The sequence below is a fragment of the Hylaeus anthracinus genome, unplaced genomic scaffold (assembly GCF_026225885.1).
Source record: "Hylaeus anthracinus isolate JK02 unplaced genomic scaffold, UHH_iyHylAnth1.0_haploid 11989, whole genome shotgun sequence".
Classification (NCBI taxonomy): Eukaryota; Metazoa; Arthropoda; class Insecta; order Hymenoptera; family Colletidae; genus Hylaeus; species Hylaeus anthracinus.
Genome location: NW_026534337.1, coordinates 15,849,464 through 16,127,059, shown reverse-complemented (window position 1 = coordinate 16,127,059; position 277,596 = coordinate 15,849,464). Strand labels below are relative to the sequence as shown.

The 277,596-nt window shown below is 45.0% G+C and overlaps 27 protein-coding genes and 3 long non-coding RNA genes across 50 annotated transcripts in view; 4 read left to right on the top strand and 26 right to left on the bottom strand.

Annotated features, from left to right (window-relative positions):
* Positions 1-32,753, bottom strand: part of LOC128887460 (uncharacterized) — a 41,947-nt gene extending 9,194 nt beyond the window's left edge. Inside the window, exons 1-6 of the mRNA XM_054143336.1 lie at positions 32,365-32,753; positions 25,903-26,349; positions 24,887-25,360; positions 23,043-24,814; positions 22,370-22,464; positions 5,753-5,827 (exon numbers count right to left, since the gene is read on the bottom strand). Of these exons, the coding sequence (XP_053999311.1) occupies positions 5,753-5,827; positions 22,370-22,464; positions 23,043-24,814; positions 24,887-25,360; positions 25,903-26,349; positions 32,365-32,367 (2,866 nt within the window). The 5' untranslated portion in view covers positions 32,368-32,753. The remainder of the gene's footprint in view (positions 1-5,752; positions 5,828-22,369; positions 22,465-23,042; positions 24,815-24,886; positions 25,361-25,902; positions 26,350-32,364) is intronic.
* Positions 12,045-41,573, top strand: LOC128887537 (uncharacterized). The gene is made up of 4 exons (XR_008460055.1): positions 12,045-13,556; positions 13,754-14,003; positions 37,063-37,164; positions 37,374-41,573. It is a non-coding gene; the product is annotated as an uncharacterized LOC128887537 (long non-coding RNA).
* LOC128887540 (uncharacterized) lies at positions 33,164-36,344 on the bottom strand. Its single transcript, XR_008460058.1, has 3 exons — positions 36,003-36,344; positions 35,568-35,924; positions 33,164-35,349 (listed from the first exon to the last, which is right to left on the bottom strand). It is a non-coding gene; the product is annotated as an uncharacterized LOC128887540 (long non-coding RNA).
* A 3,702-nt stretch (positions 41,574-45,275) lies between the features above and the next one.
* On the bottom strand, positions 45,276-66,576 carry LOC128887464 (insulin-like receptor). The gene is made up of 11 exons (XM_054143355.1): positions 66,416-66,576; positions 56,866-57,040; positions 56,298-56,544; positions 52,874-52,979; positions 49,697-51,094; positions 49,305-49,609; positions 48,857-49,219; positions 48,254-48,789; positions 47,667-48,165; positions 47,342-47,586; positions 45,276-47,255 (listed from the first exon to the last, which is right to left on the bottom strand). The coding sequence occupies exons 1-11, from the start codon at positions 66,525-66,527 to the stop codon at positions 46,598-46,600; spliced, it is 4,644 nt and encodes a 1,547-aa protein (XP_053999330.1). The 5' UTR covers positions 66,528-66,576; the 3' UTR covers positions 45,276-46,597.
* A 23,823-nt stretch (positions 66,577-90,399) lies between these two features.
* On the bottom strand, positions 90,400-94,486 carry LOC128887491 (major facilitator superfamily domain-containing protein 12-like). Of its 4 annotated transcripts, none has more exons than XM_054143464.1 (7): positions 94,084-94,486; positions 92,230-92,529; positions 91,867-92,149; positions 91,570-91,684; positions 91,083-91,451; positions 90,687-90,940; positions 90,400-90,614 (listed from the first exon to the last, which is right to left on the bottom strand). In XM_054143464.1, exons 2-7 carry the CDS (start codon positions 92,414-92,416, stop codon positions 90,494-90,496), a joined length of 1,329 nt encoding a protein of 442 aa, XP_053999439.1. In that variant the 5' UTR covers positions 92,417-92,529; positions 94,084-94,486; the 3' UTR covers positions 90,400-90,493. The 4 variants fall into 4 exon arrangements, with proteins under 4 accessions (XP_053999439.1, XP_053999438.1, XP_053999437.1 ...); XM_054143463.1 differs by lacking the exon at positions 94,084-94,486 and adding an exon at positions 93,740-93,877; XM_054143462.1 differs by lacking the exon at positions 94,084-94,486 and adding an exon at positions 93,437-93,577.
* A 139-nt stretch (positions 94,487-94,625) lies between these two features.
* On the bottom strand, positions 94,626-97,372 carry LOC128887515 (maspardin-like). Its single transcript, XM_054143507.1, has 7 exons — positions 97,226-97,372; positions 96,278-96,412; positions 96,109-96,214; positions 95,897-96,017; positions 95,616-95,724; positions 95,296-95,544; positions 94,626-95,225 (listed from the first exon to the last, which is right to left on the bottom strand). Exons 1-7 carry the CDS (start codon positions 97,322-97,324, stop codon positions 95,145-95,147), a joined length of 900 nt encoding a protein of 299 aa, XP_053999482.1. The 5' UTR covers positions 97,325-97,372; the 3' UTR covers positions 94,626-95,144.
* A 7,330-nt stretch (positions 97,373-104,702) lies between these two features.
* On the top strand, positions 104,703-188,186 carry LOC128887477 (protein dead ringer homolog). Of its 3 annotated transcripts, none has more exons than XM_054143429.1 (9): positions 104,703-106,688; positions 134,460-134,663; positions 135,118-135,456; positions 163,240-163,312; positions 178,732-178,915; positions 182,638-182,996; positions 183,895-184,234; positions 184,346-184,542; positions 184,678-188,186. In XM_054143429.1, exons 1-9 carry the CDS (start codon positions 106,584-106,586, stop codon positions 184,836-184,838), a joined length of 1,962 nt encoding a protein of 653 aa, XP_053999404.1. In that variant the 5' UTR covers positions 104,703-106,583; the 3' UTR covers positions 184,839-188,186. The 3 variants fall into 3 exon arrangements, with proteins under 3 accessions (XP_053999404.1, XP_053999403.1, XP_053999405.1); XM_054143428.1 differs by having other exon boundaries at positions 135,118-135,465; XM_054143430.1 differs by lacking the exon at positions 135,118-135,456.
* Positions 185,365-189,992, bottom strand: LOC128887510 (adenosine deaminase-like protein). Of its 2 annotated transcripts, none has more exons than XM_054143497.1 (7): positions 189,694-189,992; positions 189,488-189,618; positions 189,199-189,390; positions 188,878-189,115; positions 188,665-188,800; positions 188,482-188,582; positions 185,365-188,388 (listed from the first exon to the last, which is right to left on the bottom strand). In XM_054143497.1, exons 1-7 carry the CDS (start codon positions 189,730-189,732, stop codon positions 188,197-188,199), a joined length of 1,029 nt encoding a protein of 342 aa, XP_053999472.1. In that variant the 5' UTR covers positions 189,733-189,992; the 3' UTR covers positions 185,365-188,196. The 2 variants fall into 2 exon arrangements, with proteins under 2 accessions (XP_053999472.1, XP_053999473.1); XM_054143498.1 differs by having other exon boundaries at positions 188,245-188,406.
* A 218-nt stretch (positions 189,993-190,210) lies between these two features.
* Positions 190,211-190,643, bottom strand: LOC128887730 (uncharacterized). The gene is made up of 2 exons (XM_054143932.1): positions 190,427-190,643; positions 190,211-190,371 (listed from the first exon to the last, which is right to left on the bottom strand). Exons 1-2 carry the CDS (start codon positions 190,641-190,643, stop codon positions 190,211-190,213), a joined length of 378 nt encoding a protein of 125 aa, XP_053999907.1.
* Positions 190,476-198,128, bottom strand: LOC128887462 (spatacsin). Of its 6 annotated transcripts, none has more exons than XM_054143350.1 (23): positions 197,907-198,128; positions 197,492-197,808; positions 197,251-197,417; positions 196,027-197,187; positions 195,776-195,948; positions 195,421-195,695; positions 195,174-195,344; positions 194,881-195,105; positions 194,609-194,800; positions 194,428-194,547; positions 194,171-194,345; positions 193,854-194,077; positions 193,618-193,778; positions 193,229-193,547; positions 192,986-193,154; positions 192,554-192,910; positions 192,337-192,492; positions 192,111-192,259; positions 191,934-192,041; positions 191,568-191,861; positions 191,174-191,493; positions 190,869-191,109; positions 190,476-190,763 (listed from the first exon to the last, which is right to left on the bottom strand). In XM_054143350.1, the coding sequence occupies exons 2-22, from the start codon at positions 197,771-197,773 to the stop codon at positions 190,908-190,910; spliced, it is 5,400 nt and encodes a 1,799-aa protein (XP_053999325.1). In that variant the 5' UTR covers positions 197,774-197,808; positions 197,907-198,128; the 3' UTR covers positions 190,476-190,763; positions 190,869-190,907. The 6 variants fall into 6 exon arrangements, with proteins under 6 accessions (XP_053999325.1, XP_053999326.1, XP_053999323.1 ...); XM_054143351.1 differs by lacking the exon at positions 190,476-190,763 and having other exon boundaries at positions 190,787-191,109; positions 196,027-196,282; positions 196,403-197,187; XM_054143348.1 differs by lacking the exon at positions 190,476-190,763 and having other exon boundaries at positions 190,787-191,109; positions 197,492-197,816.
* A 184-nt stretch (positions 198,129-198,312) lies between these two features.
* On the bottom strand, positions 198,313-200,232 carry LOC128887504 (odorant receptor 4-like). Its single transcript, XM_054143490.1, has 6 exons — positions 199,864-200,232; positions 199,284-199,717; positions 199,129-199,228; positions 198,876-198,986; positions 198,638-198,793; positions 198,313-198,563 (listed from the first exon to the last, which is right to left on the bottom strand). The coding sequence occupies exons 1-6, from the start codon at positions 200,230-200,232 to the stop codon at positions 198,510-198,512; spliced, it is 1,224 nt and encodes a 407-aa protein (XP_053999465.1). The 3' UTR covers positions 198,313-198,509.
* Positions 200,233-200,855: 623 nt separating this feature from the next.
* LOC128887497 (odorant receptor 4-like) lies at positions 200,856-202,697 on the bottom strand. Of its 3 annotated transcripts, XM_054143478.1 has the most exons (6): positions 201,805-202,697; positions 201,629-201,728; positions 201,417-201,527; positions 201,128-201,283; positions 201,010-201,062; positions 200,856-200,936 (listed from the first exon to the last, which is right to left on the bottom strand). In XM_054143478.1, coding segments are annotated over exons 1-6 (1,230 nt in total). In that variant the 5' UTR covers positions 202,614-202,697; the 3' UTR covers positions 200,856-200,935. The 3 variants fall into 3 exon arrangements, with proteins under 3 accessions (XP_053999453.1, XP_053999451.1, XP_053999452.1); XM_054143476.1 differs by having other exon boundaries at positions 201,010-201,283; XM_054143477.1 differs by lacking the exon at positions 200,856-200,936 and having other exon boundaries at positions 201,006-201,062.
* Positions 202,698-203,485: 788 nt separating this feature from the next.
* Positions 203,486-205,386, bottom strand: LOC128887503 (odorant receptor 4-like). Its single transcript, XM_054143489.1, has 6 exons — positions 204,953-205,386; positions 204,373-204,806; positions 204,218-204,317; positions 203,960-204,070; positions 203,728-203,883; positions 203,486-203,653 (listed from the first exon to the last, which is right to left on the bottom strand). Exons 1-6 carry the CDS (start codon positions 205,319-205,321, stop codon positions 203,600-203,602), a joined length of 1,224 nt encoding a protein of 407 aa, XP_053999464.1. The 5' UTR covers positions 205,322-205,386; the 3' UTR covers positions 203,486-203,599.
* A 176-nt stretch (positions 205,387-205,562) lies between these two features.
* Positions 205,563-207,680, bottom strand: LOC128887502 (odorant receptor 67c-like). Its single transcript, XM_054143488.1, has 5 exons — positions 206,869-207,680; positions 206,669-206,768; positions 206,474-206,584; positions 206,202-206,357; positions 205,563-206,125 (listed from the first exon to the last, which is right to left on the bottom strand). Exons 1-5 carry the CDS (start codon positions 207,678-207,680, stop codon positions 206,069-206,071), a joined length of 1,236 nt encoding a protein of 411 aa, XP_053999463.1. The 3' UTR covers positions 205,563-206,068.
* A 450-nt stretch (positions 207,681-208,130) lies between these two features.
* LOC128887525 (odorant receptor 4-like) lies at positions 208,131-209,748 on the bottom strand. 2 transcript variants are annotated; one of them, XM_054143534.1, is made up of 6 exons: positions 209,191-209,748; positions 209,010-209,109; positions 208,825-208,935; positions 208,523-208,678; positions 208,401-208,450; positions 208,131-208,330 (listed from the first exon to the last, which is right to left on the bottom strand). In XM_054143534.1, coding segments are annotated over exons 1-6 (855 nt in total). In that variant the 5' UTR covers positions 209,628-209,748; the 3' UTR covers positions 208,131-208,329. The 2 variants fall into 2 exon arrangements, with proteins under 2 accessions (XP_053999509.1, XP_053999508.1); XM_054143533.1 differs by lacking the exons at positions 208,131-208,330; positions 208,401-208,450 and having other exon boundaries at positions 208,563-208,678; positions 208,815-208,935.
* Positions 209,749-210,360: 612 nt separating this feature from the next.
* LOC128887501 (odorant receptor 4-like) lies at positions 210,361-212,511 on the bottom strand. Of its 2 annotated transcripts, XM_054143486.1 has the most exons (7): positions 211,691-212,511; positions 211,515-211,614; positions 211,330-211,440; positions 210,996-211,151; positions 210,870-210,922; positions 210,704-210,805; positions 210,361-210,589 (listed from the first exon to the last, which is right to left on the bottom strand). In XM_054143486.1, coding segments are annotated over exons 1-6 (1,233 nt in total). In that variant the 5' UTR covers positions 212,503-212,511; the 3' UTR covers positions 210,361-210,589; positions 210,704-210,804. The 2 variants fall into 2 exon arrangements, with proteins under 2 accessions (XP_053999461.1, XP_053999460.1); XM_054143485.1 differs by lacking the exons at positions 210,361-210,589; positions 210,704-210,805 and having other exon boundaries at positions 210,866-210,922.
* A 410-nt stretch (positions 212,512-212,921) lies between these two features.
* LOC128887498 (odorant receptor 4-like) lies at positions 212,922-221,542 on the bottom strand. Of its 5 annotated transcripts, none has more exons than XR_008460049.1 (6): positions 220,560-221,542; positions 220,381-220,480; positions 220,197-220,307; positions 219,897-220,052; positions 219,616-219,825; positions 212,922-213,051 (listed from the first exon to the last, which is right to left on the bottom strand). XR_008460049.1 is itself a non-coding variant. In XM_054143481.1 (6 exons), the coding sequence occupies exons 1-6, from the start codon at positions 221,372-221,374 to the stop codon at positions 219,766-219,768; spliced, it is 1,170 nt and encodes a 389-aa protein (XP_053999456.1). In that variant the 5' UTR covers positions 221,375-221,542; the 3' UTR covers positions 219,514-219,765. The 5 variants fall into 5 exon arrangements, 3 of the variants coding, with proteins under 3 accessions (XP_053999456.1, XP_053999455.1, XP_053999457.1); XR_008460050.1 differs by having other exon boundaries at positions 212,942-213,051; positions 219,612-219,825; XM_054143481.1 differs by lacking the exon at positions 212,922-213,051 and having other exon boundaries at positions 219,514-219,825; positions 220,560-220,715; positions 220,788-221,542.
* LOC128887729 (uncharacterized) lies at positions 213,196-216,903 on the bottom strand. The gene is made up of 6 exons (XM_054143931.1): positions 216,101-216,903; positions 215,940-216,039; positions 213,908-214,737; positions 213,732-213,831; positions 213,547-213,657; positions 213,196-213,402 (listed from the first exon to the last, which is right to left on the bottom strand). Exons 1-6 carry the CDS (start codon positions 216,901-216,903, stop codon positions 213,196-213,198), a joined length of 2,151 nt encoding a protein of 716 aa, XP_053999906.1.
* On the bottom strand, positions 217,543-219,164 carry LOC128887505 (odorant receptor 4-like). Its single transcript, XM_054143491.1, has 5 exons — positions 218,356-219,164; positions 218,180-218,279; positions 217,968-218,078; positions 217,679-217,834; positions 217,543-217,599 (listed from the first exon to the last, which is right to left on the bottom strand). Exons 1-5 carry the CDS (start codon positions 219,162-219,164, stop codon positions 217,543-217,545), a joined length of 1,233 nt encoding a protein of 410 aa, XP_053999466.1.
* A 9-nt stretch (positions 221,543-221,551) lies between the features above and the next one.
* LOC128887728 (uncharacterized) lies at positions 221,552-229,020 on the bottom strand. Its single transcript, XM_054143930.1, has 12 exons — positions 228,090-229,020; positions 227,924-228,023; positions 227,630-227,740; positions 227,328-227,483; positions 227,208-227,249; positions 225,041-225,826; positions 224,541-224,560; positions 222,840-223,694; positions 222,610-222,709; positions 222,263-222,364; positions 221,988-222,143; positions 221,552-221,925 (listed from the first exon to the last, which is right to left on the bottom strand). The coding sequence occupies exons 1-12, from the start codon at positions 228,905-228,907 to the stop codon at positions 221,872-221,874; spliced, it is 3,300 nt and encodes a 1,099-aa protein (XP_053999905.1). The 5' UTR covers positions 228,908-229,020; the 3' UTR covers positions 221,552-221,871.
* Positions 223,876-225,986, bottom strand: LOC128887500 (odorant receptor 83a-like). The gene is made up of 5 exons (XM_054143484.1): positions 225,015-225,986; positions 224,733-224,832; positions 224,541-224,651; positions 224,206-224,361; positions 223,876-224,133 (listed from the first exon to the last, which is right to left on the bottom strand). Exons 1-5 carry the CDS (start codon positions 225,830-225,832, stop codon positions 224,083-224,085), a joined length of 1,236 nt encoding a protein of 411 aa, XP_053999459.1. The 5' UTR covers positions 225,833-225,986; the 3' UTR covers positions 223,876-224,082.
* A 270-nt stretch (positions 229,021-229,290) lies between the features above and the next one.
* Positions 229,291-231,724, bottom strand: LOC128887727 (odorant receptor 83a-like). The gene is made up of 5 exons (XM_054143928.1): positions 230,907-231,724; positions 230,621-230,720; positions 230,422-230,532; positions 229,531-229,686; positions 229,291-229,463 (listed from the first exon to the last, which is right to left on the bottom strand). Exons 1-5 carry the CDS (start codon positions 231,722-231,724, stop codon positions 229,413-229,415), a joined length of 1,236 nt encoding a protein of 411 aa, XP_053999903.1. The 3' UTR covers positions 229,291-229,412.
* Positions 231,725-232,438: 714 nt separating this feature from the next.
* LOC128887726 (odorant receptor 22c-like) lies at positions 232,439-234,088 on the bottom strand. Its single transcript, XM_054143927.1, has 5 exons — positions 233,277-234,088; positions 233,000-233,099; positions 232,805-232,915; positions 232,561-232,716; positions 232,439-232,489 (listed from the first exon to the last, which is right to left on the bottom strand). The coding sequence occupies exons 1-5, from the start codon at positions 234,086-234,088 to the stop codon at positions 232,439-232,441; spliced, it is 1,230 nt and encodes a 409-aa protein (XP_053999902.1).
* A 354-nt stretch (positions 234,089-234,442) lies between these two features.
* LOC128887499 (odorant receptor 22c-like) lies at positions 234,443-236,412 on the bottom strand. 2 transcript variants are annotated; one of them, XR_008460051.1, is made up of 5 exons: positions 235,593-236,412; positions 235,249-235,348; positions 235,066-235,176; positions 234,753-234,939; positions 234,443-234,679 (listed from the first exon to the last, which is right to left on the bottom strand). XR_008460051.1 is itself a non-coding variant. In XM_054143483.1 (5 exons), the coding sequence occupies exons 1-5, from the start codon at positions 236,408-236,410 to the stop codon at positions 234,623-234,625; spliced, it is 1,242 nt and encodes a 413-aa protein (XP_053999458.1). In that variant the 5' UTR covers positions 236,411-236,412; the 3' UTR covers positions 234,443-234,622. The 2 variants fall into 2 exon arrangements, 1 of the variants encoding a protein (XP_053999458.1); XM_054143483.1 differs by having other exon boundaries at positions 234,753-234,908.
* Positions 236,413-237,161: 749 nt separating this feature from the next.
* On the bottom strand, positions 237,162-244,453 carry LOC128887725 (uncharacterized). Its single transcript, XM_054143926.1, has 14 exons — positions 243,491-244,453; positions 243,192-243,291; positions 243,006-243,116; positions 242,788-242,943; positions 242,655-242,702; positions 241,009-241,790; positions 240,793-240,892; positions 240,608-240,718; positions 240,357-240,507; positions 238,475-239,279; positions 238,066-238,165; positions 237,875-237,985; positions 237,284-237,439; positions 237,162-237,212 (listed from the first exon to the last, which is right to left on the bottom strand). The coding sequence occupies exons 1-14, from the start codon at positions 244,285-244,287 to the stop codon at positions 237,162-237,164; spliced, it is 3,579 nt and encodes a 1,192-aa protein (XP_053999901.1). The 5' UTR covers positions 244,288-244,453.
* On the bottom strand, positions 240,186-241,823 carry LOC128887506 (odorant receptor 63a-like). Its single transcript, XM_054143492.1, has 5 exons — positions 241,009-241,823; positions 240,793-240,892; positions 240,608-240,718; positions 240,352-240,507; positions 240,186-240,239 (listed from the first exon to the last, which is right to left on the bottom strand). Exons 1-5 carry the CDS (start codon positions 241,821-241,823, stop codon positions 240,186-240,188), a joined length of 1,236 nt encoding a protein of 411 aa, XP_053999467.1.
* A 1,181-nt stretch (positions 244,454-245,634) lies between the features above and the next one.
* LOC128887492 (uncharacterized) lies at positions 245,635-247,910 on the bottom strand. The gene is made up of 5 exons (XM_054143465.1): positions 246,834-247,910; positions 246,644-246,743; positions 246,459-246,569; positions 246,205-246,360; positions 245,635-246,132 (listed from the first exon to the last, which is right to left on the bottom strand). Exons 1-5 carry the CDS (start codon positions 247,715-247,717, stop codon positions 246,079-246,081), a joined length of 1,305 nt encoding a protein of 434 aa, XP_053999440.1. The 5' UTR covers positions 247,718-247,910; the 3' UTR covers positions 245,635-246,078.
* Positions 247,911-248,243: 333 nt separating this feature from the next.
* On the top strand, positions 248,244-250,199 carry LOC128887517 (aquaporin AQPAe.a-like). The gene is made up of 6 exons (XM_054143510.1): positions 248,244-248,372; positions 248,435-248,610; positions 248,794-248,937; positions 249,007-249,237; positions 249,314-249,394; positions 249,636-250,199. The coding sequence occupies exons 1-6, from the start codon at positions 248,354-248,356 to the stop codon at positions 249,825-249,827; spliced, it is 843 nt and encodes a 280-aa protein (XP_053999485.1). The 5' UTR covers positions 248,244-248,353; the 3' UTR covers positions 249,828-250,199.
* Positions 250,200-253,281: 3,082 nt separating this feature from the next.
* Positions 253,282-258,444, top strand: LOC128887535 (uncharacterized). Its single transcript, XR_008460053.1, has 3 exons — positions 253,282-253,475; positions 254,105-254,224; positions 254,646-258,444. It is a non-coding gene; the product is annotated as an uncharacterized LOC128887535 (long non-coding RNA).
* A 2,282-nt stretch (positions 258,445-260,726) lies between these two features.
* The window catches only part of LOC128887473 (high affinity cAMP-specific and IBMX-insensitive 3',5'-cyclic phosphodiesterase 8-like), a 17,880-nt gene continuing 1,010 nt past the window's right edge, over positions 260,727-277,596 (bottom strand). The window contains 20 exon segments of the mRNA XM_054143415.1: positions 260,727-263,310; positions 263,471-263,804; positions 263,881-263,948; positions 264,024-264,153; positions 264,217-264,378; positions 264,518-264,658; positions 264,744-264,870; positions 265,004-265,282; positions 265,389-265,591; positions 265,808-265,912; positions 265,985-266,115; positions 266,437-266,597; positions 266,693-266,907; positions 267,131-267,298; positions 267,418-267,484; positions 267,576-267,676; positions 267,679-267,912; positions 268,005-268,064; positions 271,743-271,825; positions 274,208-277,596. The exon segment at positions 274,208-277,596 is cut by the window's right edge and continues 1,010 nt beyond it. Of these exon segments, the coding sequence (XP_053999390.1) occupies positions 263,727-263,804; positions 263,881-263,948; positions 264,024-264,153; positions 264,217-264,378; positions 264,518-264,658; positions 264,744-264,870; positions 265,004-265,282; positions 265,389-265,591; positions 265,808-265,912; positions 265,985-266,115; positions 266,437-266,597; positions 266,693-266,907; positions 267,131-267,298; positions 267,418-267,484; positions 267,576-267,676; positions 267,679-267,912; positions 268,005-268,064; positions 271,743-271,825; positions 274,208-274,325 (2,631 nt within the window). The 5' untranslated portion in view covers positions 274,326-277,596 and the 3' untranslated portion in view covers positions 260,727-263,310; positions 263,471-263,726.

Sequence of the window (277,596 nt, the reverse complement as noted above, 5' to 3'; positions counted from 1 at the left end):
CTATCGTCGAACGTGTACTTTGCTGATTAATCGTCGACGCGTGTCAAACGTGCCAAGCCATGGCAGTTCTTGGTGTCGAATACTCGGATGGAAGGCCAGCCACGGTGCCGATCGGTGAGCGAGCAGGAAGTACTCGCCGGTCCATTATCCCTCGGCTGGATCTCTTAACCCGTCAGGTTATCGACAGAGATAGCTCTGATTGGATTTCGAGGTAAAATTTATGGCTCGAATCCGCGGTACGAGATACGAAAGATATTAGCGATCGAATTGGATTCGAAGGTCGTCGAGACGGTGTACGTTTTAAAGGAAACCGCAACGATCCGGCGTGGGTGGAGTTTACGACGAATCGGCATCGAATTTTTCAAGGATGACGCGTTGTTTACGAAAATCATGACCTCGCAATTTCTTTTTCATCGTATTTCGAACGGTGCTCGCACGGTTGCCAGTGTATACGCTTTCTCCGCCCATCGTAAGGAATTTACGAGAATTTAAGGAATTTCATTTGAGAAAATAATACTTTCAACTCCACGCATAGGTCTCAAAGACGAAGATGTACATCCTTTCTATAAGTATAACGCTGAGTAGTAATTGGAGAGAAGAAAGAATTCGAGGACCGAACGTCTGTCGGTATCTGACGCGCCTATTCGAGCGCGATAACCGCGGTTACTTCAATTGCAACCGTAAATTACGTCATTATGAACGCGAAATTGCGTTTGTCGCAACGCTGAGCACGCTTTCTTTCCGAAAGAAGAATCCGTCGAGCGGGTGCCTAAAAGCCCGTTCGTCCTTGGCGCGAGAAGATTCGAATCGCGTTCCGCGAGTCGACGTGTCACGAAAGTGTAGAACCTTGTACGCGAATCATTAATTGTTATTTTTATCTCTGCCGTCGGCGTTCCTTTGTCACGTCGACTCACGTCACCGCGACCTAGGAGACTTTGCGTCTACCGCCAGTGGAAATTTCGGTGATAGCAACGCTCGCGTACCGCTCCGTAACTCCAATGTTGCTCTCGAATTTATTAGCCGCTGGCTCGATCCCTCGATTTACATGATAAATAGCGGCTGTTTTATTTCGAAGATGAAATGACTCACTCCAACGAGGCACTAGGCAAATCATCGGCATTTTTACGCCAATGACTGTATCATCGTTTTAAGGTATTTTAATCCGCGCGAATACTCGAAATGTATTATCTCCGCGCGTTTAACGGGGGAAATAGGTTTAGGACTACGTTTGTTCAATGATTCGATGGAACTAAATTCCTCCCCCAAAAATTCAATATTGGATTTCTAGAAGTGTATAAACGAAAGAATTTTCTGTCATTCGCAATAAAATGATACGTTGAACAATGATGTTACTCCGAATGTAAGTTCTCTTAAATTATATACGTTCCTTTCTTGCTAAATAAATTCATGCAAATCGGCAAAAGAAGAAACATAGTCCGAAACCTATTTCCCCGTTTAAGATCGTTGAGTTTCCCAAGAGATTCGATTAGAACCGCTGAATTGAGGAGTCTGGACGGTGGCGTGGAAAAAGCAAGGTTTCGCGTCCTTAATTGCGCAACAATTTCGAGCCTATTACACAGCCTGCGGCCTGTGATTTGTACATCGAAAAACCGATTGTCTTCTCCGGATACTTAGGCCTAGAAAAGTGGGACGCAACTTAATACGTCGAACCGCGTTGAAGGGTTAATATCACGTTGCGAACGGCCTCGGCCAACGTCTGGGCGTGCGTTTCGCCTATTACTCGGGAAATCGCTTGCCTGCGAGCGTAATTTTAATTGAAGCGTTTTAATTGAAAGGCGTCTGCGACGCCGGCGAGTAATCGATCGATCCGTTCGATCGACGGAAAGTCGAGAAATCACGATCTCCGGCGTTGGCTCGTTTACCTCGAGCGCAAACAAAAACACGTGCCACGGAAAAAGATACGGTATAAGAGACGATCGAGATAATCGTTTAGCCAGTGCATTGAAACGACATTGTTCGATAAGAAACTATACAAATTACGTTTCGCGTCGAATAAATCGCTGTACGGAGTTCTTATTTGTCGTGCACCATTCGAATGAAATTCTACCCAACCCTGAAACGCAAGACCTCCGCGTGGAAACTCATTCCAACCTGTGGTTATGTTATTTGTGTGTAATTCGTCGTTTAAACACCGGTCGTGACCCGTTCGAACGTCCGGTACCGAGGAACATTCGATAAGGGAGGCCGGTACTCGTTAGTCGACGTTGCGAAATCTCTTTTTGCCAGTCAATCTCACACTCTGATTCACGCGTTACATCACGAATCGCGGGCGGTCTCGCCATCTTTTCTACGGGTTTCGCGCTCGAGCACGCAGAGACGCGGTCGCGACGAAGAAAAGGATTCGAAAATACCGATTACGAGTATCGCGTTACTTTCAGCCTGTTCATCTCAAACGGCCAACATTCCTCGCGTTCGACTTCCGTTTCGACATCGACGGAAGAAGATTATTGAGGGTATGCTCGCCGGATGTCATTCGATAGCGTCAATCGATAGGATAGAAACGATTAAGCGCGCCAATTTTTATATTAAATCGAGTACCTAGATTGTAAAAGACTCGAAAGAACAGCTAAATACGTCGAAACATGTAACTCGCAATCAGATCCGAATCGATTCGATCGGTCCTAAACGACTGGTAATGGAAAAGCGATAAGCCGCGCAAAGGCCTTGGGAAGTAATTAAAACTGATTAAACTTAAGCAAGATTAAATTGGCGATGACAAGACGAATAAAGCTTGCTATACTTCTCGCGAAAAAAGAACGGTTTCGCAAATATTCATCGCATTATCGACGTCGCGGTAACTCTGTATTATATTTACTTTAGACGTGACTGTTCCGTCGGGGTCGTTTTATATCGTTTCTTACCGGCTGCAGCACAAATTGTCGGGAATATCCTGTGGCAGCGTTCAACGAATCGTGGTAGTCGTGCGGTATCTTGATCGCGAGATCAGCTGATCGAATGATTGTAATCGGTTCAGACAAGCATATATCTTGCAGCTGGCAGACGAAAGTATCGTCTAATCGAAAATTCGCGAAAGAATAGCGACGGGCATTGTCGGTGGAAAAAGATCGCGTCGACCAAAAGTCTGGTAATAAAACACGGTAACGGATCCGATGGCGAAATCAATGCCGATTCGGTGATGAATCGGGAAAGGTTGATTTCGTGGCAGTCGTCTCGGAGCCACGGTTCCTTCGTTCTATGCACGCCCAGTTCTCCAGCGATCGCACTGTTCCCACATTATTTTCTTCGCTCTGTACGCTCGGCGTTGACGCGTGGGTCAAAGGGCCGACGAGTTAACCTTTCGGGGACGGGGTATTTTTGGGTTATACTGCGCCGTATTGGACGCAGCAACGTCGCTATTTAAAAAAAAAAACATATATAATATCATAAATCCAAAGAGATATATATGTAACGGAAAAGAGAAATGCAGTATGTGCGCTTAAAAATGAAAAATAAACATTGGTACAAAAAAGTATCAATGCCAAGGATTCTATACGGTCTGGTACGGGAAGAGGTCCCCACGGGTTAACGCCAATCGCAGCAACGCTACCGATTGGACGTGGTACATAGATAGAAGCGCATCCGCATAACTTCACCTTCGCGTATACTTCGCTTCTTGTTTGACTCGTAAATCAAATTTCTACGCTAAAGCACGGGACGATAAAAGCTCGTGCATTCGCGAAGAGTTAACCCCGACCGGAGTGCAACGTTGTAACTTAGCCAGAGCGAAATTGTTCGACTCCGTGTCCAAACAATTTCCCGAAAGATGCATGCTCCCACTGCGTAGTAAAGCTGTGGTGATTTGTTGCGGGCGCCAGGGAGCACAGCGCTGCCTGCAGCAACGCGAAATCGCTGTCGTCTCGGAACTCGAAGGATGCATCCGTGAGAGGTTTATCGTATTTCCTCGTTAACGGACTAGTACAAGTAAACTCGCGGAAATCTCGCGTCGGCCTATGAAATCCCTTTGTTACGCGACGTCGAGGTTTCGAGGCGGCGCAGAACTTTGGAAACAGGCTGCACCGGTGGCCGCAATTTTTTACCGGTGCGCGTCGACTAGACAGGGAATATTCCATAGTCAGAAATAAGATTCCAGAATGCGGAAACATCGGCATCGAAGCCGGCGGCGCGCGTCCCCGTACGTGCCTCGAGACTCCGATGACGCTGACTTCGCATGCTCTACTCGTGGGAGTGGCCCGCGAAACGAGTAGGAAGCAAATCACACCTCGAGAATCTTATCCAATTAATTTTTTTTTACCGGGGAAACTGGTGTCGGCCAGGTTCGCCGCTAACCGCGCGAAAAGAACCAATGACGTATCGAACCGATGGAAACGAATGCAAACTTAGCGAACAACGCGTCTCGATATAGTTACGAGGTTCGACTGCTGGGATTGCTCGCTTTTTGTTTGTTGACGGTACGACTACTAGAAGCATAATCTTGTTAAAAGGACTCCGAATCCGGGATCTATATTCCGCGCACGGAAGACCTAACGAGGAGGACGGAATTTTAAAACCTGGAAGTCGCTTAAAGTCGTCGGAATGTCGGTTAAGACATCATACCGTGTGTTTTTTCAATAGAAACGCACGGAATATTAACTTTCGATACAGACTAGCGGCGAAACAATACGTTATCCAGATTGTTCGATGACGATTTCGATCGGTGACATCAGTCTCGACGCGTCGAGTGTCGTTTCTTATCGTTTAAATTAACAATACGACTTATCGGACTGTTCTCATCGGTTCACCCATAATTGTACATGTAACGGATAAGAGAACGAAAGAAAACCTGCAATGACTAATTGTCCATCGAACGAACAGAACTCGCGGACTCGGTCATTTGATCTGTACAAGTAATTGGATCAAAGATACTTTTGGGGATGACAAGAAAAATCGAAATTTTCGTTTACGGTCGAAGAATCGCGCGAGACGGATCTTTTCCATTCCCTCGGGAACGAAATCTCGCCGTAGGAAATACGCGCGGTACGAGAATCGTGACTGCAACGTCTGAAAGATAGTTCGCGTCCCTTGTTCGCTCTCGTCCGTGTATCTCGACACGAGGCGTTCATTACCGGGTCGGAACGGGCTGGAACGGGCTCGTGACACGTCACGAGTATCTCAATGTGAAGTTCGCAACACGATCGAGGGCGAATTCTTGCGGACTTTCACCGCCGACCGAAGGACGGGCCATCGGCGTCGTCGTAAACCAGCGAGCATTTGCGGCTTAGCGCCATTGTTGGGCCGCGGAGCGATTGTCGGTCACGCCGAGTCGACGTTCTCGCCATGCTTTTAAAAAAAATTCATTCCAATCGGTTTCTTTTGTAAGAAGACACGCGGTTCCGAGAACGGAATGCCACGCGAGAGTGCCTCGAAAGTTTAGACACACGATTCACGGCATTCGCTTTTCAACCGTGCGAGCTGAATAGAAGTCTCGGAGCGCGGTCCGAGGATCGGGCGTATCGAGACTCGACGTTCGAATCCTGTACGATCGCATACTTTGAATCAGCGTTGCCAGCCATAGCGGATTTTAGCGACGTGAGCGACACGGAGCCAACGAGCATAGAATGTCCAAAATGTGATGGAATTTTGTGTTTACCTTCAAATATTGAGCCAAACACCCAAAAGGATTTCGTACGCCCATATTTCTACGACCATCGAATTCGGTGTACATTCCGAAAACTCTGACAGTACTGCGTCGAATATACCACCACCACTCTACTTCTTGTTTCTTATCGCTTACCTTCGTTGAGATTTTCAGCGGCAACCTCGGAGATGTTCGCGGTTCCGGTGGCGTCGTCTACCTCGTCATTCCGTGCTGCAACAAAGAGAAAAGAAACTAATGAAGGTTGTGCCTTTGCTAAATCCGTGGACGTAAAATGAAAATCGAAGAGTGCGCGTGGAACCAAACAGTCGCTCCCCTCGTCTATAAGCCAAGTTTACGTTCCGTCCTTGTACGCCTGTGTCTACGGCTGAACGTTTCCACGAGCTTTCCAGCGCCGCGATTGCGAGTGACAGGCGAGACGATTGTAACGTTTCAATTAAGAAAAATTACTCGGGAGGCGGTCGCGAAATAAGAAACGCGCGTACACAGAAGGAGTCCAGTGATAATGAGTCGAGGTAATAGCTTCTGGCTAGTGGACACAGCTGCACGGTTGACTTCGGTTGACCTGTCGCTTATTAAACATCCAGAGATGCGCGCGGAGAATCCGCGAGACGCACGACCACGCGTCGTACGAGCGTGTACCGACGCGAATTAACGCTACCGACGAGGTTTCTGTTTTCCTGCGTGTACGGAGCACCGGCCGGTTTCCGTATGCAGAACACCATTACATTCATTCAGCAATAAGCGAAATACGCGGAACGCTAAACAGGCTACGGGGACTCGACCGGTCTCCGTCTCTCTTTATCATTCGTGCTTGTTTCTTGCGACCTTGATCGCTTAACGAATGTTGCCCGTACAGATCCATATCTCGAGTACACGCCGCGTTCGGCATGCTCCCTCTCCAACGCTAAGGAACCTTTGAACTCGCTCGGCATTAATTAATACTCGGCGGTGGGTTCTCTTGTTTTGAAACGGTCGGATGGAAAAATGGATTTAATTGCTGTAATTTGCGACGGTGCCGCAAATAGATTCGGAAAATTACGGCTGTCTAGTTTCTGGGTGTCTAGCTGGAATTGCGTGCCGGATCGAAAAGGTCTTTTACGCTTGACTCGAAATTCAAAGTTGGTCGCGTACAAAGTGCAAACTGTCTGGGGCTGTTCTTCGACTCTGGCAGATCCTGACTTTTCGTTTCTGAACTAGCGGCGGATAAAGAGGCGCGAGATCTCGAGAAACGGTCAATGGAATTAGCCGAGGCTGCGAAACGAAGAACGGGTAGAATTTTCGTCGGTGGTAGAGGACGGTCGCCGCATTCTTCGACAACGAATGCTTTCGCGGAGCAAGCAGATTAAGGCGAGCGATATCGGCCGCTTTACGAGTTCTTGCGGTGCATCGTAAACCCCTGATGGCGCGCCGCGGTACGCTTAAACGCGCGATGATCGACGCGAACGCGTGGCTTAATCGACCGTTAAAATTCTATGTCCGTTTCAATTTTACGGACCGTTTAGTCGGAAGCGACGAGAGACCGCGGTCCTGCGCGAATTTGTAAAAATTCGCTCCCCCGAGCCGAGCGTGTTTCGGAGGACGCATTTTTCGATGCGATCGAACTGGAAGAAACTCGACGAAAGGACCGGCCGGGAAGTTGACATTAAGGGCTTCGGGGTAGGGAACCAGCGGAAAAAGAGAGAACCATCGGCGGAGCGACGAACAGGAAGAGGATAGGTTGGCCAGAAGAGGAAATTCGAGCGAGATGGAGAGAGAAAGAGAGAATCGGGAGGTTAGGAGGGAGTGCCTGGAAGACGTGGAAAGAGAGAAAAGGGAGCAACGAAAAATAAGAAGAGTGGTTCTCCTCTCCGGTCTCTTAGGTTGGGAGCGGGTGGCCTTGAGCAGGTCATCACCTCCGGGTGCGGTGCTGATGCTGCCCGCGCTGGACCATCTTAACTTCTCTCTCTTCTTCTTGCTCCTTCGACCCGTCCTCTCCTCCTCCGGTCAACTCTTCTTCGCCAACCTTCTCTTCCCTTCTCTGCCCGTTTCGTCTCTTCTTTCCTCTTTCCTCTTTCCCTTTCCTTTACACTTTTCCACGGACCTCCGCCGTGCACCGCGGAACAATCCGTCCGAGCTAACTCCGCTAGCGGGGACCGACCGGATTCACCAAGGGGACGACGTTCCTCGTCGTCGCACCGAGAACTCCACGACCAGAACAATCCCTTCGTTTCGTTCCCTTATTTCTTCTCTTGCACTGTATTATCAATCAGAGATATTCATATTTCCCTTTTCTCGCAACACGTCACATTTATGCTCCTACCTCGACGAAAAAGCTGCACCTCGATACGTTAATTTTTTTTTACTTAAGAAACTCCGGACTGCCGTGTTGCGTGCGAGGTTCGGACGTCGCGCGAGCATATCCGGACGTCGTCGAACCTCGCAGTTCGAAGCTTTCGGCGTCCAAGTCGTGTCGAAGTCGTTTAGCCTCGCAAAGAGTCGTTTCAGCGACGCGATAAATCGTCGACTAATTGGAAGAGCAAGATTTCGAGAGCGGTCGTCCGAACGGGAAAGGGAATCACGCAAATCGAGTTTGACAAAGTGGATCGGCCGTAACGCCCCTCGAACGACGTAATGGTCGACGCGTGGCGGCGTCAGCGTGTCCGCAGGTACAACGCGAAATCGTTTCGGTAAGATCCGCCGGGGCGAACACCGGCAACCGAAGGACCGACTTAAGTGAATGAGAAAGATAAACATAATAATTACGAGAAATTGCGGGCTGCCGCTGAAAACGGCATCGAGGCGAGCCGGCACGACGCCATGGGAGGATCTCGAGCGCCGGGACGTATCGAGGCGCGTTCGCGGTGTTCAATTAAATCAAAGTATCGGTTCGTCAAAATCCTTTTTTCGACGTTGAAACGCGCTTCGCCGTATCGTAGGGAATTTCTAAGACTAGGTGATCTAGCTTATCCGAACGAATAAATAGAGATTGTAATAGGCTCTGTCGAGGTGAACAACGAATAATTTAATCGCAAAAACGTGTTACATTTTGTGACGCGGAAGGTCGCACCGAACACCTGGAAAGGTATGCGGCCCACGTGTTCCTGCTTCGTGATCTGAAATATAATTCATCACGAATTCGTGGCCGGTCGGAAGCATCTCGGGCGATTATGCAAATGAAAGGAACTGCACCGGTCGATCGGCCGAATTCGTCACGGCCGGAGGCGTGGTTGACCGGAAGTGCGTTGCCCGTCGCGTGGGTACCCGTTCTTGGAGGACGACGTAACGCAAACTTGCTCCGATAATAGGCGCGTTCGCTCTCACGGGCACGATTCGCAATTAACGACGATCCGAGCGGTTTCAAAGTACCTTGCCCCACCTGTCTCTTTTCCGTTCGGGGAAGTTTCTTTCGCGTCCGCGACGTTACTTTCCAGCTCGTCGAGCCTAACCTCGGAACGCGCCGATGCTGACGTCGCGTGGGATCGTTTAATCGTAAACTCGTTTACGGGTACTGTTCGCTGCGAGGAAAGCGCGAGGCGCGCGCTCCAACACCGCGTTCCAGCAAAAGTGTGTATTACAACGCGAGTCGACGTAACTCCCATAACGCAGACCGCAGAGCGAGGAAGCATGGTAAAATTACCGGGCGCAGCACGGTCACGGAGCGACGCCAGTGTTCGCGCAATTATTAGCTCGTCGTTAATTAGCCTAGATTCAATTAAACCTCGCCAGAGCCTGGCCGTTACTCGGATAATTATGGAATGGCGCGATCGGCGGTTAATGCCTAACCCAAGATCCCATCTGTCCCGTCCATTGATGGAAAACGGCAAACAGTGGGCATTATCGCAAGTAGCGCGACCGTGGTTGAACGTGACGTAACCGTGGCGTTGAAGTCAGGGCTTGGCAAACTCGGGCCCCGCGGGCCAGATCTAGCTTGCCACGTATTATCGCGTGGTCCGCGAGCTATTTTAAACGAATTCCACGGTGGAATCGGAAAATTGCTGCTTGCTTCGGTATTCACGATACGACGAACGAGTAAAACCTTCTGTGCTCCGAGAATACTTTTAAACGAAGAATGACTAGCGATGTCGCGGTTGAACAATTTAAGTTAACCAACGGCTAGTCGGGGAGACGGAGCTCGCGTGTTTCTTGGGCGCCGCATCGCCGCGAAGTCTGCGTTTCACGGCGCGTAACGAATATCGACTCGACGACGATGCACGCGGTTAGGGCAATTAGAGCGCGCAGCTTCATCGGACGCGATAGAAATTATCGCGTCGGCGGTGTATTATTAACACTTCTGGAATCTACGGCCGAATCGGTACACGTCGCGAGGTAATCGTCGGGCATTATACGCTCGCGCGATCCCTACGGGGCACGCGATACACACACGCCGCTTGCGAAATAAATAAACGGCCGGCCGATCGCTCTCGCGGTTAACAGAGTATGTATCTCGCGAGTTACAGCGACCGAGTACTTGGCGCCTGCCAGATAACACCAGCCTCTTCCGACGAACACATCGGTGCGTGTCGTGCGAGAATTTAATATGTATACGTCACCGTACGCACGCACGCGGAGATGCGTCCGATGAATGAGCTAATTGTGCCGTCTATGACGCGAACCCCGTCCCTTTTATTCTCGCGAGACTTCGACGACCCTCCTCTCTGGCTCTTCCCGCGAACGCCAATTGCGAAATCGACGAGGAAAAACATTCGACGCGTTAACGACGCTCGAATAGAATTAAGACACCTTTTCTGCGAGGAACGCGGATGGCCATTGCGTCCATCGGGAGCCGTGGATTAATAGCGACGAGCGATCCGTAGCAACGAGTTTTACGATTCGATAATCGACGAGTATTTCGAGAAACGTGTCACGATACTGTCGCAATTTTACTGTTACGCATGTACAAAGTCTAAAAGCAACGACGATGTTTTTACGTTGTCGGTAGTTTTCAGGAGCCGCAAAAATCGTCGAGGACAATTTCCTGCGTGGCGGGACAGAAATCAATCGGGATGCCAGGCTTTCTCGAGGGCTTCGTTGCCACGGCATTCGAGCGTGTGCCTCTGATTTCTCGAAGAAATAACTACGAGACGAGTCGGTAAATAGTACGAGACAGGTGGAGCCCATCTGCAGTGTCAGCTGCCAGCGTCCGAAGCCCTTGGCGTGGTCTACCCTTGAGATTCGAAATATATCGTGCGCGCGAGCAAACGAGCCGAGAGCGAGCGAACGGCAGCTGCTGTTGCGCTTTTCTGTGGGTGGCGAGTGAAAGTGTGGCTTCGAGGCCAACGCGGGCGACAAATTGAATTTTTGCAACTCCATCCTCCGGGCAAATCTGCTTAACGAAAATCACCCGGGTCGCTGGTCAGAAAATCGCGACTCCTCGTATTCCTTTCTCTTCGAATTACTCCAGACGCTGTGTCCGAGTTAGGTCCGCGTCGCATCTGGATTTTGTTGCTTCGACGGCAACGATAGCAACGCGAAGATGTATTTCGTAAAACGTATAAAATAAAAAAAAAAAAACGGAATAGACCCCTGAAAGTTATTAGTTCCAGGCTGCGATAAATTTAGACCCACCACTGCCATACAAACTTAAACAGATTGCTGTTTCAATTCCTCGCGCACAGCGAGTCTGATGCAGCATCAATCGTAACGTCGACGTCATAAATATTTTTCCCGGTGGGTGTAAGAACCTAAATGTCGTCCGGTCCCCAGCGTGGTCTCGTAAGGTTAAACGAGGAAGCGACGGGTCCGTAAACCTTGAAACGAATATTTTTGAACGCGTCGCGACAATTTATCGTACCTTTTTTCGTTCCAGAGGCTTTTTAGACGACACGGATGGAAGCCCACGGTCCGGGGGAGATTCTTTTTTAACCCGCGAAGCTGCATGGCGCGCGTTCCTTTAATGCCCCGCATCCTGCTGCTGAAAGCGTTCTCGCGTCGTATGCGCGAACGTCGTGGAAGACTGGATCGTAATTTCGAGACTGCCGATCGGTCATTGGCTCCGCGACGTCGAAAGCGGTTTTCCTTTCGACCGGATTTTATTCGACACCGGTACGCCGATGACGCGATTAATTTGTGACTCGGTCGTCGATAGCGAATGATTACAGTCGATTACGCCAACGTTGGAGACAGCCGAACTTTCGCGAGCAGAGACGCGATCTCAATCATTACCAGCGGAAAATCAATTCTACGATTTCGTGGAGTTCGAGCACCATCCTCGTATAAATATTTTCCATCCAGATTACGCGCGCACATCGCGTCGGGCGCCACCGTGTTGCGTTCCGTTTATTCGTTCGGTTGTCGAATCGAAATCTTCGCTTCGATTTCTCGTTCGCTATTAGCATCGGAATGCGAGCTCTAGTAGATACGTTATTCGCGCGAATAGGTCTTGTACGCCAATTGAACAACTACGTGGAGAATCGAGAAGCCTTGAAAGAAAATATTCAAATACCTTTTCGTGTTGCGATTCGGTAGCTGCGGTTTGTGAAGCAGGAACCCGATCCCTCGAAACACTCGAGTTTTAAGATCCCCCTGATCGTTCACAATCCTTGGAGAAGACTGGGCAGGTTGCACAGCCCGACGATCAGGAACGAAGCACTTTGAAAATCGAACATGACGCGTAACGAGCGAAAATCGACAGCCAACGATCGGGTCACGGTCGAAATTTAACCGAACGATTCACAAGTACGGGACGACAGTCTGTTTACAATTTGTAGATTTTAGTCGAGGACAGTTGGAATAGACGAGCAGGCGACGAAACAAGGGAAACGATGACTGGGGACGACGAAGAGTTGCACGTGAAATTGTTGGAAAGTATTTTGACAAGTGTACGGTACGCGAGAGGTAAAACAGACGAGAGACCGGAACGTTTTGACTCGGAGCGTCGAGAGGAGACTGGCGAACGCCTTTCTGCCTCTGCCTGGGACATCGCTGGGCATCCCTTTCCACCAATGATGAGGCTTCCTTGCTGGTCTCGCGGAGAGACCGAGGTACCTTTACTCTTGATAGGTTACCTTCGAGTTAACTCGATAGGATCGTAAATGCGCGCATGCATATAAATTACTCTTTCGATCTTGGAAATCGCAAGTATTTTTGGACCGGAAGATTCGCGAGTCGGTACCCAGAAGTGGTACAAAATGTTTGCTCGTCCATTCTACGATATTCGATCCTGTAACGTAAATTCTAATTTCTATTCAACGAATAATGAATGTACACGTTCGTATATCTGGGCAGGAATTTTTCGCACGACCTTGAGGAGTTTAATTTACGAAGGAGAAAAATGATAAATTACGATGCAGGAACAGGTGCTCCGGGGCCCGCTTTAATTCAAACAGAACATTAAATCCGAGGGGGAAAGGTGTCCGTGCGTATCGGATGACCAATAATAAGATGCTAGACCGCAAGGGCCACGAGGCAGATGGATCGCGGATATCGCTTCGTGGCGATATATCGATCGCGCGAAACAATTATTGCCAGCCAGTCTGGACGTGCAATCTCTGACACAGGTCAGAAGTGTATCGGATCGATTTAGAACGTACTCTCACCGCGTGCGAGTTCCAACGGACAAAAGGTATCTCTTTTCGAGGCAGCGTTATTGTCCGCGTGCGAGCCGCGAGATCGAACGTCGATAAGCCATTACGATGGCCGCGGGGCGCTGAGCACGCACAATGCCGCCCAATCCGTCGTGAAAAAAGAAATATTCCGAGTTACACGTTCTACCGACCTTGCGTCTTCTTCGCTCGTTGATCGCGCGTGACCCGTGGCATCTCCTTTTCGCGGTGGAACGCGGTTCGTCCTATCGGTAGATTCATCTGCCGCAGCTCGGTTATAGAGAGAAGAGTTCTTCAACCTCACGAAACTCGAGGACCCAACGCCGCCGTAATCTTGACGAAGCGGCAGATTGTCCGCGACACGGAGGAACGTGTCACGTTTTACCGGAAGTCTCGACGGCGGTGCAGCGATTCAGGGGGTAAGTTAATCTCGCAAAACACGAGAAACCGGGCTCGTCGCGATATCAAACGGGCTGATTTCAAATCGAAACGGAATCGAGCGCAATATTTATCTAGATACAAGTCTCTTTCATCTCTGATTTCAAAATAACGATCTTGTCGCGACGAACCGAGCGCTCCCCTTATCGGAAGACTCATTTGCTATGCGATTTCGAAGACAACCGTCATTAGCCTAACGAACAGCCGAGCGATCAGCCACGCAGCGACATCGACGCGTCGGTCAAAGTTTCGAAAGGATGGTAACCTCGTGGATTTTTTCGGGATGGAAAGCAACTCTCGTTCGAATTCCACGCCGACGATGTATTATTCAACGAGTGTGATTCTTGTCCACGCGAAAAAGGAATTTCGAAGAGGAACATGTGCAACATTGTTAACCATCTGGCATTGCAACGCTACGTTCTCTTTGGGTATGTACATATACAATTCCGTAACGTTAGCATGCATCTTATGTTATAATTTCATGCTGTCGATGCGTGGTTCATACATGTTTCATGGGGCTAGAATTCAATAGAATCGTTTTGCAACTGCGTTTTGGAAAGTCATACGCCTATGTGCGTCGGTTAGCATAACGTCTCGCGATACGAAACGACGTTCCACGCGGACACGTAATCGGCGATGTTGACGTTTCGAGTCTTTGTTTGTCGAGGTGACCCTGACGATGAGACATGGAAATTTTTGAAAAATCTCTCGTTACGATAACGGCCTGTACGCGATAGCAAACGTTAGACGCTCGATGTTGTGTAAACATCGGAAATTAATTCGCGAACAAATATGGAATTCCGAGGAAACTTTAATACGTTGCGTCGCGATTAGATACGTTCGATTCGGAATTGGAAATCTCCGATAGCAGCGTCGAACTTGTCGTGTTCTGTATTCGAGTTTTTAACAAACTCGTATCGAATAATCAAGAATAAATCGCGAACAAGTCGCGAATAAGTCGCGAAACACGGTTCGCAGCATTGCTTTTCTCGTCGACGCAAATTCGACGAAACTCGAGCCGCCTCGTAAAAGGAATCTTCTCGAGTCGGAGAGCAATAACGAGGTGCCGGTGCGCCCTCGACTGGAATTGAGCGTCACTGATGAGTGTTTCGCCATACGGCGACTGGAGTCGAATAGCCGGTAAAAAAGAAGTTAGCTGGCCTTTGAGGGCTCGAATTTCCTCGAGTTCGAGTGTGCCACTCGGGCTCCGCATGAAAGGCGAGGCTCCGCAAAGACCTACACACGCGCCGCCATTTATACACTCGATTGTTTCGTGTACGACTTTGCATTTCAAGTTGCACGGTATTCGCGAATAAATCAAATTTGTCGTTTTGTGGCTGAAAACATCTATCGTTCGATCATAAATATTTTACGTTAAATTCAAGTTTATCTTTGCAAAATGACCGAGCATTTTTTTTTTGAAAAGAGGAACGCATCGAGTAGACTACAGACGACGCAACATGGCGCGCCGCAGAGACGACTCGAGCGCGTCGCGCGCGTAGAGGAGGCGATTTAAGCGTACAACGTTTTAACGTTTCCACGTTATTTGGTAACACGTAACGTGTTCGAATTACCGCTATCCTAGGTGCATTTGCATGCACGTCGCGCTGCCTGCTCCGATGTCCCTGACAATGACGAACGTGATGTAAATGTCGGATGCATACTTGTAAAGGCCGTCTCATTGTCACGCAGGGTAGACACGGCTTTAAATTGTATCTAGAATTTCGCGGTTGTCGAACGGTCGTCGGCTCGGTAGTCAGCGAATCAGAATACCGGTTAACGGACACGCGAATACGAGTCGGTTATTTTGGAGAAAGATCTTCGAGTCGACGATCGTTCCCTACGTGTCTTTTCGAATGAATGTACTGGATAATAGGTCCAAGAACACCGCGATCGATGGTCAACCACCTTCAAAAATTGAAAACTTTGTCTCAACTTCCGACAAAGCGCGAGTCGGGAGTTAACAGGTAAAGAAAAGCCCGGAGCCGGTTCAGCGGTGCCTCAAAGGAGAGTCACGCGTCGTTGATTAGTTAGCACAAGAATGTTGACTGTGCAAAGTTGCGCGGCGCGCGTGGGAAACCGCAGAACGGTGGACGTCGCGGAAGAAGCGCCGATGAAAAAAATCGCGATTCGTCGATGGATACGGTTCTCGTTGTTCGTCACGAACGAGCGAGCGAACGGGATCGGGGGCGACGGGAAAACGCTGAAAACGAAAGTCACCGACGATATCGGTGCTCTCGATTCGCGGTCGGAACAACGAGGAACCGCTGTTCTCTTTGGAATCCTTGCGGCGAGTCGGCGAGCAGCAGAGCCGCGCGCGATGGTCGCGTTCTAAGAGCCGCGCGACAAAAAAGAAACCGGTCGAACTTCTTCCGTTTCGCGAACGAAGCGGCATGGAAGGCTCTGGCGAGTTCAAACTTGGCGCGAGCAGCTCTATAAATGCAGAAAGAGAGGGAGAGAAGCCGGACCGCGCGCATCGCTGGAATGCGAGAATCTGCAGCTTGCACGAATTCCTCCTGCGTCCGGGGTCCGGACCCTCCAATTAGAGCCAGCCTGAACTCCAACGGGATCTTCTCGATTCCATCTCGTAATCTTCCAAGCTATTATAGGCGAGATACGAATATCATTCGGTCCATTGATTGGAAACGATCGAGACAATGGTTGGTCCAAGAAAAACGGAGAAAGCACGTTCTCCACCTTTTCCCAATTCTGTTACGTAGCATTGCTACGAAAGTATTAAAATAAAGTATTAATCGAGCATATGAGTCGGAGCTACCGAAACAGGGTGACCGAAGGGTCAAACAGGCGATAACTGGGAGCTACGCGAGAGTATTAGCGCGTGGTCGGATGCCTAGCTTCGTGGTTCTAATGTCTGTCCCCGAGTCCGAGCAGGGGACAACTTTTTGAGCGATAAAGCATTCCGAGGGGGGCAAGTCGCGAAGGTTATCGATAACTGGATGTCCTCGGCACCAGGATCGAAAGAAACCGATCTTTTACCGGTGTCTAAGCGGCATTCGCGCAATGTCGCCGCTTATAGCGACCGGAGGCATTCCGAGCGAGTAAAAATCCCTGCTGATTGCCCGGCAGTGCTTCCATCGCGCGCGAGTTCCGGATCGCGGACGTCGTCGCTCGACGGCTACGGTGCTCGTTTTCTCGACTGTATTTTAGCGCCCCGTGTCGCAGAGAGGCCGAGTGACTGCTACGTCGACGATAAGTCGCCACGTCGAGTCGCGAGAGTAACTGTAAAGGGACGTCTCCTGTCTCGGCTCGATCCGATGAAACTGCTACCGCGAGGAAAAGCTGCTTACGCTGGGAGCCGAATATTTATTTCGCTGTCTCGCGTGACAAACGATGCGACGGATAGAACCCGAAAATAAGTATCAACCGCCTGCGCGCTTCTGATTTCCACTCGCGCCAACGCGCGGGAGATCGCGGACACGTGCGTTGCGACATTTGGAGACATCGATGCGTGAGCGAAATCGGATCGGCATTCACGCGGGAAGTCCCGGTGAACACCTGTGGCAGCAGAGCCGGTGTGGTATCGCGTCGGCGTAATTACGCATTCGTTTGGACTGGAGCAGTTTTCCATGCTCGTCCATACTAATTGCTCGCAACCGGCGCTTGCTAGCGTCGTTAGGTAATTGCTCGAGGAAACGTAGAAATCTCTTCCGCCGTTCGAGCGTTAATTCGTTTATTTCGCTTCGTTGCACCGGCACGAAACAGAATATAAAAAGAAACGGAGAAAAAGAGAGAAGCACAGCGGTTATACCACGACGGGAGAACAAAGATCCGGAACGGCTCTTTTCCAACCTGACTCGAAACTTATAAGAATCGACGACAGCGGTGAATTTGCGCGATGAAATCGTTCCCCTTGTTCCACCGCGATCCCTCGAATTCCCCGGGGCACGGGGCACGCGCGTGTTTGCATGAGTACAAGTATGACTTATCGAAGCTAATCGAATCGATGTCGGTGCGCAGGCACCTTCCGGGTTGGCGCATTGGAATGTCGTCGCTTCAATCGGACGTATTGGCCGCACGTAGGCGCGGAGTAGATCCTTTCAGACGCGATTGCCTCCATTCTCTCTCGACGTAATGACGAGTATGACTTTTTTTTATCTTTCTTTTCCTCGGTCGAATTTTCTCGTGGTTTCGTAACGTCCTGGGCTGCTTATCTATTCGCCGTACATTCGAATGGGCCGATCGAAGACTCGGCTGGCATTTCCGGGATCGAGCGTGCGATTCCCGTTTCGTTCGACGCGAGAACGTTGCTTTTCCACGGGTTTATCGCGTGCTGGACGTGCCAGGACCGGGTACAACCCGTTCCATTGGGTTTATTAAACGGATATCTCTTACCGGGATTGAATATCGGTGACCCCTAGGGATCCTTCGACGTCTGATCTTCGGTCGTCAGGAGTTTATACCGTTTGCCAAGCGTTAAACTCTTTCAGGCTCTTTTACGAGGATCGAGCGTCCGCTTTCGCTAAATTTTAACGACCCGCGCGGCTAATTAATACGGCATCCCGATGAAAGTAGTAACCTCCGGGGCCCTGTCCGTTCGAGGGAACGCGATGACCTGTCACCTAGTCGTTCTCGTCGTACATTTATCTTACGATAGCGCGCGAACGACGGATAAACAGCGATCCTTTCGACTAAACGGTTTTTAAAGCGTCGGCCAACCGGTTCTCCCAGCGAAACGATCGTCCGCGAGGTCGCCTATCATCGCGGCTGACTTACTCGCGGCTCGCGCGATAAATAAAATCGAACGATCTAATTTCAGTTCCGTGGAAAAAAGGAGAAAGATTCGCGACTCGCTGGCGCGCATCGATCGACCCTCGCCGTTTGACCGTGACTTCATAATTGCTCGGTGAACGATCCGCCGTCGAGTTTATTCCCGTGAGCATCGGAACGAACCGTTTCGCGAGCGTTCCGACGCTTCCTCGAGCGACTCGCCTCCGATAGTTTCTCCGAATGATCGATTCGACCAATCATCGGTCGTGACCAGTTCCTTGGAACCGAATAGAAAACGGCCAATACCAGAGGAGTTATCGCGTGGCCTCGGTTAATGCACCAAATACGATGTACATCCTCGTTCAGAAGTATTAGGGGAGCCCAAGCATCGTAACATATAAAATTGAAGTTATCGATAAAACGTCTAATAAATGCTCTTAAGACTCCCCGTTCAGGCGGACACTCGCACGTCAGAGCGTCCCGTCCGCAAAGGGTTAAAGTACAGAAACCGACATCCCGAATTTGAAGAGCGGCGAAAGACGTTGTCGAGATGCGTGCAATTTTCTTCCCGTTGCAATTTCCTATTTCCACCGACCAAGCACGGCATCCATTGCGCGCATGAATATTAAACGGCCCAAGGGAAAGTCGGGGATCATTATTGCCGCGATGAATCCGATTGGTTTCGATCTGGAAGCCACGAGTATCTCCTGTTCGCAGAACGGACTAATCGCTCGCGGACGAAACCAGCAATATCGGTAATTGCAACGATCGGACTGCTACAGCGATTGCTTTCCTTCGTTTTAACGGATGTCGATGGCTGGCTCGGGGCTTGCGATTTAAGAAAGGAATTCGAAGCGCGGCGTACGAATAAGGGATTGCATTCGCGCGTCAGGTAGCTACGGCGTCAACCTTTTGGCCGATAGGTGAGTAGTCGAATAATCGAGCAATGACGCGAGGCGATTGTAGGGTAATCCGGTTATCTTTAGGTCAGTATACTGCGCGCAGCATCCAGGCTCCGTGGAATGTCGTCTCCTCCGTACGGGCTCATAGGCGGTAGGTACGTGTATGCGCGAGCGTTCGCCAGAGATTGCGGTCTCTTCGATTGGGAGCGAACCGAGTGAAAGATCTCGAAAAGGAAGGCGATTAAGGGGGAATGGGACCTTGAGCGCGGTCAACCACTGCGAGAACTCCGGCAGACGGCGAACCCTGGTCACCCTGGAGCTCCGGGTATGCGCGACGGCCATATTGTTGTGACTACTATGCCCTGACAGACCCTGACCAGCCACCCACACTCGCAACCGTAGCTGACCGGACTGTTCACCGAGAGTTAGAAGCCTCAGCCGATGGAACGCAGTGACACGACCGCCTGCGAACATCTCCCGTCGCTTTTCGCTCAACGATCTATCATTTCTCCTGATTATCCGACGACTTGCGTAACCGGCCGACGCGTTCAAATTTTTTACATTTTCGCGCTGTGAGGTAAACGCACCAGCGCGGACACTATTAACGGTATATCTACGTTGTTTTTTATCGGATTGCCATATCGCCAGACCAGGCAGCGACTTCTCTTCGGTCTCTCCGTCTGGTTAAGGTTGTATAAAAATGTCGAGTACCGGTGCGAGTAATCGAACCCTCGTTCTTTAGGAAAATTCGAACGACTCGTCGGTCCAAGTTCTCCTTAAAACTTGAAAGCCTACCCAGCGAAAATATACCCAGTGAATGTCAACAATTCAACGTTTCGTTCTGTAAATAACGTTGAAAAGTTAACGCCGGCTCGTTTGAAGGCAACGCATGGAACGTTTATTTCCCGTGAAAGGGTCGCGTCGTAAAGTTTCGCGTTTTAATAGGATCCTCAAAGCTCGGTTCCTTCGTTGGCTGTGTAAACCAGCTACCTGAGCACAGCCGGAGCTCGCCTCGTGCTTCTTGAATTATACTTAACGGTTTCGTTCTCACACCCACCGGCCGCGATCGAGCATCCACTTTCGAGGAGTGGTGCGCTGATTAGCGATCGAAAGGAGTTTCCTTATTTCCCCTGTTCGCCGAAGCTGCTGATCTTTCTCGTCATGATTTCGAAACACGCGGTTAATACCAACCTCGCGCGGGTTCCGACTATTTTTCAATCGATAGATATCATTCAAAAATGACGATAAACGAAGCGCGCGAGACCATATTAACCCTTTAACCTATAGTAACGTGTGGAACTCGTGGTACAGAATTTGAATAGAGATGGGCGATACCTGATATCTTCCACATTTTCCGAGGAAATACTTCTAAAAAATCGTAGTTTTAGAAAAAACCGTAGTCCTAAACCTATTTCCCGTCGGATAATCCAGTTTTTAATTTTCCTCTCAACGACCTCTCTCCCTGTTAACGCGAGACTGAAAGCTGAAATACGACGTGTACGTTCAACGTAGCTCGCACGAGGTGCGAAAACTCTCGGCTATACATTTACTGGATCGCGACGCTGCACGTAATAAGGCTGCGAGGGTAAATGATCGCGCGCTGTTCGCGTACGCCCACGATAATCGACATCCGGTACATCCAGCCTAGCAATTACCGCGCGCCTTTTCTACCTGGTCACTCTGCAAGCAACGTTTTTCCCTATCTTCGTTAGGTAAACAAATGGGTGTTGTTTATATCGAAACTCTTTAGGAATTCCTTAGCGTGCGTTGTATACGGGCTGTCTTCGGTCAGTTTCGCTTCACCGCTCGAACCACCAGATTTATGGTTAGGAAGATTACGCGTTCCCGGTATTAATACGGAAATGCTCCACTTTAATGACTCGGTAACTCTAACGAGCCGATAATCCCTATTGCAAGTTTTGAGTTATTCAAGGTAATACTTGTTTTACAAACGGTAGGTGAAACGTCGAAGATGTACTTCCAAGAGTGCTATACAAGCCCATCGTTGCTTCGATTCTAGGATTTAACGTTCGGATCGCGCAGCACTGGGATATTTTTAGTCGAACGCGTCTCGCGACATTGTCTCCAGTCCTGGCGATCTGGCCGTTGGATTTCCCACGTAAGTCACGATCCATCTTTGGCGGACAATGATCGCAGATCCATTTGGCGCGCGTATCGGGGCGCACAGAAATTCCTGGCCGTCGAAGGTGCGCCGCGAGCGAACAACGCCTTTGTCTTTAAGGTTCTGCGAGCTTGCTGTGCCTCCGTTTTGAATGCTTGCTGGCGTGCGCGCGCGAAACCGGAGAACCTTAGCGGCGCGTAACGCACCGAGATTAATGCGTAACCTTTATGAAGCGCGACGCGAGGCGGCGGGACGCACGCGTGGGCGTGCGTGCATGCCGCGTGTTCACCGCGCCAATGGAGAATTCCTTCTCTACGTCGGCCAGCGTTTGAACCTTCGCTTGGAGTTCAATGAAATCGCTTTGCCTCGAGACCACGCGGATCCTTTCGTTCGTTCAGGTTCGACTCTCAGTCGGCGTCGACCGATATGGACCGCTAAGAGAAGGAGAAACATTTTCGCGACACCTGTATTTCTAGCCGGGGTCCTACTCGATGATCACCTATCCGAACACCGTGTCTTCTCGCGAAGCAACCAAGAACCTAACGACCAAATTGACCGGACTACTTCGTGAGAATTAACGACGATTCAAGGTCACGCGAATCAACTCGATGCCGCTAACATTTTTGCGCAGTTACGTTTAATGGACGTAAAACGTCCGGCTCGTAATTGTTTTCTATTCGACCTCGAAGACGCGTTTCAATTTGCCCAACACGCGCGTACTTTTCGACATTTAAATTGGCAAATTAAGATGAGAACGATAGACTCCTCGATCACATTAAATACCGTAATTGCCCTTTTCTTTCGACGCTTCTCTGGACACGCTTCATTTATGTATTAGTATTATCGCGGTCGACTGTGGATCCGAGGATCGTGGGTTCAAATTCTCCGTGCCTTATTTTTCGTTTAGACGTGTACAAGTCGAAGGATGAAAAGGTTTGCCAATTTCTATGTTCCTTCTTGCTCTTCGCTAGACTACTGTCGTTATCTTAATTATCTTACAAAATACTCGAGACAGTCACCTGAAGAATATCAATGACGTTACCTTTTTCGCTGAACGCGTCGTTCTTGTTCGTCGATGATTCTTGGCATTCTAGCTTCTCTATACCGCTCGCGTCGCTGTCACTCCCCTCTTTGTTTCTGTAAAAACAGAGAACTCGAATTAGTCCATCGACAGAAATTGTAACCAACTCGAACTTTGTCTACTCCCATGGAACTCGCAACAGTATAAATCGTGTAGGTACGTACATTCAGGCAAAAAGCGTGCTTTTGCTTACAATTAAAAAATACATTCCGCTACCGCTCGCTGTACCGAATAGTTGCGAATTAATGTACTGTAAATCTGAACCCACTTGGGCGCATGCACGGTCGGTCCCGCGTTCTATGCAAACACCTCGTGACAGATGAGATAGTAGATCGGCGAGAAAAACTTATTCCAGTAAAATTGAGTAGATGGTACACTTTGATAACCGGTAATAAGGAACAAGGACCAGTTTCAGAGCGAATCAGGTAGCGAGAAGAGGTATCTCTCGCGAGGGATCGCCGTGTTGCATATTAACGCTGCTCCTTTTATTCTTTCTTTTGGAAACTGGTTTCGAGATGTTGAACACGTTTAACGGCGATTGTTAGACGTTCAAAAAATCCCTGTTATCCGCCTTCGATAACGATACTTCCTTGTTTACGGCCCGAAGTAAAACACCGTAGCGAAACAAACTTACGCAGTCGTGTACTCGAGCGAATTCGTTTCCTCTTCTTCGCCGATCGTGGCCAGATTACTTTGCCAGTAATAATCGTCGTCGTCGCTTTCGTCGGTCGTGTCCTCGTCTTCGATAGCTTCTCGTTTATCCCGGCTTCGATTAGCCACCGAATTACGTAGATCGCGTTGGACGTCGTCGAGGGATCGATAGGACTCTTCGTCGTCGTTCTCCCGTCTTCCAAATCCCGTCGTTTTTTCGCGCAACGGCGAATCTATGTCTCGCGAACCAGCCGAGTTTTCGTTTTTGCTCGGCTGTTCCTCGTATTGGTTGTCTACGCAATCGTTGAATCTCGTGATGGCCTCGTCGCTTTCATCCCCCGAATCCTCCACTTCCGTCGAGATCGTGACTCCGGTTCTAAGCTCCGGCTTAGGTCTCTCGTAGTTCTCGGCGATCTCCGCTTTCGTTTCCTCCGCGTCGTCGTTGATTCTTTCGTCGTCGACCGTCGGCTTGGATTGTTCGCTAAAATTATCCGTCTCGTTTCGCGGATGAGAATTCGTCGTCGGCGACAACGCTTTCGCCTTCCTTATCTCGATTATCTCCAGTACCTTGTTCGTTCTGTGCGATCCATCGTCTTCGAGAGATTCGTAATTATCCGTGGACTCGGTGTCCTCCGTTTCGTCGATTCTCTTCTCGTCCGAGTTCGTCTCGTTGGGTACGATCTTAACCGACGTCGGCGAATCGTTTTTCTCCAGGATCTTCGACCTGTCCTCGGGTTTCGGCTTGACAACGGTGTCGCGGATCTTCGCAGAAGGAACGTTCGATTCCGGACTCGAGGGTTCCCGCTGCTCGAAACTCGCTTGCTCGAACTCTGGCAACGAGGGAGGCTTGACTTCTGTTCGGGGTGCGACTGTGGGTGGAGGAGGTGGCGGTGGTGGTCTCTTCCGTCTGACCTTGACGTCTCTTCTGGGCGATGGCTTGGGGGGTAGAACAGGTGCGTCATGTTGGCTATCGGTTGTCTCGGTGGTAGACGAGTCGGATAGTTTCCGCGGTCGTGGCTCGATCTGGCGATCGTTGTTGGTTGATTGATTGACGGCGATCCTGTTAACGTGATTCCTAGCCGGCAGAGGCGGCGGGGTTTTGTCCGAGCCTCGTCCAACGGGTGTTTCCTTGAGCTTCTCCGACGTTGGCGAGGTTTCCGTGGCGTGGAATTCCTCGTGGTCGCCGTTCACGCGTTCGACGAGTTCGACATCGTCCTTAATTGGCCTGAAATGCGTCGTCGAGTCGGCGGCTAGATCGGCCGTGTAAAAGAGATCCGGCCTGGCTTCGTGACCATAGCTCAGCGGCGCGTCCTGGAAGCTCAGCGGCGGCTGAAAGGTGATCGTTTCCTCGATCAGCACCGTGTTAGGTGCCACCACCGCGGTGATCCTCTCGACTTCTCCTCGAGACTCGACGTGGGTCACCGCTTCGGAGTTGGCTAACCGACGCAGCAGGTAGTCGGGCGGATTCGACGAATAGTCGCCGTCCAAGGTCTCGAACGGACAGATCGTTTTGGACAATTGGAAATCGCGGTCGGACGATCGATCGAATTCGTGATCGGTCCTGTAGGAAAGTTCGCCCGGCTGTTCGGAGGTGGTGGAAGCCGTCGAGGTGGTCGAGATCGTCGATACTCGGTCAGACGTCGAGAATCGGTCGATCACCGTGGACATCGAGCTACCCGTGTCGTCGGAAGTGCTTCCGTGCGTTGAGCCGCACTGCGATCTAGCGTCCAAGTACACCATCGCTTCCGGAGGTTCCTGCAAGTGTATATATGTTAGACAGAGAGAAAACAAAGTGGAACGATTAAACGATTCAACTTTGAACCGAACCTGTTTGGATTTCGCAAGCTCCGGCGATCGTTCCTTCGGCGATCCTTTCGGGGTCTCTTGGGCGGAGCCATTGCTCTTAGGCGAGGACTCGCAACTCTCGTACGTACTAGATTTGCTGTCGAGTTGACCGACGGGGTGGGATCCAGGAGAACTGTTCTGAGAACTGCTCTGCGAGCTGGTCCGTGATCTGTGCCCGTTCCAGGACTTTTTCACCGGGCTCGGATTGGCCTCGCCGTCAGCAGAACCTCGAGCTTGCCTCAACTTTCGCGGCGGAACCGGCGGAGGTGCCGACGGCAGTTCCGGAGGCACCTTGCTCTTCTCCGGGGAATTTTTTTTCTCGGCGCTAACAACTTCAGGCCTGAGCGCTCCCCTGCACCTAACCATTAGCTTGATAACCAGCTGCGATTCCTTCAATCTCCTCACGCAATCCAGCCGAGTCATGTGTGTCACTGGTACACCGTCTATCGAGAGTACCTGGAAAAGAGACGCGGTTAACGTGACCAGTGAGCACGTGAGATACGACATGCTTGTTTCTTGCACGGGTTCTCCTGGGAATCGTTACGCAGGAAGTGGGTCTCGAAAATCGGAGGCGGGAATCGCGTCTTGTCGCGTGACACGGAAAGCTTATCGTTCGTGTAATTAAAACGTTTCGGTGAGAGAGAGTTGGCTGAATCGTATCTCTTAGATTTCTCTGTTATTGGATTATTGGGCATTTGCGGTAATCGTAGTCGTCTGCCTTCCTAGAAGTACGAAATGACGTACGGAATTACGTCAGCGGTAACCGGCATCACCGACGACCAACTATGGAATTAAAAGTGACGCGAAATTACGTCGGCTGCTACGAATGTGTTCGTATAAATAAACGTCCTCCATTTGCAAAGAAAAATAGAATTCAAACGGAAAATATGGACCGGTCGACTAACCGTGTCTCTGACACGACGATTGTAAGCTAAATGGTTAAACGGGACGATTTTGGCAACTCTCCGTACCAGAAAAACGTACGATCTTCCTCTTACCTCGTCACCCTCTCCCAAGGTGCCCCACGAGCATTTAGCCCTGCTCGCAGGGCTCTGCTCCGCGCAGCTTTGAACGAACAGCCTCCTGACCCGCTCCGAAGTCTTGTTTCCTCCTTCGAACTTCAGTCCAAATCCTAGCCGTTCTCCAGGTAGCCTGAACACCTCGACCTCCTCTTCGAGGGGTCCGTCGATCCCGTTAACCCCATTCACCCCGTTGACTTGGCTCTTGGTCAAGGTCGTGGGTGGTGGCTCGTCCTCCTTTTTCTCGCTGCCGATGGACAGCACGGTGACAAAATTTTCCGGCGGTGGCTGACCCTCGACGTTGACCACCGTCACGAAATCCTCCGTTGCGTTCTTGGCGACATCCATTTTCCGGATCGATCTCAAAGCGTTCCATTCATCGCAACCCCACTGCTGATCTTTACAGTCCGGAATGCTGGCCACTCCCTGAAAGCAGGTCCACGCCATTGTAGACAATCGGTGTCGTAATCGACGGGCAAGTTTTCTTACAAGTTCGTGCGAACTTGGTCAGTTTTACGGAGCAAACGTTTCTTTCTCTAACGAGTCGTCGAACGAGATTATTGCGCAGCTTTCTCCATTAACTCGATTGGTTAGCGCGATGCCCCGTAAGAAACGATCGAACGCGAGCGTCAATTTTATGGTGGCAATGGTCGGGATTCGAGAAATTAATTTGTTCGTTAACGGAAAAGTTACGACGATGACATCTTGGCTGCTAAAGAAGTTGAACGATAGCGATTCAGAATCTAGACCAAGGCTCGGTAAACTATTCGACTCTCCTCGGAAAAAGTTTGCCGACCCCTGATCTCGACGATGTCGATGCACGATTATCCAAAGCCGAGGGAAATTGGAGTGTACGCGCGGAAATCTCGCGGATTGTCGTCAACCTGTGGCTGTGAATAGACGTCGACAAACTGTGTCACGTAGCACGAAGATCCTCTCGGACGGTCATTAAGCGATCTTCAACTACACGCCGGCTGACTCGCGTGACCAACTTAGCGTGGAACTTTCATGTTCTCTGCACGTACCTGCTCGTTTCCTCGTCTGACCATGTACTGTTACAATACGATTACGGTGCAAATTGTGCGAACAAATATAAAATACGCGTCGACGCGTATCAGCGCCGAGCCGGGATGCCCGCGTTCTCGTCCCGAGCCTGCTTCGAATCGACAAATTTTATTTTATTTTACATAGCAGCTTCCGTTTACGGCCTCGTTCGCGTAGATGTCAGTCGAAAGAAATTAGTTAAAGGAATCTGTGTTTGGAACGCGATGTTACTTCATACGCATACATCGATGATCGCAGCTACTGATAATAAACTACATACCTGCGCCCCGAGATTTCACCCGCGTGGAATACTACGTTGGAACCCCTTTTTATTCCCTTAGGGGTTGAATGTCGAAATATCCGTTTCTATTTCTTGTATACATCATAAAGGAAACCTCTGTGCAAAAACTCAGCTTTCTAAGTTCAAGGGTTTAGCCAAGGCGTTGGTGAGTCAGTGAGCCAGGGCTTTCATTTTTATTTGTATAGATGTAACAAATCGCCGTTTACATTGACCTAAAAGATCGATGGAGAACATTCCGCTCGAGCTAATATATTTGGAAAGTTAATTAACGAATGCGAGGTCGTGCGACGCGTATGAAAGAGAAAAATCGCCCGGCACGGATCTTTCTCGCGAGATCTGTTCTCACGATAGAGAGAATATTTTCCAGAAAGCCGGGAGAGATTCCCGCAACGTCCCTGGCAATAAGTCTTCGAGGGGTGATGCGACTATTTATTCACCGCCTCCGTTCGTTTTCACTCATCGGCATCCCGATTCGTCTAACGATACGTACGATGGGCTCCTCTCGTCGCGAGAAAGTACGCTCGCCCCCAACAGGGATATTCAGCGAGCAGCCTTTCTTTCCTCCGCCCGCCTACCGCCTCCGATTTCCGTAGAATGCGAGAAGTAGAAAGTAGATTGACCCGGGGTCACTGCCGGCCGATCAGCTGATCGTCAAGGGATCCCCTCCGACTGCCGTCTTGGAATCACGGTCGCCATTTTTTTTCATATATCCGCGGTCCTTTTCACGGCAACCATCTCGCGTGATTCGCGAGAATGGAAAGTCTTTCCTTCAACCTCGTAAATCACTCGGTGAAACATCCAGACGGCCGGGACCCGCGCGATGTTTCAGGATAAGCCGTTTTCCCTGTTTTCGACGCTGCGCCGTGGAAAACATAATTCGAACGACCGTTCCGTGCTCGTGATAAGTAGATTGTTGGTTGGCTGCGAGAACGTATGTCCGATTTACGTGTTTTACCGCGAGCAACCCGGGTTTTTGTCCGAAAGAAGTTACACGATACGAAAAAAATCGTGCCTCGACCTGGAAGTCTAGTCTTCTCCGTTGAAGTCTTTCAGACGAAAGCTTCGTTGGACTTTAAAGCAGCTTCCAAGCAATGGTAATTGGCTTGTTGTTTTCCCTGGTTACCGGAGGGAAGGCTTGAAACCACCTGTTTACCTTGAAGAACGTCGTTTAAATCTTCTTAAACGACGATTGTGCTCCTTTACGATAAACCAATTTACGTTTGGTAACGATCGCGGAGGCTTAATCTGTGCGTAATTACCAAGGAAGTAACGATTATTTTACGGTTAATCGTTTGGTAGTTTCGCCGAAACACGATTCTATCTACTCGTCCTTTCGGGTTATCGCGAGTGACCGCGATAGCAAAAATAACGCTAACAGGTGCGAATAGTCGTTCCCGCGATAAAATCCGCGATCGCTGAGCGTAGTTAAAATTAACAGGCTGCGAAGACTATTGAGATACCTGCGGCGTCGAGAGAACCTCGGGGGCTTTCTCAACAGGTCCCTCGTTAACGGTTACTTCGAGATTCCTGGAGTAGGTTCTACGTCATTGATCGTGAATAATCGAGTGCACTAGGAGCGGACTTTCTTCGGCGAGCGCTATAGCGATTCTGAAATCCCATTCGATACCGGAAGCCTGCCATCGCAGAATTATCGTCTCACGCTGTCGTGATTTTGTCAAATGGCTCCCACTTATTTTCAGAATTCGAATTACGAAAGTTTCGCGGCTTCTTTGGACTCTCCAAACGTCGACGAATTGCTTCGACAGTAAGAGGAAATAAGAGAATAAACGGTGGCGTTCTTTAGTTGGAAAAAATCGTGCGTCATTTGCCAGCCAGATACGCGAATTCGGGCCATGGATCCCGAAGACGTGGCCATGGTAAAAATATATTCATGGGCTGAGCACGGAGACGGGAGAAGCCGTGGAACCAAACAAGTGCGCGTAACGGAATTCGTAGCCGCAGGGCCGATCGCCACATTCTCCCGATATGCCGGCACTCTCAAGACTCGGCATCAGCAGCCTCGTGAAAATATTACGAAACCGTGTTCCGATTCGCGAGATGCGCCCGATCGATCGAATCTGCCCCGGATACATCATTTCGTTGTGCACGCGACACAGAAACGAAGTTTGAGAGCACTTGCCTGGTGTAAACCGAGCACGTACATAATAGTAAACGTAACTCCTCTTGTAGTTCCGTAGATTCTTCCACCCACGGTCTTTCCTCGTCCTATTGGAAACCAACCGTAAATCAGTAGCGAACACGTCTAGACGACGACTAACTTAACACGTTTCCCGCAGTTATTGGTAAAGTATTTACGCGTTACGAATCATTTCGTGCGACCTAGTCACGGACAAGGTCCGTGGGTAGCTTTACCATCTAGATCACTTATTTACCAGCCGCATTGCCTACGTACTCCGACGCGATTTTTCTATCGTCGTTTCCAAAACTTTCTCACCGTACAAATGAAACTATGCTCGTTACGCAAAACGTGACTCCCGGGTGGTGAAAGGCTTCCAAAGAGGAAATTAGCGCAATATTGCTCGGAGTTTGCCCTCCAAGAGTAACCCTCTAACTGCCCCAACCGCCTTGACACCCAAAACTGTACCGCATCCTAATAAATGCACGGCTCGATTACCAACGACTAATCGGTTTGTCAAACAACCGGGACAGCTAAACCTGCTCCGAATTAACAAACCGCTCGGACCGACCTACAACTCCCGCGCCGTTCCGTTCGCGCGGTCTAACTCGAATGGACGCATTCCGTTTTAAGCCCCGCTCGATTGATTCCAATTCTCCGTCGCCTCTTTGCGATTCCACCGGTGACCGATAAGCCTCGTGTCATGGAGGCGGAATCGCAATTGGAAACGCGTCGAAAGTGTTCGGTATTCGATGAGTTCGACGCGATTAGCCACGCGAGAAAGCAAAGCGCGCGGGGCGGTTTAATTGGCACAGATTTCCTGGCGAAGGCGATGTCGTCGTCCTTATTCGGAACTATCGAGCGTTCCGCGCGGAAATGTTTACACTCGGCTAAGTGGAGGTTCGTAACCCTCCCTCCCCCCCCCCTCCCCCCCTTGGAATTCTGCATTTTCCCAGCCGTAAACGACGCTACAATGCGGCAGAGTTACGTAACGACGGCGTTCTCCGTCACGCTTCACGCATTTTGACAGCGTGTTCCATTCATTATTTTAAATCCCGGTTATTCTTGGCGCACTCGTCGCGACGGCTGGAAAAACGGCATTAAATTACATTTCGCTCCATCTATGTCCGCGTACGCGCGCGTGCGGCGAAAGACGATTTACCGCTCGTCTTTTATAGCGATTTTCCTGTCCAGTTTGGTCCGGTCGTCGAATTCGACGCGTTCGCGGTTCGCTGAAACTATTCTGGGAATTCGAAAATTTCAAATGAACCAATCGTGCCTGCTTCGACAAATAAACATTCCACGGGTTTTTTTGCAAATATTTTCCAACAACGCTAGCTACCTCGTCATTAGCGGGTTAACTCCATTCGATCCACCGGTTGTCCTCCAAACTTTGCTTTCAGTGTCTATAGTCACCGTCACACCTACAACCTGTATCGTGTACTCGATAGCTAAACTTTCGAAACGAATGCTCGAAGGTTACATTTCTCTGGGTTAGAATGTTTGATTCCACCAGTGGAAGATGAATCTCTCGAATCTAGGAATCTCACGTTTAGGAGCAGATTAGACTTCTTTGGCGGATTCCGTGACCCCCTGGCGTGCGATATAGCATTTGGAAAGTCATTGCCGTAGATTCAACTACCACACTCCAGTCACCGCGCTAAGCTGTAACGTCATCTTGTAACGTCATCGTAACATAGTGGACCATTCCCATTTACAGAAATGATACCTCGATCGCGAAAAAGTAGACGAAACGTTTCGCCGAAAAGTGTCCGATTTCGCGTAGAATGACCCAGTAACCGATCGCTTTCCCAAAGTCGGTCTAAAGGCTTTAGAAACCGGCCGCGTACACGGAAGCGTTGTATAACAGAGCGCAAAACGAAGGAAAAATGAACGTATTAGGAGCAACAGCGTGACATCGGAGCGTTACTCGCGCGCTGAAAAGAAGGCAATAGGAAAGGAATCGCAACGCGTGCACGGTTGTTTGTTTGGCAAGCGGCGCTTCCTAGCGTCGAGGTTCGAGCGGTCGAACTTTCACGGGGATCGGGAATAATTATCCATGCATCGGCTCGGAATACCTCGGAGCTAGGAAATCGCGGCTCGAGCGAGAAGGAGCCAGAAAGAGAGAGAGAGAGAGCGAGCCCGGGGCCACCGTCTCTCCGCTCAGGGATAAAAAGCGCGAAATGCCATCGGCTTTCAAAGGCCCCGCGCTGTCCGTTGCGTCGAAAACTGGTTTCGCGAGAGATTTCTTGTCGATCGCCGCATTATCGGCAATCTTTTACTCCTGTCGCGAGGAAGTTGGCCCGATCGGGAAATCTGCAACTATTTTGGGGGGAAAGAGAAACGGGAAACGTGGCATCAAATCGTACCCTTGGTTACTTTTAACATTCTCCTCGTTTCCTATCGAGATGACGTTCATCGAAGCCGTAGAATCGCGTCCCGTTAAACGGATCAACAGAAATATGTTCCTTCGATAGCGTACCGGCGGTTTGCGGGAGGCCTCGTGTCGCGTCCAATATGCCCGCTATCGAGCGTGTACTCCACCTGCTGCGATGAATTTTAAATATCCGTCGCGTCTAACGCTTACAAGAGTATCGCCTGAAATAATGATAATAATCGCGGTGTTGTTCGCATACCGTCGATCGTCGCTTCAGTTGTAAATAACTTCTATAGTAATGCAAAGTTTCTATACGGAAAGGATCGTTATATACAACTATAGTTCAATCAGCGCTCCGTTAACGCCGCGTTGGAACCAATTCGGTTCCATCGACTTTCGGCTCGAATTCGATTAATTTCGTAGCTGCATTTGCAAGAATCCTCTTTGTCGTCGTCATACGCGACACCGACCGTATCGTCGAGGCTCCGTGGCGAAAAGAATCCGTACTTCGTCGCAATTTCTTCGGACGTAATCGCAGAGAAACTCCTCGCGCCAGTTCCCATGTCGATTACCGGTACTTACCATTCATTCGAGGCTCGTTATCATCGCCGAGGAGACTGCGTATTCCTGTGCGTGCATCACCAGCGGTGACTCTGGCCACGTGAGTCGACCTTCGATCCCCGGTTTTCCGCTACCGAGTTGTCCGCGCGTTCGGATACCGTTAAAGCCTCGATCTCCGCTGGCGGAGGCCGCGCGATCGTTTCGCGATACGCGACGATAGCTCGACTGGTTCGGTTGTCGCGACGCGATTCGATCGACGTAGGTGGTTCGTAGCGGAGTTGGAACCGCGTGGAAACGGAGCCGGTTGACACGGGTGCGGAGAACTGCGCGATCACGTGGCCACGACACGCGGAAATCGATGGTTCGACGTGCATTCGGGACAACGCGCCGTGCCGGACTGCCGAGCCAGTAGGCTGACTTTCTTCCACGCCGCGCCGCGGATCGCCCCTTTGATTACAAACACCGTCTCCTGTCTCTCTCCCCCTCTCTCTCTATCTCTCGCTCTCTACATCGCTCTCCTTCTCCCTCTATCTCTTTCCCTTTCTCTGTCTGCCCGTGTCCCACGTTCACTCAACCTCCTTCACCCGCGAACGGTGCGCCCATCCGTTCATCCCGCTCCGCGTGCAGCGATTCCCCGTTCGATTCGCTGCTCGCACGAAGAGCAAGTATCTTGCGAATTTGCTGCGCGCAAAAAAATATCAGATTTCAAACGCAAGAGAAACCGCGCGTACGCCTGGCTAGCTGAAAAATTGGTCGTTCTTTCGACATTTTTGTAGGGAAAAGCACCTCGGAACGGCGCGCGTAGAATACACCTGTAGAATTCGCACCCGTGAGATTTCACGTGCTTTTACGTTCACCGAAAACATTTTTTAGATAACGTTCGCGTTGATAACGTTACACGCAAAAATATTCATCCTTATCTTCCGATATGTCAGTCGACACACCTATTGTAAATACATCAATTTTTTTTTTTTATTCGACTGTTTTATTCTAGATAAAACCTTTTTTCTATCGATTCGGATCACTCCAGATTTTCAATTTCCTTCAATTTAAAAAAAAAGTCAGACACGGGTGTGCGCTCGAAGCAACGAAACGCTGCGATGGCGTCTCGAACCCACCGCTACCGACACCGCAGCTTACTTCGGCAATGTGGGCTACGGAGCGTCCTGCTCCAACGAGATGCTGCGGTACACCTGTATTATTATCCTCGCCGCTTCGAAGAAATGCGTATTTTCGGCGTTATCCGCGGAATAAACACCACTACGTGCGATTCTTCGAGACAGGCGTTATCCCGTACTCGTACACCTTCGGCAACGAGGAATCCTGAGCATTCGGAGCCAACGCGACGATACGACAGTTTTTACGTCTTACCGTTGATTAAACGAGGACAGAAGGTTTTCACTTCGGCGTTCGTGGAATAAATTCAGAGTCGCTCGTTTATTTCTCTCGGTTCGCGGAGAATGCCGGCTACGCGGCGATCCTACAAGATTCTGCAGCACGCCGACGTCCCATATTATCCTCCGACTTTCCATAACGATTAAGCCAGGAGAAAAGTGCCGGAGGCGTCCTCTCGGAGTGCCTTCTTCTTCATCGCTGTTATTACCCTCTCCCTGTTCCGTCTCGGAGAAGTCTTCCCGCGTCTAGTCGTCGACTACTCCAAAGGATCCTTATTAAGCCGAGCACCTCGAGGTCCCGACGAGCCACGAAATTCTCATTTGCCGTCCCGAGACGTAGGAGAAGAAAGAATAGTGCTCGCGATCGGCCTCGGTAGTCCGCGTACCTCCCGTGCACTTGCGATACGGCGTGTCCTTGCTTCGCGCGGGATTTTTTCTTTGCGATTTTTTCACACAACGCGTCCAACCAAAGTCAATGGCATCGAAGATTAATGAGAATCAAGCAGCCGTTGGTATCCCAGTAGCAGGGATCGCCGGTATAAAAACGCGATACTCGAGTTACGTCGATTTCCTTCTCACCGATATAAGAACACGCGGGTAATCCTGTCGGACGTATCCGACGCACCACTGGCCCCTTTCGCGAAACCGCAGATCCACCACGCGTCGAAGAGGGAGGCCAGCGAGTCCGAGGGACGGTTCGTTGGATCATCGACGTTTTTCCTGCCGTCGTCGTTAGTCGATCATACGCCATCAATAGGCACTTTCGCCGACAAAACCGTGCCGCTTCGTAGATACGCGGGCGAAAACCTCGGAATGCCGGAAGTCGAATTATGCAAAAGGCGCGCAACAATGCAGCGAGACGCCCAAGTTTGAAAGCGGCGACGACTGTGAGAATGTTACGCGCGCGTTTATCGGGATCGTTGATTCAGCGAGCAAAAGTGTGTAACACAAGCGTAGGTTTCCCGCTCGCGTTACCACTTGGTCCACTTCGACAGTCGCGACCCGTTAAACAATTTTGCAACTTCGATCCTGGGCGATAAAACGCGGATCGTTCGAGTAACATCTTATTTGCGCAAAAATCAATGCTTGGCTGTGCATCGAAAAGATATCGTTTCGAATACTTTTTACAAATCATCCTCCGTATAATAACGCAGACTCTGACAAGGTTTCGACGAACACTTCCTACGCGTAGTTTCTCAACATCGCGTAAGAGGAATGTGGTCGTTCGAGAGGTCCTGGGACTCGTGTCTTCCAAGGTCGCGGGACTTGGTGCCCGTTCTCGACACTGACAGTGTTACGAATTATTGACCGTTCCGCGTTTGGAGTGTTCCTGTATCCTCGAAGGACGAGCTCTTCCTGCTACCGCACCGCGTGCCGATAATAATTTAGCCGTGGAAGTACTTTCGCTCGTGGAACCGCGTCGCAACGTGAATATGGAGCAGCACCATAAGAAGTACGCCGGAAGTCGTTTATCGCGGCTCAACTCGCGAGCATAATGGATGATATCGGCATCGCGAAGTCCGCGAACCGTGAAGTTTTTTCATCGATACAGTCGAATGCTGTTTCGTCACGACGAACGCGTTGCCAATCCTTGGACGGTTGCCACAACTCCCTGAAAAAAAAAAGTAACTCGCGTTAGTACTTCCGACGAAAAGGTTCGAAAGCCCGCGAAATATAAGCATAAAGTTGCAAAGAATCCGTTTATTCCGTATGCGTTTATTCCGTCTCTCGAAGTTTCGCGAATCGTGTTACCTGAAATAACGAAAGAAACGCGACAAAAAGGTGGATCGTTGCATCCTTACGGGCGCTTTCTCCGCAACGATAACTCACGGTTGTCTCTTCCGCGAGATCGCATCGACCCATTTGTCGCCGATCTTCCTTCGGAGCACGACCGCGCGAAAAATCGTTGCTCCGTGCTTCTCCGATAGGGTCTACCGCGGGGAATCGTCCGGATATCCTGCGATCCATCGGTCAGAACGGGCGTCGGTGACAGAGGGGGAGCGAGAGTTCCTGTTGACCGACGATTCGTCGAACAGGAGTAACGGCTGCGGGTCCGTGCCACGTTTTAACGGTACATTTCCATGGCGCGGAGATCTGGGTTGCTGGAGCGAGCAGCAGGCGCAAGGTGCGCGCGTTTTCGCCTCCCGCGTTGTCAACAATTTCACGCATTTCACCGTGCGACGCGACCTGGGAAAAAATAAAATTAGCAACAACCAGGATACAACCGTTCGAACGGGACAAAATGAACGAGAATTCGGAATTTACCATCGATCGGGTCGGCCGTCTAACTGAGATGCGAGTCGAATCGAGGACGATCGACGTTTCGACCGGCGATCGTTTGGAGAACCATCGGCTGGAGTTCTGTAAACGAAGCCAGTGTAACGAGGCCCTCGAATCGTTTGGAATCGGCGAGCAGCTCGAGCAACGGTGCAACCGTGCAGCGTGCCAAGAATTTGGCCAAGGAACATTCGGATCGCACCTACGTACGCTAACCGTCCCGATAATACAATTTTCCGTCGCTCGGGTCATCGTGTTTCGACGTTCGATTAGCTACCTTACATAGAACTAACATCCTTCTTTTTATTTAAATATTTCCTTTATCTTAGAAATTCCACGATTTTTATGCGAAGAATACCATTTCGTACCACGCTCTGTATCGAAGAGAACCACGAGCCGACACGGAAAAATGAAGAGACCGTCCAGACTTTCGTGAAAGCGAATCTTTTTTCACGGGCCACCTACCTGTCTCTCTCTCTCTCTCTCTCTCTCTCTCTCTCTCTCTCTCTCTCTCGCTCTCCCCCCATTCGGAGAAAGAGAGGCTGCCGCCTCCAGCGACGAAGCAAAAGGTATGCGGCAGGTGACTTTCCGATCGGAGTTGGTAGGCGTCTCGAGACGCGAGCTCACATTCAAAGAGGACAACGATCTCTGCGCGTCTGTAATTGTACCATGCTATCGCGGATCGATACCTTTTTGTCACGATCCATGCATTACGATCTACTTGTAGCCGATGAAAATTTTCTCGTACCCAATGCGTTAACCTTCGATTGTCCTCGATCGAGAAAAATCTCCACGGGCTATCATCGTATTTGAATCCGATGCCTTCGAGGAGGCATGTGAAACTCAATTTAGCTCGAGGACCAATTTGCGACCATATCGAGGTCGCAGACTGGACGCAAAGAAGGCTGTAAGTGCCATTTAAAAAAAAAAACATTTTTCCATAAAAAGGATTACCGTATCAAGATGAATGGAAGGCGCCATTGGAATTTTTGTTAAGATTTACGTCGTCCGACTACATTTAATTTACATTTAATTCTTTATTCCGTAGATCGCCACCGAAGAGGTTCCGAAGCCCAGTCAAACCGTTTACGACAGAAGCGACAAGTAGGATTCAACCAAAGTGTCAAATAACCAGTAGGTTCATTGGTACGTAAGTATACATAAAATCTAAAGAAACTAATACAAATGTAAAGAGATACGGTATATAGCATCCTCGTACTAATTAGATTGATAAGTTTCTCGTTGATTCATACCAAACGCACTCAAATGTTTGCGACTACTTCGTTCGATTAAATCGCGCGTTAGGGTGCGAAGTGCTAACAACGCTTGTAACCGTTAACGTTTGACGATTGTTGACAGTGATCGTTAACGAGCAGCTCGGAAGGTTTCGCAGCCTCCAGCGTAGCTGTCGAAACGATAGGAACGAAAGAAATGTTTCTCTGGGAACGGCTCGTTTTCAGGGTTATCGAACTCAAAATTTCGCGGCCCTCGTGAAGCGGTGCGTGAGAGGCGGCAGAAGAGAGTGATCGCGTCGAAGAGGAACAAGCACCGTGGCCGATAGAGAGAGGCAGAAACAAAGAGAGTTGGGTTCCTCGAGAGAATCGCGGCCTCCTCGTCTTTCTCCTCCTCGCGTAGGTACGGAGATAAAACGGGAGATGCTGCGAGGAACAGGTAGTAACGGTACCTGCTGGTACAGGCCATCTCTCTTCAAGCATCTAACTTTGAATATCGCTTTTCGGCGATGCTCGTCTCGATCAGCTTATTCGTCGAGATGAAACTCGTCGTCGATTGTCGCCGAGGATAACGTCGGCGCTCCAGTCCCTGAGGCTCGCCAACTCTGCCATCCAGACGTATTATAATGAGACCGTGTCTAATTAAATCCGCGTTACGCCACGCTATTATTAAGCCCGTAACCGTTGCGACAGTTGCTCATTCTGTCGCGCGATCACCACCGCGAAGAGAACCCTCTCACGCGTTCCGACACCCGAGACGCTAACAACGGATCTTCTGCTGAAAAATTGCACTCGATTTGTCGTTTCGTTTGGAGAGCCGTGCCCGCTCTCTCGCGTTTTGTCACGCTCGTTAATTGCGAACGAGCTAACGAACCGCGGCACGTGAAACACCTTGGGAACAATGTTGGGCGAAATACAATCAGAGTTGGCAATTGATCGATCACAATTGCAGTAGTCTACGCGATCGATTGGTGTAACGGCAGTTACCGTATATATTTCCGCATCCCATGGAACGAAGGATGCTTTACCGGAGAAACGTTTTCCCGATCGTCGAGATGGCACGTGCATCGAATACGCTCGTCACCTTGTACTCGTGCACTTTTGAGTGTTCCGAAGTCCGGCAAGTGGCCGCAATTCTAAATACGTATCGTTTAAGCTTGTTCTTTTCAACTATCGCTGACTCCGCCACGGATATGCACCGCAATCGTTAGCCGTTGGCAAGCGGTTACCAAAGCTATAGAATATGTGCCCGGCGGACCTCGATACGGGTGTCGGCACCTGAGAAGAATGTCTCTAAAAGGTACACTTTGTTCGAACGATTTGTCCACGCCAGAGGTGAATCTACCGTATGAGAACGTTTCCATAATAATACTCGCCTTTCGAAAAGAACATGAATTACTTTTTAGACCTTCGTAAGCTTAAATTCGTCACTGATCCGTAGTACCGTCCATGAATCCACGGTGGAGTTATTTGAACAGAGTTACTTGAACCGAGTGTACCCTTAGGAGACATTCGGCGCAGCTGCCAATAATAAATAAGTTCAGTACGGATTAAAGTTTGTTCGTGGTTGGAATTCGTAGCTCGAAGCCCGATGCTTGGACGGCAAAATCGTCATCGTGGATAAAGAGGATCGCAAAGGTCGCGACGATTCCGAGTCGTGACGCGAAAAGGCACGTTCTTGAAACGTGGAATCGAGGTCGGTCTCTTGGTGAGCGGGCTGCAGTTGCGCGCACATCGAGAACCGTATTCGTGCACGTGTAGATGCGCGTGTATGCATGTATGATCGCAAAAGAACAAACACGCGGGGTGCAAAACGAGAAACGAAATCGGGATAGAAGATTGGCGTTTCTCGGATCGGCGATTCCGAACAATTCCCGCCGAAGTAACTACCGCTGCATCTCGAGCGGAATAGCTTTTTAGTTTCATAGAACTTTTCAGTTCTAAGAGCAGAACATATTAATTTGTATTTTTGCTACCGCGCCGGTGGCCTACATATGTCCGATACGTAAGTCCCCCTTCTTTCGTGTGTACGTACGTGTACTAGATGCTGGTTCGGACAGTTGGTTTAACGAAACAAGATTATTTCTGAAAATTGCGTACGGTTCCTAATTTTCCTAGGGTTTCCTAAAGGAGGAAACAGTGAATAAAAGATAGCGTGTCCTTCACAAAAAAGCTTTTTATTAAAAAACTCGTATTTGGTAAATAAAACTCTGTCTCCACTTTGTGTACAGCGTAACATATATAATCGTAATAGTGAATTACAATTAACGGAGTAGTCGGATACGAGTCGGCGAAATTACGAACAAGATAGATCGACCGATCGATCGTTGCCAACGCGGTACGACTAACGCACAGGGAAAGGTTTCTTTCGGCCGTCTCAATTTTACAACGACGATATTCGCATGTTACAATTACGCGTGCACGGCTTTTCGTAGGCATTTTCGCCACATGGCTTGTTACATCTCGTCACGGCATTCGCGTCAGTCTTACATCGAAGAAGGATCGCTCGTTACGAATGATCAACACTCGTTTTCCAGCATTTTCGTTCTCCGCGGAGAAACGAGGAAGAGTTACCCGCACAATTCTAGTTGTCAACGATCCTCTACTTTCAACGTTGGGATACGACGTCGAGGCAAATAACAAAATTACGTAGGCAAGCAAGAGAAAGAGAAGGTGTTTTCAAAATAAATGAAATAGCACGAAAGCATGCTATGTTTCACGCGTCTCAAGCGAAGGTGTCTTTCTAATTTATATCGGTCCTTACGATACCAGAACTTTCACTTCGAACGCGCGAAACATCAACTCCAATATTTCGACGTGACAACTTTTCCATCTACAAAATTTGGAAGATTACAGTTTGGTGGCGTTTGGAAAATTTCGCGCGGAAGAGTTGCGATTTTCACGTCCCGGCCTTCGCGGTTCGGCTGACGGTAATCGGCTAGATTACGAAATAAGGCGTGCCGCGAGGCTCGCGATTATCATTCGGATACTCATCGTCCTGAAAAGGAATTTTCTCGTTTAGTAGGCCACGGCGGTCCAAGGACTGGTTGAAAATGGCATCGCCTCGGTATTGTAGCGAGATAATTACGCGATGTACTCGAAGGTTCGTGGAAATCGTCGAAGGAGGGTAACGATATCTCTGACAATGCCTCGGGACTGTATAAAACATCTCGAAGCTGCTAACAATATTTCTGTTTCTAAAGAAAACTGTCACTCTTCGTTGAATACCGTTCGTTGCAACAATTCAACCCTTACGATCGTTAATGCGTTAGGGGCTAACTGAAAAATAGGAACAACCGAATACCGTACGATCGCCAATTCCGAAATAAATGATATTTACTCGCGACTAATTAGATCAAATTGGCGATCGTTCGAGTACTCGTTGAGTGGGACGTGTGGGCAAAGGTAGAGGCCGATGATGAAACTTCTTCGTGTCCGCGTATCGCAAGCTCTTTATTGACAAATAAATACGACAATACTGTATATACAAAAAAAAAAAATAATAATAAATAATAGGAAAAATATTCACCCGTCTTACGAACAAGCCAACGGTCATTTCGCGTACCGTTTTCTCCGTGGGAACGGGACAGTTGGCACGCGTATGTACGTAAAGGGGACGACGGATTCCGCTGCGAACGATCGCAAAGTACGGACAAACGCGGAAGGAAGGATAGGTAAAAAAGAAACAGGCTTGCGTCTGTAGATTTCTTTTCCAATCGGGCTTAACGTAACAATACTAAGAATAACGTTCAACAGTCGAATATAACAGTATGTTCTATATTTTAAAATATCTCTCGATTCTTCCTTGTCTTTATGCAATATACGTTCAGCGTAGAAAAAACTTCGCTGCAAGTTCCCTATAAAAATTAGTAGTTTCTCCAAGGAGGTTCCGTCTATGCGTTCACGCGATACGGACAGATATCGAGGGATTCGGAGCGGAGGCGAAAATTAACGAATAGAGAGACTACTATCGGTGACAATGTTTTCCTTGATCGGTTTCGCGTTATCTACAGGTCGGATAAAGAACTTGAGCAAATCTAATATTGAGCAGTCGTGTGCGAGGAATCGCTTTTCGGACAAATCTTTGCTTGACGGAAAACTATTTGGATTGATCGTTCGTGATCCGCGGGGAGGAAGGTTTTGCGTCGAATTTCGCGAATGTCTATCTCTATGTACATTTCTAAAAACGTAAACGTACCTATGACTAACAAATCGTACGTAAATTGCAGGCTTTAACCGTAAAAATAAACGACACGGAATAGGAACAGGAGGACAGTCCTCGACGTATATCGTACCTTAAACTACGCGTTCGAAAAAAAAAAGAAAAAGGAAATACGAAAAAGTAATGTCTACCGTAAACAAATCGTGGAGTACGATCTAGGATGCGACGCGATCGTTCGGGGAACTCTTTCGAAAATGACTAATGTGATTCCGCGTGCTCTTTTTGTTCAGGAGGAATTCTCGCGTATGGACGCGAACGTCAGGGAACAGGAGCTGGAAGAGGCGTCTAAAGAAATCAAGGAATGAATTTCGTCGAAAGACTCGATACGAGGAAAGGCTAGGAGATAATTTTCAGTCGTAGAATTATCGGTGCCTGTCACGCCTGGAACCCTTCGAAATTCTTGTCTCGCTGCGATCGCTAGCATCGGTATCGCGGGTACAAACCGCATGCATTTGTTTTCTTCTAATTCGGAACACAGACGTACACGCACAGTCGTTCAGATTCTTCTCTCCTTAATATATTACACGATCTCAAAACTATATAGGCCTAAGAAACTTCTTTTTATAACCACGGGCCACTTTGTATGATATAGAGAGAACTCGTCACTTCGTAGGAAACATTTTTTTCGAATTTAAACTTACGATGTCTTACGCATACGGGGCCTGTGCGCGCGTGTACAGCATGTTCGACAACGAGAAATTTATCGAATTTTTAATCGTTGATAAGGTGCAACGATGGAAATTCCAAAATAAAGTTTTGCTTTCGTATTGTTTCGTTAAATTTTAGTTTTTCATATTTTTATTCTTGCAACTTATCGCCGGTTGAAAATTCGATTCGTATCTCGAGGGACACCCTGTACCGCACTGAGTATACATATGGTTTAAGCGTTAACTGTTTATCCGTATTACACTAAATACTTCAGAATACGAGCGAGGCTTGACAATGTTTATAATACAACAGTTGACAACGCGACCTTTGTCGGAGCGTTTTCCGACTGATTTGAGATCGGCAGTGACAAGTAAAATTTTACGAACATGAAAATTTTGCGCATCTCTGTCCGCGGGTAAATCGGTCGGAAACCTCTGCGTTTGTGGGTCGCTTTAACAAACGAGTTAAACATTGAAAGAAGAGCGGCGGATCGCGTAAAATTCCGCGAGACCGAAAACGAGGGTGAAACTTATGCTAAGCGAGACCGCGGAAAACTGCGAAGTACATTGAAAGGACAAAAGAAGCTTGCAGAGGAACGTCCAGATTTATCTCTCTCGAATGAGTGTTCCTTAAAAAAAAAAAAAATCTCGACGTCCCTATGTCAGTCGTGATTAAAGACGATAAGTACCCGAGCGATCGCGCAGCGTAGATCCATGAAAAGAAATCTCCGAATCGCGTTCGACTTTTCTCGATTTCACAGGTCCTCGGCTTGGCACTTTGACTCAACGAATAGGGAACGTGCATAGTATAGGAACCTCGTCGCGCGATCGTCTTCCACATTCGTTCGTATTACTATGATTCTCGTTGCTTCGACTTAACATACAATAGTAATGTGTAAAGCGTAACAAATGAAGCAGGTAGTACGTATTAGGTCACTGGTGCTCGAATCTCGTTACTATACAGTTAGTTTCTCACACGGCATTGGGTACACCGACTCGCGGAAATATTCGATATCAGTCGATTAAACGATTGAATCGATTCATTACACAAAGTAACGTAACGAACAGCGTTGCGAGTTTCTGTTACGAGTTAAAAATTACACCGAGAAATGTTCAGGGTAAAAATAAAGACGCGGGTCAGAAATAAATCAATTTTATAGAATGCTCGTCGTATTTAATGCTTCCTGGAAAAAGAACAGTTTGATGGAACGAAAGTAGAAATAGAAATAAACTATGAAACTATGAATAACCTAGCATCCACAAAAATATTGTTCTCGTGCTAAACAGTCAATCAACTAGCATATTATAAATCAACTGTTTGATATGTACCACTGTATTTTCGTTCCATCAAACTGTCATTTCCCAGACAAGCATTTATCGATGAGCATTCTGTAAATTTTGTCCTAACAATATAAAGTTAACGATCGAATACTTCTGCGACTCATCGTGTACCTTGATAAACCTTTGAATATATACTTTTGTCGAATAACATCAAGTTATTGTTTGATCCTTGGCCCACGGAGAATGTTATTTTACTTAATCAACTATAAAATGGTCGATCCTTTCGCGATCTTGATAATTTTGCGTTCAAAGTATTCTACGGATACTACGTGCGTCAACGGAATGTCCTCGGTCATACGAATACTTGAATAAACGTTTGATTTTTAAACAGCAAACGTCTGAATATTATAGCCAACGGTAGCGAGGACAGAAAGATCGTTCTAGGAGCGAAGACTGTAAAGGACGTAAGAGTCGAATCGAATATCGGTGTCCATTTTCGGAATGCCATCCAAAAAGCCTGGCGTCAACAAAACGAACGGTGGTTTACACGAATTCGATTCCAAAGCGTTTAAGTTCTGTTCACGGTTGCTTCGTACGTTTCTTTTTCTCGCGTCCTGGTACGTTCGGAGGAACAGCCTCCTCGTCTAGCCGTGCACGAAGTACGCGAGAAAAAGAAAGAAAGTACGAGCTGACGATAAGTCTCGAGGAGAAAAAAAGGGAGACGTAGCAAAAAAAAAAAGAAAAAGAAAAAGAGGATGGATCTCGCAAAGAGATGAGAAAATATACGTATACATGTGTATATGGAACTTCTACCATTTCGTTCGACAACGTTAAACTTACTCAGCAAACATGGGCGTTAATAAAATGGGATTAGCTAATCAGTCTTATGTGTTAGAGGCTCGTTACGTCTAGACTCAACCGCGTGGCGCGTTGCTGTTCGTACGTAATTATATTTCTTTCGCTTTTTTTGCTCGACGATAGTGTTTGCACTCCACGACAATTCGCGAATTCGAACCTATTTCCTTCGTCGATCGATCTCGACTCTCGACTTCGAGCTATAGACAGTCTACGTTCTCTCGTCTATTCGAAAGCATACTGAGATCATGCCTCCGAATGGTTCGATTTTGTATTAATCACGCGTGGTGTGAACACGAGAAACTCGAATCGAGTCGGCGTCGATTCGTTTCGCTCGCGTTAGCACCAATCAAGCATTTTTCTATTGCACACAGGTCAGGGGAAGAAGTTTCGGGGAAATGAGTTGTCGGAGCGCAGGAATTGAAGGGAATTGCGGTTTCTCGTGTTCACCCGAAGTAAACTGGGACGAATATACGCGGAGACGCGACCGAATATTTGATATTCGAATGAGACTGCTAAACTTTGAGTGAGTTTTAATTTGATCGTTACGTTCTGGGTGTTTCATCTAAATGGAAATATTTAAATATCTTAGGAGGGGATGAAGCTATCAAAAAGATGTTTTTTAGACAAATTCATCGACCCATCATACGCGGTCATTTATTGTCATATAAAAGCACAAATTGGAGGGTGTACATAGTAAATTTAACGCAACCTGCTAGTTAGTATAACAAGAGTACAGCTTCTTTTTTCTCTTATTTCGTCCTCTGCTCTCGTTGGACCGACTGCCGGGTTGCGCTAAATCTACTAAACATAATCTCCTATTTAAGATTTTATATAACGATAAATGACCAAGTACGATGGATCGATGTATTTGTTTAAAGAAATGTGATCTTGTTGCGGGTAAAAATATGTAAGGTTCCGTTGAAAAAAAATTGATTCGTTTTTTAACTGTATCAAATAACTGTCGTAAAAACATTTTGTTGATACTTTCATCCAGAGATGGGCAAAACCCTAGTTTGCCGATATATTTGTCTCATTTCCTTCTTTGGAAAATTTTTAAATGAGGAAACGAGACACACATATCAGCAAACTTCAGATTTATTCGAAGCCTAGGGTTTTGCTCATCACTGCTTTCATCCCCTCTTGAAATCTGTATCTATTTCTGCTTTAAACGAAACATTCCGTGCAATTAAAATTTGAAGCTTAGTCTCTGGGTATATTCCCTCTTCAACGAACGTCGAATAACCTAATTTGTAGATATTAATAATCGCGTAGAAGCTTAAAATCGTGCAAAATGGCAGCTAAGCGCGATACGCGTGTCTCTTGTAAAATATAAAATCGTCGCACCGCCTAGTTACAAGGTGATGCGCTTAATTGCCACTTCGATTCCCTGCTTCGACACGGTCAACTGACAGAAAGGAAGCCGACTTTTCTTTGTTACGGTTAGTTTCGAACAAGCGCGTCTCTGAAATAATGGTAATGTAACAGAATACATACATACATACATGCACACACACGCACACACATACATACATACACGCAGACACACAAGTATATACATATAGACACGCATACATAGAGTGGTTCGTTCACTCCGTATGCAGATATAATATAAACAATTAAATAATATAAATCTTTGATGCGATTACGTAGATGTGTCACGGCCGCAATCGCGGCTGTTATGTTTACCCGGCGTGAAAAGACGGTAGTCGCGCGTCTTCGTTTAGTAGTCGTCGATTGATCGGAATTTGTTCCATCGTTTCCGCTATTTATTGTTATTTCTCGGTCTAAAAAGGCAGTGTCTGTTTTAATGTTAACGCGCAAAAATAAAGATTTGCGTCTCTGCGTTTTTACGAATAAGTTGTTGCGGGAGAGACGAAAATCGAGACATCCGCGTACTTTACGAAAATAGTAAATCGTCAATCGTCACAGGATCGGGGATACGCGTCCGATCGCGTCCAAAAGCTTAAAATTAAAACTTACATGATTAAAATGACCCCGATCTATCTAAACGCACTTTTGTCCAACGTATCGCTTGAGCGTATAGAAAACTCAGTGTCGGGGGATTTTTGGAACGTTTCGTCGCGAGCACTTCGGGCTCGCGAATCGTCGCACAGACACTGCCGGTTTCGAATAGTCGTTCAGTTTTGGAATACCCCGAATATGTTCATGTCAGACTTCCCGGCCACTTTGGACTCGACGCACTCACATCGTTGCACGTTTGAACACACACTTCACCGGTCGATGCACTTGAGAAATGTTTCATCGCGACTCGTAGATTCGGGGAACACTGTTCGAGTCGCGATATCGGTTGGGCAGTAACTCACGCCACGAACGCGTTTACGACTACGTGGTCGCGCCACCGATGTACCCATTGTTCAGTGTCTCCGACTTGTTCACGTACTCGATGGCTAACGGTATCGAGTCCTTTTTCTCGTTGCCGATATCGATAGTGTCCATGGACGGGAAGTCGACTCGTAGCGTCACCGTCTCTCTATTCTCGACGGCTGACAGGATTTCCGGGCTACCGTTCTCGTAGTCGGGACTGGCCAGCTTGGAGAAGTTCGGGCTATTCAGGAAGCTTTGCTTGTTCGCGTTCATCGCGCTGTTTCCTGACTTGTTGCTCATGGAGAGCTGGCTGAGGTTGCTCCGAGACCCGCTCCTCGCGTCTATGAAAGGCGAGCTCTTGACGGACTTCAGGCTGTCCTCCATGAACGGCATGTTCGGTGTATCTTTGCCAGAGACGATCGAATTTGCCGAAACTCCATCAAAGTCGTCGAATCCCGCCTTTAGCGGAACATGCGAGGAGTTTGTGTTGTGGCAATTCATCGTAGCCTTCGAGTTATCGCTGTAAGCGTCTATCCTGTAGCGAGACTCGAAGCTGTTCTTAATACTACTAGGATCGAAGCTGGCAAAGTCACCGAAATCTTGCCGTAAAGGAGAGTCCTCCTCGCCTTCCGCCTCCTCCTCTGGCAAATCTTGTAAGGTAGATAGTTCCAGGTGCCTGCAAAAACGAATCGAATCGAATCGATGCAACGAAACATAAGCTCTCGTATGCTAGGCGAACGTCAGAAATTTAGGTGTACTTACTGATCGGTCTGCGGGGAGGTGGATCTGTTTTGATTACGCGCTTCGATTCCCTCCGTGCTGTGGTAGAAACTAACACGTTGAAAGTTCTCGGAATCGATGTGTTTCAGAAGCGTCGTCGCGATATCCATGAACGTTGGTCTCTTGGTCGCTTTGTGCCTCCATGTGCGCTTCATCAACTCGTACAGCAGCTCGGGACAATTCTCCGGCCGCTCCATAACTCCTCCTTCGATCACATACCGCAGAACCTACGAAATGAATCACGAGTGGCAAGGTTAGAATTGTCTTGAAAAATACGCTGCTAGTCGTCGATCGAATTTATGCTTACCTGGTCGTTGGATAGTCCCTGATAAGGTTGCAACGCGAAGGTCACCATTTCCCACAACACCACCCCGTAACTCCATACGTCGGAATAGCTGCTGAACACGCCATCCTTCAAGCTTTCCGGTGCCATCCATCTGACTGGTAGAAGTCCCTTGCTGCCCTTCCGATAGTAATCCCTCTCGTATACGTCCCTTGTCATTCCGAAATCTCCCACCTTCACGGTGAGATCCTCGGCGACCATGCAGTTCCGGGCAGCCAAGTCTCTGTGGACGAACTTCTTCGTGGCGAGGTAGGCCATGCCGTCAGCTATCTCGATCGCCATCTGGAGTATTCTCTCCAATTTCGGTGGTGTGTGGTTGATGCTGTCCTCGAAAGTTTCCGGCCGGTGACTTTTCAGGTATCTCTTTAAGTCACCGTTTATCATCAATTCCATGATAACCAGCGTCGGTTGATCGCGTGTCACCACGCCCAACAATTTCACTACGTGATGGGCGTCGAAACCCCTGCAAGAAACAAGATCAATGGTTTATTCGTGTTTTTGTTTTTTTTTTTAAATAAAAGTTGTAATTACACTTTCAAATGAAAACTTACTTCATCACCGACGCTTCGTTGAGAAACTCGATACGCTCCCGTTCGGTAGCGTCTTTGTTGACCGTTTTGACGGCGCACTGCACCTTTTGCTTGCCTTTCACGATGTCAAGGGCTATACCTTCGTACACCATTCCGAACGAACCGTTGCCCAAAGGTTTGAGTATCGTGATCTTCTCTCTGGGCACCTCCCATTCGTCGGGGACGTATGTCGCGCTCGCATAGTCCGGGTTCACCGTCGCTATGAGCGTCGAGTTTGTGTCGTTTCTCATGTACTTCTGTTTCAGTACATGATACGTCGTCAAACAGAGAATGGCGAAGATCACGCAGAACACCAACCAGAAGATCACCCAGAAGGTGCCGAATGTGTTGTGTTCCTCGATGTAAAAGTACTTGACTTCCGTGAACGCACCATTCCCTGCCAAACTCGTCGCTCTTACTTTCACCGAGTAATTTCCAGCTTGGAGACCCTTTAGGATGTACGATTTCCCCGCTTGCGTGAAGTCTCGCCTCGTGATGCAGATCACCGTCGGTTTGTACTAGATCAGAGAAAACCGTTAAAAAAGGAATTCGACGACGGAAAGAAGTAAACGCGATTCTACTCACATTTTGAATGTCTACCCTCTTGTACTCGATGTGATAGGTCACTATCAAGCCGTTGGGTTGCGGCGGTTCTTCCCACTGAAGAGTGACCATCGTCGTCAGGCTGTTATTTTCTCGAGATGTACTCATCTCGAACGTGTTCGAAGGAATGTTGTCGGCCGTGTCCAACGGCAACGTGCGGTACGTTCTCATGCTCTTGGTGGAGCATTTCTTGTACGTGTCGTTCTCCTGTGCCCTGCACGCTTGCACTTCGATGTTGTAGATGGCGAAGTGTCGGAGACTTTTCATCGCGAACGACAAGTTCGTACTTGGCACGAGTCGCTCGAACACCACGTACGTGTCATTCTCCATTTTGTCCGCAATAGGCTACGCATTCGAAAAGAATCGAATCAACCGATGAAAGAAGTTCAGGCAAACCAATGGGAATTAGCCGAATTTTAGGTGACCTTACCTGTTCGCGATCCAAGGCCTTCGTTCTACGACTGGAGGGGACGAAAGACAGGTCACCGACGTCGCGTTTCGTTCTCAGCTTACGCTTGACGTACACCTGATTGTGCAAAGCATCCTCGAAGGCGATCGAGCTCGAGGCTTCCTTTTCGCGAAGCGACTGATCGTTTTCACGATCCGTGCAATCGCAGGTTCCAGCCTTCGCCATGCTTTGCTTCTTTTCCTCCTCCAGTCGTTCCTCTTCCTCCTCCATCCGAATCCTGTCCTCTTCCTCGATCGAGATCGCTTTTTTGTCCGTTAGAAGCATTGCTAAAAAAATTCACGGCAGTTCGACGTTTCGCTCGCAAATAAATCTCTACGTTCCAGGTACGAAAAATAGTGCTAACTATCACTTACGTTCCTCGCAATAGTTTCTCTGATCGATGAAGTTCGGGTCATCAGGCTCCCATCGACCGAAGATACGATAGTGGGTTAGGTTTCCGTTCTTGTTCAGAGGCGGTGACCAGGACATGCTGAGCTCGTCGCTCAAGGAGGTCCAAATTCTTAAGAATCTGGGTGGCTCCGGTGCCTCTGGCATCGTTCTGAAGTACGTCAGGTTGCTCTGGGCCCCGGATCTTTCAGTAGCGATCGTGTAGGTTTTTACGTAATACGCGTACTGCGTGTACGGCTTCAGCTGGGACAGGTAGTGCGTGTGGACTCTCTTTTCCTCTTGGCCAGGAAATTTCGAGCTTTCCATCAAGCTGGCGTTCATATTCGCCGCTACGTCGTCTACCTTCCAGCCGTCGCCGCCGCACGCATCCCTACCGTCGTACATCGTCACGTTTCCGTTCGGTGCCTCGATGAAGTACACCACGTAGCCCAGAAGCGACCTGGCGTCGTGATGAACGAACGGTTCCCACTCGATCACCGCACCCCACGGCGACTTGGTGCCGACTCTGGTCCTCAACTCGGTCACGTTGCACGCCACCTTGTCGCCGTTGCTGTTCGATGCCACTTCGTAGTTGGTGAACGGTCTCAAGCCTGCCTTTTCCCGCAACGTCTCGATCTTGTACAGGCACAATTTGGGATTCAGATGGAAGAACACCTTGCCTGGTTCGCCTTTCGACATGATCTTTATGTCGCGATGCCAGCTCCAGTCCCACAGCTCCTGGAGATTCTGGTTGTCCATCACGACCAGCGAGTATTTCGAGTTATCGATGTCGTTGCCGTGTATTATCCGTAAATTTTTCAAGAAGTTGAGCGATATCAGTGGGAAACTTCGCACAATCTTCAGGTAGCCGTCTATTTCCTCTATCGTGCTGAGACTGTCCTCCAGTTCCTTCACGATGTTTTGGCCTCCGCGGATCTGGATCTCGAGGCTGCCGGTTATGTGGGTGCAGCCGCGGAGTTTTTGCGCCGAAGCCATGCTGTCCACGTTCGACCCGGCGCACTCCTTCTGACAGGGACCGTCGCACTTTTTGCACGACGGCTTCCCGTTTATCTCCTCGTCCACGAAACCTGGAGGACACTCCATCACGCAGCTACCATTGAACGGCTTGTACGGGTAATTTCTCACGTTGTACGCTTCCCGCGGCTTCTCCATTCGATAACACCTGTCCTCGTCGATGCACCGGTGGCTCATGAACTCCAGCAAGCCGTTCGGACATTTCGGCTTGCATTCGTTATCGGCGGTTATCATATCCTTGCACACCATGCAGTCGCGCATGGTCGGACCGGTGCACGTACCGAGACACGATGGGTGACAACAATTCCCACTCCCGTCGCAGGCGTTGTTCTCGCATTTCGGGTCGCAAACTGAAATGGAAAAATCTCGTTATGCTAGCGAAAAACATTTTCCTCGAAAATCACAACTGTTTCGTTCCAGCATCGGTATAATTTTCTACTTATTCATAAATGTATCGTAATCGTATATACTTTTTATTATGGGGCAGAGAATATTTGGCTATTCGAACAGAGAGAAGTTCGACGAGAAGGCCCAGCCGTAGCATCGGCTACGCTAGCAAGAAATCCTGTCACGTTCTTCGTTCGGACACGTGGCGACGTGCGAGCTTCCCCTGTACGTTTTGCGAAGGGGAACGTTTCTCGATAATGAAACAGTTACGACTTTTACGACTAGTAAGAAAGAAAATGGAACCGATGTACTCCCTCGCTGCAAATGGCTCGTTTTACTTTTCACTTTATTTACGCGATCATTTTTAATAAAGAGACAAACGGTATACGATTAATCGATTCGAAGGACATCGTAAAACGTTGCGATGATGTTATAGAAATTTTAGTTAACGGACGGTATCATTGATCGACTCGCTTGTAATGTAATTTGTTGACAAAAAATATATGTAATTCGTGACACGTTTCATACCACCGTGCGGTACAGGCGCAATACAACGGTGTGGCGCCCACGAGTGAACGTCGACGCCTACGGTGGTCGACGTCACGCGTCGCCAGTTTTTCGCCCCTTCTCCGAACGAAACGAATCGGGACGGACAGTCTCCATTTTGCGTAAGGCCAACGAATAATCGGATCATTTCAGAAGGAAGGAAAGAAACGAACGACATCGTGTCGCTGACAAATGAGTCGCTCACGCTTCGGAACCCACGCTCGCCCAAACATAACCGCTAGAAACACGAGTCCCTTTATCTGTTCGTTTACGGCCGATGAAGAGGAGTCGACCGAGAATCGTCTTCGCGAGCCTCGACGTCAGACATGAATAAAATTTTATCTATCGTTAAAGTAGTTGTTAAGATTAAACCGACAGCGTTTGCGAAAGTGCATAGTTTAATAAATTGACCCTTCGACAGAATTGACGTTGCAAAGATTATTTTTATTCATGTGTGACTCGAATACATATTTTATTCGCGATCGAACGACAGGACTTTTAATTTTATCGTTTCGACCGCGTCGAACTTCTCTCTCATCATTGAGATTTCGCGGGAAAGTCGAGCACCTAGGACGATAGGCGTTTCAGCAGTTTCATCGGCAATCGATGATCGCGGCGCGTTTGCGTACACAGAGAGTCGTTGAACTCGTACCGGTGATGCCGCCTCCAAAACTCGAAATCCTGTTTGCTTCGCGTTCTCGCACAGCGGTATCGTGCGCGTTCGCTGAATTTCGCATTGTGATATATGCGCGTCCTTGTTTTGCATATGTGCCGCATATAATTACCGTTATTTTTTGCGAAAATGCGTCAGCTACGAGCCCGTGCAACGCGGTGACCCTCGGTACTTTAACTAATTAACAGGAAGCCGGATACAAAATTTGAAAGGGAGTCGGGCATGAAATTGTGAAACTCGGCGAACCGTATACAGAGTGCGATCATTTTTCTCCTATTTAGTTTCGTTGTAACTTCAACAATTTCGAAGGCGTCTCAAAGGTTCCTTTTTTAGTTTCAAGCCGAGGTTTCGACAAGTTGAACGATATCGTGGATCGTTTGCTTAAAATCGAAAGAACCGTAGCGGAAAACAAATGGAAGAAGATCGTCGCACCCTGTAGCTTGACGAGTAATGGTAGTTACGCGGACGCAAAATAACCGAGAGAATGTTTCCGTTCGCTTATACTTAGGAACGAAGGTATTACTTTGTTGGCAGTGTTGTTGGTTCCAGCACAATGTCTCGCCTGGCTTTGTCACACTTCGCGGACAGTTTTTCTCGCACACCGGGCACCCGTTCTTTGGATTATTTCCCTGTAAACAGAAAGGCGTAGAAAATGAATGACAAAGCGACTAAATAATACGTTTCGGTGTCTCGTAGGCGTTGCGAATAAATATTGTATTTGGTTTCTTCGATGTAATTATTTATTCTCACGTGTAAACTTTCGAATCTATACATATAAATAAAATTGAATTGTTTGTCTGTGATTTCGTCATTAAAATTTACATTTAAGAAAAACCTATCTCTGCATTACATCCAGTTAAATGCGTTCAGCTGTTACGAACTTACTTATATAAACACTACAATAATCATTGTACGTACGCGAGTGAACGATACAATCACGAACGTGATATAGAAAAGGAATAATATTCCATGCGGGTGAAACCAGGGGGCGCAGCTAGTAATAAATAATTACTGAAATAAAAATTCGTTGAAATAACGCCCAACCCTGTTAAGAACATCGAACAGCGAGCTAGCTAGAGTCGGCGAGAGTCACTTTCATGGAGCGAGGCGTTAAAATTCGCCGACCATGTACGTCGGAGAAGCCACGCGGGGTGGCACTTGTTTAATCAGAAACGAGAGCGGTTTTCATCTCGTCATTAACCACGCACGAAACGAAAGAATTCCTCGACTCCTGAGAAAAAGTATAGAGACCGTGGTCGGATCGATAAGTCTGGCGCCTACTAGTATTTATTTTTATCGTCGTGGAGCTATTTCTCCACCTTACCAAATTTTCATTTCCATACGCCTAGGGAAGCTGAACGTAAAACTCTTGTCCTAGCTCAGACTTCGGTGCTTATTTTCTCGAAATCTTCTGATGCAACGCGAAGGCATTTGTTAAGTACGGTAAGTTTATTACGTAGATTGCGGAACGATAACCAGGGAGAGGCGAGGAATCGGAATTCGTGACTGGTACATCAAACTTTCGCCACGTAAACGCGGCATAAGATCGAGGTCAGAAGTCGATCGAAAATAGGGGATGCTGACCTGGGGGGTAGGTGGTGGTCACCAACTGTTAAACAATGAGGAGCGCGTGTAACGGGTCAGTTTAGATCTTAATTTTCGATTGTATAACCACGCGACGAAAGTCTACCTGTGACCTGTGATTCGAGCTGAGTTCTTGCAAAGCAACGGCACGACTATAAGATTTTTTGGAGAGGAATAGTTGCAAACTGAATCGCGGAAACTCGCTTCACGTTCTCTCTTCCGAATTACGCAAAGTCGAAAAGCCTCGAACCACGAACTTTCCTTCGCGTCGGTCGGCCGGATGCTAATTAACCCTCTGACCTGGTCACGTTTCATCGATCACTACCACGACCTGGCCTTGCGACGATGCGATCGTTCTTTCGTCCCAAAACGTTACAAACGAGATACGTAGTCCACGTTCGTCCGAAAGTCTATTCATCTCCACGATTTTCTGAATACGGAGAGATCGCAAACTCGAAACAAAGTTGCGAATTCTGGCCAGAGGTTCGGGTTTAATGCAGAAACGTGGTCGGATGGGCGTCACGCTCGTGCGGATAAATGGATCCTCGCGTCGTGAAAGGTACTCTTACCAACCATTGAGCAATCGGTCTCGAATCAGGACAGGGAAAAGGTTAGCGGCGGATCGCGTCGACGACTAGAAGGGATGGTCACTCCGCAACAAGTGCCGCATCGTCGGTTCGCAAAAAAGTTCCGTCGACAAAGTTGCAAATGGCGCGTGAACGAAAGCTCTCGAGGGTTTCACTTCTGCGACGAATTCGTTCCGTTTCCTTGAAACGACGGTACGCGCGAAAATGACCCGATCCACCTTTTCGCGGACACGACGACGATATTATTACCCCGTTACCAAGAGGACAGACGGTCTACGCCAGAAATAGTCCGGTCAAGGGACCGCTGCCAGGACGCGAGTCTCGGATTTATGCTGGAACTGGGCGATATTATTGCTTCCGACTAAGTAAAATCGTCGTCGGGGATCGTCGAGCCGGAAGCATTTGCTCGTGGAGCGCGGCGATCGTCTGGAGCTCGTCCCGCGACGTTCGACGAAACCTAGTCGCGATAGTCTACGTCGAGAGCGTATTCTTGGACAAAGAACTCTGGCAGAAAATAGCGCGTGCTTGCTCGAAACTCCGCCGACGGAGTTTCCCGAAACACAAAGCGAGCGAGACGACACTAGCGAATGAATTCCAGCGGCGTCGACACTCGTCGCAACGCGTCTGGACCGCCGACTGAGCGCAGAAACGGTCAAAATTTTTACCTAGATACATATTTCGAATAATAACAATCAGAACAGGATGTTGCGGAGATTATATTTCATTTTGAAGTTCGAATTCTGATTTTTATTCCACGAGGTAGGCCGCGAGCACCGTCGAGTAACAAGTGGTAATTTGCCTGGATCCATCTCCATCTTCACTATTTATTTGTTATTGGATATTTGTATCCAGATAAAAAAAAGCAACCGTGTCTAGCTGACCGATGAGGCCGATGCCAGCCAACAGGCTGCGGTTCATTGCTCCTGGCTGGAATAATGGTCCCGGACAGGATAGAGAATTTCTGCCAAGACGGTGTCTCGACTTGGCTCGTACCAGAAGGCGCCGCTATTAGCCGCTATTGCGATTTCTTGCTACGAGGGGGACAGAGTCAACCTATGCCAAGGAAACCGACCATTTAAGTTCTACTTCATGGCCACGATTCTACCGTCATTATTGTAGAAATGTCGTTTTACAAATATGTACGTCCTAGCGATTGCTACGGGGAAGGAAACGAATTGGCGATATACTTCGTTAAACGATATCGTTTCGTTTGCGGGACGACTCCTCCAGCCGAACTGGTTATCAATCTTCTCCCGAATCCGATACCATAAAGCGAGGTTACTTTGCTACGCGATGCCCGGACCACTCGTGGATCCGATCCATTACATTTTTCGGCTCGGCTTTGTACTACAGTCCGTTCAACGAGACGAGTCACTAAGTAAAAACAAACAATTCCTTCGCTTTTCACGTGATCGGTTTCGCGACTACGTTCATTGGCTTTCGCATGTTACAACTCAAGTTATGATGGTCCCTTGCCGAGGGTTCTTGCAGGAAAGGTCCGGCAGAAACCTAAATGATTTTCAAATGTGTACTTTATGATTCCAGGTACTCTTCACTGGTAAATATGGTCACAGGGTAAGATGGAAACATGTTAAAAAATGGTTAGATTTTTGCGGAAATGCGGAATCCGTAAGTCGGCTCTGCACTGCTCGCGTGCTTGTGTTTATACTTGGTGTGGCTCGTCTCGTTGAATAGAGTACACGAGCATTATTCTTTCTTCGATGATGCACGTATAGAAATATATTCTTTAAAAAAATGTATTATCCGTTGACTTACCGTGATGACGTGTTCACCTCTGCCAGCCTTGGCTATCAAGTCCCAGTCGATCGTGTCCACGTAACAGAGCGCAGGATTCATCTCGAAGCGAACGGAGCCTCGCTGAATCGTGGTGAGACTGTGAAGCCCGATTTCCTGTAGGTTCATCACCTCGAACGCGACCAAAGCATAGTTAATGAAAAGAGAATGACCGCGAATCACCGTCAGGTTGGGGAACAGGCGACCGATGCTGCGCAGACCGTCTACCCTGTAATGCAAACCAGAAAGGAAGAATGAAGACGGCTGCCTATGGAGAAATCCTGGATCTCGGACCGTGTTTTACAAGGCTGTAAAAAACGGGCGGGAAGGAAGCGAAAAGTACAAGGAAGGAAAAAAATAAAGGAACTGGCGAGATAATAATGACGTACAACCGACAGGAAGTTTAGCGACCCTCGACGAGAGGAAGAGAGGTAATCGTCGAAACTGACACGCGTGGTCGTTTGTACTTTTGAACGTGACCGGTCTGCCGTTGGTCTTGTCCGTTTGTTCGCGTGCGAATGATATATTGTTCAAGCATCGACGGACTTACCTGTATAAAAGTAGGTAGCCGGTGATCTCCCTCAGCTCCGGAAAAGAAATGTTGGCGTACTCCCATGGTTCCGCATTGTCGATTAAGAGAATTTGTACGAAGCCTTCGACTATCCGGCATCCTTTTAGTTTCGAGAAGTTTCGCACTCCGTTTCGTATGTCTATACTTTGGCATACTGAAACAGAAATCGTATTCTTCAGCGAACCACCTGGAAGGTATACCTGGCTCAAAGTATAAAAATAAATTCTGGGAGATCAGCGAGAAATGTATTTTATTAGTTAATCGAACTACAATTTTCGTGTATCATCAAAATAATAACGGTAAGGAAATAATGTCTGTGCGTTATTAATTAGCTACAGTAGAAGTTGAATTCGTGGCGAAACCGACCATTACGGTAGAAAGTGCACTGCGGCGAGTAACATGTTTTAAAAATATCGCGAAGCCGTAACAGCAAACAGAGGATTGCTTGGCCAACAATTCGTTCGAACACGGTGAAAATAATAACCGATCGAATACTGGCTGAACGGCAAGAGCCCGCGGCTCTCGTCGACTACAATCGCACACCGATTACGGTTCGTTAGCGCTCGACCACGGGGAAACGAAACACGCTATCCAGAGGCAAGGTCGAGCAACCTTGTCTTAACCTGACTAGATCGTTGATATCCGCTGCCCATCTCGTCCCCTTCTCAGCAAATCGGACCGACTCGATCGTACGAGTAGCTAAAGACCAAGTTACCGCGAAAGATTCGCTTCTTTTAATGAACGAGACTCTCGCGCATCAGTGAGTTCAACGTAGGCCAGGGAAATTGTACGGCAACCGTTTGCGTACGAGAGTTGTTTTCGCGAAACACGGTTGAAAAATGCCAAGGAGCGCGATCGCGCCCCGACGATTACATGTCGAAAAAAAACTGAAGAGAAAATTGAAATTGTGAGCGCGCCGTCAGATACGTGTATCGACAAAATGCGTTGGGTTTTTTCGACGCGAAATCTGAAGAGCGCGAAAGCGTGGTACGCAAACGGTTAAAGCGTCGGAGAACGGGGCGCTTTCCGTTCACGTGCAGACGACAGATTTGCTACAGTGTCGACATTGTCACTGGAACATCCTAGTAGTCAAGTGCTGACACAGCACATTCGATTGTAACGGACCGCGCTAAAAATACGTCGCGACGCTGGCATTGGAATAAACACGATGGGGCGCGAGTTGATCTAAGCACGCGGTCACCTCGCGTCGCGTCGCGTCGCGTCGCGTCGCTCCATTTCGAGACTAGACTTCGCTCTATTCGTCCCCCGCTACTACACGTTTAGATCGTCGATGGCTTTTAACCTACGATTAATCACGCGCGAGTATTCTCGCTGCCTACTCGCGCGTCTCTCCGGTAAACAAAGCACCACGCATAGAACAGACGGCTATCGTAAATAGATTCAAGGAGGACTGGGATCAATTGTGACACTGAACTATCGTAAATCAGAGTTACCTCGCAAAAGTTTCGCAAAGTATGCATTTCAAATTTTACACTCGAAACATTGGACGAAGAAGGGAATATATGAGTCCTCGAGAGATTGGTTTTACTCTTTACCAACGCAAACGAAGGATCGACGCTCGCAATGGAACCCACATCGAATGTCGCGTGGCGAATCTCTGTATGCACCGTACGCTGTAAAGAGCGAGACGAAGTCGAAGCACGGACGACCACTTTAAAAACCAAGTGCAACCAGGATTGACAGAAGACGCCCATTTTCCTTGAATATCTTGGGAGAAAATTGAATCGGACAACCATAGTGTACGACGTCACCGCCGCCTACATGGACGCCCACTTGGGCAGTTTTTGTTGTCGCGCAATTTTTCGCGACACGCGTACAATGGTCCCCGGCGTATAATGTTCTGGCAGACGGTCGTTTAAACGAGCCGATGCCGTTCTATACTCCGAAAACAATGTCATTTTCCCGACTGCTAGCGAATATAACGGAAGGGATGTACCGTTGTGGGATTACGTTTGACTTCCTCAGGTTTCTTAATTTCCCTATGATTCGCGATACGGTTGGAAGTTCAGCCTGGAGTGTGTTGTATCTTATTCGGTGCGTTTTCACATCGAACTTCACGTATAGATAACTTCGAATAGCTCCGCTCTTTTCTCTACAAATTTCGATCCACATTCTCTTTGGACGGATGGAAACGGGTTGGCTCGGATCGAGGATGGTGGTAACTTGAATTACCAGCGGTCGAGCAAGCTTGGTTGCTTGGCTCGAGGAATCACGCAACGTTAATTGCGATTCGTGCTAGGATTACGCCGCGTTCGCACAAATTGCCTCGCGTGGCGTCGCGCTACTTCGTCGCGACGCACTGGCCCGGCGCATTCCATTCGTTGCGACCGCGTTCAAGTCTATAGGTGGAGAAGGATTTCTGTAACCACGCGTCGAGTGATACGGTTATTTCGTTACGAAAATATCCATTTCGGTAATAAATTGCAACTGCTTCGACAAATACTTGGTTGACAAAGTTCGCTTTCCGAACGCATTATCGCATTCCGATCTGCAACACTGTAAATTTCCTCTTGATTGGACACAGGCGGTGACCATTCAAACGGGTACCTAATCGACCGGTCTACGTTGAAGCGATGTCGGTTCTACGCCAATACAGTGAAATCGAAAGAGAAACTTTGACGTACTTCGAACTAAACATCGAGTTCTGCTCGCGATTGCGCGTACTTTTAGTATATGGTCCTTTGTCGAGCGTCGATAAGAATTTTTCCGTAACGTCCAGAGTATCTTAATCCAGGGTGGCTGGACTAAGTGAGCGTAATTCGGTATGACTGTCTTCGGTTGCGTTATCGTTACGTGATCCGCCGCGACAGGCATCGATAACCAACGCGTAATCTAAAATTCCTACCGCATCTCGAATTTCCGAAAACGTACTCGCGATCGAGTACATTCGCCAAAGGGCAATTCCTTCATCACTCGATTAGGAAAAAACATACGTTCCCGCCAACTCGAACGGTATCCATTGCCGGCCACGCAAAGAAAAATTGTTGTCTGCGCGTTGGCGCGGGTTCCACGTTGATCGACGGGTCGCGATTAGCAATCGGATACGCAAATGGACTGTCAGAATTATTCGAGGTCGAAGGTTATTTGATCGCGACCGGTGTAATTACGGGTCAACAGTCGGCAGGTCGCTAGAAGCATGATCGAGCGTACGAGACGTTTTCCACGACGATGGTAAATTACGCAGTCTTCCTCGATATTTTCTTGTCCTTTTATTCCATAAAGTTTAATGAGCTTCGACTCTGTGACGTCAGATTTGAATCGCTTCAAGCGACTCGACGGGCAGGCTTGACTAGTCTCGAGAGCGTCGATTGATCCTGTATCCTCGATAAGACTTGAAAGTCTTTGTTGATCTTGAAAGTCATGATCGACGTTCGAGTCCTTGGAATAAATTATGTTCTATTTACAAATCTCTAGAATACCGATACATCGTCGAAGCTAAGCATTTTTCGGTAAGAAAAAAAAAAAAAAAATGTATACGTTTAAAAATTTATTACAGTTGAAACGGATCTTGAGATCATGGCCGACTTTATTACCAAGTTTGGAGAAATTTGTATAACGACCAATAACGGAGCTCGCGCTAAAATTGCCAACGACATCGGCATGTAATTATACCTCACAAAATTAACCGAGATGAGATACGCGCGTACAATCGGATAGTTCTCGAACTCTGAGCGTCGAAGTCGTCGCGAGGTGCGCGGCTTGTAAAGTACGTTACACGGGGACCGGTATAGGCCATCCGAGTGCCTCGGCCTTTGGGTGAATGGCTAATAACCTTGAAGAGAGCGTCTGGAATGCGGTGTCAGTTGCAACTTTTTCAACTGGTTCCGATCCCCCCAACCGGTCAACGTGATCGGGTTGCTGTAAATCGGTTGCACTTAGAACTCGTCTTACGAACCGAATGGACTCTCGCCGGCTGCGCGTGTCCGAGTTGCTTTACACCTGCCAGTAACGCCGACCGTAGAACCGAGGGACTCGTATTAAGGAGAACGTAATTTCTCCTCGCTGTTCTGCCTCGTCGCGACTCGTCGATCGCGAGATCGCGCATCATACTTCGCTGACCCGAGTTGCTATTTTGATGCCTCACGTCGCTTCGCCTTAAAGCAATCGAGACCATCCCTTTCAAAATGTCCGATCAAGAGGTGAAACAACTCCTGCGGATCGTGCGACGTACCAGTGAACTCGAACGAGCTTACGGTCAAATTCGTTTCGGCGATGCATTCGATTAACACGTTTCCTCTCCGACTACAGCAATACTCGTCGGGTTGAAACCGAGGGTATCCCTACCTGTCTTTTGAACCCTGGCAGCCTCGAGCGAACCTCGGCATTATCTCTGACACGCAACTGCTGGTGTTCTTGGTGTTGCACTCGAATTTCAGTTCCTCGTCCACCGAATTGCGACGACTTGTAATCGTCAACAACACCTTCGAGGACAACATTGGCCTTCGAAGGAATCGAATCGCTGGAAACTCGTAATTCGAAAGGTACGCGACGCGGACCGACGATGAAAAATTCCTATCTCGAGACCGATGGAAGGGGTGGATAGACCGTCGATTGCCTTCCACCTACGCGACGATGCCGAAGTCGGATCGAAACAACCTCGTACGATTGCGTCTCGTTTGGTCTCTGCAGATTCTTACGGGGACCAAATATCGATTAAATTTCAAGAATGGACTTGCGATCAGGAGCGAAAAAAAAAAGACAAATCTGAGGTTCTGGTGTATTGTGCGACGAGTGTCCCGGCAATTCGGCGGCGCATTTCTAATGCTCCTGCCGTCACCCATCGAGACGCCGGCTGTCGCGTCGCGCCGTTTCACTCGGAGCGACCAGTGGGCGCCGGTTAATCCTGCCAAGAGATTCCAGATTTGTCTGCAAGACCAATATCCTGATTATACATCCAACAGACGCGTGTTCGGGGGACCGCAAAATCCAGCCGCCAATATTCGCTACACAGCGTCCCTTGGACGGTTGGCCGCGATTTAGGTGAACTTGGTGTCGTTCTCCGTGTCGAGGTTGCTCGACTAGCCGGCTACGACGGCGGGAAACCGCGCGTCGTACGTTTATGGATAACAAATTGCCTTCCGCAGCGCGTCGATGCACACGAACGCGGTCGATAATTTATTCCGCATTTTTTTACTCATGGACACGAGGTACAATTTCTTGAACACGCGTCACGCGTTCACTGTTGCTGTAAGCCCAGATTCCGTGCGTTGCTCGAACACGGTTCGATTCGAATTCCACTTTTTGCCAGCGTTTCGCTCTGTTGCTTCGATCAACTGGAGTCGACGATAATGAAACTAACATATTATAAACGCGTACGAATTCAAACTTCCCGATTGTCAATTTCTCGTGAACCAAGTTAACGAAGTACATAGGTTCCCTAGAATTTATTGCTAGTCTGGTAAGTTAAAAAACAAAAAAATTATCCCGATAAGAAGAGCTATCGCTTGCGTCACCTCCTGTCTCTGGTGGCCATTCGGGCTAGAAATGGTCCCCCGTCCTCAACTTCCGAGCCGTTTGTTCTCGAACGTCCTTCCGAAATGAAGAGACTTTGTCTCCAATTGCTCGTCGGTTGCTTTTCGCTAGGATCGTTCGATGGTTCCAAAACCAGTTCCTACGGGGTACGATAATTCGATTGGGTTCGAAAGTAAACCGATTCCGGTCGTTTCGCGCGGAACGTGCATCCGGAGACGCCGCGCCGACTACGATGAATCAGCGGATATAGCCAGTCGAGCATTTTGGCTTGAGCTTGCTGCTTCCACTTCTGATTACTAAATAGCTAAGACGACTCGTTGCGTCGTAGAAAATGTTTGAATAGTTTCATTTCTTTCTATTTTTGCGCGACTACAAATATGAAAAACATCGAAAGGGGAGGCTCTGCATACCCGTTTAATGTATACATTTTGATTCGTTCCCAAAGATTTTCGTCTAAAAGACTATTCCAAGTTCGTAGTCCATTAACTCGCTGTTAATCGATACTATCAACGAAAAGCGTATTGATTTAAAATTCTTTCAAAACGATGGAATATTAGCCGTGGGTTAACGTCGCTCGCGAGAAACACGTCTTAAATTCGTTTCGAGTCGCATTCCAGAACGAGAATCTCACGTTTCGAGAGACTGCTACTAGTCCAGCCAGGGTCTCGTCAAGTGGATGATCGAGACAAGCCGCGAGAAGGTTGAACGCTTCGATGCATTCTTTCTCTCTTTCTTCGTCTCTTGTTTAGGCGTCCGTTGTTGTCCTTTGCTCGAGTCACGCCAACACAGTGATTGCATTCCTACAGATTTCCCGCGGTAATTTCGAGACTTTTAATCAATCAGACCCGACCTCGCGATCGATTGACATATTAAGCTCGCACGAATGAGCTGCGGTGCCGTTAATTGTTTACTACCAGCCCGTTCCGATTGCGGCCTCGGGCGCCGTTTAACTCGGCTAAACATCCACGAGGAATCTAAACAGGCCGCGACTTACTTTTTCGCTACGGTTTTACGGTTTCTTGTACGATGGTATCGCATTCTAGAAAACGAAGCCTCGTAGAAAAAGATGTGTTTACACGTCGTCCATTGTTCGAATAAAATTTTGTCCATCTCTGGCTGGTTATTCTCGTCGTTGGAAATTCCGTCAGCTTAGAACACGCGAGGTCCCCATACTTATTTCAGACATAGGACAGCCGAGACTTAAGCTTGCCGAGTTGAAATCACCGAGCATTAGGGCAGGAATGTATAATTAGCGTCGACAGGAGAGCGGCACTTGAGTACGCGTAAATAACCGAGGGTTAACGCGATTTCGAGCGACCATGTTTTGTGTTTCTCTATTTTTGAAGGTACTTAACGTCGCAAGAATTATAATCTCGGGGAATCCTCGAAACTAAAAACAACTTCCAACGCGTAGGTACGATACAAATGGATAATTTATTATTGGTACCGACGCCTTGTTGTAAACATTTGTAGAGCCTTGTAAAAAAGCGTGTTCGACGTCTCGGCGTTTTTAACATTTGAAATTCACCTACTCCAGCGACCGACGATTCCGTGAGAAATAAACCGTGAATCGCGATGAAATGCGCAGTCTAGAAAAATTCGCGCCCTAGGGGATAAAATCTCTTTTTTGATGTTCGGCGAACTTCTAGAGGCGCGACGATACTCTCAGGCAAACGAATCGAACAACTTCTCCGATACGATTACAGTTAATTGAACGTAATTAATTAACCGAACTTGTTCGGCAATTCTGGTCCGTGTGGAAATCGAACCAAACGAGGAACGGAATTCCCAGAATCGAGTAACGAGCCTCTCATCCTCAAAAGGACCGACGCGTTTCGAATCGATCCCTCGGTAGGTCGCGGTACTGTTTTCCAGACGAAGCAGAACGCATTTGGCATTATTAATTCTGCGGCGGGAATAGCGTGCGCAAAAACCCCGAAGAAAGGATAAGCTACCGTCGGTCGAGGGTTTACGTTTTACCGCGAAGGAAGTTATTTTTTTAAAAAGGTGTAGCTGGTAGAAATTGTCCGGGTTTAAACACGGCATGGAAGTTGAGAATCGCCGCGTTAATATCAAGAAGAAGCAGACAGAATTAATTTACCTTTTCCGTGAAAAGAAAAATGTCCATGTTGTCCGTGAGAAATTGATGTAAACGAGATCCTGCGAAATTTAATTATGAAAATGAAGGCCGGAGGAAACCCTGGGATTACGTGGAATCAATCTTGAGTCCGAATGTTTACGAAGCATGTGCTTCTACGCACTCACCCGGCGTGCTTCCTTCTCCACCAGGAAAATTAAATACTTCCTTTTAATTAAAACCTCAACTGTTTATCAAAGATCCTTGGCGGAAAGAAGTATTCTACGGAACGTCATCGTCTGGAGGGGTTCTTCTGGTGAAATATGTTTCCAATCGGAAAGCGCAACGCTCGCATGCGCGAAAAATCATGTTTAATGCGTGGCCACGTGTACACATCCTCGAGAGGCGAACAACCGTGAAATGCAAATCACTTGCGATTTGCATTTCGGGTCGGTCGATGAGTGTCTCGGAAATAACATCCTGTTTAACTAACTGACACGTTCGGGTTCCTTAAATGAACGGAATCGATTCGACGGATATCGACGTCCATCGAATGGCGAACGGGAAGTAACGACGTAAAACATTATCATCGGAAGAAAATTAACAAAACTTACCGCATCGTCTACTCGCAGATACGATGAAAGCAATGCTTTTCATTTACTCGTAAATATTGTCACGCTGGTCGCACGGACACTCGTGGAATTGAAGATCAAAGCTGCGTGTATTATGAAAAATTAACGTTGCGTAGTTTTTCCCATGCCTCCTAAACGAGGGACCATCGAGTAAGCTTACGAATACAGGGGTTTCCCGCAAAAGTTTGTGCGATGGACAAAGCGATGTTCGTTTCGGAGCGAGGATGAAACGAGCTTGCCCTCGGGACTCGATCTACCTTTTACGACCCGGCGACCCGTCTCTCGAGCGTTTTGCAGCTACAAGTAGCTTATACTGATTAAAGCTTTCGCACAAATACACGGAAATTTATGGGGAACCGGTCTGTGCCCTGCGGAAAAGCGGACTTTAATTCCCGCGGAACGAAACACTGAAACGATGCATCGGGCTGCCATGATACGCGTTTAATTTGGTTCGTTCTCTCTCGTTTTCTTCTATTTTCTTTTAATCGCAAAGAGAATTATTTGAATTTTCGCTCGACCTCTTTAATTGCAACGTCCGTGGCGTTTCCACTCCGGTTCGTTCCTCCCCTCTTGCAAAAACATAATAAACTCGATTCGCCGCGTAATGATATTAATGGGCCGCCGCCGCGTCGATGCTTGCTTATCAATTAGCGAACCATCACGCAGGTAGTCGGTCTTTGCGATCGATCAACGCCCAACGTGTCGGTTATTATTATTGCTATGAGATTTAACATCGCCAACATTGCTACAGTGTAAGTAATATATATTAGAATAAACCATTTGGATAGAAACGACGACAGAACTTTTAATCGGGTTTGGTTATCGATCAATTACTCGAGAAATATTAATCAATCGATACCTAATCTCGTTGCTCGCAGGCTACAAATGGTAGCGTGAGAACCCTTTTCACTCTGAGAAAATCTGTGAACCGTGATACTTGGACAGACTTAATAGATGACGAATAAAAACTCTGTATAGCTATTTATTCGAACCTATCGATCGAACAGCTTCTCGGATAAGTTTTTATTCGTTCGATGTAGCATTCAGATTGATGGTATTACGGTTACAATTTTATCTCATCTATTTTTTAAAATCATTATCTAGATTAGAATCTTGTCCGTTTCAGATCAAAACGACGTACTAATAACTATGTAGTTACGATCGTATGACGGAATGCGTACGTAATTTTTTGTTATAAAATCATTTTTCTATGCGTGATATTATAAGCAGCAAAGCATGTATGATATTCAATCTGATCTCCCGACGTCTTGGTAAACGAAAGGAAACATTTCGTCGAATTATCGTGAGAAAACAGCGAAAGACTTACCTCCGTCTTCTTTGGAAGAGTCACTAGTCGTACCGATCGGATGGTCAGCTAGGGTAGGGAACACGAGAACCGATAAAAACAATAGAGTCCAAAGTGTTGTCTGCTTCTGCATCGTCCAGTTTGACCATCTCTCGGTACACGAGTTCCACCTGCGCGTCTTCGAGGTGACGAAAATCGAGGTGAATATCGAGCTCTTTTGCTTGCTGCGAGCGAACGTTCTGGACAAAGGTAAAGGTAACGTCGCGGCGTTGTCACGGTCGCGGCGCACTCGTTGGTTTTCGGTATCCGCGACGATTCGATGGTCCAGCGGTTCGCTGCATCCGTGGAGGCGATCGCAGAGATCGCAGCGAGTGGTCCGACACGGGTGATTCGACGTCGACAACGGCGACGAGAGGAAATGGGACGGGTCGGTGTACTCGAGGGTGTCACGACCCGACGAACAATAACAGGTGGTCGTAGTGGTGGTAACGACGTCGTTGTTGCAGCCTGTGATAGCTGCGTCGAGGACCGCGGTACCAACCGTGACGATGGTGGTGGTCGCGGTGTCAATATTTGAACGATGGACGGAGGATGTCGCGCGAACCTCCGAAGGAGATGCGCCTAGCTTGTCCTCGGACGTTGCGCTGCCGAAACTGCGAGTGCACCGCGTCGACTTCATCTTTGCGTTTCTGGAGGGAACAAGAGGATGATGACCCGACAGCGTCGTCGGTGACGTTTGATTCCTGCTAACGGCCCCAGAAACACGCCGAGCTTTTACCGGGATCCCTGACGTTCCCTTCTACGATTATCCTTCGATCTAGTCAGACGGAAGCAAACTCTTCCAGATCTTTGGTTATATTCCTGGAACGCGAGGTCTACCGATTCCTTTGGAGTATTCGAATCGACCTTTCCACTAGCTACTTACGAAAATTGGAACGCCGCGATTCAGGTCTCGAGGTTCGAACTGTTCGGAGGTTAAGCGGAATATATTAGCATGTAACGTTGGAAATACAATAGCGATAGGTCGGTAGGTCAAACGACGCCAGCGTTTCGCTCGTGCGCGCACAAGTCCCTCGCGATCTCCGTCGTCTCGGAACCGACAGCGATCGATTCAACCGCGCTGAATATTAAATCCTCTCGCGCGTGCGATCCGAGAAATTCTTTTTGCTTCTTCGTTTTCTTTTTGTGACGATCATGCCACGTCGCACTGTATAATTTGCGCGTCTTCGTCTCTGCAATGTGGATCGTCGTCGTACTCCTTCGTTGTGCTCCTTCGTCTTCGATTCCCTTCGTCGTTTTTATTATTTCGTTTGTTATTTCTTCATCCGAGAATCGCGGTATAGTTAGTTCCTGGGCGTCTCGTTTTCTAGTCTGCGCCGTCCGAATTATTTAACGTCCTGCAATCAGAAAAACCGTGGTTGTGTGAGCGAGACAATTCGTATCGGATGGACGTAGCTCTCGTGTGAAAAAAAGGACAGAAACGACTTCAAAAATTGCACGCTGACATACCCTCTTAAGGGATCTTGAATATGTCCTAAGCTTGGCCTGCCGTCTACGGGTAATATTTACGAAGACCCGGAGGAAAGCTTTAGTATCGTCCAAGAATATCTGTGCTCATGTTTCGTCGCTGCGCGGCACCGAGAAACGACGCTTTTCATTACATGGAATGTCACATGGAGCTCTTCGAATCACCGACACGGTTTCCCTCTCGCCTCGCTATTCTCTACCCCTATTTGCGCATAATCGTTTCATCCGAAAAATTCTACGAGACTCGTACAATTTTAAACGAGTATTTGTTTCCAAAGCAGTGGAAACGCATCGACCGCTCTTGTAATCGACGCTTCGTCAATCCACGATCGAGTATCCTACTTTGATAGGTGTAACGCGTTGCGGTCCGGTTCGGTGCGCTCGAACGCGAGTCTTCGTTGAAAATTCGATGGCTACTTTTCGTACCACCCGTCGACTGGTTACACGTTTCCCGCCTTTGGCCGACCGGTTGACTCGCTACTTTACCGAACAAGGTGTTTCTCGATCGCGGGCTCCTCAACCTGTTTCGCGCCATGACTTTCTTTGGGGCCCTCGTGAAACTACCCCATCTTTAAATAAATGTATTCAACGCGGAAAATGTAAGATCTTCCACGAGTCAAAGTTTGGTTTAACCCTCGGAAGCCTGATTTTACAAATTAAATTTAAAATAATATCGGCGTATTTATTGTTCGAACAATTTTGACAGCTGACGTTTACCTTCTATACTACGTGTACGCGAATTTTTTCATATGGATAAAAAGGAACTTCACTTTCAATCAAAAATATATTTTAAACTGCCATATACGATTCGTCGCTATACATAACGTTTGAACGCTCAACGTATCCGATCAATTGAAAAAATGAATGTATTTTTAACGAAACATGTTCTCTCATTTAGAATTTCAATGTCCTTGTCGTTGGATATTTATTTTGCACATACTCGTGGGAAAAAACCGTGCAACAAAGTCGATGTGATCAAGCGCATTGCAGCAAGAGCATATTTTAAAATGGGTACGAGGAAGAAAATATCGACGGGGTTGAATTCATTTTAGTGGGGATGCACGGATGCATTCTCAGTGTTGATTTTATTTTTGTTTGGAGCGATATTTATTCTACTCGGAAAATATCATTGGAAATTCATTTTCCGAAGTAATAAAAACGTATCGAATCGGTCTCGACGATGGGTTCGTTACTTCTACAATCGAGAATAAACTTTTGTCCGTACAACGTGAAACATAAATTTATCGTATAATTCGAACTGCAATTTATATTCAACGTTCAACGGAGCGAAAGATGCTCATCGGTGGCCGATCGAAGTTCGTGGCTGACCAAGACGGAATTTTCTACTTCCCGACGAGTTTCACTCGGAAGGGAATGTCCAGTCACCGACCACGATTCTCACGGTCTCGCGCAATTGTTTGTGGCCGGTCGTACGAAACGAACGAAAGCAAATGCCGCTGCTTAAATTAGATCGCGGATAATAGCTGGAAGGACTTAGGACTTTAGATAAACTCTTAGAAAAGAAACAACATTGTCGTTAATCTCGTAGGTTGGCCTCGAGGGAACGAACCGGCAGACGACTCGAATCCCTTTAGCTGTCGTATTAGGCAAATTTGGACGATTCGAATCTGTCTTCTCGTACGGATTGGACGCAAACACGGTACAGAAAATGGAGATCCTGTTAACTGCCTCGTTCTTTCGCGTTTCAACCTGTCTCTGCTTAAATGTCCGCTAACTAACTAATCCTGCGGAGTTCCGTATACGCCTTGTGGCAATTACACGCGCGAAAGTAGCGACGCGTTCCGTCTTCGCGCCTGCAGATCGAATGGTCGTGAACACGAGTCGAGGAATATCTCGGAAACTTTTGAACTCCGCTCGGTAACGAGCAAGCACACCCATGAGTCAGAATTGCATTAACAGTCTAGTAGCCGCCGGTCGAACCACGCTCGAACAAATCAAGAGACGCTTCGAAAACAGGGTAGCCCCGTCTGTCTGTACGAGCGCGTGCTTGTGAAATACCGTTTTGGTTACCATGACATAAGGGTTAAGTAGCGTGATTCGATTGAAGGTGCATTTTTCTTCGTAACGAGCGATAATTGATTTATTGCGCATGAAGGGGTCAGTCGAGCCACATACGCGGCAGCACGCGCGCTGGTACCGACCGATCCGCTCGATTAAATCTCCGCTGTCCCGTCATCTCCGCCTCGGCGACGATCCGTGCTTCTTCTTGCCTCGGTCAACGGACGATGACCGGTGACGACCGATGTCATCCATTCGAACTACCAATTGTCGATCTCGTCTGCGCGATACGAAGTTCCTCGAAACGTTCCAATTAAAATAGATTCGACTCGATGAACATCGATCGACCGTGGCGCCGGATTTTTCGATTTGCGACAGGTCGGGAGTGCCAGACCACGGAATGTAAGGACCAACGCCGTTTCCGTGCGAGCCGTTCGTCCCGTATCGAGTACTCTTCGAAATAGCGGGGGATCGCAGGTGAGAGAGGCTTCACACTTTTCGCGGTAACAAAATTATACAAAGTCCCGGGACATGCGAGATACGACTATCCACTGGTGTCCGTATCAACGGCTGTTTGTTTCGAAAGGTCGATAATGGAAGAGGAACGGTCGGGGAAACGCGGACATTGACGCAGCTCATGGGAAAGCTGCGTTAGTCGCAGAATTTGGGAATTAATCGTCTACTCGAGCTACTCGACAACTACTTGTACTACTCGTAAAAGCATAGTATGTACACACTACATCGGACATTCATCCGTCGTGCTTATCGAGAAAAGCATTTCGCGCGATGATGCATCGAGTCGTTGAAAAAACATTTCGGACGAATCAGCGATGCCGGAAACGAACGATCCGTCGCGCGTTGATCCTTCCGATCCGTGTCGCTGCACGGCCAGTCTACGTGTGTACCTGACTGCGTTTTGCGTGCGCGAGCATGATGTACATTGAGTGAAACGAGGAACGAAGAAGATGAATACGTAGGCTGATAAAGCAAACCGGTGACGAGGATGGAGGGAACGCGACGGTTCGGTTCGCGGAGGGGATAGAGCCGGAGATCGAAGGGAGCCACAGAGGATGCACGAGATGAAAGAGGAGAGTAGCAAGCCGCAGGCTTCATTCACCGCGCGACTACGTTCTGCTACGAAGTGTTTGTATACTCGCGTTGCCGGTCCGTCGGCGCTGACAGTCCGGTCTCTGTTTATTCAACCCTCTCCGTGCTTGTTCGCTAGCTCGCACTCCCTTGCTCTCGCGATTTCGCCAATCGTCGGTGTCGCGGCACGGTGAACACGAAATTGTATTTTTCATATCGAAATGAATTAATCAAAAAATTCACGTACGAGCGAATATTTTTGGCCCGAAGACAAAAACACAGAGGAAGCCGTCAAATTTTCTAGCGAAATCGTACTAATTGATATAGTTAATTGACATATTTAAAAAATATATTCTTGTCACTCGTCTTATTATAAACAAACACGTTATGCATCGCGATCATCTACGCAGAAGATTTACGCGCGGCCTAAAATCGAAACCTAACTCACGCATCATCCGGACAATTCGCATCGTCCTCTCGGAACTTCTCGAATACCGCTGCTCGATGTCCTCGTAAAAATAGAATTTTCGGGGAGTATCGGTTCAACGTACGGAAAACATGGACGCATTGACAGATAAGAAGCTTCTATTTATTTGTCCGTTTATTCAACGCCTGTACGACGCAAAGCATCTCTGCGTTACACGCGTTTACGCGTTACACGATTACTTCGTTCTTTTCTTGTCTCCTCTTTTACTACGACTCGTTGCACGAGCCTACTTGTTTTGAAAGTTAGAATGCCGCGGGTGATAAAGGCCAACGTAACGAGATATAATGCCACTCACGGTGTCGACGAACACAACCGATGCCTATATCATTGTACAAATAAAATTATGCACGCTACGCATATACGCGAAGGGTGCGCGCAAGAGAGCTCCTTTCGACGAACTCCTCGACAACCGTGCGTCCAATTATCTCGTCGAACCCCAGCCTCTTTCGCTGATACCCTTCGATGCAAGCTCGCAGGGCGTATCGGATGAAGAAACGGAAAGACGAAAATAAATCCATGCGTCACGACATCTGACTGCTTTCGTAACACTCTATGAGCCTCCTTTTGCAAACAAAGTTCGGTCAGAGCCTCTTCCCAAAATCTAGGGGACGTATCATAACGTACGGGACGTAATAATACTATCCTCGTGAGTAACGACGTTACGTGTAACTCGCAAAATTAACGTCTCGTTAAATTACGCCAATATCCGCGCGAAGCCAACATTTCTTAATGTTTCTATCGACACATCGATTCCGGTGGTCCCCTTCGATCGACAACCTTAGGCGACCGTTTATAGGACAACGCGCCACTGCATCCCTGTAATTACTTCCTAAGCCCTGACGCGACGAACAACTCAGCCAAGTGCCACGAACTACAAACTAACCGAAACAAAAAAACCATCGACCGTTGGTAGAGCCCGTCGAAGGATCGATACCCCCGACATCATGTTTCCCCAGGGACAACCATAACGAGGTCAAGCGATTTTCGATACCGTCACGGCCCACCGTGGAGCCGCAACGCCGTGAGCGCTCTCCGTTCGCGGAATTTGAAATTTCCAGACATTTCGCGGGCGAAACGGGTTGTCGATACGAGCATCCGCGCGCCAGCGTAAACCGTGGAACGATCGCGTCTGCAACGCGACGGGGATTCCTCGTTCGATGAACCCCGAGTTCTCCGGCGCAACCAAAAGTTTCTCCGCGGCGCGTCAGTCCACGTGAGAACCACTGAAACCGTGCGAAGTCACCGACATCGAACTCGCTCGGTGGCGATTCGCTCAGGATCGTCGACTTTCGGCGGTCTCCGGCCCGGTCGACCGCAGTGCTCCGTTGCGGGAAGAATTCGAATGTGGTTTCTCGGCCAGCGAGAGCAAACGCGATTCTCCGCGGTCAACGCCGGCGACGGCGACGGCGTCGGCGACGACGGCGGTGCAGGTGGTGACAGACGAATAAATTAATTGAAATTTATTCGGTCGCGGTAGCCCGACGACCGCGATTCAAATTCCAATTGGCTCTATCTCTCTCTCTCTCGCGCGCGCGCGCGCGCCCCGATACTTTTAACGTAATTAGCCGAAACCGGCTCTCCTAGAAAATACGGGAAAATTGATCAACGATGATCAACGGTTGTCGATACGCTAGCGATCCGGAACTGCGGTTTGGAATTCGAAGCTGGCTGGAGCAACTCGATTACGCAAAAGTGGTACCGGGGTCGTTCCATGAATAGTACTCGTCTATGGAATTCTGTCCGGGCTAGCTCTACATTGTAGAAAACACGAATTCATTTTGAGATCAGTCTTTATGATAAACTAACCGATTTATCGACATTTTAAGTTAGCTAATATCTTATAACGTGAAGTTTCAAATGCGGTCAAGTCAGCTGTAGAAAATATATCTACTTCTGCAACATTCTTCTATATCTAGCTACAAAGTACAGTATGAATTACAGGTTATTCGTCTGATATAATACCAAGCTATAATTAATCTCATTCGATTGGCTGTTGGACAGTTACGATATACAGGGTGTCCCAAAAGTCGGGGAGGAGCCGGAAATGGGAGGTAGCTGAGACGATTCTGAACAACAATTTCCTTTGCAAAAATGTCGGATGGGGCTTCGTTAAGGAGATATTAAGCGAAAACCCCGACCAATCCCCGACCACGTCGAGTCACTTGTTCGCGTACAAGCGCGGCCGCTCCAACGGTCTACGCGCGCTCTGATTGGTCGGGGTTTTCTCTTAATATCTCCTTAACGAAGCCCCATCCGACATTTTTGCAAAGGAAATTGTTGTTCAGAATCGTCTCAGCTAACCCCCATTTCAGGCTCCTCCCCGACTTTTTGGGACACCCTGTATTACGAAAACGATACGTTTTGCAATTTCCACGTAACAGGAGGGGGTTGCGAATATCGGTTTCGATTTGCTGTTCACGCGGCGATGAGAAATCGTCGGAGGACAATGGAACGAGTTTCTCCATCGTTCGTGGCCGTATTCCATTTGCTGAGGGGGAGTCGAGAGATCTCCATTGAGAGCCACTGGCGCGTAAGGGTGGTTGAGCGAACCAGGGCGTGGGTGGATTATGCAGGTGGTGGGAGAAGCAAGGAAGTATGATACTACGCCGCAGTGTAAGGGGTGGTCGATCGATGCCGACCAAAACATTGCCACATGCCTAGCCAACGCGGATCCTCTCCGACGTGTTCTGTAACCCAGTTCGCTTAGAATACATTTTCTAAACGCGATTACCGTGTGCGGTGTTAGCGCGGCAGTCTCTCACGCTCCTATACACCTCGCTAAACGACGATTTAAGTAGAAAAAAAAAAAAAAAGTTACAGGAAACATTAATTTTTCCTGCAATTTAAATGTTTTCATTCAAAAAATTCGCCGACGAGTGGCGTAGGAACGACGGAATACGTTTGGAATGCGAAATAACGAAAAGGGTTCGTGACTTGAAAGAACTAACCAACAACTTTGGATTCTCGAATAACAAGATTTACGAGTACCAATGATTCTCAACCGCTACGCCGCGGTTTACCGTCATACCCTGGAACCAGATACGCCGCAAATGTTTCGCAATAAATCTAACGATTTAACAGATTATCTTTCGTAGTTTTTAAAATTGTTACCATAATCAGTTTCAGTAACTCGATTTCGATCTAATAAGAATGATTAATGTTTGAAAAAGGTCACGAATTCAACGTGGGATTCACGAAGGCTCGCTTCGACACCGATGCACTTAAAACTCATTCTTTTCTAAGTTTAACCTTGAGCGTAAAAAGGTTAAGAACCACTGATGTAGACGGATATAATTCAATGTTCGTGGACACCGCGGCCAACTTCTACCTGGCTCGTAAACTAGCGTAATTGCCATTCCCGATTGTCAAACTATTTTAACGAGCACACTTTATTGCATTATCCAGCAATATCCACGACCGTCGGTGCAATTATTCAATTGGGTTACTCCGATCGAAAATCCATTCCAAACAAAGTCGTTTCCGTACCCGGCACAAAAGCCACGCAACACCGGCTCGTGAAACATGTACGCGAATTCGATAGTGCAACTAGTTTACATCGAGATTACGATGACTGAGCGTGGAAAGAATTCCCCATTTCGAAATCTGCCGCGTGTTCGCGTCAATAGCGAAACGATCAAGGAATCGTAACGTCGCACTTACATAACGCGCTTGTATCGACCGTATCGTATTATTGTATCGACGTTTGCGAACGCGACGCGCCACGAAACAATATTCGGATAATGGAGCGTTCTTAAGATCGAGTGACAACAAAGCACGAGCGTTTCAAAGGCAACAGACAATGAGCAACGACGCGTACTTCGAACAACTGAACGACCAATTATTTCTCGCTACTCGAAGGAAATTTCGCGAATCTCCGAATAAGAAAACGCTGATTCCATTGTTCCCGAATCTTCCGAAAAGCGTCCATCGTTCTTCGTTGCGATAATTATCTGTTCAACGATTTCAAATAATTTCTGTACCGGTATTATATTCCGTCCCAAGTCGTAAAAAATTCGTTTAAAAAATTTCCTCTTGCGACCAATCGTTTCCAAGAGAGTTTCCTACGAGCGACGAAACTCTGGAGGGTAGTTTCACCCCTCGAACACGGGTTACCGCTGCTTAAAAAAGCGTATCGATCATTTCTGGCTGTTCCACGAACCAACAAAGTTTCATCCAAATCGAGACAGGGCATACTTCTCGGATTAAGCTTTTTACTCTCGCAACCTCGACAATCTACGATCTACGATAGTAACTTACAAGAGCCACGTTCAACTCGACGAACCTTATCGAACTTACGTCCAGTCGAAACAATAATTTGAGAAACACGCTGGGAATAGTCGATGGGACGTATTACATCAGTTTGTGTCTAACTCTATCGTTCGTTGTGCAATTTCGTCGATTCAATTTCGGGGTGCATCGATCGCGACGCTCAGCAGACGGAACGAAACAATGCTTTTATTTCATCGACGTTCAAACTGGGACAAGTTGACGATATGAAGTGTGCAATTACGATGATACCATTGATTTCGAGAGGAACAAACTCGCGGAGAAAGCCAAAAAAAGTTGTGGGAAACTGGAGTGCGTGACTCGTGGGAAGAAGTAATAAAAAATGAATTAGAATCACAGGTTTGGGATAACGAGACGATTTTCAACAACGAGAAAACTCGATCCCGTTCCAAACTCGAGGGTGACTCGTCTGTAGGATTAATGCAATATTATCAACCATACGAAACGTGCCATTCGCGGACAGTCTGTTTCGAGGCATGCCAGATCGCAAAGGCTGTTACCCAGTATGCATACCGATACGACACAGGCACGCGTATAGATAATTGGAATTGTCGTTCCGTGTACGCGAGTGGGAGCATCCGCGCGTTTCTATCTTCGATACCCGATGACCGTTCGTCGATTGTTCCCTTACCACGAGATGGTCCGTTTAAAGGTCCTTTCGAGGTCCTTTTAGACAGTCATATCTGTTCTCAGTTCAGTTTCAGTTTCGGTCGAATTGTCAGTTTTTCCTATATGTAAAAAGTAAACAGTGAAATAAGAATGAAAACGGAAACTGAGAACTGACGGGATGAACAGACCTATTTGTTTCATTTGAATTTCTTACAATTCCGAAGAATAAACAAGGAAACAGTGAGAACTGAACGGATCGTGTAAAAGGACCTAGTTTTCCCAACTGAAATGAAACGATAACGGAAACTGAAACTGAACTGAGAACAGATATGACCGTCTAAAAGGACCTTAAGTGAAAATATCTAAATATTTTCGTTGGCTATAGATAAATGCAAGAACTCGTTGAACAAAAGACGATTTATTCGCAAACGGATACATTCAACCCTTTCAGGTCTTGCTCCAAGGTACCCGTTCGAGAAGGGTTGAAGAACTACGCAGCAGTACAAGATTGATAGGTAGTTGGAGTTTAACGAATCGTACCCGTTTTAAAGATGGATTAGAAATTGTCCTATATTGTTCCCTAGAGACACACCGTTTTGAGCTTAGTCGGTTCGTTCGAACAGTGATAATAGTATTGTTTGTACGTCGTCCAAAGAAATTCGGCGCTGCGGTGCGATTCATGTCAAGGATGACGGACTACGACAAAGGCCTTAAAACGGATGAAATGCGATTTCGGGGCTTGTACGAATTTCCGTTGTCGTCTTCGGGGATTAAATACGTTCTTTCGGACGGGCAGAATTAGCGCAAGCGTAAAATTAACAAATCCAACGAAACACGAAAACCCAATTTACGAGAAAAATAGGGCGAATTCAATGGCCGTTCAAGGATCGAACGCTAATCAAGCAGATCGGTCGATGAGAGACGAAAAACGGTGCGCGAGCAATCGGAGCGATGAATGTACACGATGATGAAACCGGGTCTTTACCGAAGCAAACATTTTCATTAAATTTCGACGGTGACACGAAACGTTTTGGGGCTGCCGTATCTCGACAACCATGACAAAAGTAAACAAAGTACGAGCAGTCCCTCGATTGTCTCCGTCCTTCGAATCGAGATATCATACACTTTATTTTCAGTTTTTAAGGTTTAATTTTTTCTTACGCATGTACGGATAGCGACACAATGCCGACACAATGCCAAAATTGAAGGTAATCGTTATACTTATATTCATCGAAGACGCGAGTTTCGACAATGACGGGAAAACCTACCTACGTTGCTTCTTTTTACATACATTGCAAGCAAACATGTTGCAGCTATCTCTAGCGGACTTGACCGCTATGAAATTTCTAGGGTGTCGATATTTTAAACATTCGGGAAGCGAACAAAGACTTTCTAAAATTAGTCGAAAGTATTACGGTCTCGAAATACAATTCGAAAATACTCGAATTATCTGTATGCCGTCTCGCATGTCGCGAGACGAAGCGTAGCGGTTTACCAATGCCTTCTCGATCCGACTTCTAGTTTCGAAGTACGAAGTTGACTTCATGCCGCGCGTGCATTGACCCCCTTCACCCTCGCCCTTCCTCGCCGGCGACATTCTTCTCCCAATCCCTCGATTCGATCCCAGTTTCCCGTTGCAACGTCAACCCTTGAGGGTCGCGTCTGCTTTTCGACGCGTCCACGGCGCCGGGAATTTTCTCTCCCCCGCACGTCCGACAAACAATGCGCATTAATAAATGCATCGACGGATACGTATTCTGCATGAGAGTTCGTACCTTTGCGAACAAAAACAGAAGTATCGGATAGCGATCCGTGGAAACGAACGCTATTGGTACAGTCGGTCGAATACATCTACTTCACGGCGGAATTGAGAAAATGTGATTCTTAAATAACAAGATGATTATATAATTTTCCGTACGTTCTATACCTCTCCTTAAAATTAAGTTAGTTATATAAACATTGACTCATAGTCCCGTATAGTTTAGGCGGGGCACGAATCATCTTAATGCGAAACGAGCCCTCGCCGGCTGCCACTCTACGCAGCCACAACACTCCCATGCCGCGTTCGTTTCGAGTGTTATTCTAACGCGATAATCGAACGAGAGAGCACCGAACCACGCATGGAAAAAAAATGTCAAGCACGTTGCTTCTTTTTACATACATTGCTGAAGTAGAGAAACCTATCGATGAAAATGTTTGGTATTTTTCGATTCGACATGGATATTTTCTCACCCTCGTGAGACTCGTACCGGAACAGGTTCCCCCAGAAAGGGGAGGAGAAAGACACGACACAGTGGAAAGGCGATTTAATAAGAAGAAAGACGTCTCGCGTAAATACATACTTGCGAAGATGCGAGGCGAAGCTGCTGGATACGCGAGGTCGGTGTCCTGAGAACCGCGGCGAGACGCGTCAGGCATTCTCGTGATGGTTGGTGGATGTAAACTAAAGGGACGCGTACACCCTTTGCTCGGCTCTCTGTTCACGCGAACGTGTGCTCGCACCACTTGAAGCGCGATCGAGAGGGTCCAGTAACGGAGAAAGAACACGCGCGCCGGAAGAAAAAACAGGAAGGAAAGTAGCACGCGTCGCTGGCTTTTCCTCCGAGCGAACTGTGCCCGCGGACGTAGACTGTGCCGAGGGTTGAATGCGAACCAGCGGAGGGGTAAGAAAGTGCGCAGTAAGGAAAGGATGGGCTCCGCCCTCCGACCCCACCCACCCCTGCTCCCATCCCCACCGACACCACTATTTACGCTCACCTATATCGCCACTCCTTCGCCAACAGCCTGCCATCTGGAACCCCCCTATCTCGAGCCACCCCCGCAACAGTTCCGCCGCTACTTCTACTACCGTAATATTACGCGTACGAGCGATCGTGGGTGTTTCTTTCTGCGCGTCCTGACGACCGGACGAATGTACACGGTGTACAATATATAACACGCTCGTCCTCCGGTGAGCCTCCACTTCCTCCTTTCGCGCCTTCGGTGTTTTGCGTTGCTGATTAGAGGGAGAACCGCTTTGTTCCTTCAGTTCCATTCGCGTATTGTTCCTTCTCAAGGTTTACAAGCTACTCCAAAACGCATGCCACGCTACCAACATATGCGACGATCCTTAGGCACGTTCGAGTACCTCGGGCGAAAAATGCCTGTACCTCCTAGACACGTAGAAGAACATCAGGTGATACGTTCTAATTCCTAGCATCGAAGAATACAATGTTTCTTTGCAAAACATTGATCCACGTTGTCGAGTTTTATCTCTTCGCGGTGTGCCACGTGTAAGTACAAGACAGTCCGTTCGAGAAAAGTGACGGATCTGCTAATCATGTCGTAGATTGGAGTATGAGAGCGCAGAGGACGCAGAGACTGGTTGTAACGGCACGAAACTCAAAGTTTACGTATGATGCATCGGGATCGGTGAAGGCAAGGAACGGGTTTCAGTTTTAACCTTTGGTATTCGCCTTCTAACGCCTTCGCAAAGCGTGGATTGTGGGTCTTCCGCTTCCGACAATGAGCTTCGCGAGCACGGAATATTCGATACCTAAATGATTCTCCTTTGCGCCGACTTTTTACTACGAGCACTGCACGTCTTCCTTTCTCCTGGGGTCTTTGTAGGTCGACGTGCAACTATTAACCCTGCGACTGAACCGACGCAACCATAGAAGAATTCCCGTGTGACCGAACGATTTAACCCTCCGGCGACGAACGCTGGCTCAGTTTTACTCCGTCGAGATTTATAAAGTCTCGCCGCTAGTTCAATCAACCGTGGCTTGGAAGCCTTCACCGTCGCGAAGGAAGCCAGGGAGAGAAATGATCGATCACGAGTATATTACTAATGAGCCTGCGTGTTTGGGCTATTTTAGGTTTGCACCAATTCCTTGATTACGTTTTGCTAACGTCTAACCGGACTCTAATTAAGGTTGAGAATCGCTACGGTAGGAGCATACCTTGTGATTAACGCGTTAATCGAATTGTGGTACCATTTAGGTTCCCGTCGCTCATTCTGTGTGACAGGACGGGCTTCAACAGGTTCCCGCGACTCCCGACTCTTCCTTTATGGAACAAGATCAGACGCTCGTGCCACGAAATTACACACCGTTGATTGAACTTGACATCGAAAAAGAAATTATTGGTACCTATCTCGGAGATGAGATCCGAGCGTAAAGGATTAATAATACATCAAACTAATAATAAATAATTAAGTGGATAGCTAATCGTGTATCCGCATTCCTTCCACCTACATAGTCTTCTCCTCGAAATAATACCACAGCGCGGCGTAGTTCCTGGTTCGTCTCGACCTGGAATTCCATGGCCGTGCGCGCGCGTTCGCGTTCGCCAGGGTCCGATGGACCGTGGGAATACGGAGACCCTCCGCGATGTTCTTTCGGAACGGATCGACGCGTGATGCTCGGGTAGTGGTATTTTACGAACATTAGTCGCGTACCGGACGATTCACTAATTTTGTTACGCGTGCTTGACACGATCGCTCGATGATATTACGAGACGTCGAAGATAACGGCAGCCGCGACGCGTGCAACGGGTGGAGATGGAACGATACGACTCCTGACTTTTTTCAGAATTAATTTTATCTTCTCGGCCGAGTCGAACGCGAGTACTCGTCCGAGTACTTTCTCGAAACAGGAATCGCGTGACTCGCGATGTCAGCTTCCACTGGTGGTTTAAAACGATAGAAGGGACGCCATCCAACGGTAAAACCGGAAACTGCGCGACGTTGTCCGTTCTACCGTGATAAGCCGCGATTTCGGTGGTGAGACCGCGTCCCTTGGATCTCCTATCGATAGTCGCAGCATCTTCGCGGTTCTCAAACTTTTACCTTTTGCGGCTGTTTCGCGACTATGAACCGACGGAGGATTTCGAACGAAATCAAGGTGACAGTCGATCGTATCGTACCTTCTATCAAGGTTCGAAGTTCGAATTCGCGTTTGAGTTTTAAATATTTCGTCCGAAGGGAGATGTAAACGAAAGTAAAAATAACGAAGCGGTATCGCATCGATTGAACTAATCTGGTAATTTGAGGGAGTATCAACGTCTATACCAGGAATACATGACCCGTACGCGATAAGAAAAGATAGTTCCATCCCCTACAGGGGGTTTGGAACCGAGTTCGCTCGGTTCTTCCACAGGTGGAACGATCCTCCACTCATCGCGCGAATTTATCGACGACGTTGGGCAAAAGCCCTTCCCGCAAAATGTTTATGCAGGCCTAAAGGGCAACGGGGTTCCATGGGACTCGGTGGTCTCTCTCCTCTTCTGTTTTGCGGTAGTCGCGAAGGTAATAGAGCGAGAAGGCAAGTGGAACGCAGGAGTATGTGTAACGAGAAATGGGGGAAAAAGGAGAGACGAAAAACGAATCAGAAATGGAGAGAGAACGAAAGGAAACAGAAAGAGGGGCAGCCAATCGACACAGAAGTGGGAGATGAGTAAAGGAGACGAGCGCGGGCAACTCGGTCGGAGCAAACAGGCAGCGGAAAGAGAAGGAGATCGTAGGGGTTGGAGGGGGGAATGAGAAGGATTCAAATATGGCGTGAGGCAGCGATGGAATGTGGTTGTTATATACTAGCGAGACATTTGTTTTGATCGTTTTGTCCATGCCCATTGGACTATTGTCGGTGTGCTTTTTTCCCTTCTCTCTCTTCCTTTGCTTTGTTCTGCTTCTCTCTCGCACCGTTTTAATCTTTCTTTTGTCCGTTTCTCGCGACGGAGCAAAGCACAAGCTCTTATTACGACATTTCTCCATGTGTCTCTCTTTCTATCTCGTTTTCATCCGAGCCGCGAAAGGGAACCTGCGTGCTCCCGGTTCTCGCCGATTCTATGACTCTCGATGTCGTCAGGTACACCGACTGGACACGATTCCACTTTTATCCCGCTCTCGTTCGGATTGATCTTTTACAAGCGGAGCGCCGGATCCGGGACTAGAGTTTTCCTTTCGAGACACGCAGCGTCTGGGTGTTTCGTTCCGTTTGTTTTTTTCCAGATCAAAGATACATCGGTGTATAGGTACGATTCAACGACAAACGACAGCGGAATGTCGCCGTTTCCAGGTGTCTTTTTACGTATATCTCGACGAAGAAAAAAAGAAACGTATTTTTTCGAGAAATTAGAAAATTAACGAAACAAGTAATTATGTAGTTACAAATCGAGATTGCTCCGTATGGTCCAATAAACACTTGGTCCCGTGACACGTTAACGAAAACCAAACGACCGATAAATTTATAGGTACGATCCGTTCCAAATTATTTGATTTATTTCAATCGAAGACCGCGTTCGCACGCGATCTCGTAAATTCTCGCGATCGTGCAATATAACGCATCGAGAACGAGAGTTGAGTCGGACAAGTTGTTATCCGTGTCCGTCGTCTATTATTGCGCAGTAGAGTGCGCTCGAGTTGACGCGAGTCCACTCGATTTGGCTGAACCAACGACACACTAGGCGGGGTGAAATAGAGACGTTAAACGCGTACTCGCTTCGAAAGGCAAGTAGGCTCTCTTGGTACACGCGTAGCTTCACTAATTAATAGGTTTTTCTAACCGTGGATTCTCGTTACGTGTCCCCCGGTCTTCGCGGTAACTCGGGCCTAATTTCGTTACGGGTAACGCGTTACATCGCGAGATATTTAGTAGATGTGTCGCCACACGAAACGCAACACGAAACGCAACTCGAAACTTGAATAAGAAAACGCGAGAACGAAATAATTATAAACTCAGAATTTTACACGATAGATTGACGGCAACGTTCGATAGGCCGAGGGAAGCTGGACGACCGTCGTGTAATCCCGTATGTGTCGGCAGGGAATACTGAAATGGCCGCGTAATTTACGCGTCAGCCAGTGGTATGCTGGCGAAAGAAAAAGAAGACTCGGCCTACGGGGGACGATGCCCCTCGCTCGAATTTCTCTCGATTCGACGCCCTTAAAAAATCTGACGCGTAGCAGCAGTGCTCCTCGCGCGGTCGAACACAACCGCGTATATGTGCCAAGGTTGAACACGAGAACGCGACACGCGCGCGTCGAGGCCCCGTTCGCGCGGAACCAGAGAACCGTCGTCGTCAGCGCCTACGTCGATGAAACGTCACACGGAAAAGACAGAGGTTTGCCATGCGCCGAAACGCGGCAATTTCAGAACCATGGCCTCCAAACAAACGCTCATCCGCAACCGGATAGCAGCGCCGGTTTCTTCTTCTTCTCGGCGATTTTTGCTCGCGTTTCCGCCGTGGGACTTTTTTAACGTACGATCCGAATTGACAAGTAAACTCTGTATGAAATTCATAAAATGGAGCGTTTCTTTCTAGTACCCCGGTGTATTCAATCTCTTAATTGCGGCAAGTGGGACACGCGGGCGCATGCTCGCTCAGAGAAACGAAATAGGTCGGGATGAGGAGCTTTCGGAGCAACGATGATGGACCGATTAATCGAGGGTAAAGAAGTCGAACATTCACGATTTAAAACAAGGAAGAAGAAACGTACGCGTACCAGAACACGTCACCGGTAGAGAGAACGGTCGTTATCGTAAATAAAAACAAGCGTGGCAACGCGTTAGAACAGCGATAACAACGGCGTAAATTCTCTGAGAAAGGACCTTCTGCGACTAAAGGCCCTCTTATAGAATCTGATAATCCAAGAGAACCGGGGATTTATTCTTGGCCGAACGCTGAGGCCAAGCTCGTCCCTTTTCCGGCACGCAAGCACGCTAGTTATTTCAGAATGCGATTAAGTCATCTTTCCTCTTAAGTTTACTTTTCGGAATCTTGTTAAATACAACCGTTATTATCGTTACCGTACTATTATAACATACGAACTTACTACAACCTACATTTCGTGTAACCCTCCATGCGCCAACCGAACGCAATCCCGACACGAGAATAAAAACGCGAGTTGGAAAGATGGGCACGCGGGAAGAATGTGGGTACTCCGCTGGTTAGGCGCACCCTATCAGACCGTGCGAACGCTTTTGGGACAACGCAAGCATACACACGTAATGCAAGGTCTCTTCCCATCGTTCAAGCGTATACACACACATACAGACACACACACACACACGCGCGCTTGAATGAAATATAGTTCGTGGAAAAGAACAGCCACATCGCATACACATAGCCACAGTTTGCATACATAAAGTGGCCGACCGGAGACGTCCCTTCTCCTCCTATACCTGTTCTTCCTCTCACCATTTATTTCGCTCCCCACTCTACCGCAATGCACCTTTCTTGCACCCTGACGCCCACAAATCTAATACACGGTCCTCCGATTGCCTAAAACCACACGAGGCCTCCATTCCGAGCGTACGAAGACGCTCCGTTTAATTCAGACTATAAAATATTTTCATGGACCCGATTGTCTTTTTACTTTACTATCACGGAAGACACCAGCGGAGTTATCAGAAAGACCTCGTGGTACGAAGCTACTAGTTTTTATAAAGCAATATTTGTCGTCTGGAGATTCGACGATTCGTCAAAGTACGTTAGAGCTGACAAATACGACAGTCCGTTAATCACGTATTAAGACGAATGAACCATTCCATCTGGACCGGTTTGGTGCGGTCATCAACTCGTTGACTATTTGGGTTCCGTAAATTGCCACTTGCAATCATTTAGGGGCGTGAAAAAAACGCGAGATTGTCGATTGGACGTTCGATATGCAACGTTTTTATTTCAATCAGTCGCTCGGAACCGAGGAATGCTGTTTAGTTGTACATGGTGGCGATTCCACGAATATGGTGGTATCAGTGGGTTTTGAATACGATCATTGAAGTTCAGTCTATTTTGATATCTGAGATACCGCCGGTGTCGCATGTCAGAGATAACGTCGTGGCTCGCTTCGAGTCAGCGATTTCAGGAACTAGTGGGGACAACTTTGCGACAGGAATATGACTTTAAAAATTGACTGGGAGAAATTTGAAACACGTACAAGGCGTTTACGAAATATGAAATTTCTAATTGGAAATTTCTAATTAGAAATTTCTTATTTGTCGCTTAACGCAAAAGTTTTAGAAACGAGAAGTTTCGCGAAAAAGTAGAAGTAGAAATGTCGGCGCGGTGAGTCGAAATGCGGGTTACGAGGGACCGATGCAAATGGACTGACGGCTTTCTCGCCGCGTTCATTGCCGCAATTCGATCTACTAACAAAGTGAACGAACACCGCTCGCTTTGCCGGGGATCGTTACAATCGAGGATATCGCGAAATATACGATGCATAAAGAATACGACCAAGTATCGTTCGATCGCCACACGTTTTCCCTCGCGATAACCGTGTTCCCGTCGTACCGCGTCCATTCTCATGGACTGAGATTAAGCCACGAGACGATTTCTTTGTCGGCCGATACTTGATACTAATTACACATTTTAAGAGTCGCCATGCAGACTTGGTTAGCTAATTAGTTCGGTTGTCGGTTATATTTTCGAGAGTACATTATAGAAGGCTATGATTGCATCGAACTATACCATTGCATTCGATATTAACATTATTCGATTATACGCAACAGGTTTTCTCCAACTGGAATTTGTAAACGTGTTTGCGGGAGCACGTTAGTTCTTAGTAAGAAAAAAACAGCTAAAATTGCTCTCTGTAATAGTTCATCTATAATAAGGGAGGCACTACCGGTTGTTTATTACCAAGTAACATTTTCAGAACTTTTCTTTTAATTATGTCGTTTAAACCAGTGCTTCGTTCATTACCATTCGAATAAATAGAATGTGGTTGAAGATTTGCCAGCCGATTACCGCCAATTACCGAACGAATCGTCCAATAATCCACCGAAGATATCGATGATTTAACCTGGCGCTAATCTACCGCGCAACCAACGCTTGAATAAGTAACCGGAGATTTATTCGACTCGAGCAGCCGACGACGTTACACGGTATGTATATCGAGTGTTCGCGAGGAAAACTGTCGCTATCGCTATCGCTATCGCTATCGATCATGGGAAGCTTTTGGTAAACCGGAATATAAATCGATTCAAAGTCCATCGACGACTTTGTCGAAGAAAAATAGGTTACGCGCCAATTGCGATTACTCTTTCGCGTTCCTTTCGAAAACGACATGTCTAATCTTATGTTTCTAATTGCATTATTCACTCGACGTACGACTTTTTCCACTGAAAAATAATGTTCAGTTTTAACGTCTACCTGTTTTTCAAATAATCACAGAAACTTTACGTATCAGAGTCAACGTTAGAATGTTTTCAAAACAATAACTATCGACTCGAATAAAACGCTATCAGCGCTACCGTACGTGCCATATGCGCCAGTGCTTCCGAAGAGATTCAGAGAAACTAGCGACGATGAGATAATCCTAAGAAACGATCGCATTTTCGATATCAAGTATCGTCGCAATCTACACTTTTCTAGAAACCACGTTTCTCGAGTAAAGCGTAAGTGTTTCGTAAATGATTGAAGAACGAGCGTGTGCGCACGCATAAAACGCGCAATCTAGCTTGGCGGTTAGAATCGTCGAACGCACGCGTTCGCGATAAGAATACAGTTATTTGCAGTGTCGCGAGCAGCAAATAACGACGAGGACAATCTGCCGTGTCATACCACGTGGGACTAGATCAGGAAAACGCCGTGGCGTTGGTCACGGGACAAGGAGTAGGCGTCCCTGCGACGCCGACGCCACGATTCGGATCGACGTCACACGTTTTCGCAGTGACGAAGGAGGAAACTATGAAAACGGAAGCTTCGAAACGTCGTTCGCGTCAACACCGATTGGTGCGATCGAGCATGCGACGAATCGGCGATCAGAAGCGTATTTTTCCCTACGCAATGGTGCGAAAATAGTTGCGAATGCAAAACAATTAACGAAGACGAATGCGTCACAAGTACTTTCCGACGTATCGCGTTACGTTGAAAATACAATATTGATTTTTTTCCCGTATCCACGGATGGTAGCTGCCCACGCCGCTATTCTTTTTTTTCTTCTTTCCTCGCTTAAACACAAACCGCTGAAGCAGACAATTTGGATATTTTATGGATTCTCTTTAATAATTTATCAAACTGTCCGGGTGTTAAATGCCACAGTGCGTAAAGTTGTCCGTGGTATCCGTGATCGGAACGTAACGCGTTAATCGCGCATCAACGGGAATGTTCTCTCGCGATGATATGCGACGCGCACGAACAAATCTGTCTATTCGATTACAATATCCCGAAGCAACCAAGGTCGACCAGATGTAAACATCGTCTTCGTCGTGTCGTATTCGGGCAGTGTTCGTTTGGGCAATTCTTATACAGAATTGGCAATCTTACCGGACAGCCAACAAAACACAGAAAAAACATTGGGTCGTAGAATACGAGAACTTTCCTCGGTTCCGCGTTTGTACGATGATCGGAGACGCCAAATCAGCGTCTAAATTGCTCTCTCGCGGAACAATCCAAATTATGGTCCAGAATAGGGAGCTAATACGGATTCTATTAACGATGCGATAATAAAGGATAATCCACGGAGTTGGGATGTCCGGAGGGAAGTTTTGTTTAACGATTTGTTACGCAATGATCCCGGTTGCCTTTGAATCGCAGAGAAACCGATCTCACCCGTTTTCCACGGGTATTTTCTCTGTCCATTCCGGAGAGCATATTGTTATGGAAAGGATATGCGGAAACAAGTACGACGAAAGAGTAGTCCATGATCGTTGATCCGAATGGAAAAATTCTGTTGCGACGTAAGGATCGTTCGTACATGAGTAATTCTACCACTGGGACGCTACTATTTTTACTTTGTCGCTTTAGAAATGTATCTATTACTAGTCTAGCCTAGTTAATAAAGGTATAAGGTGTATGTATATAATTCATTGGCGCGTCGAATATATAAACTTTTCACTCGATTAATTTGTCCTTCGTTGCAGAAAAAATTAGAGCGTGGAAAAATAAAAGTTGCGAGGTGTCCTAATATCAAAGCAATTCACTGTAAATATCTCGTAAAATTTCGTGGAAGCCTTCCGAGACCGGAGGGGCTCGAGAGTGGTAAACAAGGAGACGAGAGTGGCAACGAAACGAGGTTGGCCGAGTAGTCGCGAGGTCAGTGACTAAAGAGAGAAATATCGTGGAATGCGATATAGCTGTGCCACTCTGCCTATTGACGTTCCGAGGTCCTTTTACCACGAGGAATACGCTGACGATCGACTGCTAGCAACTTCTATTTATCCTTCGCATCCCCTAGGGTCGCGGCCCTTCGGAAAAATATCGATATAAACCATACGTACATCAACGGTATGAGAAGTAGCCGATTAAGAGATATTTGTGTCTCTTCATTAATTTCTATGTATCGGCGAGCAACGAAACTTTCCCATCGACGAGCGTTATTTGGAAAGCGGACAGGTCTGTGCTACGTGTCCTTCGGAGAGGAACGCGGATCACGATCGGACAGTACGCGATCAACGAGTAACGAAACACGTCGAGTATTAACGTATATCGTTAGTTTCTAACATTGGCAAGCAAATAAAAAATTTTGAATCAAATATTGAACTGTAAAAGTGGTCGAAATTGGAGTAAAATATGCCAAACCCACCTAACTCCAAAGGGTAATTGTTTGGTATTTCTGACGCGCATTTCTGTGTACGGGGAGAGAAAGAGAAAGATGGCAATAGCGATCGAAGACGGAGAAAGAATTCGATCGCTACCGAGGTATCGAGGGCACGCGTTTCCCGATTTTGCGACTCGACGGATCGTGTCCGATCGACACGAGCCTTCGAGGCTTTAAGGTTCATTTCTCCAACCGTAGACGCTCGTGTTCGAAAATGCGTCGTGTCACGGTACGTATGGGGGAACTCGATAGAAACGGGAAGCGCGCGCCAAGAGTAAGTCTAGAAGAAAGTTTCGAGGGTCGCCTTACCGAATCAGCGTGGTGGAAGAATTCGACGAATGCCGTCGGCGAAACGTTGTGGCTCGGATACGATCGAGGGCCGCTCGATAACTGAGAATCGCCCAGCACTTTCGTCAACAACGCACAACACTTGTTCCGCGTGTGTAAACACTCGTAACGGAGTAGTCACGATATACGTATGTGACACAGATATGTACACAGAGAGACAGACCAGCAGACAGACAAACGGAGAAGACACGAGGTGGTTCGCGGTGGTCGAGTTACACCAGAGCTCGATGAACTTCTCTCGCCTGTAGGACGGCGCCGAATATTCTACGACGACTCGTTCTAGGTCCGTCACGGATGCACGCTGGGTCTAAACTAAACTAACCACCTCTGTGCACGGCACGATTCGCTCTGACCGGGCTAAATCGCGTTCGTTCCTACGAAAAATCACGATGACTCCGGAACGCAGATTCCCCGCACGAGCCGCGCACAACTTGTTTACTAGAACGCGCACCACGCCATGCCCCGTGAACGTGCGTCCGCCTCCGTGCTCCCTTCGTCCCGCGGCAAGCAAAACAAGACTGTGCGCAGTAGCCTTGCGCGCACCTTCCGGGCCATGTTCGCACGAGCCGATGTGTGCGTCGTTTGTTGTTGCCTCGTGCTCCACCAAAGAGCCTTCTTCTTCGTCTACTTTTCTTCCCCTCCCTTTCTGTCTCTTGTTCCCTCTCACCAGCCGCCTCGCACCGGTCTCTCCTTTCGGTCTATATCCGCCTCCCTCTCTCTCGCTCCTTTTCTGCGACTTGCTCGCTCTCTGCTCGCGTTCCCCCTTCTTTTCGCGAACTTCGCTGGATGCCTCTATCATTTGGGTCCACGCGATAGCTGAGATATATCGTTCGACGAGGCATAACGGTTGCGTACAATTCAACGGAGCTCGTCTTACATCTTCTACGACGCAACCACGCTCAGCCACGTAACGCGTAAATCGAGCAGGTCATCGTACCTTCGCGCTGCCACGCCGGTCCGTTTCTTCGGAAAATTCCGTGGATCGCGTCGCGATCATGCAGCGACATCTCGTCCGGACCGATAAAAAGCTTCGGTCGCGTCGGTAAAACAGTCGATCGATGCGGTGGAAATGCCGCGAAACATTTGAATCGACGATAGTCCATCAAAGAAATCGATTCCTTATTTTTTTTTTTTAACAAATTTTATTATTACATTTGGCATTACATACGGCTCCTACGAGAGAGTAGACAAAGATAAATAGATACAAATGTGTTCAAGTTAGACATCGAGACACAGAGAATAGCGTGAGGAGGCCCAGAGACATGGAAACGACGCAGACGAGCGATAGAGAATCTCTGTTGTAATTTGGACAAAGTTCTTGTTCCGTGCACCTCCTGAAAGGGAAAGAAAACGGAACGAGATGAATGCATCCTGGCCACCCTTCTTCGATCCTTAATGATTCTCACCATTTCTCGATTATTATAACGACCAATCCTGTAACGACCTTGTCTAGAAAAGTAACGATAGAGTAAACGATAGCGCTGCGTTCCGTACGAGGACCAATTATCTCCGCGGTGACGCTCAACGCAGTGACCATAGTGATCGAGCTTCCTGCTCCGATGAGAATCGCGACAACGTAAATTGTCGTCGCGTTGTTTCCCCCGAATTCCGTGATCACTGCGGAGAGTATGCCGATAAGCGTGCCCAGGAAATAACACATCTAAAAAGAACATCGACATAGATGACAACTGCGCCTTGTTAATTTTCCCTATATTCTACGAACAATGCATGTTTGTGAAATTCATGATGGACCGATCCCCCAGAACCGAGTAATTCAACGGAGGAGAGTTTAAGAAACGTACCTTTGTGCCGCACGATTTGTTTATGTACTTCAACGTTAATGCTGCCACAAAGGAGGACAAGTAAGAGACCAATGGAACAGTCGCCAAAGCCTCTTTTCCTTCGACGTCTGTTTCTTCTATGTACAATGGCAAATACACCGTGGCTAAAGTGATAAACAGCCTACTGGCCACGTACAGCATGGCCACTCTAAGCAAAATCGCTGTACCGACCCAGGTATTTCGATTGTTCCGAGAATTATCGATCAGTGTTTTGGATTCTTCGACGTTTTCTTCGTTCCTCTCGGAATTCTCTAAAAGATGTCCTTTCAAGAAGATATGGAAAAATATGGTGGCGATCAATCCGATGAACGTCAGCGTCGATACAATGTTCTGAAAGGAAAATATTCGTTAAGCCCTTTACGAGTCCCCTCGTACAAATATCTTGGGAATACAAAGACGGTCGACGCCTTTATTAAATCGCGCGAGAACACTCATTCAAGCCGCTTACCCTAAATTTATAACTGTCCTCTTGGGCCAATCGAACCACGGCCTCCTCCTTCGTGGGTAGGACTATCCACGTGACGACGAAGACTACCACCGCAGCTCCAACCTGGGCCGAATACCTGTCGGACAGTCTGAGATTATCATCGACGGCGATTGAAAACCCATAGAGTGAGTAATACTAACTAACGTTCATCTTAAAATTAATAAAACTATAACGATAAGATTCGTAAATATTTGTATGATAATTTCATTCGCTTACATCGTTAACATTGATCATTGCGGGACGCGAGAATTATTTTACCGTATGGCGGTTAAGTCCGCTCGCGCCAACGACGAGTTGGTTAGCGCGGGGATCATGGACAAATGGGAAATTTGCACCGCAGCCCAGCCAGTTTGGAACACCGCGATGCTGACTACGTAGACGAGTATGACGGCGGCATTGGACGGATCGACGAAACCACCGAAGATCACGGGGAACGTCAGCGTAACCATAAAGGAACCGATAATGTGCCACACTTTCTTTTTCCAGTAACGATCGACCAGTATTCCAAAAATTGGTGTCATAAAAGCGTCCACGATTTGTCCTTGAAAATGCAAGTAGTAGAACAATCGTTGTTTCGTTTTATTTGCAGAACCGTAGATTCGTTGGAACAAGGGAATTTACCTAGAAGCAAGAGAGCACCAGCGGCGATGGGTTCCAACGAAGCGACCCTTTGGAAGTAGATGAGAGTGTAGGAGAACCACATGGCGGCTGTGAGGTCATTGAAAATGTGACCCAACGCGTACGCGAACTTGGTCGAGGTGGCTATTTTGTTCTGCAACAGCGGCACCCGCTCCGCGTCGTTGTCCATCTTCAAGAAGAATCGATGATCCGCTTTGACGTCGATGCAACCGTCCCTGGGCGTCTTTCAGGTGAATTCTTTGCGGTTATGCGATCGATTCTTCATCTTCGGTTTTTCTTATTCTACGAAGATAATCGCTAGCGCGACGTAAAACAATATTATCATCAGCATTTCTTTCCCCGTAAAACTAACAACATTTTACATATTCGGCACAATGACGATCTATCGCGTCAGATTATTACGATCTCACTGTCGTTTATGATTTTAATTTGTTCGATGAAAAATAGCATTCGAGTTGCGTAATTTCCGCAGGTGACGTATTTTGCACATCTGTCGCTCGAAGGAAAGCGTGACTCTGTGATGCTTGTAAACGCGTTACGTGACTTTTAAGGAGTTACGGGAGCGAAGCGTCTCGAGCTAGACGTCCGGTTTGCGAAACACGAGGAGACTGTTTGAAAATATCGCTTTTGAGAGATACTACATCCGTTCGGAAGAAAATGCGCCTATGTTTCGAAAGATGGTAAGCTCTGTGCATTCCCCGGACTTGGGACGGAACATGGAACAAGGCTGTAACGTGCTTTACTTTTTTCTTTGCGTTCCGATCGAAGGTATTGGAATTAGGCAACCAGCTTTTACCATTTATGTACAAGCGACCGTGTATTTTTTTAATCCACCTGAAAGAGCATTTGCAATTTATGAGTCAGAGTCTGTTAAGAATGACCAAAACCGGTAGCTCAAAGGCTGATTCACAAATTGCGTAAAGTATCGCTGACCATCCGGTAATTAATCCGTTCAGTCATCGAGAACATACACACTTAACGAGAATCGCGAAGCGACGACATTCCCGGAGGCATCCGCGTGTTAAAAGCAATCGTCGCGCACAGCTTTCCTTTCACCTGCGGATAGATTTCCGCTTAAGGCTATACACCAGCCGGTCGAAATCTTATTAGCCTCGATGCAACTCGCGATCGATTAACCACGGGCAAAGACGGGCAAAAATTCCAAATCAGGAATAAAAAGTGACGAAACCCCGACTCGTTATTTGTTCGAAGCTACGTTCATTCAAAACACAAGTTTCACATCACAAGTCGGCAAAAGCTCTCACGTCGGCCCCCCTCACGTGTTTCAAGATACCGAATTCGATGCGCGATTACTGTCATCGAATCGGTTGCGAACTATTTGTGTATCGCGCTTGTCGCCGATCGATCGATTCCGTCGCAATCGTAAAACCACAACTGGGGAGAAAAACACGCGCGTGTCCAATAGTCATAGTCATGACAAGAAACTATCTAATCTTTTGTATAAAATGACAAACGATGTTCGCGTACGTACAGTATTCCGGTTGCGAGCGTCAGCGGGGCATGCAGCCATCCGCGGCGTGAGCACCTGAGAGACTGAACTTTCAAACACTCGCTGTTTCCCGCTTCACGGGACCAAGGATTATCGTTAAATCGACGTGCTCGATTACGATACCTCGGGATTGACTTCCGTGCGATAACCGCGTAATCTTATCCGTCCCGTAGCCGTTCATACAAAGCCAAATCGTAAAGTTTGTTCAAGTCCTAAATTTTACGTAACACCGGTGACATCTCGATATCTGCGATACGAATTTTTACCCATTATTTATTTACTTTCGTTTTATTATTAAAATAGAAAAATTTGTATTCTTCACTTGCCATTGTTCTAATTCGTTTTTTCACCGTGTATTCCATTCACTCTCCTCGTTAGACGACACGCGTCGAATGTCCACTGATGCGATTCGTTGACCAACGAAAAGAAATATATTTTCTACGATTCGGCGATTAGTTTGAGGCGAGATGTGAGCACCGTTTCGTGGCTGCTGTTGAGAAAGGTTTTTCTAGAACAGCTATACTCGCATAGAGGGTGAACGCTGGCGCGCGATCTCGAGCTCGAAAGATACCGGGCAGGTCAGCTCAGGAGCAATTCTAATGCGAGTTGGATGACGCGACTGCGGTTCGGTGCACGACCGTGATTAATACGCGTGTGGTGTGTGTCTGTGGGTGAGCGTAAGGTATCCCATGGACAGGAAAGTCTGTAATCCGAGCTCGCAAGAGAGAAACGCGGACGGGTGCGTACAGAGAGAAATCGATACGGAGCAAGTTCTTGTACGGTCTCTCGGTTAGACGGTCTTGCGAGCTACGGACGCCACGAGAGTTCGTTCACCGCCAGAGCCACGGACAACGTAAACCTTTCATTGACGTTTCTTACAAAAGTATATTTATTTTGAAGAAGTATATTTACACGTTGATTCGAAGATCAAATATATCATCGATATTAATTTCATTTCGTGGTCTTAATTTTCTGTTACGTGTGAACATTGCTTTCTTACGTATTTATGACAACGTAAATGTTATCGGTGGATTGACGTTAACGTTCAGCGATTCAAATTCAAGCGAGATTGGAAGCGCCTTACAATCGGTTATTGTTCCCTTAAAAAAATATAACAATAGAAAGAGCGCACGCTTCGTAAGACTAATTACTATACATATATATATAAAACTTCGGTATGTCTGATACGAATGACGATGAACATCTTGGCGTAACTGTTTCGAGATTGCTATATCAACCAGGAGTTTTAATAGGTACCCGTCGTAGAGAATGACGCGAAAATCAATTTGATCGACAACTGGTCGGCATGTAGAGGAACGCGTGTATCCAAGTCGTCTCCAGTCGACAACTTTAGGTCTTTCTACCTTTCCAACACCTGGACTCGGTGTTAGCCGTCGGTATTTTGCGGTGTAACCTGTGTTCTCGTGGAGGCAGCATATTCCGTGCCCTCGAATTGTCTCAAGTGAATCTGTAAATGACAGGTCTCGCTTTTACGACGTAACGATAACTGCATAGCGAGGAATATTATTATACGGTACCTGTAAATGCAAATTCACTTCTTCGGACCGACTCAAATACGGAAAGTTCCCCCCACTTTTCAGATGCGCCAACTTGGCGTTCGGGTAGCATTTGTACATCTCTTCTCTCACTGAATTCGACAAGGCGTACTCGTCGAAAACGTCTATGATAGTAACGGGCAAATGACATATCTTCTGCGGCTGCACGTAACAGTTTACGCAATTTATCGTTAACCGAGACGCCAATTCCGCTTGAGTTAAGCTCTCCAGCTGCGAACGTGAAATGATTTTAAATACTCGCGAATCTCTTTGAGTAAAAATAGTACGTAAGCACAATTTACCCTCTCCACCATAAAATCTATGGCTTCCACGATCTCTCCATCGACTTTCTGCGTCACGAAATTTCCCATCAGCATTTTCTTCAACACCAACGACGGTAGAATCCAAAACCTACGATTCGAATTGATTAGCGATAGTTACGCGCAAAACAATTGCGATAACGTATCGCGTTGCGTTGTTCGTTCGCTTATCTCGCACAGACCGACCAAACGTGCGCTGAAACTCACGTTAAAGTGGTTCGAGCGTAGCGTACAATTATTTCATAAAAGAATAGCGCACTTACACTGCAGCTGAATCATTGTAACTAAACACCGAGGTGTCTGTAAACGTATTGCAGAGCACCAACGACACTACTCTGGGACAGTGGGCGTTAACTTCGGTAAACTTCTGTGCCAGGAATCCGCCTGAATATAAATATCTCGATTAAAGTTACGCGTTCAAACGTTCGACGGGTTTATCCGACTTCGATATTTCGGTTTGTCCGTACGTTCTGACCTAATGAAGCTCCAAACAGGTGCACCTTGTCTAGTTCCATGTAATCCAAGAGTTTTCGAAATCCGTCGCACCATTCCTTAACGTTCCAATAAACCGGTGATTCGGCCTAAAATAATATTCATATGTTATCATAGATTTATTTATCCGTCGCACCGTCCGCGATACGTACCGATATGATTCTGTATCCTTTGGCCGCCAAGCCCAATATTTGTTTGAAGAAAATGTCCGCCGTTCCGCTAACCGGTGGAAGACATATTAAGGGGCACTTTATGGTTTTTGGACTGGAGTCGTATACCTTCCATCCCTGAAACGAACAAAACAATTATCTAGTTTAAGAACAGAGTTTCCAAATCTGCATTAGATTCCAAAATTCAAAATGGCGAATCCTGGATGGCCGTCGCGAGCATCGATATAATACACGTTCGTTGTAAATGTATTAGATATCTATTCTTCTTGTTATAAGTGGCTAAATTTACTTTAATTGTGAATGATAATAAACACCCTAAAAAAAAATATCAAACTTGAAATCGTTCATTTTATACGAACTTCTTTTGTTCTTCAAGAAAATACGCGCATGTCTATCGCAGAATACATGAAATTCGAGACTTTGTCGGGGAAAATAGTTGTTATTGAACGGGTTTGTCCAATCCGCATAATCCAGAACATCTGGTCGTATTGTATTATTGTAACCGTTGATTTATTGACGTCCTCGAACTGGAGACTTGTTTACATAGTCTGCAGTTACAAGGTGAAACTAAGGAAATTTATTGTAACATTTGAAGAAGAGGACGCAGAGGATATTTTCTTTGAATTCTCTTTCACTCGAGCGTTAAAGGCAACAGCGGACCTAAGAAGATCAGGAAAACAGGCCTAACGTACAGCGCATCACGTCCTTTCGCATACGAGGGGACTAGGGGCTTTTATAGGGACTTTTCTCGATGACCCTGGGTTAGGTTTGGTTAGGTCTGGCAAACACGGCACAGAGTAGTCGTCCATAAAAACCACTCTGTGATCGCGTGTTGTGATTCTCGAGAGTGATCTCGTCGAGCTAACCCGTTCCAATTTAAAAATCCCACCGTACATACGATCGAAATCGAAAAAATGAAATAAATTTTACCTTAGTGCCATCGACGTCAACGATAATTTTCCTGAGCGGGACGGAACTCCGAAAGCTTAGGTACTCTTGCGATCGAGACAGCTCGCTCGAGCACGACATTTTTTTTTTGTGCGTCGCTGTTGATCCCACGGTTTATCGTTGTAGCACGATATCTAGAAACAGACAAAGAGCGAAAGGAATGATATACGAGGGTTGTTCGAAAATTTTTGTTTGGTCGAAATAATCACAAGACGGACAAAGATTCACTTGCGTTAGGAGAATGTACAGTGATTAGAGGTAGTTGCTCGATGTTACGCGTTAAACCTACCTCAAGATCAGTTTACAACATTAATGATTCTCTTTGTGCTGTGGCTCCTAGCAGACATTCTCGAGGATCGTAGCGTTCGTTGACAAATAATCAAATTATCCAGTAACCTCGAAGGTCAAATCACATTAATAGCACTCGTCCGCGAAAATATACTCACAGCGTCGACGAGTTTACGTCCTCTTCCGATCATTGTCGTACGTTATCTTCCATACTTCGCGTGGATTTGTCGCATTATTATCGAGAATGGTACTGCGCGTGCGTATAGACTACCATGAGTCTCTTGCTGTGCAAGGTTGCAGGTTGCAGTGTAACTTTATCCAGCTTCGCTTTCGATAATACCACAGAAGCATAGAGCAGAAATAGACCTTTCACCACAGACCGAGCATAGGATACGCTGGCCTTTCGATCGATCTATCGCTCTTATTTATAGGTTTTATTAACACAGATAAGGGTTTTTTTTAGCGTTCAGTGATCCATAATTAAATGTAGAAATAACAGAACATTATCGTACACGTCGAACGCTTACGGGATTTCATTTATTTTCATGGTTTAAAGTATTGTTCCAGGTTCGTCGCCATTGCTTCAGAAATCATTTTTAAATCTGTATCTCGGACGCGCGTTAACGGGGCAAGAAACGGTATCGCCATCTCGCGGCGGGTACAGAACTAATTTTTGGACTTACGGTGAGGACCTCTATCGGGAAAACGTCCAAGTTTGTCGTAAAATAGTTCCCGAATGATATCGCTAGATGGCGCCACCAATTGCTGGTTACCGTCATTTCTTTTACCATTTACTTTATTTTATTTCTTCAGTAGATTCTTGACGTAGGAAATCTTGCATTCTTCGTTTGTCACGCTGTAAAACTTAGCACGTATGTAAATAATAACAAAATATAAAGATAACTTTAGCGTCGGTATTTTCAAGATGAAGTGGCGCCGTCTGGCGGCAAAAAAGGTGAACTATTTTACGACAAACTTGGACGTTTTCCCGACAGAGGTCCTCACCGAAAGTCCAAAAATTAGTTCTGTACCCGCCGCGAGATGGCGATACTGATTCTTGCCCCGTTAACGCGCGTCGGGGTTGTATATAGATAAAGATTTGAATACGATTATATTTACAAGAAATAGGAATAATTCCAAACAGTTTACTTAGCGTTATCGATCACTGCGAACGAGGACTGCATTGTTTCGGCCGAATCTGTCCTGTTGGAAGAGTGCCGTTGTTAATCAACGATAAACGAGGTCTTGAAAATTTAATAAGGAAAACGAGGAAGTTTGCACGAAAGGTTCCTCGCTAAATATTGTCTTCGTTTAGCAATCCTGTCGTAAGTATTTGCGCAGCAGGGTTACGCATGGGCTGCCGCGGCAAATATTTGCACAGCCCGCAAAGGAGGGTCGCAACCACCGACTCATGCAGGGGTGTGGCATCGCTACTCTCTAAGGTACAAGTGTATTCGTAAGTGTTCGATATACACCCCGAATACCTCTCTACCAACCTACCATCCGCAAGATTAACGATCCCGACGCTTTCATGGTATTGCTTCGGGGATATTCGCAGCTCGGTTTCCCGCCCTCTTTCTCATTTCCAACCCCGCCATCTCCACCGTTTCGGAATTTTCCTACCGTCCCCCCCCCCCCCCCCCCTCCCCAAACCTTAGTCAACCCTCGATAGTTCTTATATTAAAAAAAAAAAAAAGATTCGAAACGTTCGAACCTTCTGGATATCAATTCAAGGGTGCAGCGCCGAACGCACGAATGGACGCTGCTTTGCTACTTTGGTATATATTAGCGGACCTGTCAGTCAAGAAAAGAGGGCGACGGTTGATTTTTTCACCCCCTCGTTGTCGACGTTCAGGAGACGTCCAAGCTCAAACGCAAGCGCAGGGAACCGTCCCGTCTGGAATTCGTTTAATTTCGCACGTGGAGCAACAAGAGAACGGTTCCTCGACGATCGCGCGGAAAACAAAAGTCACGCCGACTATTGGTCGTCCGCTCGTAAATTACGCGTTACCTTTTTGCAGAGTATTATATTCTTTATTTATTACTTTCGATTCCACGAGGATTGACGCCGCTCGAAGAAAATGTTCAGTCACGTACCTTCTCCCGTTTTATCCCTCTGTCGCGCAACGCGCGAGGAGAATGAGCGTTTTGTCGTTGGATCGACGAATGCCTTCAGCGTTTTAATTCCTCGACGTTTTTCCGCACGGCGAACGACTCACGATAATTAACCGCGATTCATGCACCTATAAAGCGATCCATCCGCGGGCATTTATCAAGCGCGATTAATCGAAGCTTTCCATGGCCGCGAGTACGAAATACTCGGCGTTTACATTGGCGTAGGCTCGAGTCATTAATAACCGATACCGAGAGCCTTCGTTCCTGTCCCGCGTTAATTCGACGTATCGAATCGAACGACACACCGGCTCGCTCGTTAATCTTCTTCCCCAATCCGTCACTCGAAGCGATTTATTTAAGGAACGAATGCACGCGCGTTGTCTCTCTTCCCTCCCTACCCCTCCGACGCTTTATTAGGCTTCTTTTGCGACTCGCGCGAAACCGAACGTACCGGCTAAACTTAATTAATGCGAGCGCGACATTGGCGACGATACGAGACCGATGAAATATCGTCGCGAGGACGGCCCGTTGAATATTCCGTCTCGCGTTATTTTCAGCGTCGCGAATGTCGCACAGAAGTTTTGCCACTCGTACAACTCGATACGTCGATGCTGTTTCACGAATAATGGCAGGAGATTACCGTATCGTTCCAGTCCTTGTGTCCTTAAGATCACCGACGGGTCTATATCTATCAGGACCTGGAACTAACGATCAGGATGAATCAAAAATTTGTTCCAATTTTACTTCGTTCCTTCCGTGTCAGCTACCTCGTTAAGCTTCTCGATCCAGCTATCATCTTTTCCGATCAACGGCGTTAACACGAGTGGGTGTTGAAGCTTTAACGAACACCCGAGAGAGCCTAAATTTTTCGAAACCTGCGATAGCACCGTATCGCTCCTATTACCGAAAGGTTAACTGCGCGAGGATTTTAGAGCACGGCTATAAATACCTGTAATAAAGCGCGCGATCATTAATCTTCGACGGTAATTTCGGTTTGCAGTGGCGACATTCACCGTCTCCTTTGCTCTCCTTTCCTGGTTCCTCGTCATCCCCGGCATCCCTTACGCCTCGCCCTCTCCTCGTCTCTCTCGCGCATGGAACACAGTGGTTCCTTCTCGTTCTCGCACTTTCTAGGATAATTAATGGTCCTAAAAGCGATCTACTCACGGTTCTCTCGTTTCGGGGCAATCATTCTCAGTTTCGCTCGCCACCGCCCTCGCCGACACCCCGAACCCGTCCTCCATTTCTTCGAGCACGGATTAAAAGGTTACACCACGCCGGATACGTGAAACAGCGAGTCGCGAACTGAATCTCCGGCAAGAAAACGTTCAGTTGTCGATGATTCCAGTTGCGATACGGGGTGGAAAAACGTGGAACGTTTTCGAAAGTTCGCGACAAGTTTCGTCCAACGGTTGAGGATTACCGTCGACTGAAGGAGTTAGGTGTGAAAGAAAGAGGGGAACTTGGATGAATTTGCATAGACGGTCCAGGTGCCGCGGCGTCTTCGGCCACTCTTCGCAGCCGTCGATCTCTAATTATCTGGAAACAGGAAAAAACCACCGGCCTCCCATCCCTCTCCCTTCCGTCCCCCCATAATATACGAATATTTTCATGACAATCGAGCGACGCCGACGGAGAGGTGCGTCGGGAGATGTTTGCCGGGCATTATCTCACCTTGGCTAATTCCTTCGGCGCAAGTTGCTCGCTCAGCTTCCCGATCCATCGGCAACTGCCCTCTCCTCTCTCCTTCTGCCTCGGCGTTCCGCGCGTTCTCTCTTCGTTCGCGTACACTGAATACGGAAGCGACGAAAGCTGGAATTTCCGGTTGATTCGGCACGCTAACGATGGGGTGGTTCAACACCCCGTCGGGACCACGAAGGACTTACGCGACGATCCCCCCATTGTCAACCTTTTTGCCGCAATCTGCTCGTCGATTTGCACAATAATGGACACGCACCGGCGGACACCAAATTAGCGGAGAGAAGCCGTTGAATCGCTCGCGCGAACGCGCCATCCTCGACCAAACTTTGACGCGATTTCTTCGACTTTGATCGTCCCGATGGACGCGCGTCGATACTCGTTCAAACTTTACGGATACTCCATGGTTCGGTGGCGCGCAGACACGCAGGTTTCCCTCGGGTGATGATACAGAGTCGAAAGTTCGAAAGCCATGAATGGAAGAAGATGAGATCGACTGGAAAGGGAAACACACGAGTAACCAAAAATGACCAGAGTAAAAATAATGGTAACAAGGTGAAAGTAGACGTAGCGAAAGGCAGAGGAGGACAAAAGAGAGAGAGAGAGAGAGAGAGAGAGAGAGAGAGGGAGAAAACGAGAAATGCGAGGAAACGAAGGCGAGGGAATTGATCGCGTTCCAAGAAACCGACTCGTCTAGAAACGGAATCGACTGGCTCGGAAGGTATAATAAAGCGAGATCATTTGCATTATTCTAATGGCTGGCTAGGTTCCACGTACGGTTCTGCGATTTCTCTGACTATGGAAACGAAAATCCTCGAAACGCGATACCGATTTCGTTGGATCCGGCGATTCGTCGACGGCGAAAAAGTGAGCGATCGTATGCTGGTAATTGGACGTCGCAGTCCCAGATACTCGCGGGCCGATTCCATGAACAGAAAACCTTTCCAGTCCGAATATCCGTTCTTCCATCAATATTTAAACGTGGCTAACAAGATGGCGGTGAGCGCGCCACTCGGATGGGCTATAAAATAGCGATGGAGCCCCGTAATGGGTAACTTGCGTTCTTGCTATGTTCTCGTACGGCGACTCGCATCTATGTGTCGACGACGTACACGTTAGAGAGGAACGACGACGCAAGGTGAGAGAGGCAGAGACGTGCACGATTTTCATAGGTGAAACGTAGGAAGGAAGAGCAAACGGATGAGCCTCGTGACCAGGCGCAGGCCTGAGAATTGTCAATCGAAGGTGCCAAGAAACGAGAGAACGTCCCGAGGTGCGGCTTCTCAAACATCCTTCCTATGTATTAGAGAGTCTTCCAGTGCAATTACTGTCATGAAAATGTTTTTACTTTTTCCATAAAGTTTCTATTTTTTTTGTTTTAACGATTTGCTGAGTAATTAATGCTTAGCGGATTAGAAACCCGAGATAACCCGAAATCGGTGATAATGGCATGTATTTGCGGGGCCGTCGAAGGTCGTACGACAGTCCCTGGTCATGATTTAATTCCGGAAACTCGGGTTAATCCTCTCGTCCTTCGGTTAATGTGCTTGGGGATTCCGTAATGCGACGAAAGTCGGTGCCCTCGCGGTTACTTCGGCTTTGCTGTCTCAATTTTTCGATTACGTCCGAGCATACGGGCGGACGCGCCTCGTACACGTGCGCGCACTACGTGGTTTGACGTCCTAGCCGTCGTTGCCGGCATAATTTATGCGAGTTCGGTACGAAATTGATAACAACGTGAACTTCGTACGGAATACGTCGAGGGAACGTTGACTCTCTCGCGATAATTACCTGCGCCCAGAACTTGGTCGCGGAACCTAACCGAAACATCTGATCCAGGGACCTTTCGTTCTGCAGAAACGGCTCGCATGGTCGAGCGACGAAGCTATAGGTAGGTTTTATTGCGAGCACTCCTATAAAATTTTGGAAATCGTAACGGTTCAAATCGGAACGAGCGAGGTCGAGTGGAACCGTCGGTAGGTCTGGTGACCTTCCGAGAAATATCGTAACGGACAATGACTACCCACCGCCGCGAAGATTCGCATGGCCGATCGGTTCCTACCGGTGGCTCGGATGCTCGAACGAATCGGGCAACGCTTTGCTGAATGTCTTGATATTATACGAACGTAGTCGTCGTCGAATTGAACTTAACCGAAAAGGAAGACGGTGGAAAGGTTAAAAGGAGGTATCCCGTACGTTAAATTACGGTGTAGTAAGAGGCGGTCGTACAGTGATTCGCAGAGGTTTATTCGCAGCGATCGTTTCCCTTTCCAATTTCGAGGATATCGGTGGATCGTTCGGGCTAAACAACGAGCAAGCTTTTCTTGCTCCCGGTCGATATTTCCTCGGCTCGGCCAACCGAGCGAAATCGTAAATCGCAAGGAGTAAATCGTGCATCGTCCGTGGCGTGCAATTATCTCGCGGTTGGTCCGCGAGGTCACAGGGGCGGATCTTAACTGCGGCTCGGCTCGTTCCTCGCGTAGATCCATATACCCTTATAAAGGATCGCGTTTGTAAATCATAAAATTCGCAGTTTCACACGGTCTCGACTTCGCCCAGCCCTTCGTCCCTTTCGCCCCTCCGCCCCCGCGAGTCGGAGAGCCCTCTCCGCGGGCTGCAATTACCTGCAATTTGTACTACGAGCACCGTATACGCCATCTTGGCTGTGTATGTGACGTGAGCGCATGCAGATGCGCGCGTACAAACGCGCGGGAGAGACGCCGAGAACCGGAGGACGAGACGAAACTGGAAGAAGAGAAGCTGCGCGAACCAACCCCGAGGGAAAAAAGAGGAGCGCGAACTGGAGAGAGGGAGAGAGAGCTCGAAACGAGAGCGGACGAAAGGGAGCCGAAAGATGGATACGTTGACCGGGTATTCGGGTATTTATTTATTTATGATAATAAAATTTGTAGTGAATTGTAACGCTAACAAATACATTTCCTTTTTTTTATATTACAAGCGAATATTTTTATCACAGAGACACGCCGGAAGTTTTCCGAGCTCTCATTTTCACGCCTCGTAAATATAACACGACGAAAGAAAAGAAATAGTAGAAAGACGAAGAAAGACGTCTATACGACGACTCTTTCATCGCGCGATAGTAACCAAGGTTTCTTTGGTCGAAGCGCGTTATTTTTGTATCGCGAAACCTGATCTTGCACCTCGGAAAAGGAGTGGAGAGGGTGTCGTGACGATATCGAAGGAGGATCTTTCATAGCGCGGTATCGTTCCAAAGGATCATCGCAATCACGAACAATTGCCGGCTTCCTTGCGCCGTTGTGTTTTCCGGATGGCACACGAAGCGGTAACGAAAATCACGCGGAGAATCGCAATTTCCGCGGTAAAAAAAAAAAAAAAAAAAAAAGAAATAAAAAAAAATGGAGGAATACAGACATCAATCTGCATGGATGTCGACTACGCTCCCGACGTTATCGTTGCAACGATCGACGTAATGGCACCGCTTAATAATTGATTCGCGCGCAGGGAGAATGGACGTTGAAATAATTTATTATAAAGCATCGGTTTGGCTAGGTTTGCCTAGGCAGAGTGCGTGCACGCATGCCTCGGAGCCAGGTATCGCGAGGAGATCCCAGGATACAACGGAAGCGGGAACACGGTCGCCAGGGGAAATCCCGTGCGACCGCACCGAAAATCACCGTCTCCAGGCTCGGGTTCGCAGCGCAGGGGTCGTTATCCGATAGGGTGCGCGAAAAAGGAGGAATGCTCTCAAGAGGGGGTTCGCGGGATAAGGAGAGCGTAAGGGAGAAGCTCGACGAGGGAAAAAGAGGAAATGCGAAGAGGGAGGTGTCGATACCGGGCGTGACCATCGGTCTACCGCCTACCGCAACCCGATACGCGGTGCAAGCCGACGGCGTTGGCGTCGTAGGCCTCCGCCCACGGAACGCGATTCCGCCTGCCTGCTCGTCCTGTCCGCCAGCGAACGCTCCAACGCTCGAACCCTCTTCCGAAGCGTGAGCGAGTAGAGGGGATTGCGAACCGCGAGCGAGCCTTCCAAGCGTCAGATCGCAAGGGGACGCGAGTGTGCGCGCGTCAACTCCGTCGTCCGCCGTTTCATCGTTCTTATCTATCGGTCAGTTTTCGCTCAGTTTCGCCAGGATCGGTAACCGTTGGTTTCTTCGCTCGCGTTCGCAGTCTTCGAGCGACGGTTTCGCGGGACGCGATGTCGAGCAGAGTCCGAGAGAACAAATCGTCGCGCGCGTAATTCTCGTATCGATAATTGCTCGTTCGCGTCTCGTTCGAGCATCTCGCGAGTCGCGACACACCCGTTCGTCCTCGTGTTCTGTTCCTTCTCTGTTGTCTCACCCTCCCCCCTTTCCCAGCCAAGAAGTGTCTTCTCTAGATCCTTCTCCCCACTCCTACCCATCCATCCTTCCTTCCTTCCTTCCTTCCTTCCTTCCTCCTGGAAGTGTCAGTCCCTTTCGGTATCGCGGTGTGCGCACACGATTCGATTACGTACGATTACAACCGCGTACGCGTCGTTCGATGCTAAACTTTCCATCTTTTTTTCTTGTGTGCTACTGTGTATCTCCCGCGATCGGCGGCGTTCGAACGTTCGCGGCAGAGGAAGCTTGCACGCATGTCAGCCACCGAGCGCGCCGCGTGTGCTTCTTTCACCTTGGTGTGACAGCTCCGAAACGTTAAACAGGAAGAGTATACGTCGCCGACGGTGACAACCAAGAGGAGCTTTGTGAAGACCGTGGCTGACCGCTGAAAACGACTGCTCGTTTCGCGGGAGAGAGACGTATCCGGAAGCATGGACAACTCGGTAAAAAGTGCTTGCTCGCGGTGCCGATGATACGTGGTTTGAATCGCGTTGTCTTTACCGGAAAGACGACCACTTACCGACCGAGTCGATATTAATCCTTCTTTCGTGGCACGTGTGATTTTCGCGACTTCGATATCGGCCAGTGCGTTGCAAAAAAACGTAAGGTCGTCCGGTCGTGGTTTCGTTCTTTCGGTTCTCGGCCCTCGGTCTCGTCGGTCGCGTTCCTTCTCGACGGCTAGATTTCGTTTTTTCAACACGATCAAAGCCTAGAGCAAGAACATTCGGACGCTGACGAACTTCGACATCGTGCCGCCAGTTCTTCCCGATAAAGAGAATACGCGTTTTGTCAGCGTGCTCGGCTGTGGGGGTGTATCTCGTGTCGTGGCGACCGCATTCGCGGATAAAGCAGCCAAAATTCGGGTGAAGAACAGAGAACCGTTACCATCCTACGCGATGGAAATGAGCGACGAGTACCAGGACATGGGAAATCCCGGCGGAGGGGTGGCGATGGCGAACATGCCCATTGCCCACCATCGGCATACGCCGGACAGCCCAATGGTGAGTCTTTTTCTTGCTCTTTATTTTCCTACGACTTCTATTACGAGCTCGGTATTGCTCGAACGATGCGGTGTTCTGGGTTAAGCAATCGCAAATATTTGAACGGTATTGTACAGTGAGTCACAGGCTCTATATTATTAGAACTAAATGGCATATAGGAATGTTATCGATAAATGCACGCATTTCATCGATTAAGTTTTCGAAAACTAACGATCGAATACAAGAAAAATACGGTACAAGTATAGGAACGATATACTTATGTCGGAAACATTTAGAGTGTCGATAGACGTCGCGCTAAAATACTGTTCGCGTTCAATGTCCACTGTACGAGTACAAATATTTTTGCGATTGTTAGCGTGTCTATAATTTATTTACGTTCTTACTTTTGTTACGTTGGACATTTATAAAAAGGTGTTAATCGAATATCATTCGAATTATTAGTTACTATATTAACCATTATCTAATTAAGAATGTTACCCGTAACATTGCAGCTGTCATATGCCTATATTAGAAGTTTGTGATTTTTATACGAATCTCGGGACTTTGTTCTCCAGGTTTTGTTTTCTTTTTTAAGACAATTCGTGGAAACTAGAGAGGTGATCGATTCACGCTTCGACGATCGTATACGTAAATACACGTTGCGAAGCAAAATTTTTGTTTGCCGTTCCAAGAAATGCGAAGGACTCGTAGACTTCGACTCGTAACAGGACGGGAAATAATGACGTTGGTGTTATTAGTTGCTCAACGATCGATAAAACTGCCTGACAATGGAGAACAGTCGCGTGGTTAAGTATTTATGCCGAGCGTCAGTGAAAATACAGCGAATGGTGCGATCTGCCAGAAGGGCGGCACAGTTTACAAACATTGTCAGTTTCATTGTTTCGTTCGCAGCTTGGAACGCGGTTTTTTTTTTACGTATCGTGGCCTCGAATTTTATGCATGTGTCTAACATTCTTGATATAAAAGTCACATTTGATCTGTTTATAGCGCCGTAGAGACTACGATTGAATCGATAACCGGTAAACGTTATGAGCGAAATTCCAGCGCGTTCGGAAATCGGTTTATTCGTAATCCGAGATCTCGTTTAGTCGAATTGAGAGAACGGTGCAATGCGCGTGAACCGTTTGTTCTCGGCTTGTAAATATTAACTGTCGACACCACTCAAGGGTTAATTAGTTAAGAAGAATTAGTCGATTACCTAATGCTCGAGTCCGTCCTGAAGCCGTTTGCGTTCCAAGATCAACGGTATCTTTGGTTGTAGGTATCGCGAATTAAGTTCTATCGAACAAGAAGACACGTAGATCGTTTTACCAGTCGAATTAGCGTTGTTGTTGTTGGCACGCGTGTCCATGGTCGATTTAGTCTTCAACAACACCCTTTGACGACAGTCTTGGCCCACGCTACGGTTCTCGATTTTCTTCCAGCGGTCTACGTCAATTCTCGTGCTGTTCCGCGTAATTGCATTCGCGTGATGTGGTAACACGATAATTGAAGTTTGTTACGCGTTCGGGATGATAAACATAAGAATAATATTTCAAAGTTTTAAAGGCCGCGGCTTTACATCGAATAGTTTTCCATTCGATCGACGATGTCCCATGACGTCATTTAATATTCATCGGCCGGCGTGACGTTACGCCTGTATCGATGACAAACGGAAGCCCGATATATTTGTCGGGTGTACTCTTGTTTTCCGGAGTGCCGCTGACGTCATTCGTGAAATATGTAAAATATCGGTTGTTTGCCGAGGAATTTGAGCAGAGTATCGTCCGCGATCGTTAAGCTCTGTTTGATGAAAATTGTCCGTCGAGATAAATTTTATCGCGATTGATCCTCAAACGAAGAAACGAGAACCGGTAAATTATGAGTCAATACCTTATCCTACATAAATGTTCCGTCGATCGCGATTTACGCCGATGGAAACGTCTAATTACGCTCGTTCGGCGCGGCACGAATCGCGATAGAGGCGTTGTCAGTCTCTATCTCTGTCATTTCCTATAATAAAATCGGAGCGTTGAAATTTCTATCGCGTCCGAGCATCGGATGCTAAAGCATTTTATACCTCGGCTCGTTTTACCGGGGCACCGGCGATCCTATTAGAAAAGTTTCGAATAATAATAACCCGTACCAAAGCATATCTCGGCCTCGTCTGCTCCCTGTTAATAGATCATTCGGCCGAGATCCAGGAAGCCTCGCGCTCTCGATCGTTGCCTCGACATGTTCGGTTCGCGCGTAACGGAGATGATTCGTCATTCCGACATTCGATATAAATAATTTCAATCTATTCTAAATTATTAGAGAGATAGTATTGGGATGGCGCAAAAATAGTTTCGTATTTTAGCTGTCAACTTTGACAAATGCCGTGACTCAGCTCAGAGCGAAGCGTACATTAATGAAAAACGCGCAATATTTGTTATCAAAATGGTAGAACACAACCTGCGCTTTTAAATTGCATGTAATACACCATTGTATAGAAACTGATACAGATCCTGATATAGGATTTCATTCAATTTTGTTTGGCGATAGTAGGTCGTTCGACGCCAGTTTTAAGAAGATCATGGATACCACAGCTCCCTCCACAGGTTGATACATTTAATAAATCTTACGTAACGTGTCACCGGTGATAGACGTAATCACAGGCGCGGGTCCACGCGAGGGAAAAGTCGTCCGTCCTCCGGAGCGATAATAGCCGTGTAAACAACGATGATAAGAGCGCGTTAACGAGGGTTTCGTCCCGGAAGGTCCTTATCGGTAAATGGTCGTGCAGAGATGCGGCGCGAGCGACGCGATGCGTCCCGACTCGATGCGTTGTCGTTGCACCAGGAGAGAGGTGTAAACACGGTCCAGCACGATATGATCCCCTCTGCGCCTGTGTGCGCGAGCCTGTGTCCCACCGGCACTCTATGCGTCGAGTATTTGCACGCTTTGCCAAGGGAGGGGTGCATCGTCGCGAAAAGAGGGACAGAGAGAGGGGTTGTCTGTCATTTAAGTAAAAGGATATCTCCTTTTGTTTCGTTAAATAATATTTTTCGACCATCGCGTTCTTATTTTATCTTCGCGTCTGACGCACTTTCTGAAAAAACCCGAATACCTCGATCGTCTTAATTTTCTATTGGAGCATCGCTGCTGTGGATGATTTATCGATAAAAATTACTCCGAGGAGAGAAAAATAAAAACGGTGAGAGGGCAAGGAGTGTTTGTCGAAATGAAGAAAGAAACGAGGACTCGATAAAACTGCGAGAGTAGAAATGCACGAGTAAATGAGCGAGCAAGAGAGTGAGAGACAGTGAGTGAGTGAGTGAGTGTATGTGTGTGTGTGTGTGCGCGCGCGTGCGTGCGTGTCTGTGTGCAGGAGAGGGCGAGAGAAAAAGAGGGGGTCAACCGGGTTCGACGTCGGGCAAACGATGTGCCGAGCGCGGCGCAGGGCGGGGATTCCCCTTTCGGCCAATCGGATCGGGTAGCGAGTGCGCTCACTTACGCTGCTGGTCTCGCTGTTTCACCTGCAGACGCCATGTCGTGACGTCATGTCTTGTTACGGCGGGACCAGGTAAAACATGTGCGTTACCATCGTCGTGGCAGTGTCGTGAGCGCCAGCCTACAAACAAGGTATCGCTTCAAAATTCCCCGATCGAGTACTTTTGCATTCGAATTTTTTTAATACTCTCCCATAGTAACGTCCAACGATGTATTTTTGATAGGAATTTGGTTAGGGGTCTCCGCGTTAATTGGAGAACGTCCTTGCCAGTGTGGCCGAGCACAGCCGAATGCTTTGGTGTTTTTTTTTTTTTAAGGAGGCCTGGTCGTGCTATTCCCCATCATCCTGGCCAAGGATTGCGGCCGGGCGCAGACCTAGTCTCGGCTCTCGAAGGGTTGCGAACTATTATTCGGCCGTTTTACGATAGCCCTATAAAAATCTCATAATTAGATTTTGGAGGTAATATCCTGCCGGAGCTCTCGACCCTTAAACGCCTAGTCCGTAGGAAGACCGGGCTCAAAATTGCAAACACCAATCTCTCTCCCCTTGGTACTCTTTTTCTTTTCATTTCGCGGATGCATCTGTAGCATCCCAGATCCCAGGTCGGAACGAAAGTTAGCTTTCCACTCGTTCGAATTCTCGCTGGAATATTCCAATCGCCGGTATATTTCACCCGACCTCTTCGTGCTCTGATTCCTCGAGGTCGTATCCTTGACTTTTGTTTTTGAGTTTTTATACCGTTATGCGGTTTCCGATAAACAACACCAGGATACCAATCCGTGGTCAACGGTGGCAGGGAGCGCATCGGGATGAGGCGATCGAATACCGCTGCGGTGACCGCGATGGCGTCAAAACGTCGCTCGCGATCACAGGAGCACATCGTCGAGGACGGGATTCGCGGAGCGCGCATGCATTCCTCGTTGCAGCTGCAATGCGCGTGATCGCGATCCAACGCGGCGAGCGCGAGCAAAAGGCCTCGATGGTGGGGAATCACCGCGGTCGGACGACGTCGAGGGGGCGGAGGACCGAATGGAATAAAGAAAAAAAAGCGGAGGACCAAGCTGAATCGCGATTGGTCCACGCCGGTGCCGCGGTCACGCCTGCTTTTATTTATGCGCCGAGCCGCGCAGCTCCCCTTCGACGCTGATGCGACGCCGACGTCGACGCCGACGCGGCGATATCCTCCGGTTCGATTTCGATTCCTATTCCTGTTTCGCATTGGAAAACATAATGGCAGCCCGCCGATACGCCGCCGCGACATTCGCGGAATAATGCCTGACACGTGCCGCCGTTCATTTGAAATTGCCGTGTATTTTCATTGCGCTCGAATAATTGTTCTTCTCTCATTTTTTTATGTATCAGTATTATTTGTTGTATCGTTATCGCTCGATTTAAACGCACGCGTCATACTTGTGGAACAGATGTTTAGAAATGTAGATAAATTACACCTGTTTCGACAATTGTATGTTCGAAATCCTTCCGACGCGGAGTCCAATGACGGTTCGTCATTGGAAACAACGTGAAACATTACGCGAACATTCGTTTTCAAACTCGAAGGTGCTGGTAACGCTTTCTTTAATATTTTTCTATTGTTTGGAGGTATTTACTGGTTGTAGTAACCGATAATGATTGTTACGTCTGAAAACGGTTATCGGCTCATATTTCATTCGAATACAGTTAGTAACGATGGTTTTTTGGATTTTAAAATGGCGTGGTAATCGTATTCGTATTCGTACTCGTTAAGATGGCGATTACGTGTCTTTCGTAATTTGAAAAATGTACGGTACCTGTGTCGGTATTTCTGTTTCTCTTATTGTTTAAATATACGCACGACAGTTCTTTTAAAAATTCCAAACGAACGAAGAGAACAAAATTCCGATAAGGTTTGGTATAGTTTGCGGTTAATAAGCAGTGTTCATAAATTAGCGTGTCAGGCGGAGGTTCGTCAAGTGGCTCTGGACACTGAATATTCCAGTAGCTTCTTCGTCGTTACTGATTTGGAGGGAGGAACACTCGGATTGCTAGCATCGAGACGCCACTTTGATCGATGCTCGTACGTTTTTAGCAGGCTTCTTTCGTGTGCAATGTCTGATGCACCGAGCACCGTTAAACGAAGCTTCCTTCGAGGGAAGCACCTGTAGACTCGAACGAAACTAGTAGGGTGGAAAGGGGGGGGAGCGAACACCGTGTAAAAGGTGGAGAACGACGTCGGATCAGATTTTGGAAAGGAAGGTTGCCGTCTCTTGGGTTTGTTTGTTGTCTTCGGCGAGTCAAGTGGGTCTCTCTAAGGTTAGCACCCAATTGGCTATCGCACCCCGTCCTGCCTCGAAGGGAAAGGTACGAGCGACCATTAGGCAAGACTTATAAGGTGGCTACTGCCACCAAGGTGGTCGTAGGGTCCCCTTAGCTGGAAAAGACCCCATGCAGGTAATGGGCCTGGCACGAGCCTACCGATTCCCTTCTCTCGAGACGCGTATACGACGTCCGTAAACGCACCGCTTCTACGGTTAAGCCGATTTCACGCGGCCGAGTTTCCACAAAACTGCCGTCTCTCGCAACAACGCGCTCCTTTTGCTCTTCCTCTGCGCTCGTATTATACCTCTTGTTTCTTTTGTTGTACGAGAGGAAACGAATCTTCCTGACAGCGCAGGGCAGTCGAGAAGTATCCATTAGAAATAAATAAGCGAATTCTCGATACCTTAACTGTCCTCTTTTAGAACTAAAAGTGATTTCGTTTAATGTCATCGTTTCCCCTTGTTCCTCGTAGCTTGACTTGCGTCACATCCGACGAGGAACGGAGGATCGATCGGATTTACTTTGGTTCACGATTGCCGATGCTCGTGCCGCGTCGCGGCAACCTCGAAAAGGGAAATCGTGCGCATTTTCGGCTGTGTGCCCCTCCACTCTCGGTTAGGATATTTAATTTGAGCCACCTTGTGTATCGCGCGGTCCTAAGTAAACTCCGACTCGATGGACTCTCTCGCGGACGCTCTTCCATGCTCGACGACGAAGGAGGCGCGGAGGAAAAAGGCGAAACGGGTTTCATCGTCGAACTCGTGCAAACACCGAGAGCTTGGAGACGCGCCACGATCGACCACGAACTCTCTTGTTGACTCTTCAACTTTACTCGCGCCTTTTGCTCTCTCTTTCTCCGGTGTGTCTTTGACGCTTCTTCGTTCTCGTCGGTTCGAACGAGAGTCCTCTGCTCCTCTCGGTACACCGGCCTCATCCAGGTCGAACGGGTCGTCGACTTCTTACCTGGCCGGTTCGTGGAACCGCGCGAGAAATGGAAAGACTCGTTTAATTTAATTTTGTGCGTGTTTGATGAAGCAAAGACGGGAGACGATTCCATCTACGGCGACTGGGACCGTCTCCGAATCGTCGCGGCTGAGAAGATCTCACCGAGATCTCGAGTATCGCGTGAGAGACTGTATCGTTTCGAGTCTTACGGAACTCTCGAAGGCACGAGGCCTCCAAGTGGTAGTCACAGATTGTAGAATATTACGAATCGACTATAGCGACTGAAATTGTGGGGAACGTATCTCTCCCGTACAACAAACGACTATCGAAGCGAAACCGCGTTCCATGCAAAGGTCATAGTATAAAAGTTATTAAAGAACAATGATTTATCGCGAAATAACTTTGGCTAATATATTTAATAGATAGCAATAGGTTCGTTCCCCGGTGTTGTCCATACCACCGTCGTTGAAACGGCGTTCGACAGGGGACCGTTCGGTGTTCGCCGATACGCAACCGTGTGCGCGTAGCGTAATGGCGCTTTGCGCAACCAGTACACTTTGCGACTTAATGCACGCACACGGTAACTCATGCACACCTATAGGTACACACTTGTGGGAAGTGTTCGGGTTGTACGAAGGGGATGCTTGGTCAAGTCAAGTGCTAGGTAGTAACTCGCTCATTCACGTATCATTATCTGCACCGGTGGCTGGATAACGTTGTTGCAATCAGCGCAATTATATTTTTACGATCCGAACCAAGGCTTCTATTCCGTGACTATTAATGCCGCCACGGTGTTCTGCGATCGGGGATATCGCGTTCAGGTTTCTAACCTAAATACCCCGGATCCGAGAAGGCAATTGTTTTTCTCGGCTGTACCGTTTTGATCGGGGCCGATCTCCTGGGAATGCCGAGGAAAAAGGAGCGGCAGCGAAATAATTTTACTAACGGTAGCCGACTGCTGGCGTTCGGTTGGAAATTCGTTTCCATTCTTCGACCTTTTTGCCACTGTTGCGCTTTAGAAGAAACGAGGGAGATTTGCCGTACCTTTGAACGATTTTTACCATCGAATTTTTAACGACGCGACGTTTGGCCCGCGCGCGAGACACGAGGACCCTTTTTTCGGTCGATCGGAAAATACGATTCGCCTTGACCATGGGATATCGGAGAGCGTTATCGTCGTCGTTTTCGTATCTTCGAAGAATGACCCGAGACAAAAGGATTAAAACGGGAGGAAAGAGGCCTTTTAACATTATCTCGAACGATCGGTATTCTTCGAAGCCATCGAACGAGCCAAGAGTCGCGCGCATCCGAGGAGGGTCCGTTTCCTTTTCTCTCGCCCTGTTCAAACAATAGAAATAATTTCGTAGAAAGTGCCTGTCGCCGGCCAGGTCAGCTTGATGACTTTATAACTTCTGCGAGGACTGAAAGCTGGGTACCGTACCTTTTTTCCTGAAGTGACGTCACGACATTTTCATTTCGACGATGCTCGACGCGCAGCAGGTAGTTCCATAAAATTTGCCATTTCTCCCCGAGCTTCCCCGGGATGGAGGTCGCAACAAGCTTTCTTTTTGTATTTTCTAATCCCGGGTCGAAGGTTGTCGGGATTTTTATTTTCTCGTCGTCGCCATTGTTACCCCATCGTAGATTTAAAATTGTCATTTTTATTGTCTTGCTACGACATCTGCGATTGTCACCGCCGACATTCTTACTTCTTCGATCCAATGCTCGTTTGGCAGAAAATTTAACGTTTCGGTTAACTTGTCCGAACTTGCTGTTAGACGTGTTCCAGATTTTGTATGAAGCGAAAGTCATCGAGAGACTTGGTTGCAGCCTGTAACGGTAGTAAAATATTATTCCGCATCCACCTGTGTATCATTGGCTCTTTTGTGATAATTATTCGCGCTGCAGCGTGCAGCTGAAACGAGTCTCGGGCTACGTTCGAGAGCGTGTTATTATCGATATTTATTACCCTCAATTGATCGTACCGAGCACAGATATAATAATCGTTCTCTGCAGTTACCGGCGAACGAACGATTCGCCCGACAATTTAACCGAGCGCTTCACGCACGCCTTACTTTCGTTTTAATATATCCACGGATCGCGTTGGTAACACGCTAGCTTCGTCGATGTCTTCCTCAACGTTTCTCGTCTATAGGATCGACGTTGCCACGAGAACATCATCTCGCTCGCGGTCTTTTCATTCGAACGAGGACGCGCTGTTTCGCTTCTGCGGAGACTTTGGTTTCGCGCCTTCGTCGTTAATTGCGTCGTTTCTATATTGGCAATACGTATTTTGTTGCCTCGTCCAATAGTCGAAAGAGGCCGGGAGTGCCGATCGTTGCGGTGATTTTCCAGGGAACGTGGGATAATTTACGATTTGATTGCCCGGCAATTACACGAGAATGGACCGTTTGAAGAAGTTTTCTCAAAAGCGTAGAAATATTGTCCAGAGATGGTCGAAGTCGTGGAAGAATCGCTGAAAGATCGGAGAACCGAAGGAATTGTAGTTCGACGACTATAAGTCAAGGGACGTTCCGTTAGAAGGTAGGATTTAGGGTGGAAAGGGAAGAGTTGGAGGAACAGTTTGACCATCGCTGGCGAACTACTCGGTACGAACAGTTTTCCGTGATGGGGCACACGATCGCAGGCCTAGATGGACGACGACGATATCGATAGTCATTGTGTATCGAGAGCCCTCGTATCTCTCTAGGATTATCGATCGAGCGACCCTCGCGGTTGGGGGTCTTAAGACGGTCGTGGGCCCCGTTATTTGCCTCCCGTAGGATTCTCTCCCTGGTAATATCCTTCCTGACGGTAATCCTTCGATGTTTACGTACGCTGTACGTTGCTGTCATTAAGGAACAACCCGTACGAAATATTAACGTATTTTCTTCGTCAAGATTTTCGTGGAAAGTGTCAACCAATTGCATCATAGATTACGTTTTATTTCTGCGATCGTTATCTAGGATAACGGAGAGTAGGAGGTTGATATCTTTTATAACAACGGTTCGTCGCATTGGTAGAGATGGAAGAGCGTGATTAAGTTTTGTGTATATTTGAGCAAGATACTCGAAGAATAGAAACCAGAATTACTGGAGGTCGAATTGCATCTAGGGATAGAGGGACTTTAGAGGGTAGGCCGCACGTGCCGACCGTATGCTTCCAGAACCTTCCTTCCATAAGCTTTCGGAAAACAGCGTTCCGATGTTCGTTTTTGTAAATCCGAGCGTTAATACATAGGATACCCGTCTATTAAATCGTTATTTTCTATCGTATTTATGGAAGATCCTTGAGCGTTGCACCGACGATTAACAGTGTCACGGAAATATCGCCGTGTAATTTTTCACGCTCTCGAGTGAAAATCACACAGCCGGTTATTTTTTTTCTTTTTTTTAATTTTTGTCCGACGCGCGCGAGCACGGTCGTTCCAACGAACAACAACGATATTCCAACAATCGCGCAACGGTACACGCGCGGCCGCATTGTGTCGGTCGGCAGTCGTCGTTTGTTCATCTCTGCGGCAGCGATTGCATTCTGCCAGCGGAAGGCATCATTGTCGCTCGCGGAATACAATTAGCAGTAAATTAACATACGCCATCGGGGCCGATAATAAAATCCTGCATATTATAACGATTGCATCGGATCTCACAATGCCGTTGTCGACCACAAATTATTAATTTAATGACCGAGAGCCGCGCGGACCGACTACTCGAAGAAGTGGAGTGAGGGAATTACGACTCCGGGAAGCGACACGTCCGAATGGAAATTCTCTCCCCGCGGTGCGTTCCGCAAAGAAAAAATGGCGACGTGACAGCGACTTTGTAACTGCTGCGTTGCTATGTTCGACGACCGTATCTTCTTCTTTGAAATCGCGCGCCTTTGCGGAGATTCAAGTGCTACAACACGCGTCTAGGAGAACCAGTCGACGTTTCTCGTTAAAGACACCTGTTGTTGGATACCTTCGCTCACCGACCACGTCGAAACTCGCGAGGCACTCCTACGTGGAAACTTAGGGCCACTTCGAGCGGAGCGCTCGGCGATGGAAAGCTGGAAATTTTCCAAATTTTAACCGAGTTACCGTGCCGCACCCTTAATCGCTTTTGGATACGGATTCCCGAGAATTTGTCGACGTTTCGTGGAAGTATTTTAATAAAAAGCAATCCGAGGTCGAAGTGGAAGGACCCGCGCTCCGAAAAGAAAAGAACGGAGCGAGGGCGGCCGATGTTCCAGAACGAATGAGAAGAGAGGGAGATATTTCGGAGGTTATGCTTCGGGCCCGTGTCGCGCCATCAAACTTCGGAACGGAGGGATTCGCCTCTTGACGTCTGGCGCGAGTTGCATTCGGTCGTAAAGGCGTCTCGTAACTCGAGGCGTTATAGACATCGTCGGGGGTATATAAACGTCTCATCCTATGTACTTACCGCGCATCCTCTCCCTCGTCCCTTAGCCTCCTCCCTCCTGCGCCAGGTTGCTTATGTACCGTACCGCAGGTACATACCACCGACACACGCACACTCGCATCTTTTGTGCTGGCGCGAGTGCAGCGCGAATGCCATCTACAGAATGCACATATAACGGACACTCATAACTCGGAAGACACTTCTTTGTAGCGGCGTGCCAACTCGCGTATACCGTATCGGCATTATCAGCGGATACTTGGAACGCGTCGTCCGTTTCTTACGCGGTCGGACGTCGCGTTACGGAATGCAGCCCGTAACGTACTCGTAACTCGAAAAACGTTGTTACGGCTGCTGCTCCTAGCTATCGCGGCCTCGGAAACTACTCGCGGCGGTAATGGCGCGCCGCGTAATTGGCCAGGGATTTAGTTGCGAGAGAGTTACACTCTGGAAGTTGTTGAGACGTCTAACCCAACTACGCGAGCCTACCATCGGCTGAATTACGAATATTATCGGTCCGAGGATTTCATGGATCGCCCTCCAACGTTTTTACAGCGGTGGTTTATCGTCGTTGCGGCTATTGAAGTTGAATCAGAGATTCTTGAGAGTGACGGTAGAAACGGAATGAAAATGTTTAGCAGAGATAGACGGACGATCGTAAGTATACAGTTGGAACGTTTTGCATCGCATCGCCTTTGGGTAGAGTGATTGAAACATTTAAAAGTCTAGTATTTAGAAACATTAAATATTATACTCACTCGGGCGTGTAGCGAGCTGTCTGTTCCAAACCGTGTAATTATCATAGCAAAATATCTCGATAGAAAGGTGGGGATGGAAAGAAAGAAAATTGCTACCGTGTTTATGGTCGAGCTACGCCGAATCGAACAGAATAGGCGGAGCATCATCGTCGAGGAAGCAAGATTCGACCATGCCGTAAATAATCTAAATCTTCGTGACTGACACACGGGCATCGTTCTTCTCGGAAGTGAAGTGCAATCTCGGTAATATCTCGCAACGTATTTTAGCCCCAGGGATGCGTTCATCCCGGCGTTGCATTTCGTCTTGCTCCCGCTACTAACAACGTTTACGGCGCCGTTACGAGGTTCCGTGACTCTCGAGGTGGGGGCCCCACTGAAAGCAGAGCTACGAGAGATATCCAAGATGGACTTGGAACGACGTGGAATGAAAGGAGGAAAGTTTGGTAGGGAATAACCGGGGGAGGGAGGAAGACGATCGTTTTGAATATATCGCTGGGGGCTGCCAAATCGTACCGCCCCGAGAGACCGAAGCGAACGCGTTCTGCGGCCGCAGGATTCAGGATTCGAGCGCGGATTGGAGGAATCCACCGCCAGTCTGATTCTCCGCGGTCGATTCTCGAGTGTCGTGTCCTCTTTCCTCTTCCTGGCATCCTTCGCAGAAGCAGGACATCGTACCAACAGGAACAAAACTTCCCCCCCTGTAAAGGACCGACGTAATCGTTATAATTAAAGATCGTAAAGCATCGGAGGAGCCCGCTCGCGCCTCGACGAGTGAAGAAGGAAAGATGGCGCGATGGCCGCGGCGGAAGAAACGAGACGGAGGACGTTACAACCGCGGCAACACGGACGAACGAAACTTTGTTCGACATCGATGACTATAATTTTGACGCGATACGCCGCAGACGTTTGCAAAGTAAATCCTGTCGATCGGCGAGATGTTTCGAGGGGAAAGATATAATTAGCTTCGACTGCCTGTTCGCCGTCTAACGAAAAGTTACCTTTCGTCTAGAGTACGCTTTACGCTTCGAGACACCTGCGCACAGTACATATATAAGACTATAACCGCAAGCGTTTAATGCAGGCTCGCAGACAACGCGAGACCAGACGAATTTTATAGGCTGTTCGGGGTTTGGGCTTAATAGCCGAATTCCACTTGCACACACGACGGCTCGCAAGTCACGTTGGCCCTGCGGCGGAAATTATAAACGCTCGAACACGGCACCGTCCTACGCATCGGGCTCCTCTATTCTCCGTCGATCGACTATTTTTTTCGAGTTACTCGTCTTCGAGAGATCGAACCGAGAATACGTTGTACGATCGACCGAGTATCGTGGCACGCGTTGGCCGAGATACTCAACGATAACCGTTCGCAATGCCTCCGGTACGTACAAAGCGCCGAGTGGCCGTCGTTGGGCAGCTGCTTCTGTCCAACAACGCGGAGAAGAGAAACCGGACGAAGAAGAGAGGGAGTCGCTACTCTTCCGCTCGAGCGTGTAAGTTTTTCGGCCTGTTCGAGCGAGGGAGAGAGACTCGACGGGTTTAAAGCCGCAATTTGTCCGGTCGAAAGCCGACAATTAATGTAATTACGCGTTCAATGAGAATTACCATGCGTTCTAGCGGGGCTACCGCTGCTGCGGCATCCTCTCTCTGCTTTTTCCTCGCGATCGTGATTTTTTTGCGATCTCGGTTAGACCGTAAAACGAGAGAAGACTCGGCGGGGCTGGTCGGTGGTCGAAACGCGAAAGCTTTCCGTCTCGGAGGCGGCATTATTTCCCGGCTCGATGTTCTCGCGGGCGAGTGTTTCCAACTGGTACCTGCCACCGCGGGCCGGTCGTTCGGCGTTATGTATCGGTGAACTTGTACGCGAAGGTAAATTTTCACGGTGACAGATGGAAAATTTGCGACCTATCGCGTTCAGCCGTGCGCATCGCGTTGCAATCGTTACGGGTTGAGCTCGTATAAAGCTGCATATCAGCTTAAGGGGGGTAAGGCTAACTCGATTAGTCGCATTATTGGTATCGGATAATATGCAGCGCAGGGGTTCCTACGGTACCGGGGCATATTAGTAACAGAATCCGTACAAGGTCTGCCTCGTTTGATATTACCTACCTTACCGCGAGCGGCGAAGACGGGTGTGTTGCGTTTTCTTCGCAAGCAAACGGCGTACGATCGACCGCCACCTAGACGCTCGTCTCGCCGTTGTGTACACGTGTACGTGTACTCGTATACCTCGTAAATCGAAGCGTAAATTACGCCTCGGGGAAATGTATTGCCACCGTCGAGACGTCTCGGAAAAATATCATCCTTGTAAACTGTTCCAGGGCCTTGCTCCTTTTATCCGCCGCGATCCGTCTGACAAATTTCTACCATTAAGACCGGCGTTCCACCTACTACGACCGAAGCCTCTCTGCCTCTCCTCGAGGGATCTTTTATTTCTCCGCAACGGCGCTCTTAAAATATTCCAACCGAGGGAATTAAACGCTACAACGAGCGTTGCAAGCGAGATCTATCTATCGAGGAGGGAGGGAAGGGTGACTTCTCTCAAAAATAGAATCTTTCCTCGAGTTGATCGAAGAAGACGAAACACCACGTGCGGGTGCACCGGGAGACAGGATCAACTTTGGAATGGTTTATTTCCGGCGGATGTGGGGAGCGAGGGACGGGGTCCCCACGCGTTCCTCTCGAGTTCGAACCTTCGGAGTCATCGATGATCTCCAAGTGGCTGATGATGATTCCCTGCGTGCGCAACAAAGTGCAGCTCGGCGCAACGTTGCGCGAGCGAGACGACTTCACACGATGGCACATGCAAGCGTACTCACGCACGAGCTGCGTGTCCGTGAGGTCGCGTGCTGACACCACAACCTCCCCAACGCGCAGACCTTAAGTCTGTGGCGAGAAGCCCCGTGTTTACGGTATCCCGTTTCTTTCTCGTTTACCTCCTTCGCACCCTGGACGCGAATTTGTTGGCTGCACCGCGTCACCGCTCGTCCCAGGAGCTCTTTATTCGCTGTCGCGATCCTTCCTCGCGACCTGTATCGATTCTACAAAATAGAGAGTTGCTGGTCGTCGATCCGAAGGCTCGACTCTTGGGCAAACCGAGATGGGCTAATTTGTTCTGTTCATCTTGAATTCGTCACGATCGGTATTATCTTGGGATTGTGTTCTCTAGCGGTGAACCCGAGGTCTACCAACGACTGCTAATTGCTCCTTTTACGCGCTTGTACCGGCAGCGGTACTCGACTCGGTCTACCTAGGGATTTTATGGCGAAGCAGCGTACAATCGAAAGGAGCGTGGAAACGGAGCGGTGTGCTTGCGGCTCGCGCTTGTTTAGCTACGAATCTGTCTCGCCGGCTCGACGAACAGCTTTCAAAGGGAACCGCGCACGCATTGCACTTGGCACGAGTCGGATCGAACGGGTTGCTACGCGACACGTCACGTGGTTTATAAACTATGTATGTACGTTCGTATCCTCGTATCGGGTGAACAATTTAGCATACCTACTCTCGAAAGCTCGCGAAACCTCCGTTTGAGAGACACTGTCTCAATTTGATGGCGCAATCTGCCAGATTAGCAATAAGGTTTAGTCTAAGGAACATTTCTTGGCGACGATTCGCAATTAACGCGCGTCTGCGAACTGAGAGCGTTTTGTCTTCATTAAATCCGCGGCTAGTAGACGATAGCTTCGTACATATGTCCACGCCTGCATGCTGAACGTTTAGTCGCGAAAACGCGTTTCCGCGAATTTCATTAGCGGGTCCCAGCCGATCGAGTATTCTGAAATCGTAATTTGAAATCCATCCGTAGGCGAAATGTCTGCCTTTCGCGCAACTATGTAACGGCGATACATTTAATAAAGGTGTCCGTTCAATATTTGTTTGGGTCATTCCCGGCAGCCAATTAGATCTTCTCAAATTAAACGCGAACGACGAGTCGTATAATGTTTGGAAAAACGTCACTTGTATCTCCGGTGTAGCTGGGCCCCTCTCAATTACTCCTCCCCGAATACTTTCATCGTTAAAATAGCAGCGGCCAGTTTGTCTCGACGTTCTACATCCATCCACGTAAATACGGGTACGCGGTTCGTGTTTGACGTGGCAATGTCAACAGCACCCTGGAAGCTTTTACAGGCCAATATGTCACCTCTCTCTCGCTTTCTCGCGTATCTCCGCGTGGCTCCGAACGAAACATAGTTTACGGACTCGCAGCCACCGCGCTGGCATGCTTTATTATAAACACGCCTTTACGCGGTCTTCTCGAAGCCGCTACTAAGCTCGGCGGACTGGAAGGACCACCTCGGTAGCAGCCCCATAACACTGATTCAACGCGTTACAACCCGCGATTTATGTACGGTGTCCCGTTTCATTCGATTCGTTCGTACTAAACGAGCCACGAAACTTCTTTTTCCATCGGGTCGCGAGGCCATCGAAATCGGTCGTTCCAAGGGTCGCGGTGTCTACTTTACTCGAGTTTTGTAGAAAGAAATAAACATAGATGATATTCGGTACACGAATGGCGTGCGGGATATCATAATTCTCTCGTTGCTTCGATGCATAGTTGATATTCGATCCGTGATGAACCGGTCTCACGAGACGAGCGCAAGGTTAAAGAGCCGTATAAAGTTATTCCACGAATTTTATCGAGACATTGCGTGACTGCAGAAGTGGCTGAAACCACGGTTGGTGGTAGACTATATGTACCTACAGCAACCTACACTAGGATCGTCTTTGATCTCGTGTTTAGGTTACAGCATACCCGATAATTGGATTAATTAACATTTTTTTTTGTCGAAGCGATACCTGTAATCTAAGATTCTTCTCGGGAGTGGGTCGATCCACGGTGGGAAGCTATCCCTTGGTTTCAGGCGTGAAAAGTCGAGAGGAAAATTCGCTTGCGAAAGCTGTGTCGTGCATGCTCTCGGATCGAGGATTCTTTCTCGAATATCCATTATCTTTGTCGCATTCGCATTCGCATACCGACGTGCACCGTACGTTCCACGCAATTTAAGGGCCCGAGGGGTCGCAGGCGCGTAGTTTAAGAAACTCCGGTTCGGGCTGGGCATTTTTCGTGCCCCCGGCCGAACCACGGATCGGCACGATCTCTTTCCAGCTCCATTCGCGGCCGCACATACGCGAAAGACGATTGTATTATCCCGGTAGTTAATGCTATTTCGCGAGGCGAGTTTGACGAGTTTACGACGCGATTCTACGAGGGTACAAAACGGATGGACGGACGCGACCGACCGACCGTCCCGCGTCGCCCTCTCGCCTCACCGCCGCCGTTGATTTATGCCCGACGTTACCTTTGCCAACGGATTTACATCCCGATATTTATTATTCGCAATATTATCGCGCGCAGCTTTATTGCGTTAGTCGAAAAGCCTCGAACGCGATGGGTTCGCTGTCCAGGTTGTGCAGGGGCCCTCCGCGCTGCTTCTTTTTTCTCCCTTCTCGTTCGACTGTCTCGTTCGTGGTGCCTGCGGCCGTCACGCCTGATGCGATCTCTCGAAACGGTCGTCCTTTTATCGAGCCACGTCTCAAACGGTGCATTTGTCTCTCGAAAATCGCGATGAAAGCCGCACCGAACGAACTACAAACGATCACACCTTAGAATCGTTTGCCAAGTTGCGCGATCGTTTCGTTTTTCACGCGATCCACCGCGAGATCTGTTCCCAGCGACGATGGCGATCGAAGGAGTCGAACGTTATCGAACCACCGTGAATTTGTACGTTCAATTGTTCGCGGTCGAATCCTTTCGTGTACCATCTCCGAGACGGTCACGTCTAGGCCTGGCTCGAGGCGTTTCTACCGAAAATTCCACGGTATCAAAGAGATCCTTCCGCGAACGGGGGCCAGTCCCGCGCGAAATAGTCGTTTTGTCGGGGCGCTCGTGTATCATTAAATTAACGTTAAATAAACGGTTACGCGAAGGCGTAATTTCAGCCCCGATTGGATTTCCGTGTGTATCCGAGCGGGTAACCACTGACCGATTATTCATTCAAGGAGCCAAAAGAGCCACTGTCGGCTCCCGTTCTTTCGTCCCGGACACGCGATCGGCTATCGTCGTCTTCGTTGAGTCGCCTTTTAGTTTTCCTCTTGGTCCTCTCCCCTTGTTCCCTCGCGGTGACCTTGCATCACGCTAACTATTTCGCACCCTGCCCTCCTCGATTTTCGATTCATCGCGCGAGTGTTTAGTCGTTCGATCCGTGTTCAAGCTCGAGAATTATTTCTACGTTTTTACCTTGGTTTTAGGTCCTTGCCACAGAATTACGAGTACCCAAGGTGGAAAGGGTTCGTTTCGATAGCACTAGAAAACAACGTGGCTCCGAATGACCGCGAATAATTATTAATGATCGTTCGGGTGTGATGGAATCGCGAAGTGAGATCGACGTGAAATTATTAGAAACGTTGCAACGATGGCCCCGTTGCACGGCGGAAGCGCCAAACTCGTTAAATTGTATTTACTGCTGTCCGAGGGGTTGTGCAACTTCCGTGATCGACCGCGAGAGATACGGCGATGTTCTGTCGCGTCGTAAATTGCGCGCAGCCAGGAATCCAGCCTCAAACTGTCCATCTTATTCAGGCGCGATTGTATTCCGTGAAATCTAAGATGGGGAATTCAAAGTAGGCTGTCTTCTTTCAATTCAGCCGATCGAAGAAAGTCGAGAAGAGGAAAACTGATCGTTGCTTCGGAAACGTATCGATAGTCGATCGTAGTCGATCGAGATAACGTAGTCGTAACAAGTTTCTGCGCCCTTCTTGCCACTAAATCGCCACTAGTGCTAGAATAATAGTAGATGACGAATAGAACTAACGTGTAGCAAGTATCTACGCGAGAATGTTGTTCTATCCCTGCAGCGCGGAAATCGCATAACGATTTCAGAACGTTCGAAACACATGCAGCGGGCACGCGTTTCTCTTCTAACGCTGCCACGTTCCAAAGTCAAGGCTATTTCCTTCCACGAGCATCTGGTGTCCTCTCGCGCTCCAGTTCTCGTTGGAAAATTCGTCGCAAGGAGCGTTAGGAAAATATATTAATCGCAACGTGCCCAATGTTTTTTTATTTGTCTCTTTACAAAGCTTATCATTCTCTGTCTTTTTTTTTTTCGATTGAAGTAGAAGATTCGTTATTCCAATTTCTATCTGTCGTAAAATAAGAAATATAAACATCGCTGAGGTGGTAGTCTCTGTTGGCTCCTTCCAGGATGTTTTCCGGTGAGTCGAGTGGAAAATGTTGCTTGTCGACGGTGTTTCTCTTATCTGAGAATGTGCCGCCGATAAGTAGGAAAAATTACACCGGGAACACTTAAGACTGGACAGCCAGGGTCCCTCTTCCGCGCGTTTTCAGTTTCTATTCTCGAAAGAGAAATCAATTTCATACCTATTCCGAGTCCAAGAAATTTGGAGTAGAAACGTCGAAAGACGGTCGTACTTTAACGAACCAACAGCCTCGATTTCGTCGTACCCTTCGAGGAGATGGGAAGAGCGTGGGGCATAGGCCTCGTGGGTGTTCGTTAAAAATTCCTCTGATATCCAATGTCGTTGGCATTATTTCAGAACGCGCGACGTCCTGGTCGTCGTCGTCGTCGTCGTCGTCTCGGGGTCGACGCGGCAATCGATCTTACTTTTCGCTCGACAGCATTTTTACTTTATTTTCGTACCGATGATAAATGCGAAGATTACGCGTTCGGGTTGGCCACCGCGGCGTATCATTGTTAAGCGAGTCTTTATTTCTTGTCGCAGGGTGGAGCGTTACACGTGTATTTACACGCTGTCTTCGGCCGAAGAACAATCGGTACCCGAGTATCGAATATTTGTCGATCCACGAAACAAAAGATTGCGCGCGATTCGACGAATCGTCGAAAAACAATGGTCAAATCCAACGGCAACTACTTACGTAGCTGCGGTAAGCTGGTTAAATTCCTCGAACGGCTTTCCAGCGATTCGTTCCATTCTTACGAGGGCCGACTAGGGAGAGCCCGCAAGCATCTCGGTCTTATTCTAGGTTATGGTCTAAGACAGACGCTTTCGCGGAAGGAAAATCGGGGATTAGGACAGAGGAGACTGGGAGAGGGACACGAAGAGCGAGCGAGCCGATCATGTGGTCGACAGATGGTGGGCTCCCGGTTCGTTGACAATAGATTTTCGGGATTTCCCGTTTATTCGAACCGTAGGATGGTTTCTACAAGACGTTCGTTCTACGCGCTAACGAATCGTTCCTTAGCTCTGTAATTTCTATATTTCAATATTTTTTCCTGCAACGTGAACGCATTCCGAGATAAAACAGAAATCACGTTGCCTCGACCGAGTGCTTTTCCCGTCGCCATCTTAATCGGCGATTCGTGATATATGCGAACGGCCTGGACGAGATAAGACAAGGGTGGTCCGACCATTTCGCTCTAATGGACATTCCGTGCATACTCTAGGAAATCTTATATTTTCCATCCCCTCGACCTTCGTTTCCGGCCTTCCCGGAGCCGTTCATCGCTAAAACAAACAAAGCTCCGATCGCGATTTGTGGGTAAACCGGGCTACATACATCGTTGGGAAACGTCGACGTTATAAGAAACTAGTGAAAGGGAAAGGGAATCCACTGGATGTGAGTCATCGTTTGGGCATACTTGGAACCGTTGGGCCAAGCGTAATTAGTCCTTCAGGTAGCCAAGGGTCTCGAGGATTCTTGAAAAATGTCAAGGTCTACGCGAGCGACTTTGTCCAAGCTCGATCGACGAATCACTGGAAACGGTAGTCGGTGCATTTTACTCTCAATTATTGAATATTAGTTATTCATTCGTTAACTTGTTATTTATAAATCTCGAGCTCGAAAAAACCTTTCTGTTTTAGGAGGAAACCCTGCTGGATGTATGCGCGGGCCGCGTTATAAATAAAACCTCGCGTAACGGAGAGTAGAATATCGTGCCGCGACAATACCCGATAAATTAATCGAGAGTACGAATTCGTCATTGTCGCGGATCGAGTCGAAAACGAAACGACGTTTGTCGTGCCCGACACTCCTTTCTCGAGAAGCTTCCGTTGGATCGACGGTGGCGCGAGAGGGCCGCCGATCTGTCGAGTAGCCGGTCGAGAAATCGGATCGAGAGATGGCGATACAGAAATACCGAATAGTTGTCTAAAAGTGTGTGACGGACGGACAGCTGGCCGTCATTAAAACCCCATTAGCAAGGAGGTCCCCTCTGGACCGCGTAACGCAGCCCCAAAGTTCTAACAATATCTCCTCACGACGCTCCGCCACCACCCACGCTATTAATATTGCTCTATACCCACCCTCCCCCTCGGCGGCCAACACGTCACACCCTCCCCCCTCGAAACTCGCGTCCTCCTCGCGCTCTTCCTCCGCGGAATTCGCACGAACGTGCTTCTTGGATTTAGATGACAATTATTGCTTCGCTCGTTCCACCTTCGCGCGGTCCAACCTCGTGAAATGCCTTCCATCGTGGCTCGTCAATCGTGGATGAGTGTACGGTGCGCGCACTCGTTGCACCTTCGACGACAACAAGGTATCTCTTGTTAGAAGCTGCGAATAAATGGGATCAATCTACCGGGATACCTACACGAAATCTTGCACGTATCGTGAGTCGGTTCCGCGTAGAAATTCCGCGCGAAATGAAGACGCGTCTCGCGCGCTCGACCATGCTCGATCAATCTGCTTCTTTCGACACCTTCGCTGGTGAGGAAAATAAAAAACGAACAGGTCCGTCGGGTTGACTGAGTCTCTATCCGTCAAAGCGCGGTTCTCGAGGAAGGCGGGAATGGTAATGTGGGTCAAGTTCGAAATAACTACATACATGGTACCAGAGGCCTTTCGTCTAGGCGGCCGTTGCCGTCTTCGTGTTTACCGTGTTTACTGCTTGGGGTAAACTTATTTCACCGATCTTAACACTTCGACGGCCGGGACTGTTGAGAGAAGTTGCCAACGACGGGGAATTGTTTCACATTGTTGCCGATATTCTCGGTGGGGTGAAGCTTGGTCGGAACGAGAGTCGAGTTTCAGCTTAGAAGTTGGTCGCGCAATTTGTCGGGCGGCGTTTCGCGTGCGGGGAGCCAGCGTAATAAAACGGTAAAAGGGTCGAAAGGCAGGACCATCGAGACGCGGCCGTGGCGCTTTCGAACAACAATAAGAGAGATGGAAGGAGCCGAGGTCGCCCTTTCTCGCGTACGCTTGCTCCAAGACCGAAATAAACGTTGCTCTCTGCTCTCCTGCTCGCTCTCGCGACGGACTCGGAGGCTGAGCTTAGCAGGCGGGTGGAGGGCAGAACAAGAGGGACAAGGAGAAAAAGATATCGGGCTCTTGCCTTCGGTCTTTGTAGCGGCAGATCAAACTCGGCGGGTCATTAATTAAATCTGGCGGAGCAGCCATCGTCCGTCCGTCTTTCCACCGCGTCTCCGATTTACTTTACACGAAATGCGCCACGGTTATAAATATGGCTCTCGCGATGGGGACCCTTTTCCCCGAACTTGATCTTGCGGACCGCCCTCGGAGCCTGGGATACCGTATAAGCTCTCCCCCTGACGTGCCACCGATCGGTAGACGGCTTTTCACGCGGCCTCGAAAGCTCGGTAAACGCAAGAAGATGATAACGAACGCTTCCACCGTGACAGTTTTTCGTTTCGGTTCATCACTTGTTATTGTTAGATCAAGTGGTGTCGCACGATCATTCAAAATGCCAGTTGGCGTCTGTTTTACACAGCGAATGTTGGACACTTATTTTTGGTATCGTACAGCTAGCTATCGAATGTCTTCCACCGTCTTCGTAGGCTCGAAAACTTGGTTTCTTTTGGATGTGCCCCCTGCCAAGGGCGAGGGACGTTGCATAAGAGCAGATTGATAAAAATAATTCTCGTGCCTGCCGTGAGAGGTTCGAGATCTCGAATCTGGCAAACACGTGGAACGGACTGCTGCCTCGCAGAAGGCGGGGACCGTAGACCGTAGCCGGCGCGCGCGCGGTTTACGATCGATCCTAAGATCCTTCGGTTACTCGGAGGCCGGCTGAGATCGAGAGAATCGTGATCGTTCGTAAACCGAGTCACGCGAATGCCTGGTCGGAAATGCGCACGAACGGATCGAGGGGGTTGCGTTTTGATCGGTTCTGCCGTTCAGGTATCGCGACGATGTTCCTCGACCAAGTGTCCCGTAGGAAGCTTCACCTAAATAGACAGGTTTGATCGATGCGCCTTCCCGGCGATATTGATAAATAAAGGCGATTACAGCGATGACGATTCCGATGGTCAATGAATTTATATACCTGACAAAAGCCCTGGCCGTGTCGATAAATCAACCCCTCCCCCCACGGACTCACTCGTCTCTGGCACGACGGTGACCGCCAGGGGTAATCTCTCAATCTAAATCGATCGATCTGCCAAAACGACTTCGATTCGTAGCTGTTTATCATCGACCACTTATGAATTTATTTCACGACCGCACGAGTACACGGGTACTCGTTGCGTGTACGTACACAAGGGAGAAAGATATCTGGTGATGAAGCCGTGATCTCTACGTGGGAGCACCGCAGGGGATCCCAACGGAACTCGTGTAGATACTTAAACTTTCATTTTTATTGCGCGTCGATGAACGCCGGGCCATTCATTAAATCGCTGCTCTCCCTTTGCTCCCCTTTCGATACGACCGCGACGCGTAGACGAAAACCTCGTCCCGTATGTTTTCGATATTCGCGCAAACTTCGTCGTTGCGCGTTATTAAATAGCATAAAAATAATGTCAGCAGGACGTGTCAAGGCCTACATTCGTGTATTCAACCTTGTTTTTCGCGATACCGGCAGTATTTACATTTTTTCCTTGTCCGCGATTAATCATCGTATACACAGTTGCGTTTACAGTTTGTTTCTGTAATTCTGTCGCTTGTAGAGCGAAAAATATTTTAAACGTTAAATTCCGAAACTGCACGACTCGCTCGAGGACTTGGGGATTTTTAGCTGTGTCGCTTCTGGAGCGCGGGTGCGACGTGGTTCGGCAAACGGTCGATACAGAAAACAAATTTACGCAACAGTGTTTCAATTTGAAAAGCGCGTGCGTTATCGGTCGTTTAACGAGCGATAATTCACATCGCGAGACGCGCAATGGAAATCATCGAGGTGGCCGGTTTGAATAATCGAGGAATCACACGACGCGATGTTCTAGCTGGGCGATATATCTCGCAGCGGCTCGCAAATTAATCGTCCGTGTAATACGCCTGGAATCGTACTGTTTCTTCATTTTTCGACCCCCCTCCGTGCATCAGCTTGCACCCGGCACTTCGTCACGAAGACACCCACGAGCCTCGAGGCGAGACTATAGCCTTTAGCTTCTCGAGCCTTTAACCTCCGTTTAATCTCGTCGCGTTGCTGCACAGCGAAGCGACACGCCTCCGCGGTTGTTCTTTCATCTTCGTTTGCTCGCCGAACCGCGTGATTCCGTCCTTCTTCATCTTAAACCGTTTCCCGTGTTCCTTCGCGTCGCCATTTTCTGTCACCTCGCGAAACCGCAATAAGTCGACAGATGTCTCGAGAATTAATTCACCGCGTCCGACGAGAAAATTAAAACCTTCGACCCTTCGCAGACGAGACTTTAAAATGGCGCGTGTTTAAAACTGATCTTTTCCATTTGCTCATTTATTTTTGTTCGCAAATTTATTACGTAAAAACACTATGCCGTCCGGTGGCACCACTGTGACGCCACGCGAAAACAATCAGTCGATTCTACCGGTGCCAAACGAAAAAATCTCGATTCGATACGCGGCATAGTGTTAAGTAAATAGATGAAGCTACAAATTTCTACCAAATAGACAAGCTTGGCGACGATTCGACGGTTCTCGATGAGCCGTGATAATAATTAGAAAATTTAGCGACGCGTACCGTCTGCAACGCCTCGAGCGTTTAGGCGATGATTTACTGGTTGGGGTGCGAGTGGACACGCGTACGCACGAGGACACGGTCGCGAGAGGCTTTGTTAACGGAGACACGGTTACACCCGCGAACCGTGCAAACTATAAGGTATAAACAACAAAACAATCGTACAGCGGCGGCGCGGCGATAAATCACGACGAGCTCACGGTTATCTGCCGTGGCTCGAAAGGGATAACGCGCCGCGGTCTGGCCTCCGGTAAATTTAGCTATTGTCGTGCCTAGGATATATTAAATCTCGTTAAAACGTCTTCATGAGACCGAGGGACAACTTCACGGGGACGTCTCGGTCTGTACAGGGTGTACCATTTAGACACAGATCTGTCAACGTTGCGGCTATTTTAAAAAATAAAAAGAATCGTTGATATTTAGTCGTCCGAACGTCGACGAACGTTCTTTTGGACGCATCGCGAAGTACAGGTGTTTACATTTGCGGCCAATAAAGCAAACGATCGGTCGATGCGGCGTTGAATGCGTGAACGAGGCTCTCGTGATTCGATTAACTGCCCACGAGGGTACACGAGTGGTCCGGAACGTGTTTTCGGTAGGCGAACCTACGAATTATGCAGGGACACAATCACCTACAGGTATTCCCGGTGACAGAAACGTGGGAGTGATTCTTCTTCCCGAGGAACTGGCCGCGCCCACTTGTTTGCCCAGGGTAACAGTTTTACCTGAAGCTTTGGGTGGTACAGCTTAAGCGAGGACCGTTTGGTCTCTCGGCGCGCTCTCTATTGATTTATTCCGTTCATCTCGAACGCGCATCGCGAACGAGGAAGAGAGACAAAGGTGGAGAGGATAAATCGTCGAATCGACTGTTTGTTCCTCTTAAAGAAAGTCTTTCAGCGAAACGCGTAGCGAAATGTGTCGCGAGCAGACTTCCCTTTCTGTTAAAAAAAGAAAAAGTTAGTCTTCGCAAAATATAGCGACTGTTGGTCGAAAACGATGATTGAGACACAATCGTGCCAAATCTTCTGATTAGCCACTCCTGAGATATGTAGCAAAACAGAGGCCAACGTAGACACGCATACACGCATTGTATTCGACGGTCGAGAAAATAAAAAAAAAAAAAAGGCGATAAATGTGGGTTACGTTGTACGAAATGCATCCCGTTCGGATGCGACTGTGTTCCCTTCATGGTTCCCTTCATGGTCCTCAGCCAGGGATTGAAACACCTACGCGCGCACAGTCGGGCCGTGTTAGAACAATAGCACCTCGATCGCCCCTGCCATGATTATCGTAATGACGGCACCATCCTCGAGCACCCTGGGACCTCTTCAATCATATGATTTGTAGTCCCGCGTGCTCGCGCGTGTCGGGAATACCGATGCGAGAGCGTTAACTGTCGTAATTCATTTTCATGCTTGTCTCTTACTCTCGAGTCAAACTTTCTACGGGCGTATCTTTGGCGAAATGGCCGGTTACGTTGGACCCCTTTCCGAGAAACTTTCACGATGTCTTATCAGAAAGAAACTCTTGACGTTGACTATCTATATATACAAAGACAGCAAACGGCAACGCGTACGTCGTCCGCTGACCCGCATGTGGGTCGCGACAGTTTTGCTTCAGGATCTGCTGAATATGTAATTAATATCCCCCGTGCCGTTAAACCGCGAGCATTCATAAGTTCGAAACCTGGCTAGATCCCAAGGTTGACGATGCGCGGCATCGAGAAATCGCGGTCAAATACTTATCACGCCGTGTAAAACAAACTCTTTATTCCTTTAATGACCGAATGGTCGATGGATCGGAATCCTAGAAACTAACTTGTTCCGTGTTTGATTAGGATTCCATCTATCGTGACCGATTGCCCGTCGTTGACCATCGCGAATGGTCAATATTATCACACGTGCTCGAAATGCCGACAGAGGGACCGTTCTTGTACCTCGTTTCTTTTTCCCTCCCTCGTTGATCACAATTCCATTTTCGATCGAAACCATCGTTTAAACCCTCCGCGCGGCACCTGCATCCGATAGGTATATATTTATCCAAGTCCGCCCTTTTCAGGTAGATGCTCGCCGCGACATTTGAATACACCCAAGAATTCGATGAATCTATTTGCATGTTGGCGTCGTAGATAAAGAGGGCACACCTTGGCGAGTCCGGTGAACGCCCCTCGAATTCTGTTTCCTCGGTCACCTGGAAAAGTAGTCGGACGGGCGGGAACGTTTAGGGGTGAAGTTCGTCGGATAACTTTCAAGTTTCTGGGAAGCATTTGCAACGGTCTCAATCGTTGTCTCTGATGCGAGACGAGATGTCTGGAAAGTGGTAACAGATATGTCAAGACCGCGTACGGTTATCGGGTACGGTTCGCGGTCTTGCGCGGCCGCGTTCGCTCTGTCCGCAGAAAACGGTCATAAATAATTACGTTTCGCGATACGATCGTGAGAAAGGAATTGTCTGTTTCGCGATAACGGCAATTTTGAAAACCAAAGCAACAGTTCTCGCTGCTGGGAAACGAATTAGTCGATGGACGAGAAAGAAACGGGGTATCGGTTAGAAAAATTATTATCCATCCATATTCGTCTGGGCATTGCGATAAAGTATGAGGCAATTACGAAACGGAATGGATTACCGACGGAGACGACGGAACATCCGTTTTTTCCGTGCCGTTTACGACGTCCACTTCCGTTCACAGTACTGTCACATTGTGTAGTTTTATCTCGGCACCGGTGCAACACGGGCATAGCCGTAAAACACTTATGACACCCGTAGCATAATAATGCTGCACGATAGCGGCTATCTTACCGTATATAACACGCCTCATTCGCCATTTTCCTAATTAATGTTTAATGCTTCGATATCTGCCCTCATTACCCACACGATTGCACCTGAACCGTTGATATCGCGTAACAATGTTCCCAGGGTTTCTTTCAACCCGAACGAATACGGAATAATGTTGAAATTTATTCGAGGCAGGGTTATTACCTTTCCGCGAGTGTATTATGTTGCGACAACCAAACTAACCAGAATGGTCGATCTATTTTCAGTCGCATCAGGAGGAGGATTTGTCGGATCCAGACCTGCAGGATGAAGAGAGTGGAGAGGAATTACCTCAGCAGCCACTTCAGGGCAACACACACTCTTCGTCGGACAATGCATCCGTGCCGGCTGGTACACCTACTCCATTAACGCACTTGAACAGTCTGATGAGCACGCACCATCCGCACTTTCTGGCGAAGCTTAAAATGGAGGTCAGTGAGAGAAGAGATTTCATTGTTTTTTTTTTTCTTTTTTACGGTTCGTTTAATTTTCGGCGGCACTCGACGAACGTCGCGAATCGTTTTTCGAGGAAAAAGTTTAAACGCGAGTAGATAGAGAAACAGGATAATCGATGGTTGAAAGGCGCCGCGGCGTCGAGCTATTATCTTCGGTAATTCGTGCTAAAACTTGGTCAAGAGAAAATTAAACGTTCGTTGGCCTGAAAACGAAGGAAAAATGTACACCGGGTGACGTAAAGTCTTGAAAATCGTGAGAGACTGTCGCAACCCCGCGCTACTATAGTTGTTTCGCTGAATTCTTAAATTCTTTTTATATCATTCTTTTTGTATTCATTTTGCTCGAGGAAAACAACGAAATTTTTCACCTGTACAGAGACGGTGTTCGGTACCTAAAATTTGTATTTTCCAACGCGAACATTTTTCGCAGCAAAGCGACGTAGACACGTTGAACAACAAGAGCGGCCTGGAAGCGCTACAAGCGGCAATGGGAGGCAGTGGATTTAACCTGCCGTTCTCGTTTCCACCGCCAGCTGCGTTTCTAACGCCACAGCATCACACGCAGAACAGTCATTCTCAGTCAGGCATCGGCGGTGGTATAGGAAATCAGATGACATCGTCGGCTAGCTCGCATTCCAGCGAATCGTCGCAAGGCAGCGCGCGAAACGGCGGCGAACCTCGGGAGGGTAGCAATCATTCGCAGAACAACTCGACAGGAACGAATCACCAGCAGCAGACCAGCTGGAGCTTCGAAGAGCAGTTCAAACAGGTGCGTCAGGCAAGTACCTAGCTCTCCGTATAAATCTATGTCCGTTGCTCTCTTTTACCAGGTTACTCGCGAATGCAGTCGGTGACTGCCGCTGCTCGTAGTCGTTTATTTGTTTAAACGAACGATAACGATTTATCGAATCGATCCGAGTACAATTTGTCGAAAGAAAGATAAAGAATCTGAAAGGTTGCACCAAGGAGTGGCCGATTTCGCGTGGAACGAAATGCGCGAAGCCTAAAACGTCGGTCTCCCGCGAGACACGTAGAGACGAGGAGTGCGCACGAGTGACGTGGGCGTGTAAAGCGGTCGCCCTTTGTGGGACAGTGGTTAGTGCCATAAGGGACGCGTAATTACGGGCGGCGAACGTTCTCGTGCCGGAGGAAGAGGTAGCGGGAAAGCTTTCCTGCGTAGTGGGGGCTTTAATTAATGCAACGATGGGAGTTAATTATTATTTTTACACGGCCGGGAGATAATTACCCGACCGGCCGTCCCCGAACACCGGGTTCGTCGACGGCGTTCCTTCACGAGCAAGAAGAACGAAACGTTCGCTGACACGAAGGGGATCGAGAGAGGGTGGAAGAATAGGAGTCCGGGGGCGAAACGCGAAGGATAGAGAAAAGTAGTGGAAAGGGTGAAAGGATGAAACGAACGGAGAAAAAGATGGTATAGCAAGCGTTACACGAATAGAAAGCATGGCGATGCATGGACGAGGTAGAGAGGGGCTGAACGGAGTTATGGAATTAGCCGGACGCGCATCGCAGCCTTGTTAATGCTTTTTGTCTCATCTGGTCGTGCCCTCAACTTGCGCGGAGATTTTTGCGAGACCTGTCGACCCGGTCAGCCGAGTCCAAGCTACCAGCCGGTGGTTTTCAGTTTTTGCAAAGAGGGTGTGGTATTGGATTACCATTTAGATTGTTATTCGCGCGCGCACGGTCCGCCGATACTCCTCCACCACTCGCGACAAACCTTCGCTGAATGATGCCTGGGCGAAGGCTCTTTCTATCTTTCTAACCGTTTATCTTTCGATCGCGAGGAAGAATAACAACACAGGTCCTTCGAGGACGTCTAGATCGGACACAGCTATGGATTGTCCAGGAGTCCCCGTTCAATTCCAATCTTATACGTTGCAAGGATGTTTATTCTTGGATTCTTTTTTTTACCGGTGAAGCTGCAGACGATAAAGCTTTAGACGACATGAAGGTACCAACCCGGAGTGTCGCGAGACAAGCCAAGTCTGGCAGTTCGATGTCAGAGACGAGTCGAGTCTGCGCGAGGCGCATCGCTGATTAAAGCGTAGAGACGCGAGAGAACGCGAAGCAGCGACGGTAGGGAGAGGAAGGAACAAGCGTAGGAATGAAAATGGAAGTCTCCACCTACTCGAAGAGCGGCGCCCGCGTCTCACGGATCGCATCCATCATTCCGGTGGGGGCGTACTTGCTGGGTCTTTAATCTTTCCTCTTCGCGGAGATGGTGGTTCCTTGCCCCTCTCCCTCGGAATCTTTGGCCGTTTTTCGAGCTGATGCGGCTCGACGTTCACGGATCTCTCGTGCAACGAATATAACATCGCGCGCAAACCTCCGTGTCCCTCCTTTCTAGATCGATTCGAAAGGTTCTCGGCCGTGCGAACCTATGGCCGACACCGCAACCGCCTTTATCGGTCGACGATAGGAATATGGAACGATGCAAATTATTTCGCGACGATAAAAGCGGGCAACGTTCTTGCCACCGCGTTTATCGCGATTCCCGTCTATACGAATATTTTATTTCGATTTCGCCGCGTAATCGCCTCGCACGAGTGCACCGTTGCATTTGTCGCGAACACTAATGCCGGATATTAAAATTTGCGTCACACATTATGCGATTTCTCCTATCGGGGATCAACGACGACTTTACGGGCCACCGATTTCTAGTTTCTTTTCGTCGTGAACTAGACGCTAACGCGCCGTGATGAAACTACTCTGCCTTCGCGGAGTTTACGGCCCGACGGTTGTTTTCTCGAAATAGGGTACCGGGCCGGGGTATGTCTTGTGGCTCTCTCGCGTTGGCAACGAAGACGAAAGTCCGCGTTTCGATAAAATAGCGGTGGTGCGTCTATCGTACACAAAGTTGCTACCAGTGTACGGCAAGACGCTGCTTGGCTCGTCTCCTCGTTGAAGCTACGAGCCATTCTAAGTACACACCTACACGTATCCTTACGCGCATCATCCCTCCTTGCAACACCGTTCACTGACCGTGCACTCGGGCTACCAGGGCCAGTATAATACTGTAGCACTATACTTTGCAGCCATTGCGAAATAACTCGTAAACCTGCAAATTGCGGGGTATTTCGTTTCCATACACGCGTGTACGCCCGATTCTTTGCACCGTTTCGCGCCTGTGTTGGTGCGCACTTCTACCGAGTAAAGTGCACACCCACGAGCGCAGTCTTCCTTCCTCGCGTACGGTCTCGTTACGCGTCACGATACGTTCGGACTGCTCGCGTTCTTGCGACGTAGCCTCTGTGTACCGTAGGATGCGCGCTGTGGGTCCACCGCGTGTTATCACCGTGATTATGCAAATGCATTATCGTTAAGTCGGCTTGGGTTCAGGGGTGGATGCACCGTCGAGCTAACCAAGCTTCAGCTTCGAGCCTCCGGAGCTCCTCATTCGTTGATTGAACGAACAAAGATTGCCTTGGTTTTGAAAAACGTTTCGGTGTAGTTAACTTCAAACAATTATTCGTATAATTATTGGTTCCATGAAATCGTTGCACGCAAATGTGGAATAACGATAATATTAGGAATTGTGTTTCTCTGCTCGATCGCAAAACAAAGCCGTTCGTGTTTCGATGTCTTTGCGATACGAGAAGCGCCTGCGCGCAAAAGTGGCATATAAATGTACGTTGCACGATATACGCTCACCTATCGAATATTTTATAATTGGTGGGTAGAACACGTGCATCGGAGCGCAATAATCAAAATTACGTGGAATTACTATCGGTAACGGATAGGCCAGTTTTTGCAAAACGAAACCGATAAACGGTTGGATGCAGATTGATAACTGAAAGTAAGGAAAATTATTCGTTTCATTCTCGAGAATGTAGTTATATTGGTACATAATTATCCGCCGTTTTTTTTTTTTTTTTTAATTTTATTATGAATAAAGAAACGTACAAATTCCACAGAATTTTCGTCGTGAAAGACAATATGTTTTATGTTTCTTTTCTCATAATAAAATTTAAAAAAAAAGAAAAATAAAACAAAAACAACGGATAGTTATGCACCAACCGAATACTTGTCGAACCGAATGAAGACCAAGTCTTCAAAAAGGTTCCGCTGGAGTCACGATGTATCGATTAATAACCCTTCCCGTGAATTCTCCATTTTTGTTCGGTCACCGGGATTTCCGTTGGTCGTTATCTCCGTATTTCCGCTTATCGATCAATTAGCACGCCCTCGCATGCAGAAGCGCAATTACAGCACGGTGCAACGGGACGATCATTGAACGAAAGAGGGATTCGCAGAGCGTGGATTTGCCCGAGCGTGTGTCGTTCCATTGTAGCACCCTTCGTTTCTCGCGCATCGGTGCAACGGTTTGTTAATTCCTTCTCTTGCATTCGAGAGTGCGTTTCTTCAAAAGGATGTAAAAGGAGATCTCATCCCCGAGCGACGACGACGACAATCCTGGTCACGTTGCGGAATAAGAGAAATGGACGAAACTCTTACCTAGATAAAATTTTGATCAACAAACAACGTATTTAGATAGAGTACGATTCAGTAGAATAAGCAGGATCGCGAGTTGCCATGGCGCGCTTGAGAAACGTGTCGGACTAATCTACTTACTTTGCGCACAACACCTGCATCGCTTATCCGTAAACGGTCTGCCAGCGCCAGTATTTCCTCGCTAAGAAGAAGAGAAGAACTACTATATCGATCCGCAGATTGTTTGTGTTTACCCAATAATTGGATGAGGCTGTAGTAAATATGGCTATTAAGCTACCTACGTTTTCCGCGCGCTCACGCGTATGCTCGTTAGAAGCAACCAATTGAAAGGAGCATTCCCTCCTTAGTTCGTTCGCATTCTCCCTCGTTCGCATCCCTTTCGTGGTCGTTATCGAAATTACCGAAGGGGCTGGCCTTTACCGTGGAGCAGCACTTCTCGATTGTACTTTCGAAACCGACTTCGATTGCTCTTCGCCTTCGTGGGACAATGCTCTGGTAGCCGTTTCTCGACGAGGCGATTGAGGGTGTCCGCGTTGTGATTCGGGGATGTCTCCATCGCGCGGAGGACAAACGGCCGACACGAATCTCGACGGCGTCGGAAGAGATGTATTTTGACCCCGGTTAGCATACCAAAGCAGCATTATATTACACGGGCCGTGTGCTCGCTATTATAATGAATATCTTCACCGGCCTATAAGCATATATGTAAAGCACGCGAGTTTCCATGGGGTGTCAGCCGGTCTCAGACAACGAGACGCGTCGCGTCCTATCCGACACGCAGACGCTCACACAACCGAAGAGTCGCGTTCCTTGGACGCAGACTGGTCCAGGAGGTGAGAGAGAAAAAGAGAGAGCCGTCAGAGATATCATTTGAATTTCAATGAATCATGTGGGTGCGAGTGAGCGTCGTTCGTATTCATTCACGGTTTACATTCGTGCGTACGTCTCTCCGTCCTATTCGTGTAACGTACACGCACACCTCGATGAATGGTTGGAACGTGTATCCGTGCGTGTTCGTATGTATGTAAAATATCGTCCCACCCCCGCCTCTCCGTGTCCACTCGTTCATCCGCGCGGAAAGAGGAGACAAATGTTGGAATCTCGTTTCTTTCTTCACGGCGCGTTCGTGTCCCAGCGAGCACAAAGGTGTCTCGCGATTGAACCCGCGGTCACAAAAGGAGATTATCTCCGATCGTTCTTTGTCAGCCGATCTTCTTTCCTGCGACACTCGCGCGCGACTATTATAGATCGTTTCGCCCCTACCTCCGCCGTGTGGTAGTTGGTATCAACCCCCTCGTAATTTTTCTTACCGCCAAGGGTGAACGAGGTCACGGATTTTCAAGACACCGAGATGTCGGTTTCGTTTGTGTTTTCAACTTTTCTCCGGGAGTCGATCAACGGAGCCTTTTTACCAGCTGACGCGTCAAAGTCTCTTATGCAAATGCCCGTCTGAACAGATTCCACGATGCGGTCGTCCGCGCCGGGCAAGTTATACGGGTTGTAGAACGCCGCGGTCTCTTTCGCGTTGGTCTCGGCTCATTACCGGCTTACGCCTCAGCGTCGAGTGTAATTATCCACGCTGCGTTTTCGAGCGAAATGGTCGAAGTTGTCACTCCGAAAGTATCTATTATACGTACGAATAAGTAGTCCACTATTTTGTATCGAATTCGTTTCTCGCGACGAACGCATGTCGAGACAGTTCGTTCGTTAAACCAATTCTCATCGTTTCTCGACGCTCTTTTTCCTTTTGTTGCCATTGTTAACGCGTTCTTCGAGTAACAAGACGAGTCGGGTTTGCCGGATTCTGCTGAACGTACAAACGTCGCGTTGCTGTTATCGAGTTGGGATCTTTCAGCGGCCTGGACGAAGGTGCACTTGAAAAGACTGTGTACACTGTGCTACTTCCGTGATTGCAGGTGTCGCCAACGGCTTTGTTCGTTGGGAAAGAGCAAATCGAAGAAAAGAGGGCCCGCGCGTTTAAACGCACCGTCGAATCAACCGGTGCAAGCGCAGCAATTGGCGCCTGTGTTTCGCCCCTTTTCCGCGGAGTCAAAATTCCGCAAAGGTGACGCAACCGCATTGCACACGGACATTGCCGCCTCTTCGGGAAAATTACATATAATCGGTGCCGACCGTACAGCTGTCGAAAATCAACGGTTATCGCCTCGCAAAAGGTGGCTGAAATACATAATCGTTAACTCGTAGCCATTGACAGCCAAATGAATCGTTTATTTAAAAACAACTTCGTAATTGTACATTCTCTCCAGGGTCATGCGTCGCGTGGAGGAAAGGTGGAAGACCGCAAATAAGCGAAGACTTTGGTCGTCGCGCAGTTTATTGAATTATTCCGGCTTGTCTCCGTGGCGAACGCGCGCTCCAACGAAATTAATTTTGTCGCGAAAGACCGGGGAATCTGTTGTCGGCCGATCAACGCTGGGAATCGCGCGCAGAAAGGACAGGGAGAAGGAAAGGCGCGCGTGGGACGCGTCATTTGCTTAATTGGGCTATCCGCAACGACGTTCGTTCGCATTATTCGACCAGGCGTGCAGTCGCGACGATGCTCGAGAGCGAAGGAGCTATTCGAGTCGACCCTGTGCAAATCGAATTGTTTAACGCGATGTCGTTGGACTGGTAAAAGGGTAAAAGGGCGAATCGATTGGAAAGGAAGCTCGAGGTATCCTAGAGATCTCTAGGCGAGATACAGACCCGGCGATGTCGATAGATTCGAAACGTTAGCAAGTATCTACGGGAAAACGTTGTCGTTCGTGATATTTACGGAACGTTTGAAAGCTGAGAACAGAAAATGGGAAGCAGAGATCGAGTGGCGCAAGAAACTGGATGTCGTGTGTCGTGGCGCAGCGAGGACGGAAGAACATCAGGAATAAAGAGAACCAGAGTAGCAGAGGGCGAGCATGAGCGAGCATGCTAGCGAGCGTAGGGGGAGGAGCGCTGCCTTTTGACACGACATGTGTCGGTCGTCTACTCGCGCGAGATCTAAGACCGAACTGGCTTCCGCTAATCCGAGAATCGGGCCTTTTAATGCGAGACGAGTTTCGCGATTATAAATATCAGAGATACCGGGAACCCAGCGTCCGGGGGACGCGTCTAGACTCCAAATGAAAGCGACGGCGGTACGGGGGTGTCCCGGATCGCGCGCAAAAACCTACCTCGCTGACAAGGAACTCCTCTTCTCGCGAATCGAGATTTGGTTAGCGTACGAACGGCACTGGTTCCAATTTCCAATCGATGGTTTCCAATCGAATAATCTAGGAATATCGATTGACGATTGACGACAAGTCCACGTTGTCTGTGAAAATTGGATTTATACGTCGCGAAACGCAAAGTCGAGTAACCCGACGACTCTTCGCTTCCGACGCGTTGCCGGTGTTTGTCTGGTCGTTACGAACGCAGTTAGCGGCTTTTCCATGCGCGGACGCAATAGTACGTTTTAAATTACCGTCCTCTCGCGGAGAAGAGTTACGAGCTGCCGCGGTAGCCCAGCTGCTGAGGGGCCAGGGTCGTTTCCAGACAGTGTTAGGAAGCCGACGCGAGAGAGACGAAACTTGCCGAGTGGCGAGTTGGAACGAAACCGAGCGAACGGCGGAGGGACCATCGTCGAATGTCCTCGTCAACGGCACGCGACCCAAAGGCCACGCTGGGATACGTCGAAGAGTCTAGTAAAACGGGATCGCCGATCCTGCGAACGAGATAATTTTAGGAGAACTCGCCGTCGACTGCTGCGCTCCATATGCATCGCTCCAGCCCCGTGTCACGAGTCGCATTGTCGCGAGATCCCGATAATTTTAGAAGGAAAACGGGAAAACCCTTTCCCGTATTTCGATATTACGTTCTGGAGCAAGGGCAGCCTGGTCGGTGTATATATAGAAAGGGTGGATTCCAGGAAAATGCGGCGAGAAAGGATGGTCGAGCTATTTCGTGTCCCGTTTCAGAGAAACACGGTGCAGCTTTCCTGTCGAGCATGATATCTCGTTTGGAAGTAAATCAGGGTTTTGGGGAAAGCTCTGGACTGCGGGATACGAAAGGGTGCATCGGTATTACCGGTGGCTTTTTCTGGATACCAGCTCGGTCGTTTTGTTTCGTCGCGTTTGCTCGCCATTACCGAGCTCGCGACGCTGATAGCTGCCAGCCGACCGTGGACCGAACACCTTTTTCCGTCCCTGCCAGGATGTTGAAAATTATTCTTCGGCGACTACAATCTCCCGCTAGCGATGCCTTTTACGATTATCGCTCGGACGATGACTGCGCGACGTCGAAGACGCTGCTTCCGTTTCGTGGAAATTCTATCGGTTCGAGCAAGTTGCGAATCCTTTTCACCAAAATGAAAAGTTTGAGGACCGAAGAGATTAACGGATGCGTACACGACTGACCCTTTTTAAGTTAGCTCGGCGCGTTGGATGAGGCCAGATCGGTCTCGGAATCGAGTTCAATCGAGCGTGCTCGTTTCCCCGGGGGCTGCATCCCCGTTCGGACGAGCACGTGCCAGGCTTTGTACGCCGTTTGCTCGATAAACGGACCGACGAGCACGGAGAGCAATTTTGTCGACCACGCGCCAAGACTGTTCGGCTTTTTCGCGAGCGGACACGAGAGTTACGAGTGCGAAAGCAATTAGACGCTGCGAATTCGTCCTGTTCTCTTCGTCCGACCATCCCTTCGTCTCTTCACCTGCTAGCTCCGTTTTTCCCCGCTCTCGTGTACCTCGATTCCGCTTGCGAGCCTCGAGTAAACGTTCACCGCTAATAAGAGTCACCGGCAGCGGTGGTAGGTTGCGCGTCGAGAGCCGCAGCTACCGTTGCTTCCGCCTCTGCTCGCTCGCGATTGCGTGCAGAGTCGCGTGCACCGATGCACCGCACAATGAGCTGGTGATCCCTTATCCTCGGCGAACATCTTCTTTCACGTACACCGTGTGGTCTCGTTCGTTGGACGCACACCGCTTGCTTTGTCCCAACGCGTCACCGTCGTCCCTAATTTGCGCGCCGCAGTGCAATTTCGTTTCGCTGATGCGACGCGACCACAGTTTTAGGGTGACCAACCTTTTCGCGAGTATTCCACCGATCGTATCGCTGAGAAAATGTCACACCGGCGTACCTGCACTCCTTCGTTTCACTTGAAATTACGGCACAAGTGTCCAGAGCGCAGAGAGCACCGACCATTCGAACTCGCGTAAGAAAGAAGAAGAGGGCACTTTCTCTCGGGGAACGAGTCGTACAAGTACCGATAAAGGATTATCACCGGAGTATCAACGGATCGTCTTACTTTTTACGCAGTTTTTATCGTCACCCCGTGAAACAAGAAGCTTCGAGTTTCTTAAGTGCCCTCCCTACCGCAGGAATGCTCACCGAACGGCAAGGTCCTTCGGGTAATCGGTAACTCGGGTAAAAAGATTTCGACGTTTGAAGAATTCTCCTTCGTTCCTTTCCCGTTGGAGGGAGGCGATGCTAGTCGTCTACGGTTAAGGGAAGGGCCGAGCGCAGGCCCTCGAGGAACACCATCGAGGGGTTGATAAGATCGTGCGTCGTAAACCGTTAAGTATCGGGCAGCGAGTAGGAGCGAAGCTGACTGAAAAGGAAAATATAGGAGCGTGGGACGGAAGCGGATGTAGCGGCCATAACTTCCTCACGGACCTACGTTGCTCGACTCGCTAGCCTGGTTGGACCACGATAGATTCTGCGGTGCGTGGCTTTTCCGTTTCGCGTTCCACTTTGCTCGTAGAGCGATCGATGGGACCGATCGTAAATCAACCCCTCGTGTTTTAACATATTTCTTGTTTGATCCTCCAAGTTCGAGTGGACGCATAGATGCCCGAGCGCTTCATTTTTAAGTAACATCGTCTCGCGAGTCCGAGGATTTAACGCTAACCTGTCCGATACTCTGGTCGTTCTATGTATAAGGGAGGGAGCCACTTAAAATAATTAGCTCCAAGTTTGAATTCGCAAATGCTCGGAGCGATTCGAGAGACTCTATTCATCTTCCGGGTAATTTTCGCGTTATCTTCGCGGACCACGACGCAAATTGTTCACGAAGTGCGGGCAGGTTGCGACGTCTTCATAAAACGACCATCTGGAACGTGTCGCACGATAATGCAGGCGTTCCACCTGCGTGTCCCTTTTTACGAAATATCTGACGAGAATCTCGAGATTCGTGCGCTCGGCGATTAACCCTCTCGTTCCAGTGGTTGCTTTTATACGAAGACGATGTCACGATTTCAATTTAGACGGTGTTCCGGGGAATCGATCTTCCGTGTAAATCTGGGGACTTGACAAAAGTATACGCAAAAAATCGACGTAATAAGAATGGTACCAGAGTCAAATCTAAAGTGACCCGAGTATACGCGTGCGTGCAATGCAAGATGATAAATGAGATCGGTTTCTCGTCGGAGTACCTCGAGAACGGATCGACGCGATATCGGCGACGAGAAGTTACGAGAGGAATCATTAGGGTATCTTTAATCGATCGTGCTAAACGTACGCGCACCGTATACTATTAACAGTCGACGAGTGTGACCTCTCCCCCCTTAATCGATCGCTTTAACGACCGTGCTGGGCGATCGAACTATCGCGATGGTAATTAATGCGATCGACGATGAAAAATGATCGGTCTCGGACCCGCGTACGCATCGACGATCCACCGCGTTCCGTTCTTTCTCCTCTTCTCTTGTTTTGCGATTTTATCGACGAGCCTGAGCGACATCTCATTTACTTCGACGCTAGTCTCGGCCCCGCCGCGCGATGATCGATACGTGGAAATAATATTCCAACGACGTCTCGAAGGAAATCCCGTCGATACGTTGATATCACACGGTAATATCTGAGGGCGAAATATTTTAAATTGATATTTCGAACACGATCGGAATGTCACTTGGACGCGTTTTTTTTCCGCGTATCGACCTTGAAGTGCGCTCGAGCGCTAATCGCGGAACGCGGAACGTCGCGGAACGCGATCTCGGAAGGGTTCTTAATATTCGCGTCGCGGCGATCGAAACAAATTGAAATCCTCCGCTCGGCCTGCGGCTATTCAGCTGGTCCCGCGGCACCTCGAGTCGCGATCCTTTGTGCCGTGATTTAGCGTCTTCGCTGCATGTAATTAACGAACCGATAATGGGTCGGAGTCTGAAGATCGTTCGGTGAATCCGTAATACGGTTCGGAGCCCTTTTCTTGTGTCCGGGCTGGCGAGAAAAACCAAGCGTCTCTCTGCATCTGCATGAATTTGTTCCGTGGCGTCCGTCATCGGGCGAAAGAATGCCACTGTCGGCCGGGCTGGCATTCAACGAAACCCTCTGTACCCGCTTGTGACGACCAATGAATCTCCGCGCGTACGTGGAACGAAATCTTTGCCCGTAACCTGTCTCCAGACATTTCGATTCTTCGCTTCCGCGTTGACAAATGCCGACCATTTGTTCTCCGTCCCGCGGACCAACGGATCCCTGGAACGGTGGATAATCCAATTCTCGTTTCACCCACCGACAGGTCTCGTCGAGGTCTATGACCTCGCATTGGTCGTATTATAAAAAAAAGGTTCTCGTTGCAAGAAACTGTATTCGGATAGGGCTTACGACCGAAACGTTGACACAGGTAATAAAGGACTTTACGTGAACGATATCTGTCGATATAATCCTCAATCAACGATTACTCTGACCGATACTATTCACCGACCGTCCCTTAGCACCGATCGCTTTCAGGCGGAACACTGTCCCCGACGATTTTCTGCCGTTTAGAGATCTCTATCGCGTAAGACGCGCGACGCTGTTTTGTACGCAACCTTTTTTTGCCGCAAAGCGGTTCCGTTCTTCGAGATCCAGAATCGCGTGAGCGATCGACGGATAAATTGGCGACTTTTGAGGAAATTGTCGGCCTCCTCGCACGCTATCCCCAGAAATCGAGCTCAATTTCGAGGCAATTAAGGCGAAGCGCCTTCTGTCGAAGTGACGCGCTGCGTTTTCCCACGAGGTTGATTCGTCGCTCGATCAAACGCCTCGCAGTCAGCCCCAAACGAGCGATGCGATCTTTCCTCCTGCTGCGGTTCTTCACGGGTCTTCGTTTGTTCCGAATTACCCGACCACTTCGAGCATTACGCTTCCTCTCTGTAATTGTCCAATTTGCCGTTGGAAACCAACGAACACGTCAGAAATCGTTCGTGAGCCGACGACCTGTCGCTGGTCGTTTTCCAGCTTCGTTCTTAACAATGTTATTAAAATCGTTAGCGCATTCTTTGTACCCCTCCCCCTCAGCCATGCGTACGAGAAAATTCATTGCTCCCTTCGGTAGTTTCTCGAGTTCTTGGACGGGATCAGCGGCGCCCAAATTCACCGAAACCGCGTTCGGGGGGATATCAAAATGGCACAGGACGATCTCGGTATGGTCTGGCTGTTTCGAGAACTCGTTTCGGTTCGGTCCATTTAACGTTCTCCGAGAAAAGAAGCAGGAGAAAGAATGAAAGCAAGAATGGCACGCGAAATGCGCGAAAGGCGGGTGGAAGGGAAAAAAGACGGCAGGAAATAGCGGGAGAGGCGAAAGGGCACGGTTTAACGCGATATCGCGTTACACGGCGACACGAGGCACGACTACGATCACTATGTTGCCGTGCCGGCTCTATAATGCGCGCGTGCGTCGCCGTTGCGTGAATTCGCGACGGTCGCGTGCCACACCTGCATTCGCGTATGTCGAATAGTCGCACGACATCTCCGGTATTGGAAAAGCGTTTTCTCGCGAGTCGTTCCCCCCAAATTGAACTGCTCCGATAGTTAGGATTTTTCAAAGTTTCGAAGAGCGTGGATTTTCTTTCCGTTGCCAAGTCTTTGAGTTGCTAAGTATAGGGTGCGAAGTAATGTGCATAGAAGTTGGCGACGAAGCGATAAATATCTGGATGGAGAATATATGTAGGTTGGTTCGTGACTAGCGACAAGCTTTGGACAAAACGATATTGTCAGTTCTCAAGGGACCGACTGGTTAATGCCGCACCGCGAGCATTGTTTCGATCACGAGCGTCGCGGGTCATTTCGCGACTCTCTAAACAGTCGTCGTTGCGCGAAAATACTGCGTAGCCGAGCTATATATATGTACAGGCGCGCGAAACGTATTATAGCAAACGTAAAGAACCGTATCGTTTCAAATGTCCACTATGTAGCACGTGTTCGAAGGCTCGAGGGCTTTCAAATGATAGATTAGCAGAAAATTGAACTTCTTAAGTAAGAACCCGAGTAAAACATTTTGTCCTCGACACCAGGGAAATAAAAAATTCATAAAATTGCCGTCCCCTCGGCACAAACGTGTTTCAACTTTGCAAAGAGTGCTGCGTGGCAATGGTCTTACCTGGGACCCATTGAAGCGCGGGAGTACCTTTTGTTGGCCGTCGCGGATAATACGAAAAGGCTCTCGAAGCGATCGCGAGCGAACGAGTAGTGGTGGTAAACCGAGAGAGTCAGCGGAACGCGGCGTGCTAGATGGAGCGGGCAACACGTTAACATTGTTTGAAAGCCGCGTCTTTGATCTGAGCCCGGTTGGCGTACATCAGTCGGGTTTTATGCCTACCAAGAATTCGCGCGGCCCCTCCATCAGCGAGCAAACATTCGGACTTTGGTACCATTCAGCGATTTAGTAGGGTCCTCGAGCGACTGGAATATACCCTTCTGCTTTCCGTGCCTTGCCTTGTTCGCTTATTTCGATCGCGTTGCTCGCGTAGCTCGGTAACAAATCGTAACCTTTTGATCGTCGTGTCCGCTGATTTGCTAGACGATGTCTGGCCAGCTCCATGGCGTATCGCCATCTGAATCTCGTCCAAATTGCCCGATTCCATTTTCCGCGCGTAATCTCGGAGGGTTGAAACGCTTCTGGATCGCACCGCGTCAAATAGATCATCTTCTTTAGCCCGATGTAAGGGATTTCCAATGGTGAACGTTTGTACCGAAGCGTAGCGCCACGCAACTTCAGAGCTGACAAGATATCGATCGATCTTATCGAGTGCACGTATCTTTCGGGTATTACCTCGATACGATCGTTATAAAATGTTCTCCAAACGAAAGGGCCGACGACAATCGGCGGTCGAGATCTACGGTGCACAAGGAGAGTATCTGCTGCGCTGACCGGAAGCGGAAGGTTTTAAGGCTATTTGGAACGCGCCAGAGTTGTCGCGACGAGCCTTAGGGCAGAGGGAAGGCACGCTCATGAAGCCATTAAGGTGAATAGATTCTCGTTTTCACGAATGCGCGTAGGGTCGGTGTGGCACGGTATCTGGACGCGTCCGACTGCGTACGCGTAGGGGAGGCGTGCGCTGATGTGTGCGTGAGCGCCCCTTAATGACGGGGTACGGTCCGGTATAATGCGCGGGGCGGACTTTGGCGCCTCCCTAATCAATTAATCAGCGAATCTTACTTTTATCTGCGCCGTGTAACCACGTAATTTTCTCCTTCTCGGTTTATTAGGAGACGATTAAGGGCCTGTTTCGTCCCGAGGGGAGAGATATGGGGCGGGGGAATCGTCGAGCCGCCTCGTCGACCGTTCCCACCACCCCTGGGGGGAATAAACTCCGACACGGGACTTAATTGCCGACGATACGAGGTTCCCGGGGTCGTCTTCGCGGAAGTGACTCGTTCGTAGGACGAGCCCTATCGCTCTATCGATCTGGTTGCATTTTTATATCTTCCCCGTCATCTGTTTCCACGAGCCACGCGGGGTTATACGCTTTCGCGCCTCCATGAAACGATATAAACAAGCGCGAGCGTTTTGTCGTCAATTACGGTAATCGGCGAGGTTTCTCGCCCGCCCCGTCGACAGGACTGGAGCTGACCTACCGAGGGGATATCTCGTCCCGTCTGCAAAATGGCAGGAAATAACTGTCCGCGAGATCTTAATCGTTACAAATATCAATTAGGATAAAATAATTACACCTCGAGGCTGACGGTGCGCCCTCTAATCCTCTACTAGCGTTATCTGGACAGGTATCTCGCTCGCGCGTAACGAGACCACGTTCTTTATCGTCGAATTAACGAGCTTTTCGCGGTGGTGCGCGCGACTCGCTCGCTGAATCTCGCGAAGAAGCGATGGAGAAACAGAGGAACGGAGACTCTGCGAGAAAGACGGACACGGCATGGTAGGAGGGTGGACGCAGGGAGAACCGCAAAACAATAACTCGCGAGCCGAGTCGATCCGCAGAGAGATCGCTTACGCTCGCCGAGGAGCCGTGAGCCTCGAAAAGAGGGGAGAAGAGAGAGATCATCCCCGTGGTCTGCTCCTCGTCCGTTAATGCGTTGCCACGAAGATCTATGGACTGCCCGTAGTTTATATGCTAATCCGTAAAGAGTGTTAAATACTCGATCATTTATCACGCCATCGCTTCTTCTCCTCTTTACCCTCCCTCTGTATCTCCGTCCTCCTCTTTTTCCTCTTACTCGGGTTCCTCCTTCTTCCCTCTGGCCCGGTATTTGTCGGTCGACCATCCGAGTAGCTTCGAACGCTTTGCACGAACATTCTTCCTCTTCGGTCTCCCTTTCTCCACCCACCCCTTCTTCTTCCTCCTCGGTGTACTCGGTTCTCTCGTGTTCTAATCGCGCCTTCGAGGCTCCGTTTCATCCCCGCGACGAGCGCAGACCGACGAGTAATTATTATTTTTCACCCCTTCGACGACCACCGCATAGCCCTTTTTACGTCCATTCGCTCGGACGAGCTCGCTCCGTGGGTGGAGAAAGAGAGACGTCGGGGTACGTAAGTAGACGCTTGACCGGACAAAGCGGTTGTCCGAACGGGGAAACGAATCCTCCCGTCCATTTTTCACTCCGCAACCGGACCACGCTCGTTCTTCGTGGCCGTTTCTCGTGTACCCGATAGCACGGAAAAACGAGGGCATTTTTGGAATTTTAGACGATGAAAGTTATTCAAGTACAGGTACAAAAAGTCGCGAGAAAGAGTAAGAAACGCTGAAAGGAATAAATACCATTGCGAGCTTTTCGCTCCTTTTGCTCGTGGCGGGAAGAGGGTGCTTACGGGGCCGCGAATTGGTAACTCCAGACGAGATTTACGATTCGCCACGGATAATCCAATAAGGTTGCGAACGATGAGGCGTGGGCGCAAATGATGGCAGTTCGCCAACCGATTTAACCGGCGGTTACCGTGTGCGTGAGCTATCATCCGCGATAGTAGGAAAGTCGCGTTGTCTGCGAGCAATAACGTCAGCATCGAATTCGAGCACGGCGAATGATAAATCACGCATCGACCGGTGATCGTATCGCGCCTCGTGGAAACTTGGACGACCAATAAATCTTTGCCGTACTCGATAAAAACTCGAGTCGCTGTACGTTTGACCGCGATTCGCTACAATGGAGCTGTACGCGGTGGCCGTGGAACCGAGAAAAATTTGCACTTTTTATTTCTCAGGAGATTAAACGGTAACAATGTTTCGGAGCAGGGTTCTGGCCCGTTGGACGATAAAACGAATCGTTTTCAAAAATACGTTATTTTTTTCCGAGTCCCTGAAACGCGGTCACCTGTCTGCGTGTAGACATCCGCTCGCGGGATGCGTGCAGCGCGTGCACTCGGCTCCCAATTTTTCGTACTTACCTACTTACCGGGTGCTTGCTTATGCACTCGTCGAGAGCACTCGAGATTCACTCGTCTCGCGGAGAGACGTAGAGTGAAAGAATTGACTGGGGAGGACATACGAGGAGGAGCGAGGTTGAGGGAGCTGCGTACCGGTATTCTAAAATTAAGCACGAACGCGTCCGACACGTACCTACCAGGAATCGCTTCGGTGTCTCCGGTAACCAGTTCCTCCCTTTATTACGAAAGAATCTCGAGTGACTGGGAGGGAAGATCGTTCGCTTTTCATTGAACGTGATCCGGTAAAAAACGAAGGAAAAATCGCACGCGTGAGTCGTGGAAGCAAACCGATCGCCCTCACAGTTGTGTTCCTGCTTCGAAAAGAGCGAAGATAACGACGGTAGGGAAGTTCATTCATAGTGTATCACTATTTCGTAATAACGATATAAATTATCTGATTACTGGATACGATAGGTACGAAAGGGTTAACGGCCTGTTCCGATGCAAAGCTCGTACATCTGACTCTCATCAGTGATCGATTGCAGTGAAGTGTTGTCCTACCGCGATGCAGTTCCAAGCTTTGGTCGGTAATCGGTGTCGCAACCGAGCAATTGGAGCTTCTTTGAGAATCCGAGTACGAGACGTCCATCGCCGAGCTTCTACGAACAGCATAGTCGACGACGTGGCGCTATTGGATCAGCGAGATTCGTAGAACATCTGTCTATCCGTCCGGTCGGTCGGTACGAGCTCATTAGACCGCATTTGAGCTTGATTAATTACGTTTTCGACGGGCCAGTCGTCCCTTCGGTCAAGACGAAACGAAGGTGCACCTTAATCCGACCTCCGCCGACCCTCGAACTAGTCGTCCGTATCGGATATTTTAGAACAATGTTAAGATTCAGAAGCAATAAATTATCCAGAAACGGCTCCCTGCGCCCAGGTAAGATAATTCTTTGACGGAGGAGGCCAGATTGGCTCTTAGCTGGGATTAGAAATCGTCAGGTATACGGAGACACGCAGCGAACAACGGAAGAAACGCTTTGTCTCTTTGGTCCCTTTTCTTCAAAGTCACCGGAATATTTCCGTCCAGTCTCTGGCAACTGTCGTACTTTTCACGTTCCTTCGTAATGAACGAACGTTGGGCCATCGTTTGGCAAATGTATTTGGAAACATCGAGAAAGTAATAAAATGAAAACTACTCTTGCGAAAGTAAATCAAACGAAGAGAACCCGTTGTGTCGAACAAGAGATAAACCGACTATGTTTGCAGTTATAGGTTTTTGCCCAAGTCGACGAATGCAAAGGGAACGTATACTTGGAAAGAATCTCGACTTACTCGCGAGAATGAAAAGTGCCCATTAAAAAAGGGAGAAAAATTAGTGCAAGGAATGTCCGAAGACATCGGCAAGAGAGCGATAGGCGAGGAACGTTTCCTGTCAGAAGTTCGGGCGTGTCGAGATAAAACAGAGGGTGGTTCAGCTTGGTGGGGATGCGGTCCGAGGAAACTGCCCCGTACGAAGCGAGACGGAAAGGTGTCGAGGGATCTCGACGGAGGGAGAGAGACGAGCACGTCACGAAGGCCACGAAAATCCTCGAAAATCCTCGAAGCTAGGTTTTCCGGAGGCCAGTTTTCAATGGGCGGCCTCGCAACGAGGTCGCGTTTGCCTTGGCACGTGTTTTCTCGGGAGCAATATGGTGTTTGTGGGCAATAAAAAAAAATAAAAAAAAAAAAAAAAAGCGTGGGTCGGACTGGACCGGTACCGCGATAGGTTGTGTCGTTATCCTCGAGAAATTCGGAGTGCGTTGACGTGGTTCTCTTCTTCGATGGGACTGAAGGATTTTAAGCCGTTCGACATGCAGTCGAGCGAAATTCGGGGCAGGATTCCAGCGTGCAACGTCGTCGCGAAGAATCCTAGGGAGATCTGCACGAACATGCTTGACAAGGTGCGTTTTTGGACGACCATCGTTTAATATTCAAATACAAAATATAGTTAAGGACATAAACGGGAGACGAATATACGTACGAATCCGGGTAACCGAAGGACTCGATGTGTACAAGTTACGCGCACGAAAAGGCGCCGAAATAGAATTGTCGGTCCGGGGGAGCAGCCCGTAAATGAGCGGCTTGGCAAGGGGTGGAGTAGGAGGGTAAGGGAACTCGGGCAGCCGCGAGATAATCGCGGGCGTTAAACTTTTATAGGCCTGATTTTCATTTATATGTTAAACACGTCATAACTCGGAAGAGGAGTCGAACGGGTAGGAAGAGAGCGGAGAGGAGGGGGGAAAGAGAGAGAGAGAGAGAGAGAAGAGAGAGCCAGGGATCGAGAGCGTGTGTGGACAAGTTTTTCGATGCTCGTGGTAGGCTTGTTTCGTGCAGGTGTTGGTTCCCGAGTCGCAGGTAGAGATTCGAGACGCGCGGGACGCGGTCGGAGGAAAGACTTTTATTTCTAACAAATGAGCGGCAGGTATGACGATATAATATAAAAAGATCGGGGTTAGGATTATGCGTGGCTCGAGCGTGTTTCGGCCGATCGGCGCGAGAAGGGAGCGAGGGGGTGGAGGGTGGGGAAGAGCGACACCTGATTAATCGTCTTTTTATGGCTGGTAAAATATCGCTGCGCGTAACGACGCGGCGAAAGGATACATAGAATACTTTTGCCTGACAGATACGATTTTCGGTGAATCCTCTTTCTTGACTCGGCCTCTCCCCTCGGGTTATTGAAATATTCGGCTGCTTTTTGTCCCGGGCGATTTCGTTCCGCAGGCTAGTGCCGATCCCTCGCGAATGGCCCTATTAATTTCTAGACGCGTTAGCGATCGGAATTTCTATCATTTTATAACTATTTGTATCGAGTAAATTAATTCTTCGTATCCTTACCAAGGAATGAGTTACAGTTTACGATATTAATTTTCATTCCACCGATGTTCTCGCTTCGTCGCACGGTTTCGATCACGAGAAAGAATCACGGTTATCGTCCTCGTGTCGCGTCGTCCTTTCAGCGCGTCCAACAATGCGACACTCTCGAAATCCCTTTGACGACGCGCCAGCGTCGCCTCGACTCCTACGTGACAAATGGAGGCGGTGGAATACATTACGCGCCACTTATCTCTCAAAAATATAAACTAATAGGTGTACAGATATACAAATGAGTGGTGTCGAGGCGCGGATGAAAGAAAGCGGGTGAAGTCGTCGGTCTCGGCATTGAAATCAAAAGGTTACGGTGAATCGGTCGCTCAAGTAGCTACCACGCCGGTATCGTCGTGGCTCTTATAAATCCTTGACGCATCTCGGACCGAATGCGACGGTTTTTTAATTCAAAGTCCTAGGCGTTCTTCGACCCGTGAAAGAAGCACGTGAACGCGTTTGCGCGACCCTTCGCATTCCGCGCGATCGCGGCGTGTTCTCGCGAACGGCGGACATCCCCGCGAGACTCGTACACGGGCTTATTAATTTTGTTCTCGGCGTGGAAGAGAAACCAGTCGTTCGCCGAGTACGGCGAGGCACCGATAAAAATTAAACGACGTCCTAAACGTTCTTCGTTACGGTAATCGTTTAATCATCCAGCGACACGAAGCGGTATCTGAGGGAGCGCGACTGGTCGTCGGTGTAAAGCTCGTCTAAAATCCCATAAAGAGTCTCGGTAGGCCTCCTAATTTCGATGGATATGGTCAACAAACGTCCGGGCGGATATCTTTTACAAGGGGCGGCCGACTTACGAAAGTGCCAACCCGGTGGCTTTTACGAGGATCAGCGGCGGGACGCACTAAAAATTATTAATAAAAACGTTCTCATCGGCATCGTCCCTGTAAACATCGCTTTTTAGATGTCGTATCCGAATCGTAAAAGGATGCTCGGGGCGGCAACGTTTTCGGGGATCCACGTCGTTCGACCAGATCGAATCGACTTTGCCTTTTTACGACCGAGATTCTGTCCCACGCGGGACAATGTCCTGCCGGTGTTGCGTTTCGCGAGGAACACCCGCCTCGAAGGATACCATCGCGCGTATATCTATCTTTTCTCGACGGATTTGCGGCGCTTCCGGTTCGACGCGGAACGACGTCGTCTTCTCGAAGGAAGCGCCGTAAGTCGACCGAGGTGTCGACTAAGGATCTCGTGAGATATGGAAACGAGGGAACGGCACCTGGATAATTGGTCGCGTTCAAATATCAATCTTCGCGTCGGAGCCCACGGTGTTAACTCGGTCTATCGGGCCGAGGGTCATTATGCGTTCAAGGGTCGAGCAGGAGGTTCGAAGGGAGAAAGCCGGAGTGAGAAAGAGCGGACAAGATTGGTAGGGGGTAGGAGGTTGGCGCGAAAGAGACGGAAAGAGGTGTTCGGACAAATAGAAACGTTCACTTCGCTCGACTCGAGAGACTGTTCTGTGAGGTCGCCGGCTACATAGCGCTGTCGTGTAAACACGCGCTAACTGCCTCCTCTTGCCGACGCCGGCCGTCGTCTCCACCCGCCTCCCCCTTCTTTCCCCTCCTTTGGTTACCCTGGCTCTGCCGCCTCTGCGGACCTCGATCGCCACCGCCGCCTTCGTGCTTTCCTTCGCGATTCGCTTGCCTCTTTCTTCTCGATCTCGCCAAGTCGATTCCGAATTTAGTTTCGACGACTGTCTTTGCCACGCGATCGAGTTCGCCAGCAAGTGCTAGGAAAGGAAGCCGAAGACACCGCGAACACGGGCTGATTTAAACCGAGTAATTTAAATCAAGCCTCGAAATTGAACTTACCCAAATAGGAGAGTATAGGTTTGGAAACGAGGAGCATGATAGAGGGAAATGGCAACGAATCCGCAGGTATGCCTATTCTGCAAGTAATTTTTCATCGAACGGCTAGTCGACGGCACTCACTAATTCTAACGTTAAACGTACACTAGTTAGATCTCGACGCGAGAGCCTGCGTATTTTTTTTTTGAACGCTCCGTCGAAATATGGAGGGGATCCTTTCACGGTTCGATAAATTCCCATCGGTCGAGTATCGCGGAGGTACAAGGAACAAAGATGGCCGTTGATACGGCGGCCAGGAACGACTGTGCGTTCTGTATGTTCGTTCGATTAACACGCTGGTGCGAGTTGTTTCGTTTCCTCGTTAATAAGAGAGCCTCCCCTCCGTATTTCTCTTCTTCCCGGACCGTAGATCTTCTCTTCCTCCACTAGTACGTAATTCAAGCCAGACGCATAATCTTCCCATAGTCGAGTCCAGGTAATTCTGCGGTCGCGGTAGACAATGCTCCGGCTGTCCTTTGCGTGGGACTATGACTTACTTGGTCGTAGACCCAGAGTCGTTGGAACGATCGCGAATCTTTTTTCGTTCTCTATCTTCCGCTGCTTCGTGCACTGCTTAAAATTTGTTCTGATCCATTTCGTAAATTAACAGTTCTTGGGATATCTACTCGATTCGTAAAACTCTAAACTGTTTTGCAGCGAGCGTTAACGCCACTGCGCAATTCTGCGAAAAAGAAAGAGAGATCAAGGTCCCTCGGGGTAGAAGCATTAATCGCCGATGCAAGGTCCCGCTCGCGTTGCACACGGCCACGGTTGCGAGCGGACCGGGAATTCGATTGCAGCCGTGTTTCTCCGTTCCCCTTCATCCTCCCTCCTGGCCCATCGCTTTCGGGCCCATCCGTTCCTTCATTATTTACGTCTTGATTTATTATAATCGAAGCTCAACTCCGTTTGATCCGCACCGAGGTGGGCCTTTCTCCATCTATCGCCCCCTCTTTTCTTCATCTTGGTTTCGTGCGATTCTCCTGCCCGCCGGAGACGCGAAACGGTGCTTCGAAGGCGCGAGAGGGAAGAGAACACCCCGGACCCAAGAGTCTATGCCACTTGGAAGCCGTATTTTACGTCGAACGTCGCCGAGTTAATCGATCTTCACCGCGCCCTCTTGCAATTTTTATCTCACCGTGTTCTTCTCGATCGCGCGAACTCTCTCCACCACGGAGAGGGAAGCGACCTCGCGACGTCGAGCATCGCGCCGCTTTATCGCGATATCGCGATCAAATTGGACGAGCTACCGAATTAAATTCCGCGATCGTAAATCGTCCGCCTCGGCATCCTCGTTATCTCTGGCCTCGATTCCGCCGTAGAAAAAGGTCTGACCAAAAGTTCGCTCGGTGGAAGAAGTTATTGGCCAACCGATGCATCGCCACGCACCGATAAAGGGAGCTGCCGCGACCAGAGATTAACGCGTTGGTTAACACTCGCTCGTGCCGGGTCTCTGAACCCGGCGGATGGTAAGGCTTTCCTTCGTCTTCGGAATCCAACCAAAGCCGTTCGAGTTGTTTCGAGTTCATTCCGTGATATGCCTTTGATTAAAATACACGTGATTTTGCAATTAATATTTCAAACAAGTCGAGGAGGGAAAGGCGACGAGAAAAAGGGTACGGAGTAAGGAAACAGGGTTTTCGAGAACGTCCGTAATGCTGAGAGTTTATGAACTTACCCGTGGACAGCTGGACCGACCACCAACGATCGTTCTCAGGGCGAAAGAGCGGCGGGGAACGGAAAGAAATCGTTTGAACGCTCGAGATCCTACGGGGTCCAGGCGTGACGTAGTGACGAAAAGACGGACTCTCTCGCGTAGAAGGAGAAAGCAACGGAGATGAAAAGGAGAAGAGAGAAACAGTCCGTGGAGATTATTAGGCGGTCGACATAAAACGTGCTTAGGTGCGATTTAATATTTCCAGCTACGAGCATAAAATCCGTCCGTATCGGGAGAGAACGGGAGGGGGGAGGGGGGAGGGGGAGGGGGGGGGGACGCCAAGGGACCACGAACTTCGCTCTTTATGCTGGGTTCTTTGTGACGCCGACATCTGGCTTCATCGAACGTCAACCTCCTTTTCGTTCCTTATATTTTATACCCTTCGTCTCGTAAAAGAATGCCCCCGAACTTCCTTCGTCGCCATCGAACGGACTCTTTATTTGTATTTCCAGGCCGGTTTCCGGATTGTGACTCGGTTCGTTGGCGACACGCTCGAGTTATCGGTTCGTTTTTAATATCTCTATCCCAAGATACGTAGGCCTGGATTTTCATTACCCGTAAACGCGGCTTTTACGATCGAATTTAATTAGACGACTTGTCGTTATCACAAAAACCTTGCCTTTTTTCAATAACCGGGAACAACCTATCAATATACAAAGTATGTAAAATTATAAGAATGTTATAATGTATCGGTACACATTTGCACAGTAGTAATATAATAGAATAAAATCGGTAAGTACACCAAGAATTATTTTCGAGGAGAGAAACGACGACGTTATTCTCCAAAGATGATGAGGAGCGTGCTCGTAATCGTCGAGCAATTGTCGCGAGGGGATGAAGAAAGGACATGGAAAGCTTTCCCAATAGATTGGGGCGAATCGCTTGAAAAACGTCACCGATTCTTCTTGGACGCTCCATCGTCCCCCGGTCGGTCAAAGGAAGGCGGATGAACGCGCGAACTCATTCGGATTAGAGTCTGACCAGGGTCGGGGATATTCTTCTTTTTCCACGTGTCGATATCGCTGGAATAAAGCCGATTGATTTCGTTCCGATAATGGGAAACCACGAACCGTGTCTACTTTTCTTCGCTATTGGTGCGCTATAATTTGTCTCCCACCGTGACAAACGAGTCGCTAGAGGGTGTTAATTTATCCACAAAATAGTTTTCAAACGTGAAGTCTTTTGGTTTCTGGAACTCGGGAGAATCATCTCGTGTCAAATCTTCCCCGAACTGCATAATCTTCCGTAAACCGCAATTATCGGTCTCCCTGTTGATTCGCTGGCGAACCGCGGCTATTACCACCGCGCTGTGCGATCGTTCGCGCGAGAAGCTGACCGGAGACAAAACCAGCTCGATATAAACGAATCCTCTGGTCTTTCCTTCGGATATACGAGGGGGCTGCTCAGCGTTACGCTTATTGCTTCTTTGGCGGTAATACAAACAATCCAGGTTTCCTCGATATTTCACCGGTTATGCGCTTACGTCGAGTTTTCGCGAATCCAACCCACTCTCGTGGACGGAAAGACGCGTTCGTCGAGCTGTTTGCCGGGCTGTATCGCAGGGATTACGCGAGAGAAAGTTTTATGTTTTCGCGAAATGATAGATTGAACTTTTAAAAAATAACGTGGAAAAACATTAACAATCGCCGGTGGTGAGAACGTACAAAAGAGCGTTCCGGACGCTCCGAAGATCTCGTAGGAGCGTAACACGAGGCGGGTATGCTACTCGCATCGTAATATATATAATTGCTCGCGTTATCTTTAATACCCTGGAAGCGGGTAATAATGGTAGCACCGCTATTATGGCCGCTCGTATAACGCGCGATCTTGATATCCCCCGCTAACCGCGACGCTCCTCTTGGAAGAAGACGCGAATGACCGCTTACGCGTATACGTTGTTCGCGAATGTTGCGACGTTGCTCGTGTTTGCGTTTCTTTTGTAAATTTTGCGGCCGAACGCGTCTGTTTCTCATTAGGTTTCATTGGACGTAAATTAGGCTCGCTCGCAGAAGCGTAGATAAAGCATTCCGAGAAGCGCATCGCCTCCGTCTTGACCTCGACAACGAAGCACCGTGCATTATTTAAAGCTGCACCCGTTTCCGTTTCGCTCGAGACACGACGCACCCTTATAAAAGCTTTTACGACCGGAAGTCGACCCTGCTCGCGGGGGCGCAGTAACATGTTTCGCCGTACGGGTACACCTTCCGTGCGAAAACGAGACGATGCGGCCAGATACGCGCCAGCCAATTACGTTGTTACCACAATGCGTCGTCTCTTCGAATTTCCTTTTGTCAACCGCCTGGCTTTCCAATCTCACGGAGACACTTGTTGTTCCCCAATGTCTCCCGAGTTGCAAGATTTCGATGGAAACCTTTTCTCACCGACTCTTTCGCACCTCGTTCTCGAGAGTTCCGTCACGACGATTACAATCTGCCAAAGACACCGTGCAAACACGCTTGCCAAGGTTCGTATCGCGGCAACGGTACGTTCGACGATTATCGTTGCTCCTTATCAGCCGGAAAAACGCGTTATCTGGATCTCGGAGGCGGGAAAAAGAGCCGCGCATCGATAATTACGCCTCGTAAAGGTAACGACGCGTGGAGTCCCCTTCGGTTTGCTCTCCTCTTCCGCGAATTTTACGGCGACCTCCCCCTTCCCCATCTTTCTTCGACGGTCGTAAAGTTCATCGAGCGACTGAGAGCCAGGTTCCGCGAATTGGAGACATTTCGATTCACAGTGGCGCACTCAGGGGCGGGGCGGGGGGGGGGGGGGGTATACCGCTGCTTCGATCTGAAAGACAACGAAACAATCCAAGCAAAAGATTGGTGCGGTACGAAACAACCCGAGTAAACAAGAGAGAACTCTATCTCAAGGCAATTTCATGGATAAGCGATCAACGACGTTCTCGTCGCTCCGATATATTCTTATCCTCAGGATAAACGACGCGACGATCGGTTGCTAATGACCGTTAATCGTTTGAACGACAAAAAACGCAATCGGATAGTGTCTCGACGCGAAGAAATCCCGGAGGACGCGGCGCTAGCAACGAGACGCGTACATCGATCATCGAAGGAAGCGAGTTGCGTCCCTCCTCTGCTCACAGGGACGAAAGTAACCCGATCAACGTCGGCTGTATCAGGAATTATTATTCACCGGCCGTCAGTCGATGAGAAGGAGAGGGCGGGGCCGCGGAGCATGCATCATCGAGAGCAAATTCCGTTCGCCTCTCTTTATTTTACGGGTAGGTGAAGGATAGGCGAAGAATACGTAAGGAAAAGAGCGAGCGAGCAGGAGCAACAGAGAGAAAGTACGAAGCCGTTTCTACCCGATCTTCACGTGGCTGCCGTCAGTCCGCTTAACTGTAGATCAATCAATATACGCTGGTTGAACCCTCGGACTCGGTTTCCTCTCCGTCCCTCAACGGTCCACGACGTTCGTCCCTCTTGCTCCGACCTTTTACCCCGTCCTCTCCCTCCGGCTGCCCCTAACGAGCTCATCGCTCGCGCAACCAAAGAAAAAACACGAGAAAGTGGTACAAAATGGCCCTTGAGAAATGCCGTCCGTCCATCCGTTGGTTCGTTCGTTTGTCGAGTTGCTCGTTTCGATGGCGCGCAGAGGGTGGACGAGAATAAGCGGGTCGCGATAGCGGCCATTTCGGAGAACGATCCTTTTCAAATCCTCCACGAACATTTCGTTCGCGTTACGAGTTCTCGTGGCTGAACGATGGGTGGTAGATTCGCCATTGGTGCGCGGGTCGCTGTTCTCTTCCGCTCAACCTCGGAAACATCTCCTTTCTCGCCTGACGGTCGGCCGACATCTTGGCAAGATCCGCGAGTCGGGAACTGAACAGGATGAACGGCGGGTCCAGGCAGCAAATTAATTATTATTCACCCCGCGTGAGGCCGCGTTACGAGGCAGCAGCGCGTTTCGTTGGATGAAATTTATCGTCGAGGCAGATCTACGAGCCCAGAGGAACGAGAGAGGGGTCGACGGAAAGTGACGCGCGGCGAACGAGGACGGTAGACGCGTGCGTTTAAAGGATTGCCAGAATGCCGACGAGCGTATCCTGCGCGAACGACAGTGTTTTAAACGTTGGGACGGTTCGTAAATTTCAAACTCGAAAACCAAGACGACGCCACGTGTGTAAACGTTTAATACAGGTAGCGCTCTGGCAAGAGTTTCATCGTATCGCGCAAAGATGGTGACGTAGACGAGGGCTATGTCGTAATTTCTAAAACAGAAAATCGACGAACCGTATGATCGTCACGTTTCGTATAGTTTATCTTGGAACGGCGACCAAAACCGCTGCTTGGAAAAGGATAAAGAGCGCGATCGTTCGTCGCGAACGTGCCGAGAAAAACGATAATCGCACTCAACGATTGCTCGCAAAGCGATGCTTCGAGGAGCTATTCAAAATAATCCTATCGTTTACGGAAAATGTGCCAGCGACAACCGTGTTAGCGGATAAAAGATTAGCCGCTTTTTGTTCGCAATTGAATAAGTGTTTTTCAAGGAGACGCTACGGATTGCTTTTATTCGTCATTCGAATAAAGGTTTGGCTGTCTCTGTCGGAAAGAGTGACGATGAAAGGGGGAAGCTGGTCATATTATAGAAGCAATTAGAGGGTCCCGAATTAGATATAGCACATCGTAACAAATATGATAATATGGAGCCGCTAGCCCGAAGGGAGTTTGGCTTTGGCCCGGCCAAGGGGGGCTTTCGGGTTATGAGGCAGGTTAAACGGAATCATTAATAATCAGGGCTAACTAATCTGCCTGTCGCTACGAGCACACTTGTTTCACTCCTGTTTTTATTAGCCCAGCCCGAGTAACATTTTATTCGTGGCGCAAACAGAGAGATGGAACGAGACGCGTTATCGACGCGAGATAAGACCATGATGAATTTTATATCGGATCAATGACGCATGTACCTCTTTCTCTTCTCGTTTCTACGTTGTTCCGTTGATCAGCGAGACATCGCCATATGATATTTGCTCGAAGAGAGACGTCTGAGGCAACGTATTTACCTTTACTCTTCTTTGCTTTTTCAGTTGTACGAGATCAACGACGATCCGAAAAGAAAGGAGTTCCTGGACGACCTTTTCAGTTACATGCAAAAACGAGGTGAGTCTCGGTTCGATTTTTTAGGGTGTCAAATTAGGTTAAACATCTATATTTCGAACAGCTCTGCTCGAGAGCAATCGAAAGACACTTTGGTGTCGATTCTCGGCTGAATTCGAAACGCAAACAACGGAAAGGATCGTATCGTTTTTCGAAATAAACACGCGAACAACCGAATTCATTAATGCGCCTCGAGCCATCTTCGTGTCGCAGTTTATCATCGTCCAATCCGCGAATCATACGCGGGAATTAATTCTGTAAATATTGATCGTTCCGATCGACGTCCAAGGCCAGATTCGCCGGCTGGCGAAAGAATCTTCTCGCGAGACTGACAACCGAGTCCCGTCCACGAACAAACTCGTCCCCACATTTGTCTCCATCGTCGAGGCGAAGACGTATTACGATTTCTTGGCACGCACTCGCGTTCCAAGCGGGCCTGCAATTTTGTCATAATCCGGTGGACGTCCAACGCGGGACGTCTCCAAATCCCGAAACGAATCTCCGGATTTAACCTACGCAGACCACCTACGCTTCGTGTCAGAAACGTGCTTTTCTTTCGAACAAACGTTTAGAATGTTTAGATGGAACCAAAATATCTATCATCGTATTATTTCAACGTCTGATCCGAATAAGAGACTCTATCGTAATGGATGATAAACACTTTCACGTCGACGAGGGGGCCATCCGAATTTCAATTATAAAATAAATGAGAATCTTTAACATTGTTTACTGTTTTCTTCTTTTCGCGAGAAAATTAGGCTACAGTGAATGAAAAAGTAGACGCGAAAACGATATCTGCCGGTTATTTATAGCTCGCGCACCTGTCGACAACCGGTGCATTGTCGCGCGATGGTATTCGCGTCGTTGTGCGAACTTCGGAAACCGTGCCAAGGTATTTAGAATTCGGTGAACACGCAGTGCGATGCGCAACCGAGCTGATAAACGCGTCACCAGCGAGCGATTCGATCTCTCCTCGGCGCAACGAACCCTCGTGAGTCGTTTTTCATCGAGTCGCGAGTGCCTGAATTTCCCTTACTTTTTTACCCGACTTATTCACCTACTCGCGCATTTATCTATTCTCATAAAATGCTCCCACGTCTTCGCCCATAATTCACCGGATACTTTATCACTATTTTTTTTTTTTTTTCTTGGACCTTTCGCATTCTCGAGGTATCCCGCTCGCAATACTTTCCCCTGTTTTCTCACGATCTTGCGATACAATTTCATTTGTTGATTCTATGTATCAGGTGTGTTATCTGAGCGGTGAGTCAAGCACGCAAATAACTCGCGATACGCCAAGTGAATAGTGTATAAATGCGTACTTTGCATGTACTTATATTAAGTCAAATGATACAGAATTTCATTTCTCGAATAAGGCACAAGTTTTAATAAACTTTGTTCGTTATTTCAACATCGTTATTCGAGAAATGGGCCACGAGGGGGGTTGCCCTTAACCAACGGAAGTTATTGTGCTGTTTCAACGGCCGGCGGTGTAATTAATGCGAGCGTCACAGGTGTAAAGTATTCGGTACACGTGTAATCGTGCTCGTTCGGAATACCGGCGATAGACGATTCGACGAGGGTTTTGCCGTAGCGAAAATTGTGAGACATTATTCACGCTGTCCGCGGCGGCGGTTGAAGACGACGCGGACACACGTGCGACCCGCATCTCGTTTCCTGCACACGTGGATTCTCGGGACGCTTCGCGTCTAGTCGCGTCCGAGCGGCTCGTAAACGTCCACGTGGTTAAAAGGTTCGATAACACGTTGCATCTGCCTCCGCTAGACGATCCGAAATTAGATTCCGAGACTTTCGAAACAACGGAACCGCAAAACATTGCCCTATTCGCTACTTCTCGGTCGGACGTTGAACATAATTGCGATCAATTCACCACTCGAGCTCGGATACCTTTTTGTGGGAATAATATCTACAAAATCTACATCTCATTATCTGGTCATTTCTATTTAAATTCTGATATTTCGTGAAAAATCGTCAACGACGATCATTGAAAAGGTTGCTTGGTCGAAGAACCGGAAACGTCGGTCCCTAATTAGAAAGACGGTGACTGGTCCATCAATCAACGACGCGAACGATGCGCCCAGGTCATTCCGTTCCCTTTTTCACTCTTCGCAAAGCCACGATGCGCGACTCTCAGTCTGCGACGATGCTATTATTGAACCTACTTCCCTAGCAATAATTAGAGTAGATTGGGTAAACCATTTCGCGTTTGTCTCCTTCGATGTCTCGTGTCTCATTTCGGGAATGAACATTTGACGTCGTCGCAGCGCCCGTTGTCCGCGTTGGAACGGATCGTCGATTCTCCCAAAGCTTTGTCTTCGTCGGAGATTATACCTCGGGGAGAAAGGTGTAGATACAATTCGCATCGTATAAATTTCCAATCACCGCCGATTGATCTTCTGATGATGCAGTCTTTACGAGGTCGATTATAAAATCGCGAGGGGAAAGGGTGGAGGACAGAGAGAATAAAGGGTAGAAGCTCGAAGTGAGAGAATCTGGCTGGGGGCGAGATCCCCCGCGGGGCCCGTTATTGTGCCGACGCGAACAATGATTCGACGCTAACGCGATTCATAACACCTCGGCCATGTCCGTGGGTATAAAAGACCATTTATCACATCCGGCTATATTAGTCGAGCCATCGGCAATCTGTGTTTGTTATCGACGCTCTCTCCGAGGAGCTATCTAACAGCTCGCGCCTCGATCGAATTAATTGCCGTGAATCGGTTCGGACCGTTACGAAATCGTCGATTCGCGACGGACCTTAACCCTTTGACCGGTGAATTCTCGTACCTACTACCGGCTAACCTCCTAGAGTCAAGTTTTTCTTAAAGTTTCACCAATATCCGATCCAAATTTCATCGATGTCCAACAGTTTGTAACGTTTCCTTGCGAGTAAGTCGCGCGATAACCGTAACTGGGTCTTTTTCTTAGCTCGCAGTAACGACAGGATTATCTTAATTAACGGTCATAAAGTTAATCATCGATAGGACGTTCCTGTCCGACTGTCTAATCGGGTTTCTCGCGAAAAGACATCGAGGTACCATTCCCGCGGCGCTTATCTCTTACCTGACCTTTAAATTCGGCTCGGTAGTGGATACCACGAGTTTTGCAACTAAGTGTTCGTGTGTCAAAAGTGCCGACCAGGCAGGCGGAACACACAAATTCGCGTAAACGGGGCATAATCGGTAGCGATAACTCGAACGATAAGTGAGAACCGGTTCGACTCGAGGAACGACACGTTCGTGGTTCAGAAATCCGGTGTAACCGCTGGAGCGTGCAAGGTGTAGACGTTCGGAAGGAATTAATTGACGAACTTTTCCTCGAGGCTGTCAATAGTCACCTATCATTTTTCCGGATATGCTAAAACTTGGATTAAGTAGAGGGGAATCTCGCGCGATGATCGAGGTTTGTTTGTAGTCGAGCGAAGCTTATCAGGGATGCATTTCAGAGAACAGGACTTATCGTTTCCGTTGTTCGATAGGATCGCGAAGTCTACGATGCAGTTTGCGCGAACAACAGTCGCGGAGCTCTCACCGGCGTCTATCGAAGAGGAACGTTCTTTATTTATCGCGCGTATTGCTAGCACCTCTTCGGGCCGACCGTTATAAATCTCAAGCCATTTAATATGCAAATCCCGGCACCACCGACAGCCCGGGGTCTCTTGGTTGCTTTTTTCATCGCGAACGAGTTTCAATCGCCAATGTAATTCATACTGCAGCGGACGACCGCGCGAGAGCAATGCCATTCTCTGTCGAATACGTTATTATCTTACTCCTCTGGGGCCCCTCCTCTTCCTCTTGCCGCGCGCGTTCCTCATCCTCGATGTTCCCCGGGCCGGCAGTTACGCGCCAACACTCCCACGAGTTCTCCCCGCTTTAATGATATCCGCTCAATTTCAACGGACGTCGATAAGAGGTTTTCGCGCCTCGATACCGTATCTTTCGTTTTTTACTCGCACGTCCCAGTTAATCATACCGCGCGAGGGGCGACAAGGGGTTGACTTTTTTAGCGGATCGTTGCACCGGTGAAAAGTATTTGAACGGGCAGCGATCAGGAGGTCTAAAAGTGCGTTGCACCGTGCGTAGTCGCGAGTCGCGTTCTCCGGCCTCTTCGAGAAAAAAGACTCTTTTACGCGCCGCGGGCAACGCGTTAACGGCGCTGAGAACACGTGTTCGGCACGAACACTTTTCGCTACACACTTGTGAACAGGCACGCCGTGCGTGCCGTCTGCGTACACAACGCGTGTTACATAGGTCATGCGTTGCCCCGTTCTCGCGGGCCTCCATTCTTCTCGATACTTTGTACGAGTTCAGAGATTGTCGCGGGTGGACGCTTGCGAAACAGAATGAGCCATTCTCTACTCGGATTCGAGATCGGGAGTTATCATCGTCTGGCACAGGTTGACCTTTCGCCAGGAAACCGTCAAAAATCGTTTAACGGGTACCGTGTTGCGCGACCGTTACCTTTAAACGATATTCAAAGACTTCGTTCTTCATCTATCGGCTCTCGTCCGCGACATCGCGTCCTCATACGTTCACAAAATACACGCGAACAAACCTCGCGCCACCGTTCCGCTTTCATTATGCAACGGGAAAGGGACGACGTGATTCGTCGGCGCCTGATCTTTTTTCTCCCTTGCCTCCTCGAGCGTCGTTATTTTTTCGCGTGCTTTTCTTATTATTCGGTATTTTGTGCCGGGAGCACGTTCGTACGCCGTTACTCGATAACTGCGTCTCGTCACGGCATACCTACCGCAACTAGTTCGAATGTTGACTTCACCTCCCAACAACGCGAGCAACGTTCTCGCGAAAATAGTTTCGCCTTCGTTCACCGGTGCGACCAGGCTCCACGTTGCGCTTCGGATGCAGATCGGAGGCACGCGACGCGACGCTGCGAACAGACGGTGTTTCTCGGATCGGGACTTTTGTAACCGTATTCGATGATTACACCGTCCTTTGGTACTCGGTACGTTAAACCCATTTGTTTCCAAAAGGCGACGAAAGCTTCCCGATCGCGCCGATGAGCTCGCGACGAAGAATCAAATCCTCGAAGAAACTAGGGGGCGGTCCAGCTCTCTCGAAGGCTTTATTACGTAATAAATATTAAAATTCATACGGGTTGCACCTCTACCGAGAATCGATCTTCGAACGGTCCAAAGGGACGGCTATAAAAGTCGAGAGGAGAGAGACGCTGTTCTTCCTCTGTACCGAAAGGCAGCTCCTCTGTCGTACGACGCTATTTTACTTTTATTCGAGCAGATCCATTCTTGGACGGTTTACGATCTCTGGTACCGTATGGTCCCTTGCGCGTCTTTGTGAGACGCGAGACAGCCTTCCGTTAAACGAGGCTCATGCTCTTTGCCGCTGTGTCCGTAGAAATCGGTTTGATTAATTAAGAGATTCGAGGAAGCACCGAAACGATCCGAGGGAGACTACACTGTTTCGTACAGTTTCGTTTAGGACATGATAATTGAATCTGCAAACGTAGCGGAGGAGAACCGATACAAGGTGTTTGATACGAATTGGCTAACACACGATTAGAAGATAGGAGGAGATAACGTAAATTTTAGACTCGAGTAGTTTCTAGAAACGAGAGAGATAGTCTCTGTCCAGCGGCAGGTCTTCGCCTCCTCCGCAAGCCTCGGGTTTCTACCTTTATTTGTATCTCAGCTAGCCGCTCCAATGTCGTTTTATCGCGTTTACGACCTTGTCGAGCAAACGTACGAGCCAGCGTGGACGTTCGACGACGACAGACAGAGTCAATTCAGCTTGTCCATAAACACCCATCCACGGTTACCTCCATAAAACGAAATAAAGTCCTAGCGCGCGCGCATCGTCGAGTCCCGACGATGGGCGGACTCTCCCCGTTCCTGCGAGTGATGGATTTCCTCTTTGACGGATCGCTCGTAAACCTTCTCTAAATGTTTTCTCGGAAACGGAGAGAGAGCCAATACGGTATTTCCAAGCTCTCTCGCGCCACCGCAGTTTGCGAGCTCGCTCGCTCTTGAAGTCGTCGGTTGGCCGCCTCGTCGTTGCTGGATCATGGATCAGGCTGCTTAGGGCCACCCGCTGTTTTTAGAGGGTCTTAAATCGGGATTATGTCGGGATTACAGTATCCTGTGCACGGTGTGTCCTCTCTTCTGGTAGCGAGCAAAGGATTGCACCGAGTCTGTTCTCCGACAGCGGAAACGATCCTTCGGCCATCCCCTAGAGAAATCTCGAAATCTCTCTTTAATTCCAACGGCGATCGATTCTATCGAAAATTTTTACCATTTTTTTTTTTATTACGATCAGACGAAGCACCGATTCGTCTTCTCTGTCCATCTATCCGACACGTTCGAGCTTCCGTTCGTTTAATTGCTTCGCACGGTCGGCGCGCCGCCTCCTCCCCAATTCCTCTCATCGGTCCAGTCTCGGATGCTTGCGAATCGGAGAAACGGCCGTCGATCGTCTTCGCATTTCCAAGAAGTTTCGTGATAAGTTTGATTAGTGGTCCAGGAGAATCCGTGACTCCTCCGCTCGGCCACGAAGAAAAAAGGGGTGAGCAATCATCGGCAATTATTCGGAATCTGAGAATATAACGACGTTCACCGGCTGATGATTGATGCCTCGGAGCAAACGCGGCTCGGACCGCGCGGAGATCGTTGTGTTTTCGTGCAGAAGTCCCGAAATTCCTTAGACATTAATTATTATAATGCGAATCCGATGCGATCTGACCATAACCACCGACATTCCGACGACCGGTAGCCGAATATTTGTTCGCGTGCCACGCAACCGGAGCCATGTAAATCGTGTCATTTTTTAGAAAATTACGGTGGAATTCGACCGGCTAGGATAGTTTCACCTCCTTTAGAGAATTCGTCTCCTACGCCGCCCTTGAAATTGCTCCACTTATATTGTAACTGGAGGTAGAAATTTTTGAAGGAAAGACGAGCCGAAAATTAGGAAGAGTGATCTGAATAGAAGAATGCCTTCGTCTTTGTGTTACCGATTCTGGTCAGATGGGAATCTGCTACTTTACGTTAGCTGCCAACCACTCTGTTCGTGACTAAGAAAACGGGCAAAAATTTTAATGTAAAGGCTAGATTCGAGTGAAAAGACAAAACGGAGTTGGAACAAGCTGCGCGCGTGGCGCAAAGTTTCAAAGCGGTCGAGCGGAAGTTGCGGGCGGCGTTAGTACACCTGTCCAATTAGTTTCTCGGCTCGTGCTCGAATTCGACCTACATTTTCCAGCGGCGTACAAGTGACCGGGTGGCTTCCAGCATCCGTGAGAAAGAGCGAGAGCGAGAGCGAGAGAGAGAGAGAGAGAGAGAGAGAGAGAGAGAGAGAGAGAGAGAGCTCAGGACGGTTCTCCGGCACGTTCCAGTGCTATAGATAGCTCGCGCACGCGAGCTCTTCGAGCCGAGCGAAAAGCATTTAGCAGGATGACGTTCGCACATTCTAGACGTCTCGACGCCGGCCGTTCTCGCCGATCATCCGTTACGTTCCCGTGACGTAATTGTCGAATTCTTGCTCCGACAGTCTGCCTTCGCTTCGACTTGCAGCTTCCCCCTCTCCTTCATCAACGGTGTCCTCCCGAGCACAGTTCGACGGCCCGTGACAAGAGTTATCGTTCGGAGCTCGACGATTGATTAACATGTCGCGGTGGCTGGCTTTTTCGCGATCCCAAGCGAATCGTTCGATTCGACTTTCCATCCGGGATCGCGTTCACCTCCTCGAAGCCGATTCAGCCGAAGATGATCCGCGGGAAAACGCGACGCGCGGAGGGTTGGTTCGGATGAGCGAAAGAAATTGGAGAACGGGTTCCGCGTTCTGCGGCCTCGACGCTGCGGCCAGGCGTGGGAAGTGAAATACGAGCGTGCTAGACGGCCAACGGCCATTTCCATCCTGCCGGTTTAGTATTGGCGGGGCCACTAAGTCTGAACTAATTTGCTTATTAATATTTCACAACAGCGCCGATCGCTCTGGGGGTTCTTGATATATCGTCTCCCCCACTTCGTCTATGTTCTCTCTCTCTCTTCGAACTTTGCTTCCTCCATCCTCTCCTCCTTAGAAGAAAAATTCCAAACGAATGTTTATCCGCTTGCTCGTTGAATGCAAACTCGAATTTTTGTTTGAACAAATAAAAATTTCAAGCAGCTACATCGCGAGAAATGCACCCAATTCGGTCGGCAAAGGGGTTTCGGGTGGTCGTTTAACGAGCTTTCCTTTAAAGACACGGATTGGTTGCGTATTGCAAAAGGTTCGGACGGAGGTAATTATCGCGCGACGAGCTGCCTCGCCGCGATTAACGTCGTTAAAGCTCACAACCGCATCGGCGCGTTTACGATCCCTGACGAATCCGCGTCGCGATAGAGGCGAGGAACGCGCCGCACGCGGCCATGGAACCCGCGGGGATATTTGGGTCGTGACGCCATGCAGTCGCCGTCGCAACGACGGACTTAAACCCTTATTTTGGCAGAATGACAAGCACGAATCGAAAGTTATTTCTGCGGAGCTCGATATACAGGTTGATTTATGGCTGGCATCGGATAATAACGCGACCGGGCCGCCGTATCGCGGCCTGCATTGGCATTTTATAACCCTGTAAATAGCCGCGCGCGTCTTCCCTCCGTGGATTCTCCGTTGGATGATTGGTCCAACGAACCGAGAGTTAACGTTCGAGATCTCCGCTTCCTTCGATCGTTCGTTTTCAACGACAGCTACTGTCAATCCCGCGATGACTGTTTCGTTCTTCGTGTTCCGTATCAAAGCGGAGTCGAAGCCGCGTTTTCAAACGATGGAAAGTTGCGGTAACTGCCGGCCTTAGAGCAACGGAGTACCAGTTAACGTGCCATTTTACGTCACATCAAAGCTTCGCCACATTGTTGGCAAGTGCCTGGCAGTCCTCCCAGCCGTGCATCCCCCGTACTCGTGATCGCGACCAGGGGGCCACGACGCACCAGCCGTCTGCGAGCAAACAAACGACGACGCTCGAGAGTACTCGACGTCCTCTTCGTTCTCCTTTTCTTCTTCCGTTCGTCTTTCATACACCGAGAAGACTGCGCTCGACTTGGACAAAAATGTACACGGTACCTTTCTTCGACTGTGATTCAATCCGCAGAAGACATTGCTGTTCGAGGCGGACAATGAGTCAGAATGGGACGGAACGCACGGAGCGAGGCGTTGATTTTATTGTTTCGAATGGTATTTTGAGCAATGCAATCGCTCCTTTGGCAGCTCGCAGTAAGGGTTTATTGCTCGTGATATTATTCGGAGATTTTATTGTCGCTTCGTCGGCCAACGCGTATATATAGGTCGTGGCTCGCCGTTACTATCGAGCCGTGGCCCACCCAGGTTGCAGACGAGTCTTTGCGAGTATCACGGGCCAACCGGACGAGGAAGAAGAGCTGAAAGAAAGATGGACGAAGAAAGCAGACGAACGAAGACGGACGAGGTGGAATTATTCCTTCGCGCGCCACGCCCTGGCTGCGGATCGTGTTTTGTCTATCTTCTGGAGCGCGGTCCTGATCCACGTCGCCCGGAAACGTCATCCCCCGAGTGACGCTGATGACGTGCACTTGGACGTACAACGAATAGGACTAATTCTGGATGGGGCACAAATGTCAAGAACGCCGTAGACAATCATTTATCACAGTTTTGAACATTATTAATCTCACAAAACGATACCATTAATTCCTATTTGTTACAATTAGTGCATTCAACGGATGATTCTTAATCTTTGTTGAATGGTAGACGCTAACGAAGTTTGGTAAACGTATTTTTTTTAGATCAAACACTGAATACGACGAGAGAAGGATGCTCGTTTCTTGACGGCTTCTAGCACGCGATATAGGATCGTTTTGTTTTCCGGGATTAGGCGATGGCTCTGAAACGAGACCGAGGATGCCACCCACGAGACGTAAGCCACTCCCGGGGTCGGTCCAGGGGGTTGCCACCGACGGAGATACAATTATTTGATCGGCGAGCAACAAGTGGTTTCAGGGAGGTTCGCGGGGGATCTTCTATTCTAGTCGGAGAGATTTCGATGCCTCGATAGAAGGGCTCCTGCCAGAAGGGCACAGCCCAATGATAATCCTACTTCACCCAGCGATATATCGAGATCGCGTCGCGACGATCTTGGCTTTCTGTGGACGCTAAGAAAACGATGACTTATTCGTTAACGTTTCAAACGAGGGGTGTGCATCAATAAGGAGGCAGCACCATTTTTTCAAATTTTTTTTGGAAAATAAAAAAATGAAACGTTTTAAATCTCAGATTTTTGAAATTTTCTTTCTTTTTCTTTTTCATATCATAGGAACCTAATTATGAAATTATGTCATTCCGGATTCCATCCTTCCTTTTCAGAGTGGTGGGGGTAGGATTAATGTGTTTGGAGCTGCCTCCTTATTGCAGCACACAAGGGTACAGGGTACGAAGGGGATTCCATTGGACGATATTTAAAGGTCCGAGAGGGTGAACAATGTCGAAGTGTTAAACAGAACTCGTATTAGGGATTTCAGTTGGGAGATGTGCGAAGACGAAGTCAAAGAGACGGTAAAGAAGGGAGGTAATAAAGTGCAACAGGGAGGGAAAGGGGGCGCGTGTCTGCTCGACTCGCGTTTGACGAGGCAGAGGCGAGACCCGACGCAACCCCTCGACGTTCCATCGCGATTCCCTTGACAGTTAGCTCCGCTAAGACGGATCGTAAATTACGCCAATATTTCCGCGAAATCCTAACAAGATTATAAAGCAGATTGTAGCACTGTTCGCAGCGGCGGCGACTGCTGCCCTCTCCTTTTTTCCTGCGGACCCTTTCTCGGTGTGTGGAACGAAGGGCTAGAGCCCGCGTAAGAAGAAGAAGGAAAGAGAGAATGGTCGGTGGTGCTAAGGGTGTTCACGGAACGGGGTAGGAGCGGAAGAGAGATCTATTTATAATACGTTTGCGTCTTTGCAGGGGCCCAAGCCGGTGGAGGCCGTAAATGTCGCGTGTATTTCATATGAAACTCCACCCCCTCCCGGCTATTCCTCGCAATGCCAATCTCGGTCTTTCGCTCCTCTGATAATACCGAGCGCTAACAAAGTTAACCCGCGCGGAGAGGCTCTTCCTTTTTTTCCCATTTTCTGCGTCCACTTCGTGCTCCACGGCGACGTTCCTCGCCGTCTACTCTCTCCCTCGTCGTTTCTTTTGTCCGTTCGAGGATCGCGGAGCACGGACGGGAAGAACGCTATTAAGCGGATACCGAGTGGACGATATGGTTCGTTGATCTCCCAACCGAATACTTCTTCGGAGAGATTTTTTGCTGGTATCGTTGAATAATAATTGCAGCCAACACTTTCGCAAGTCGTATAAGAAATCGAGATAGTAGACCGTTGCGGGACAAAACTCGAAGGGAAGGTAAGCGATGCATGGTTCGGGGTATATTCCGTCGGCAGTTTATTCGATAGATTCTAGGGTCGCCACGCGAGATTCCTGGAAAAGTCGTTTCGCGCGCGACCGTTCGGCTTTTAAAACAGCCGCGCAGGCCTCAGTTCCTGCGTCGGTTAATAAAAGCCTCCGACATAGTCGATCGTTATTAGATCGGGCACTCCCCTGGCCCGCCAAACCTACCCGCCCAATATACTTCGCAATAACCCATAAAATGCAACATTTTGTTTCGTATACCAATTATCCCCTCTCTGGTGTGCGTCGACGGGTCGGTTGTGCTTCGTTTCGGTGCTATCGTCCTCCCATATTATCGAACAACGTGGACGAACGAAAAACAACCTTGCCATTACCTTCGAGTCCTAGAGCCTGTTTCGCGATCGCGCTGTCTCGTTAACGTCTGTCGTTCGAAACGTAGAGCGATTCGAACAGGGCCAGTGGCGTTTCCTTCAAAGTATCGCGTCAACCACGGTACACGTGCCTCACGTCTCACAATTAGTCGCGCCATTCTCTTGACGATTGACGTAAAGTTAATTCGGCATGCACGATAGGTGCAAAAAAAAATTATTCGAACGAACTCGAGTAATGCCTCTTGAACGTATACGAGAACGTCCACGTTTGCCTGTCCGATACGAAGCTGAATTTGCTGAATATGCAGTGGACAGCGAGCAGACAGATAAAGGAACATTAATTTTTCACGATAGCGTGAAAAACCACAGCCTGCCATTATGTTATCGTCGCAGGTTATGCTTCGTGAAATGCGTCGAGCGATAGAATCTCAGGGTTATGTGCATAGGCCCGCAACCGGTCGGGATACCTCGAGAAACATCAGGAAAGTGTTCAAACAACAGATATCATCGTATCGGCCGAAATCGAGTCCTTTCGAACGGAACTCGATTTTCGCGCGAATGAAAAAGGTTAATGGGGGTGAGCGAGCCGGGTGGCTCGGCATGTACATCGCGCCAGTTTCGCCCACCCCCTCCGTTCTCAACGAACCGCGTGAAATTATGAACAACGATAGTACGTAACACGTAACGCCTGTACGCCAGTCGAATGGCTACTTTGGCTGGTCGAAGCGAGCATGCAATGGCCACCATTGCGGCTCGCTACGGCTCGAATGCGCTGGCGGGACACGGCCGCGACGGCGGCGGTGGCGGCAGTCATTATAAAAATAACTGCTGATTGGACGCCCTACCAAGAAAAGTCGTAATCGCATCCTGAAATGCCTCTTCTCTCTTCCCTTCGCCTCCTTCTTCGCCCGTGGTTCCCTCCGTTCTTCTCCCTTCGCCATTTCTTTCTCCTTATCTTTGCATCTCTGTCTTCCTTCTTTGGTCGCGGATTTCTGCTCGGTGCCGAACAATGAGTCGCCCATCGCCGCCTCCCACGCCTTTCTTTCTGTTCTCGGGTTCTCCAGGACCTCGTCTTTCGCGCGACGTCCATCACGGTTCCGTCATCTGGCCCGGTTATCGCACACGAAATGATACGTTTGCTGTTTCTATCAAAGTAAATCCACGTGAAAATAACGACAAGATCGTCGCAACGTTCGATTCGTGTGGCTGCAATTGTAAGATGACAAAGTCACGAACAAAAGCGTGAACCGCGTCGGTCGACATGCACGGGCTTTCGAGTCCGCAGGTTTGACGGAGCTGCGGAGTATGGGAGGTAGGGAAGAATCGGGCGCCATTTTGCGAGCGCAGCTTTTATCGCTGCGCCCTATATAGGAGCATTATGCCTGGGTTGCCGGGTTGCGCGTATATCAACAATAATTGCAGGGCCAATAATAAAGCCGGAGGGGCCACGCTCGATAGCCCGAAATTGCTGGTTCCCCTACCCCGGTCTGCTACGTTTTATTGCCTCCACTCTCGAGAGCAGAAATGGCGGCAGCCCCTTTCGTCCTTCTCGATGGCGGATAAACGATCCTGCGATACGATGCCACGATGGTAGCGATGGGCGCTCGGTGTTCTTTCTATCGCGAGCTTAAAACAACATTCTCCCGTGTTTCACGTGGTTTCACTCTTTTGGCATAGTATCTAGGACTTATCTAGCTAGACATTTGATATCACCTCGGTCACACTACCTTGATCAGGTTTCTGCAAACAACATTTTAAGAACGAAACACAAGGACCACCGTAATAAACATATTCTCCTCTGTTTTATCAAGTCCAACTAAAGTTTTTTCTTGTACAACAAGCAAATAAATAAATATTAAGGCGATCGGTAATGCGCATATCGAAGCCGTCGCTAACCGTCTCGATGGAAGTTTGCTCGGTTCTGTTGAACAGGGTGAGCATACCGAGTCTAGTTATCTGCCTCTCGCTATTATTATTATTACAGATACTGCTGCCGTTTCCGCGGCCTTTTCTCCTTATTATTCCTCTCGCTGGGGCTGCGTTGTTGTTGTTGGTGGTGTTGTTGTTGTTACCTGGTGGTGATACTGCTGCTGTTACACCGAGGTGTTTCGTACGAGGAATCGTTCGTGAGCTCGTAAAGAGCCGCAAAGGAGTGCTCGCACGCGCGATAGTCACGAGTATTGCCCTTGTTAACGCCCCGTTAACTCGAACCTCTGGACAAACTCGTAAAATTTACCGGCTTCGAGCCGGCGAGTCTACCACGCAGTGTACACGGCTGCCGGTGTATTTTCGCGTGACTTTAAATCGTGTTGGAATTATGCATTTAGTGCGAACGTCCACCTGAACGTCGCGATGCGGGAACTTCTCACCTTGATCTTCGTTCACCTCTAGGAAGATGTCGCGGTTGAAAAGAAAGAAAAAGTAAAATCAACGAGTTCGAATACCATGCATCGAATAAGCTTTGAGTAGATCTCGTAGTAGTAGTGGCAAAGAGTGTTAACGTATCTATCATTTGAAATAAGTAATGAAAATATCCGATGTCGTGACGACACCGCGCAGTTTAACACTTATAGAAATTCGCGCGTTGTTCCGGATCATTTTAGTCCGTGCGCACATTTTGAAAGCATCGCGTCGGATTATGGTAACGCGAAAGCTCGTAAAGTCGACGTTTACGTATATGTAGAGATAGTCGCGAACGCGTCGCTACTGCTGTTAACACCCCGTTAACACGAATCTCGAACAAGCTCGTAAAAATTCGACGTCACGGTGAATGCGTCGACTGCATAGATGAAATCTCACGGAGTTATTGAAATCTGTTCGAACGACGGTAACTAACCGTCTCTTAGCGCTCGTCTTGCAATCTTAAAGACAAGATGCGCCAGTTACCCTAAGACTATTTATTTCGAGGATTACGAGAGGATCACTCGGGATTACGAGACTTTCATCGAATCGAACACTTTGACCCTTGGTCCTATCCTTCCTCTAGACAACCCTTCTCGTCCAGCGTAGCTTGTCTTTTGTCTGCTATTTGCTGCACACTCGCGTACGATACAGGTAAGGAGCTCGTAAAAGCTACAGCGCTCGCGTGATCGTTACGAATTCGTTATTGGTCTTGTTAACGCCCCTCGCTGGAAGCCTTGGACAAACCTCGTAAAATTTCGTCGGTGCACCCTGTGCGAAGCATCGTCGAAAATGCGCCAGAGTCGATCACGTGACGGATAAGGAGACCCCGAGGTCTCGCGTACGGCGAATTTTACTTCGAACCGAGCGATACACCTTCGCTTTAACCCTTCTCCAATCTTTTTTCTCGGTTTATTTCCCTCATACTTTAGGCTGTAATCACGTGGTCGCGTTCAGGATGCGGCGAAGGTGACTTTGAGTCGACGATGAGAAGCGACATCGATCGGAATGATACGACTATCGTAAATTTTTTCGTATCGGTAATTTCGCAGAACTTATAATGCGACGTCAGGGTTTAGATCGTATTTTGTTTATCGCGCGACTCGGTCTTGTCCACTTTTTGCTGCCCTTGATGCGGCAATAAAGCGTACACGTCGAGTTGCAACGCGTGCAATTTAACGCTTGAACATTCTCACATTTTTTACGACAGATTTCGAGCGTGTTGTACGTAACAGTCTGTTTTACTTTCAGGGACTCCGATCAATCGGTTACCGATTATGGCGAAGTCGGTCCTGGACCTGTACGAGTTGTACAACTTGGTGATCGCCCGAGGCGGGCTCGTCGACGTAATCAACAAGAAGCTCTGGCAGGAAATCATCAAAGGCCTCCACCTGCCATCGAGCATCACTTCCGCTGCGTTCACTCTGCGCACCCAGTAAGTAGATCGTGAAGTTTCTCATCCGGGACCCTATTCTACCCGTGCCTATTCGCTGGTAATTCGCATACAATGAGTCCCCGCGTTCGACAAAAGCTCATCTGAGCATGAAATCTGCACCGATGACTAAGAACCCGGTCTTTTATGTTACTGCGCTTTCCGGAGGAGCTGTCCGTGCCGCGGCGCTTTTTCTGCAATCAGAAAAAAAAAAAAAAAGAGAGAAGCCTGACCGTCGGCGTCGAAGGACACCTCGGTCCATCACACAGTTTCCTCGGTTTCGTTCCCTCGAACGAACGAAAGCAAAAGCGGTCAGGCAATTCCACGTGCCACGCGTTTACTCACCGAAATCGATACGAGCGCGTGGGAGTAATCAAAACGAAACAATATAGGCGGCACGGGACCTATCGGAAGAGACATCAAAGAGTGCTCAATGTCTTCCGTACAGCCGTTGTTTGTAAAACGCTATCATCATTACCGGTAGCGAACACGAATACCAAGGTGGATTGTTTGTGTGCTTAAAATGGCGGCTTGTATCAGGAGCAGTGTGTTCTCCGCGAAACAAAAATATACAGTGCGCCGCGGCACAAAAGAAGCTCGGCCAGGAGGGAAGACACATTATTAGCGTTCCTGGCCATGCTGGGAACACTCAGAACCGTGGAAAGGCCCGAGAGTCGGCGACGGCTCGTGCCGGTTTAACCCCATTCGTCACCTGCCAGAGGAAGTCGACGGAACCTTTCCTCGCCTCGTCCCGAAACGAGTCGCCGAGGATCGAAGCGGTTGTCAAAACAACATGTCCATTCGAGGCTGGGATTCGGCGAACGTGGTCGTTTCGAGCTGTCCGCGGCGGAAGTACTCGGAAAAATACGAGACAATTTCTCGGAATCAAAGTCTGCCCGAGGCTTCCTCGGCCAGTGTTCCTCGACTATTATTAGTCGGGGCTTCCGTGTGCAAGCCGCGGCTGCATGCAGCATTATTCCAACGTTACGCCAGCTTTGCGACTGGCTTCGTCCGAGATCCCCGCGGATTCTGTAAACTTGACGGTGACGGATACCTTTCGGCTCCCGTTACCGGTCATCGTCCGCGTTACGTTTGAAATCCCGAAGCCATCCTCGCGATCGATTTCGAGCAGGTCGAAGTAACAGACAGAAAGTTAATACGAATTCGACGATCGGGTATTTTCGTCGAGTTATTCGCATCGCGTCTAGACGGATGATGAAATTAATCGAGGTGCCGCAAAATTTTGTCTCGACAAAGAAACCGTTTCGTCCGAGTACATCTCGGCCAATCGAGAAGAAAAGCAAACAACGATCTTGAGAAGGCACGTGCGCGGAACAGTTGTTTTCTTTCGCGTTTAATCGTCTTCGCGCGGACGTTTTGACGTACCGAGTTTCGTGGTTTCGACGAACGTGAATCATTTGCCGCGATACGCATTCGTTTACATAATGTCGATTTACTATCGCCTACTGGGAAAAGCGTTCGCGGTGTTTAAAAAGGTGTTAGTGTTTATGCCGGTTAATGCGCGCAAAAGAGACGATGAGCGAGGAGGGAGGAGCACAACAGATTATAAGTAGTGCAAGCTAATACGAATTACACGTGAAAATAGCGACGCCTGTGCGTGACGCGCGACAGAACGTCGAGACGCTGGTGCACCCATCATTCCACCAACCGGTTATCTCCGCCAGAGAAACAGAGACAGACGGAGGAAACGAAAATGTAAAAGGAGACGCCGGCTGCCGCAACTAGTAAATCGCGATGCTACGACTATATCGAGCCCCACGCGCCTCCAACGTGTAATTATTTATACCGCGAGGGAGGTAGTCGCGCTATTGTGCCGAAGGATACGCGACGCACACGACAAATTTGATACTCGCTGTCGGACCAACGCGGAATGAATTATTTCCAAGGGACGACGATGGTCTGAAGACGCGCTTTGGGTAAAATTGTATCGCTGAATGGAGGAAGATTAACGACCCTGGGCGTTTCGTGGTAACGGTGTCCCGGTAACCTGCAAATAATACGATTGTAAACACACCTATCCTTTGATTCTTGTTCGAACGAATTGTGCTTGCCAAAAACACGAATAGTTTCGTTTAACGGATTATTTATGGTCCCGACAATACGGAGTAACGGGATTCCGCTCGAACAACTTAGAAACAAATGTTCGAGTATAAACTGTACAAGAGTTTCGAGATCCAACAAATGCGAAGTCTGTGCCAGCGTTGCGTCGAGAGCCGAGTGAATGTAGTAACGACGACATACGGACCGCTTTGTTCGAAAACCTCCTCTTGGAAAACGTCTCGAACCACCAAGAAACTCGCAGTAGATTGAGTCCTAAGGAGATCAAATACCGGCAGGTCTGATCAATCACGGTATAATCTCCTTCCTGCCGCTCTACGGTGCTGTGCCGTCTACGGTACGTAACTCGGGAGATTATGCCGTACTTAGTCAGACTCGCGGGCCAACTCCTTTCTCTGCGTATTGAATGATTTTTCATTGGAAGTAGATCGATTTTCTCGACAGATTCTTTCGACCGAAACAGCGGGAATTTGGTTATCACCCAGAAAGAGAAATTTATGCACGGCACCAGAGTCGCACACCTGGTCAAGGACACGCGTGCATACTCTGGAAGCTGAGGAACACGCACTAGAAAGAAGAAGAAACGAATGAAGGGTTCGCGAAGAAGGGAACGACGAGACCGAAAGGCTAGTTTCGGCCGCAGTCTGGCAGACAATCGTAAAAGCCGAACGATCCCTGTGCGAATTATAGGCCACGGTTCGTTGGCGAGAATATGTCTATTCACGAACGTGTGCGCGAGTATCGCATCTTTCCTCTCGGTTGCCTTTCGTGTCGGCTAAGGACTTTTCCATCTCATCCGATAGAGCGTTAGAATAAACAACAATTCTCGTTGCGATTTCCCAGATGGTTTTCAGGTATCACCAAGTAAGTAACGTGTCGCGTATCTTACACACCTTGCAATCGTCCTGCGAACGAGTTAACCATCCGTTTGCTTCGTCGTAACGAGTCTCCTTGGCGCGATTCGTTAAAGCAATTTAGAATAAGATTTCATTTCGGCTCGCATCGCGTAGAATAAACAACTCCTCGGCACGCGAGAAGGTTAACGAGCGATTCGGTTTCCAGCAGGCTCGGCCGGTTCTCGGTTGATAAACGAACGATTCTCACCGCGAACGATGCACGATGAGCACAAATTATATTTTTTCTTATCAGAAGACACTTCGCGCGACAAACGTAATTTTTTCCAGATTTCTATTTGCTTCCTTCTTCTTCTTTTTTTTTTTTTTTTTTTTTTAAATATTCACCTTTCAGAGAGAATTTTTGTGCTCACTGTGCGACGCGGGCGCCGCAACGTTGGTGTCGAACAGGTGTACGTGGCGTTTTCGAGGCCGAGCATCAAAGTCGGCCTAGTATTGCGCTGGATGCGAAATTAAATTAAGCGACTGATACGCGTCGTCCGGATCTGCCTTGCCAATTTCACGTCCGACGAACTGCGACGTCTTCCTCCGTTTGATGCAGAATTCCATCTGCGTTTTGACGCACTTCGAATTAGTAACGCACGTTCGTGCTCTAGCATACAGTTTTGTCTCGTTGGACTTTTTCGATCAGCGCTGTCCGAATTTGCGTTCGTCGAGTGACCTCGATTGAAACAGATGAAGAAAAAAATTGTCGCGTTTCGTACGATCAGCTCTTGATCTTTTTTTTTCCAGGTATATGAAATACCTGTATCCGTACGAGTGCGAGAAGAGACGATTGTCGACGCCAGCGGAGTTGCAGGCAGCGATCGACGGAAATCGTCGAGAGGGTCGACGAAGCAGCTACGGAGCTTACGCGGGTGGCGGGAGCGGAGGGCCTGACAGCTTGGTGCAGAGGAACCCGCACACTCCCAGCTCCCTTGCATTACACGCGCAAATGTCTCCGTTGTCATTGGTGACAGCGGTGGCAGCCGGTGGTCAACATCACGGACCTCAGTCTCTGGTGAACGGAAGCGCCGCCCATACGCCTCTGCCTCACCATCCGCATCACCCGCAGCATCCTCAAGGACCACTGGGACAGCCTCCGAATGCCGGTCAGTTTTTTCAACTTCGTTTATAGTTGTTGATCAAATTCTCGAGAAATATTTGCGAGGCAAATTGACGAAAAATTGGTCTTTCCTTTCATTGGTAGTTCAATTTCCAAACGACAAATATTTGGTCAACACTTATTAACGAATTACAGCACCAAAGACGCAAAAGTAGAATGAACGAACGACGATTTATATCAGTCTCCGCGGCCTAATGTACGTCCGATGTTCTCTCTGCTCCGATGGGAACCAGTAGCTCGAACGGAGAAAATTAGAAAGAAAAAAAGTTTGAAACAGGGGAATCGAAACGGATGGCGGAGGGTCCGAATGAAAAGTTAGCGCCGCGCGAAGAGATAGACGCGAAGGGAGAAAAGAGATACCTCGAGGACGGAGTAGAAGAGGAGCGGGTTTATTTTAAATCGGTAGTTAGGGTTCCAGGCCTCCCCGGAGATGATGATGCGAGAGCGAAGGAGGCGTAATTGATTGTACGATCCTCCGGGAGACAGGCGTTAACGGATGACTCTCGCTAACGAGCATTCCTACTTCCCTACCCCTTTCTTCCTCTTCTTGTCCCTACCATGAACCACGTTTCGCCCCTTTCGCCCTCGTTTGCCACCCTCCGACGCACCATCGGACCAATTTCAATCGCTCCCTACTCGGTCGGTGATCGCCGCCCCTCGGATTTGCGTTTGCGTCGAATTCGTGCTACCTCCTTCGGTAATCTATACGACGGACACTTCATCCTCCTTCCTTCTTCTTAAATGATCCATACGTCATAGGGAAACGTATCAAGTACGCGAATCGCAATGTCCCGCGACGGTGATCGGATAAACAGAGTTCCGCTGTATCGTGGTAATTTTTCTTTGAAGCAATTAATGGTAGGTTCCCTCGTCATTGGTCGCAGGACCTATTCCCGGAATGGCGCCGTCCGAATTCGAGGCACGTATGGTCGAATACGTCAAGTTGCTGAACAAGGAACTGAGGAGTGCTGGTGCGGGCACACCACCGCCGATCATTCATCGGCAAGGAAGCGCTTCTCCGCCGTCGTCGACGCCACCGAGAGACGCTGGAGCTTTCAGTGCCCTCGAGATGTCTCGACTCACCCTGTGGAATATGTACAACAACAATACCCTCTACCCAGGCGTTGGTCACCAACCGCCTTTATCGCCTCAGGCCTCGCACTCGCCCGTACCTCCTGCGTCTAGCCCGGAACCTCAAAGGGAAGCCCTCGACCTTGGACTCAGGTAAGCATAGAGGGTCCATAGTCCACCAAATAAGCCTCAACGGTATCATCACAGTCAAGTAACGGGCGAGGGATGTTTCTAGTGCGAATGTTTAGAAGAAATTTCTTTCAGGTCATCACCCGTATCATCGCCGCCGGCGAGACAGAGTTCGCCCTCTTCGGGTGGTAGCATGCAAGTGAAGAGGGATCCGGAACTAATCAGCACCCCAGGACCTCCGCCAGCGAAGAGGTTACTCTCGGACGACGACAGCCCGATTGAAAAGAATACTCCAACCTCCATAGGCACGCACATTAAAATTTCCAATCGAGGTAACAGGCCTTGGATTTCCCAAATCTAGGTTTAGGGAGAAAGAATCGACCAAAACTTGTTTTATCTCTCTTTACATCGTAATTGTACAGGTATCCTTGTAAGTGGCTAAACTTTAACTTTATTCTTGATCGCAGGTGATGGGAGGAATGGCGACAATTCCTTGGTAGTCAGTATGGAGCTGAATGGAGTGATGTATCAAGGTGTTCTTTTCGCTCAGAGTGACAGCAGGATCGCGACCAGTACGGCAACCAACAACAACAACAGCACGAAATCGTCGCGGAGCATTGTCTCGTGAACATCACCATACACGCTCACACACGAACACACATGCACCCTCATACACAGACACACATACACACAGCCTGGCTGCAATGAGTTTCGATACTTAATTAGCGATCGTAGCATTCATCAGCAGTGATAATAACCCCATCACGGGCGGTCGAAGCAGTCTGCCATACGTTCAGGCACTGATCGAACGATGTTCCCAATTGTACAAATTTCTTAACGCTATTTCTTTCGAAAAATCGCCGAGATATTCGGTGTGGAAGATGATTGGTTTTCATTTAATTTGCGCGTCTCATTCGCAGGACGTTCAGGGGATCTTTCCTGTACTCTATCACGAATCGATCTGCTCTCAATGTTTTACAAATTTCGGAATTTTCGGGTTCACGAGCATCCTTCCGAATTCGTATTGTGATAATAGTTGGGCGTCCAGCCGGTCATCGATGCTTGCCCGAGTTCTTATTCGTCTTTTCGCTTATCTCATTGTACACGATAATTACGTGTGCTTTTTATTTTCAGTCAATTTTCTTGACGACGACGACGACGACGACGACGACGACGATGCTAGACGAACGATGAATCGGACGTTCTCACCGATTTCTCGTCCATTCGATCAGGTTTTCGCATTTTCGTTATTTCGTTCAACTACTAGGTTGGCGCAAAAATGACCTTGTTTTTTTATCTGTTAACTTTGCAACATCATCACACCGACCCAATATACTTAACATCTACACATACATACCAGATCAGGGAAATGTATACACGCAAAATCGATCAGTGGTAGCCTGCTCCAGCTTCGACGACGATTTAATCGTTATATCGTGCGAATAGTAATGTATGTATGATTTGTGTGCAATGAAAAAAATATGTATTTTCTTTTAAATTTTATTTCTCAATGCCTTGCATTCCTTTCGTTCAAGGAATTCATGGGAGCGTCGCTCGCCAATGATCTCGTATATGTCTTTCGTCTTACTCGATTAAACGTTACACGTTAGAAAATTAAAATAGAGAAAATGATAAAAGTAATGTTGAATGAACGACGCGGCCACAACTGAAAGCCACTCTTCGAAAGTATCTTGATCGAAAGCACTCGACCAAATTGGAGTGACGCTCTGCGAAACGAACTTCCGAGCTGTACCGAGTTTGTCCTCTTTTATGTTTTACCCCTCTATCATCGAATCAAAACATCTTAACTTATTTATTGCTGCCGATTAAAAAGCTAGGGCCTCGTTAGATTCTAGAAATCGGCTCCTTCCGATATTTTATAGCATTTTAAATCAATACGTGTACAATTGTTTTTACCGCGATTATTAATTATCATGTAACTGTGAATGCCAGAGCAAGGATGAGAGAGCAAATGTATGCATGCGTGTATATATAATTATATACACACATACGCGCACGCACGTATATACATAGAGAGAAAGAGAGAGATCGCCCATCTTATCGTTCGCTAAGTGTATATAATCATTCGAACTTTCTTTTTTTTTTTTTTTCGTTTTTTTCTCACTTGCAAGGGACAGAACTCAGTGCGACTATATACGAGAGCATAAGCTGTTACTATTCTTTTTATTATTATTACTGTTAGATTTAGAGAAAAAGGAAAATTTGTGTATCATGATTTTTATTCCTCTACGCAGAACTAATTCTAATTTTCGTCTACCGTCTCTTTCGTCGCAGATCTTATTCGGTGGAACGAAAAGACCACCGTGGTTCAACTCTACCCGCTTCTTTCCTTCTCTTTTACTTCTCGACATTCTCGTACCAACCACCACGTTCTATTTGGCGCGAGAGGAACAAACGTTAGTCGAAGGCATTTACCCTTGCATAAGATTCAAATGTTCACGTGGTCTTTGAACAGTGGACGACGCGTTTATCGACGACGAGACTTGGACCAGTTCGATACGTTGTGTACCACGCGACAGGGCTCTATGAACCGCAAAACCCCGAAAAAAAAAAACAAATTTATAATTGTATAAATAAATTAGAATATTAATCTTACATAAAACTTAGTATGTATACATGTAACGCGCCGAAAGAATCTTGGCAGAATGGACATACGCGTTTTTAGAGACAAACAAACAGACTCGTATTCGCGAGGCGCTGAGGAAGTAAAATACATCCTTTTAGTCATAGTCGTTAGGATTAAAAGATTTAGCGAGGGTAAGATATTAGCAATGTAGAACGCGCGACAGTAATAGGATGAGAAGCATGTAGAAAGAGAGTTCACGAATGTTCACCGATCTCTGAGTAGACGGCGGAAAGAATGAGAAATAATAGTTTTCGATCATCTTAGGTGATATACGTGAATCGATGATAACGATGCAGACGAGAAGGGATGAAACTGTTTTATTGTTTATAGTTCGGAGGTTAGGCCAAAAAGACTGTTATATAGGATGAATATTACATACATATGGTAGAAATAATTTCTTATCATGATTATTAAGAACGATATTGTTGTCATCGTCAATATTATTATTACGACTATATTTACTGCTATTCCTAATCATTACTATTAGTATTATCGCAGCTATTTACTATTATCTACTTGTTACGGCGTGATAGCGAGTAACGGTTCTAATACGAGTAAAAAATAAAATAAAAAATGAACTTTTCGCGTGAAAATGGTGGTCCTGGAACCAATGTTTGAGCAACCATCTTGGGATTAACCCTTTACGGACATCCATTTTAGAGCAAGATGCTAATCTTCCACGGTTGGATATATACAGGGTGTCCAGCATAAATTGTTTCAAGCTGTTTTCTTAATAAAGCTTGTAACACTTTATATGGGACGACATGTAAAATCTGATTAAGCGCATGTATGCGTCGATTGTCCACAAAGGATTAAAATCGATTCAAGGTTTGCCTTTCAGAGGTACTCTAATATTTTTTCGAGTGGTGCTAAGTTTGCCCTCTTCATTTTTGGTTCGTTCAGAAACCGAAAATTAATGAATGGAAGGCTGACGTAAAGGTATGATATCAAAAGTGTAGCACACCACAAAATGTAACTCGTGAGAATTCGCAATATTGTACTTTCGTAGCGATCGATTGTGATTTTAGTACGAAGCTTGCGAGGCGATTGTTAATGTTTATCGGACCGCGCGATGCGCGTCAATTTATAGGTATTATTAATTTCTTAATCGATACCGAAACAAAGATGCAGCACCACGTTTACAAGCATAATATTGTAATAATTATTATAAATGTTGTACATATTATATATGATATTATCGAAGGCAAAAACAGAACACTGATGACATTTAACTATTATAGTTCTTCATAAGTATCTTACTTAGTTATCTGTAAATCTATGTAAACGAGCCCACGAATATCATAACGAATAAAATCGACATTACTTTTATATCGCTAACTCATTTATTCGTTTCACAACTAAATCCTTCAATCCTAGACAACAGCAGACTCTTCTCTTCTGCTGTTGCGAAAGCATATTGCACGGCTAACATAGACAATGTTACGAGTTCTTCTCGTCCTAGACCAAACGTTGAACTAGCTATGGCGTATTCTTTAGACAAGGATGTACGAAAAATGCCTTTATCGTCGGTCTAAAATACGAACGATACCTTTAAATACATCCCATGGAATTTTTTTTTATATGTTAAAGAATTTCTTAAACGAAAATTGATAATATTACTCACACAAAGGCAAATAGGATGTTTAGCTTCATAAAAATATTTGAACTGATGGGACTCGTAAGAAGGTACTGTCTTGCACTGAACATTTGATGTTAGGCACAATTCTAGACAAAATGTAAAAAGTAGATATTCTATATGACTACAAATACCTTGACTACTAAACTTACAGAACACTCTCGTCCTTACCTACAGGAATTTTTGAAGTAAACAACATATCCAACAGTTTATTTGACCCCTGTAAATTTGGATGAACACAAGTACAATGACCTAATCGATCGGGTTTAAATTCAAGGATGTCTTTTGTCTCTATTTCATTTGAAATCTGTACGAAAAGAAAGGGAAGATATTTTTGAGGTTTCAAGAAACTAAGTAACATCGATCCAAATGTATCAAGATTACCTCTGCACAATGGGCAGCTATTTTCAAGCCAGCTATTCTTGCTTTTTTCAATAATTCTAAAAATGCATCTCCAGTCATTGGATCTCCACTGAGATCAAGACCAACAATGTACTGTGGATATTTTTTAAAGAAATTTATTGCTAAATCTATGTTCTCCTCTGCTGACTTATACCCTTGCTTACGATTAATAGATATCAAAAGCTTTACAAGTATGTCTGGAAAAACAGTTTTGCAGAGCCTGCAATTGTACGATACTTCAAATAAAAAATTACCTAATTTCCTAACTATCTAAACAGAAATATTTCTTTTAACTACGATTACCGAAATGCTTTTATAATTGCTTCTATGTATTCTTGTTTCGACATTTGCCCATCGATAGCACGAGGTGTGCTCCTAAGTTCTAAATATATTACATTATCTGCATTGAATTCCTCAATTACATCATATGCTGAATGGAAAACTGCTTCTGGTGTTACTGTTAAGGAATGTGCTACATCGAATACTTTGAAACATCTTTAAAAATAATTGTATGTTTTAATAAAATATAATAATATGTTTGCTATGTGACCGTGAATAAATCAAATCAAATCAAAAAGATTATTGTTCGTACTCGCCTAACGATGAAAAGTTTTCGACGTTCATAATTATATTCTCACAGTCCTCTGAATTTGGATTTTGCATTTTATACAGTTTCTTTAAAGTATCTGTACTGAGAGAGCCGTTCAAGTGGGCATGAAGCTCCTAAACATATAAACAAATATTCGTTCTAATTGTAGCTATGAAGTATTCCATATAATTATTTGTAAATACACATACTAGTTTTGGCAGAGATTTGCAGAAATCTTGCAGGTTCATTATAAAAGATGACAATACTTTGTTGAGTTCAGTTTATCACTTATTTTGAAGTTGTATTTATTTCGTGACTAATTAGGTACTTATTTCGCACTAGTTGCTATTTGATTGAAGTTACGGGAAAGTCAAGAAAAGTGGATAGTGCTACCACCGGACGGCAAACAAGTGGAACTAAATTTGAAAAGTATTGTCAGCACCCTCAGCGCCAAAACGTAATACTAATTATCGCGTGTGTTATAATATTAGGGTAGATCCCCTGATAGTGTTTGTGCGTGGTTTTATCAGTAAGAATAATCGTCTAACAACATATAAGATTGGTGTTGAACGGGAGTTTCAAAAAACGAAGATAGTATTAACTTTTACAACATGGGTCTCTAGGCTTCGGTTGGAAGAAGATCGTGTTCAGAATTGTCTCCAAGTGCAGAAAGTATCGCTTCCGTGAACGTACATCAACATATTATAAATACGCAACACTGGTAAGTTATGTGCATGCGTAATTAATATTTAAAAGTCGATCTGTGCTCAAATAATCGAGCTTTGCAATTTCGGATCTCACGCTTTCTTTGTACATTTTCATCGAATCTTGCAATTTGGATATTGTCTCTTTTATTGCATCGTTGGATACTTTGAGTATCTGAAATGCTATAATATAGAAAAAAGTTATCGAATTCTGAAATAATTCTAAAATAATTCGTACCCTGTTGTTTGTTAATCTCTTCTTTCTCGATAGCGTCCGTTAACTTGCGAACGAGTTTTATTAACTTTGTTTGCTTCTTTGATAAGACATTTAATGCTGATATTTTACCAAATTTCCTTTCATATTTCGTTATATACGCGTCTAGTTTTGAAATTGCCGTTTTTTCACGTTGATTGCGTCCAACGGTTTTTTTATTAGACATACTTTCGGACGCCATGATTACCGTTTGAAGTTATGAGTTATACAGAGTTTGAAGCTCGACATTTTTTTTTTTTAAATAAATGAAAATTTATATTTACATGGAAGTAATAGATTTTCATCACGATTTAAAATTTGACTGTAAATAAATTAATGCGTGGAAACAATCTTAATAGAGAATATTTATTTAGTATATAAAAATAATAATAAAAACGTATATTTGTGACAGTTATTTTACACTGACAGTTTATCAGAAGTACATGGTGTTAGGAATGCGAAACATTTAGTTAGTATTATAACCCTTTTTCCATACAGTATCTTTGAGATATGCACCTATCATAGGATTACTGAGCATTGTTTCTACGATATCCTTATATCCTAATTGACTTGCTAGCATGTATTTACATTCCACATCTGATAATTCAGACACTAACATTTTCATATTCTCTGTCATTGTATAAGTAATACTCTTTTCTAATCTATACCTATAAGAGTACAAGTACTTATATATAAAAATGACCTTTAGAATAATTTATTTAAGTAACTTGCCTGCGTGCACAATCTTGTACCAAGCTGGGAGTTAATCGTTTCATAGCCATGAAATCTTTTAAATATTTTTTTTTTCCATTCAATATACAATGATTATATATCAAATTAGCCCAATCTACATGATGATTGTAGGCATGTATAACAATAAGAGCTTGAGAGAAATTTAAAATTTGGCATAATATTCTGTCAATGTCTTCAGACTTTATATTAAGTATGCAGATTACTTGTTGATTAGTAGACACCGTGTTAAGTAGTGAAAGTTGAAGAGCAACTAATTGTGTTTGGTCTGAACATTGACCAGCAAGATTCAATTCATTAGCCTGTGTAAATATGTTCTATTAGTTGATAGGAGGAACTATTTGTTCCTAGATAACATATATAAATTGCACCTTACCTTCAAATAGTATTGGCTTGCATGAGTAAAATTGACTACAGCTGTTTGTAACTGTTTTTGAACATTTTCAGTCTTAAATAATTTCATTTCATGTGGAATATTGCATTGCAATTTTCCTTGATCTTTCATCACATCAGATATTAATGTTTTGATTTCATCCTTTGCTTCATTTTCCCACATAAGTGCAAGTTCATGATACAATTGGAAATGTAATGCCACTAACGTAAAAAGATCCTTATTCTCGGGACAATGTCGTTTTAGAAATTCTAATAGTGCCATTTTGAGACCAGTCACCTGTAATACGTTTCATATTATACTTTACAATATGTATATACTTCTTTAAAACTAATATGTGTCAAAAGAAACCTTATCTAATCCTTTTCCAAGTAAGAATTCAAATTGGTCATTGGTTTTTAATATTTCAAATATATAATTCATTTCTATAAATCGACCAACACCTGTTACAAGTCGAACCTAAAATAATACAATGCATTAATATGTTAATTAAAGTGACTCCACTTACCGTTGCAATATATAACATACCAATAATGCCCATAACTTGAGATTTTGCAACACATTTGCGAGATTTTGACATTTACGCAATATTGCCGCTATACCTTCCATATTACAAGAAGTCGTAAAACAATCGTGAGATCGTATTAATAATTCTACAATTGTCTTTAAAGTTGACACTAAGTAGAGAAAAAAAAATTATGCAAGAAATTCAAATATATTGAGAATGCGAAAAAAATTTTATTTTATGAAATACCATTTTTGTTTTCACCATAGGAATGTCCAAGTAATTTATTTGCTGTTTTTAAAAGTTGCCAACCGAGAAGTGATATATCATCGCATAATTCCATAATTACACGAAAATTTGTATTCAAAGAATATCCCCACAAAGAAATATTATCCTCATATCCGCCTGTAAAATATAAAAATTTAGAATGATCTTATAATGTCTCTATGACTATATTATTATTTACCTTCAATGGCACGTGTAATGTTTGTCATAATATTTTCAGCCAAAAATGTAGCAATAGTATCATTGCTTATTTTGTATGCAACAATTATATCAGTAAAAACTTCAGATTTATTATCTATACTACTTTCTGCAATTTCTTGTAAGAATTGAAAAGGATTGCTCAACAGTAACAAGAAATGATAACTCTTTCCTAAGTGCACTGCCAATTTATAACATAATACAATTCTCAAACATGTCTCTGTTCCATGTTTTAAGTTCTTGAGTAATGTTTGTAAAATTGATAAGCATTCTATTTTCATTTTGTGCATATTTTCGTCTTTCGCTTTGCTTATTTCATGCATGTTGGTTAGAGTGATTACTAAAGTACAAGATTCACAATAAATAAACTGCATGAAATAGTTTATTACAATATAAACGTAAAACAAATAATTACACGAAGATGACGAGGATAATCTTCGTAAACTGCGATTCTTGAAGGCACCGTACATTTGTTGTTTATTTTCATTTATTTCCTTTAAAAAATTTTTTTGTTCAAAAGTTAACTTATTTGGTGTAATTTCACCTTCAGCCAAGCTCAAACACAACATTAAAATTTGTAAATCCTATATACAAGAAAATACTTCAGAAAAAACTGTTTACTCCAGTATCAGTTATTTGTCGAAATAGCCAAACTCACCTTATGTTTGTAATTAAAAATAGTACTAATTCTTAATGCAATGTCTAATTTACCTAAATCAATTAACTTATTAATCAAATTTTCAGCTGCATTCTTTTCATATGGGTAATTCAATGTATAGCTAAATTTCACTCTGTTCAATCCTGATAATAATTCTGTTTTTAATTTATTAAAAATGTAAGGTCCACCATTTAAGTGTATATTTTCGGGACCAGCTAATATACAAGATTTCCACATTGCTACTTCTAATGTATCAATAGTCTCTTGCTCTGTTTCGATATTTTTTAGTTTTTCAAAAGCCAGGTACAATATTTCATATCTGTAACAATATGTATTTGTTGTTTGTTATCTGCTTAAATTTAGAGACTTTATTTAAAAAGAATGCATACCTTTCTTTGTGAGAAACAACTTTTTCAGCATGTTCAACAAAAAATTCTGCAGACTTCTCAGATGGAACATTGTATTTTTCAAAATTCATGGCACATTCATTCCAGAATTCATTTCTAATTTTATCATTTTGTTGCATACAACATTTAAATTGATGCCGATACTAGAAATATTTTCAATGTATTAGTGTTGAGTGAAAATAAAAATGGAGAACAATTAAATTATATCAAGATGATACCTGGGCCAAGATAATGTCAGATGAATTTAATCCTGCTACATTTGACAATTCTAATGCACTGTTATAATTTTTAGTTTTTAATAAATCATTAACACATCTCTGAATTTCAGGATCAAAATTATATAGATTATCTGACATTGTAACAGCTGCAAAGTTTAATGTAACACTAGTTTTCTGAAGTATCTTTGCAATTTGTAAAAGATGTTGAAAATTTGGGACATAAACTGAAATGTACGAAAAAATTGTTTAAAAATTAATGTTTTCTATTACAACGAATTTGTGTTAGTAAAGCATTGACATATGACTGCTCGTTATACCTGGCAAATCTGCGTAAAAATTGCATTTCATTAAAATTTCAAGAAATTTGATTTGCAAATGTGTACTGTTAAGACAATAAGCAAGTGTTGCAATAATACATTTAACAGCAACAATTGCAACCCAATACAAGTTTTCCAAGTATGTGTTATCTGAACAATCCCAATCCATAACTTTCTGAAAAACGCAATACTAGTCTGTTGTTTTATTTATTTTAAACATCGTAGGATTAAGTATTATAGCATAATTTGAAACGTACATTCCGTTTGAGGTTTAAACATTGGGTTTTGAATTCCAACAATTTTTGCTGACAAGTTTTGAAGTTTCCATAATTTGTACATTGTGTGAGGAATTCAAAAAAGGAATTAAAGGGACTTTCCTACAATATAATAATGTCAATGAAATTTCTTGTATTATAAATATGCATAACATATACTTACAGGCATAAAGATTTTGTAAGCTTTATTAAGAGTACTAATATATCCACATGTCACCATTGTGCCTAATAAGTTTAGAACTTGATTGGCTGTCCATACTTGTTGTTCCAGGCATTCTTTATAATCAGAAGTAATACTTTCATTTGCAGCAGATATTACCATCCATGAATAAGAATATGCTGCTATTGCAGATGGCTAAGATAGATTTTTGTCATTAACATTAAGGGGAACACTATATTTTATATAAATAGAAAAAAAACATCATTGCAAAATACCTCATAACAAGTTGCCAAAACTGTGAGAAAAGGTCTTGATGTTAACCGGGATGCATTTATTAGTGCACCAGGTGGATCTGGACTTTGATGACATTTTAAAATAATTAGCCATAAATCATCGTTTGAGGAACAAGTAGTGTCATTTATGTGATATTCGTATACACTACAAGAATCAGACGTGCTTCCTGAATCTGCAGATATTGGAGAACCAGAAATAGGAGACCCCTGTTTCATAATAATGCATTGCAATATTTTATTGTGTTCATTGTGCATATGTAATTTTCATAACTTACACTTTGTTTAACTCCAATCTTGTAATACAGGGACTGCCTAGTATCTCGTGATTTTATTTTTTGATCACCATGAATAGTTGATTGTGACTTTGTAAGTTGTGTATTACTTAACAAAGTTAGCAAGTGCTCTTTGATAATTTCATCTCCAAAATGTTTAGTATTTTCTAATACCTAATGTAATGATAGTAATGTACAATTTCTATTTCGAATTTTCCAATCTCAATGCGTTACTCAAAAATTAAATTACCTGATTTAAAGGATAAGCAAAAATTTGGCAAACTGTAACAAATTGAAACCAATGATTTTGATTTGCTAAAAACTTTAATAAGCTGGTTGGTAAAGAATAATTGTGTGCCTTTGCAAATCGTACAATAAAATCCCATATTTTCAATATGGATACAAATTGCTGACTGTCATCAACTAAATATTCATTAAAATTTTTTTGAAAACTATTTTCCAGATAAGACATTATAGTTTTTATGGCAGTTTCGTCTTTGTATATTACGTTTTCTAATAAATTTCCTGTAAGTTAAAATATGAGTTTAGATATACGGAAAAAAAATTTGGAGTTTCGTACTTGTTGAGAAAACGAAAAAAATTACCAATTAGCACATTGATCTCTTTTTGCACATAATTTGCCGTCGTCACATGGAGTCTTAAAATTTCTGAATTAATACCTAACATCTCAATGAAAGAAACACAGGTACAAAGTATTTCTGGTTTATCTAAATTTCGCAGGGCAAGAATATGCGCATAAAGACCTGCTTTACATTTTCTGAAATCCATATGTTATATGTATACATTAATCATTTTTAAGCATCGATAAAACACATTGTAACATAGTTCTTTTTACCTTCTGGAAGATACAGTTTTAACTAATTTTCCTTGAGAATGCTTTAAGCTAAGTATAGCCATATTTGGACGAGCTTCTTTCAAGTAATATTCATACGTTAATGAGTCTGTATGACCATACTTTTTAACAAGAACTGTACTAGAGAAGTTTGGCATTTGTTCACCATTGAATCGCCATTTAAATAATTGCTTTACAATTAAATTTTTATAACCATCTAATAATTCATACATTGTTACCTCTTTCTTTGGTTTATTTTCTACAATATGTTGAAGAATTGGTACATGTTGTAATATACTTTGAATAATTTGATTTGAAATACTATAATTGTTCAGTTGTAGATCAGTTTCACTCGTGAATATTCTTTTTAATATATTACCTTTTGGAGCAATATCTTTGTTTTGACTAATTGCTATATTTTCTTTAGATAAATATGAAAATATTAATACTAAAACTATCAAATAATTTTGCTTTAAAAATTCATTTATGTCGTCGGAAAGGTAATGAATTGTTTTAAAGATTCCTTCTATTAATATATCTTCAAATTGTTCTTGATTTTCACACATTTGTGTTAGTATATTAAATAAGTCCAAAACTTTAAGTTTATCTTCTTGTGTGTGTTTTTCAGTTAAGCAGTGCACAAGGCACAGTTCCTTATCAATAGTTTGGAAAAATTCAGTGTTATTAATATTGCATGTTTTATGTAAAAATATTGTATTGATTTCTGATAGGGTCATGGCACTGCCATAAATGCGTGCTAACAGTAATTTTATATCTTGTTTTTCTTTTTGTACAAATATTCCATACCTGCATAGATGATTTTTTATTAAATCTTTCACTAGATTGCTTGCATTTGAAGAATCAATTGTATCAATCATATTTGGTAGAATATCCATGGTAGTAATTAATGATTTATATTTTTCATTGATATCATTTGGTTCTCTAATTTTATTACTATTATGATAAGTATCAATCCAAAACTTTATCATTTCAATCTTATTGTTAGACAACAAGTAATCCCATAACACAGTATTAGTTATATTCATTGAAAGATCCTGTTCAGTTATAGAAAAATATAATTCTGTGCATACTGCTTGTTTTACATTTTCTGGCAAGGTTATAATATCTTCTATACAGACTGAAGAACTTAAACCATTCTGTATCCTAAAAAAATAATGCTTACTAATCTTTTATTTTACAAAAATCATCACAAATAAAAAAACTTACATATTTTTTTGTTCATATTGTATAATACTCTTTAATATGTTCCATGAATTTATGTGCTCATTTTCAAAACGTGCAATGCTTATCAGATATTCAGATAAATAATTCCTTAGTATGGAATCCTTGCAATTCATACAAACTTCAAATATGTATTCCACTGGATCCTTTCTCTATAAAGTAACATTTATAACTTCTAATAGTAATAGTAGATGTTACAAAGTAATATAATGTTAATTTAATATACCATATTTTTTAAAATATGAGAAGCTCTAAAAATTTGGTGTTTCATCAGAAGTTCTGTGATCCAAATTTCCACTTCCTTGTTGAAGTAGTCCCGAGCATCTTCCATGGAGCAATTTTGTCTGTAAGCTAAACATTTATGTGCAAGCTTAATATGCGTTCCTTTTGCAGAGGCTTCCCTAATAACTTCTCTGTTTCCTAATAAACGCCAGCCAGACCAAATTGCTGCAGGTTCTCCAGTTAAACATTCTATCGGAATGCCTCCAATTGTTGTTCTTTCTGCCATTTTATTGGTAGTTCTTTACATGTTCTAATGCTCTACTGAAACACTAAATATTATTTAGTATATATAGTTATATAAATATTAATACCGAATTCACATTTTTCATAGACAAAACGTTTAAAAAATATTGATATACCTATTGTCACAAGTATTTCCAATTTTATACTTTTCAATTCTCATAAAAATAATCTTTGCTTTATTACATAGTTGATTGTATTTTAGTATAGTCTTAATTAATAAGAAAGCAGGAACAAATAATATACGATAGTGACGAAGAAAGATCTCATATCTGATACCGCATACATAAACATGTACGACACATGAGAGTGCATCATTTAAAGATCGTATACAACGCATATAAACGTTACATTACATTCATTTTGACGTTTCAATTAGTCATTGATGACTCAGTTGTAAGATCTGGAATCCAGATTGCGTATCACATTCTGGAGATATTTATTTATAGGGAGTTTCATTATTTTACGAGTATAGTAAGATAGTTGCTATTCTTAACGGATGGCGGAGCTAGTTGTACGTTGTACATAAGTTTTAATTTAGAACGTACAACGTACAATTAGCTCTGTAAACAGCAATTATTTTGCTATATTTGTAAAATAATGAAATTTTTTATAAATACACATCTCCAGAATGTGACATGAACAAGAGAGTGAATTGTGTAAATTCTTTTACTTTTTATTCTACAAGTTAGTATTATAATAGTGGAAAAATTAATGAATTATCAAACAACGGCTGTTCGGAGGATACTTAAGTACGCCAATGATGTTTTAAGAATCTGCAAAGACGCGATACTTTTATTATCTGTTTTAATTGATATTATTGTACATAGTAATTGTTGTAACAACTCACACTTCCAAAGGTAGATAAATTTAAATCAACTATCCCTCCGGCAGTAATTTTTGCAGGATTATTCGATATAGCGATGATTAAGACGAGGCCACGCACTGTTTTAGTAGGCAAGTTGTACCAATCCATCGTAAAACACGATATTCCGACGCTACTACTCTAAAGTATATAAAAACGATCACTATATCGCATAATGAAATGAAATTGATTGAAAAATAATTATGCACCGAAGTATATCTACCTTCTCAATGAGGAGGTCACCAATGTAACAAAGTATAAATACGTTAAACGTCAGAGATATCAGTAACAAGATATACGTTGTTACAGTAATTGTGTTGCCCTGTTCCCATGCCTGTTATAAATGTTTAACCTGCCATGAGCTTTCGCGAAATTAACGAAATCATGTAAATAATGAAATCATACAAAGATATTTCACGAGTGCTGTAATGAAAAGTAGATCAAATTTATTGTTAAAATCATGATAGTTGGCGCACCCTTATCAAAAAATATTCGAGCAGGCATATCATAATAGTGGAATCAACGAATTCCATTAAGCACACTTCTTGCAGAATTGTCTCTACCATTGCTGAAAATCTGCAATGTGGTACGATGTACTTTCATTGCTAATGAAAATTTCTATAAATCGTACCTCAATGTTCGTAGATGGTGTTCGACAATTTCTATTAATCGTCCGTTTGGATTGGAATTTTGTTTACGATCGACGAGATTGTTCAGTCGTGATATGACGATGTCGATCTGTCCACAGATGTGGGTTACGAAAAGCGCGGCTAATCCACATGTACTAGACACTACAGAATAAATCACATATCCGCACATGCAGTGCACGATGTACACTAATTGATAAACCGGACTTCTTTGCGCGTCATACAAAGCACTGTAAATGGGATACACTAGTGGCTTGATCGTGCGATTGTGTTCATCAATGAACGTGCCGACCGCGTATTGCGTGATCGTATGAAAGATACCTCCACTGGTATACATGAATACAAGGCAGATTATCGTCAGATTTCTACCCATTTTACTATATTCCAACATTAATTTTCGTTCTTCGCACAATTCCACCTGTCAAATTGTGTTCGGTTTTTGTGATTTATCAGAGGATTAGAGTATGACAATATTTTAATAAGTAATCAAACGTCCCTACAATCGTCAGTTCCACTTTCGCTTTGCGAACATTCACAAAAATTTTAATTAACGAATTTACTGACCTGTTTCCAATTAGTTTGTATTTGTTCGATACAACACTCAATTATCGGCCTACGCGCTGTGAGAACCCAGTACTTTAACAATGACACTAAACAGAAACTCAGCCAACCAAGTAATTGCAACCGCATCACCGTTTCCCGTAGCTCGTACACTAGATGAAGGATAAACGGTATTATGGCGAAGAGCAATACCAAATTGCATAGTACTTTCATGACAGTCGGTAGAAAGCGTCCGGTTCCTTTCAGCACAGCTGGCCAAATACCGAGCGAGTTCATAATCCATCTGATATGCTTTAAGACGAAAGCGATATCTCTTTCGGAATACGAATTGCGCGGTTTAGGTGCATTCTGATCTTGAACTAAGGATCTCATGCTCGCTGGGATGTATAGCTCGTAAACGACTGTTTACAAGTGTCTATCAGAATCGATTGCGGAGTTGGAGACCGTGCACTGGTGCAACGCTGTTGTGTGGGTGCATCTTTGTAAACGCAATTTGAAATCGATTATTACTTGTTAGAGAAGCGACAGTATGGAATGACAGAGAAACCTGTCTTTCTATAGAGCCGTGCACCGAAGTCGCAGACTTCGTAAAAATTACGTAGATCGAAGGGGTAGCATTATGCACACGAGAACGACGATCAAGTGTTCTTAGTTTAAGGGAAGCATACGGTTTCTACATATTTTCGGTTAGAAGGTAATCAATTTAATTGCTATTATTTGGAAATATTTACGATGTAAGTACATGTGCACATCGCAGAATTTATATTTCTAGATTAATATTAATGATATGTAACCGTGCAGACCTATGTAACAAAATATGAAGATATTAAAAGAAAAGGACATTAGCACTTGTGTCGCAAATGTAAACAAAACACTGTATCATTTCGTAACCACATGCTCATATGATTAATGTGGTTGGTCCGTTTCGAGCAATAAGATACGAATAAAAGTAAACATTGAAAACGATTTATTTAATATAAATTTCTTTAGCTACTAACAAAAATATTCTCTGTCTGTCATCTTTGAATCTAGAAAATCTCGTATACCACTTTTACGAATGGGTCAGCGTAGAAAATCTGTAAAACATTTTTTGTGATTCTACAGGCACAAGTGTATCATGGTAATAGTAACAAATGAAAGTATGTTTACCAATTAGTTACCGTCCGCAGTAAGTTCAAGTAAATCACCGATGATTTTATCACCTGAAAAACATTACAACTTCACTGTCGAGCGACGTACATTTATTATTTTCGAATACGTCACCTACAGTGGTGAACGTATTCAGAGACAGATCCACTATTTTCCCGGCTGTAAGTTTAGGCGGATAAAGCGATATAGCATTCACTAGAATAAGACCGGAAGCTTTCTTTGCTGGTAAATCGTACCATTCGATATCGTAGGCAGCTGGACCTATTTGGCTACACTGATGGAATGACGAGGTGTCTATTATAACAGTCATCAACTTTAAGCGAATTCGAAGAAAATTTTATGTTAAAAATGTATAGAAGGAATACATGCATTTAACAAAAGTTGAATGCAACTTCTTTGTACATTACCTCTTCGGATAGAACTTCGCCGATGTAACAAAATATCAATATATTGAAAGTGAATGAGACGAGTAAAATAAAGTACGTCAATATTGCAACCACGTCGCTATTTTCCCATTCCTAGAAAAAGGCGACGAAGATAAATACTCTTCCAAATTAATGAGAAAATCGACGCTTTAAAAGTCTAATTTAAGAAGATTTTGGTTGATGTAATTCTTTACCACTAAGCAATAGTATTCGAGCAAACATATAATTAGCGTAGACTCCACGATTTCCATAAAACATATTTCACGGAGCGCTTCTTCAGTGTTTTTAGAAAGGCTGAAATATTTTCACGTTTCATACGATATAAACAAAAATTAGCTTGTCGAAGCTTGAAATCAATATGACCTCTTACCTCAAAATCTCGACATGATCTCGTATAATGTCGGCTAAAGGGTCGTGACGGTTATCTTTCTTCTGTTCACTTTTAATCAAGTTGTCCAGACGAGATATCTGTATACGAATTTGTCCGCAGATATGCGTAACACAAATTGCGGCCAAGCTGTACGCAGCCGTTGTAACACTGTACATGACCATGGCGGATAAACAGTGAATGGAGAACACGATCTCGTAGGATGGGCTGGACTGAGTGTCGAACAACGCGTCGTAGCCAGGATAAGTCAACGGCTTTACGGTGGAGTTGATCCTGTCTTTGGATAAGAATTGCATCACGGTGTGATAGGACATACCGCCGCTATAAAGAAAAATGGCGCACAAGGCGATGAGATTCCGACTGATGGATGCGTACTTTAACATAATGGTGCGATCATTGGGGTTGTTCACCATCCTCCAGTCCTTTTCCACGTGTGCGATGCAACGTCCGAAGACTGCACCTTTCAGACTGAGGTAACAGTATTTAATCGCGGACGACAGGCAGAAGCCGACTGGACCGAGCAACTTTACTTTCGTCTGTATGTTTTTCTCCACGAAGAAGATGTAGTGACCGGACGGTACGATGATGAAGAACAATGAGCAAAAACATGTTATTAGTAAAACGACAGAAGTAACTTTCTCTAGTTTGCTGGTACGGTTGTAAATTAGCGACCACATGCCAATAGGTTTCAGGACCCACTGGCACATTTCCAAGGTGTACTTTATGTCGCTTTTGAAATGGAAGTTCTTCAGTTTGCCGACGACGACTCGGTTGTACGATCGATCATGCATGGTGATGCCTCAGCTGCACACTTTTGACTGAACGTCGCGGTAGCAAATTGCAGGATACCATTGTTACAACGCAAGCGCGTAAACCTTTTTTCTCGCCAACTGCACGCTGTACGTGAGTTCGGAACGATACAAGGGGAAAAAATTGTCGATAACCGTACGCGATTTTTTGTAAATTGTATACTACTCGAGCAGTTCCGAGCTGTGGGTGAAAGGGGAGGATCAGTACATAGACCACCGATACTTCTTGCCATCGAACGATCTGATAAGTAAACTGTACTGTAACATTCTATACATACATTGTACATTTTATTATACTTTTTGTAAGTTTAATATTACCAAATACCGTACGACATGCATGTGAAACATATTTGAGATACGACGGTAGGCAAGATTAAAAAATTTATTTTCTTTCTCATTCATAATTATGTTTAATCTGTCAATGGCTCAAAATGTACCAGTACAACCAAAACGAGTTTGATATACCTACTGAACGGTACATTAGTGTTTTTTACATATTTTTATAAATGATCGGTATAGTCTAAAATCAGTAGTTCAACAACGATCATCGTGATCGACGAAACCGCCGTTTTGGAGGGCGACTTTAATGCCCGCACTGTTCGGAACGAACGATCCTTCGAACAGTCTTCCGTCGCGAGTAATAGCGAGCTAATGACTGCAAACTTGTACTAAGATCTTTAGATACAACGATTTTGTCATCACAAGTCTATTAAATTATTTTCAGAATACCTATTAGTAACTGAAAATTGGATAAAGAGTAATTAAATTAGTTATTTTAGAACTTACGTACAACGAACAACTAGCTCCGACATCCGTTAAAAACAGCAACTATTTTACTATACTTGTAAAATAATGAAATTCCTCATAAATACACATTTTTAGAATGTGCATGGGAGAGTGTTGGTCTAAATTCTTTTACTTTCTATTCTGCAAATTAGTATTAAAATAGTGGAAAAATTAATGAATTATCAAACAACGGCTGTTCGGAGGATACTTAAGTACGCCAATGATGTTTTAAGAATCTGCAAAGACGCGATACTTTTATTATCTGTTTTAATTGATATTATTGTACATAGTAATTGTTGTAACAACTCACACTTCCAAAGGTAGATAAATTTAAATCAACTATCCCTCCGGCAGTAATTTTTGTTGGATTATTCGATATAGCGATGATTAAGATGAGGCCACGCACCGTGTTAGTAGGCAAGTTGTACCAATCCATAGTAAAACACGATATTCCGACGCTACTACTCTAAAGTATATAAAAACGATCACTATATCGCATAATGAAATGAAATTAATTGAAAAATAATTATGCACCGAAGTACCTTCTCAATGAGGAGGTCACCAATGTAACAAAGTATAAATACGTTAAACGTCAGAGATATCAGTAACAAGGTATACGTTGTTATATTAACCGTGTTGTCCTGCTCCCATGCCTGTTATAAATGTTTAACCTGCCATGAGCTTTCGCCAAATTAATGAAATCATGTAAATAATGAAATCATATAAAGATATTTCACGAGTGCTTTAATGAAAAGTAGATCAAAGTCTATTCTTAAAATCATGGTATGTAGTTAGCGCACCGTTATTATGTAATATTCGAGCAGGCATATAAAAATAGTAGAACCAACGAATTCCATTAAGCACACTTCTTGCAGAATTGTCTCTACCATTGCTGAAAATCTGCAATGTGGTACGATGTACTTTCATTGCTAATGAAAATTTCTATAAATCGTACCTCAATGTTCGTAGATGGTGTTCGACAATTTCTATTAATCGTCCGTTTGGATTGGAATTTTGTTTACGGTCGACGAGATTGTTCAATCGTGATATGACGATGTCGATCTGTCCACAGATGTGGGTTACGAAAAGCGCGGCTAATCCGCAAGCACCAGCCGTCACAGAATAAATCACATATCCGCACATGCAGTGCACGATGTACACTAATTGATAAACCGGACTTCTTTGCGCGTCATATAAAGCACTGTAAATGGGATACACTAGTGGCTTGATCGTGCGATTGTGTTCATCAATGAACGTGCCGATCGCGTATTGTGTGATCGTATGAAAGATACTTCCACCGGTATACATGAATACAAGGCAAATTATCGTCAGATTTCTACCTATTTTACCGTATGCCATCATCAATTTTCGATCTTCGCCCAATTCCACCTGTCACATTGTGTTCGGTTTTTGTGATTTATCAGAGGATTAGAGTATGACAATATTTTAATAAGTAATCAAACGTCCCTACAATCGTCAGTTCCACTTTCGCTTCGCGAACATTCACAAAAATTTTAATTAACGAATTTACTAACCTGTTTCCAATTAGTTTGTATGTGTTCGATGCAACTCTCGAGTCTCGGTCTACGGACTGCGAGTGCCCAGTACTTAAAAAATGACAATATACAGAAGCCCAGCAACCCAACAAATTGCAATCGTATCGCTGCATCCTTTAGCTCGTACACTACGTGGAAGAAGAACGGTATTATGGCGAAGAGAAGTACCAAATTGCATAGTACTTTCATGACAGTCGGTAGAAAGCGTCCGGCTCCTTTTTGCACAGCTGGCCACATGCCGAGCGAGTTCATAATCCATCTGATATGCTTTAAAACGAAAGCGATATCTCTTTCGTAATACGAATTGCGCGGTTTAGGTGCATTCTGATCTTGAACTAAGGATCTCATGCTCGCTGGGATGTATAGCTCGTAAACGACTGTTTACAAGTGTCTATCAGAATCGATTGCGGAGTTGGCGAGCGTGTGCTGGTGCAACGCTGTTGTGTGGGTGCATCTTTGTGAACGCAATTTGAAATCGATTATTACTTGTTAGAGAAGCAACAGTTTGGAATGACAGAGAAACCTGTCTTTTTATAGAGCCTCGTACCGAACTCGCAGTACAGTGGAATAGATTGAAGGGGTAGCATTGTGCAGACGAGAACGACGATCAAGTGTTTTTAGTTTTAGGGAAGCATACGGTTTGTACGTATTCTTGTTCAGAAGGTAATCAATTTAATTATTATTATTCGGAAATATTTATGAAGTAAGTACACGCGCGTATCGCAGAATTTGCATCGGTAGATTAATATTGATGTTATTTGTATCAGTAAATCACAAGAAATTGTTTCGTGTATAATATTATTGTCCATTTTGTTCTTCTATAAATACACGCATACACAGACCAAGCGTCAGTCAAACATCCTGTCACGGCTTTTAGGTGATTGGATTCGAAACGAATCATGCTGTATTTTATGTAGTTGTGTAAAGTGAATTTACTAAAATGCAAGCGTTTGGAATAGTTCGGTGCATTCTTGAAATATCAAGTCTCGTGATTGGTAAATGTGCAAAATCAGTGGTAATTAACAAAATTAGGATGAGAATAAAATATCAAAGAGATTTAACGCAATTTATCATTTCTGACGAAAGAAAGATTCTTTACCAATCGGCAATTGTACGAAGCAAATTCAAATAAACTACCGACGTCTGCATCACCTGTAAATTGTTAAATTTTAAATGCTCAATTATTTTTCTTAAGCTCGATTAAACTACATTGGAAAAAAGTACCTACTTTGACGAAAGTATTCAGAGATAATTCGAATATTTTCCCTGCCGTTAGTTTAGGTGGATACTGCGACATAACACTTAGAAAAATAAGATCGCTAGCTTCCTTTGGCGGTAAAGTGTACCATTCGATTTCATAAGCAGCTGGACCGATTTGAGTACACTAATAAAAAATTACCTTGTATTATAGCAGCGATTAGTATAAAATATCTGTTGAGTCTTTCAGAATTCTGAGCGTAATTAAAAAACGTAAATTGAATGCAATACGTTTATAAATACCTCTTCGGACATGACTTGACCTATGTAACAAAATATCAAGATATTAAAAGTAAAGGAGGTCAGCAATATGAAATACATTAATATTGATATCACGTCGCTGTTTTCCCATTCCTAGAAGTACGGTAACATAGATAAGAACCTCCTGTAATTATGAAAATTTAAAATATCGAGATATTAATCGAGATAATTTTTTACCATCAAGCAATAGCATTCTAGTAAACATATAATTAACGTAGACTCTACGATTTCCGTCAGGCATATTTCACGCAAAGCTTCCTCGACGTCCCTAGAAAACCTGAAACGTTCATTAAAAGCGTTTCTGTGATGTTCACTTGTGTCGCAAATGTAAAAAGAAATTAACAAGACTCGTCAGTCGCGCAAGCCCCGGCTGTTACCTCAATGCGTTGACGTGATCTCGAACAATGACGGCCAAAAAGTCATGACGAGAACCTTCCTTTTCATTTCGTCGAACTAAGTTCTTCAATCGTTCTGTCTGGATCTGAATTTGTCCGCAGATATGTGTCACAAAGATTACAGCCAAACTGTACGCAGCTGTTGTAACGCTATACTTGATAAGGCCGGAAATCCAATGAATGGAATATATAATCTCGTAAGTTGGACTCGACTGCGTATCAAGGAAAGTATCGTAGCCAGGATACATCAGGGGCTTCATCGTGCGATTTCCTACAACGCGTCCTTTGGACAAGAACGACATCACCGTTTGATAGGATATACCGCCCGTGTAAATGAAAATTGCGCATAAAGCGATTAGATGTCTGCTAATAGATGATTGTTTTAACATGATGTTGCGATGGATGGGGTTGTCTACAACTTGCCAGTCTCTCTCTACATGGTCGATACAACGCCCGAAAACCGTTCCTTTCAGAACAAGATAACTGTATTTAAACGTGGACGACATGCAAAAGCCAACAGGTCCGAGCAGCTTCACTCTTCTGTACAGATTTTTCTCTTGGAAAATGATGTAACAACTGGGAGGTATGAGAGAGAACAGCAAATCGAAGAACCACGTTGCAAGTAATATGGTTGAAATGACTTTTTCCTGTTTCCTGGTACGATCAGAAACGAGCGGCCAAAGTCCGAGACATTTCAGAGCCCATCGGCACATCTTTAGAGCATAATCTATATCATGCTCGTAATTGAAGTTTTTCAGGACGATAGGAACCGTATTACACGATCGATCACCCATGTTGACAACCCCGACGCGCACCGTCGACTGATCGCCACGACATAAACTCGCAGTGCATTGTAGTTATAACGCAAGCCTGTGGATGCGATTACATATGCACCGCGAAATGCACACGAGCTGGAGACGACACAGGGGTGAGCGATTTTTTGTACAATGAGTATACAATGAGTACATGGATTCGATCGAATCAAGAAGGTAGACCAACTTCGGAATCATTGCAAATATATTGTCACTTGTGTACAACCAGACTTGGCCTAAACCGTATTTATGACACTTCTGCCGCAGAAATAAATTTGTGTGAATAATAGAATTGTTTATACGTAGAATTGTTTTGTGTCGCGTAGCCGAAACTAGAACTATCGTTAACTGTAGTGTCCACAGTGAGATTAATTTTTCAGTTTGGACATCGTTCAATAAAATTCGGTACGTAAAAGTGTACGCTTGCATCAATACCATTGTTCTCTTGGTCACTCGGCACATCTCCAAAAACAAAGTATAAAATATGCAAGGTAATAGTTTCATTTATTGTAAATTTCATCAGTCTCTGATCACACTGGCTGACAGATATTACTTATCATTGTGAAATTCAGCGTTAGCTCTTGCAGGTATCCAGCAGTAATTACGTCCCACGAATCAGGATAACTGAGAATCTGCAAAAGGTTCAAGCTTATCGCACAGTGACAATTGCAATCGATATAACAATAATCAAACATTTTTTACCAATCGACTCTACGAAGTAAATTCAAATAAACTATCGAAGACTGCAATATCTGAAAAACAGTCCAAAGGTCTCAATCATCGTCTTCAAGACGAATGAAATTACTTCGGACGGAAGCACTTACATTGCCAAAGGTATTCAGGGATAATACGATTATTTTTCCGCCTGTAAGTTTTGGTGGGTAGAGTGATACCGCGTTCACGAGAATAAGATTACAAGCTTCCTTTGGCGGTAAACTGTACCAGTTGATTCTGTAAGAGGCTGGACCAACTTGGCTACACTGATGTAAGATTAATATATGTATATATAAAAAATGTTTAAAGATATTTCGAAGCAAAAAGTATACAGAGACCATCGTTGTAGAGACGCTAAGGATGAGTAGATCGAGTAAATAGCATAAAATAATCCCGGTATACCTGTAAATACCTGGTCGGAAAGAATTTCTCCTATGTAGCAAAATATATACGTGTTGAAAGTGAAGGAAACTAGATAAATGGAGTATGTTGATATCGCAACAGCGTCACTATTCTCCCACTCCTGTAAATACGATGACATCGAAAAGAAACTTCGTACGACTAAGAAGAATTCGAAATGTCTAATATATTGTTTACCTTCAACAAGTAGTATTCAAGCAAACACATAATTAACGTCGACTCCGCGATCTGAGTTAAACATATTTCGCGCAAAGCTTTTTCAACGTCCTTAGAAAATCTGAAACGTAAACGTCTCCCGCTTTTCTAACACTCTTTTCGAACAATCTAACAGCATACGTAAGAAGAAAGAGACACTTACCGTAAGATCTCTGCGTGATCTCGAATAACGATGTCTAGTGGTTTATGACAAGGGTCCACTTTACCCTTCCTCTGAGAAAAATCTTCCAAACGTGCGATTTGTATCTGGATTTGACCGCAGATATGCGTTACAAAAATCACAGCCAAACTGAACGCAGCTATCGTAATGCTGTACCTTAGAAAGCCGGCGATACACTGAAAGCCGTATATGATCTCGTAGTTTGGACTAGACTGAGTGTCGAAGAATGCATCGTAACCAGGCATAATTAACGGTCTCACAGTGTGATTTCGTTTCAAGGGCTTTTTGGAGAAAACCGGCACTATCGTGTGATACGCTAATCCAGCAGCATAAAGGAACATTGCGCACAACATGCTGAGATTTCTGCTGGTGGAAGCGTTTCTTAACATAATGGCACGGTGAGTTGGATTCTGGACCATCTTCCAATTTTTCTCAATGTGGACGATGCAACGTCCGAAAATTGTCCTCTTCAGAATGAGATAACAGTACTTGATCGTAGACGATATGGTAAAACCAACCGGACCGAGCAGCTTTACTTTCCTGTACAGGCTCTTCTCTTCGAGAAGGATGTAGCGACCAGGAGGAATGAGAGAGAAGACCAAATAGGATAACCACGTTACGAGTAATACGGTTGAAACAACTTTTTCCAGCTTGCTGGTACGAGCGTATACCAGTGGCCAAATCCCAGTCAGCTTCAAAATCCATCGACATTTTTCTACGGTATAATTTATATCATTTTCATAATTAGGATTATTTACGCGTTCGACGACTTCATCGCGCGATCGATCGTGCATGTTGACAACTTCGATACGCCCTCTCGACTGAATGGCACGACATGAAGTTGTAGTGCTTTGTAGTTAGAACGCAAGCGTGTGGATGGGATTACATATTCACCGCGGAATGCACACGAGTTGGGGGCATCAAGCAGTCGTGGATAATTGCGTGTAATGTTTTTGTGTAGCGTGTAGTTATAGCTCTGATCGAATGACGAGGGTGGATCTAACCCAGACCTCGGAATCGATGCAATGAGATTGCCATTCATCCGTTTGATTGTTTCGTTGTGTACGAGTAGGATTAGATTGAACTGCCTCGATAGTACTACACGTACTTCACAGTTCATACGAAGAACTGACTTTGTGTAAATGATTTAATTGTCTACGGATTATATGTTATTTAGTATACACAACCTAAACGAAGTCAAATGCAGTTCTTCTAGGAAGCACTGAAAGATAAGAATTGATGTGTGAGGAAGGGGGGCAATTTACGTCGTATATTTCTATCAGAGGATGAATCGGCAAGTATATTTAACAATTTTTCTTGTAACACATAGTTTACAAGCTGGGATCGTCAGATGCCTCGTCCAGTATATTGACATTCGTTTCTAGAAATAAAATACAACTATACATAATAGACAGAGTACGAAACATACAAGAAAAAGATTCTTTTTTAATATAAACTTCACTAATTTTTGATGATATTGGTTAAGAAACATTACCTGTCGTAACAAGATTCAGCATCGTATGAATTTGAGTAAATAATCCAAGTCTTGTAGGGACTCGGTACTACTTATGTGCCTCGCACGAAGACAATAAAGCATCTGTAAAGTTATTAATCGGATTGCAATTGCATCAGGATAAAAATACATATGAAATATACGTTACCAATCAGCAACAGTCCGAAGTAAATTCAAATAAACTATCGAAGTTTGCAATACCTGGAAAATAGTCTTAAAGAGTTTGATCCGTTTTGTCAGAATTAGTGGAATTACTTAAATGGATAGTACATACAGTGCCGAAGGTGTACAGCGATAACTCAATTATTTTTCCAGCCGTTAGCTTTGATGGATAGAGAGCTACGGTATTCACGAGAATCAGGTTACATGCTTTTTTAGGGGGCAAGTTGTACCAGTCGATTTCGTAAGAAGCTGGCCCCATTTGACTACACTGATGAATAATAATTACATTGTACAGACACGATCAGATTACATGCCAAAATAAGAAGGAAGTTAATAATTAAACGCTAAAGACAGTCCGTGGACATCAGCTGACTCTGTGAATTTATTTCTGAAATATTTTCTATAAGTACGTATATTTTTAAAAAAAGAAACACGTTTGTAAATACCTGGTCAGAGAGAATTTCTCCTATGTAGCAAAATATCAATATGTTAAAGGTGAACGAAATTAGATAAATGACATAGGTTGATATCGCAACAGCGTCACTATTCTCCCACTCCTGTAAATACAATGACATCGAAAAGAAACTTCGTACGACTAAGAAGAATTCGAAATGTCTAATATATTGTTTACCTTCAACAAGTAGTACTCAAGCAAACACATAATTAACGTCGACTCCGCGATCTGAGTTAAACATATTTCGCGCAAAGCTTCCTCAACGTCCTTAGAAAATCTGAAACATAAACATATCCCACTTTTCTAACACTCGAACATTTTACTTGCATACGTAAGAGAAAAATCACGCTTACCTTAAGATTACTGCGTGATCTCGAATAATGATGTCCAGCGATTTATAAGAAGGATCTATTTTTTCCTTTCTTTGAGCAAACTCTTCCAATCGCGCGATTTGTATCTGGATTTGGCCGCAGATATGCGTTACAAAAATCACGGCCAAGCTGAACGCGCCTACCGTAATGCTGTACCTCATGATGCCGTAAATACACTGAATGGCATATATGATTTCGTAGTTCGGACTAGACTGAGTGTCGAAGAATGCATCGTAACCAGGATAAATCAACGGCCTGACAGTTTGGTTCCCTTTCACCCGTCCTTTGGACAAGAACGGCATCACAGTGTAAAACGCCAATCCCGCGGAGTACATAAAAACGGCGCACAATGTGCTGAGACTTCTACTGATAGAAACATTCCTCAACATGATGGCACGGTGAATTGGATTCTGGACCATTTTCCAATCTTTCTCGATGTGGACGATGCAATTCTCGAAAGTCCTACCCTTCAGAATTAGGTAACAGTATTTGATCGTGGACGATAGACTGAAGCTCGTTGGACCGAGCAATTTTAGTCTTATATAGAGAGTTTTCTCTTCGAAAAGGATATACCGACTAGGAGGTAAGAGCGCAAACAACAAATTTGTGAACCACGTTACAAATAATATGGTTAAAACGACTTTTTCCAGTTTGCTGATACGACTGTAAACGAATGGCCAAACGCCAATGGGCTTCAAAAACCACCGACACATTTCTGTAGTATAATTTATATCTTTCTCGTAATTAGGATTTTCCACGAGTTCGACAGCTGCATCGCGCGATCGATCACGCATGTTGACAATCCCGAGGCACGTCGTCGACTGATCGACACGGCATAAACTTGCAGTGCATTGTAGTTATAACGCAAGCCTGTGGATGCGATTACATATGCATCGCGAAATACACACGAGTTGGGGGCGACACAGGGGTGAGCGATTCTTTTTTGCGCAATGACTATACAGGGGCTCTATTGAATCAGGAGGGTAGACCAACTTTAGAATAAATGCAAAGTAATTGTCAGTCTATGGATTCGAATGAACCAGGAGGGTAGATCAACTTCAGAATAAATGCAAAGAGATATTGTCACTCGTGTACGAATAGTACGCAGAAATAAATTTGTGTGTACCTACTAGTATGGTAGGTGCTACCTTTGCATATAAAAGCATATCGATGTTGATTTCCAGGAACAAAGTGTAAAATCTGCAGGGAAAATGTTTTATTTACTATAAATCAGTTTCGGATCGCACTGGTTAACAGATAATATCTATCATTGTGAAATTCAGCGTCAGCTCTTGAAGGTATCCAGCAATAATTATGCTCCACGAATCAGGATAACAGAGAATCTGCAAAAGGTTTAAGCTTAACGCACGGCGTAAATTAGCATCCTTGTAACGATAATAAAATATTTTTTACCAATCTGTAAATCTTCGAAGTAAATTCAAATAAACTACCGAAGACTGCAATATCTGAAAAATAGTCGTGAGGTCTCAATCATCGTTTCCAAGACGAGTTAAATTACTTCGGACGATGGTACTCACGGCGCCGAAGGTATTCAGGCATAATACGGCGATTTTTCCGCCCGAAAGTTTTGGTGGGTAGAGTGATATTGCGTTCATGAGAATAAGATCGCAAGCTTTCTTTGGCGGTAAATTGTACCAGTCGATGTTGTAAGAGGCTGGACCAATTTGGCTACACTGATGTAAGATTAGTATATGTATATAAAAAATGTTTGAAGATATTTTGACGAGAAAAGTATACAGAGACCGTCGTTCTAGAGACTCTAAGGATACTGGGATTGACTAAATAGCATAAAATAATCCCGGTATACCTGTAAATACCTGGTCGGAAAGAATTTCTCCTATGTAGCAAAATATATACGTATTGAAAGTGAAGGAAACTAGATAAATGGAGTATGTTGATATCGCAACAGCGTCACTATTCTCCCACTCCTGTAAATACGATGACATCGAAAAGAAACTTCGTACAACTAAGAAGAATTCGAAATGTCTAATATATTGTTTACCTTCAATAAGTAGTATTCAAGCAAACATATATGTAGTGTTGACTCCACGATCTGAGTTAAACATATTTCGCACAAAGTATCTTCAACGTTCTTAGAAAATCTGAAACATAAACATATCCCACTTTTCTAACACTCGAGCATTCTAATTGCATACGTAAGAGGAAAAGGACACTTACTTTAAAGTATCTGCGTGATCTCGAATAACGATGTCCAGTTGTTTATAACAATTACCCTTCCTATGAGCAAAATCTTCCAAACGTGCGATTTGTATCTGGATTTGACCGCAGATATGCGTTACAAAAATCACAGCCAAACTGAACGCAGCTATCGTAATGCTGTACCTTAGAAAGCCGGCGATACACTGAATGCCATATATGATCTCGTAGTTTGGACTAGACTGAGTGTCGAAGAATGCATCGTAACCAGGCATAATTAACGGTCTCACAGTGTGATTTCGTTTCAAGGGCTTTTTGGAGAAGACCGGCACTATCGTGTGAAACGTTAATCCAGCAGCATAAAGGAACATTGCGCACAACATGCTGAGATTTCTGCTGGTGGAAGCGTTTCTTAACATAATGGCGCGGTGAATTGGATTCTGAACCATCTTCCAATTTTTCTCAATTTGGACGATGCACCGTCCGAAAATGGTTCTCTTCAGAATGAGATAACAGTACTTGATCGTGGACGAAATGGTAAAAGTAAACGGGCCCATCAATTTTAATCTCTTGTACAGGCTCTTCTCTTCGTAAATCATGTACCGACCAGGAGGAATGAGAGAGAAGACCAAATAGGATAACCACGTTACGAGTAATACGGTTGAAACAACTTTTTCCAGCTTGCTGGTACGACTATATACGAGCGGCCAAATCCCAGTCAGCTTCAAAATCCATCGACATTTTTGTAGGGTATAATTAATATCCTTTTCATAATTAGGATTTTTCACGAGTTTTACATCTTCATTGCGCGATCGATCACGCATGTTTGCAACTTCGATACGCGCGGTCGACTGAACAACCCGGCATAAAGTTACCGTACAATGTAAACGGAACGCAAGCGCGTAAATGTAATTGCACTTGTACTGTGCCATGCACGCGAATGGAAGGCAATCCAGGATTAAGCGTTCGTAGATAATTGCGAGCAATTTTTTGTGTAGTGAGTATAGCTCCGATCTAACCTAGACCTCGGAGCCGATGTAGCGAGATTGTCGTTCGCTCATTCTGTCGAGCGAATTTGGTATTGCTTTAAAGAAACAGCTACAACCATCATCAATGGGTCAGGTATAAAGAATAAGAATATTCGTCACTTATTGCTATTACACGATTCGGAATAATATAAATTGAACTGAACGCTTTTATTGATATTAATACACATCGCGTAAGTTTCACGTAGAAGTCGAATACAAAATCTTCGAAGTTATTATTTTGATCGCATGATAGCAAAATTGTAATTTTGCATTGCGATATTGACGTAAATAATGTTGCTTTGCTAATCTGTAAGTGTTTTTAGTAAATTGAAATACACTATTACCGTCTTCAGCACCTGAAAGAACGTTACTTGCTGAAATTGAACTTGTTTAATTAAATAACATCAGCAATAAGCACTTACGACACCGAAGGTTTTCATAGATAATTCGATTATTTTTCCACCCATAAGCTTGGGTGGGTAAAGTGATATAGTATTCAAAAGAACAAGATCACGAGCTTCTTTTGGCTGTAGATTGTACCACTCCACTGCATACGCGGCTGAGCCAATTCGGCCGCACTAATGGATTACTTAATCATTAATCATACTTGTACTGCATCTGTACATTAGCATCTAATAATTACCTAACATGCTAATTACCTTATACTGTATTGTACAAGTATAAGTACATGTACAATTGTGAAAGGTATTTAGCAATGATTAAATCTGAATCGAACATATTTCTAAACATGTACTAATATGCCGGGCTTTGATTATTGTCTTGATATGTTTCAAAATAACTTGACATGAAAATTACACACAAGAATTTCAAAATTATTAGGATTACCTGTTCAGACAGAATTTCACCAGTGTAACAAAATATCATTATATTGAAAGTGAAAGAGATTATAAAAATGGTATATATTGAAATATCAATCATATTTCTGTTTTGCCAGTCCTAAAAGCACAATGTTAATAGCAAATACTTCTCTTCGCGACGAAGCAATTGGTATGTCAATTGTTTACCTTCAAGCAATAGTACGAGAGCAAGCTAATAAGCAATGTAGACTCGGTGATTTGGGTCAAGCATATTTCGTCCAACGTAACTTCAATGTTCTTAGAGAATCTAAAATATTCATTGCAAATCATTTTTTAACGCTCATATGTTTAAAAAAACGACTATTTACCTTAAGATCTCGGCATGATTTTGAACAATAATGGCCAAAGAGTTACGTTTGGACTTTCTCTTATGCATATCCTCGATCAAAAGCTCCAATCGTGATATTTGTATCTGTATCTGTCCGCAGATATGAGTTACGCAAAGCACTAGCAGACTGAACACGCCGAGAGTAATGCTGTACCTTATAAGACTGGTAAAGAATTGAATAGAAAATATGATTTCGTAAGTGGGACTTGATTGAGTATCAACGAATGCATCGTAGACAGGATAAGCTAACGATTTTTTGGTGCCATTTCCCTTCGCCTTTCCTTTGGATAATAACGGCATTATGGTGTGATACGACAATCCGGCGGTATAAAGAAAAGCAGCGCATAAGGTGCATAGATTTCTGCTAATGGACACCTCCTGCAGCATGATGTCACGATGACTCGAGTTTTTCACACGTTTCCAGTCTGTCTCTATGTGTACAATGCAACGGCCGAGAACCGTTCCTCTCAAGACGAGATAGCAGTACTTGATCGTTGATGCCAGGCAAAAGATTATCGGTGCGATCAATCTCTCCTTAACTTTTCCATTCTCTTCGAATAACATATAGTGACCGCAAGGTACGATGAAGAAAAGGAGGCAAGAGAAACAAGTTATTAGCGATCCGAACGAAACTAGTTTTTCCAATTTGTTGGTATGCCTGTAAATTACGGACCACATGCCAATAGGCCTTAGAACCCATCGACACACTGCTAAAGCGTAATTAATATCGTGTTCGTAGTAAGAGTTCTTCAGGATGCCGATATCTCGATCGAAAGGTCGCATGATAGCTGTTTAAATGCACACCGTTGACTGAACGGCGCAGAACGAAGGTAAAAAGTAGTTACGATGTTTTAAACGCGCAAATGAAAATAAAAGGTACACACAAGTCTCGTGGTACATACGAGTTGCAAAAACTTTCCGGGATTAACAGTGGTCGATACCCCTGCACGTATTTTTTGCATATTATTTATTTATGGAGGGATCAAACGAAGCGGAGAAACTATAGAAAACACTACCTCAAAGACAGTATTATTCGTTCTTTTGGTAATTTACGTTCTACATCATTGTCATGCGATGATCAGATAACAAAAATTTTATCGTAACATTCTACGTGTATCATGGATTTTTAAGGAGCATTTTTTGAAAGTAAGACAGGTGCTGGATATTTTTAATTATCTTACGATAGCTACAGTAAGTGTAGAAAGTATTCGTAAACCGATCAATTTCGATTGATTGATGACGATTGATTTAATATAAATTTCTTTAGCTGCTAACAAAACTATTCATTGTCTGCCATTCTTGAATCTACAAAATCTCATATACCACTTTTACGAATGGATCAGCGTATAAAATCTGTAAAACATTTTTTGTGAATCTACAGGCACATGTGTATCATGGCAGTAGTAATAAATGAAAGTTTGTTTACCAATCAGTTACCGTCCGAAGTAAGTTCAAGTAAATTACCGATGACTTCATTACCTAAAATATATTATAACTTCAGTGTCGAGTGTCTCGCTGTGAGTGACGTACATTTACTATTTTTGAATACGTCACCTACAATGGTGAACGTATTCAGAGACAGATCCACTATTTTCCCGGCTGTAAGTTTAGGCGGATAAAGCGATATAGCATTCACTAGAATAAGACCGGAAGCTTTCTTTGCTGGTAAATCGTACCATTCGATATCGTAGGCAGCTGGACTTATTTGGCTACACTGATGGAATGACGAGGTGTCTATTATAACAGTCATCAACTTTAAGCGAATTCGAAGAAAATTTTATGTTAAAAATGTATAGAAGGAATACATGCATTTAACAAAAGTTGAATGCAACTTCTTTGTACATTACCTCTTCGGATAGAACTTCGCCGATGTAACAAAATATCAATATATTGAAAGTGAATGAGACGAGTAAAATAAAGTACGTCAATATTGCAACTACGTCGCTATTTTCCCATTCCTAGAAAAAGGCGACGAAGATAAATACTCTTCCAAATTAATGAGAAAATCGACGCTTTAAAAGTCTAATTTAAGAAGATTTTGGTCGATGTAATTCTTTACCACTAAGCAATAGTATTCGAGCAAACATATAGCCATCGTAGACTCCAAGATTTCCATAAAACATATTTCACGGAGCGCTTCTTCAGTGTTTTTAGAAAGGCTGAAATATTTTCACGTTTCATACGATATAAACAAAAATTAGCTTGTCGAAGCTAGAAATCAACATGACCTCTTACCTCAAAATCTCGACATGATCTCGTATAATGTCGGCTAAAGGGTCGTGACGGTTATCTTTCTTCTGTTCACTTTTAATCAAGTTGTCCAGACGAGATATCTGTATACGAATTTGTCCGCAGATATGCGTAACACAAATTGCGGCCAAGCTGTACGCAGCCGTTGTAACACTGTACATGACCATGGCGGATAAACAGTGAATGGAGAACACGATCTCGTAGGATGGGCTGGACTGAATGTCGAAGAACGCGTCGTAGCCAGGATAAGTCAACGGCTTTACGGTGGAGTTGATCCTGTCTTTGGATAAGAATTGCATCACGGTGTGATAGGACATACCGCCGCTATAAAGAAAAATGGCGCACAAGGCGATGAGATTCCGACTGATGGATGCGTACTTTAACATAATGATGCGATCATTGGGGTTGTTCACCATCCTCCAGTCCTTTTCCACGTGTGCGATGCAACGTCCGAAGACTGCACCTTTCAGACTGAGGTAACAGTATTTAATCGCGGACGACAGGCAGAAGCCGACTGGACCGAGCAACTTTACTTTCGTCTGTATGTTTTTCTCCACGAAGAAGATGTAGTGACCGGACGGTACGATGATGAAGAACAATGAGCAAAAACATGTTATTAGTAAAACGACAGAAGTAACTTTCTCTAGTTTGCTGGTACGGTTGTAAATTAGCGACCACATGCCAATAGGTTTCAGGACCCACTGGCACATTTCCAAGGTGTACTTTATGTCGCTTTCGTAATGGAAGTTCTTCAGTTTGCCGACGACGATTCGGTTGTACGATCGATCATGCATGGTGATGCCTCAGCTGCACACTTTTGACTGAACGTCGCGGTAGCAAATTGCAGGATACCATTGTTACAACGCAAGCGCGTAAACCTTTTTTCTTGCCAACTGCACGCTGTACGTGAGTTCGGAACGATACAAGGGGAAAGAATTGTCGATAACCGTACGCGATTTTTTGTAAATTGTATACTACTCGAGCAGTTCTGACTGTGGGTGAAAGGGGAGGATCAGTACATAGACCACCGATACTTCTTGCATTCTATACATACATTGTACATTTTATTATACTTTTTGTAAGTTTAATATTACCAAATACCGTACGACATGCATGTCAAACATATTTGAGATACGACGTTAGGCAAGATTGAAAAATTTATTTTCTTTCTCATTCATAATTATGTTTAATCTGTCAATGGCTCAAAATGTACCAGTACAACCAAAACGAGTTTGATATACCTACCGAACGGTACATTAGTGTTTTTTACATATTTTTATAAATGATCGGTATAGTCTAAAATCAGTAGTTCAACGACGATTATTTTTGTTAGTTGGTTTATCGAATGGTGGATAAATCATGCAGCATTGAAACATAAAATTTTATTCGATAATTTCAATTAGAATCGGTAATCGTTCGCAGCATATTCAAATAGACCAACGACGATTTTAGTACCTGAAAACGATTAAAGTTTAGATTAATAAAGTTTCCTATTGCAACGAGTACAGGATACGAGAATCACTTACAACTCCAAACGTGTTCAACGACAGGTCAAGTATCTTGCCAGCCGTTAGCTTAGGTGGATATTTGGATACAGCGAGCACCAAAACGATACCACGTGCTGTCCTTCCAGATAGATTATACCAGTCAATTTTGTAGGAAGCCGTTGCAATGTTGTCACCCTGATACAAGACTTGTGTCTATTATGCCAATGGTTAAATGTGCTCACTTCTAGGTTCAAAAATCAACGACGAATGAGTATGTACAGAGTGATCGGGTGTGAACGAATAAACAATAGCATTTGGTTACGCGTTCGTTGAGGATACCTGTCCAAGAAGAAGTTCTCCCACGTAGCAGTATATCGCAATGCTGAAGATGAAGGAAGTCAACAGAATAACGTACGTTAGTATCGCAATCGAATCGCTGGTTTCCCATTCCTAAAAGACAAGGCTGAAAGTTAAAAATTAAGGCTGAATCAGACGAACGTTTCTCTCAGTCATATATTTTTACCATCATGCAATAATATTCGAGCAAGCATATTAGTAAAGTGGACATTACTACTTCCATTAACAATATCTCCTGCATCGCTTTCTCCACGTCTTTCGTAAATCTGAAATTTCATGGTTCCTACTCTAACACGTTACTTTAACGAACCTGTGACCGATACTACTTCCGTTGTACGATGTTACCTCAATATTTTCACGTGATTTCTCACGACTATCGCTATATGGTTTTCGTAGCTCGCATACTTTCGCGGGGATCTCTTTCCGTTGGTCAAGTGCTCCAATCGCGATGTCTGTATCTCTATTTGACCGCAAGCATGACTCGTGAAGACGGCGGTCAGACTGTAAGCGGCCATCGTGATGTTACCGATTACCAAAACGTAAATGCAATGCATACAGTACACGATCTCGTACGTGGGACTCTCCTGGATATCGAAAAATGCTTCGTAGCCAGGGTAAGTCAATGGTCTGATCGTGACGTTCTCGTTGACCACGCTCTTGGATAATAACGGCATGATCGTGTGGTAGGAGAGACCGCCAGTGTACATGAAAGCGGCACATAGAGTGATGAGATTCCGACTCATGGTCACGTGCCTGATCATGATGGCACGATGATCTTGGTCTCGCAAGAGCCTCCAGTCTCTCTCCACGTGCACGATGCAGCGCTCGAAGGCTCGACCCTTCAGACTCAAGTAACCATACTTAAAGAACGATGTCACGCAGAATGCGAGGGGGCCGAGAAATTTGATTCTTGTATTCGTGTCTTTTTCATAGAAAAGAATATAATAACCGAACGGTACAATGACGAATTGCACGACAAGGCAGCATATCAATATTAACACCACCGATACCATTCGCTCGAGTCTATTCGCACGGCTGTAGATGAAAGGGTAAATGCCGATCGGTTTTAGGATCCACAGGCATAATTGAAACGCGTACCGTATATCGTTCTCGTAATGCTCGTTCCGCAGGACGTCGTCAAGGTTGGACGAACGATACATCCTGACGCACCCGGTGCGCGTCGTCGACTGTACGACCGTTTGAAACCTACGTTTACACAGGTCTAGTCGGACGCAAGCGCACAAGTAATCTCTCAAATGAACGAAACTTTATTTTCTGATCGATAGCGATATAGCGAACGCGTGTTGTCGCGGCTGTTTAATCGCTGCTGGTTGGTTCGCGGTCAAAAAACAAGGAGCGATGTTCGTTTTCTCGTTTATTGTGGCATATTTTTTTGGGGAGATGAGGGACAAGGAAAGAAAACGCGATTTAAATCGTTTACATGAAAAAGGTGGAGTTCGAAGTGAAAATCTCATCGTAAACGACGAAATCGCCGTTTTGGAGGGTGACTTTAATGCCCGCACTGTTCGTAGTTTATTCGTAGTTACTCGTTAGTTTAACATACAGCAACGAGAATGTATTCTTTTTCGTTTTTACGAACCTATACGAGTTTATACACGTAAATAACGTTTCTTTTTCTTCTCAACAATGTATCAGTCTACATTGCAACCGTGCGAAGCATGTTGAAGTATGTAAAAGACGTTTTAAATACCTGTAACGATGGGTCTTTTAGATTCTAGGATTACGAATAATTCTTCTTGTTCTGATACTCACGTCGCCAAAAGTTGCGAGAGATATATTGACTAATTTGCCGGCAGTAATTTTGGTCACCATGCTTGATCTTGAGATTAATAAGATTAAACCAGCGGCAGTCTTGTGAGGTAAGCAATACCAATTCGTCATGTACGCTCTTTTGCCAACCTTCGTGCACTGTCAGAAAGGGATAACGGTTAGTTTATTAAAAATTAAAGGACATGTAATTCTTTCCAACGATTTCTTATCGTTTTTAGGCAATCACAATTCTCGATTTCTCACTAGCATTTCTTTACCTGGTCCGTGATCCTCTCGCCGATATAACAAAATATAAAGATATTAAATGTCATCGATACATATACAATAGCGTATATGGCTAAGGTTTCCTTTGACTTTTCCTACAAAGACAAAGTATGCTCGAATAAGGATCTTGTCTTCGTACATATTGTTATATAGGTATTATAAAATTTGAAACTATTATTTTTGTTATACTGCGGAACATGTACTTCCGAGGATATCCTTTCGAAGCGAACTTTGATTTTCTATTCTTACGAAATTCATATTTGTCTTTAGCTAATCACGAAAATCTAAGATTTTCCGGACGAAAGGCTATCGTACCCGTATTGCAAACTGTTGAACGTACCGTAAGAAAATAATAATCAATTAGGCATAAATTCAACGTGCATCCCATTAACTCAACGAGACATATAAGATTCATCACTTTTTCTGTACGCAATACAAGACTGAAATTAATACTTTCATAAATAAACACATACTAATTTAACGCAAAATTACTTTTAAAATACACATAAACATATCGATATAAATATAATACGTACATATATAGTATTGAAGATAGAATAGAAATAATACCTTAACGCGTGTAAATGATGTTCCACGATATGAGCCAACTTGCTAGCAGAAGTCTGTCCCTTTCTCGAATCCACCATATTATCCAAACGAGACATCACTACGTCTAGCTGACCACAGGCATGGGTCGCTAACACAGCAGCCAAACCGCATGCACCAACCGTGACGGAATTGGCGATGAAGACGGACATCAGTTGCATGCCGAAGACAATCTCGTTGACCGGGCTGAATCTGACGTCCAACAGTTTCGTGTAAAATGGGCATGGTAATCGATACATCGAAAGAGTTTCGTTACCGACGTGAAACACCGTTTTTCGAAAGCCCGTGATTATGGTGTACGAGCAGACGCCGAGGTTCATGCACAGCGCGGCGATGCACGTGATGAAACGACCGAACTTTGCATTTTCAACCATCATTTCGCGATGCTCCGGTTGCCTCGCCACCTTCCAATCGTTCTCCATGTGCTTCAAGCAGCTACGAATGTCATTCGCCCTTAACAGCAAACAGCAGTAATTCAGCTCGCTCATCAACCAATGACTCATCGGACCGATCGCATTCATTCTCACTTCCAAGTCCGTGTCCTCGAACAGGATGAACAACGCGCATGGCGCAAACGTAAGGACGATCAACGAATGGCAGACGAGATTCAACAGTTTCACAAGGAACCTATCGGTACCAGTGGATTCGTTTGTCCTGGGCCAGGCCCCTATTGGCTTCAGGAACCAACGATTCACCTGTATACTGTACTCGTAGTCCTGATTGTAACCAATATTGATCGTCGAATTTTCACGAGACGAGTTCAACATGATTGCTTCGCGGAGACCAGTTGGGGAATGAATCAGTTCATTCGCGATTAAACTGCTCGAACAAAAGTTGGCGCGTGCGCGAATTTTTTTCTTTCCTTAGCCATGACATGGTGCTTAGTTCGCGAACATATGAGCGAGCTGACCGATCAATGCTTAAGAGAATATTGCTTTAAAGACATAGCTGCGACGAGTGAAAGAGAAATCATTCGTTCTGGTAAAAAGTCTGATGGCAAGTATTTGATATTCGAAAGTGAGTGACGATATTCCCTACACCTATTTTAAGTGAAAAATGAATTCTTTCATGTGTGACTAAAATGATGCTCGACACAATGGTAGGCTTGTCTATTCAAATAATTTTATTAAATTATATTATATCAAACATTTGAATAATACACGTAAATCTATTCGATGATGTGAACAATTGTTCCTGTTTGTGCACTTTAAGTTAAGGTTCGTAACATGTTTAGAAAAGCTACCGATGTTTTGATAACCTGACGGTCAAGAAAAATGGTTTTACCTTATTTATACACCAAATATCTGACGGTGTTACGTTTGATACTCACGGAACTGAAACTGTCGAGAGACAATTTAATGAGATTTCCGGCTGTAAGCTTTATCGTTGCATTGGACATCGCAATTATCAATACTAAGCTGAGTCTTTTCTTTCCTGGTAACCGATGCCACTCGATCATATAGGACCGTTCGCCAACCATTTTACACTGTTACAAGATACTTTGTTTTTCTTTCAAATCCATTAATATACCGCATTATACACTGCGTTAGAGTTCATAGCATTTGCTCGATGTATTTTCAGAGCAACAGGTGCGAAGCAGCATACAGAAGGACATTGGGATTAAAGTGCAACACTTGTATACATTTTGCGACTACATAATCTTACCTGTTCGGCGACGAGCTCGCCTATATAACAAAATATGAAGATATTGAAAGTAAGAGATGCAAGTATTATGGTATACGTTACAGTAGCAGTCATGTCCTTTGAATTCCATTCCTACAGTATCACAAAAACGAATAATTACATTTATATTTGCATAGCAAAATTGTCATTCGGATCGCGCACTTTACGCCATACCACAATAATGTAATATCCAACAAGACACATATCCAACGTACATCCCGAGACCTCAATTAGGGATATTTCAGACATTGCTTTCTCTATGAGCGCCAAGAATCTGTAATTGAAAGTGTTGAATTCAGAAAGATGCGATTTATTTACCGCACCTTTGCAACCTCACTTCTTTCAGTGATTAATATGAACATGTCATTGAATTTCTTTCTCAAGTTCATGCAGAGAACACAATATTACAAATGTTTTCGTACGTGTCATTCCACACAAAAGCTACATTTTACACACTTCAGTATTCGAACGTGTTGACTCACGATGTTCGCGATCCTTCCATCCACGGACTTAGGGATATCTGAACGGCCCGTTATTAAATTGTCCAGCAAACACACCAAAACTTTCATTTGTCCGCAAGCGTGCATTGCAAAAACTGCGGCTAAACTGCAGCCAGCAGCCGCGATTCCATGAATCAGGACACCTCCTAACATTTGTATCGTGAAAAGGATCTCGTTGGCTGGACTCTGCCGAGTGTCGACTAGGAGTCTCGAGAACGGAAACACCATCGGAATGAACGTCAGATTTTCGTCCACCACCGCGATCGTCCCAACGCTTATAGGTACAGCGATATAGTAGAAAATGAAACCGCTGTACATGAAAAAGGTGGAAACTTTCACTAATCGTCTTCCGAAATTTGCAGTTGCTACCATGATGTCGCGGTCTTCCAAGTGCTTAACGTTTTTCCAGTCCCATTCGATTCGATCGAGACACTCGCGAATATCGTTCCCATGGAAGATTAACGAATAGTACTTCAAATATGCCATAATGCAAAAAATCAACGGGCCGAAGAGTTTAATTTTACTGTAGAGATCCTCCACTTCCAGCATCACGTAGAGACCGCATGGTATGAAAAGGAAACTTATCAAACCGTAACAAACGGCATTTATTTGCCGATTAAAGCATTTCTCTGCTCGCGAGATATTAGACGACAGTGGCCAGGCACCCATTGGTTTCAAGAGCCACCGATTCCACTGAGTGCTGAGATTTACATATTTCTCGTACTCGTGGACCATCGATAGACACTTAGTACTGGCTCTTTTGGAGTTCTGCATCGTTCAGGTTCGAAAGCTACATGGATACTGAAAGCTCCACCGACCCGCGATACGCAGGTAAACATTGTTGCGCTTGCGCGTCGATTCTTGATTTCTCTCAGAAGGGATTTCGAACGAAGAATCGAGTAAAACGAGAGTAACTTTGTTAGAAGGGTTCAACCCTTCGTCGTAGCACGTTTTCAATTTATCGCTTTATACATTATAAGTGTAGCCCGGGCAACGATGACCCTCAAACACAGATGGATCGATCTTTCAATCCTCGACATACCACAAGTACAGACACTACGCAACAGAGCTTGTGTATTAACTTGTGGATTATCAAGATTTATTTGTTCATATCGTAATCGAAATATTGCTGATAAAACGTTTCTGTATGGAAGCTTAGAAACTGTTGGTAAAAAAGTATGAATTGCGAAAGAAAACTTCACGTTGTAGTGAATGTTATTATTACTGTAATATTTATAGTATATCTATACAACGATTTAAACAATTCTTCTCGAAGTGGTATGGTACATGAGCTTTTGTAACAATTAATTAAACTTTACTAATTGCATACATCAAGCCAACGTTCGCAACATGTTTAAGAATGCAACCGATGTGTTAACAACCTGTTCGTATAAAAAGTGTATTTTTTTAAAAATCGCGTGCCTCGATAGTTATTTTTTACGTTTGATACTCACGTCACTGAAACTACTAAGTGTCAATTTAACGAGATTTCCAGCTGTAAGCTTCATCGTTGAATTGGGCATCGCAATTATCAATATTATACCGAGTCTTTTGTTTCCTGGTAATCGATGCCACTCGATCATATAGGATTTCTCGCCAATCGTTCTACACTGTTACAAGATACTTTTATCTTTTATATCCTTTAACACCGTATTATATACTGTGTTAACATTAATTGAAACTTTCTTTTCGCAGAGTTTGCAGAGAGATTCATGATTTCTCTCAGAAGGGATTTCGAAGCGTGCGAAACGATAGCGACTTCATTAGAAGGATTCCAACCTTCTCAAACACGGATCGATTTTTCAATCGTCCACAGACCACAAGTACATACATTACAGAATAGAGTTTGCGTATGAAATTGTGGATCATCAAGTGCTGGTGTTTTTATGTGTCACGGTAAGTTCAGATAAACGATTGAACTTGAGATGGTACATGTAAGATACGTAAAGTTTCGGTATACAACAGACCTCGAAATAATTGAATTTAAAAATAATCGGTTGGTTTGTATACGTAGGTGCTTTTAGGAACGTTTAATACTATCATAAAAGTATACTGTACATTTGTTATACCTCAAAGTTACGATACACTAACTTTCACAGCAAGAATTTTAACAACGTCGTTCGAGTATAGCGAGAAAAGATCATGTCACTGCTCGTAACATGTTCAAAAATCCGACGGACGTTTTAACAATCTATTTATATAGGAATTTCAGATACAATCAGTTTTAATTGTCGAATAAGCTAACCAATAATGGTGTTTCGATACTTACATCGCCAAATGTGCTAAGGGACAAGATGACTATATTTCCAGCAGTAAGATTTATCGATGTATTTGACATTGCTATCAATAAAACGAAGCTAAGTCTTCTGCTTCCGGTTAGTCGATACCATCGAACCATGTACGACATCTCACCAATCTGTTTACACTAATAACAAAACACATTTGTTTTACACTGTATTAAAATCATATGAAATATACTTTTACTGTTTTACTGGTCGCGATAGTTAGACCATGGCATTACGTTAGACTATAATAAAAATCTTCTGTTCTGTAATTACATGGAATTCTTACCCGTTCTGCGACTAATTCGCCTATGTAACAAAATATGAAGATACTGAACAGAAAAGACGAGAGGAGTAGGAAATAAGTTGCAGAAACGGTTAAGTCGTTCGAATCCCATTCCTACAATGCCAAGAAACAAATACGTGTATTTGCATTTGTTTATATCAGGGGTACCGAAAAGTAATCAAAATGTCTTGGACTTGGAACAGTTTTTCAATGAAAAATCGAAGGACTTATAAAAAGAGGTTACTTTTCGTTCGCCTTACAAACGCCGTTCTATTCGTTTGCGTTGTACACGCGTACCATAATAATATAATATCCAAGAAGACATAAATTAGCTGTGCATCCCATAAATTCCACTAACGATATTTGTTGCATCACTTTCTCTGTCATCGATAAAAATCTGTAAATAATCGAATCGGTAAACTGTATACAAATTACAGGCTTTTGAAAGTTTCATTCTCCATACTTCAATACTCGAACGTGTTGGTTCACAATGTTTGCAATTCTACCGTCCACCGTTTTGCACAGATCCGGTCGGCCGTCTATCAAATAGTCCAGCCAAGACATCAAAACTTTCATCTGTCCACAAGCATGAATGGCAAGAACAGCAGCCAAACTGCACCCAGATGCAGCGATTCCATGAATCACGATTCCCGCTAAAAATTGAATCGAGAAGACGATCTCGTTGATAGGGCTGTACCGCGTGTCGACGATGGCTTTCGAAAAAGGAAACAACATCGGTATAAAAGTTAAATTTTCGTCCTCGGCTGCAACTTTTCCAACACTGATAGGTACTGCTATATAATAGAAAATGAATCCGCCGTACACGGAAAACAGGCATATTTTCATTAATTGCCTCGCAAAATTCGCGTTGGCTATCATGATGTCTCTATCTTCGGAATGCTTGACGTTCTTCCAGTCCCACGCGATCCGTTCAACGCACTCGCGTATATCATCCTCGTGGGAAATTAAGGAATGATATTTCAAAATTCCCATTAGAAAAAATGAACACGGACCGAACAATCTCAGTCTGGTGTAGAGATCCTTTACGTCTACCATTCCGTAGACAATGTACGGTATTGCAAGGAAACTGATCAAACCGTAACATACAGTGTTTACGAACAAGTTAAAGTATTTAGTCGCTTTTGAAATATTACGCGAATGTGGCCAAATGCCCATCGTTGTTAGTAGCCACCGGTTCCACTGAATACTGAGATTCACATATTTCTCAAGCTCGTGGTCCGATGACTGAGACGTATGTACTTTAATTCCAGGATTCTGCATCGTTAAAGTTCGAGCACTCGGTTGTTACTGCAACCGTGTAACTTACTAACAGTTTGAAGGGAAGTAAAGATGCGCCTGCGCTTGATTCCCATTATACTTGGAAAGCAACAGTACTGTGAATAAATTGATTGTCTATAAAGGGATGATCCCTTCATTTTACCCCATGCACGGTTTGCTGCTTCATGCATTATAAATGTATTCAGGAGGATAATCGCTCTCGAACATCATCGACAAATTGATTTGTCGGGTACCCCTGAACAGGTACGGTAAATGAAACTATAAGTGCGCCTACAATATTGCGTGTTACACGTAGCACAAAAAAATATGCGTGAGTATATAAGAAAATGTGAATAGGCCAAATAATGATCGTAGCATGCTTAAAATGTTATTTTCAATAAATACAAGTACAGGTAATTTCTTAGTTCTACAAGTGATAATCTTTAGTTGTACATTGGATTTCGCCGCAAACATATCGATTGTATTATTTGGGTAATTTGGAAAACGATCACGTCGTGGCTCGTAACATATTCAAGAAAGCGACGGACGTCTTAACGACCTGTTCATTGTAAAAAGTTGTCTTTACTCTTCAAACGAATAATCGATAATGATGTTGGGATACTTACATCACCGAAAGTGCTAAGGGACAAAATGACCATGTTTCCTGCAGTAAGTTTCGTCGACAGATTTGACATCGCAATGATTAAAACGAAGCTCAGTCTTCGATTTCCTTTTAATCGATGCCATTCGACCATGTAGGACATCTCGCCAACCTGTTTGCACTGTTACAAAAGATTTGTTGCATCAATGATGTTGCAAGTGTATCGTACATCTTTTTATCCACATATACAGGGTGTCCCAAAATTAGTGTAAGAACCGGAAATGGGGGATAGCCGAGACGATTCTAAACACAGAGCCCGGCACGTACCCAGCTGAGCACGCGCTACTCGGGCGCTGTGATTGGTCGGCGATTTTCGTTAATAATTCAAAAACGAAGCACCATCGGACATTTTTGCAAAGGAAATTGTGATTCAGAATCGTCTTATCTACCCCCATTTCCGGTTGTTACACTAATTCTGGGACACTCTGTATACTGTGGTAGAAAGAATCATTGTACAGGGTGTTTCCTACTTTCCCGGCTAGATTGTAGGAGCATAATCTACAAGTGAAAATGAGGAAAAAATGTTATACGAAGTTTGTTTATAAACGCGTTGTTACGATATTATACTTTGCCTGTACTTACGAGATATTTCTTGTTTTCTGACTATTCATTTTAGTCACAGTAGTTACTTTTGACTTATCGTGTGAAGTATTGTGTGAGATAGTATATATAGGTTTCTGCAAGAAGAGCACCACATCGTTCGGCATCGTTAACACATATTTAAACATATGCAGAACAGGTCCAATTCGTCGTAACAAAGTGTTTATCATGCTCCTCCGATCTTGACGGAAAAGTAGGTAACACCGTGCATAAATTATCGTCAAAAGGTGTTTTCTACCCGCATTAAGATTCTTACCAGTTCTGCGACATGTTCGCCTATGTAACAAAATATAAAGATATTGAAGAGAAAAGACAAAAGTATGATCGCGTACGTTGCGGAAACAGTTAAATCCTCCCAATTCCATTCCTGCAATATTAGAAGGCAAATATAGATTTAGTTGTCACTTATCGTTCAAAGAAAATTTTATCCATATCTGTGGATACTATCCGCATACCATGATTACGTAATAACCAAGGAGGCACAAATTCAATGTGCATCCTGTGAATTCCACAAAAGATATTTGTTGCAATGCTTTCTCTGTGAGTGATAAAAATCTGCAATTGAAAACAATATGATCGAAGAATACTACGGACTGATAATCTCAGCCGATTAAAGCGTTGTTTTAGCCTACAAACTTCCTACATCTTCAGTAACGATTCTGCTATCTAACAACAGCTAATGTTCTAAATATGCTTCGACTTAATTAATGTACAAGTCTTCAAAAGATTCGTTTTACACACTCCAATACTCGTACGTGTTGGTTCACAATGTTTGCAATTCTACCGTCCACCGTTTTGCACAGATCCGGTCGGCCGTCTATCAAATGGTTCAGCCAGCACATCAAAACTTTCATTTGACCGCAAGCATGGATCGCAAACACGGCTGCCAAGCTGCAGCCAGCAGCCGCGATTCCGTGAATCACAGCGCCTCCTAAAAATTGAATCGAAAAAAGGATCTCGTTGGCGGGGCTGTGCCGGGTATCGGCTATGTATTCCGAGAAAGGAAACACCATCGGAATGAAGGTCAGATTTTCGTCCTCCGTAGCGATTTTTCCGACCCTGATAGGTAACGCGATGTAATAAAAAACGAAACCGCTATACATGAAAAATGTGCAAACTTTTACTAAACGTTTCCCGAAATTCGCACTGGCTATCATGATATTTCTGTCTTCGCTATGCTTAATGTTCTTCCAATCCCATTCGATGCGCTCGATGCATTCGCGAATATCATTCTCGTGACTGATTATGGAGTAGTATTTCAAGTACGCCATTACACAGAAACTCAACGGACCAAACAGTCTAAGTTTATCGTAGAATTCCTTCACTTCCAGCATCACGTAGAGACCGCAAGGTATAAAAAGAAAGCTTATCAAGCCGCAACAAACGATGTTTATCTGCCATTTGAAGCGCCTTCCTATCCCTGAAGTATAACGCGATTGCGGCCAGATACCCATCGGTTTTAGAAGCCACCGATTCCACTGAACGCTGAGATTTACATATTTTTCATATTCCTTCTCTGACTTCGGAGACTTTGATTCCCTGGCCATTACCTTTTCCATCGTAGATGCCTCTGTACTTGCTTAACACTGCGAGCTCACAGTGTGTTAACTTGCAGGAAAACATTGTTGCGCCTGCGTAGGTATCGCTACTCTACTGGGAAAAGAACACATGTTTATAATCCTTTAGGACGAAAGTAACTCTTTCTAAAGGCGATCGATTTTTTTTCCAACTGCATTGCTAATTTGCTAGTTCGCGCATTTCCGATCCGAACCATGCAGACGTCTGAACGTCGATTAATTGATTTCTCGAACTTCGTCTGGCCGTGAACGCTAATACTACTCATCAGGTTCTGTGTATCAATTTTACGGAAGATGCAATCTGTGAGAATTGTTTCTGCTGTGTGTCGTATCAGCGACATTTGCTCTTTGTTCTACCATTGCAAGATATTAACAGAATTTATAAAATACTCCTGCATCGATGCCGTATCTATGAGAAAATGTTTAACTTTCAGGTACGTGACAACTTGCAGAGAATACGTCCTGATAATTTGATAAGTGAAAGAGGAACTTTTTCTAAAAACGCTTTGCAAATGTTTTATTGGCCTCGTGTGGCCAAATAATTTTTATTGGCTTTTTGTTTAAGTGAAAAACTACTCTTTGTCGCGGAAATTATTTCTCGATGTCATTCTTGTATCACTAAAACGCTGCTTCGAACAATCTTAGGATTGCCTTCGTCAGCTTTTACAATCGTTCGAAATTTATTATTTGTACACTTTAAGCCAATGTCCGCAACATGTTTAGGAATGCCACCGATGTTTTAACAACCTATCGATTTGTAAAATATTTTGTCTTATTCTTAAATATAGATGGAATGCGGTGATATATTAGATACTCACGTCACTGAAACTTGTGAAACACAGTTTGATCATACCTCCAGCTGTAAGCTTCATCGTTGCATTCGACATCGCGATTATCAGGATAACGCCGGGTCTTCTTCTTCTCGGTAAGCGATACCACTCAATCGTGTAGGACATTTCGCCAATACTTCTGCACTGTCACGGAATTCTCTTCTCATTTCTATCCTTTAACGCAACGTTACATACCACGCTAATCTTAACGGAAAGTTATGCAAGATCTTACCAGTTCTGCGACAAGCTCGCCTATATAACAAAATATAAAGATGTTGAAGAGGTACGAGACGAGTATCACGCTGTATGTCGCAGAAGCAGCTAAGTCATTTGCTTTCCATTCCTGTTGCGTAACAGGATTAAACAGAAACATGTAAATTCTCGTAAAATAAGCTATTTAGTATCGCATAAAATCTTACGTGTTTACCATGATAATGTAGTAGCCAAGAAGACATATACCTAACGTGGATCCTGAAACTTCTACGAGAGATATTTGCGTTGTTGTTTTCTCGATGAGAGCTACGCATCTGTAATTGCACATAGTGGAATCACGGACACATTTTTTGTTTGCTCGTCTTTAGATTCTCTTGTTTTCTTTTTTTCTTTTTTAAATTCTCATGAAATTTGTTGTAAAGGTGTATTTAGCAGCGCATACGATAATAACGATTTATTATTCCATCGTACAACAGATAGATGTTACTCACTTCAATATCCGAACATGATGACACACGATGCTCGCGATTCGGCCATCCACAGTTTTGCACATATCTGATCGGCCATCTACCAAATATCTTATCCAGCACATCAAAACTTTTATCTGGCCGCAAACATGCACAGAGAAAGCAGCTATCAAACCGCAAGTACCAGCGGCAATGGTATGAATTACAAGACCTGCGAGTACTTGTATCGAAAGGAAGATCTCGTTAACCGGGCTATGACGGGTGTCAACTATGAGTCTCGAGCAAGGCCACACCATCGGAATGAACGTCAAATTTTCGTCCACCACTTTTCCAACGTTTATAGGTACAACGATATGGTAGAAAACGAAACTGCCGCCCACGAAAAAGGTGCAGAACTTCACTAATCGTTTCGCGAAATTTGCGTTGGCCACCATGATGGATCTGTCTTCGACGTGTTTAATGTTCCTCCAATCCCATTCGATATATTTAATGCATTTACGAATATCGTTCACGTGAAAGATTAACGAATAATATTTTATAAAATTCATCACGCAGAAGCTCAGCGGACCGAATGATTTGATTTTATTGTAAGTATCTTCCACATCTAGTATCGTGTGGAGAGTACAGGGTATGAAAATAAAACTAATTAAACCGTAACATACAACGTGCACCAACCAAGTGAAACATTTTTCTATCCATGAAATATTAAGCGAATGCGGCCAGGCACCAATTGGTTTCAGAAGCCATCGATTCCACTCGATGCTAAGATTCACATATCGCCGAAACTCTTGTTCCTCTGGTTGGGATATCGATATCGTCGGTTCTGAGTCTTGCATTGTTCAAACTCGAACGCTTGTCTGATACTGAATGCTCATAGCGTGTTGTCAGTTCTATGGAAAATAATGTTGCGCCTGCGCTCGTTCTCGTAATTCTACTGCGAAAGGGACGCATTTAAAGCGGCCGAAGGTAACATCTGCCAGATGAAGCATCTCTTCTTTGCAACGCATTTCCAGTTAGTCGTGTTTGACTTACAGGTGCAGACAGGTGAATATCGATTGATTTCTCAAGTGTCGCCAAACCATAGGTACTGATACCGTTCAACAGGTCGCGTACGTAGGTCGTGTCAGTTATGAGAGTTGCTTTTCCTGTGAAGTGTATGTACCTTTTTGTCCTATATATATATATGTGTGCATTGTGCAGCAGAGACATTGAGTAAAATAAAAACTTTGAAAATTCATCGACAAAATAAGGAATTGTCCAAAATGTCATTCTCGTTAATTTCAAATTAACCAATAAATCTAATCAATGATAAAAATGCTTGTTAGAATAGTACAACACTCTTACTAATTTCGTAACATACAATCCAATTTTTAAGCCACAGCCACAGTTCTCAACATATTTAGAAAAGCGAATGCTGTTTTAACAACCTGTAAATTAGAAAAATATTTTTTTCCATACCTATACAACCGAATGATCCGTAGTTTCATCTTCGATACTCACGGAACTGAAACTGTCGAGGGATAACATGATGACACTTCCAGCTGTGAGCTTTGACGCGGCATTAGACATCGCAATTATTAAGATCATGCTAAGTTGCTTCCTCTTTGGTAATCGATGCCACTCGATCATATAAGACGTTTCGCCAATCATTGCACACTATTACAAGATCTCTTTTCTCTTTTATGTCCTTTAATAACGCAGTATATACTGCCGAATTTGCTATACTCTTAGCGTTAAAGGTGTAGAATTGCATTCGGAACGACGTTGTCGTTAAAGTCAAAGAATTTTATACGTTTTGTAAATGTAAAAATACCTGTTCGTCGACGAGTTCGCCTATATAACAAAATATGAAGATATTGAAGAGAACCGATGTAAATATTATGGTATACGTTACAGTAGCGGTCATGTTCTTCGAATGCCATTCCTACAATATCAAAGGGCCAGTATATACAAGTGTATTTGTACAGAAATGTATCATTCGCATTGTGCGTCGTACCATGATAACATAATATCCCACAAGGCACATGTCTAATGTACGTCCCGCGACTTCGATGAGAGATATTCGTGACATTGTCTTCTCTAGGAGAGACAAATATCTGTAATTGGAAATATTGAATTGGAAATATGAATAATTATTTTCTCCGCTATCAGTACAAATATTTGATTGTATTATTCTTTCTCAAGGTATTTGCTTACTGATAGCTTACAAATTCAATAAAATGAATAAATTTTTATGAAAACTTTGGGATTCAACCATTTAATAAATGTTTCATAGGTTCTGTTCACAAAATAAAATTAATTATATAAGGTTGTATTATAGAAAATCTGTATTTTACACACTTGATTATTCGAACGTGTTGATTCACAATGCTTCCAATTCTACCATCCACGGTTTTACACATGTCTGATCGACCGTCTACCAAATGTTCAAGCCAGGACGATAGAATTTCCATTTGACCACAAATGTGGAGCGCGAAAGTAGCTATCAAGCTGCAAACGCCAGCTGAAACTGCGTGCATCAGGAACCCTCCTAAAACCTGTATTACGAATACGATCTCGTTAATCGGACTGTAACGAGTATCGAATATTTGTCTCGGGAAAGGCATCGCAATCGGAATGAAGGTAGTATTTTCGCCTTCTATCTCGATCTTGCCGACTTTGATTGGTATTAAAATATAATAAAAAGCGGCACCGCTGTACATAAAAAGGGCGCATATTTTTGAAATTCGCTTTCCGTAATTCGCTTTCGCTATCATAATGTTTCGGTCCTCCGAGTACTTTATGTTGAACCAGTCTCTTTCGATACACTCGATGCACTCGCGAATATCATCTCCGCGAGCGATTACCGCGTAGAATTTCATATACGCCGTCACACAGAAAGTCAATGGGCCCAAGTGTTTGATTCTGTCGTAGACGTCTTCTGCGTCTAAGAATATGTACAAAGTACATGGTACGCAGAAGAAACTCATTATAATGCAACATATCACAATCAGGATCCAACTGAAATATTTATCTATCCGTGTAGTGTCAGATAAATTTGGCCACATCCCGTACGGTTTTAGGAGCCACCGACTCCACTGAATGCTGAGATCTACATATTTCTCCAAATCGTGTTCTATTATATGACCTTTCGTTAAGGTTGTCACTGGACTTAGCATCTTTGAAGCTTGACGGTTCGCTCGATACTAGACTCGTTTATTGTACAGATAATTGTAAGAGAAGTAGAATTGCGCTTGCATAAATTTCCCGAGGGTAGACTGAAATCAATTTAATTATGGAAGTAATATTTTCTCGACAGATCAACCCTTCTTTCTAGCGAATCCATTATTCATACTCGAAGGGAACCCATATGCGGTTGTTCCTTGACAGGCTCAGAAACCATTATATTCATATGTATTTGAACACATTTTCTATACCGTTTTCTTCTTCGCAATGTGTATTCCGTTAAAAGGTAGAAAAAACTGTTTACTGAGGTGCAATTATACTTTCGCGATGGTCTTCATGTTCCAACCTGATACCGCTGCATTGTGCAAAGTAACATGTTACACGTATGTACATGAAATAATTCAACCAGCGTATCAAAACTTTCATAGTACGTCAGTGCATAATTGTTTTTACGTATAAACGCAATTGACATTACAAAGAAGAAACAGTGCAGTGCAAGCACGTTTCACGATATGCATATTGATTTAGAAGTTTTCGAGCCGAATGACGACTAAAAATGTGCCTCTTAAAAAAATCGAATCAGATGTGTGAAACTGTGTGAAACTGTGTATAATCTTGAGGGTAATGTAATTAAAAATGTCATTCTCATTCAGTTCAAATACACCAATAAATCGATTTAATGGTACAAATTCATGTTGGAACAGTGTGATACCGTCACTATTTTCGTAACACACTGCTGATTGTTTAAACCATAGTTCTCAACATATTTAGGTAAGCAAACGATGTTTTAACAACCTGTCAATTCGAGAAATGGTTTTTCATATTTGTGCATGTAAATAATGTTCAGTAGTACGTTTGATACTCACGGAGCTGAAACTGTCGAGGGATAATATAATGATATTTCCAGCTGTAAGCTTTGACGTCGCATTGGACATCGCAATTACTAAGATCATGCTAAGTTGCTTCCTCTCTGGTAGTCGATGCCACTCGATCATATACGATGTTTCGCCAACCATTGCACACTGTTACAAAATTCCTTTTTTTCTTTTATATCCTTCAATAAGGACTATGTAAACCTGCCACCCGACTTTCAAAAAATTAACTTTCTTTTACGGAAAATGATCGTGTTTCGTTTGTAGTTTCTTCAATTAGAAAATAAAAAAATTTTTTTTAATGACCCGCACCCGACATTGAGATATCTTAAATTTGATTTTTCCATGTGATTCAGAATCTAACTATTGTTACTACGATCGACTACAAACGAAGTACTAACATTTTCCGTACAAGAAAGTTAATTTTTTGAAAGTCGTGTGCTAGGTTCACGTAGCCTTTAATAACGCATTACATACTGCCGATCTTACTACGCTCTTAGCGTAACAGGTGCAAAATTGCATACGGAATAATATTGCTATCAAAGTGTAAAGAATTTTATACGTTCTGTAAATACATAATCTTACCTGTTCGTCGACGAGTTCGCCTATGTAACAAAATATAAAGATACTGAAGAAAAGAGATGTAAATATTATGACATACGTTACAGTGGCAGTCATGTCTTTTGAATTCCATTCCTATAATACCAAAAGGACAAATATATGGAATAGTATTTGTATAGAAATGTATCATTCGCATTGTGCTTCGCACGCCATACCATGATAATATAATATCCGACAAGACACATGTCTAATGTACATCCGGAAACTTCGATGAGAGATATTCGTGACATTGCCTTCTCTATGAGAGCCAAGAATCTGTAATTGGAAATATCGAATTCTTGTAACGTTTCTTTCGTTCGGTACCAGTACAAATATTTGATTAAATAATTCATTCCCGAGGCATTCGTTAACTAATACGATTGCGTCGAGCGTTGTTTAAAAATCAAAGAAATTTTTGACGAACCCTTTGCTACTCACTTTGCTAATCACTCTTCTTCGGTTACTAATATGCTAATACTAACAGTCAAGTACACCAAATAAATATATTCCAATTTCTCATAAAATACGCGATCCAACGAGTCAGCTATAACCAGTTTTAGCATAGAAAAACTGTATTTTACATACTTTATTATTCGAACGTGTTGACTCACGATGCTTCCAATTCTACCATCCACGGTTTCGCACATATCCGGCCGACCGTCTACCAAATGTCCGAGCCAGCACATTATAATTTCCATTTGACCACAAGCGTGGATCGCGAAAGCAGCGATCAAGCTGCATGCACCAGCGGAGATTGCATGAATGAGTACCCCGCCTAAAACCTGAATCGAGAAGATGATCTCGTTAGTCGGACTGTAGCGAGTATCGAGTATTTGTCTCGGGAAAGGCATCGGAATCGGAATGAAGGTGACATTTTCGTCTTCTATCTTGACCTTGCCGACTCTTATAGGTACGATAACATAGTAAAAAACAGCACCGCTGTACATGAAGAAAGCGCAGGTTTTTATTAATCGTTTTCCGAAATTCGCTTTCGATATCATAATGTCTCGGTCCTCCAAGTGTTTTATGTGATTCCAGTCCCATTCGATACGCTTGACGCACTCACGAATATCATCTCCGCGTGAGATTATCGAATAATATTTCAAGTACGCAGTCATACAGAAAGTCAACGGACCGAACAGTTTGATTCTGTCGTAGACACTCTCTGCTTCTATGATCATATACAAGCCGCAGGGTACGCAAAAGAAACTTATCAGAATGTAGCATATAACAATCAGGAGCCAACTGCAGTATTTGTCCATCCGTGTAGTGTCAGGGAAATTTGGCCAGATACCCAAAGGTTTCAGCAGCCACCGATTCCACTGAACGCTGAGATTTACATATTTCTCCAAATCGTGTTCTACTATCTGACCTTTCGTCACTGCCATCACTGGATTTTACATCTATGAAGCTTAACGGTTCGCTTGATACTAGACGCATTTATTGTACAGATAATTTTAAGAGAAATAATATTGCGCCTGCGTAAGTTTCCCAAGGGTGCCCTGAAATCAATGTAATTATGCAAATCGCAGGTAATGTTTCCTCGACAGATCAACCCTTCTTTCTAACGAATCCATTATTCATACTCGAAGGGCACGCACATGCGGTTGTTTCTCGATTCCAGATTCAGAAATTATTATTTCATGGAATACATTTGCTTTACTCTTTCTTATTTTTCCACACTATGGATCTGGATAATACTTTCCACGTAATGATGTTTAATATGACAATAATATTGTTGTGACGGTACGGAAATCGCAAAGATGCGAAGCCGCTCCTTTGAACAAGCGGAAGCAAGGTCCCGTTCTTCCGCTTGTCATTCAAGAACCGGCAATTATTTAAAATAATTTAAATGATCAGAACAGAGATAAACTTTGTACAGTTCGGACGTTTCGAAATCTTTGTGTTATAGTTAATCGTTTAATAAACGTGTTGTTGTTGTTCGTTGTAACAAACCTGTGGGTATCCCTTAGTAAACTAAATAAAATGAATGCTCCGCATTGCATAACTCCCCGGCGCAGCAATATGTAAAAGCCTGATTTCGCTGTGGACCACTAGTTTGTTATATTTATTCTTTGCTCTAATACTACAAAAGCATTAATGATAATATTTAATCTTTGCTGTACAAAATATTAGAAAACATGTCCTAGTTAGCGTTCTTTCAAACCTAATAGCCTGTATAATAATTTATGAAGCATAAGATTATTTGTTGAAGTCGTACGTGATCTGTATCCCTGTGTCATTCTAATATCCTCAATCCGAGTTTCGCTAAAATGTTAATGGTTTTAGGATTTGCTCATGTTGTAAATGTTCGTAGCATGTTAAGATATGCGACTGATGTCTTGATAACCTATATTGTGAGAGATATTTTTGTAGCAAACAATTCTAATCGAAGGAAGTGCAAAGTGAGCATCGATTGTAACGGTGTGGACGATAGTTGAGAGTATTATCGATACACTTACGTCACCGAAACTACTAATCGAAAGCTCGATTAGATTTCCCGCTGTGATCTTGGTGGTTGTGTTGGACATGGACATCATCAAAGGTACAGCTAAACTTTTCTTTCCAGGCATTCGATACCAATCGATCATATACGACTTTTCGCCAACTTTCACGGTCTGTTAGAAGGTATTCGTTCACATTTTTATTGGTATGAATTAATGCCAAAAATATTTTACTATCGTAAAACGAACAAGTTTTAAAGAACAAGATCTGTACCTGTTCCGCTAGGAGTTCACCGATATAGCAGAATATAAAAATGTTGAATGTAACGGATATAAGTAGGATTACATATGTCATACCACTGACTGGTTGTTTAGGGTCCCATTCCTGTGAGAGGTCATTTAAAAATAGTTTAGATTAAAAAAACGTTTTCGATAGAATTACTAAATCTCTATACATACCATCATCGAGTAATACCCAAGAAAACATATGTTCAAGGTACAGCCCACGACTTCCACTAAGGAAATTTCATGCAGCAAATTCTCTGTGAGATCTATAAATCTAAAATGGCAAGATAAACATATCGCTTAAACTAGATAAAAAAAACGTTGCTCATAGCTCGTTTCTATGCTATACAAGTATTAAATTGTAATATCGCGTGTATCAAATCTATTTACTTGATCGTTCGAACGTGCTGCTCCACTATGTTCGCCAACCTCTGGTCTAAAGTCTCAGTGTCATTTTCGTTCCCATCCACCAACCTATCCATCCAATTCATCAGAATCTGCAGCTGTCCGCAAGCGTGCATCGCGAGAAGCGCGGCCAAACCGCAAGCGGCGACTGTAACGTTGTGGGCAACGAAGCCAGAGCACAATTGAATCGCGTAGAAAATTTCGTTAATGGGACTGCGTCGTGCGTCGAGAAGTATCTTGGGAAAAGGGTAGACCAGTCTTCTATAGGTAAGATTCCCGCCCTCTTCGACGATCTTCGCACGTGTGAGCGGTAGAGCTATATAATAAAAGATAACGCCGCCGTACATAAACGCTCCGCATATCATAATTAGTCGTCGTCCAAACTTCGCGTTCTTCAGCATGATCTCACGATCACTCCGGTATTTAACATTCTTCCAGTCTGCTTCGATGTATTTCACGCAGCGACGTATGTCGTCTTCGCGAACAAACAGAACGCAATACTTCATCACCGCCATCATGAAAAAACTGAGAGCGCTGCCGAGTTTCAACTGATTGTAAAAGTCCTTGATCTCCAGGACGATGTACATACTGCACGGAATCAGAATGAACGCGAGCAAACCCTGACAAAGAACGTTGAGTAACAGGCGTTCGACGGTCTCGAACAAAGAACGATCGACGGTTCTTGGCCAAGTGCCGATTGTCTTCAGCGTCCAGACGTTCAGCTGGACGTTTAGTCTCATGTCGTTATCGTAGTTCTCGTTGCATGCCTTCTCCGTCGTAATGATTTTTTCCTTACTCATCGTGGAATATCGAATGTTCGTACCTCCACTAAAACTTACCTCGGTAGCTGTCCTGTCCTTTTTTTTTCATTCGACACGATTACGCGCCTGCGTCAGTACATCTCTTACATAAAAAATGGAAGCCGAGAATAAACAATTGGTTCGTCTTCCAGAATGGTTACCTAGAATTTCCGTGAAAGGATCGAGCTCGAAACTTTTCCGTCGTTGATGACGGGGTATACGTTCAGCTGGTCGGTGAAATCACGAATAAACAATAATGACAGATTTATGGTGGACCTTTCATAAGCATCGAAACTGGAAAATGTACGTATCAAAGAAGCGAAGACGAACATATTATTACCGGCCTTCTGTGTACATAGGGACTCGCTATTCGAGGTTTCACCGATACTGGATGTCTAGGTAGCATTTTCAAACTTTGTTTTATCTTGTGCCATGAACTGTTCCCTCTTTATTATTCCTTTCGGTACGAGCGCCGGATATATCCGGCATCCGTCTAATAATATTACATGTGTTACTTATACGATTACACGCGCATTTTGCGGTGCGGCACCTCCTGCAGCGGGAGTGTCACGGCGGACAGAGCGCTCGTACCGAAAGGGTTATTTGTTTTTTATTTTTTACTTTTTTCTACAGAAACATATTAGAAACAATCGATTAGATTACTGGTTTTATTGGTAGACAAAGAGTTTGACTTTAATTTGAGATTCTTTACACGTCGTTCATGCTATATATGTAGGATTAGTATTTGTATTACGAGTAAGGTAACCTGAACGATAAATACTTCTTATCACATTTTTTTCAAGTACGTTTCCTTTCTATGAGTCTTTATGCCGTCATCGTTCGCAGAAAGTTCAGATACGCCGCCGAAGTTTTGCAAACCTGCAGAAATTCTTATTTCGTATTCAACTTGCTAACGTATGCAATTAATAATGAATGCGTAAAAAATGAATGTTTCAAAGCTTACGTCGCAAAATGCTTGAAGCGAGACGTCGAATATCTTAGCGGCAGTCAAATTAGTTGGACGACAAGTTCTGAGTATCATCATTCTTACATTTTGGGCTATATCTCTAGGAAGATCGTACCACGGCATGAAGTACAACACTTGTCCTACTCTCTCGCTCTAAAAGTTAAAATTCAACCAGATGAATCGTCATTGTCGAGAATTTTTAAAGGAAAAGTCACCTCCTGTTTGAGAAGATCGCCGATAACCGTTATTATAAACACATTCACGAAGATCGACGTCATCAGAACGAAATACGTTATCGTGCTGAATGTTTTGTGATCTTCCCACTCCTAGAAAACATCCTCGGAGTAACATACTGTAGAATGTAATTCATTTAGGTATATTTAACTGTTCTTGTCCAGTACCACGAGCACTCCGTATTCAAGGAAACATACGATGACGGTGTTGCCAATCATTTCAGAGAGAAACACTATGGTCAAAGATTTCTCGATCAACGCAGCAAATCTATAATCCATTTCAGTCGTTAGGTAATTAGAATATGCACAAACGAATTGTACAAAAAATAGCGGAAAGACGAATGTTTCTTGCTAAAAAGTAATGAAAAACTATTGTTTCAAAGTATACAATCAATTCATTTCGTCACCCATAAGATACCACGTTCGCACAAATAACTACGTTCTTTAATATGTTATAACGTTCTTACTCGATTGCTTCCAGATGATGATGGATTATCCGATTGAGGCGCACATGCAATTCGTCCTTATCGTCGTTGAAAAATGTCTCGATCTTTCTGTTGACAATCTTGAACAAACCGCAAGCATGCATCACGGTGCTGGCGATTAGACTACTAATTCCCGTATTGGTGGACAGTATTATAGTGCTGATCAGCATTTGCAAAACAAACATCATCTCGTAAAACGGCGAGTCCTCGATCACGAAGAAAACATAGTTGCTTAGGTAAGGCAGAGGTATTTGCGTAGTATTGTCCCTCTTGACAACTCTCTCGGACATAAAAGGCAAGATGATATGATACGGGAGAGCACCTCCGTAGATAATCATTAGATACACTATCGTGAAAAGACGACCGTTCTTTGCAGATCTTTTCAAAACTAGTCGATCATCCTCGCATTCGATGTTCCTATACTGCAGCTCTAAATCCGTCAGCAACTGACCGATTTGTTTTTTATTGAAGATCATGGTCCAGAATTTGACGATCCCCAAAAGGCTGAATACTTGTGCTGCGATTACCTTCATGTATCGCGTTAGATCCTCGCAGTCGTGGAAGGTGTAGATTACGTGAGGTACTAACAAGAAACACATCAAACCGAATATCGCTCCGATCTGAACGATTGTTCTACTGGTTTGCAGGAACGTGTCGTTTTTACGTAGCGGCCATATGCCACTTGGTATTAGCAACGTTCTAGGGACGATGATCGTGTATTCGGTGTCCGATTTATAATGAACGTTGCGATAGCTCTGGTTACATATGCTCTTAGCCATATCTCACGACTGTCTTCTTCGCTGTTAAAGATTGCTTTCGCGATTGGGAAGAAAGAGTGACCGTATGGCAGAGACCGTCTCCATTGGCGCCTGCGCGAAAAGTTTCGTACAACAATTTTCTGTAGGCAATTCGTTGCAATCTTAAATTCCTGGAACGTTCTATAGCGATTCCGGAAAATTGAGCTAATCTTTCAGTCGTACTACTGGTAGGAAGTAAAATGCGAAGTAAAATCGCTGTTGTTTCGCGGAACGAGCACGGATGGAAAGCGATCTTGCATGAATAACTTGCGACTCAAAATATGAAAACCGTAGGTCTGGTTTTGATGGCTTCATAAATCAGCGACGTAGAACTTCAATTGATTATATGTTACTCGTGCTACGATATACGTTTCATGGTACGCTTCGTGTTACGTATTGCTCTTGTGTAAAAAAAAAACAGTGCAGATTTTTCCTGATTTTTCTGTTTAAATTAAAGTCGATATATTAATTAAAATCATTCATTGTGTGATATGTTATCTACCCGTGACATTGAAGTGTCGCACGCATGAACTCGCTTGCAGTTTACGTTGTTACGTTGATTTTACGAAGAATGTAATTGCATCGTTGCACGATCGATAAGACAAGTTCTTTTTAAATAATATTAAGAAATGCGATACGAACATCAAGAGCTAGTTTAGGATTGTGTGACTCGGTGGTGTATTACATAGATCTGATTTAGAAGTGTTGGAACAAGATGGAGAACATATTAAAAGAAACATGAACATATGTATTCTTGAGAATGTTCTTAATGTGTACTTTATGACAGACATATGTTCTTGAGGTTGACATTGAAACAATTCTACTGCTGTGTCATAGCTATTATGTTTTCAACAAAAATATAGAGTGTCGACGTTCAGCGTTAAGTTTAGTAATGGGAATAGTTTCTTAACTTACATGATGCGTGTATAATAAGTAACGATGCCGCAAAAATAAGGGCCGGGGAGGTCTAATTACATCTCGAACTGCGTATGCCTATTATTCTCTATACCGTGATTACTTCACCACTGATACGATACTTGCTCTTTAGAGTACTGATATAAAGATACTCATTACTTTAGTGCTGATATAAAGCCTGATTGCAACTACGCGACCTGTGGAATTCTTATTAAGGGAGTCGCGACTTGTCCTGTTGTTAAATCAAGACATTTAATCGACACATTTTTCCATCTCTTGAACTCTAAACACAAGTTTCAGTAGTACAGTGGTTCGTTCAGTACAATTTTTCATTAAGAAAGTATTATTAATTTCCGATGAAAATAAATCGAAACGTTTCGACTTTTGGGTATAATTGTTTCGAATTATAAAGTCGGATCTCAAATAGTTTGAATAAAATGGTTTGCACATATTTGAAGAAAATATTACAAATAATGGACTGAAGTGTTCGTACATTATTCCGTCATCACGACGTTTATTGATTAATGTAATCGCAAATTTCTCCAACGGTTTATAAGTTGTGAATCTTCGTGACCGTCTGGAAAGTTTGCAAGGGTTGTGAATTGTGGGTGCACCAGTGACTATAATTACGAGTGAAAGCTCAACTTGATGATGAAAGGTCCCATCCATGGACGTCTAGATCTATTGGTCTTTTAGAAATTGAAAAAAGAAAATCATGACAAAATTTCAATAATAATATTTGTCTAATAATATTCTATATAATCAAATTTTCAATTGTACGAACGTTGAGAGTCGCGCGTTAAGAGCTGTCAGTGTATTTTATACACCGCATTTCTTCGATTAATACTTTTATAAATTTCATGCCGCCATTGTTCGCAGGAAGTTCAAATACGCCGCCGATGATTTGCAAACCTGCAGACATTCATTCTTTCTTCTATGTGCTTCTCTACCGATACTTCAAAAAATTAACATAACCAAACTTACGTCACAAAACGCTTGAAGCGAGAGATCAAAAATATTAGCAGCGCTCAGACTCGATGGTCGACTAGTCCTGAGCATGATCATTTTCATATTATTGGCTACATCCCTAGGAAGGTCGTACCATGGCATGAAATACAATGCTTCTCCTACTCTCTCACTCTTTATAACAAATAAAATACCACAAAATCGACATTATACAACAATTCAATTTTCACCAGTTGATTCGGTTTTAGAGCAATATTTAGAACAAAGGTTACCTCCTGCTTGAGACTACCACAAATAAATGTTATTATGAACACATTCACGAAGCCTGATGTCATCAGAACGAAATGTGTCATCATACTGAATGTATGTTTATCTTCCCAATTCTAAAAAACAAGACGAAAATGATGTAACGTACATTCGTTGCTCTTACTTCATTTTCAATGTTACTGTCTAGTACCATAATTACGCCATACTCGAGAAAACATATAATGAGGGTGCAACCACCCATTTCTGCCAGAAACATTATGCTCAAACCCTTCTGGATTGCGTCAGCAAATCTATAATAAATTTCTGCTATTTAAATATGCCTGCAGATGCTGGGTGGCAGACGAAAGTATTAATTTTTTAATTTAATAAAACGAGCTTACTCGATTGCCTTCAGATGATGTAGGACAATGTGGCGAAGACGGTCGTTTAAGTCGTTCTTGCCATCTTCAAAGAAAGTTTCAACCTTTTGGTTGACAACCTCGAACAAACCATAAGAGTGCATGACAGTGTTGGCGATCAAAGTATTCACTCCAGTGTTGCTAGACATTATTATGGTGCTAATCACCATTTGCGAGACAAACGTTATCTCGTAGATCGGCGTGTCCTCGATCACAAAGAAAATATAATTGCTCAGGTAAGGCAGAGGTATTTGCGTGGTATTGTCACTCTTGACAACTCTCTCGGACATGAAGGGCAGGACAATGTGATACGGCAGCCCGCCACCGTAAGAGAGACTCAGATACACTATCGTGAAAAATCGACCGATCTTCGCAGATTTCTTCATAACCAGTCGATCCGTTTCGCATGCAGCATCCTTGTATTGGTTCTTCACCTCCACCAGAAAATGTCTGATTTGCTTCCCATTCAAAATCATGCTCCAGAACTTGGTGATCCCCAAAAGGCTGAATACTTGCGAGGCAAAAATGTTCATGTACCGCGACAGATCCTCGCAATCGTGAAAGGTATAAATCATATTCGGTATCAATAGAAAACACATTAGACTGAAGATTATTCCGACATGAAGGAACTTGATAACATTATTCAAGAACGTGTCGTCTTTGTACAACGGCCAGATACCGATCGGAGCTAACAGCGTTCTAGCGATCCAAATCGTATATTCGGTGTCCGACTCGTAATGGACGTTTCGATAATCTAGATTCCCGTTGTTATCCGTCATGTCACTCGACCATCTTTTTCGCCTTCCAAAAGAAGAGGAACGTCTCTCCAACTGAGCGTGTCCAGCAGTAATGTTGGCGGCAATCATCCATTGGCGCTTGCGTGAAAAGTTTCGTACGACAACTTTCCATAAACGATTCCGGCAACCTTAAAATTGAGTAAATTTTCCCACTATTACATTACACCGCAAATTGCGGAAGTAGAATTGGACATACAGATTGATAGTTTTATTTAGAAGTACAATCTCCAGCGATGTGCAGTCTAGAGGCGATTTCGCATAAATAAAATGCGATTCTACGTTCGAGAAACGTCCAGCCTTATTTTGGTAATTTTCCGCAATCTATCCCGGAAAGTTACTCTACGCATATTCGAGGCAAGAGTTTTAAGTTAAGTTTAAGTTTTAAGTTAAGAGTTTAAATTGAAATCATGATAGAAATCGGTCTCGTTCGCTGTACAATGACATTCTTCCCACTTCCATGGCATTCGAGTATTAGAACTATAATAGTTTCCCTTCTTACTTTTCCTGCTAAGATGTACGAACGAACACTGATTCGTCGAAGAAAGCATCGTATCGTTACACTCATTGATAAGGCTACATTTTTATATATTATTGCGAAATGCGATATCCATCGGTTAGTATTGTTAACGTAATTCAAGTGGCGATTACTACAACAGAATCGTTACAGTAGCTGTTTAGTTTAAGCGAAACTCTCGTTCGTACACCATGGAGGACGAATCGTCGAGTGAGTTATTGATATTAACCAAAGAATAACTTGGCATTCGAACATTTTGTGGTGTTTTTTAGAATCAATATGGTACCTGCAGAAGGGTACCACCACGATGTTCCTCGCGGAGGTGGTAGGAACAGCGGTACTTTTATTTATCGGTTGTATGGGCTCCGTGGGTACCATGGGATTGTCGATACCTCTACCGTTACAAACGTCTATCGCGTTTGGTATGACTGTCAATATGTTAATCATGGTAAGAATTACTTTTGACTGATTACTTGACACTGCTGTTTTATAAAAACCATTATTCTGAACGTATTGACTTGATGCAATGACGCGGCATTTTGATATGTATCGTACGTAACGTATGATCGTGTCTGGTCGGTGCCTCCTAATTTTACTGCGGCTATAGAGACCATGACTGTTGTTGTCGTAGATGGTGGGCCACATCAGCGGTGCACATTTCAATCCAGCTGTCACGATTGGAGCAGTTATTGTAGGACTTAAAACCATTCCAACGGGTATCGTTTACGTAGTGGGCCAGTTCATCGGTGCCATTATTGGATACGGACTGCTAGTGGTACGAATTATATTGTAGTTGACGCTGCTTTGATCGTGCACAGATTTAAATAGAATTTTATTCGAGCAGACAGTGACTCCACCCGAATTGCTCAGCGACGGGCACAACTCGTCGGCAGGCTTTTGCGTGACCGCTGTTTATTCTGGTGTCAGTATCGTGCAAGCGATTCTAATCGAAGCTCTATGCACGGCGATTGTACTTTGCACAGCATGCGCTACTTGGGATCCCAGATGCGCGCATACCGCGGATTCTACGGCTATCAGATTTGGTTTCTCTATCGTAGGGCTTTCACTTGCAGCGGTAAATATTTTTCTTGCCGGAATTCCCGAAACTTTCTAGAAATGTGTGACAAATAACATAAAATCGTGATCTCTAGAGCCCGTACACCGGTTGCAGCATGAACCCAGCGCGTAGCTTCGCTCCTGCGCTTTTCCAAGGAGATTGGAAGGATCAATGGGTGAGCTCAATCCGTATAATCGTTTGATTTATGAACTTGTTCAGTGATTTATAAATCCTTTGTGCGTAACGGATATCGTATCGATATAATTACATTAAGCTCTAATCTTCGACGCGCCTGATAACGAGCACAAACCTCTTCGTGGACTCGCGAAGAGAGGCGTGTCAATATTTGCTCTAATGGTACAGATTAGATTGGATTAGAAGCCACGATAATAACTTTTTAATTCAATTTTCTTCAGATTTATTGGATTGGACCGACCGTAGGAGCTTTACTTGGAACGTATACCTATCAGCTTCTTTTCTTGGAAAAGGAAACGGTCATGACTGCCGATGATCATTCTTTCATACAGATGAATTCGAGAAATTCCGACAGTATAAATATTCCATGTGACAAGATTAGAAATGAAAGGCTCGAAGTCACAAAAATGTAAAAAATCACTTCCGCACAATGTACCATGAACTTAACCGACTTCACGACTGAACCATCTAAGGGTACGACATTATATACCATGCACACAGTGTATTTGTTATCGTCCGCCGGTTAAGGTTTTCCACGATCCGCGACGTTTCAAGTAGTTTTGGACATTGCCAGTGACGTCGCTGTACGCGATCGACTGCTGCTACCTTCGATTCTCTTTTATTATATCGATATGTTTATGTTATTCGAATTGTATGAACATAAACGTTTCTATCGCGCTATGCAATTGAGAGAATAGACTATCAAAAGTCTACTATTTTTTGACAGTGTATAAATGTATTATAGCGACTAAAAAAATTATTAACGCTAAACTATCGCACACGTTTGTATACAGGGTGTCCCAAAAGTCGGGGAGGAGCCGGAAATGGGGAGTAGCTGAGACGATTCTGAACAACAATTTCCTTTGCAAAAATGTCGGATGGGGCTTCGTTAAGGAGATATTAACCGATATTAACCATTTTTGCAAAGGAAATTGTTGTTCAGAATCGTCTCAGCTACCCCCCATTTCCGGCTCCTCCCCGATTTTTGGGACACCCTGTATATAAAATTTGAAAATTCTTTAGGTCTTATCATTGAAATACACGCAAGTACAAGTGAGACAAATAGAAAGAATATTGTTTTGTAACTCAGCTAAGAACATTACCTGCCTCGATAAGGCAACGCCTAAGAATTCTTTCATTTCGATATGGATGTACCTCTCTCTGAGATTCCATAAAATAATACGCCATTTAAATGCATTACCCAAGCTATAAAGTATTTCCTTTTACGATCCTAGCATAGACCTCGGTAACTTAATTAACAGACATTTTATCAGGAAGTTTTTTATAATTTCTAGAAATGTTGTTACATGTCTATTCTTGTCGCGAGAATACTGCGCAGATGATTCCAGGGGTTGGCCGGAAACTAAATCGATAACGGGGTGGTTCGTAGACGCTTCTAGAATTTAAGGCTGAATTCGCACCTGTAGAACAGCTTTGAAACCATCCTCGTTAGTTATGTATAGCAAAGGCTGTACAAATTCTGACAAAAACTGTGAGAAAAAAGTATAAATGTCCACAGATAGCGCATAGCAAGTTGTGGTGTAAACTTTGTTTTCCCCGAGTTACATGTTGTTGCGCAACTCCTGGATTCATCAAACTAATATCAGACGTAAACCTATAATTATTAGTTTGCTGGAACGGGTTCATTTTTTTTTTTTTCTGTCACATAAATTGTACCTTCTAATTTTAATTGCGTCATTGTCGGATCCGAACCAGGTGCGGTGGTGCCATGTATTTTCTTGTGGTTGAAAACAAAATAGAACTTGGAGGCCCCAATTAAAGATAAATGAAATGATACAATTGTATGCTACACCTTATCGTGTATCAGTTGTTTGTTGCATCATTTTTATACGAATATACATATAACAAACGTATATACGGGTATACAACACGAGAGCTGCAACTATTGATTACCTGCTGCATCCGACCATAGAACGTTCGAGACTTCCACGTACATTTTTCGAAATACGCGATTTTCAATTTCAGTTTAACCAATGCGAAATCATCAATTGACGGAAATTAAGTATTCTTACTTGAGGGGGAAGTAGGTTTAGGACTACGTTTTTTTTTTAACGATTTGCATGACTTTTTTTTAGCAAGAAACGAATGTATAGAATTTAACGAAACTTTCAGGACATTTTATACATATGTTCAAGTAAATATTGTAATTTTTTGGATAGTGGTGGATAGTGCAAAAACCATCGAAGCATATTTTAACGAGTTCAACAAATAACACGAATTCAACCTCGAGGCGTTGTTGATATCTAGTCGACGAAAGTGTTGTTGCGCGTAATAGCGGACGATAAAGTGCAATTTGGAAGGCCGTAAGGTAAACGAACTCTATAAATGTCGCAATGCAGCGTCGCACGCAAAGATGTGCGTCGCTGCTTGCATCCCAGATTCTATATTTATCCTTTGGCCACGTCGTTGCACAGATGGCATCGCCAAATAAACCATAAGCAGATTTATTTAATATACGGTACATTTCGTACCCAGTCATACAGGTTTCATTTCAGGACGTTGTACGAAAGTGAACTAAAAATTCTGCAGATATAGGTGCGCGTAGTCTACATCTGCTTGGTCGCGACAACCGGCACGTCCGCTCTACTTTTCCGGTCTTTGTGTCTGCGAATCTGTCGAAGCATCTGCCCATCATTGTACTCATTTCCGCAAGGAGGAATCCTGTCCCAAAGTTGATCCTGCTCCGTTAGACGTAGCATTATTTCTTCGAATAATACACAAAGAAGATTTCGTAGGAATAACAACTTGGCCATGACCGGCATTTCCATTAGAAAAAAAAAAAAATAAAATAAAAAAAAATGAAATTAACTGTACGTTTCTCAGACGCGATGCGTACGAAGGAATCGAATAATGCGCAAAGAAAATCGATGCAGCTAAACCTGTCGCAAGGAACGTATTACTGTTACTTGCAAAAGCATCTGCCCAACCCATCGTATAATCATTGTACATATTTAAGCAATTTCAAAGCAGGAATTAATAATTTTAACTGCCCTCCGTTCAACTTTTACACGCAATTGCGCAGCTTGGAAGGCACGGCGTCCTATGGAATATTCGCGACGCAAATACGCATATTTTCGCTCGCAGGTCCACTGAACGAACTCCTTCACAGTGTTACGCAATATTGTCACAATGTTTTGCGATGAATTTTCATTTACCATCAGCTACGCGATGGATAGTCCCCTATCCTGCAGCCACGAAGACATTAAGGACATTCTTATCTCGCTTACCGTGGCTACCACGAATCAGAAAAAGCATCGTTCGCTGGTGATCCTGTCAAACGTAGACTCGCGCTGCAGAAGTCATCTAGAAATACCGTTTGATGCATTTCTAAAAGTAACGAATACGTAGCTAAGGCGACAGAAGATCCTAGAAGCAACAACGTTCTAGAAATTCAGATAGAAGTCGTCGCAGTTAAGGACGATCCCTGGCTGTCCTTGATTCCAGAAACTACGCACCGGGAGCAATCCAAGCCTCCAGGCCCAACGATCAAAATAAATAAATGCCGCGTGGTTACTCTCGCTTACATCACGTATACCACCTAACCGTTTAAGCGAGAGAAGGAAGGAGTGAAGTTGTGTATGTCATGGTGGGGTTCTAGCAGTGGAACGTGCCAGAAATCTCGTAGTACGTTCACCGATCAATACTTGGTATTTTCGTATTTTTTCCTTTGAACGCATGAAAATGCACGTAACCGCGATACAGAACGATAATTCTTGACACGAGGATTACGATGATATCGGCGGCCAATGGTTAAATGATCGCAAAAGTGTTGAAATATGAAAATAAAGGAATGTGCGCATTTGTCGGTGCGTCTCGAACATTCGACGCCGTGTCGCGGCGCTCGCCTATATAAGGGGGCCGAGCGGCTCGGCTCGGCGCATTCGTAAATTAACTTTCGTTCAGTTCGGACGTGAAGAACACCTGAAGACCCACCAACCAGTGAGCAATCCTGCGTTTCGTTTACATCGTCACCAGGCTGATGACAAGAAGACATTAAAATGTAGACGAGAGGGATCCGGTGCGGAACGCGACAGTTTCTCGTGGGTATTTCATTATTTATACAAATTTCATTTTTTTATAGTAGTTGTTTTGGTCTGTTGCGTTGTATGCCGCCGCTTCATCGATATTACTTTTCATTTGCGTAGATAGTTGATGTTACATGAATTTTATAGTGTCATATACTACGCTGAAATAAGTAAGTCCTTGCACCGTAAATCGGAAGTAATATCGGTGAGAGTACTTATCAGCGGTTACCTACTTAGGAAATCCAATCTCGTAAATAGTCGGACTTTACGATCATCGAAGACATTGTTTCCGTGCACTATGTTTTAAATGAACGATTCAAAAATATTCACGTAATCGTCAATTTGTAAGTTTATAGCACTGTATTGTTACAAAATTTTACCGAATACTGAACAACGTTATACTGTAGAAATGGTTCCATAAAAATTCGTATATAAAAATAAACTTGGCGATCAATTTTCTTGAAATTAACAATGTTTAGTCTTGCTCGGTGGTAGTCTCTATTTTGATCGATTTGCGCGCGGGTTTTCCAGTCTTCACAATTTCGATGATTCGTTCGGCTGCGCTAGGTGTCTCGACCTAAACAAAAGAAATAACCAATTACGATGGAAATCAACGAGGCTTGTATATATTTGTGTTTTTATAGTCCACCGTACGGGGTCGGTGCTTGAACTATCCGTACGCAATGATAAATTGGTCTGACTAGTTTGAAATTTCTTCGCATTTCAAACTGTTCAAGAAGAACACTTCGAGGCACATGAATTAGGTAAGCGGTCGTTGCACCGACGTATTTCAATTATATTAACATATTAAAAAAAAGTAGCTTCTTGAAAGTGAATATGCATTTTACATGAGGTTATAGCCTGTCCCGGTTACTAAAATCGTCCTACGTCCCCGTTAATAGGTTCTATAGTGCACTTTCACGATATCTGCCCCGATTTCTTAAGGGTGTCAGTACCGATTTTAAAGTATGAATTAAGATTCCGATGAGGAGCACTCGCTAGTTGAATCTTACCGATTTTAACCGATCTTAAGCTCCCCCATTTCGACATGACAAACCGTTGCACGCATTACGAATTGGAGCTTAATAGAATTCAGAGTTAAAGTCGATAAAGATGATAGTTTACGAATGTGCCTCATCCGCTTAAAACTCTTTAATCCAGCTAGATGTTCTTTTTATGGTTTAGAGCAGACTCATAGTTTGACCGAGGTAAATCGTCGGCACCATCTTCTTTAAACGAATATCTACCACAAGGGCACACGGAACATTGGAATTGAGAAAAACACAGAACTGAAACAAACAAAAAGCCGTGAAAGGGAGAGGATCGCTTTCCACGGCTCTAGCTTGCGAGTAGTAGGTGATATTTTTACCATAATGAAACGTGCTCGTTGATACGAGCCAAATATGCTGCATCTGATGGTTCTGGTGGCAGATTGCGTGATTCTTTTTTGTTAGTACTTGTGCGCTTGTGCACTTGCTATTGAGGTAATATGTCACATTAAAGAGAAGTCTTGTCAGTCTTGTAGGTCTATCAGCTTAAAGAGAAGTATAGAAAAACAGAAACAAAACTAAGCGGAGAGCGAACCGCGGTTATTGAGAAAAACGCAGAACTAAAACAAACAAAAAACCGTGAAAGGGAAAGGATCGCTTTCCACGACTCTAGCTTGCGAGTAGCAGGTGTTATTTTTACCATAAGAAACGTGCTCGTTGATACGCGTCAAACATGTTCCCTTGGGTGGGAAAGCCTATATTGTTCTGTTTAGTTGACGTATTAAAGAGAAGTCTATTCAGTTTTCTAAGTCTATCAGCTTAATGAGAAGTATAGAAAAACAAACAAAACTAAGCGGAGAGCGAACCGCGGTTATTGAGAAAAACGCAGAACTAAACCAAACAAAAAACCTTGAAAGGGAAAGGATCGCTTTCCACGACTCTAGCTCGCGAGTAGCAGGTGATATTTTTACAATAAGAAACGTGCACGTTGATACGCGCCAAACATGTTCTCTTGGGGGGGAAAGCCTATATTGTTCTGTTTAGTTGACATATTAAAGAGAAGTCTATTCAGTTTTCTAAGTCTATCAGCTTAATGAGAAGTATAGAAAAACAAACGAAACTAAGCGGAGAGCGAACCGCGGTTATTGAGAAAAAACGCAGAACTAAAACAAACGAAAAACCGTGAAAGGGAAAGGATCGCTTTCCACGACTCTAGCTCGCGAGTAGCAGGTGATATTTTTACCATAAGAAACGTGCTCGTTGATACGCGCCAAACATGTTCTCTTGGGTGGGAAAGCCTATATTGTTCTGTTTAGTTGACATATTAAAGAGAAGTCTATTCAGTTTTCTAGGTCTATAAGCTTAATGAGAAGTATAGAGAAACAGAAACAAAACTAAGCGGAGAGCGAGCCGTGGTTATTCAGGAGATCCTCGAAGGACCCTGAAAACCCGGCGAGCTTAGTTTCGATGGAAATAGTGAAAGAAACAGCGATTCTTACTTTTGTACCTTGAGCCAAGTAGAAGAGACCAAAAAATATAATGTCACACTTCGAGTGTATACAAAGAGACACTTCGCGACTGCATTTATGTACATAGACTTTCGTATCTGAATCGTGTTTCTACGATCCAATCATTGATCATTCGAGGAGCATTTATTTTTATATAGAGATTATTAATATACATAACAAAAGGGGAGAGATCCGAAAGTTTTAAGAGCAGTTTTAGCCCCGGGAGCAGGGCCCCCGTTCCGGGGTGCTTCGCTAATACACACATTTTCGGTTCTTTTTCCAAAACTTAGAAGACTGATTCGCTCGACGCGATCCATTTTTTCGGATTCCAAAGAGTCCTTGTTTGGCGTCGTTCGGCAATTTAACAGAACACAATAAAGGAAATTCTTTTTAGAATGGAGAAAAAGTATGAAAGAAAAAGAAGGATGGAGTAGATTTTGAAACCCGACAACAGAAAGAGATCATTTTCTCGCGACGCGACGCTGCATCATGCAGTCTGCGAAAAAAATGCCGACAAAAATCAGAAGTAGTAGTGGTAGCGGCAAAAATAGAAATCGGTTTTCGGGCCTTCTGGTGTTCCAGTTTCCTCGTTTGTTTCGTTAGCTGCGTCCTTTGAAAATTATTACTTTGAAAATTAATATTTCATTGATATTAATGTTTTGAACGTTGCGTTGACATTGGTTCTGATTCGTCGTTGCGGTAACTAAGTTTTTTTTTTATCACTCGGTTCTTCTTATTCTTTTTGTAAATCCTTCTTGCGAATGCGCCGTTTTTTTTCTTTTTTTTTCTTTTTCTTTTTTTTTTTTGTATGACCATAAACCTCAAAAGATTTTTACGAATCCGAGCAAAATAATAATTAAAGGAAAAGATTCACTTTAGATTCTCTCAGCCTAAGTTTTGCTAACTGCTAATTCGTAAAATAATGGCAAACATATACTGCTCCTCGTACCGAAAATTCAAAAAGCAAAGTTATTAACGAGTTCACGAGTTAAGAAAAGTATTTCGTAGCTTTCTGAATATTATACACAATCAATTCGTGGCTGATATACATACACGTTAATCCATAAGTTGAAATTACTATCGAGTTACTAAGTTACAATTTAAGCGTACCCGTATTATCGGCGTAGACTTAAGTATAGGGGTTGTGTGCGTGTGGCTGTGCGTAACGCAAAAGAGATTAAAGTATGCTCTAGTTTTATTCAGCTTCAAGTATAACATAGACACGTAGTCAAAGAGACACGATATCCGAACATTTAAACGTTTTCTTCTTTTTTCTAAAGAAGAGCAGGGGAAGAGTGCCTTTTTCTTTAAATTGATTTTGGACGCTTGCTTCTTTCGCGATAGTTCCTTTTCTCAGTTGATTTTACAAAAATCGTTTCTTTCGTTTAAACTCTCCATCGACTCGTGACACGTAACATTCCTTTTAATACACTCGAATTTCATTATTTGCATTAGTGGTACTTCCTTAAGCAATAATCGTCTAATAAAACCTAAGCTTCTGTTTTAATTCGTACATCCAGAACTAATTTTACTGTAGTCTCTACAAACGTCCGGTAAGAATAACAACGGCTATCCCATGACTTTCCGTTGCTGAAAGTTATGGGATAGCCGTTGTGAACTTCGTGGTGCTACGTATAAGGACGATATTGAATTACTAATTTATGAACGACGAAATAACGCAGATGCAGCTTGAAGTGACGTTTGAAATCGCGTTAGAAGCTTCCTCCAGATTTAAAGAAATATCATGAGAAGTAACCTGTACTCTTAAACAAATTCGCTTGATCCCAGGAAGAGAATAATCGCGACGATGGAATTTGACCTTTCACCAATTGAAAAAAATACGATCGATTTTTTGTCTTTGCTTTAATGCTAAGTTTTGGCCTCATCGTTCGGTTCTATACCGAACTGACGCACAATCAATACACGTTCAATACTCATTTGTGGGGGATTCCCGTTGCACAAGTTCGGGACTTTAAGAACATAACGGAACATCGTTCTCTGTAGCAGTCGACCTTTTTACACTATTCACTACTATCTTTGATGTATCGCTAGCGATAAGTCTTGGATGAACAAATCCAAAGAATTCGAGAAATCGTGACGATTTATGTCAACGATAATCTCGAAGCTCTCGTCGACCTGAGGTCGTCTTTGATATTTTGAAATTAAATACAAAATTCCGACTGTAAACTCGCAGGGTGTACACATAGAGATCGAAGCATGCTATGTCTCTCCTCGAAAGAAATAAAATCTACATAAAATCTCATTGCCACTCGACAACTTTCAGAGATAATCGGTAAACTGTATGGCAATCGACTACTGCAACCGATTCGTTCAACGGTTGTCGCATATATCGCTTGCTTATTAGCCCTCGTATCGAAAAAAGATTGAATTTACCCACGAACGGATATCCCATCACTTCTTACACGCAGCAAACTGGTTGAAGTTACGACACATAAACCGACTTAAAACATTTGAGATCGCGTGCCATTCAAATTAATAAAAAAATCTAAAAAAAAAAAAAGTAACCTTCGTTAATAAAATTCGACTTATCGAACAGTTTTAGAGTTTATTAGTTACAAGTCGTATAGTAACAGCTTATCAGCGGCCGTAGCCTTTCGATCTATCATATTTTGACCCATATCCATAGTTACCACTCGACTGAGAAGGTAAATCGCAACCATACCCGTTGCCTCCGGCAATAGGTGTAGGTGCGTACCGTCGAGTGATAACTATGGATATGGCTCGCGATTCTCTAAGCACGCAATTAATTCTCCCAGTTATCGAAATAACGAAAGACCAATTTCGAAAGGATCTATTTGTAGATCCCTGGATCTTCGTAAACACATGAACATCACTTTTTGAGGGCTTCGCAAGTTTCGAACTCGCTCTGAGATCGAGCGATAATCATCCCCTCGGTTCAATATCGCACAGTTTGCTCGTAGAAAGGATCGAGTCGCTAACCTGGAAGTTGTCTTTGTTGTCGAATTGAACCGTGCTAGATCCGCTCGAGCGCTGACGTACATCGTTCCTCCACGAACGGTAGTACCTGCTGCCAAGAATGGACCGCAGAGGCCTGTCTAGGCTAAGGTCGTAGAACCTTGACACCAGGTCGTCTCGGTCTAGTCCTCTGGCGAAGTGTTGGTCCGTCAATCTGGACACCGGTCGATCGAAGTCGTCCCACCAGTCGCGATATATCAAAGGTACCACAGGCATCTGTGGACTCCCATAAATAAAAAAAAAAACTCTGACTCTGGGAAAACGTTCTTGCTTTTCGTCTCGGAAACGTGGAATACGAAGGAAAGAGGTACAATGACTGTTCGAGGACAAAGATAAAACGCGTTTGACGAAATATCGCGATCGAAGATTCGTTCAGCTTTAAAGCGATTCGATAGCTGCCGTTATCGCGGCAGACGCGATCTTGTAATTCTATTTCGTGTAACGAGCATCAAATTCGCTAAAATATAATATGATCGAAATTCTTCCTTTCTAGGATTTTTCTCGTGAGTTGAGAATAACCGACGTTTCGTAATTCTCAAGAACACGAAATTATCGATACGAAAAACTGCTGGACACCCCTAAAAATTCTTGATGTAATCACATAATGTACACATAGGAATATCGATTCCAAAACAATTACTTGTTTCCGCGTTTTACGAGCGCGCTGGTCATAAACATATATGCATAACTCATACTTAAATAGACGATTAGGAGACCAGTCGACAGCAGATTCCAAGGAAACACGTTGCTCTGGTAATATACCGCACTTTTTTTTTTTTGTTAGTTTATGTTTAATCGGTCATTTAAACGCTATACGAAGATTAACGAGCCTAACACATCCGGCTAATAGCGGAACAAAATTTTAACGACAACGTGTACCCAGAACGAACTAGTCGACTACGCTAGACCACTAAACCACTTTTGACGTGTTAAAGTAAACAAAACGATGCATCTCCATCGGATGCACAGCATTAAAGTCCGCGTTATCTTTTAGGGTTACGTGTAGGAGCTAGGTTTAGCGACAGGAGAACACGGTATAAGACATTTTAATCATTAGCGGAATAGCAGAATCGCGAAGGTTGCTAGAGGGCATAACATAAGACCAGGTATACATTACTATTATTTGTGATTTCGAAAATAGGTCGAAGAACACTGAGAAGACAAGTTATTAGATCGTACAGAGTCTGACCATTAAGATACTCTAGTTGCCATAAATGATAAACTCGAACGACATCCAGAGTTTGAAAAGAAACAGTAAAAACAAAGATGGAAGTTGTTGAACGCTTCGTATGGTATCGTAACGGGTAGACTTAGCTGTTAAAAATCAATGCTTTTCGACGTATTTAACGAATAGGTTAGTTTGCTCTAAGTTGTTTGATATTAATAACTATGGATAAGACGTATCATTGATAATATCGGTGGGGAAAACTTTGTTAGAGCTTAGCGAGGGGAAACATATCGTATAGGTGTGATAGGTGATGGTTATGAAATCAGTCATTTTGGAGATTGCACTCTGCGTTGAAAACCATCTCTTCGCACAGGGATGATCGATTTTAGAGAGGCGACGAGAAAGATACGTTTAGGACACGACATACCGTCTTTTAGGGTTAATAAGGATTCGACCTCCTTTGGAGTTTAGTAACGGACGCACGGACACTTGGATTACATGTAAATCGTGGTAAATGTATACTAGTCTTTAAGTACCGTTTAGGATTCTCACTATATTTAGGTTACTACTTCGCTGAAAGCGTTGTTTATACGTTTCTTTAGTCAGACGAAAGCAAGAACACCCCCCCCGATCGCGACTACACATCACCAACAGAGTACTACCGTGATTGTTTTTTGGGAACGTTGATTCGGTTGGTAACTCGAGAGACGACACTCCGATTTTCTGTCCGTTGAAACGGGTAGAACCGGTACAAGGAGGAATTCAACTATCTGATTCGGTCGCGGAGTCGAGGGAGTCTTAAATAGTCGTCCCGATTCCGATACTCCCACGGTCTTTGCGTGACGTACACACTGAGTTTTCATCTTAAAATACGCCCTATGAATGTTAAAGGCACCGGGAGGGCAGGGGTTCTCGTGAGTACCAAACGTGATTCAGTCTTCGGTAATTTTGGCACTCTGAGACACTTCTGTTAGTGTTACGAATTCGTGGAGGCGTCGTAGCATTGCTAAATCCAGGAAATACCGTGCAGCTTTTCGAAATATTTTCCGTTCGGATCTTTTCCCGCTTCTATCGAGGCAAGAGCAAAGAGCAAAGAGTAATAGACGAAAAGGGTGATTCTAACGCATACCGATCGATCGTTTCGCAATGTCAACCTTACGTGCACCACGCGATTGCTGCTACAATCAATTTGCACGTCCTCCGCTATCGTAGGAGGAGTTTCGGATCTACCTGCTACGAGTAGCTTGTATTTAACTAACGTGGCGGGTGTACGTGTTGATTGAAATACTAAACACGCGATAATTAAATACCGAACGGATCACTTTGCCTACTTATTTTTTATCGAACTAAAATCGAGCTGTTAGCAGCACTTTGTGCCTAGCTTTAAGCTATTATAAAAGTTCTCGATGTCTGCTCGCATTATGCACGTTAACCACCCAGTATAAAAAGCTCGTCGACCTTTTCTTCCATCGTAACCTTTGACCACGCGATTTTTATTATCTTTCCGTAATACACGTGATATGCGTAATCTTGCAACCGTAACCTTATTCGATTTTACAGTTGAAATGTGTCTACTTTTAACGAAGAGTGTCTAATATTTGAACGTATATATACATATATATGCGCGTTACATTACGATACGAAATATACCTAAAGCGAGGATAATAACAAACGTTTGTTTTCGTAAGGAAAATTACGTAAGAAAAAATGAAAAGAAAAAAAAATGATGAGTTTTGAGCTAGTCAATTCTCATCGCCAAAAAAAAAAAACAAAAAAAAAAACACAACTTCAATTAGAATTTATGTTTTAATCGATTATTGATTATTTACGATACTTTATTATACCATATCGTTGCATGTTACTCACTAGGATACGTGTTATTTGGCGAATGCTTAGCGACAAGTGCGAGTAATACATAACAAGATTAATATGAAAATTGTGCATTTAAAAATTCCTTTATAATATATGACGTTATTACTAATACCTACGCATTGTAACACAAAAGAAAAGCAAATATCGGTACCCCAACTATAATCGAAAGCAACAAAGTCTCTTCTACCGGAACGAAGAATAAAAATGATTAAAAGATCGATACTTACATACGTGAGCGCTTGTAGCGGGTAAGGTGTATGTATATAATTTACTTTTTAAGTTGATTCAGCATCTCAAGATAAGTTACATTGTGCGGCATTATATAGTGATAATAATAGGATTAATATGATTAATAACGATTAGGTAACGTTATGGCGCAATCGACCAAACGCACATTAATCGATAAATCCTAATATTTATTTATCTGTTGTCACGGTAATATGCAAAAAAGCTGTGTCTCTATTGCCTATTAGATTGGAAACTACGTGTCTCTTTGATACTGGATAAAACAACTTCAATTATTCGTATACCGGAATGGAGAAAGGAAATACTTTTTAAGATCTAATCTCTGCGTGTGCTTTACATGTACATATATATACAAGCGTATATATTGTGAAATAGTGTTTGTATAATTCCTTGTACTTTGTGACTTAGTAACAAGTTTGTATTGATTCTTGTAACATTTACAAGTGGCTTTCACCGATTGCGCTACGTTTTGCTACGTTCTTTACGTTACAATAACGAAAACTATTGCTAGATCTTAAAGAACCATAATGCGTAAGCATATTTGACGCTTAAACTAAGGCAGTACTAAAACGAATTATGTTTTCCTCGTGTAGGCATCATATATATACACATATATAAAAGCAGACTATGTAACTGTATAAGTGTGCGTCGTTCACTGAAACATTTATAAAAATTATATATGGAAAATGTTTGCCGATCCGGAAATACGTATTACATCTTATTTTATACTGTAACATTTTGCAACACCTAGCGATTAGTATTCGAATCTTTTATTGGCTGAGAAACAATAAAGTGAATATCCGATATAAAGAGTTCTTTTCAATTCGAAAGTAAAACCAGCCCTTCCTTGGAGAGAACAGATGGTATTAATGTTAAGTATTAAACAAATTTTAAATGGAAAAACCTGAATTAAAATTCAGCTTGGTAGCATAACAGATGAATCATTTAACTCGATGAGCCAAGCAAAAGGTTTCTAAAATGCTGAAGGTGGCATGTATGGACGAAGTATCTAATAATTCTCTATGTTGACATTCAAGGAAAGAACTGAGCGAATAATATATTGTAGGAGTCTAAACGAAAAATAAGGCACGGGGATTCGAAGCCACGATCCTCCGATCCACAGTCGACCGCTTTACATACGCGACCAATCCCGTACTCTACGTTTCGTGTTCTTATTTGACTCCTTATTGTTGGATATGGGAGGCGCGGATGCTACAATATTTATATGACTTGCCATTGCATCCCGCGGCGTCACGAGTTTAAAATTAAACCTGGTGAATAGGTGGACTAGCGAATGGAACGAGATCTATGAGCGTAAATGAAAATTACATGAACATGTATTTTCTAAAAAAAGAATTTACAAGCGTTCAACGGATCATATTAATCTATTCTTAAATATTACAAATATTTTACAAATTGTTGCACAACTCGCAGCGGAAACCAGTAGGGGGTGAACGAAAAACTGGCGGAGGGACAACTTTATGTGTCACGTCAATCGATGTATGTGCATCTCGGGAAGCAGTTGCAGTTTTTCAATATCCTGTAAGGTTGATATACCTTTTTCCTGTAAAATACAGTAATTAATGAGTAATTATTTAGAATATATTCTAAATTGAAATGCAAGATGTAGAAATTTTTACGCTATATTCTTTCCACTTCTCGTAATTTTGTCTCATGTGTCCCACGATCTCTGGCATGTCGATGAACGCTGCAAAAAAAAAAGAAAAAAAAAAAGAAAAGGTTATATAGGAAATAGTTCGAATATTCGAATATCGTTACCGACCATCCCATGCTTCGATCATGTCATTTATGATGAAATCGACGAAACCAATTTGCGATTTTGGTATCGAGCACGTAGGTCTGTCGAACATTGGCATTAGGACAGGTAACCTCAAGGTTTTCTCTTCGTCAGTCTGCGAAAGAGTTAAATGTAATTTCAGAAAATTGTTCCTAAAGTATTTTTGAGTAAATTTTACCTGATTAAAGTACTCCTCCGCAATTCGTCTGGTCCATTCGATGCACCACTTCATTGGCCGCGTCGGATTCGACACGTCCGCGCATTTGATCATCATTCTTTTAACCAACACTACGTTTTCTGGCTGCAACACGACCGACATGTCCACGGAATCCGAGTAGTTCTGCATTAAAATCGAAGCAACATTAACAATAATATGACAAAAAAAAAAAAAAAAAAAGAAACACGCGTGGTAATAGTTCGTAATATTTTTTAACGTGTATTGCATTCAATGTATGATCGCTAAAGTAAAAGATTCGTACGTCCATAGTTTGGTCTCCCATCCTTACGCTGCAGACGTTCATGAATTTCGCCAGATGCTCGAAATGTTTTGTCATCTCGGTAGCCAGAATCATGTCTATCACGTTCTGACGGACCAGTTTGTACGTTTCTCGCGTCAAATTCTACAAGACCAAAAACACGATCTACTTGCATCTGGATGAAGCAACCCGCAACTCGCGAAAACAATCGATTTTTAGCGAGACTCACTTTGAAGATATTAACGCTGTTCTCGGATAACGTTAACTTGAACGTCAGGGCCGCGTGGTGCGATTCAAGCACGGATATATCGTTGTAAAGGATTGCCAACTTGTTGTTGGCGTTGCAGAGAAACTGGCTGAAACAAGTTCAAACTAAAAGAAACCATTCCTAGTGAACAGGTTCGTGGTCCAGAAGTAGAATAAGTGACAAATTTTTTTTTTTCTACAATTATCCGAATATTTGTTCGTTTCGAAGGAATTAGCATTTACCTCGATCTACCTGGATGATCCACGTCGTGAGCAGCAGCCGCGATCAGAGCCGCGACTTCGTCCAACGGTTCGAGAATCTGTTTGAGTCTCTCGGACTGCATAAATCTGGCGGTAGCTTGCAAAACGTCCGCAGCATGCGTCGAGTTGTGATATGTGTTTTCAGATCGATAATTCACTTCGATCATAGTCAACCAGTTCTGTACGGTCTTTTCGTCGCAGTCTAATCTGTCTGGGACGCGGAATAAATTCATGATGGCCGTTCCTAGGAAGAGTAGAGGCCTGTAACAAATGTAACGGATCAAAACCTGGATACAAGCAATACTTAACGGAGTTGTAAAGTATTTGAAAATATTTATCGCAATATTTAAGTTTGCGAGACTCGCACCTTTTCTCTGTCAGAACTTCGAGCTTAAATATATCGAAATTCCACTCGAAACATTTGTCCAGTAATTCCGAGATTTCCTGTGGCCCTCTGAAACCCTTGATCTGTATACGGGAAGTACTCGACACATTCGATATAGCTTTGAGCGTGGACAGCCGCGTGGATTCTGCCGAAGACCTCCTCGATTCCCATGCTCTTCGAGGTGACTGCATCCATTAGCGACAATTCGAATGTTAAAATTATTTGCGAGGCACTTTTAACCCTTTCGTCCTCTTTACAGCCATATGGGTACATATTTAGAGTTCGAATCGTTTCGTTTATCGTTTTAAAATGCGTACGAAAATACAAGCGTATAGTTCTTTCTCTATAATTTCGTAATAATTCGAGGAACGAAAGGGTTAACGATATCCATAAATGCTTACAGCGAGCAGGGCTCCAACGAGATCCGTCGCCACTGGATCGGTGTAGTTTTTATCTTCTTTGAGGTACGGTGCGTACAATTCGGTAGTTTTGAGCATTTCTATTGCCTGAAAAATCGTTGAAACGAAGTCGATCAACATCTTTGTAAAAAGTTAACAAATCATATCAATTTTGAATACCTTATCGATTTGCGCTGTTGTTTCGGGACTCGTAGAGTCCGTGATCGCGTTCGATAGGAGAGTGATTACTTTCGTGATGGGTGCTTCCAATTGCAAAGAGTGCAACTTTTGCAAACTGGACCGTCTACGACCTACAAACGAGAGCTTACAGTTTTCTGATCGAGCAATGTTTCAGGAGTTTTGAAGAATTTCCTCGGACACGACAGATGTTCTGGTTTTCCCGCTGTATTGACACTTTCGACGTATTTATGACCGTGATAAACGATTACAGATATCGAGCGCACGATTATCCTTACGTTTTAAAAATCCCGCTCGTCGTGTTGACAGTTCTCTGATAGCCTGATGTTTAATACCCAAGCATATCGAAATTTAAGAGAGCCGAGGTGCGTACAATATGACTAGTCTTCGATGAATTTTGAAAGAAAAATGAAAATTGGAGACGAGACGTTTACCCTCGGTGGTAGTAGATCGGACGTCGGATGTTCTCCTCGGCGACGTTGGCACACCCGGTTTCGGAAAAAGCGGTTGCGACGGGGTAGTAACCGGGCTAAGCGGGCCGACGTTTTCCGTCAAATACGTCGTGTCGTATATGTATATGTAGTGAGTCGGTTTTCTAAAAAAAAGAAAGAAATGAATAAAGAAAACGAGCGAAACAAGCATCGTTTATGGATTTCCGATTGGAGCGAAACGAAAATCAAGATAACGTACTTTAACGTGGTACTGAAAGGTATTACTCTGCAGTTGATGGTTATCATTCGGTTGTTCTCTCGTCTGCAGTTCATGTTTCCCTCGAATTCTCGTCCCTTGCTTATCTGTTGCTCCATGAGGACGAAATTCTCGTAATACACTATCTCCCCGATGTTCTTCCCTAACATCTCGCTCGTCTTATAACCTAGTAACTTTTCGCTGATTCTATTAACATACTGTAACAGAAAAAAGTCATTTCTAAGAAAATAACACAGAGATACATTGACATGCTGCGAATCAAACAAATAATAATTGACTTTATTCGATTGAAGTTGTTCGAACTGAATTTATTTAATAATAAACCAACTTAATACTTGCAAAGAGATAGTGACAAAATAGTGACACAGACAAAGTAAGTTTAAGTAATAGAATCGACAACTTCTTTATTACTCACGTTACCTGTACAATGTGTTTATCGTTCGTCACGTGTACCATGTCGCGGCATCTGTCGAGGGCGACGTAGAGCGCACTGGCTGCCGCGAGTTGTGTTCTTGGCAATAATGCGCTAGTATAAATTCCTACCAATTCATTTATTAGTATACCCTCGTGAGAGCACTCCATCAATGCCTGAGAAAAACAAGAACGAATTAACGACTTTTCTAAGAAAAAAAAAAAAAAAAAGAAGTAAAATCTATTTCTAATCCGTTCCATATTCCATAGCGATGTGTACAGTTCCAGCAACTTACTCTGTTAAATCCTGTTTCCAGTAAGTCCAACGCTACGATTTTATCTTTGTCGGTATACATGAAGTATCTGTGGAAATCCCCCAAGAAAAAAATTGCAAACGATAATGGCGAGATATATCGCGTAAGCTATGGAACGTTCAACGATTAAATTAACTTACGATTTCTTTACAAGAGCTATGATAACAGAATTGTGGTAAACGGGGCTAGCCCTGATCGCCCTGAAACACAAACCAGTCGGACCTATTAACAAATTTCTTAATCGTTCGTAGCGTGTACGCTCGATTTCGTCGATATTTTACCGTACCTACAAATTACGCCAGCTTCCGCGGCACGCTGCCCTCGATGATCGATGATTATCAGCTCGTGGCTACGATTTTGGAAAAATTCGACCGCTTTCTCCACGTCTTTCGCTACCGACACGCTCCATCCCAATCTCCTCGAAGTGGTAGCGAGAATGTCCATTTGCTGATCATCTTTGGAGAAGACCAACAATATCTGACGTTCGAGGAGTTCGATTCGAAATAAACAATGAATCGTTTGATAAATCTAGAGACGTCGTCGGAATAGAAATTTAAAAGGCTACGTACTTTTACGAGACTGGGCACACTGTTCGTTAACGGATGATCGTCGATATTTTGTGGCCCTTTCTGTAACACACGAAGAGGTAGTAAATCTTTTTTTGTAAGATTTCGATTTCGACGAGATTTGAAACAGTTAACAGAAAATGTACTACTGCTACTGAAATTTCGCTATCGATGGATTCCGATACGAGTCCACTATAAACTTTCGCTCGGCGCCGTGCACGCGGAGATTCCTTCACGTTTTTAATCCTCTCATATTGCGATCCCGAGTTTTTCATTCGTATTGACTACAGTGCTCGAGTTCGAAAGGTGTATGCTCGTAGTATAACCTGTACATGGTAATTCTACCGACACAGAGACAAACGAAACGAAAGACGAATTGTTCGCGAGACGATGAAGTTGCTCGCCCGCGAACGATCTCAACCTCGTGTTGATAATTTCGATGGATCGACAATTTTACGGTGAATCGATTCGGGAGAGACATTCGCGAGTACTATCCATTGTTTTGTTTTGTTTTGTTTTGTTTTGTTTTGTTTCTCAAATGCTGCAAAAGGGACCAAGTATCCCTCGATGCTGAATCTTTATTCTGAGCGCAATGAAACGTTTCAAGTGCGAGTGTACATTGTTTGCTAACGTACCTCGAACATGAAATACGCATGCGCAATGATGAAAAATTAAATAATTTTTTTGAAATATTGTTAGTACAAGAAGTTGACTATAAATATTGAAGTTGTATATATCGTGTATTCACGTAACCGCAATAAAAGTTATGTATTTATTTATGCATCGTTTATTTCCATCGAGACGTATAAGGAAGGAGGAAAATGTTTCTTTAAGAAGACCAGAAGACGAGCAGCGATCTCTGAGGATCAACGATCGAGTAAGTGTTGTTACGAATCTAGAAATTGTCACTTAAAAAAAGAAAATATTTTTTTGCGATGACATTTCATAGCATTCTCTTGTTTACTTTATGAAGAAATCGTACTCCATTGAACATATGATTAAAAATACGCAGAGAAGGTATCTATATCTTACCAAAATTACCGTTAACTCTTTTTTTTTTTTTTAAAGTGGACTTACTCCATTTTTAAATATAACAGCTCATTTATTGAGTTGAATACGTCTGTATGAAACAAAATTTTCATTCAGCACGTACATACCTTTAACGACAACATATGCGTCGTCGGAGGTACTTGGCTAATTCTATGTTGACTCGCATGCCATTTTTTTCGAACTCTGCCGCACACTAGATTGAAAATCCAGCTGTACCAAGTCACCGATAGCTTTTCGCGAGTATCATCCGTGCAGTCTGCAGCGTGACAAACGTAGATCATTGTTTGCGTCGATCGTCTGTTCTCGTTCATTCTTAATCGCTCGCTAATTGGCACGTTAAAAGTCGTTAATTGGCCCGAGCGATCGCAAATGAACAGGCACTCGATAGAGGCGAACGCGCATAATTTATCACAACGTGGCCGTAGCACGAGGACGATCTATCCGATTGTTATTTCCAAATTAATTCCACGGTTGGCCTATGCTCCTACAGCGAATACCGTTCATTTGCATCGTTAGGCGAAGCTCGAATTCGTTGATCTCGTTAGAAGAAGTATATTAGTTTCGATTAAGATATCGACACCACCAAACGTCCACGGTTGAGTTATATACCCATCGGAAATACGTTCACGGACGTCCATCGAGACACTGATAGAGCAATCGTCACATGTTCAGATTATCCTTTCGCTATATCAGGAGTACAAGCCCTCTTCTATCTACGATAACGAATATTCTGTACGGAACTAGTATATTTTCGCACAATTACTGATAGCGTATCGCATAAACAATCGATAAAAGATGCGCGTCACGTGAAATCCTCGATTATAAATAAACGATATCGTAATTTTTCTTGCCCGAACCTAAGCTCTCCCACTAAGTCGAAATATCGATTTACTTTTGTTGATTCATTAGCTAGCACCGGTAAATATACAAAATACCTAGATTTTTTGATTGGCAATACGTCGAATTTTTCTATCGGCAAGATAACAATATTTTAGCAGAATGAACACGATTTCACGATAGAAAGAAGTACAGAATGTCGAAGGAGTAATTAGTCGATCGCAATTAAAAAACTCTATCGAAAAGGGGTGCTTCCAATGCATACTAAATGCTCCATGACAAAGTCGTCTGCCATTCATCGACGGTCTCGCGAAACTAGCTATTATATCCGACGAAGTTTCCAGACGGAACAATTGATCAATAAAGTTCTTTACATGCATTGCACGATCAAGTTTATTCAGTCTATTTTTACTTTAAACCCGAATCTTTAAATAGATAAAAATTAACCGTTTACTATGTTAAAAATATCTTTCAGTAAACGCATTGCATCACGTTTCTTCATTCTACGCTTGGAAAGAAAGTTGAACCGACTTCTAAATCCTCTCGATTGTGTAAGTCAACAAGGTCGAACAGCAAGTATACTAGACGGAACGATCCTGGATAGAATTCGGGTGTAGTGGCTAGAATTTTAGAAAATTTGTTTCATTGTTTAGGATAACGTATCGCACAACGTATACCAATAACCAATACGGACCATGTTACGAGCAAAAAACCGACTTTCCTTGACGCGGGCATTCTTTACAATTGTTTCGTTTCGAAACAAGAACGACAACTTCCGAAAACTTCTCTTCGTCGACGAATTATCCAATTATGCAAGACACCAGTTCTAACTGCTGCTCATCCGGCTCTTCTGGCTGCGCACCAGCTGTGTCTATAGACTGCCTATAACCAGTAGTTTATACCCTGTCTATGGACGGCTCTACTCACACAGCAACGCGAAAAGCACGGACAGGTAGATTACTAGGAAACTAAGGAATCGAAAAGAAGCAACCAAACCATTAATAATTTCGTAGACAGACAATCAAAGCTCGACAGACTTGTTTAGTGTTTGATCAGTAGGCATAGTTAGTATCGTCGCTGAAAACTTGGATGAAAACGTACGATGTAATTCTCACGAGGCTGAGCGACACATTGGGAACGACGCACCTGCTCGGAACTAAACAGTTTGCGTTATTACCGAAAGGGGTAAAATTCTCGGTTGAAAGATTAAACTGCGTGGGAAAAAGGAAACCTGACGGTTTGTTTTCCTTCCAGGCGATTACATTGCTCTTTCTCCGCTTCCCTATATTAGTTTTCGTTCGAATTCTTTCTTCTTCTGTTTGGTAATCGATAACCCAATTTCCTCCCTTCGAACTTTTTTGCTTCCGAAGAAATACTTTAACTTCCTCTGACCTGAATTTCTCCGAATATTCTTTACGTGCCCCGAGTTTTATGAAATTCGATGAATATAATTGAATGAACAAATTGCAATATTTACGTGAATTTTAATAATATAGTATTATTCATATAGCTATGTTATAGTCACCGTGCAAAGGTTTGGAGTGCGTTCTAGAAATAACGCTAATTGAGAGGGTTAGTAAATTGTATTTAATTGCATTAATTGTTGTTAGTACGCTATGATATTGTTGAGACAGTAGTATCAATAAACGTGTAGATTAGATTCTCTGTTGTTTGCCTTCGAAAGCGAAATTGGATGTAACTTCTTCCTCGTTATCTTTGATTGCAGCAACAAAAAACGAGTCACCGATACTACGTCTATAACGCCTTCGCGACATTTATCATTAAAACTTTGCGTAGTCCATAGCGTGCAATGTTAGAAAAAGGAAACCAAAGTAACGCTATATATTTACTTACCGCTGAATAATCCACATCCTCCTCTGCAGCCGAAATATCTTCGAACAACGATTTCTCTCCCAAAATATCATACTCCGTTTTCCCTTGAAAGAGAAACGATCCTTTAATCTTTTTGAAATAAAGATGTCAAAGTTCGATAGTATCTAATTAATACAATCAGTTTTTCCTGTCAGGGTTTGATACAAAGGCTTTACGAATTGATTCATTAACCGAACAATTAGTCGATACAATCTGATAGTAATAACGAGGTTGATTAAGAACCGGATTACTTATAGAATATCACGAGGTACTTCTGGGTCAGTGTGTCAACAATTAAGACTAGTTTGCGAAATTGATCGATCGTTCTTTTCAATTTCTATTTCTGCAGAGAAAACAATGCAATGGTCTCGATACTGTTAACAAGGGTTTGTTCGCAATGAAGTGGAACAAACGATTTTAGAAACATTATTGTACCTTAGGAAGGTGCGTAACGAGGTCAAGAATTGAAAACTTATCTTCACCTTTTACGGCAAAGATCATTCAGTGATTCGAATGGATCAGAATTTAAAGATAATTGATCGAAAGTAGGGCACCTTAATTGGATATATCGAGCACACCGTAGGCATAACGATCGGTTGTTTTTAATCGAAATGCAGAATATGATTTAAGAGATTTATACTTTTTTGAGTGGCACTTGATATTTACGATGACCGCTCAAATCGATTTGTAGATTTTTATTCCTCTTATCGCGCAAACATTCAATTACGTTCACCACCTTTTTAATCGATGAATTATCATTACGTAAAGATTCGATAAAATAAATCTCCTCTTCGAAAGATACTACAAATTGACAAACAAAGAAGCGAAATAATTTTGAATCCATTTCTTTACAGAAGAATTCTCGATTACCTACCATCGCCAAGTAACATATCCTCCGAAGTTTGTTCATCTTGGTTTGGAAAGAAATACTCGTTCGGAGGGGATGCCATATGAATATTTAAATTGTCAACTTCACACTAATACGCATACGCATCGGTATTGTATTGGCTTTGTCCTCATGTTAACGACGGTTTCTAGTATTCGATCGTCTAGTATAAATATAGTGTCTTGCGACACTAAATCACAGGAAATCAAAAGAATCCATACAAAGAAGTGTATTTAAATACTTCACTGTTAAATACTACCGTCAATTACACTGTTCGCGTCGTATTTGTTTCACGTTAGACGGTCTGTCTTAAGGAAATAACACGTGATGGTTGCGAGCAAATGGTACACGATGAATATTAAAATCACGAGTTCGAAAGTGATGAAAAAGATCGGCCCGCCCAGTGTGCGTACGTCGAACGTTGCGTTGTAAGCGGCTCGAAGACAACGACTGCCAGGGAGAACCAAATTCTGCGGGTTAAAATTCTGCTCGCGAGTGAGTGGGCTCAGAAACGATATAGGGTCGTCGGAGAAACTCCCAGTACAATACCTACATGCTCGTTAAACACGAACATCCATAAACATGCTAAAATAATTGTATGCACGTCGTAGATGTTAGATCCTCTCGGGAGTCGTTATGTCCCAGTACCTTGAAATCCCTTTTTCTATCGAATAACGAATGGTGTAATTAATTCTCTTACGCATCCGCGAAGATCCGAATGGAATTGCTATCCCACATTATATGTCTCTGATTTGCATTCGTAACCATCGACCCAAATATACGCACTCTTATCGGAGTATCAATACCGTGTGTCTGTATTTGTGCATCGTTGCGCGAACCTGTACCATTACATTGCTTTACGACGAATAGTAAAGAAGATATTTAATGCCGTTCACGCTGTGATTGAATTAAAATTAGTTCAACTAATATAAACAAACACGCAATAAGAAGAAACGATCAGGGTACCAACCGAAAGTTTGATCGATCCCCGATTCTCTCCCCGTTTAGAAATATCCCCTCGAGGTATCGTGGAACGATCCTCGATCGGTCCTTGACAATACGATATTGCGTATGCGGAACGATCTGTAAAATTATATTTGGACCGTGCGATCGAGAGTCGGCAAAGGTGTGCGTTGCTTTTTGAGAACGTACACTCGATTAATTCACGTCGCGAACCAGCAGCTCCAGTCAAGACACGGCGTGGACAGAGCGCAGACTAGGTCAAGGAGAATCACTGTTCCCCTGAAGTACTTACTCTCGTGATACCTTCGCGAAACGTAGTACGCATTAGTGACGCGGCAATGCCCCAGGCAATTTATTGTTATTGATCGAATATGCCCGCCGGCAGTCGAAGAATCCGCTTTCCCTGTTACGTATCCAAAGACGTCGAAAACGATCCCAACGAAACACCCTGTATCAGACCAATGACACATCCGACACCCGAGGGATGATCGAAAGCCGAACACGTCGATAAAGTGTCGGTAAAAGTGCGAATAATTAAATATTCTTAATTTGAGCGCAGTTTAGCAGTATGTACCCAAAGTAGGACTCAAAAAAGTACCTTCGTCGACTCGACGCTCTTCGTCCAACGTTTCCAATGCTTTGCTTTTCTCAGCATCCCCCTTGTCCTCCAAGCACTTCGGCATGCTAGGATTGCATCCCATCCTCAAAGCGTTCATTCACTTTGCATAGAATTCTTCAATCCTCTTCCATATCCTCGACAACCGTTTGATTCGATTCTAAACATTGATAGAGACGAATATGTCACGATGCTTCTCGATCCATCACGTTTCAGCATATTTTAATATTTTTACAATATCTAGACAAGATTTTGGAATATATTAATCGAATATAATAACAACGAATTACGTATTATATTTACATTGAATTATCTACTGTTATTCTATACCGTTTTCCGTCACTTCCATCGTTATTGTGTACGATAAACATAATTTCCATTAGTGTTTTCTCTTTCTCTGCACGTTCCAAATATTATTACGCTTGGCCAAGCTTTTTTTTCTATCACAATCGATTATTTCAACTACTGTGTATTCTGGTATGCCGTTTATTTTGTGTACTGTTTTCGAGAATGTGTACAAAAATTATCGTCTTTCAATTATATCGATGGATACAACATTTTTTCGTCATCGTAGTCCGATAAAATTCTTATCGCCAGCTTATTGTTTTTAATGTACCGAAAGGCTTTCTTCCATTTATCTCTTAACAAATAAATTTCATTGTAATTTAATATTTATTGTACATAAGAGTTATTTATTCTTCTTGTAATTTTGTAAATAATGTCTAATAGTGTAGCAATTTAATCTATAAATATATATATATTTAATAGTATCCGATCACGTTTGTAGGTGTTTGTTTCACCTGACACAACATTATTCTTAATAAATTTTTCTTAATTTTAACTGTTACCAAAAGCACCGTAACACCGATTCAGAGTTTGATATAAACTTGTGGTTTTTGGTGTGTCTTATCGTTAAATTTACACTCCTATCAAAGGTCAGTGTATGGTATTAATTATTTTCAGGGTTATAATTGTAGCGTTACACGTTTCGATAACGTCAGGAGTTGGACACATGGAATTGTTACGTGTATTCGTAAATAAACATAAATTTCCAACGGGAAATTCTGCACGGCTTGCGTAATTAATTTGAAACAGGATTTCGGTACGTGTATTTCCGAGACTCGAACAAGTTGAACGTCCCTCTTCAATGTCGCCAAACGAGTTTGTGTCCGGCGATACTAAAGAAAACACTGAGCGAAAAGAGATGCGATCAGTGACAACTGTAATATATCGATATAAATATTCGTGCATGTTGTAGGCCTATTGATCATTCGCAACCACCGAGGCATTGGTTGAGTTTAAGAAAATGGGGAACCCTCCGATCGGGCTGATTTCTTTTTATCATAGGTAGCCCTCGACCTGGCAATTACAACGTCGGTCATCTTGGTCCTTAACTCAGAACAGAACAGGTCCAAATAGGTCAAAAACAGAAATGGTTCAAACTGTTTTTCCAACTGTTTCCAACTGTTTTTTTTTTTTGTATTCAATATTGCCGCCCTTATCAAAAACTACCCCAAACCTACCCAGACATTATTTCCGTGTAGACAGTATGTACATTAACAGTAATCGATATTGCCTCTTCACTAAAAAGTACACCAAACCTATTCAGACAGTAGATTTCCTAGCCTGGTGCTATAATGTTCTTCCACATAAAAAAAAAAGTTAGAAATGACGTACTCACCGAGATCGGTGCAAAAAAAAAAAACACTTTTTGAATCATTTTAATTTTCGACCCCTGGAGAGAGGAGGATGGGAGTCGCCATTGTAATCGTCAGGTCGAGGGCTACCTGTGATAAAAAAAATCAACTCGATCGGAGGGTAGCCCAATATCTTAAACCTAACCGAAGCATTTCATGTAAATCGACTCGTGGCACGAGTTTTACCATTACACGATTCGTTTCGAGTTGTCATCAATTTATTAGCACATTTGGTTATCGTATTTACAAAATCGAGTACACGAAATGAGTGAAATCGCTCGCAACATCTTAAGCCGACTAATAAGATTACCAATACACGGTGACTTATCGAGTACCATCAAGCGAAATTTTGAATCTGCTTTGCATTCAAATGAACAAGATGACAACTGCAGCTTCGTTAGAAATCTATTAGTATTGTTTCCCACGTATTCGTTATACTGTGCCTTGCCGTTTGTCATTGCCTGGTATGCTTTACGCTCTGTTCTTAATACCGAGAAGTTCGATTATGTAGGTTAGACATTGACAATGAACCGACCAACTCGAAGGTGAGCTCGACAATTGCAGGGCACGCGTTTAGCTCGCGACACTTCCTCGCTGTCGGCTTTATCTTATCTTTTCCCGCGAGTGTCTACGAATAATTCAAAAATGTCTTACGTCGCGTTCGAAGCACAGCATTCTCCAAAGAAATTCATGGATCCCTCTCGGGTTCACGAGATTACGGCACGGAATTTCTCCGCTCACCTTGAACGACGTATCCGAGATAACGCAAGCACGAGTTCGGTGCATACGCGTATCATGGAAACTTAGATCCCAGTTCGTACAGGTAGAAACGACATCGCACGCTCTCGAGTGATCGAGGCTATCAGTCAACGATAGATCCTTTTGGAGTCGAACCAAGTTGAGAAATCATCGACTCGCGTCGATCGAACACCGATTCCGATCGAGATCGCGTTTCAACATCGAATGGACGATTCCCAATAGAAACATACACAGGTTGCAAGTAATTTCGAGTTTATCGCTCTCAAAGAAATTCACTCGCGAGGGATTGGTAGTATTTGCTGGTAGATATTCTCAGAAATTCAAGTTTTCAATTAAAAGAAAAGTTACAACTGTACGGACGGAGTTTATCCGTCTGTCGATGTTACGAGATCAGTGCACTAGACAGACTAGACAGTTCGATGTCGCGATCGACCGACGATAACAACGACGAGACGACGAGACCGTATTTTCACCGATGAACTGTGAACACCCGCGCGACCGTTGATCCATTGTTAGGCGACACGATGCTTCGAGATGTGCCCGATGTTTTAATAAAGCTAGACCCAGTTGCAGATGGCATCGTGGCCTCGAAACTACTGACTAAACTTTGCGATTCCCCGAGGTCGACGCGCGAGGCGAAGAGGCTACGAATCGAAATGCTTCAGCCCCTCTTCTTTCGAACGCCTAGCCAAATATTTTATTTGCTTTAGGAGTGCGCCGTCGTCGCGTATTGTTCGTTAAGAGCACGATAACGTTGACATTGTTATCAAAAGGTGTCTTGACGCGAACAGACCTGGAGTCGCGAGTATCGAGATCGCAATCCCGCCGTACAATTGATCGGTTAAACAGTCGTTTAACAGCATCACCATCCGTACAACGAAATTAATAGACGCATCTAAAACCAACAGAGTTAAA

Bases quoted from the DNA above. Each gene is read 5' to 3' on its own strand.
- LOC128887464 (XM_054143355.1), bottom strand. From the start codon at position 66,527: ATGCAGAAGCAGACAACACTTTGGACTCTATTGTTTTTATCGGTTCTC. The intron at 47,587-47,666 runs GTAAGCATAAAT...TTCATTTCGTAG, and splicing joins AGGGACTATCCAACGACCAG to GTTCTGCGGTATGTGATCGA. The intron at 47,256-47,341 runs GTAAGTACACCT...TCGTTTTTGCAG, and splicing joins ACCTCCCCGCAGACCGATCA to GCACCTGGAACTATCTACCT.
- LOC128887491 (XM_054143464.1), bottom strand. From the start codon at position 92,416: ATGGACAACGACGCGGAGCGGGTGCCGCTGTTGCAGAACAAAATAGCC. The intron at 91,685-91,866 runs GTAAAATAATTC...ACTGTCCGACAG, and splicing joins GCGGACTTAACCGCCATACG to GTATTCGGCCCAGGTTGGAG. The intron at 91,452-91,569 runs GTAAGCGGCTTG...TTTTCCTTTCAG, and splicing joins AGGACAGTTATAAATTTAGG to AACATTGTATCGACGCTGAC.
- LOC128887515 (XM_054143507.1), bottom strand. From the start codon at position 97,324: ATGTCGTGCTCGAGCGAGCTGTCTCGATCGCAAGAGTACCTAAGCTTT. The intron at 96,413-97,225 runs GTAAAATTTATT...TGTTCGTTTCAG, and splicing joins TTGACGTCGATGGCACTAAG to GGATGGAAGGTATACGACTC. The intron at 95,226-95,295 runs GTACCGTATAAT...TGTCATTTACAG, and splicing joins AAGTGAATTTGCATTTACAG to ATTCACTTGAGACAATTCGA.
- LOC128887477 (XM_054143428.1), top strand. From the start codon at position 106,584: ATGGAAATGAGCGACGAGTACCAGGACATGGGAAATCCCGGCGGAGGG. The intron at 163,313-178,731 runs GTGAGTCTCGGT...TTTTACTTTCAG, and splicing joins CAGTTACATGCAAAAACGAG to GGACTCCGATCAATCGGTTA. The intron at 184,543-184,677 runs GTAACAGGCCTT...TCTTGATCGCAG, and splicing joins CATTAAAATTTCCAATCGAG to GTGATGGGAGGAATGGCGAC.
- LOC128887510 (XM_054143497.1), bottom strand. From the start codon at position 189,732: ATGAACCTGCAAGATTTCTGCAAATCTCTGCCAAAACTA. The intron at 189,619-189,693 runs GTATGTGTATTT...TTATATGTTTAG, and splicing joins GCAAATCTCTGCCAAAACTA to GAGCTTCATGCCCACTTGAA. The intron at 188,801-188,877 runs GTAATCTTGATA...CTTTTCGTACAG, and splicing joins TAGCTGCCCATTGTGCAGAG to ATTTCAAATGAAATAGAGAC.
- LOC128887730 (XM_054143932.1), bottom strand. From the start codon at position 190,643: ATGGCGTCCGAAAGTATGTCTAATAAAAAAACCGTTGGACGCAATCAA. The intron at 190,372-190,426 runs GTACGAATTATT...TCTATATTATAG, and splicing joins AGAGATTAACAAACAACAGG to CATTTCAGATACTCAAAGTA.
- LOC128887462 (XM_054143350.1), bottom strand. From the start codon at position 197,773: ATGGCAGAAAGAACAACAATTGGAGGCATTCCGATAGAATGTTTAACT. The intron at 195,345-195,420 runs GTAATTTAATTT...TCATTACATTAG, and splicing joins TTGCTTATCCTTTAAATCAG to GTATTAGAAAATACTAAACA. The intron at 191,862-191,933 runs GTTTCTTTTGAC...AACGTATTACAG, and splicing joins TTGGAAAAGGATTAGATAAG to GTGACTGGTCTCAAAATGGC.
- LOC128887504 (XM_054143490.1), bottom strand. From the start codon at position 200,232: ATGAGATCCTTAGTTCAAGATCAGAATGCACCTAAACCGCGCAATTCG. The intron at 198,987-199,128 runs GTGCGCCAACTA...CATTTATAACAG, and splicing joins TCGAATATTTTTTGATAAGG to GCATGGGAACAGGGCAACAC. The intron at 198,564-198,637 runs GTGAGTTGTTAC...GCGTCTTTGCAG, and splicing joins ATTTATCTACCTTTGGAAGT to ATTCTTAAAACATCATTGGC.
- LOC128887497 (XM_054143476.1), bottom strand. From the start codon at position 202,613: ATGCATGATCGATCGTACAACCGAGTCGTCGTCGGCAAACTGAAGAAC. The intron at 201,729-201,804 runs GTAAGAGGTCAT...AAAATATTTCAG, and splicing joins GATCATGTCGAGATTTTGAG to CCTTTCTAAAAACACTGAAG. The intron at 201,284-201,416 runs GTAATGTACAAA...TCATTCCATCAG, and splicing joins GCGAAGTTCTATCCGAAGAG to TGTAGCCAAATAGGTCCAGC.
- LOC128887503 (XM_054143489.1), bottom strand. From the start codon at position 205,321: ATGAGATCCTTAGTTCAAGATCAGAATGCACCTAAACCGCGCAATTCG. The intron at 204,071-204,217 runs GTGCGCTAACTA...CATTTATAACAG, and splicing joins TCGAATATTACATAATAACG to GCATGGGAGCAGGACAACAC. The intron at 203,654-203,727 runs GTGAGTTGTTAC...GCGTCTTTGCAG, and splicing joins ATTTATCTACCTTTGGAAGT to ATTCTTAAAACATCATTGGC.
- LOC128887502 (XM_054143488.1), bottom strand. From the start codon at position 207,680: ATGGGTGATCGATCGTGTAATACGGTTCCTATCGTCCTGAAAAACTTC. The intron at 206,585-206,668 runs GTAAAAAATTAT...CCGTACTTCTAG, and splicing joins TAGAATGCTATTGCTTGATG to GAATGGGAAAACAGCGACGT. The intron at 206,126-206,201 runs GTAGGTACTTTT...AACAATTTACAG, and splicing joins CTCTGAATACTTTCGTCAAA to GTGATGCAGACGTCGGTAGT.
- LOC128887525 (XM_054143534.1), bottom strand. From the start codon at position 209,627: ATGGTCCAGAATCCAACTCACCGTGCCATTATGTTAAGAAACGCTTCC. The intron at 208,936-209,009 runs GTAAACAATATA...TCGTATTTACAG, and splicing joins TTGAATACTACTTGTTGAAG to GAGTGGGAGAATAGTGACGC. The intron at 208,679-208,824 runs GTATTTACAGGT...ATCTTACATCAG, and splicing joins GAGAAATTCTTTCCGACCAG to TGTAGCCAAGTTGGTCCAGC.
- LOC128887501 (XM_054143485.1), bottom strand. From the start codon at position 212,502: ATGCGTGATCGATCGCGCGATGCAGCTGTCGAACTCGTGGAAAATCCT. The intron at 211,152-211,329 runs GTATTTACAAAC...ATTATTCATCAG, and splicing joins GAGAAATTCTCTCTGACCAG to TGTAGTCAAATGGGGCCAGC. The intron at 210,923-210,995 runs GTATGTACTATC...ACTATTTTCCAG, and splicing joins CGCTGTACACCTTCGGCACT to GTATTGCAAACTTCGATAGT.
- LOC128887729 (XM_054143931.1), bottom strand. From the start codon at position 216,903: ATGCGACCTTTCGATCGAGATATCGGCATCCTGAAGAACTCTTACTAC. The intron at 213,832-213,907 runs GTAAGTGTCCTT...TTTATGTTTCAG, and splicing joins GATCACGCAGATACTTTAAA to ATTTTCTAAGAACGTTGAAG. The intron at 213,658-213,731 runs GTAAACAATATA...TCGTATTTACAG, and splicing joins TTGAATACTACTTATTGAAG to GAGTGGGAGAATAGTGACGC.
- LOC128887505 (XM_054143491.1), bottom strand. From the start codon at position 219,164: ATGCATGATCGATCGTACAACCGAATCGTCGTCGGCAAACTGAAGAAC. The intron at 218,079-218,179 runs GTAAAGAATTAC...GCCTTTTTCTAG, and splicing joins TCGAATACTATTGCTTAGTG to GAATGGGAAAATAGCGACGT. The intron at 217,835-217,967 runs GTAATGTACAAA...TCATTCCATCAG, and splicing joins GCGAAGTTCTATCCGAAGAG to TGTAGCCAAATAAGTCCAGC.
- LOC128887498 (XM_054143480.1), bottom strand. From the start codon at position 221,374: ATGTATCGTTCGTCCAACCTTGACGACGTCCTGCGGAACGAGCATTAC. The intron at 220,481-220,559 runs GTAACATCGTAC...ATGAAATTTCAG, and splicing joins AATCACGTGAAAATATTGAG to ATTTACGAAAGACGTGGAGA. The intron at 219,826-219,896 runs GTAAGTGATTCT...AATCGTTTTCAG, and splicing joins CGTTGAACACGTTTGGAGTT to GTACTAAAATCGTCGTTGGT.
- LOC128887500 (XM_054143484.1), bottom strand. From the start codon at position 225,832: ATGCAGAACTCCAAAAGAGCCAGTACTAAGTGTCTATCGATGGTCCAC. The intron at 224,833-225,014 runs GTGTGTAAAATG...TTTCAATTACAG, and splicing joins CAACACGTTCGAATACTGAA to ATTCTTGGCGCTCATAGAGA. The intron at 224,134-224,205 runs GTGAGTATCAAA...CTTGACCGTCAG, and splicing joins CTCTCGACAGTTTCAGTTCC to GTTATCAAAACATCGGTAGC.
- LOC128887728 (XM_054143930.1), bottom strand. From the start codon at position 228,907: ATGCAGAATCCTGGAATTAAAGTACATACGTCTCAGTCATCGGACCAC. The intron at 227,484-227,629 runs GTAAGAATTCCA...TTTTGTTATTAG, and splicing joins GCGAATTAGTCGCAGAACGG to TGTAAACAGATTGGTGAGAT. The intron at 225,827-227,207 runs GTGACATGATCT...TGAACGATGCAG, and splicing joins TTTTGAACATGTTACGAGCA to AACTCCAAAAGAGCCAGTAC.
- LOC128887727 (XM_054143928.1), bottom strand. From the start codon at position 231,724: ATGGAAAAGGTAATGGCCAGGGAATCAAAGTCTCCGAAGTCAGAGAAG. The intron at 230,721-230,906 runs GTGTGTAAAACG...TTTCAATTGCAG, and splicing joins CAACACGTACGAGTATTGGA to ATTTTTATCACTCACAGAGA. The intron at 229,464-229,530 runs GTAAGTATCCCA...TACAATGAACAG, and splicing joins CCCTTAGCACTTTCGGTGAT to GTCGTTAAGACGTCCGTCGC.
- LOC128887726 (XM_054143927.1), bottom strand. From the start codon at position 234,088: ATGCAAGACTCAGAACCGACGATATCGATATCCCAACCAGAGGAACAA. The intron at 233,100-233,276 runs GTGAGTAACATC...GTGCAATTACAG, and splicing joins CATCATGTTCGGATATTGAA to ATGCGTAGCTCTCATCGAGA. The intron at 232,717-232,804 runs GTAAGATCTTGC...ATTCCGTGACAG, and splicing joins GCGAGCTTGTCGCAGAACTG to TGCAGAAGTATTGGCGAAAT.
- LOC128887499 (XM_054143483.1), bottom strand. From the start codon at position 236,410: ATGCTAAGTCCAGTGACAACCTTAACGAAAGGTCATATAATAGAACAC. The intron at 235,349-235,592 runs GTGTGTAAAATA...TTCCAATTACAG, and splicing joins CAACACGTTCGAATAATCAA to ATATTTGTCTCTCCTAGAGA. The intron at 234,680-234,752 runs GTGAGTATCGAA...TCTAATTTACAG, and splicing joins CCCTCGACAGTTTCAGTTCC to GTTGTTAAAACAGCATTCGC.
- LOC128887506 (XM_054143492.1), bottom strand. From the start codon at position 241,823: ATGAGTAAGGAAAAAATCATTACGACGGAGAAGGCATGCAACGAGAAC. The intron at 240,508-240,607 runs GTACAGATCTTG...ACCTTCTAACAG, and splicing joins GTGAACTCCTAGCGGAACAG to ACCGTGAAAGTTGGCGAAAA. The intron at 240,240-240,351 runs GTAAGTGTATCG...CTCACAATATAG, and splicing joins CGATTAGTAGTTTCGGTGAC to GTTATCAAGACATCAGTCGC.
- LOC128887725 (XM_054143926.1), bottom strand. From the start codon at position 244,287: ATGGCTAAGAGCATATGTAACCAGAGCTATCGCAACGTTCATTATAAA. The intron at 240,508-240,607 runs GTACAGATCTTG...ACCTTCTAACAG, and splicing joins GTGAACTCCTAGCGGAACAG to ACCGTGAAAGTTGGCGAAAA. The intron at 237,440-237,874 runs GTAAGATTATGT...ATTTTGTAACAG, and splicing joins GCGAACTCGTCGACGAACAG to TGTGCAATGGTTGGCGAAAC.
- LOC128887492 (XM_054143465.1), bottom strand. From the start codon at position 247,717: ATGATTGCCGCCAACATTACTGCTGGACACGCTCAGTTGGAGAGACGT. The intron at 246,570-246,643 runs GTACTAGACAGT...CTTGTTTTTTAG, and splicing joins TCGAGTATGGCGTAATTATG to AATTGGGAAGATAAACATAC. The intron at 246,361-246,458 runs GTAACCTTTGTT...TTTGTTATAAAG, and splicing joins GTGGTAGTCTCAAGCAGGAG to AGTGAGAGAGTAGGAGAAGC.
- LOC128887517 (XM_054143510.1), top strand. The intron at 249,238-249,313 runs GTAAATATTTTT...CGTGATCTCTAG, and splicing joins TAGGGCTTTCACTTGCAGCG to AGCCCGTACACCGGTTGCAG. The intron at 249,395-249,635 runs GTGAGCTCAATC...AATTTTCTTCAG, and splicing joins GAGATTGGAAGGATCAATGG to ATTTATTGGATTGGACCGAC.